This window comes from Pempheris klunzingeri, chromosome 22, assembly GCF_042242105.1.
Source record: "Pempheris klunzingeri isolate RE-2024b chromosome 22, fPemKlu1.hap1, whole genome shotgun sequence".
Classification (NCBI taxonomy): domain Eukaryota; kingdom Metazoa; phylum Chordata; class Actinopteri; order Acropomatiformes; family Pempheridae; genus Pempheris; species Pempheris klunzingeri.
Genome location: NC_092033.1, coordinates 12,702,883 through 12,970,169, shown reverse-complemented (window position 1 = coordinate 12,970,169; position 267,287 = coordinate 12,702,883). Strand labels below are relative to the sequence as shown.

The window sequence follows — 267,287 nt, the reverse complement described above, 5'->3', positions numbered from 1 at the left end:
CATTAATTTGCATTCATTTGTTTTTGCTGTATACATAATCCCCTAGATCCTCATTGATGCATTGTGTTGATTCAGGGGATTTTTTTTCAACAATACACACGCTGTGTGCAAAAACTGCTTTAGCTGCTCCTTGGATTTTAAAGGTCAGATAAGCCGAAATTCTGCAGTCCAGCTGTTGAGAACTAGTCAAATCCCTGAAGTATATTTAGGCCGCTGACCCTTCAAAACTGTGGTAGCAGTTGTCACACAAAGTCGAGAAAGCAGAACACTGGCTGACCTGCTTTTTTTCCTATGGAGAATATGATGGCAGTTGTCAGGGTAGCAAATATCAAAATTTTGGAAGTGAGTTGAATGGAAGTTGGCTGTGAGTGACTAATCACTCTATCATCATCAGATAAGGAGAAGCAACACCAGATGTTGACTTTGGACCGTTTCCAAACATCTCATGTGCTCTGTTGGACCTCTTTGTCTATGAAACATTATCTATTGTCTCCGAAGACAATGTCAGGTGACAGCGTTAGACCTGGATGGATATGAAACGCTCCTGGTTGAATCATCTGTACCAAAAAAAACAACGACTGCATTAGAAAATAGTCTGTGTGCACAAAAACTTCGGAGAGAGATAACTACGGCTCCCAAGGTGCATTTCCACAATGAGCAAATCCAATCACTGAGCTTAAAATTCAGTTACGGGACAACATAATGTGAATCTTAGGTCAATTCGTTTTGGGATTTTGGGAGCAGTACATTTTAGATTAATGAAGTGACTCTGGTCTGGCGTCTCCCCAGTAGCCTCCTGTCTTTCTCTGTCCTATCAGAAAAAGATTCCAAAAAATAATTGTAAAAAAAACCCCCCAAAAAACAAGACAAAACAAAAAACTCAGCGCTTTGTTCACAACTGCAAAAGACCTTCAGTTTGTAATGACACAAATCCGCGCCTCTTACAGGCTTCTTCTCCATAGTAACGGTGGCCAGGGCTAATGGGTAGTGTCGTATTTAGACCTCGCCAAATGAAATGAAGGACTAAGTAATGATTTCTCACAAATGGAGCTGAAATCGTTTGAAGCCATAACATCAATCTACAGGATTTAAACATTATCATGGGAGAGTTCCACGTTTCCATATTTAGTATATTTCAGTTTATCAAAAAAACATTTAAAATTGGACCGCAAAACAGGGAAAAGGCATCCTGTGGGACCAACTATAACTGTCTCTGTTCTCCTTAAACTTAGATTTTTTGGAATAAAATAAAATATACTAATTACAACACTGAATATGAGTCCCAGTTGAAGCATTCACATTATTAGGCTCAAAAGTTCCAATACTGGTCTAAATATGAATCCACGTAATGGTCATGAGTTGGACGTTTCTGTCAAGATAAATCAATTGAAGGAGGAAGAGTAATGAAAGAAGATTGCTGTGCTCTTACCCAAGGGGTAAAACATCTATTTATAGCCCCCTACATCAATACGTTTCCCCCTCCATGTCATCTCTGTCTAATGTTTCATAAAACAAGCTTTGCAACCTTTCGTCTCCTCTCTGCCTGTGATAGTGACGGCCGGGTCCAGCAGCGGCACTTGACACTTTTTTTTTTTTTTTTTTTTTTTAAAGGCGCTTTTTTGTTTCTCTTGATATTTGAACTGCTCGAGCAGGTTGCACTCACACTTATGTAAACAAGATGCATGCAGGGTGTTTTGCTTTGAAGATTACAGATAATTTCAATCAAAGATAAAGGCAAATATGCAACCAGAGCAAGAGACACATCCAACCTTTAATGCACAGGCAGATAATTGATTAAAATTCAACCACAGCTAAACATCCTTAAACGCTTCACGAGATCAAATACGAGTTTTTGTCTGTGAACACCCTCCTCTCAACCATACACATTATTCACCCTCCGTGCCAAGTTAGGAGAGGACTGTTAATATCAGATCGGTGCTGAGATGTAGACAAGCTGCTTGATACTCTGCCAGGCTGAGAAGTCATTAAGCAACCATGAGGCGATGTCTGACAATCCACAGATGTTCCAGGATGTCGGGGGAGATTTAAGCTCATTGCATGAAGATGACCTATCAAGATACTATTAGGCTCCCATGGGAGTTGAATTGAAAATTAGCGTGCGTCTGTGTCTTTGTATTCATGCTTTCCACGACTGCAATAGAATCATATCTAAGACTATAATCGTTTATGCCGTAAATTTTTATTTTTATATTATGTAATCCAGCTCCTGCCAGATGCGCTCTCAGCGTGAGCACGTTCCCAAGAGCCATGAATTTTTTATGGAGACAATGAAAGCCATAAAAATGGCCGTTAGGCTATAATGGGTGGTGGCATTACATAACTGTCTGTCCATTTTACCCCCTTTATCTGTAATTGTTCTTAGAATAGAACCAGCCCCCACTACCTTGCGATTAATGAGTTGACTTTTGACCCTTTGTATCAAACTGGCCGTGGAAAATCTAGCTACAATAAATCAGACCTGTCTGTTCACACTGATATCTTCAGCTGTGAAGCGTGTAGTGTCACTGTCTGTGAAATGAGGTAAATACAAGCACCATAATGCCAGACGGATATGATAAAACGACTTGGTTCTAATTAATACTTAAGAAGAAATCTTAATATGCAGAGTGGCGAATATTTCTAATTAAAAACGAGAAATAGAGGTTTTATCACACTGGCGTCACTGAGGCTCGTGAAGAGTGATTAAATGTCTGCAGAGAGGAGAATTCGAGAGAAGCTCTGATCTTCATTTCAAGTCTTCTGTGATGACAATTTGAAACTCAGATGGATATTTTCCCCCAAATAATGACTAACCCTGCAGGTGCATTGCAGACGCTAACCACGAGGCCAGTCCAATTTCCTCCTAAGTCTTAGCAGAGCAGCGTTGTCAAATACCCAGCACAAATGAGCATTCAGGAAAGGGCAAAGCTACAATCACATGGATCACCATGTGGTGCTATTAGCCCTGCTAACTAAAGATACGAGTCCATTCTAAATATGGGCTTAGCGTTCAGTGAAGTGAGTGGGCAGCTTTCATTGCCAGGGAAACTAATGCGACATCCCCCCTTTGTCTGTTTTGTATCGAATATTGTGGATCAAAAGGAAGTTGTGTTGCATGTTACGCTGCACAGAGAGAGGAAAATGTTCTCTTCATGCTGTACTGTTTTCATGTTTTAATGGATGCAGGATGAGAAAGAGGGACCCATCAATCCGACAAGCTTTTTGAAAGCATCTCACAAACTCAGAGCCTCGTGCAGCACAGTGGAGTGGTTATCCAACATTTATTAAGCGCTTTAGCTTGAGTGTCAGCAGTGGCTGAAGGAGCACGGAGCCAGCCAACCTCAGAGACACCTAACAAGTGTTTGGACAAAGACCCAGTTCAGTTCAGTCATATTTCATCCCACGTCTAAATGCAGCTGCTTGTACAATTAAACACTTCTTTGCATTTGTGGAAAAACGCCATCGAGAGGTGTTCTCGTCTCACTATTTCATTTCATGCTGTTCGGGATTTTTAAGGCGTCAGAGTCGCTTCAGTCTGAGCAATTATGCCGTTTTCAGTGCAGACAACACTCTCCACTTGACTGAAAGGGAAAGGTTATATTAATTATTGTTAAAAGCTGCACAAGAAAAACGGAGCATGTGTGACAGAACCAGTAATTAAACAGACAATCAATTGAAGGTGTGTGTGCGTGTGACTTGTGTCCACCAGTCAGGAGGCAGCTGTGGAGAGCTGAACATGGTGACACACTGTTATTACTGAGACTGAATGTAAAGTGACTTTTCTCTTTGCTTTCTTTGACCACTGGATTTTATTCTGGCCTTTTTAAAAACCGCCGTATCAGCTTTACGTCTGTCGCCATCTTGATTTTGGACTCCAAAGTGATGCAAGTGATGAGTCTTTTTTCGTGCTACTTGAAGACTTGAAACTAGTGACTGAGACCGTGAACTCATTAGGAAAACGTTTACTGAAGTAAGAAATCAAGTGAGAAGAAAGATCATTTTCTCATAGACTTCCATACAATTGGTGTGTAAGGTGTAAGGTTCTTCCACATGGCTTTTCAGATCCAGAAGCTACGTCCACTTCTTTTATACAGTCTGTGAGTTGTGGCCAGTCTCAAAGCTTACCAGGAACTTGTTTTTTTTTTCTGTTTTCTCTAGACCGTGTCCCTGTGTTTATGTTAGTATAAATGTGAATTTTCCAACTTGTCCTGATGCATTTTTTTGACTTTGTTGCCAAGAGAAAATCTACATTTTCCATGTTGAGAGGATGAAATGCAATCCAGGAAGTCCAGTTTGAGTGGCACAGTAGTTCCAAGACCAATTGGATGCCAACAGAATGCATTTTCAGCCCAGTTTCACCAAATGGCAAAAAAACAGCACGGCCTTTGAAGGAAATTTTGCGCGTACATATTTTTTGCTTTTTGCACATCATTTGTACTCTGGAGACGGCTTGTCATTTTATGCCTATTTATTTTGCCTATTTATTATTGCTAACTTGACCACGGAACAACAACTGCGTGACATGATACTTGCGAAGCTTAAAATGTGTACACAGGACATGCGAAATGTCTTTGAATAGCCTTCCATTTTATATGCCAGCCATGAGATCAGGTTGGCATTTTACAATTCTTTACAAACATCAATTTTTATTCTCTTCCCTACGATTTTAAAGTCAACAGTAGAATTGTGGCGTCCAAGTTACAATATTTTCTACCTGGCATTTGCACTTGCACAGGTTTGACTGACCAACACCAGATGACATTAGAGTTCAACAGAACGTTGCCGAAAGTTAAACACACCCAAGAAGTAGTCGAGGAGCAGCTGGGAGCAAATGTGTCCAGCAGTAACACTGGTTTCACCACTATCCTACTTCTCAGCAGTGATGCTCGCCAGCTCTTTAGAAAAACATCACTTTGAACAATTTCCCTTCTTGATATGCCGCCTCATGCAACGTGACTACTTCTTCTGTTTGTACGACACATCTAGTGTGCGTCAAAGTGGTTGTGTTTTGCACATAAAACCCATGTGATGTTATTGAACACTAAACATATCAAACAATTGGACGGAAATATTCATTCTACCTTCCCAAGCAAAGAGAGAGACATGCTGTGATTCTTCATTTTTTATTTATTTTGTTAAAATACATATGAAACAGATACAATAAATCATATTCCAAATGTTTACTTTAAATCGTTACAAAAGTTATCACAAACTGTACACATCATGACAGCAGTTGCAGTTGTTCTTGCTCAATACAGATTCAAACAATATGCAAACAATTACAGCTCAAAGCTCTAAACTCCTAAACATGGACTAACTTGATAAGGTAGAGTTGGCTTCACTGGGTCTCCTGTTTGACTAATTGTTCACAACTATTACAGAACGTGTATAAAGTTCACTCAAGTACAAGTCTGAGCTGTTTAATTAAATTATCACCAAACAATAGAAATACATTGTGATGTCTCTATTTCCATAAGTTTACGACAACTTCTTAAATTCCACTTTTTTTGAATAAACAGTGCCATTGACAAGTGTATGTACAAATGTAAACACAAAGTGTGAAATCTGAAATAGCTTAGCATCATTTCCTACATTATCCCTCAATAGGTGTGTTTTTAAAGTGGTGAGAGGCATGCTACAAGCAGAAAAGCTCTTTTTTAATAGTAAGGGCAGCGCAGGGGGGAAAAAAAGCATTATTATATGCATGTGCAAGTCAGATAACAGTACATAGCCTTTTTCTATTTGCTATGTTGGTTTCTTATTAGTTTCTTATTACTCATATATAAGGACAAGCTGAGTCAGTGTTCTGTGCACTGAACTTAATGTCATATGGCTTAATGTAAAAAATATACATAACATCGTAAATTTTTGAGTGTGTAACTCATTTTGTGGATTATAATTCCCTGAATTTGTAACTGGTGAGGAAAGGTGTACAATAAAGTAATTTATTTCTATTACTAACTTGAGATGCCATTATTATTATCTGTGTTACTCTATTCAGTGTTTTTGTGTCGTTTGGCCAGTTCGCCATTCGCTAAGTTATGTTGCTACGCCTGTCAAGCTCTCCATTTTCACATGGCACATTCAGTTTCCAATGACAATCCGACCCGTCGCTAAGTCCTGCCCCTCAAATGCTGACTGGCCAGTCATAACGTAGCAGTTCCGGCCAGGGTCCAACAACTATACGACTCTGCTCCATAGATACTAGTGATACTAGTTACCCGGAGAGGTTGGGAGGAGAAATAAGTTTCTAGGTTTTGAGCTAACTTTAATGCACTAATGCACTTCTGTGCTAAGCTATCTACTGAAGGTGTACTGAATGTATCCACGTGCTGCTTTTGCTTTTTAAATGATTGTAACAATGAACAAAGGCCTGCCCCGCTACACGAACAGTGCTGCTCCTGAACAGGACATTTTTGCCAATTTTCAACCAGCTTTGTATCATTACAGTGCAACGCTTAACTTTAGAGCTCCCCACTCATCATCCTGATTGTAGCAGACATTTACCGGCTCTGGGAACGTTATTCGATTGAATAACTAAACATTTTACTGTTATTTTACAGTTTAGGCAGTTATTTAATTGAACAACAGCCCTTGAGCCAGTAATTACACTCTGGCTGCAGGCGACACGAAGGACAGTTAACATTAAGCATCATTCATTTGCATATATTACCCACACTGTAATGATACAAAGCCGGTTGAAAATATCCCTATAATTTCTTCAGGGAGTGCAGTTAGGGACCGTCCGTGCTCCACCTGGCTCCACAGGTGGAGTAACAGCGGCTAACAACAAGGCGGCGGGACTTAGCAAGGGGAAAATTCAGCGCTCAAAATACATGGTAATTCTTCATAGTCATTTTTGAAACAATGGGTTATTCATTCTAAACGGAAAATATCAACCAATGTGCTGTTGTTCTTTAGTATTATTATATTATTTCACTTTTTAGACTTAAAATGAGGGACAATGTAGTGTAATCAACAGTTTAATCATATTTAATAAAGTTATAGGACTGATAAGAGAATGGCTCTGACTAACTTCTGTATGCTACTAGTTTAATTTTTGCTGTTACATTCTGAATTTGATCTGCTGTGCACAAAAATTAATATGAAATAGTTGCTGTAAATGTTGCCAGATGTTTGGAAACAAATTTACTGTAAAGTTATTTCTAACACACATTTGACTGGTGTTTATCCGTCCGTACACATATTTGCTACATGTATCTGCTACAATTTCTGTCAATCTGAGAGTCCTGATGACTTTTCTAATGCTTGCAGGAAACAATGGCTGGTTAATGGCTGGTTTTACTACATCTGTGACAGTTGTGACGAATGAATTTCAAGAGATTTACCCAGCCCTTGAAGACACTCAATTACTTGCATTCTTCAGCCAAAACCTGGATCAAGAATAAATTGTTTGACTGTTTTTTTTTTTTTTTTCTTTTTATCAAGTAAATGTTTTCTTTGCATTGAGCGCAGCCCTTTAACTTGGTGTCATTTCAAAGAAAAAATGCTAACTCACTAAAGAGTTCTAGGGCCTGGAAAATGTTGCTCAAAATATTGAAAAGGTTGATACAGCTGCAAGTGAATCACTGCGGACTTGGTGCAGTGAGGCTTCCCATTCATGTGGTCTGTGTAAATGTTTGGCAACTAAAGCCTTTCTGATAATTTCAAAGCAGATTTGTGATAAAAACAAACTCTTGAAATGAGTGACAGTGAGTGCTGTGCATAGCCAGCTCTGTAGAGCACTTTGAAGAACTGGAGTTCAAATGAATGAATGAACGCAATTTCAATACAGCCTTGTTTTTATAAACACACGTGAAACGTGTTGGGATGAATTCAATTTTCATACGACATGCTCACAAGAGACTCGTAGGCTACGCAACTTCTCAGCAGCTCTAAACAAGCGTCTGGTTTCTTACAGGGGTGGTGTTATCACTCTACCTGTGACCATCAGGGTGTCTGTGGAGGTTTGGGCGAAGGACACGAACCTTGACTCTCAAAGCTTGCTGCTCTTCCCGGCCACTGCAAGGTAAAATATCACAAAACACAGCACATTATAGAGGCTCTGCAGTCCTTCTGTGGTAACTAAGCAGGTTATTACTCTAGTCCTCAGGATGTACTGTGATCATAGGCAGAAGAGTTGTTTCGGCCCAGCTGGGTCGGGTCACATTGAGCAGCAGAGCCAGATCGGGGTTTTACAGAGAGGGGCTTTGTGTCAGCCAGGAGATGTATACCTATTGTATATTTCCTTCATTATTTTCAGACAAAGTTTGGTCACATCATCCACATCAGTTGCAACCATTTAAAAAAAAAAAAAAAAAAATCTCATCCCACATTTGCAATGACATTGTTGACATTTTCTTCTTCTGCGTGTGCACTTGTGTACCTGTGCGAGTGATGATCTTATTTTATCTGAAAAGTGTACATTGAGAGAATCTTTGGGTAAATAAATGAATAAATGGACTAAAAGAGTTGATTGAGGTTTTTAGGTGTATTTTGCTGAATGCTGACAGTGTTGCCAAGAAAAAACTTTAAAAAGTTTAACTCTTAATAATCATCTGTGTGGTCTTATATTTTGTGCGTAATCCTAAAGATACAGCACACGAATCCCACACGACCTGAAATTTGGCTGTAAAAACGTTTCCTCCTTCTCGGAGCACAGCGGCTGTAATCAGCAAGAGATCAAGACGATTATGGTGGATTTCAGCTTTTTGCACTGTGGGAACGAAAGATAAAAATAGGATAGGACGGCATTGACCCCCCCCCCCCCCGTGTGGGATTTTCATCTTCACAAACAAAACTATCAATACATTGTGAAACGACTCCTATAGCAAAATCTCCTTCTCGGTTTGCATGCTTCGAATGTCCAAAATATAGCTTAACACACAGCTTTCCTTTGAAACCTCACAGCCACCCTATTGAACTTGTAAACAGGTGTTAAAGCCTCCTGCTCGACAACTGCTGTGGCCAAACGGTCTCATTTACTGTACCTGGAGTGTCATTATAATGCTTCCTGCATGTTAATCATAATGTTACTATTGAATATACATCGCTTGCTGTTACATCTTTCATCCCCAAGAATAGATACATAGATAATAAACACAATCCAAGTTGTATTCCCATCTCCTTGTGAAATGAGTGTTGTTTTGGCGCGAGCTACAGATGGCACGGTTTGTGCCTATGATCACAGTTTCTACCAAAGAATAGAAAGTAGTTTTACCACTGAAAATGGGTAATCACCTGTATTTTCCTATTCGTCAGATGTGGAGTAGGTGTGGCAAAAGAGGAAGAAACATTGATAACATGTAAAATATGAAATTACATTAAAAGGGGGGAGACAGTTAGCCTCTGTCAAAAAAGATAGAAACTGTAAAAATGTTTTAGAGTCTTTACACTGCTGCTCATTAAATCGCTGCATATATCTTTATAATTTATACATAAGTAAAATATACACATTCATGTGGGTAAGACAGCATTGGGGTTGTTGGAAAGTACGTATGACGAACCCAGGCTAGCTGTTTCCCCCACAAAACACATTTGCTATATCTGTATTGAACGCACTGAGAGTTTAATGACTTGACTGATTTAATTAAATTGCTGATCTTCATCTGACTCTTGGCAAGACAGCAAATACATTTCTTAGAATCATTCTAACTCAGATTTGTACGTCCCCACGTATCTACAACTTGTCATACCTGCTGCTACTCGAGGAGGGCTGTTCAGATATTAATAACAATCAATAATATTTGATCGGTGAAAATAAGTCAAGAGAAGTTTTTGCATTATTCGTGTGTTTTTTCATCAGATATTCTAGTGTTTTCAAATATTCAAAACAAACACAGGCCCATTGCTGGATTTGTACTTTTAAATAAGAAAACCACAGAACAAACACTTTGTAATTTGAAGGAAGAACCTTGAGCAGACAGAACTTGGATTCAACAATCTCATGTATTGATGCCTTGTACTGCATAGCACAGCGTCTATTCTGGTCAATGTCACATTCAAGGTTCAATATTCTGTAAATATGAGCTTTTAGAGAGGGAGGGAGGAGGGGGGTGTCTGTACCTCTCCCAGAGCATGCCAGTGTGTGATGGGCTTCCTCGGGTAAGCCAACATCTCATTCCAGTGATCCCGTCCAAGACCTTCTGCATCCGGCCCGGTGTGGCACACACCAATCACTTCATTGTGCCCCACCCTGTTGGCAGTAAAACGCCACACATTAACACACTCTGCCCTGTTAGCGCACTAGCCTGTGCTGTGTATATATATATATATTATGTAGTGACTATCTGACTCACCGATCATAATCCATCACCATGATGGACAGACTGACTTGTTCCACGTTCTCCGGCGGAATGTCGAAGATGATGGCCTCGTTGTATGTTGGATTAAGTGTGCTCTTTTTGGTGGTGGTTTTTCGCTTCTTTAACCTCCGTCCGTCACATATCAGGTAAACCTTCACGTAAGGATCTGGGACACACGTTTACCGTCATCTCACATGTACACATTAAATTATAGTTGAACTCCAAATTATGGTTAAACTGAATGATATCAACGAGAACTAACAAATCAAAAGCTCAGTGAAAAGCTGCTGAATGTTTTTTGCACTTGTCTTCTAATACTCAGGTGTTGAAAAAGCTTAGCATCTCAGGAGCAGCTCAGGCATGTATTTCCCTCTTTTGACAGGGTAATACTTTTAATAATTTGTTCTCTCTGGCCTCTCTATGTCTCCTCCTTCATTTCCATTCCAAGTGGCCACCCGCTGTCACATTTCAGCTAAGTTTGATTTATTGCTCAGCTTGAGCGTTTGATGTCAGCCACATCTTATTTGCTGTCAGGTTACCTGAAGAGCCTGTGATGTCCATGGCTTTGAGGTTTCTGCATTTGATGACTGTTAGGGTCATTCTCCCCGCTGTGGGTAGGTAGCACAACGAGTACATGATCTCCCCCAGGTCAACACTTTCCTGAAGGACAAAACAGGAAGACAACCGAATGCTTTTCATCCATTTGACATGCTTTCACCACATACAGTAAATCAAAATGTCCAAGACATGGGAATAAGCAGGTTTGTATTTTGTAAGCTGGTGCTGAACATTTGATTAGCGCGGCATGGCATGCTAATGTGATATTTATTTTCTCCAATGCAGTGAAAGCACCAAAACCATAGTCATTCTCATTTGACATTGTCCTGTCATTTGGTCGTGTTGGTTGGTCCACAACTTTGGACCAAACAGAAATGTCTCAACAACTAGTTACAACTGGGCTTGATAGTCATATTGATTTTCCAGTTGTACCACCATGGTATTTTTTGCTTTTAGTGAAATATTTAAAACATATGACCAAATACTTGCAAAACTACCATCATTACCATTAGCCCGCCCTGTACCTTGTGTTTAGAGCTAATTAGCAAATGTTAGCATGCCATCCTGCTTAACTAAAATGTTGCTGCTAAACATCAACACATTTAGCTACAGCCTCACAGAGGTACTGGCATGGCTGCAGAGTCTTAGTCTTGTTACATGTCTGATACGCCTTATGTGAGCCAGCTTAGTTTGTCTTTCACATTATGTGCTCACTTGGAAAGTGAATATTAGTGTTTGTTCAGGCAACCACTTGGGTTGAAGTTCACCTTTGATGTTAAAGATCATACTGTTACAAAGGGTATGCATAGATTTTATGACACAGATGGAAAAGTTTAGGAAAAAAGATCAATAAAGTTCACAGAAACAGATTAGCAACAACGTTATGAGTAGATATAATGATAAACTTCAATTCTAGTAATAGAAAATGTAATAGCTTCAAAATCTACTTTGGATGCACAGTTGACGGCAAAGAAGAAATTGTGTTCAGACAGCAAAATGAAGCATAGTGCATCTTACCATTTGATCAACATTTGGGTCCTGTTTGAGAATTGAAGGCCTTTAAGAGCATTTGAAAGCAACGCTGTGGTCACAAATGTTTATTCAAGACTACTTTTCCTTACTTGTTTTAAGTAGCGTTTTCATATTATTAGGGCTGACATCTGCTGGTCTGTGGGTTCAATGGTTGGTCAATATGCTCCTGTCTGACCAAATTGTCATTGGTCAGACAACCGCTGGTGTAACAACAATGGTTATGAACAATAGTATTCAAGTTAAAATATCAACTTTACTCGAACAACAGGGTGGAGAGGGCAGACAGCCGGGATAAGAGCTAAGCTTACCCAATTTTAGCCTAAGTTTAGTTTGAAAAACAACAACTACAGCTGTTGCGACAGCTTCAACAGATTAGGGTCTGCCAGTGTGATCACCATTCTATATACTTCTACTTGTGGAGATCGTGAATATGGGCAGGTGTTTTGTGTCTATCACAGAAAGATGATTTTGTAGTCAAACCAGCAGTGGATTTGCCTCTGCCCACAAAGATTGGGGAATGCTAGAGCTCCCTCTCATACACACATACACACTTTAAGAAAGATAAATCTAACACTTTGATATCAAGTCCAAAAAGTAACTGATGCTGCCTCAGGTGTATCAGCACAGGAGAACATTTTCAGGCTAATCTGTGGCCTGCAGTCAGAGGAGGTAAATATAATCCTTTTGGCTACACAAGAAAGCAATCAAAAAAGATCACCTTTGTTAACCATGTCGGTACTGTCTATATTCTCAGTACTGCAGAAAAGGCAGCGTCTGTTGTTCATCTTGTATTTACTTGATATCCAAAAAAAAATCCCTCTTTTTACATGGTTCTTAAACTCAATAAACAAAGACTGAGCTCACAAAGATTTCATTGCTCCACCATGGCTACTTAATCCTTGAAATTTCATATCTAAATTCTAAGAGAAAATGTTTAGCAGTCCTGTCTGCATTCTAATTTACATCCTAATTCAGATCAGCATCATCTGTATGCAGATTATAGTGCAGCATAGTGACAGACAGTGATGTGTGCACCACATTTTGCAGTAGTTCAGCAGAAAAAGAATGGAAATGTACAAAAATGACCTCGATCTGTATTAATAACCTATAACCTATTGAAATGTCACTGAAATCTATTAACAGATTTTTGACATATCCTGCTGATTTATAAACTGGACTGAAAACTGTCTTGTAGACTGATTCAACAGCGGGGACAAAATTGTGCGTTCATAGCCTAAACTCTAGCCTGTGCGCCTATAGAAGCATACTGCAGAGTATAGGGGGCTTCGCCTTGTAAGATTATCTCTGTTCAATACTATCTAGCTGTGTTACACTTCATAGTAATATGATATCCTTTTGAAATCAACTTTGACTATCATAATTTAAGTGCTTTAAGAAACAATAATAATAACTAAGTAAATAAATAAAATCAACTTCACTCGTTGAAAGCCAAGAAATAAACACCATCAAACTCAACTGAGGAGACAGAGAATCATCTCTAGTCAGTCTGTATGTAGAACTGAAAATACAGTTAAGTACTATTCAAGTAGCCCACAGAAGCTCATGTGACCTTGAAAGCAATGGCTCAGTGTTTATTACAGTGCCAATATTCATAAGTAAAACAGAGGCTCCTGGGCAGGGAGTTAGTATGTAACTAAGGGCTACAAGGGAAAAATACACACTTGAGATGCCATGCTTGCCATATTTAGTAATAACATTATTATTAGTTGTAGTAGTTGTAGTGGTAGATGTAGTAATAGTGACTGTAGTACTAGTAGTGATAAATCACAATGATTATCAATTAGTTTCTACATCAACATATCTTCTCTTACTTGTTAGAGTTGAGATGTTGCTGGTCCCTCTAATCACAACTGTCTTGCTGCTTGGCTCCATCTCCGTCTCCATCGCTAACATTAGCATTGATGACCGAATGTAATTCCCGTGACGCTCACGAGGTGCCACTAGTTGCCATGCAACCGGTAGCTTTCTATAAGTGGTCATTCCTCACCTGACAGACGTTTGTTAGAGGGGCTAGCCTGCAGGCCACACTTTGAGTATTGCGGCTCCTGACTGTGACTGATAAGTGTTAATGTAGGAGTGAAATGCATTCTGGGCTAAATTACCATGTTTTTGGGGCGTTCATATGAGGACATTCTCCTAGAGTATGCTATAACTGTACAACCTGTTTGTGTAAATGCTTTTAAGTTGAGGACATATTGCTGTTATCAAACAGTTAATTTATTTTGTGACTGGATAATTTTATTCTATTGCCGTATTTACATCTGTAGAAACAGCAGTTTCTGGAAATGTGGGCATTTGGCCGATGAAATGCATTTTCCAAAGCATCTGAATTATGTAATGTATTGATGTTGTTGATGAATTCAAGCTCTTAGAAGTGATTCGGTGCAAACTTTGTGTTTAGACCTTCCCATTCAAGTGTTTTTCCTCAATTATAGAACAGAAGTCTGGTGCAGTATATCTTACATGGCGCCAAGACCCACATATGTGAGGATTTGGCAGCACGTTAGTGTGAACGCCAACTCACCGTAGTTGCTGCATGAATATCTTTCCACACTACAGCCTCCCTGGAAAGATCTGAGAGTTCAAAGAGGTTGTCCACCACCACCTCGCCAATCATATCATGGCTGGTGAAGCGGTCAAAGTCGTAGACGCTGAAGTGCAGCTTGCGGTTGCAAAGCTCATCGTACGCCACGGGGAAACAGAAGGTCTCGTCAAACATGGGGTTCAGATTCTTGCGGTGGACGCGAGTCTGGAATTTCTTCTTCCTCTCCGGTAGCAGGTAGATCTTCACATAGGGGTCGGAGGTGCCCATGAAATCTTTGGCAGGCAGGTCCAAGGCTTTGAGGATTCTCACCACCAAAGCTTGCTCCTCATAGTCGTAACGCAGCGAGAAGCTGAGCTTTCCGCAAGTCTCTACAGGCTCTTTGGCCTCATCTTCTGAGTCCACTGATTTCTGCTTGTAGAGTTCAGGTTTTATTCTCCCAATGCTCACTGTCGAAGACTGGCGGAGAGGCGCTGTGTCCATGCTGAAGTCAACGCTGGTGACATTCATCTGACGAGGCAGGTGACGCCGGAACGAATTGTGCCTGTTGAAAAGGGTAAAGGGCATATGGTAAACGTCTCAAGTCACTGTTACGCATGAGTGGCTTTGTTATGATGGCCGCTAATGGTTTGTCAGAAGAGAACTATATCTAAAAGGCATGGTGCATAATAATGTGGCGCCACATGTTTTGACATGTAGCTCAAAAAATGGTCTTTAGTCTTCAGGAAACAAGCACCAAAATCTGGTATAGAAGAATAAATATTGACTGAAAAACCTCCAGAGGTCTAAAGTGGCTGTAGCTGCAACCGTTGGTCAATGCCAAGAAAACTCTTAACTGGTAATAATTCTCTGAGACTCGCCTTTCAATGTTCCTTGTGCACATTGGCAAGTAATAGCTCACAATGACATAGCCAATCATATGAAATACATGTATTCTCCTTCTGATTCTGGTAAAACGTCTTAATGGGCCTAAAGTCAAGACCCCATAGCCTTGATTTGATAGACAACCAAAGGACACAGTGACATACTTCACAGAAAATTCAGCGTAATGCTCTTTTTTGCTGTACACAGCTGGTTTCACTCTGAAAGTAGTGCCAGACAATAAAAAAACACAAGTGGAAGCAAAAAACACAAGTGGAAGCGAAGATTTTCTCCGTTTTTCTTACCAGTGGGTGACCATGGTTTTGGAAAATGAAGGCACATCTTCAGCATTCAGATTTAGGCTCTTACAAATTACCTGAATGCTGTAAATTTCTGTAAAGTTAACGTCTTGAGAACCACGGCCACGCTTGACTCGCTGGTCCTGTCACCTAGCAACTAGCCCTCCTCCTGTCTGACAGTAAGACAATCACAGCAATCTGACAGCCATGGCACACATGACATGGGCCAGGAAGCACATCTGAAAATTATATGGTGCATTCAAGAATTGCAAACAACACACAAGGCTGTGTGTTGTCTAAGAGTGACGGCAAACCTCAAGAGAAAAGGAAAAACTGCCTTAAACACAACCAAAACACATGAAAAGAGGATAGTAGTAACTATTTGCCTGTATACCTCTGTGCTTCTATTGCGACTTCTGTAAACCTCTAAATCCTCTTTAAAACAGAACAAACACTTAATCTACTGAGGATTACACCAAATCCACTACTAACACCAGAGATAAAAGCCTAATTTATTGTTCTCTATTTCAGTTCTCAATAATGTCATTGTGAACGTGACCAAAGAAGTTGGAGGTGGGTTAACTTTAGTTCAGTGACATCCTCCTCTGTCTGCTGTCATTCCTTAAACTTCAGCTCAGAGTTTATCGCATGTTGTTGTTGAAAAATCTGTGAAAATCAGGAATCATTGTCAAAAGATAGGTGGAAGGACTGAGACGTATGCCTTGCAATCGTTAACCTGGCCTTTCTGCCTCCCTGGTGGGTGTGTAATTCACTAAGACCTTGCTCTCAATATAATTTAATTAATGAGTCTAACAACAAACTGAAGCAACTGTCAATAACGCCTTCCTCTGTGAAACTGAGCGCAGCTGCCTGCTGCAGAAACCAGCCTTCCACCACGTCAGCTCCCACCCCTCAGCAGTGCTAATTATGGACGTTGTAGTTTAAACACAGAGCTGGAAAACAATGGGAAACGAGAACTGGTTGTATAATTACTGGAGTTGCTTCCCTTCGTTACCATAGCAGCCTGATTTACACGTATAGGAGATTATAGGGTTCCACCTGAGGCAAAGAGATATATCACTGCGCCAGCTGATTGAGGCAACAGGAGCTGCTTTTTTTTTTTAGTCACACTAGAGCAAGAGACGCACAATTCAACATGTGCAACAGCGTTTCAAGGTCACCAGCCAGTCCCTGATGGTTTGCATGACACGTGCCAAACCACCTCAAGGACAGAGGCTACAGTGCCACGAACGGTCAGGACAATTTTTGCATTGTGTTGGCAGTGTTTTGTGTTTCCTACTGTAGCAAAGACGGGGGAACAAACCAAAGTGGGTTCAAAAGTGGTGATATTTTTCTGTAATTTTAAGAAGCAGATACATTTATAGAAATAGGATGTCGTTATTATTATGTCCTCTGCAGAGTAGACGGGGAGGGGTTGTGATAGCAGCGGGTTCATTCAGGGTACCTGGAGGAGGAGGTTGGCTCTGTGGTCTGCCTTTGGATCTTAGCCTGCTGGCTGAGCTTCTCCCTCAGGGCTGTCTGCACCTCGGCAGGGATGTCCGGAGACGTCTGGCTGATCTTCATGGCCGCCTCCAGGAGCTTGACAGAGCTCCGTCCATTCACCTTCACTTCCAGCGGGTACTTCTTCTCCACCTCCGCCACTTTACACTCGGTGACTGGCGGGGAGTTGGGTGGCGGCGCCTCGGGGAAGCCCACATGGAGGCCATTTTCGGCGTGGGCCGGCAGAGCCTTGCTCCTCCAGATGGGCCAGCACAGCTTCCAAAAGACAAAGAGAGAGACTACCAACAGGGCGAGGCCACAGAAACCCACGACCACAGCAAGGAGACTAATAGAGATGTCTACATGTAACCATGGAGAGACCCATAGAGGAAGACAGACACATAAAGAGGAAAGGAGAAGCAAGCGAGGGACAAAATATGACGGACAAACATGCAAGGGAGAAAGAGAAAAAAGGAGAGAAAGCAAGCTGTAAGAAAGAGGGGGCAGCATATGCACATGTTTAATAAGGCAGGACAATATAAAGTCATATAAAACCTCAATTAAAGAGCCAAAGCACCAAGAGAATCACATGTTCAGTATCTGAAGAGGGAAAAAAAACATTTGGTCTCCCATCTGCTCCTGACATCTCTTGTTCTTTTGCATATTTAAATGAAAAGTTTGCAGTGACTCGTGTACAAGGAAGCTTAATGCAGCCTAAAATATGTAGCTTGACGAGAAAACGGCAGGAGGACCATCTCCTCAGTCCTGCACCTCAGTCTATTTCCCACCTGTTGCTGCTTCACCAGTCTAGACTGCGCTGCAGCAAGATGCGTAACAGGTAGAGAAAGACTTTCACAGCAGTTCAGCACGATAAAAACAAGCGGTGTAGTAAAGTTTGAACAAGTGGGAGCTGATGTTTATTTTCTCCTCTCCTCGCTTCAAATACTCGAACCTCTATCTTTCAAGGGAACAAACGAAAGTGAATTGGGGAAAGAAAAGAAAGACTTTTTTTCCATTTACCTGCGTGTCCTTTACCTGGTATGGTGCTCTCCAGGGGGAATATATCCGAACATTTCTCCCGGTCTACATTTCCCGTGAGACAAAGTTCCGTAACGATTTGGAGAGCCCTTTGGCACAAGGTGATGCTGTCCTCCGTCCGGACACTCATGTCTCTCCTGTTAAGCCATTGCACGCCGGAGGAGCCAGTAGGGCGACGGTTCATCTGGCCACCTTTTTATGCGCCGCTGAGTGCAGCCTGTCCGCGGGAGACAGCAGGGAGGCGCGCTGCGTCCTGATCCATATCCAGTGCGCAACGCGGAGCGACTGGCCAGACGCGCTCGCAGCGTTGGATTAACAGGCGGCGGGTTGCTGAGTCCAACCCTCGCCACGACCAATGCGCATCAGTTTGCTGGTGCGCCCTGTCAGTTGGTGGCAGTAACGGGATTACTCTCTCTAGTAACGACTACAGAGTTGCCCATGAGGGACTGGCGACCTGTGTGTGTCCCCGCCTTTCGTTCAACACATGCTGCTTTATAGAATCCAGTCCTCCCAACCCCCAACAGCTCTTTGTCCCCTGTGACCCTGAGGAGAGTACACAGGACCATAGATGAGAGATCTTAGATGGACGGAGCATAATAAATCACATATACTGTATCCCCCTGCTTTACATTGTATATTCTCATAGATTTGTAAGCATAGCTCTTTTTCACATTATGCGTAGTAAATAAAGTATAGCTACCTGTCTGTCAAGTCACCATCAGGATTTATCTTTGCACATACATTCAGATGGATATTTCCATTTCATCTAATAGGTCCAAGGTTCTGTAGTGTATATAATTTGTGTAAGTTTTGGATTTAGATTTCTTTAATTTTCATTTGAATAATTATTTAGTTCTGGGAGTCCTGGACAGCTGTAACATTCTTCCCAGTTTTTTTCCCCCCATCATTCAACACTCACCATCACTTGGCCTGCCACTCATTTATGCTGTAAAGCGACAGTCCAGTGGGTGGTGTACATGTCTAAATGACAAATTGTTCACTCTGAAAATGAAAATCATAATTTTCCCCTCAGAAATAGTTTTATTTCATGTTTTTTAAAGCAATTATTACCTTTTGGCACCCCTGAGACTTAAACTGTGTGATTGCTCACAGCTTGTACTCTTCACCTTTCATGTTGCATATCTAATGGTTATTGTTATTAATTTTTTGCATCATATAACCGTGCTTGACCCGTTGCTGTTGTTCAGTACCACATAGCAACAGCATATCGGTTTAAACAAGAAAAGTCATTGAAGCATTGGCTCAGTTTCTGAATTACTGTTGCAACTTCAAATACATTTTAATAATTTGGCTACTATTGTTTAATGTAATTATTTTAGGCTACTTTCATGTAATGTACATAGAGACAGAAGTAACATGCTTAATTGGCTCCCCAAAAGAATAGCATCTCCAAGACGCCAACAGAGAAAAATCCAAAATACTTTGATGTGCATGTGTCTGTGGATTATTGCTATTCATAATTATTAATATTCTCAAGAAGAACACAGAACATAAAAATTCAAGCACTAAAAACAGCTGCTCCATAAAACACAAATTACATAAAACCGTGAGGAAGCCATAGAAGAAAGGGACAGAAAGGTCGACTTCAAGGGTCTTTCATCACCGTCACGACAAAGACAACATTGTTGCCTCCTTATCCAGCCAATATTCACTGGGTATTTCTGTTATTTACCTTACACTCTGTGACATTGGGGGTGGGGGGGCACAAAACCGTAGCCAAGGGAAACTGGAAATTGTGGTGAGAACAGCTGCAATGAAAAAGTGACTGACACATCAGAGGGTGATTATGAATTCTGGAGCTGCGGTTACTACGGTACCTGTCCCGAAGGACAGAGAGGTCAACAAAGGAAGTGAACCACAACAGGAAAGAAAAACTCCTCTCAAAGTCCAACCAGAGCCGCGTGATAATCAACACCATCACGGTACACAAGACTAACGACAAATGAAATAATTTTTGGTGCTTTGTTACAGTATTTCCACAACTGCTTCCATATCTTTGCAATAAGATGTCAGTATTTGGAATCATATCCTGATTTTGCAGTTTTTAAAGCTAATCAGAAAGAAAAAACATTGGAAATTGGATGTAAAAAATTCAATCTTTTCTCATAAAATGACACTTTACGTTCACCCCCTGTGAACTCGTTTTAAGTGGCCAAATCGATGCATTACATGTACGGATTCCTGGACATTAGAGGTCAGGATAGTATCTAAGAAGAACATGTGGTTGATTATAGCTGAAAGCTCCACCCAGATTCAGTTTGTCCAACACTTTGATCAATGTAAGAACTACAAGAACTATGAAGAAGACTGTACACAGTCACAGTCATCAGTTCTTGCCAAGTTTTGATTGTTTCTGATTCGAGATTAACACCCACTGTTGGAAAATGTTCCCACTCTCCCAGAGGAGCGACAAGTCACATTTTTTAACATTGTGCCCAACAGTATGTCACGAAGCCAAAACCAGAAAGCATTTTGGCAGACCTCCAGAACTGGGAATTAACCAACAGAAGGCCAAAATAATCAACTGCTGTACTGAATTGGTTTTGAATAAGCAGACTCAATTCAATATCATGCAACTGATATGAGCCACACATGCGTCCAGCCAGCAGTTTGGCTGCCTGTGTGCACTGTAATGTAATCATTGAACAGGACGATGCTCTTTAGGATACAGAAGGACAATTAAAGCATCTGTTTGGAAGGCTCCTGTGGCATTTTACACTCATGGATAACTACCGAGATCCATGCCAGACGCCATGGCATTCAACACAGTTTGTGCATCTCTGGTCTCCAGAGTGTTTTATTTCCCATCCCAATTATTCCCAACTCCCAAATCATCAGTAACAAGGGCCGTGGATCCAAGAGGGGCTGCGTCCTCGAAGACAATGCATACATTATCAGTAAACTGTCTGGGAGATTTCCTTCGTGTCTGAGTTAATGTCCTCTGAATATGTCTAGAGTAGCACTCTGTAGAGAAAAAGCACTGCTAGAAAATCAACTCCACTTAAAAATGCATTTTAAATGGCAGTTATAGGTTACTAATTGGAGCGCTGAAAGGAGCGAGCGCCGCATGATGAAAGGTTAGTGCGTGATTATGTTAATGCTAACTTGTAAACACAAAACTAATCACTGCCCACACGGTCTGCGCTGCCCCATTGTTATTTTCTCCCAAACACAGAGAAGGAAGCCAAAAATTCAAACACGAGCTCGGCCTCTTAGAAAGAGTTTTTTTTGTAGTTATATCTTTCAAGAGTGAATGACATCATAATCATGTCTGCATTACAATGCTGTCAAAACAAGTTTGATCAGCGTACATGTCCCATTTCAGGGCCTGCAAGCACTCAAGTCCTCATACAGAAAGGATATAATTGATTGACAGATCCTTCCAAAACAACCCAGATGACCATTATGAGGTGTTCTGATCAGCCGTGTCTCTGGTTAATGTTTGAGTTTAGTTACTTGAGTTTAACTAAAGTTACTTAAATTCAGGGAAAAACTGGAATCATGGTTAAGAGAAACAGAGGAGATGGACGTGTCTCCCATCAAATTCACGCACTTTGTATAACCAACCTTCCTCATTAAAGAGACGTCCATATTAGAGCTGCTACTCTGTCCCCATTGAATGTTGTCTTTGTCCCTACTTACAATATAGTGCATAACATTTACCCTCTACTTTTTGAGGTTGTGAAAACTGCCGTCATGCGACTCTACAGGTGACGAAATATAGATTTGCTGCTCACCACTGAGTAAACTATTTACTGTCTGTTACATAGACCAGTGGATGGATGGATGAATGAATGAGGTGGTTTCAGACAAACACGTTGTGGCAGCCAGAGGTTTAGTTTGTCTTGATTTCTTTCTAATCAGCAATTTGGAATTTAAATTCAAAGTCACATCTGGTCAGTCGTCATGTCTCCTGGATTATTGATTCTGTAAATCCTCTAAAGTCTCTGAATCAGATAACTGATTTAATAAATGTATTTCGGCAAATTAATAGATAATTAGTCGCTCTGACTAAACTGTCTTGTCACAGAAATAATGTCAATCCTGACTCAGTTTCTATTCTTATTATTTAACTTTTATATTGATTAACTGACTTGACTTTTGCTCTCTTGGTGAAAGTGTGTATCAGTATGTATTGATTTTATGTTATTTAAGCATTGGCAATATTGTTTAGCATCTTATCCCTATTAAACTCATGGAAGTGAAATTGCTTTCCAATATATTGATGAAACATAAACCAATACTCCAATTACACACTTGTGTAAGTTTGCAAAAAGAGCAATGAGATTAGGATACAAGCGCTGTGGTGTAGGAGGACAGGAATACGAAGCACATTCATTTATGTTTCATGTCAGAAAATGCAGCAGTAAGATGCAACAGAACAATGGACAGATGATGCAGCTGTGCCACATCTCATATTTAGCTGATGCCGCTTTGAAATGAAGGCTCTGAAGCAAGGCTGTCTCATTTTCTTAAATGCCTGCTGCCTTGACTCCTCTCTCCTCGCGTCTCCTCCTTGCCTCCTTCGCCTGAGACGCGAGGAGAGGGGACGAGGAAAGCAATCAAGGATGTGCAAACGGAGAAATGAGCACTTTGTGTAAAACTGTTGAAGCAAAGGTTATCTCTGTTTCTAAACTTTGCTTGCGTTTCCTTCTGTTGGGTTGCAGGAGGACAGACTCTGAGAATGTCAAATGTCATGGTAAATGCCAGTGGAGCGGCCACCAAGACGGCGGTGTGAAAGTGTTCGTATCTCCAACAGAGGGTACAAAATGTTCAGTTTCCTCTATTTACACAAGCAGGTAAACACAGTGGAGTTTCTCCAAGTTATGTCACGCAGAACAAATAGAGATATTGCGGCTGCAAGAGGCTTTTTTGGCTTTAACAAACCATCTTACACCAAAACAAATGGAAAGCTGTTCATCATTTTCAGTGTTTTGACGTTGTTTGGCTCTTTCAGGGAGAGCAGGCAGCCGTGGCCCCGTGTGGCGACAGACAAGCTTTAAGAACACTGTCTGTCACATCGGCTGACATTAAGGGAGCCTGCAAGTGAGAAATTATCTAATCATTGACATTCATGAGCGGGAACATGGGTGGCTTCCAGCACGCTGCTCTGCTGCCTAAAAACAAAACACAGCCAGCACAACACAGAAATTACAGCCCTAATTGATTATTTTGGAAACAGTGGGAACATCATCAGAAATCTGAATGCATCAGCACAACTCGGGGAAGAGAGCCAGTTCTCTGTGAATGTCAAGTGCACTGATTATGGAGAAGAAAATCACATCAAATCAAAAAAAAAAAAGGTTACCCAACGCTCATCTCTCAAGAGCGGGCCCAGTTTGAAGACAGAACTAAGTTGAGTTGATGATGATTTCCCTTGTTTGTAGCAGAGTTCACATTTACTTGACTTGCCTCCCCCGTTTCAACCACAATGCATGAGGCTGGATCAATTTGTTACTAAACAGTTTAATGACACCCGGCTGCCCCCGTTGCACACTTCTAAAAAAGACTGCTTTGTGTTAATTACTCTCCCAACACTTGAAGCCGCCAAAGCTGGGATTTGTTGGCTGTGAGTGCCATTTGGCGGATTTAACAGCCTCTGCAACATGACACGGATTATTTTCTTATGTTTACACACCCCTGAGAGTGGTGTTTCCACGCTCAATGTATTCTTTTGAAATGAGAACACAGTGAGCTGTTTAAACAGTGAGTGAAGTGCTTACTCTGGACCAATAGTGGAGAATTAAAAGAATATACAGCTTTTACTCCCCAGGAGTTCTAAAATAGCACATTGTAACGCAGTAGATTTGTTTTAAAATTTAAAGTCTAAATACTTTCTTTGTGAGTTTTGAGTAAAGTGCTAAAACTATAGTCAAAGATGCAGTTTTATTGACTTTAATTGGTGCAAAATGATAACAAATAGTGGTAGCAGCACTTTATTTTCTTAAAGACTTACTGCAAAAATGGTATTTGATATATCTTATAGTATAATTAGTGCAGAAAAAGTCCTCTTAACTTAATTTGCAAGCTTTTTCCAGACAGTTCAATCACAATCACATGACACGGCAAGTTGCATTTTTGAACACACATAGTTTCAGGCAGCTGGTGGTTTTCATTCCTTTCTGTTGTTCTGCATTCGTTAGTGTAACGAGAGGTCATTACATTTTCATTGGTTATGCAGTTTGACGTGAAGATTTGAAAAGTCACTGCACCGACTTTGAGTTTTCACTGTGATGGATCACACATTCAAAATCCTGTACAGAAACGAACGCAAAACAATGGACGCCTGGTATAGTATTAATATTTAGCTCTGTTTTTGGTCCCTACCTACTCACAAAGCAAATATCTTTGCTAAATGCTCCACTATGTTCACCAGCTAGTGTCTGACTGAGTCTGATGGCCGGTTGATACTGAACAGTTGGTGTCCAGTGGGTTTTTAGAGCTTTTTCACTAAAAACAGCTCCAGCGCCATGAGAGCGGTGAGACTGACCCAAACCAGTAGAGCTGTGGACTGGACACGTAAACAGTACATGGGTATATGTCTATGTGTTTAAAATGATGATATGACGGAAGACGTTCAACATGATGTCCTGTAAATGAATCAACACACAAATAATTCACCAGAGTGAGATACATTTAATACCCTGCTGTTAAAGGAAGGCGTCTGATTTGCAGTTAACCTGTTAAAAAGACATCTTTCATTCCCCTCATGGAGCAGGTCTGATTTAATCATGGATTTCCTAATGGCTCTGTGGTTTAATTAGGCCATTTAAAGGTTAACTGCCAGGTCTGCGCCCACATCCACAGTGGTCAGACATCTTTCACCGCCGTGCTCCCTCCGCATCAGTCCTATCAGCTCCACATGGGAGTACGGAAAAACAGACATAGTGTTTTGCATATAATAACTGTCGCCTAGCTTATATTCACTTCATATCTCCTCGCACATGAATCCCTACAGCAGGTCTCTATGGAGACACTCATATTTGTTCTCCCACTTTGTAGCATCCACACTATATCTACCAATGAATGCAATAATATTATCTTAACTGGTACAGCATATAGTTCCGGTCTGGCTTGTTTTCATTTTTATTTGATCATTTATTAACCATGAGACATCTCTAGCATGCAGCTCTTTGCATTTCTGACACAAGAGAAAGCTACATTTCATACCCCATCACATGTTTCTACACTTCTCTTTGTATAAGACGCCTTTTATCTATTTTACCTTTTTGTTCTATGGACCACGTGACTGAAATACGTCTAATTTTAGAGAAATTAAATTACAAAGCTGTGGATACTATTGCATGTATTTGTGTTAACGTGAGAATAGCTCAATAGTTAAACAGAGGAATGACATTGTCAGTGTTATTAATGTTGATCAGACTGTTGCATTATGATGCACAAGTGCTCTGTGTTATATGCACATTTCTATTGTCCCGTGCATGCTTTAACTGATGTCAATGCATTTCAAGATGCATTTTAGCCGTGCTAGCAGCATGACTTTATGGATGGCAGAGTTGGTCTGCTGATCCACCACTTTGGTCCATACTGAAATATCTCAGCATCTACACGATGGATAGCCATGAAATAAAGCACCTATATTCATTGTCCCCAGATGATGAGTAGTACTGACTTTGGTGATCCTTATACTTTTCTTCTCTACTGAGGGCTGGCATTTTTCTTTTTTGCTAAATTAAAAGCTTCAACAACAGCTGGATGAATAGTAAAAACTGAACTTTAGTACAAGCATTCGTGTCCCCTTCAAAACGAGATGTCACTTTTCCACAAGTGTGTGTTGGCATTGTCATTTTGGCCATGTTTGCATAATGGCGGTAGCATTTAGCTCCAAGCACTGTTGTGTCACAGCCTCACACAGCCGGGTGGCTCGTGGCATTTGATGAAAATTGCATCTTCTGCCATCAGTTTATGTGTGCTGTATTCCTTTATACTGTATGTTTTAAACACGTTGTTTTATTTTTATGCAGCTTTTTAACATCTGAACAGGGACAACATTTAATAAAAAACTGCCTTCACTCATCATGCTAGCCCAGGGTTTAAAGGACAACAATTTTTCATATTTTGGGTTCAAACTGGTTAGAAAACTAGATTTGGGCAACGTTGCCTGTCAAATAACTCTTACTAAAAGTGCTTGTTTTTGCCACAGACAGGCTCAGATTGTTTTATTCGAAGTATCTAACAACATTACAGAAAGGATCCCTACAGGGATAGAACTGTGAGACCATTTTTGTTCAACCAGAAACAGCCGTTACATTGCTCTCTTCAAAGCTACCAGACTGCATTAACAAAAGCAGTAGTTTTACCTCACAGAACTAACCCTTTAAAACACACAAGGCCTTTGTCACATAACTGCACATAATCTTGAGAAACAATGCTTCTTGATTCTCAGACTCCTTTGCAGTTTTTCATTGACTTGGCAGGGATTGTTCCTATAGCAGGGCTATAAATTATTATCATGCCCTATTGCACAATAAACCCCAGCACTAATTCTTAAGGCTCTCTTCATCTCTGTTTCACACTGCCATGCACTCACACTCTCGCCACAGTCGCACTGGGCTAAGCAGTGACTGATCACGCTGAGAGCGCCTCACTGGGATGTTCGGAACAATTACCTCTGCCTCGCTGCCATTCAGGACCCCTCAGGTGAAGTCATTATCTTAACCAGAGGCTGTTCACTACAGTCACAATTAATTCATATTAACAGTGGAGCTTAGGCCACCAGGGCCGCCTGGATGCATGGCTCCAATTATACTCATTACTGGACATGGAAAGGTCCTCGAAATTGGGACTTTTCAAAAAGGCAGGTTTCAAAAGGAAAGGTGTTGGCTAGTGAAAATGAACTGGGAGATGTAGAGCAGTGGTGGAAACAGTTCTTGGATCCTGTACTTCAGTAAAAGTTGTAATTCCACAGTGTGAAAATACTGTTGCATACAAAACCTTAATCAAGTTAAACAGTAAAACATTGTTCCTGTCACTAATTTGCAGTCATATATCATGTTTTTGGATAATAGTACTGCAGTGTTAATGTAACTGTATGCTGCATTTTACTGCTGTAGATGTTGCTTGTAGCGTCACTGTCCTGTCAGCCCTGTTTCCACCTTTGTGATGATGCATTTTCAAGCTAATCTGGGGGGGAGGGAAGTAGGAGAATTTTCTCAACCCATAAAGGACCACTTCAACTTCCTTATCTTAAAAGTAACTAAAGCTGTCAGACAAATGTAGTGGAGTAAAAAGCACAGCTTTAAGTAACTTTCAAAGTCAAAGGAGTCATTTGCATAATTGATTACTTTGTATTTTCTCTTGTAACAAGAACATACATTCAGATTTAGACCTTTTTATCCCAGAGGGACATGCACGCATCGTGTATCTCTGTGCTCCTGACTATTTGACAATATGGTGATTTATTTTCTGATCTTCAATTATTGAACAGCTGCACAGGAGATGTGGCACTGATGGGCTCTCTTTCTCTCTTCCATCTTGTCCCTTTTGTTTTCTAATTCTCTCAGCATGAGGACGAACCTTAAACAATGAATCCTGGACAGGCTGCAGCATTCGAACAGGTGGTCTGACTCTTACGGTAAAAAGCGCCGCCTTTCTAATCACTGTAAAATCAGTGTTGTCCTTTTGTTTGCATCATATTAAATACATACAAAACTTACATCTGTTATAAATGAAAGATGAAAGGAAGGCGCCGCTCCTGCCTCCTGCTTGTGTTGGATCACACTTTTAAAAAAAATAAAAAATAAAAAATTAGCAATGGCAAGTGTGAAAATAAGTCACTCATAGACTATACAGCCATGCCAGCAGCTCTGTGTGGCTGTGAAACTGCACCTTTTACTGTGGAGTATCCTGCTGTTTAAACACGTGGGGTAAATAAGTGCACCTTATATCACGGGTTTGTCACATGTTACCCATCCCACAGGGTGTGTGTGCTGCGTGCTGGACTTCACACCAGCCAGAAATACTGAAGTGACTCTTATTAAACTGCAGACTTTGGGCAACTTATCAATTATAAGACCCATTCTGTATGTAAACAAAGCTGTTTTCCACTCTAATTTAGAGCAATGCATTAATCTGCTGAATGTTTAAACAGGCGGCTTCCTACCCCAGGACGCAAGATAATCTTCATGAAGTGTTTCCTTGAGGGGTATAAATATATAAAACTTCTAATGATTAAGAGGATATATTGTACGTATTTGCAGGCACTACCACGTTTGATATCTGTGTGTTGTGTGTCTTAATAGAGTTTCATTATTTGATTTTTCTTCGCTCACTTTCTCTTTGTGAATTTTTTATGCTTGTGCATTCAGATTAAGAGCACTACAAGAACACCCTGAACGCACCAGGAAATATTGCAGCCTTGCTTTGCTTTTAGTGGTCGTCTGCTTCTCAGTTCAGACTGATTTTCCCTTTTTACTGTAAATTGAGTTCGAAACAGCAAGTCTGGCTTGAGGACACTGTAATCATGATAATCAATGTGCTGTCTGCAGTCATATCACTTTGATTAAAGGCACTGCAGTGTCCGACGGTATCGGCGAGGGTTTAGCACGGAAACAAAAAGCCTCAAGTTCACTGCAGAGTTCTGAGAGGGAAAGGAACATGATGACTTTGTGCACTTTAGCATGTTTCATCAAAACATTTACCATCAAAATGAATCAGAGGGGGCAAATCGAAACTTTGGCCGACAAGAGAGGAGGCATGGATTTATGCTCTTTTCTCCCACAGCCACACCAGTGTGTGTGTGTGTGTGTTTGTTCTAATGTATTCTCTTTCAGATTAACTGATCTATAACTAAATGGCCATGCTTTCTCTCCTGCCAGGAGATTGAATTGAAATATGGTACTATATAATTCATGATTTTTTTTTTTCCTTCTCCACAGTGATAATTTTCAAACCACCTCCCGCTGCTCTTTCACCCTCGGATCTCTCTAAATGTTATTCCTGAGAGAACAGGATCCGCATTTGAATACTATGTAACATGAATTATTAATCAGCGTAGTAAAAGGTGTCCAAGCAGATGTCTATCGCAGTATATCCCTCTACTGTTTTTTTTCTTCTTTGTAAAAGTGAGCACATCCTTCTATGGTTCCCGTTTTCATCGGGGGGGGGGGGCTCTGTCCAGAAATGACTCCAGCTCAGACATCCACAGTTCACTGGTGTTGTCTTTGATTGTTGTCATGGTTACCTGGATGTTCGATGGATCCTGGACTGGAGAGACTCTCCCCACTTCTCACATAGCTATAATTAAACACAATTTAGAGCAAACCACAGCGCTAATCTCTCTCGGTGGTGGCAGGCACGCTTGTGGATATTGCAGGGATGTTGAGAGTGCTTGGCAGCCAACTCGACTAAGGATGGGGTGTGCTAAGATGCATGGCATTACAACCTCATATCAGCCAATACGGAGGCATTAATTGTTCCCTTTTTTTTTTAAAGGGGAGTTAAATCATTTAAATGCTTGTTGTCTGCTTGTGTTCATGCATGATTGTCTCACACATTATGTCAAGTGAAATGTAATGGGCTCGGTTAAACACTGGATAGAAGAAGGATGATAACCCTGGAATATCATGACACTGTTTTTTTGGGGGTTTTTTTCAATTTTTTTTTTTCATTTTGCAAACATTTCAGACAATAACAGACTTATTCAGATAAAACCCCAAAAGAGAGATAATAGAGAAAATGACAATAATTTCTTTCTCCATGGTGACTATGTGCTCTTTCCCTGAATAGCTCGGAACTAATCCCATGAGAGGAGAGCAGATGAGACAGGAACACATAATCCCCCATAAAGTCACTAGGCCTCGGCGACTTTATTAGGATCCTGAGGTACATTTGGTGGAAATCAGCAGCGCGGACGCACAAGCAAACACAGCGTGGTGGAGTATTATTGAGCCACTTGCACTTCATTGTCCGTCTTCACTGATTGAACACCAGACGACCTGTTCTGAAACCCTCGCCCACGCACAAAGCAGAACTGTGAATGAAGCTTCTTTTGAGGGACGCACAGTCCTGTTCAAGATCAAAGTTTTGCTTCATTCTCAGGGGGTTATGAAAGGAGGTATGGAGGCACAATGTCAGCTGGGTGGTTATTAATAAAAGGCTACGATGCACCGAGACGGTTACATAAGAGCGAATAGGTGTTGTGTTACATAACTCCTGTTGTGCTGCACCTGCTGTGATGGATACACATCACACGAAAATCATCTTTTCTCTCAGAGAAACACCACAAGTCATTCATCAGTCACAAACTGAGTCATGGCTGACTGATTGAAGCCGTATGTTCTGTTTCCAACCTCACATTTAAGGAGTGAGTCACAGCAGTGATTACAGACTTTTTCAGTGTTCAGTCAGCTTCCACTATAATAACAAAACCAAGAAATGCTATGTAAACATCCATAGTAACCTGACATAAAACCATTTTTTTTTTTTTTTTTAAATAATTGGTATATTTGTATGTTTACCTCAAAGATGAATCTGTTTTATTATATACTTATTTTTGACAGATGTTCAGTTCTTTTTAGGACAATATTAACTTTAAATTAAAATAATGCACAAATTACTTTTTAACCTGAAAAGCAGCTCATAGAACCTTTTCCAGCCCTGAATACTGTCTGCAGGTATTCCTCTCAAGCTGCACACAGCCCCAGTAACCTTCAGCAATAAGATAGGACAGAGTGTATGATACCGAGAGGCAATATCACTCTCACGTGTATTATAGAGGCTGGCCAGTAAGAGAACAATGTTGAGAAAAGCATGTTGGTCATCTTCCTACGCCGTTTAGTGGAGCTGTTTCGTCCTGCAACGTCCTTGTTTGCCTCTGTGAGGCCACAAGAGGTCATTGTCAGGAGAACGTGAGCACGAGCAATGCTGACATTTTTCTGGTGAAGATTAAATACTGTAAAAATGTCTATTCATCCGGCAAGGTGCAGACCCCACTTGTTGATTGTTTCTTGCCTCAGTCCCACGCAGGCAATAATCGGACAAAGGGTGCACTCGGTGAAACCAACACCCTGTCTTGCCTCCAGCTCGAGCCTCTTGCCGGGGAGCGATGATGCTATCTGGCTGTCTGCACCCTCTGTATGGGTGAGCCGCTGAGATAGCGTGCCTATAGGGAAAAGCAGCTCATCAGCACATCACCTGGGATAAAAGGCCAAAGCAGGAGGAAGGGATAACACTGTTGTGTAACCACAGCTAACAGAGACGCCGCTTCAGTCTTGGTCTATCTCCTTTTTATCGCGCTGGATTATCAGACTCGGGGTAAATGGTTTGGGGGAACGGACGGGGCGGGGATGTAAAAGCCAGCGGTCTGGGTTGTCAGGCTCTTCTTTCTTTCAGGATTTTAAGGGGCAAAGGTTTGAGAAGTGGTGAGACAGAAATAGCAAGGACAGAAAGGAAAAGTACAGATGCGGTGAGACCAACAAGTTCTTGATTGGGGGATTTTAAGACATTCCACATCAGATAACTGTCCACATTTTCACTGTTTTGACAGGAAAGGTACAGAGTGACACACAAATTGGTTTTCCTCTTTCAAGGCCTTCTGTAATGTGCAAATTGGTGGCTATTGGTGGAAACATCTGGAGCATGGTCCAACCAAAGAGCCATCAAATTAACATCACAAGCTGTTATACTGTAAATGTTTTCTCCGTCTCAAGGGCACCCATCAGTGCATTCTCCACCGCAAGGGCACCTTACAGCTTGCAAAGCAGTAAATCAGCATTTATAATATTTCATGGTTCAAGCACAGTTTTTTCTGTGATTCTATGATTTCTTACTTGAAAAGGTATAAAAAAAAAAAAGAACAATGCATTTAAATCATTCAGTCAAGCCCGGGGGCCTTCCAGCGTGCTCAACCTGTAATTTTGCCAGCAGCACTACCCAGCCATTAACGTGAGCAGTGAATTGTCGTGGACGAGTGAAAAGTACATATGTAGGGAAAAAAAACCTCTTTAGTTCAATTTGTCAAACTCCACAATCAGCTTGATCCACCTCAGATGTAGACAGGTCATGTAGACGGTGCGATTGGAGTTTCTAACAAACACCTTTTAACTATGAACGTGACGCGGAGCCACATGGCAGCTCAGCGCTTGTTTGCTAATGAATTAATGGTCCTCGTGGCTCCTCTGAGCCTTCTGTGGAGAGGATGACAGCGCTGCAGCGACAGCGGGGTGAAGAGAGGCTTCACAGACTGGAGGTTCCTGTGTTCGCCCGACTTTCATTTCATTTATCGCCCTCTTGAAATTGAATGAACCACTAGAAACACTACACACTGTAGTGGATGAAGAAAGACAATCATGCTATCAAATGATATCTGCCTCCTTGTTTAAGCCAATATTGCCATAAATCAGCTAGTAGCAGATTTCTGCGTCCTCTTAACTCGTTTGTGTGTCTATGTCTGTCTGGGATTATGGTGTGTTTTTTTTTTGTGTGTGCAAGTAGGGTACAAAAACTAAATTGACTTGGGGGAAAAAAAAGGTTTGCAAAAGTTTTTCTCCTACAGATCATCTCTCTGGGTCTGAACACAGCTCTCTGTCTCTCTCTCTGCCGTGCCGGCTAAATGCTTTTCTTTGAATTTTCCTCAATCCAGCAAAGTGCTCCTCGCCTAAAACCACTGAAGCATTTCTGTGTGGTATTAACAAAATGATGGATTCAAAATGGCCTTTCTGATTACTTTTCCGCCATCAGAGCGATAATGCTAGCATTTTTACACACTGCTACACACAGCATGTCATAAAATGGAAGAAATGGCATTTGAGGGAAAGGAGCACCATTTGAAGGCTGGCATGTGTGAGAGAGATCGTGCCTTCTTGTCAGATAGGTATGCAGAGCTATCCATTAAATACCTCGTTAAATATTTCAATATGAGATCCACGGTGGATCGAGACATTTACTGTCCTCATTAACCATTCCAAATGACAATGTCTTTGCTTTCTGGACCTAGAAATAACCATTTGCGTTGGAAAAACCACATGCTGTAATGTACAGCTCACACCATAGACAAAAACTTTACTTTTCCTGTCTGATCTTGAGAAGAATCCTCTCTGCTCGCTTGAGCTTACAGGAGTCGTGCCATCTGGAAGAGGCAACGCAATTAAATTAAAAACTTCTCCAGTATCCATTCTCATTTTAAGCATCTCGTTATTTTGATCCTGATGTATTTAATTAAGCCGTCAGGTTACTCTGCTTCCACACAGCTGGATTATTACAAACACGTAGCTGTTGGCTCCTCTTGGCTGTCCTCTCTTGGATGTGTTTGCTCTTCCTGAGCCAGGCCAGTTTACTGCCAAGGTTGATAAAAAAAAAAAAAGTTGGGTCTCTTTAAATCTCAAGGTCACAGGAAGCTTTTCTAATGGTCCTAAATGTGTATGTATGCATGGTCTCACGTAGAGAGAGAGCTTTGTGTGGGGGTGCTTGTTGTGTTTACTCAGTTTCTGCTACATGCTGACGTCTTTGTGTAGTTTTCCTGAATTGCTCTGGATTCATCGCATGTTTTATTGTCAGTAGCTGCTGGTTGTAATTTTGACAGCAGTGATCCAACACACACAAGTTATAATATAGCTGGTGTCAGCTGTGTTCATTTACTTGTATGAATCTATATATGTGCATGGTTTGTCTTCTTCTTAGAGCCAAGCTATATGCATTGCACTGTTGCATGTGGTAAATGGCTTTAGTGCTGCCAATTAGCAGAGTCAGACTCAAGACTTATTGCTTTGTAATTGCTTTGTTTTGTGTAAACCAGCTGTCTGTTGGCTGCTGTCAATCAGAGCAAATGGGACGTGTCATTCAAAATACACTTTCTGATGTCTTTTCAGCATGACATGTGTCCCCCAGTGTGTCAAGACTCCTACAGACTATGAGAAAAGACCTCTTCCCTTTTTTTCTCCAGCTCCATCTTGTAGTAGCGCTCCGTTAAAACTCATGTGACCTCCTTCTGCCCTTCTGCAGACTGATGGTCCCAAATCTGAATCTGTCCACTGTCCACCATTGCTATGTGGCTAACACAGGCTCTTTTTTTTTTACTAGTAAAAACTGAGATGAAGTATATATTATGAAGTGCATAGAAAGTGCCAAGTCAAACTGAATGACAGAAATGACATTCCTAAAGTGTCTCTAATAAAATGCAAATGTCAGGCAAAGCAGGCGCCTCTGCTATAAAACCCTGTGGAAAACCGTGTGAAATAAAATGTCTGAATCTGAATCTTAGGAAAGCTTAGAAAAACCCTGCTGTATGCTACAGTATGAGGTGGAAGGGCCGAAGGCTTCAACCTTGGAGGGTTTTGACGACCTGCTTCAGACATGCCTGGTCGGAATACATCCAAACACTTCAGCTTGAGCATTAATTTGTATGTTTACGTTCCCAGACATCCCACCGTTACCTTCCACTCTTGTGCGTCTGTGCTCCATTACCCCTCATCTCCCCTAACCTTTGAATACAGATGCATTTGCTCCCCTCCCAGCTAGCTGGGTGGTTCTCCTGCTGCCTTAAAGGTTAATAGATTTCCCGCCCCTCCTGGTGCAGTGAATCCCACCGGGATTAGAGTCATGATCATGTTGTATGTGCTTCACACTTGTCCATCTGAGACATACAGTGAAAGCACAATGACATGTATTTGGCAGAACTTTGATTCTTTTATGTATGTCTCTCATGTGAACATTTTGACAGAATTAACACACACACACATGGGAACACTAAATTTTCTAAATGTTATGCAAAACACATTCACACATTTGCAGTTTCAAAACAGTTTGAGCGATTTAAACCCAAAAGCACCATCCAGTTGCTTCAGTATATTTTGTCTCTGAGCGCTATGTTTCATAAAGAATAAGCTTCAAACTCAGGCCAATCTGTGTTTTGGTTTGTGGGCAAAGTGGTGGGCATACTAGTTAGTATCCACGGAGGCATTCCCACTGTTCACACATGCCAGGGAGAGAAGAAAGAAAAAGGATTGAAGTATCGGAAAGGGCAAGCCGAAAACCGATGGAGCAAATTGATTTCCTTCACGGAGACAGCAGCGCTGACGATCATGCATCGTATGTGGTGTTACATAAGCATCTTGCCACAGCTGAAGGGAATGACAGAAGTAAACAAGGCATAATTGCTGATACGAGCATCGGTAGTGACAGGGTCGGAGATGTTAGGCCACTGGAAACCAGGGGGAAAATCCTGCACTGGAAAGTCACCAGGAAATCCAGTCGTTCTCCATGGTATGACTGTCTCACATCACTGGAGGCTTGTTGGCCACGAGGTGCAACATGACAGACAAAATCAATTTCTATCCACAATACTGGATGGGCTTTCAAATGGTTCTAAACTGATAATATTTGGTGTTGACAGCTGTATTCAGGGGTGATTTTAGCATGAATGTTCACCTTAGTCATTTGAAGACTATTTAAAATTTGACGTTTGACACATTTTATGTAAGGGATCCTGGAAGGGGGTCCTGCATCAACCTGTCGGGGGTTCGTTTCGCAATAATGACCGCCGCTCGCTGTACATTACGTTGCTTATTACACGGCTTTGTACTGAAGAAATCACCAATTTGACACGAATACTATTATCTATTTAAAAATGACATTATTGCTTCAGTTATCAGAACTGCATCCATAGCAACAGTCTGTTATACAGAACAGAACAGGCTAGAACTGGCTAATAATTGGCCAATCCTACTCGAGTATTCAACAAAGCAGTGTAATAATCAGTAAGAATCCATAGCCAAATATGCCTGTTGTTGAGACATGAAAATGTGTACACACAAATGTTCACAGGGCGCACAAAGGGGTTGTTTGTCTCCCCCCCGCAGAGCTCAGACACAAAGAGACAAGATACCAGACAACAACTGGTATCAGGTCAGGAACCATCAAAGTCTTTAAGTCTTTGGTGTGGTGAAAGTAGGGGGGGGGGTTGGAAACCATTCACAACTGACTGGGTAGAGAGTTCCTGCCCCGATTATCTCACAGGCCTCAGCACACCTCACCCTGGACTTTCAGAGTCTTCTTCTTCTTTTTAAATATATGTGTTGTAGTTATTTAGCTATGCGGTATTTAGGAAGTTTCCTCAAAGTTGAAAAATCCTAAAACATGTAGCTTCTGACCACAATGACGAAAACTACCACGTGAGAATGTCTGTAGGCAAACAAACAACCTGACTGGTCAGATGCTGCTTCTCTGAACCTCATCTGTAAAAGGCCTGCAGTGGGGATTTTCTTGTTTTTCTTGTTTAAAGTCCCCATTCTGTTTTTCTTGTTCCATCACCAACTTCGGCCACCTGCAATACTTTCTTCTTCCTACTCCTGACGTCACCCAGCTCACAGACAAGCAAGTATACACTCCCTGTCTGCTAACCGGGTTGATTTCAATCTAATTAGCCTTCCGTATAAACCAGCATTGCATTTGTAGTTAGTGTTTTTGTTGTGTCCTTGTTGTCATTGTCTGTTAGTTTGTTGTAGTGATGAATGAGTGCAAGTATAAAGTAATTTTTCTATTTTACTCAATGTTGAGAGATCATTTTCTCTACACAAGACATGATGGGGGTTTTGTCCATGCTGATTGGATTTTCATCATCGAACCATTTCCTAACAGTACAGAAACTTTACTCAGACAGGATGAGGGGAAAAAAAGACTGTAGTGACGATTACTATTTGTGATTGATGAGTATATTAACAATATAAAGAAAAACATGCAGCCATTCTAATGACTCTATGAGGCTGTACTTAGACGCAGCGGTGCTTTTGCCTAAATTATGAATAGCAGGTATAATGTTTACCATGTTCATAGTTTGTTGGCATGTTAACATTTTCTAATTATTAATAGATTAGATATTATTATTATTTGACCACCACAGATCAAAGAAGGCCTCCTTCTCTCGAGCAAAACTCCATGTTTGAGACTCCTGAAACGTCTGGCGATAAGCCTCCGGCAGAAGCTCATATGCCTTCAAAATGCCAGCTTTGACAAGTTCATAATCCAGGTTATCTTCAGGAGAAGTGCTGAATAAACCTCCTGAGCTTTACCAGTGAGTACACGCCGCAGCAAGACTGTCCGCACATCTGCAGGCCATTTCAAAGTTCTGGCAATCCGCTCAAACAGAGTGAAATGTTTATCCACATCTTTGTGGCTCCTCAGATTTAAGGGAAGTGACCACATCCTGCACGCCCACGCCTGCTGACATTAATCCCTGCTCCACCTTCGCAGACAGCTGTTCCTTAATCACCTGCTTCTCGCCCTGCCTAAAGATGGGGATGTCAAACCTCTGCAATGAGCTTCAATGAGATTTTCTTTAGTACACCAATCAAACTTGTCACGATTTTGGCTGCCAACAAATTCTTACAGATCAAACTCATACTCTTACTTCGGAATGACAACACAGAACCAGCGCTAACAAACAGGCAGCACCTTCACACAATAATGCTGCCCTCTACATGTTGTTATATTCCAGAAGAACAGTAACATGCTAGCGTTGTGTTGTACACATCAACAGTCACTGTGCAACTAAATTATTATAGCAACAAAATCACACACAGCTTCAGGTATTGTCAAGGGTTTACCGTGCAAACGAAGTGTGACAACAAAACAAAATCACACTCACTGACAAATCTAATCTAGAACACACTAAAAACTACCGTTCGAACAAACAACGAAGTAACACGGTCAACTTAAGAGGACGGTCCTCCTAAAATGCCACCTATAAGCAGTACATTCACATGAACTCAATAAACAGCAGCCTACAGGAGCAAAGGTAGTAAAACGTGGCGCCAGAGGAAAATTTGGGGTTCACCAAAGTCATTAGGATTCATCCTCTGGGGACCATGAATATCTGTACAAAATTTCAATCCATCCAACAGTTGCTGAGATATTCAAGTGTGAACCAAAGTGTTGAACTGAACTGAACTTTATTTCACATTAACAGCACTATTTTTTATTTCTGTCGGTTATTTCACATCAACATCATGTGACAATATACATCATTTTTTATTGTAGTAGTTGTGCCAAACAGAGAAACGCAACAATCACACTCGAATATTGTACAGATTTTTATTTTCAAACCATTATCACTAATGCCTGCATTTCTTAGAGGATGAATAATGAGTAAAATAAATGAATGAAAGTTCAGCCACGAAACCATTTTTTTTTTTTTACATTCATAACTAATTTAGAAAATATCGATGCACTATTATTCACAGAAAGGTCTAAAGTTCAGGAAAGGAAATGAGATTTTTTTTTTCTCATAATATCATTTGTTGAGCTTGTTGCACAGCAGAATGAGCACTGATTCATGTAAGAGCCAACTGCTCTGATGGGAATAATGCACTGTTCATTTCAACACAGCCAGAAAGCCATTCATTAGCAGTGGAGTAGTCCTGGCTGTCTCTGTTGATGGCATCGCTCATTAGATTCTCACTGTAGCTCTGTACTTTATCAACGTCATGTTCATGCTCATGAACCTAGAATAATCCATCTAGCAAAGACATTTTGGTGCACTGTCACTCAGTTTCACACAAGGCCAGCTTAAAGCCTGGCAGAAGAACCTATTCCTTTTGTCAGCAGTCCTTTGAAACGGTGTTTCTCTTGTGTTTTTTCTCATTTTAAGATGACAGTTTGGTAGAATCATTCATATCCCCCTGAGGATGAATTTCGCATCATTTATTATATATTGTATATTATATATATATATATATATATATATATATATATATATATATATATATATATATATATATATATATATATATATATATATATATATATATACAATTTAATACACATGGAGCAGCTGGAACCGCTCCACTACACTGAACATTTGATACATGGTATTAAGCCGAGCATAAGACATACTACATAGCATACAACCAGTGACACAGTGGGTAACCTTGTGTTTGTGCAAGTAAGTTATGTAAGTTTGCCTAAAAGCTGTTGGGGTTAGTGGTTTTAGAAGATGTTCCTCCATCTCACACAACCTTCTGACACTGAATGGACATTGTAATAGTGAGTATGAGACCTTGCATGCATCTGAAGACTATTTCATTTGCTTTGACTGGTCAAAGTTGCAGTCAACATCATGTGTCAGCGCACATGGAATCCTTATTCAAAACCAGGTCCCACCGAGATTTGAACTCGGATCGCTGGATTCAGAGTCCAGAGTGCTAACCATTACACCATGGAACCACTGCATGTCTCCTGGTGTGTTATTTACCAGTATTACCATGTCAATGCAGATGTAGTAGCCATACAGTAATACCAGTGAGGCAGCCAAGTGCCTCTTACTCTGTATGTGTTAGCAAAGTGCTACAAATGGTGTATACTACAAACGTTGTATTTCTCATAGTCCTGTCCCTGAATAACATCCAAAGGAATGCTGACTTGTCTTCCCCAGTATCAAGTTTCAGCCATCTGCTCCTGTGTAAAACACTTGCTGTCAGAAGTGGGATTCGAACCCACGCCTCCAGGGGAGACTGCGACCTGAACGCAGCGCCTTAGACCGCTCGGCCATCCTGACTGGAAAAGCCAGGCATATTTTTAGATTTTTCAAATTTTTTACTTTTTTATGAAACTTTGGCTCAATTGATCTTGTTCAAGCCTCTCACTTCATGCTGTACGCATCATGATTTATTCACCAAGTCTGCTTCCATTGCACTTCGTAGTTTTTATGCTTTTATCGATGCACCAATCTTTCCACCTCAGCCATGTAGCCAAGAGTAATAACATTTCTCATCTTTTTATTTTGAGTGTTTCTGCTCAGGTTTTATAGGTTTTTAGTGCTAATTAGCAAATATGAGCATGCTAACATGCTTAACCAAGGTAGTGACCATGGTAAACATTACTTATTAACCATCAACATGTTACATTTCTATAGCATAAACTTGTTTTTTTCAAAACTTAAATCTTAACTTAATGTTAGCCAAGTTTTTTTAGTTCCCTTACCTTATTTACACCTCACCAAGGTTTCACGCCAGAAACAAAAGATGAGCACAAACCAAACACAGCAAATTTGGTGAATATGCTTTGATTTAAAAAAAAAATAAAAATGTTATAGCAGCGACTGAAATCTTTATACGTTCTTGTTTTTGTGTCAGGAACATTTACCTGTTAACAGAGCTTTTGGCTGTGACAAAGTTGGCAAAGAAGTGAAGTGGAGTGAGCTGCATCTCTGAAAGGCTTTTCTCTGCTCATAACAGAAATTGCTCACTGGGTAGACAAGCCGTCATTGTACCCGTGTGCAGTGTACTCTGCTTAATGCATTTCTGTTTGCTGCTGGAAATCACTGTTTACCACAAATTTTATTTTTCCTACTTCCAGCTCTACAAGACAAACACTGAAGAGAAGCATAAAATGTGGGACCCTGAAAAGGTTATTATTACTGCAGGGTAATTATTAAGTCAGTCATATTGTACTACTGTTCATTTTCATGTCCAGCTGAAAAGAGGTTGCAATCATTTTAGATGAAGAAAATTATATCTTTACTGCATTGATTTAAGTCAGCTTCTAGAAGTCTTGCAAACTTAAAATTTCCTAACATCAATATGAAAATGTCTGCTGATGAGAGTGATGAAGAAACTGTTTTCCTCTTCGTATCTGCCTTCCTTTTATTTTTGGAGCTGATATTTAGATTTGTGTGTGTGTGTGTGTAGGGTCTCGCCTCCAGCTTTATCTCTGACCTTTTAATACCATTTTGACCGTGAGTGCAGCCTGGGCAGTTTGGGTTTTTATAAAGTCTAGCCTGAGAACAAACATCAGTCCAACCTAATTCATCAGGTTTTAGGCCTGTGAGAGCAGGCTGGCATACTAAACTATTTCCTGTACAGTATTAGTATTCTTCTTCAAAACACAATATTAATCATGATGGTAATATTTAATGATGATTAGGGTTAAAGTGAGGATTAATAACGCTGTCTTGAAATTAATTAAATTAGATTTTCCTTTTGCTGTATTGAACCATTTATTTAACTGGCAAAATGAGATGATCTTCGTATAATTACATGCAAAGTTTTCACTGTTATACATGAGCAATGGTGGCAGAAATGCTCAGATCCTTTACTTAGGTAGAAGTATCAATATAACAATTTAAAAATACTCCATTACAAGTAAAAATCCTGCATTCAAAATCCTTCTCCGGTAAGATGATTATCAGCTAAATGTAACAAAAGTATCACCAGTAAAAGTACTTGATGTGCAGAAAAATCGACCCATTCGGAGCAGGTTTTACAGTTCACAGTTCAGTCGCTTAGTCCAATGGTAGAGACCCTCCAAAGAGCCACATGACAAATCACTAGGGTTGTAACATGATGACTGGGAGAGAAAAGAAGAAGCAACTCAGTTCTGCAAGACATATTTGAATTTTCATTAGACGGCGTACAACAATACCAGTGTACCCAAGGATGATAGGATGCGAAAAAGCTTACTCCTCTGTATGTGTGAACAACAGTACAAAGGAATGCTGACTTGGCCTTCCCAATATCGTGTTCAGACAGCGGCACCAGTGCAAAATGCTTCTTGTCAGGAGTGGGATTTAAATTCACACCTCCAGGGGAGACTGTGATCTGTAAAAAGCACCTCACACCACTAGGCCCTCCTGACTGTCAAGCCCCAGTTTGATGGACACCTGTAGATGATCCTGATGAAGGACTTCTAGTATACCATCTAGTTGCAGTTAGGTGAGTGTTTCACTGGTAGTTGAGACAACATGCAGGCCAATGCAGTGCTGACTGTTGTTTTAACGGTTAATGATCCAGTAATCCTTATTCAAAACCAGGTCCCACCGAGATTTGAACTCGGATCGCTGGATTCAGAGTCCAGAGTGCTAACCATTACACCATGGAACCACTGGTGTTGCTTTAAGAGTACACCAGTGAGACAGGACAGGGCTTTGTAAGTCCAGTAATTGTGCAGTAAGACCTGGATTCCTGGTAGCTTTCTTTGTGCCATTAGCATCATATTTCTACTGTTAAGACTTAAAATGCATTAATTTGTTGCTTCAAATGGATGTCTCGGATCAGATGTCACCACCGATGACTCCACCAACACAGCCTCATGTGTTGTGCAATACACATGGAGCAGCTGGAACCGCTCCTCTACACCGAACATTTGATACATGGTATTAAGCCGAGCACAAGACATACTACATAGCATACAACCAGTGACACAGTGGGTAACCTTGTGTTTGTGCAAGTAAGTTATGTAAGTTTGCCTAAAAGCTGTTGGGGTTAGTGGTTTTAGAAGATGTTCCTCCATCTCACACAACGTTCTGACACTGAACGGACATTGTAATGGTGAGTATGAGACTAGAACCTTGCATGCATGTGAAAACTATTTCATTTGCTTTGACTGGTCAAAGTTGCAGTCAACATCATGTGTCAGCGCACATGGAATCCTTATTCAAAACCAGGTCCCACCGAGATTTGAACTCGGATCGCTGGATTCAGAGTCCAGAGTGCTAACCATTACACCATGGAACCACTGCATATCTCCTGGTTTGTTATTTACCACTATTACCATGTCAATGCAGATGTAGAAGCCATACAGTAATACCAGTGAGGCAGCCAAGTGCCTCTTACTCTGTATGTGTTAGCAAAGTGCTACAAATGGTGTATACTACAAACGTTATATTTCTCATAGTCCTGTCCCTGAATAACATCCAAAGGAATGCTGACTTGTCTTCCCCAGTATCAAGTTTCAGCCATCTGCTCCTGTGTAAAACATGTGCTGTCAGAAGTGGGATTCGAACCCACGCCTCCAGGGGAGACTGCGACCTGAACGCAGCGCCTTAGACCGCTCGGCCATCCTGACTGCAAAAACCACATATATTTTTAGATTTTTCTTTGAAACTTTGGCTCAATTGATCTTGTTCAAGCCTCTCACTTCATGCTGTACGCATCATGATTTATTCACCAAGTCTGCTTCCATTGCACTTCGTAGTTTTTTGCTTTTATCGATGCACCAATCTTTCCACCTCAGCCATGTAGCCAAGAGTAATAACATTTCTCATCTTTTTATCAGGGCCCAAGCACCAATCAGTGCGAGGACCCTATTGAAATGTAAGGAAATGCATCCGAAATAAATTGCAAGTTTGACGGCCTAAACATACACGAAAACTCATGAAACTTTGCACAAGCATCAGTCGTGGTGAAAAATTACATATTTTATGGGTCTTGCAAATGGGCGATGCAAAATGGCTAATAATGATAATGTGCAGACTATGTACATTGTATTAATCTATGTGGTCAGTGTACCTCTGTCCAGGGAGCCACATCTGGCCATTTTTGCAGCAAGCACATAGGCCAGAGCCCGTCTACCCTGTGCCACGGCTCTGTGGAGAAATCTGGCAGTTTGAAAAGAAATGACACAGTTGAACAATGTTGAACTCCACTCACTGCGCCACAAGAGGTGATACGTTCTCTTCTCTGAGTGTCCATCCCAGCAGGTTAGTTACAGCCACTTCAAATTCAGTCCAAACATCCCCAGGATGTGGATGATGCTCACTTATGAAGCTCTTGAGGGTTCGCCAAACGTTGTCACCGTGGCAACGCCGTGTTCACCATGAAACAGGAAATTGTTGTATCTGCAGTGTACATTATCTAATCTGTTCCAAACTTGTCATGATTGATAAGAGTCCCAGCCTGAAGACATCTACATGCCAGTTAGTGACCAACCCGACATGCACGAAGGTGCGAGGGCCCTTCAACGCTGCTTGCAGCTTTAATTTTGAGTGTTTTTGCTCAGGTTTTATGTAAGGAAGACCTTGCCTAGATATTTATTGTGTTATGGTGTTATGGTGTTATGGAAACAAGAAAATAATTAAACTTAGGTCATAAAAAAAGGAATAACTGGTTTACTCTGACAATGCATTGTGTTTTATAATCTTGTTACATTTCTAAAACTTTAATCTGTTACTCCAACTGTAGTGAAAAGCGTAGAGAAGAAAATTGTACAATATTTCCCTCTGAAATAAAGTGGAGTAGAAGTATAAAGTGGCATGACATGGAAACTCTTGAGTAAGGTACAATTGCATCAAACCTTTTACTCTCACTCTTAAACTCTAAAACAAAAGGTGGAAGAAGGTCCGCATCCTCTCCTTTGTTGTCTCCTGCCAGCTGGACCCTTAAACAAATCACAGAGTGCTGCCAGCAGGTCTGAGCACGCCGGCAGCACAATTACTGGATGTCCGCTCACTTTCCCTTTTTGTCCCTCCCAAATCCATTAAGGTCTTCACCACCTAAACCTTTCATCAGTCCTGAGAGCACATTTTGATGGACATGCCAGTTGTCAAGCTAATCAAGGTGTCTGCGAGGCGCGCTGCTCTCAGTGTGGTGTTGAAGGCGCGAATGGAAATAATGAGCGAGTTCTGCCTGTGACCCACAGTCAGTGCTGCACACAGCAATCCCTCTGCCCTTCTCCCTCACAAACATCAATGTCAGCAAACAACCTGATCATCACAATTTCTCCTTCATGTGTAACTGCTAATGAAGTAGCTTTAGAGATTACTAGTTGCTTGGGAAGTCATTACATTATTGAGGTTAGGGGGTAATTGCAAGCAAGCTGAAATACGACTGAGTACACGCACGGCCTCGGCACAATCCGATTAATGAAAGCGAGAAGTACATGTGCGTGTCGACATGTTTGAGACATCCTGTCGCTTGTGTTTTTGTTGCATCCACGCACTAGCGTCATCAGTAAATTAATGCACTGCGGCGCAGGAAAAGTAAAAGTAAAAACGTGCAATTACAGGAGGTAGAAAGGACTTCAGGAGTAAGTCCCTCAGAGAAACAACAGCATTCAGTGCTTGTTTCTTCTAACTATAACCATCGTCTCAGCAGATGTCGTTTGTTAGTGGAATTGTAAATGTCCATGTTGCCATTTTCTGGGTGCTTTCTGGTCTCCTTGGCTTTAAAGAGTGTAAATTCATTCTTGACCTTCAGCAGTTGACAAAACAATCTTACCACAGGGTTTATTCGGTAGCTGTTCTGATAGTAGATAGTAGATCTTTTGATAGTAGTTGGGTTTTTTTTGCGTTATTTGACAGAAAGTGCAGGCAGAGAAAGGAAGGGATGCAACATGCTGTCCTGACACATGGTGCCAGGGCAGAAAATGCTCATATATAGTGCTGCAGGGACGACGCATTATTATCGGCCAACCCAGTAGTTAGCATGTTTTATTCAGCAAGATAATCCTCACAAATGAAAACAATTTTTATGATTTTTGAAGTGTACCAGTCACCAGAGGTAAGAAGCTAACATTATACGGCTATAAACGAGCAATACCATGGTCCCATGACATCAACGCCACCAACATCAAGCTATGCTATAATTTTAAGGAAACAATGGCTTTGAAATACTATTAATCGATAAATCTACAAGTTGTGTAAATGCAACCAGAGACTATAAAGGCCGACTTGTGAGAAGATGAGCGTTCGGCGAAAGGCCCCAGACAACCTCTGTAACGCCATTTAGCCAGTTTTTAGATGCATAAAAGCTTCAAAATTCATGGGTGACAATCTCTTAAGCTTGTGTGACCACAGATCTTATTTAAAGCATCTAACCAGAAATCCATCTAAAAATCCCTCTGACTTCAAGACAAGAGAGCCGGAAGTGCAAAAATGCTGACTTTTGTTGTTTAGCCACAGGGACCTGTTGCTTGTTTTTGTTGTGAAATAATTCACATTAGCTCCTTAGACAGGATAAAACATAGAAGGAAGCACCTCAAACAAACACAAGACAAATCAGGCAGCTGTGTATAATGGCCTTAAGTCCTCTGAAGTAGCACTCGAGCGAGAGTGCCACAGAATGAAGACAATTCTCTAGATCGAATCTCGCGAGATGAGGAGTTTCTTCACTTCATTGTGTGTTTGTGTAACTTATTGAAAGGTGTGTGTGTGGGTGTGTGTGTGTGTGCCAGACATCAGGAAATGGTGTGCTGGAGCTGAACTTTAAAGGTGTCTGCTGAATGTCCCTGGAATCAAAGTACAGGGTGTTGCTTTTCATTCAGGACTCCCTCGCCTCAGACACACAAAGAGAGACAGGGAGAGCACAGGGGATATGGTGGTATTTCTGAAAGAAAAAAAAACAGGACATTCTCAGATTTTTCCGTCCTGAGTCCTTTCACACTTTGACACGAGACACTACCACGATGGCTTGATCAGTCACCACTGTAATTGTACATTGCACTGTGGGTGACAGGACACGGTAAATACATCCATCTTTCAGCTGTAACATCTGGGAAAAAGTCAACAGCACAAAATCCCACAAAACTGATGATTATTTTATTAAAAGAATTTGGTCAAAAGTCCACATAAGACGACCTTTTTTGTACGTCGTGTATGAAATATGAAACTCTTGTTTACCCTGGTGTATCTGCTGTCTCAGTACGAAGCTGCTATAAAGGGAAAAAAGCCAAAGGGAACTTCAGCAGGCACTGACAGGCTGCCACTGAACTGACGCAGTAAACTGGAGGCCCATCCTTTAAAGCATTACAGGGTGGAAGTGTTGCTGGCCTGTGTGTCAGATGCTGCTGCTGCTGCTACCAGCTATTAATATATAAAGGAAGGATGAGATGAACCAGTGGCTTCATCCATCAATACCACTGCATCGCAGTATACCATTACTGAAGAATCAGCAGCCAGACAGCACCATAGAGCAAGCAAAAAAGGCACCAAGATGAAGTCTTGGAATGGTCCAGTAGATTGCCTCTGCTAGAAGCTGAGAACAAGTGGCGAACTTGCTGAAATGGCCTCAATTTAATCCCTCTCGGCAATTGCTCCTGATTATAGTATGTCAGTTTAATATGCCAGCCACTCCCACCACTCAGCCAACTCCCACCTCCAGTCACCTCCAGATCACTCATTAAGCCATTACTTAAGCCTTCACCGCTCACTCACTCACTCACTGCCAGATTATTCTTTGCCCTTCGTTGTAAGATGCACATCCTGACCGCAGATGTTCCAGTTGATAGACGAGCCGCTCTACCTCTGCAATAAAACTGAGCAGTAAAACGACTGTTTCTGGCTAAACAAAATTGGATCCTACACGTCTGTCTCTGTAGAGATCCTTTCCGTAATGTTGTCAGACACATCGAACAACAGTCTTAGTCCGTCAGTGGCAAAAACGAGCACTTTTACCTTGATCTGGTGCAATTGCCCTGAAGAATTACTTTGACATTTGACTGGCTTGTCTATTTGAAGAAGAGGCTTCAACCTCATTTGACAGACAGATAAAAGCCTAGCAGCACGCCCCACCTGGGTGGGGAGTGAGGAGCTGCACCAAGTGCAGAACTGAGTGAGGTTACACCCCTTCATTTCAATGCACATCACTTTAATGCAGTGGAAGTGAATGGAGTTTTGTTAGTGGTACTCTTTATAGAGGCAACTTGCTGGTTACTCAAAATAACTCAGAGACCACACTGTTGCTTCCTAAATAAAGAAAAAACAGTCTCAGGAAAGAAAAGTTCCAGTTGAGTTTTTTTAATTCATTTGTCAGTGTTTTGAGGAGTACTAGTGAAATTCCACCCCACACACACAAGCAGCAGCAGCTATTCTCAGTTTATTCCAGACACTCGCCTATTGACTGTGACTGAAAGCTACAGACTACAGAGACCTATTACACTGTACCACGAGGCCTGAGAGCGGCGCCCACGAAGATTTGCAACAAGCTACAAAAGGGACTGCTGCTTCTGTGTAAACACTGCGGCAAATGAACGGACTTCTGACCACGACCATGAAACCATAAGAAAGCCTTTCAGCGTAACAGGTGGCCAATTCAGCTTTACAGGTTACGTCTTGAGTTCTATCCGAATGGTTAAACAGGGTGTTTCACAGCTTTACGGGAATAAAAGAAACTCCCCTTTGGAAAGAAGGGGGCCTGATACAACAAGAGGACATCAGCGGGAGTCATGCAGCATTTCTCTCAGCGCAGCAGTGCGGTTTGCAGGAGGAGGAGCGAGCTGTCTAGACGATGGCTGACCTTTCTGTTGTGACCAGTGTTTCACTGGATTCCAAGGCTCTTTGCTTGTTTTTGCATAACGTAACCTGACTGGTTACAAAGCTCGACCTTTTTCCTGTCACAAACATCGTCATGCTCTCTAAATATGGACTCATATGAATTTATAACAAAGCATGCATATGCATTTTATACATTGTTTCCCCAATTTTCTAAGAACAGCAACATCGACCTCATTAATAATGTATTTTATCATAATAATTAGATGAGGACAGTTCTCAGTTAATTATCCAGCCCCAAAAATCATCGTTCATCATCGGCAGACGCTGAACAACCTTTCCAAACTTTGCTTCAGTGCATGACCCTGTTTGTGAAAGTGCAATTTTGGTACTTTTGTTTGTCCTGTGATGTTAGTGTCAAACACCTCCAACGTGGCGTTTCAAAAGCACACAGTTGGTCAGGTGGTCACAGTTGGCTTGGCTCCAATCCAGCACCACCTGCCTGGTTCTCTCAGCCTGTCATCAACAACAACAAAAAGAGAAGAAAAAATAAAAATAAATCCACAGATTTATTGCAGCATTTCACATTTTGAAGAAACTGCCCCCTCACATTTGGATTAGTTCCGGTTAGGAAATAACATCGCCCACAGCAAGAAAAAAGTGATGTAAATGAAAGAGCAGATGAAGGACAGAAAACAAACACAACCAGCAGGTATAATATATAAGGCCAAGTGTTATCCAAATATGCAGGATGTTCATTAAAGAGGTTTAATTAGCAGCATATGACACACTGTCATATGTTTCTCTGACATCCCTGTTGGTTATTTTCTGCTTCCTCTTTGTTGATGCAACTCGTCTGTGTTTGGTATAATTTTTTCACACTGTTCCCAACAGCATGTGATGATTTGACAGTTTGTGACTGATGCACCTGCAGTCTGGGCTCTGATTTTTGGCCTCTGTTGTCTCATTTAGCTCTCAGTGTAACTCTCACACCAGGATCCTAATCAGCAGTCATCAGTGTTTGTCGTTATGATTAAAGCCCCAAACTGTAATCTGTTAACCAGGGCTGTCGCGGTATACCAGTACAGACGACAACCATGATATTTAAAAATAAAATGTTGATATTACGTTAATAATACACGTGTTAGTATTCAGACAGTGTTTCGCTTATAAAGTTGTTATGCTCATCTTCCTTCATGACAAATTTGTCATAAAGAATGTGAAGAATTAGATGAAGAGAAGTGCGTGAGGCCATGGTCAGTGGACATTAGATCACACTGCATCAGAGTGGTGAGTTGTCAGCCTGTCGTCTCTCACACACACCCTCTGTCTCTGTGATTTTGTTTCAGCTGACATTGTATTGATGGCAGATGTTCGGCCTGGTGGATCTTTTATCAGTTCATCTGGTTGCCTTTTCATTTCCGTTGAACGTAATTGCTTGTACTCTTTTGCACAGTTAGTTACAGACTCTCTCTCTCTCTCTGCCTCCCTGCTCTTGTATTTTGAGTGTAATTCAATTGCGAGAAAAGAGACAAAACACACAATAAACACATTTCAAGCTGAATTTTCCATAGATATTGTGATAATATTGTTATTGTGAATTCTTTTGGCAACAATACTTGCACATACGGCAGCATCAGAAAACATGATTTAGTTGGATCCATGGGTGAAATTCTGCCATTCTGGGAGTAAAAGCCAGGAGGGAACGACAGTCCTGCTCGGATTTTAAAAATCTATTCAGTGTTTTTATGGGGGAGATCATGTTCTGTTAAATGGGAAATGTTATTTTCTGTAGTTGTTAGAGTCCTTTGGTTCTGGAGGAACAGAATCTTAGTTAACTTTACTATGGATTTCAATAGTTACCATATTTTTGTTACCATATGAACTGATTGATTCATTCATACATCACTTAGTCCTCAATATACTGAGAAATCAGAGTAAAGCATGGAAAATACACAAAGCACTCTGCCTTTCAGCTTTTATGCTTTTTGTGTTGCTGGCTTGGCATTATAGAGGAGAGTCTATTTAAGACGAAACATATTTCATCGTGTCAAAGCTAATATTAGTTCTTTATCCCCTCTAGAAATTATGTAATATTATCTGAAGGAAAGGCAGAGGTGGTGTTTACTGTACACATGGGTTTATCCCTCAGTCATTCTGAGGGAGCTTAGCCTGCAAGAGATTTAGAACTGGATTACTACAGCAGGAACACCCACGCTTAACCAATTATTTAAATCTGGGGATTTCACAGAACAACCATCAATTCCTCGTATTCAAACCGAGCCTTTTAAGATTTGGGCTTGCTCTGCCTTCTCACTTATGAGGTGTGCACGATACAAACACTCCCTAAAGAGCCACAGCAGCATACATCATCATTTCATCTGGAGGGTATGTAATGGCAGAGATATTTATAACAATGGCACCTGTGGAGAAATCCCTCAGTATAGGAATGCTACAAATCAAAGTCAACTAATAAATTGTCTTTATAGTTTCTTTGTTTGTAGAGAGAGTTGTGTGGATGGTTGCAGAACAAAATGTGATTACCGAGTTAAAACATTGTCAAAAAATCTAGCCCATTGAAAATATAACATTACCATTCATTGCAGGTGTGTTTCTGGCACCTGAGCCACCTGAGGAATGGAAGTCTAATACTCACTTCATCTTTTAGCTCCATTTTTGGTCTCCACCAATTCCAGAGAAAAATATCTGTTTTTTTAGCTGCTAAATGCATCACTATGTTCACCAGCTAAGCACTAACTTTGTCTGTCTTCCATTTAATGCTGAGCAGGTGGTGTACAGTGGATTTATGAGAGCTTTTTAGCTGAACACAAAACAACGTTGATGAGAGCTGTGGCACTGAACCAAAAAAGTAGCATTGCTGGCTTTGAAAACCAAAACAATGAGCTGAAAGAGGCTAAGATGCTCTGTAGAGAAGAGGTATACAGCAGAGTTTACTGTTCATTTTCTGGTGATCTGTCACAATGAGAGAGTACTTGCACACACACATATTCATTTCATCCATTGTTAATATAAAAATAATGATTAGAGAAGCTTAAAGCTGTCACATATGGCTAATTTCTATCATCAGTCTAGTATATTTGTTCTCTAACTGTTAAATATAATGGTTGTCATGAATTGTTATCGCAGAGTCAAGGTGAGTTTTATTGATTTCTCCATAAAATATGTAAATTTTTCGTTCACCTTCAAGTGCCTGTTCAAACTGTGTAATAAGGACACACACAATGAAGTGTCTCTTGTTTGAAGAAGGACACATCTTCCAGGATGAGACAGTAATGTGATCCCCGCCAGTCAGACAGACAGCAGAGTGGAGGCTCAGTATGAACATAATTACATTTATGACAGAAACTCGCCACATCTCATCAGTCAGTGGAGGGGAGAGAGGCCGGGTTGATCCATTTTGTTGTCCGTCCAGACAGTGGAGTGGGAATATCACTTCATCCACTTCCAGCATATTAGGTGACGGCTAATTGAATTAATTGGATAAGGCTTATACCACACACCGGGTCTGCTCTCCACATCGCCCACTCACAGGCTCATCAGTAATCACATCCTTCTCACATCTGAAGATCGTCATATTAAATGTTTTGTCCTCTTTGATTACATCTTCATATTTGTGATATTCATTATTTTACTTATCTTATTACAGACCTGTTTGAGGAAGCAAATTAACACATTCCTAATATTTATCCTACACATCCTTCACAGCTACAGTATTATGAGCTTTAATTACTCCTGTGTGGAACATTGAAGCAAACTGCAGAATTGTGCCAACCTTCATGATCAGGATGACAATATCAGCTGACTGATGTTCTGTATGTGATTAATGTTCATACTTTACTAAAGCCCACACCTTTCCGGCACGGTCTGCAACAACATCCATCATCTGGATTCCCGTTTTCAGATTATTTTCACTTGTGGGTGTTGTTATACTGGTACCACTACACTGAATGGAAACCAGCAGAAATAGAACAGCGTGTGGTAAACGGCGCTGAGCCAATGTACCTTTTGATTCGCATTTATGACTCAGAGAGACTGGAGGTTTGTTTACCAGGCTGTGCTTACCCTGAAAGGTGAGTTTAAACTTAGAAACATCAAACCTATTCACCGAGACAGTTTTATTAGATGCCAAATCAAGAAGAAGCTTGGGCTTCAGCAAAGTCAGTACTCTGCCACTATACAAGACAGAGCATCAAGTCACTGTAACGGTAAACTCACATCAGACAGACTTGAAGCATGTGTGACTGTAGGAATTACAAAATCTTGGCTATTGGGCTCAGTCACACACCTAATAAAGTGGTCTGCTATTTAAAAGAGAAGCAGAGTGAGTCAGTATCATCACGGAAGGAAGCAAATTATGACAATATTACATTAGAGAGTCATCATGGGAAGACATTGTTGAAAATACTGCATATTGTCTTAAAGCTTCAGTGTGTATGACTTAGGGGGATCTGTTAGCACATTTACTATGTTTAACAGTGTACAATCACCAAAAAGAAAAAGTTATTGTGTTTTTGTTACCTAAGAATCAACTCTTCACATCTTCATAAGGAGCAGTTCCTCTTTCATTGTGCATCCCAATGTTTCTACACACTGGTCCTTTAATTAACCTCTTAATAGTTACTTGCTAGTTTTTGGATCTATCTATCTATCTTAACAGTAAACAGTCATGTTCATCTGTCTATTATCCAGCTTTCACATGTGCATTTTTGGATGAATGAATAGGTCGATGAATATGAACACTGGCAGAGAAACAGTTGATTAAGTATTTATTCATTTTATTGTCATTCTGCGACTTCACATTTCAGCCCAATAGGTGGCGGTAATGCTCTTATAAGCTAGCATGAAAACACAATAAATACAAAGAAGAAGGAGTAAAATCTTAACTGCCTAAATTGCTGAAACTCAGACACTTAACAGATATCATTAACAGACACTTATACAAATATTCTGACTAATCTGAATAGATTTTAAAAAACATTATTTATTTATTGATACATGTATCATTCAATATGTGTAATGAACAGATGAAATGGTAATATGTGTGTCTGACCTGATACGACCAGCTGCTTTGTTGTTTAGTGTTTTGGAGAACAGTGAGGACAACTGACCATCACAACAGAAAATGTCCTGCCTACAAATTGGTCAATTTGTGTGTTTTTTTTTCTTCCTTTCAAAAAGGCTGTTAAAACATTACCTGTGATCCTCCAAAACACCCGGAATCTTGCTGTGCTTTGCTTGCCAAGAAGCAACAACCAAACAACACGTTATCTCTCTCCTTCCAGGTTATGTTTAAGGGACCGAGCGATAAAAGCATCAGAGCATAAACACAAAGAGGCTGTGAATGGTACATATTTAGTTCAAGCAGGAAACGGCACAGTTTAACAAATGAATAATTTGCCTGTGTGCTTTTTGATTTAATGCGGTTGGCTTGGCGAGGCTCGTCTAACCCACACAGTGTCGTAGAAAACTGGGTCAATTTAGAAACATCCACAGTTCCACAATCCAAAATATGCTCATCTTGGTATTTTGTATTGGAATGATCAACAGGTTTGTGTGTTCAGGTCAGTGTGGTGTGCAATTTGTCTCGTATGGCACAGTATGTCCTGTCTATCCAGCTGAGAGTTACAAGTGATGCTCGGTCTGCAGCAGCCTGTTGCTAGGTTTCCCTGCTCCCCACCTGGCAGAAGATAAGACAAGCACACGCTTTTGTCTCGGGGAAACTGTCCATTTAGTCGTGATTCTATCAGGTAGACACATAAACATTGTAATAATTCTAATAAATCTTTATTAATACCCTTCTCTATCTCGATCAATTTTCAGTTTCACTTACTTTTTTATTGCATATATTGGTATCTACATATCTGTCCGACGCTCTTACCTACTGTTTAATGGGGCCCAATATCTGTCAGGCTGTTCAGTTTTACTCTGAATATGTGGACAAATATAGATATATCATAACACTAACACATATCTCCATTACAAGCTGGAGAAGAAGTGAGTTAGTGGGCCTTCTTTTTTGTAGGTCAACAACGAACCGTCATGCTTTACAAAAGTGATACAGGAAAAAAAAACCAATACAATAGAAGTGAAATTTGTGCATATTTCCAGGACCAGACCTCGAAGCAGTTGCAAGCTACATACATACACAGGGGGAAAAAGGAGTATAGCAAGTACTAATTACTTTTGCAGTGCTTTTGAGGTGAAAACACTTGTGAACACTTGTGGTGAAAAGCTTTAGTGCAACTCAGATAAAACATGAAAATAGGATGATACAGACACACATCCCAGTATGGTTACTGTAAAGATTTGTTTACAAAGGTGCCACAGAGCAGCTTTAATGCAGATAACTGAAGTGTCTTGTTCCGACCCGAGCCTTATGGAAAAATAAGGTGAGGGTAGTACAGATATCCAAGTGTCACTGTTTATGAAGCATTAATTCTTTATCATGATTCTTTACAGCAGCTTTCTGTTCATTCAGAATCCAACAGAAGACTTTTATAATCATGCTGAGGGTTTGGCATCGTCATGGAGCCTCAACAAATCCATCACCAGCAGGTCCCTGACGTCTCAACACCAAGATGACAACTCAAGACCAAGCTGTTCATATTTTCTTTTTAATCTTTTAATTTTCGATTGTGTCTTGAGTTTTAATGCATGTTGCCTTTTTATTGTGAGTTGTGACATCTTTAGTAAAGGCGGTGTATAGCTTTGTAGAGAATAGTGGCTTTGAGACTGACATTAAACTTTTGCAGCTGTGAGAGGAAATAGACTTGTTGTTGAGCTTTGCTGGCAATAAGGCTGGTGTTTAGTTTCCATGATGGGCATTGGAGGATGGAGACAAGCATACATGTCCCAGCTACATGCTGTGATCTGGATTGACCACCTAGCAAACCGCAATCATAGTCAGACATGAGTAGTTAAATGGAGAAAATCAAGATTCTTATTGCTTCAGTCAGGGCTCATTACTCTGCCTTCTTTCAATCTTTACCACTGAGGTAGGAACTGAAGATGGCTCTGACATAACAACAAAGGGAGCATGAACATATGCACCCTCCCACGTACATCTGTTGCTTTACATAATTTTATGAAGTTACAGTTTTGTACATGCACATTTCTATTTTACTTTTCCACCTTTATCACATTTATATTTTTCAATAATCGGCAGCCTGTGAAATTCAGACTATAGTTGGAAGAGTTTGGAGTTCATGTAGTACACTATAGGCCACAATACAGCCTTTAGAAATGGTTGTCTCTTCTGTGGCTGTGGAGGAGCTTTTTCCAAGTCTAAGAAAATGACCCTGAAGGTAGGATCAAGGTGAGCTTCAATCGGGCTTGGTGACTGCAGACTTTTAACAGATTTCACTTTCAGGAGCATGGAGTTTGGAAGACATGGGCATCAGAATCAGCTTATTCGCCGAGTGTGTGAACACATACAAGGGTTTTTTTCCACTGCTCTCATGCACTTTCACATAAACATACAGGAAAACAAGGACAACAAGCTTGAGAGCTCCAGGGGCAAACCATTGAGACGGAGGGGGGAGAGTATAGGCAAACAATGCCGATTTATGTCATAATTTGAGCTTGTGTGTTATTGGTTTATTGATAGGAAGGTGTATTTATGTAACTATTCATTCTTTGTGTTCTCTTTGGTATGGTTTTATGTACATATTTGTTATTTCATATGGTTGTGGTCCCAAAAACGTCTTGGTAAGGTCCATGGCAGCTAGTGCTTTTAATGTAAGTTGGTGTCTCATAGTGTCTGTATAGGAGAAACTGCATGCTGCTATGTAGCATAGTGGATCCACACCAGCTTGTGTGGATTATTATCAGACTTGCTGGCTTGAGGTTTAGTGTTTGTGGATGTTACAGCAACACTGTCTCCTAAAAATTACATTTAACAGACAGTTTTGCCAAAGACGTTGTGGAGGAAATGCAATTGCAGTCTTGATTATGTTCACTTTTTTTTAAAGTCCATGCTAGTTTTCTTTATTTGTATTCTTGTACTGCCCAGAAGTTGTAAGGACGGGGTCATGTGGAGAGCGCAGGACTTTTTGACACTGAGGTGCACATCCACGTTCTGAATGAGGAACAGACTACAAAAGCACCTTGGTGAAGGTTTGGGAAAGATTGCACTTTTGGTTAAAATACTGCAGAAGTAAACAGGTCTTGTGTCATGTCGCTGTTGACTTTTCAATATTCAACCAAGACTGTGACCTTTCTCTAAAATGAATCAAGCGCTGTGAGTTGTCACAACATGCTTCAGCTGCCTTGAGCAGATATTGTAGTGAAACTAATTAAACATGTTGACAGTTGAGGTTTTACAAACATGCTCAGAAAGAACATTTTGCGGCTCTGTTCTTAAAAAGCATTTTCTAATTACGTTGATAACATTTTTTATCCAGACGCACTGCAGTTGCACACTTTAAAAAACATAACTTAAGAAACACGAGACATGGTTTTTGAATTACAAGAATAAAATGACAATTGTTATGACAGAGACTCCAGTCGCGGCTAAAGCTGTGTGGCTGCTGTGTAGCTCGGGGACTTCCTTGAGACTCAACCAACTGCAAATCTCTACCATGGAGTTATTGTGTAAAGTGCCTCAAAGTGCTCTGTATTCTATAAGTTGTTGTTCCGTCTTGCTGTTTGTTCTCCCTTCATCTTCATCTTCATCATAAATGCTGTTGAGTCAATGTCAAGAGAAAGTCATTACCACGTTGCAGCTCGTTCGTGGTCCATATCTGTCAGCCTCTTCCTGTTGCCGTGGCGTCTGTCCACATCTGAGTGCAACATTTCAATTGCTCTTCACAGGATCGCCACATGTTTATTATTAGTCCCCTGGCAATCAGGGAATAATTATGGGATGCCAGGATGTTCTCCGTGGCTGATAGACAAAGCTATTTGTGGTGTGTTCCTTTCTTTGTTAGTACAACTTGCACTTAAGAGACAGGAGGAACGACATCCGTGTGACATGCAGTGCTGAATGACTCTTTACAGCAGCCTAGGAATAGAAATGCAGAGCTGGATGCCTGCAGTCAGTGGTGACGGTTGCTAGTGGCTTGTCACAGTATGTAAATCAGTTGTCACATGAGATTAGCGATCTCAATCCCATGTGCTGTTTGTGTAACTCCATATAGGCAACATGCAACACACGCTGGATGACTGCTCAATGTGCAGACATTGAGCAGTCATCAAGCACATCACTCAGCTGTTGAATTTGATGAATTTGAAGCATGATAATGACTCACTACGGGATGAGAGTCCTTGCAGATGGGTGAGAAAAGGTGAGCAGCGGCGATGTGCCGTGATGTGCCGTGATAAATACCACTTCACTAAGCTGCCGTACATTAGGGTTTGAACCTGACACCAAGGGAGGATTGAGGACCCTTGGGACCCTGCCACCTCAGCTCTCATCTCATTAATTACCACGCTGTCAGGTGTGCTACACAAGAAATACAGTAATAACAAAGGAATGTGATCTCCTGGCCCTCATCAGCAGGCAGCTGAATGATGGAATAAAGCGTCTCTTCCCTCCACTCTCAGCTAATGAAGGGATCACTCTTCCTTTCAAATATCCTGTGGGCTTGACCACAGTTTGAATCTGAACACTTCAGCTTCTCTTTACCTTCTGCACTTAAAATATCCAATTCTCTTCAGACTGAAAGAAGTGGGAAGTCGGCATCATTATCTTATTTCTATCTTATTTTTATTATCGATAAAACATCAATATCTATCTTTGTCGATAAACAGCTTTTTAGGCAAACTACTGGTGGAGCTCTAGGGAATATCTCTGATTCCTCTAATATTTTTAACAGACATTCCTGGTCCCCAGATGATGAATCCTACTAACTGTCCTCTACCTCCACTATGAGGTTGACATTTCTGAAATATCTCTTCAACTTTTGGATAGATTGCCACGTAGTTTAATAGATGTTTATGGTAACCACAAATTTCATTGAAGTTAGTTTGGTGACTTGACAAAATGCCTACAGAACTAATGACATTCCCATCAGCCGTAGTTGCACTTTGTTGCACAAGCAAAACTAGCATCCTAAGCTAAACTAAGAAGTTAAACATGACCTGCTAACCATGAGCATTTTACAGAAATTGTTGGATCTTTTGGGGAATACAGTTATTTAGTTTCTTGCCAAGAGTTAGACGAGAGAATTGATACTACTCGCATGTCTGTATGGTAAGTGTGAAGCTACAGCATAGATTGTATATAAGAAGTGAACGTGGCATCACCCATCGTTGAAGGCTTGAATTTGGCATTTTGGCCATCACTAGCGTGCACTGTTTAAACATGTCAGTGGGGGTGGGATTGACACTCAGATTTGATTATCATGTAATGTGTAATACCTTATACAATTGGTCTTTTTTGAAACAATCATTCATGCAGAAAAACAAATCTGCATGTTTTCATATCATTAATATATTAATACACTTTAGTGACTTTTCAATTATCCCAAATTACAGGGGATCAGTCTGAGCTCTGAAACTCCATAAACTTCCTCCAGAATTGTCACTCCAGTTGTGTGAAATCTGGTACATTAAAAAATTACAAATTCCAGTGTAACTTACACATCGTACGTTCAGTACAGCCATAGGCTGTATGGGGTAAACTGCAAGCTAATGTTGGCTAACTCTCTAACCTCTATGGGAAATTCCACCAGTAAGCGAATAGGCTAGCGGCCGAGAAAGCGGCCCGACGAAAGTTGGAACAAGCACATACATTCGGCCATGTAAATCTAATATAAGTGCATGTTCAGCAGCTGGATAGAATATTTCTTGCCTGAATTTCCCTCTCTTTGGTGGACTGCTCAGTAGAAATAAGTAAAAATGTACATAGCTTTCTGAAACATCTCTGTTCATACAAAGGTAAGCGCCTTGCATTGTGGGACACAGTAGGTGAAGAAGACTGGTCCCATGCATGCTGCAGATTTTGCTTTTGTTTGCAAAAAGTATAAGACAAACTACATTTTGGCCTGTTTAATACAAACTCCCAGTATAGTGTGCCATTTCCAATACAGCGCTAGTCTTTTGTTGTGTTAAAGCATTAGTCTCTTATGTTACTTCACAGATGATGTCACAGTTGGCCACCATGGTCACCATTAGTGACCTCACAGATGATGTCACAGATGATGTCACCAGTTCTCATACGGAAGATTGTAAATAGACCTTGAAAAGATCAAACCCACTGAGTTGGAGTCGACCCGCTCCCTTAGATGGGATGATGCAGCGGGTGTCCCTCACCGACAGAGGCCTCGAGTTGAGCCGCCGAGTTTCTGCAGGGTGTTCCCCCCGCTGTCAGATTCAATCGGCGTGCAATATCAGGTATAGGGGAAGCCGAGCTTGACTCGTTTCCGTCGCGCTGCCTCTGTTTGTGTGCCGCCTGCGTCATCCCATCTTCGTATTTACATTTCAAGTATGAATTTTTATCTGGACTCAGGGCTTGGTTTGTGGACCACCACTTTGAAGCCTTGAGTCCCGCTTTAAGGGCGTCGCCATATTGTTTTCATGGGCCCCGCCATCTTGGTTTTTTAGCACCAGAAGTGACGTTTGTTCCACAAAGAATGGCTTCACTTTATAATCTCAGAAGTTATGTCCACTTCTTTTATACAATATATGCAGCTAACCTGGCTCTGTCCAAAGCAGGTCCATACCTACCACTGGGTCACATAGGCCCGGATTTTGGTATTTTTTCTGAGGCAAAGATAATAATTTCCCTGATTTTGATTTCGGCCATGTAAATCTAATATAAGTGCATGTTCGGCAGCTGGATAGCATATTTCTTGCCATACTACATTTTGGCCTATTGGACTCAGGGGTTAGTTTGTGGACAGCCACTTTGAAGCCTTGAGTTCCGCTTTACAGGCGTCGCCATGTAGTTTTCATGGCCCTCGCCATCTTGGTTTTTTTAGCACCAGAAGAGACAAATTGCAGCTGGTGCATTTTAGGAAACAGGACAGGCGGCTGAATCCACGCAAAATGTGACACAGAATTTTACTACTTTACTGTTTGTTGTTTAATGCCATTCATTGCCAGATATCATCTAAGGAACAGCTGACCAGTCAGACAAAATGAAAAGACCCTGTCAGTCAGATCCAGTATCATTACCATCAACTTTCTAAGAAACCAGTGGAGCCTACAGGAAGTCACTGCACCTTTAGATAGAGCCAGGCTAGCCGATTCCCACTGTTTCCAGTCTTTGTGCTAAACTAAGCTAAGCAGCTGCTGGCACCAGCTTTACATTTAGAGTACACACATAAGACAGGTATCAGTCTCTTCATCAAGCTCTTGGCATGAAAGCAAATACCTGATATATCCTTCAGCATCGTCATTGTGAGCATGTTGCCAAGATATTAGCATAAGCTTAAAGAACCATTTTGCCCAAGTCTCAAGCACCCTCAGCCTTATTTGTTGATCAAAACATAATATAGTGTGCATTAGAGCCCATTTGGTCTTCAGCCTACATTAATACACTGAACTACATAAGAAGGGAAATTGCTGATTGGGGCTTTTCACTAATTTGTGTGAACAGACATGAGCTGCATGGGATACAAAGCACCTTCAAAGTGCTTGTTGTCCGCAACAAGGTATGACATGGTTAGTATTTGTTTGTTTCCATTTTCGTCCAGGGAGCAGAGACAGCCTCTGCCGTAAAAATAATATGGAAGGCATCCCATAAAAGGAGAGAGAGAGCTGCAGCAAGAGCTGGCAACAAGGAGGAGGAAGAGGCAATTATTAAAAGGGCTAAGATCTGGATTTACAGTACCTGACCACACATGCATCCTTTTCAGGCTCCGGCATCTATTGAGCTTTTGTAGTTATTAGACCTCCTGTTCCTGCTGACAATAACAACATGGTGAAGGGTCGAATACAGATTGGCTGTCCTGCTGTCCTCCACAAACCTCATCTTGGTGTGCTCTGGATATTTTTGCTTTGGACCTGACATTTATCCAACAATATGTCTGTGAATTAAATGGCCACTACTGATGATTGTTTTCAGTAGTTTGATTGCCTATTGATTGTCAGACACTGTAGATGGCTTTTTTTTCCTTTTTTAAATAGAATCAGTGGTGCAGCTACAGCACAAAAAACCCACTGTGAGCTTTGCTTTTTGTATACAACTCACCATGCAGAGGATTCAGTGCAGTTTTTAGGAGTGGCAGGTGACTCAGATAGGAACTGTGATTTCTATTTGCACTGTGGGATATTTCTGTAACCTGAGTGCTTCCATGTCCATTAATGTGCGCCAACAGGAGTACTTGACCGCACCTTGGAGCCTCACGCTCCTACTTCACCCAGAGCAACTTGACAGCCGTTCAGCTGTGCTGGTTTTGAGTCGCCTCTCGCTCCCCTGCCACGCAAAAAATAAATACATTTTCACAAAAATGTTACATGGTATAGGTAATTCCAAGCAGCGAGGTTGCCATGGCCACTGAAACCACCATGCTGCATAGGCTGCATAGGTTGTCTCCAAAGGTTGTGCTAAATAGGCTAAACCGGTCATGAAGACAGATTGACAGCCAGCTGCACAGGGAAAGCTTTAATTTGCCTTTAAATGACTGAAAGATCTTTAAGGATTTCACCAGCAGTAAGTGCTGCACTCAAAACATCACAAAAGACTGAAGGAAGTTGCAGAAAAGTACTTATTCCTTTCACGCCTATGATTGTTATATGATGAGGCACACGGGGAGACTGTCTCCATATCAGAAGGAGGCTCAGAGGAAAACGTCCCCTGAGAGTCATTTGTGAGTTCAGGCAGCACGTTCGCCACCAAACACAGTGACACTGATGTACTCACAGACGGGCTGCTGACAGAGGAGAATATGCTGTGCATCTGCATAAAATTCAAAAGGGATATATTCAAAGGAAACTGTGATTTTCCAGATTTGGTGATTTTGCATTCTTCAAGAAAACTGAAGGATTGCATATATCCTTTTATGAGTCGACAAATTTCTCTGTTTGAAAGATACATGGTTTTTACATGGAATATCATCTAATTTTTAATTTATTAGCGAGGGGCAAAGCTGTTTAGCTTGATACATTTGTTGCTGTAGCTCTGTCTTTCTGTCATCCTGTAAATCTGTCTGCTATTGAAGTACAGTGAGTGCCACTGAGACTGAGCCAAATTCCCATGTGTCAACACATTTAGCCAGTAAAGTTGATTGTGATTGAAGGGGCATACCCTTCCAGCTGAGGAGATTTTCAGTCAAAACAGAAGCTGCGGTAGCCGTGGCGAAAAAAATATATACACGCTGATTGAGAAGCTGTTCTTTCTCTGCAAAATCAGGAAAAGTATGGATTTGGAATTTCTAGTGATGCACTGATCTGACTGATTGTATTTTTGTTCAAGCCTCAAGGTGATTTGGAAACATTATTTAAAGGACACTGTTGCTTCTTAAGCTGACAAATCCTGTGACTGAGTTTCAGTTCTTGAGCTATAGGGCAGTCCTTCAGCTGACAGTGCTTTTATTCAGCCTGTATCGGTATGCAGTGCACTGGTCTTCAAATGCAGCCAAGGACCTAATAAAAACAGAGTCACATTTCAGAAAATGGAGTGTATGCACTTGCAGAATGTGCGGAGGATGTCAGACTTTGTATATAAAAAGGTGAGAGTGCACAGAGGTCTGTTCTATGCTTGAAATGACTGAGATCATCACACTGCACCATGGGCTGTTACACCATTATGTATCTCCGAGACACTCAGTGCTGTTTGAGCCGTCATTAAATCAAACACCATCATGCACTATGTCAGTGTTTTCTCCAGACGCCAGTCAGAGAGACAAATTTGTTCTGCTCTGGGGACGCTTGGTTACATCATGCCCACAGTACGTGCACTTGTTGTGTTATGAGACAAAGTCAAGGCTCCTTTTTAAGGGCGACTCACTGTGATCATGACTACACCTCTAACTCCACCTGCTGGCTGAACTGCATGCGTCTGTGTCACGACCTTCTCGTCGACAGCCGGAGAACGGAGAAACAGTAGGAAGATATTTATCAGGAGACTTCAAAGATGATTATTCTGCATTTGGCTGAAAATGAATACGACCCTTCTCGCTAAACATAGGGCTTTTTAATTTGCACTCAGTGGAATGTGATTTGCTGTCAATGTGCCCTCAACCACCCACACACCAGCCACTTTATTATAGCTCCTTTGTGAACTGCCCTCTCTTATCGCACCACAGACATTCTTTTCTTGTTCTTACTGATGCTAGAAATAGTGTGGCAGCCATCAATTCTTGATACTATTATAACGTAACATATATAGTTTGCACAGTCAATATGTTCAGTTTTTAACAGTTTTGGGCCTTTGGTTGAACAATGTATTTGATGCTGTCCTGTATTCAGTCTATTTACTGTATTTTATAAGCTGTCTTGCAGTGGTGGAAGCATTGAGATCCTTTACTTAAGTATATTATGTTGTGAAAATCCTCTGCTACAAGTAAAAATCCTGCATTGAAAATGTTATAAAAGTAAAGGATTCAAAATAAAAGTACTCGACGCCCTATTATATCATTGGAGTATTATCACTCATGCATTCATGTAGAAGCAGATTCACTGTTGGTTCAGGTGGAGCTCATTTGTAAGAGCAAATCTGCACATTTGTGAAGCTGGAACCATCAAACATTTTACACTGAAATGAATCGATTATCAAAATAGTTGACTGATGAATCCATTAATCATTTCAGCTCTACACATTGTATTTCAGTACAATAAACCTTCTGAGATGCACTGGAGTAGACGAAGAAAGCGACAAGAAAGAAAAAGTACTCAAGCAAATATACTTAGTAACATTTCACCACAGAGGCAGTACATCCAAGGTCTTTATAAAAACACCTACCACACAAAAACACACTTACACTTACTATTAGAGACAATCAGCAACACTTGGTTTTCATTTACTTCACTGATGAGGTGAATTCAGGTAAGAGTCATCATCTCTCTCTGATCATAAATAGAAACCATCAAATACAGATGAAGCAATGTGGAGAAAAGAAGACATTTGAGATACAGCTGCAGTTCATTTGAGATGTTTTTCGGTTTAATGTCCTTTGTTTTTTTGTTTTTTTTTCACCATATTAGTATCAAGGCATTTTAATCACACTTGTGCTCTGAAGCCTTTTCACTGCTGCCATCATGTATTTAGCACACGGTGCCTGTTATACCAGATAAAGTGCAACAAAGAGGATGTTTATTGCTATTAAGCCGATTTCAGGCTTTTACAGGTAAGACTGACAAACATGTGCGTGTTGCGTTCAGCGTTTCCTCGTAATTTTGAACGTTTCGTAACTTTACAGCTATTCAGAAAGTTTCCGTTTGATTCTGTAAAGGTATTGTCGCCATACATTTTTAGGTGCTTTTTGAAGAAGCAGAAGAATCAAAAGGAGTTAAAGCGCATTAAAGATCATTTCTGTAAAGCTGGAAACTTCTTTCTTCCCGTAGTTTAGTGTTTTGCTTCTCTTGGGGTGTTTTCTAAACTGTGCCAAACCAGTTAACTTCCAGTATTTAAATTCGTGCAGCCAACATTACACAGTCAGACAATTAGCTTAATATTTTAAATCGTTTTTATGTGCTGGACGCATGCGCAGTGTAAAGACAGTTTAATAACTGTTGTTTCCGGTAGTGACTTTCAAAATAGTGCGGATTTCAAAGTTTGTGCACGTAGTTCAGGATGTGGTGCATTCTTTGGAATAATCCCTTTGGATCTAAAATAAACAGTTTTCAAAACATGACAAAAAAGTTGTCTTCAGGAAGAAGATAAGTTGAGCCACATGGTAATAAAACTGAACATCTTCACCACACATATTTATATAGGATATAGCCTGATTTTATACCAGAAGAAAGACAGATTAAATGCCAAGTTACTACATACAGTTTAATTCAAAGACAAAGTTTACCACATTAAAGCCCAATTTTCTTCAACAAAGCCAATTTAAAAAATTCAGAACAAAATATAGCTCAAATGGAGAAAATCTCAACTTTTTACCCTCAACCTTTACCCAACTATTTCCACTGTTCATTAAGCTAACTACTTCAAGAGGATATCCAGACTCACCAGCTACTGGTGATGAAAACAGGAAGTGTAATCATGTCAAGGAGCCACTAATTAATCAGCATGTTGACTGAGTCATGACTCTGAGAAGAAGAAGTGGATTAGGGGGGGAAGGGTTGATTTGTGACTCATAATGCATCAGTAGCTGCTGCAAAGTAAAATAACACTTTATTAATGGTGGGGACGAGTTGAACCACTGGCCCAGGCCTTTTGGCTCTAATTACCCCAACCCTGCCATTTTAATAAACTTATATAGCCAGTTTAGAGTTAACCTCATGCTAACTGTATAGCTTCATACTGTAACTTCCTGAAGCTCTTTTTTTTACTTAAATGTGCTTACCAATTATTGTTCTGGTCTAAATGCTTTCACCTATATAGGCTATAGTCTTTATTTAAACCCACAAATTAAATGAAAACTTCTGAAAATCCAAGAGGGGGTTCAAATAGTTTATTAGTGGGAAAATTTTCTCAGTCCATAGAGATACTTGGTTTCCACTGAATGGGAAGTGTATGACAAATTGTAATCTGAAGAGTAACTAAAGCTGTCAGACAAATGTAGCGAGGTTAAAAGGACCTTTGCCTCTGAGATGTACCCTAAGGGAATACAAGTATTACAGAACCGACCACCATAAAGTAACAGATTTGACGCTCTTATTCTGAAGGCGACACTTCCGGAGACACTTCCGTGTTCAGCTTGACGCCGCTCTAGCCGCCTCTTTAGCTGCGGTAAAAACTTTAGACCAGACACACAAATTCAATGGGAAGGTGAACACCAACTATGAGGCTCCTGTGAAAAGGGAAGAAAGTGTTTGGAGTAAAGCTACCGGAGCCTGCTGGGTCCCTTCTTCCTCTTCTCGGTCATTTCTTGGTCGACAATTGTGAGTTAACCGAAGTTTGATGAACTTTTTTGTTAAACATTTAGCGTTAGTTAGTTTAAACGGTCCGTTTATCCAAGCTCCTTTGGACTGTTTGCTTAATTATATTAAAACTCAAACACCCACAATTCTCTTTTTAAAATGCTCCTTTTAATTGGACGTAACGTAGCTAGCTAAGACATGTTTATGTTAGCTAACATACAGAGAGTTTAGCTACTTTTCTATTGTTTGTAAGTAGAGTATCTAATATATCATTTACTTCTATGAGCAGTGTCTCTGGTAACTTAAAAGAGATTACAGTGTAGATATTGTGAATCACTGTTTAACTTGATGATATTATTTTATCTAATTTCTTTTTGTGACATCCCATAGCTATTGTCCTTGGGTCTTGCAACGTCACTGTGATATTTAATTATTATTTTGTTTAAAGAGTTTTTCTTTATCACTACACAACTCAACAAAGGCACACAGCTGCATCCCTAGTGCTTAGATTTTATATAAATAAACAAAAAACTTTAAATATATACACATGTAAAGTGTGTGAATTCATATCATATACATCCACAGAGAAAACAAAGAAAAAATGTATGACAGTGAGTGATATTTCTTCAGACTTGGTACTTTCGGGGGATTATAGGTCTGTTTAGTGAGCTAAACTATGCTAGCTTTGTATATGAGGGCCTTTTTTTAAATGTAACCACAGCTAATTTATGCGTCACATGTCCATTAATGTACAAGCCAAGTCATGAATCACTGCGGTGAACCTCTAGTCAGACTCACTTTGACTTCCAGTGACATTTATTGTAGAAGGACGGCAGTAACAGCCAGTTCAAAGCCAGCAGTTTAAAGCTGCTTCTGGTCCAGTGTCAGCTCCTGTCATGATCAGTCTCAGACGTATGCAGCCTTTTGTTTGGGTAAATCTCTGTAGTATACAGTTGTTCAGGAAGAACTTCCCTCCTGAGGCGCTGCATGACCTGCTGGCAGCGCTCCACTCTGCGTACGTCTGATGATGTCTTTGCTTCTGGGCAGAAAGCATAACAAAGGATTTTATTTCCTCCTCTGACAATGACCATATTTGTATCCCGCCGCGCTCCCACGGCTAACGGTTGGCAGCTCAGAAAACCCATGCTGTTGCACACTTGCTTGCACAGCCATATCTGATACAGTTACAGTGGAAGAACTAGCATAATACAACACAACTTCACATTGCTCAGTTTGTTTAACACACAAATAAATAATTCTAATCTCCTGGCACCAGTCATTTTGTTTCCTCTGAGAACAGGCATTTGCTTGTTGCCTAGTCAGGTAAAGAGGAGACAAAGTCCATAATTGGCCTTAGTTTGTACTAGCAGCAAACTTGGCCTGCAGTCAGATGAACATGGCACACATCCCAAAGTTTTTAGGTTTTTAGTTTTCTTTAAGCCATGGGTCAGAAAAACAATGGGGCCTGTCTGTCTTGGCCACCTTTTTCCTTCACATCTGCATTCCTTGCATTTTTGGTGCAGCACTCTTGTGGTGGCGTATCTTGAGAGAAGGGAGGTGTCACTTGATATATTGGGATGTTTACGTGCTTCTGAAATTAAATTAAAATCTTAATCTGAAACATTTGTCTCAAAGGAATATAATGAAAGACCCACTTTTATGCATGAGCCGTGCAAGTGGCTTTTAGAATTTGAGCTTTTAGTTTTGTTAGGCAGCTGGGATTGCTGGGAAAATGACACTTTGTGACGAAGAGGAAGACATTTCTCCAGCATGTGCCAGGAAACGCTTCCTGATGGGAATGAGTGAGGGTCTTCCTGCGTGTGGGGATGCCTCTGCGTCAAGCCTGAAAATGGTTCATTCATTGTATTGAAATCTCATTTACAGTTTTTTACTGATCTTCTGAGCTGCTACTGTGAAATTATGCCTCATATGTAGACAGGGCTGCTTCTGCGCTAAGACCTTGATAACAGAAGCAAGGAAAGGCAGTTTTTCTTGGCTTGCTGTGATCTCTTACTCAGTTCCTCCTGCTTCTTTCCACAATCCTCTTTAGTTTTTTTCCTCTCCAGTGTGATTTCTGACTGTGATGTAGTTGGGGCCACATGGAAAAACTGCAGTAACTTGGGATCGGTGTTGTGGTGCTATCATGTGAGTCTCTGAAGGACAAAGAGGTGTTTGTGCAGTGTCCCGGTGAGGCCACCGCTGCTGCAGTGAGAAATAAAATCACTAGATTAAAGTCTGCGCTGATGTTTCTGTCAAACAGTCAGACCTCACAGCAGCCCAGACTAAAAGTCCACCGGACCATCTCTCAGGGGAAGTGTAAACAAAGACTGGGTGTTTGACTGGTGGTTGGATTTCACATGGGACTGCCTTCCACAAGACCTTGGTCACGCTCCATGTCCACTTTCCTTTTCAAGTACTGCTTTAACTCTTACTGCCAGCTGTGGTAATCAAGGTTAAAGCTGAAGCAGTGAGTTGATTAATTGATCGACAATTATTCTGAAAACCAACTAATAGTTTGAGTAATTTTTCAAGTGAAAATCTCAGATATTCTTGAGCTCAGTTTCTGAACTATGAGAATTGGCTGTTTTTCTTATGTGATACGTCATATATGATAAGAAATGAAATGTCTTTCGGTTTTGGACTTTTGAACAGGCAGACCAAGTCATTAGAAGACATGTCTTTGGGCTCTGAGAGCTGCTAAAATAACTACCACAACTACTTTTCCCGATGCGACTGATGTCTCTTGAAAGAAAGACTAAAGTGTATGAAGGTATGAGGAACCGCAAACTAACTTACAGTGCTATCCAGTGTCAATGTCATTGGCTGTAAATTCAACTAAGGACGGTCGATATCTTGGCAACTTGGATAGCAAAGCTTTCTAAGTCAAGCACAAGTGCATTGGTGGCTTCTGGATGCAGTAATACAATCTAACTCATCACATTTCACTTTAGAGGAAGTTATAATGCAAGAAGAATAATACAATAATAAGTTGAGTTCTGTCGTGAGTGAAGAATCAAATGTCATTTTAATCAAATGCCACAGGAGGCCAATGGTGTAGGAGTACTGGCAGCAGCACCAGCACGCAATCTCCATAACCCAGCAGCATAAGATACCGTATTGAATAATGAGTAAAATTCTCTATTTGATTGAGAGACAAATCTGCAAAATAATCTGCTACCAAACCAAGACTCCTTTAAACAAAGATAATTCTGCAGTATGTCAGTTAAATCACCTCTGAGGGCGCAGTCAGAGTAGTGAGAGCATTGTTAAGGACAAGTTTTGTCTGTTTTAAAGAGGGCAGGCAGAAGGCAGACTATGACCCGGAGAAAGCATGGTTTGTAGAGCTGCAACGATTAGTTGGATCTACAATAAAAACGAGGTTCTCACATGTCAGAATTTGTGGCCTTTCCTGCTAATAATTTAAACTTGTTTTGATTGATACTTGATGTGTGATTTAAAGCCTTGGACAGATTCACAAATAGGGCAATATAGTTTTACTTTTTATCTAGCAAGCACCACTGTAATCCACCACACCACGACCAGCTCTAAACTCTTGACTGCTACTTGTGTTACTGTACTACAACAACTAAAGCTGCTTCTATTACTACTCTGAGCCAGTCCAATTCTGAAATGCACATCTGTACCACAGCTGCAACTAGGATATTGGAGCACGAGGGTTTGAGGCACCAGCAGAGGCGTGTGTTTGTGTATACGTGTGTGTATTTGTGTATGTGTGTGTGGGTTTCAGACCCCGACCACTCAGCATAAGGTCAAGTAATCCCAGCCTATTTTCTTTTCAAATGCATTGTCCCTCCCCCTCCCCATCTCCTTTTCCCCATCTGGTTGATGTTAAAACCACCTTATAGCATAAGAAAAGTCAAGTTTGCCTTCAGACAGACATTTCTTTCTATAAAATAGTCTTGGAAATATTACTCCTGTCAGATACATTTAGATGAATGGCATTGATTCCCTTTTTAACAAGATTGCATGAATGTTCCATTGGGAACGGAGCCATAAGTGTCCTAATGTGGCACCAAGCTTCAAATAAAGTGCATTCAGAACATGTAGTGACTGCATTATTATTCTGAACAAAGACGACCATTTGAAGAAGCTGTCACTAGTCCTTTTATTTATGTCTTTTGTAATATGAGCTTTTTCTACTTGGCATACAGTAATCTAAGGATAGCGAATGAGAAGTTGTGTTGTCCTGACTGACATAAAGGGACTGGGCTTTTTCAGAATAGAAAATGATGGTGTCATTATTCTGTTTTTGTTAACAGATGTCATGAAAAGACCAAAGCTAACAATACTTTAGTCTGTCTCTCAATACTCTCTGACTTGCCCAACTCCATTCATTCCTACTGGTTACAGAAAAAAAACAAACAAATCACAAATATATATTTTAATTTTTAAGAAAGGCAAAGTATTTTTCAAAAACAGCTGCCAACTGTAGTTTTTTATGAAGCTTTAATCATACGGAAGTAAATTGTGCATTAATTGGGGATTATTTTCTGTGGTGGATTAATACACATTTAGTGCTGTAGAGAGTATTCAGCAGGATGATGTTTGTGGGAGTAGCAGTAACAGTGGAGCTCTATAGTGCAAAGCAATAAAATGTATGAGGCTTTGGCTGCACAGATGATACATGTTAGTATGCTTAATTGATTGTGGGTTTTGTTAGGGAAATAGACTACCAGCAACCGTGCCGTGTTGTGACAGAATAAAGTGCTCGGGGTTTTGTCTGGAGGGTGAAGGGAGGGAGGTCGCAGAGGTCGGCGGGGATGTCAGTACCAGGCATGAGTGTTTGGTTTTCGGGGGAACTAACCTGCTCAGGAATGTGTGCAGCGCTCACTCCTACACTGTGGTGTTATCAATCATCATCACCGACACTTCTTCATGTGGCTGCTGAGATGGGGTTTGAGGTTTTGGTCAGAAAATTCTGCATGGGTGACCAGCTCATCACTGATGTGAAAAGAAGTAGAAACTATCTGAGCCTGGCATGTTAAAAGGTCTGGTTTTATGAGTCTGAAGAAGGGACAGGCTAGTTAACATGGCAAGCATCGATGCCATTTTCTGTCACACGGGCACTTGCAGTTCCAGGTTTGGTTCTTTCTCAGACATAAACTCTGAATTGCACGTGGCCTGATAAGATGCTTCGTTTTCCACTGAATGGGATTGCTCCTTAAACCATAACACCAGGTTTGACTTTCATCACTAGACAGCAGAGTAAGGAGCAGAGCAGCCTCATCTATGGTAACACACTGTGATTTGTTTTATCCGAAAATGTTTCCACCGTAGTTTCATCTAGACCCGTGCAATCATCACGACCAGGAGACCATATGAGATGGTTGAATAGAGCATAAAATCAGACACACACTGGCGTCTCTCTCCTCATGCCATTTGTTGTTTTCCGGATTCACACCGAGAGAGAAAACATCTGGGTCCCAACAAAAAAGCATCTCTTTTTTTGGAAAAGCTTTATGTTCTTCCCATGGAGTGAAACAAGCAGCTGAACAAATACAGCTTCCACCCTGGTGAGAGTGAGTGATGGTTTTCTATCAAACTCTGGAGATGCTCGGAGGAAAACATATTAGTAGTAAGGTGCATATCTGTGGCGCTCCTTCCCCCTGAATAGCCCATGGGAACTGTAAAATGTTATTGGAAAGCAAGTTGTATTATTTTGAAATGTGATGCATTTTCTGCCGTGTTTATTGACGAGAAGTCCTGTTGTGTCTCGCTTCATGATGTGGCTCACGTGTGTTTATACATCACAGAGTTCTGTTCATAATCAATCTAAATAATGTGTTTACCGGTTAGTGCAAATAAACAGCCGCATGGATGATGTTTTGGACGAAACGTACTCCCCTTTCTCTCTAGTTAAAATTGGGCAGTGAAGCACTTAAGGCCCCTTGTTTTATCATCAGACTCCAGCCCCCTGCTCATATTGAGACCATTGGTTTAATTATGCTCTTAACGGCCATGTTTTACCCTGCTGGGTGTGACACTGTGACCCCAGTGAGGGAGGAAATGAAGTAAACTCTGCAGACCCTGCCCCCCTACCATGGGACTCCTGAACAAGTGGAGCCACTGTTTTTATGTTGGTTCTGGGCTTTAGCTGCTCCCCCTACGCACACTGTACACTGTTCCAGCCCACTGGGATCAGATTTTGTTTGAGGTGATAAGTGGTCAATACGAGTAAAGAAGAAACATGTGATGAGTGTTTTGAATTCAGCGGTCATGGGGATACTGTCCAACTTTGTTATGGAAGTTTGAGATGCCGTGCATGTCAACGGTACGAGGCCCAAGACCCCTGGGAGAATAGTGCCATTATTCCAGATTGGGGCCGGCCCATGAGCACCCATGACTGCCCGACGGACGGAAATAAGGCCTGCTGGGTAATAAGTCCAGGAGATGACTTTGTTTTTTGTCTCGCAGGCAGACAGTTTTTTTTTTTTGTGGCGCAGGGTTAATTTAATGCAGCAGTCATTTGAAAAGGAAGAATGAGAGCTTGTACCATAACTGAATTAGTGATTTACACAGTTGTTGTTTTTTCAAATGAAATGTAAAAACATGCAAGCAGGCTTAGTAGTTTGAAAGCGATGTTTCTACCAGAGCAAAGCAATACTCTGAACAGTGAAACCAAGCGGGATTAAAGCCTCAGCTATTGATTGTGTCAGTTATTTTTTTAGTGGTTGTTATGGAGCTTCTGGCCACACTAATCTAATTTTCTTCTATAGATGTTGATGTAGATGATCAAATTTCCGTTTTTCTAAGCATGGGTACATTTACCTCATCCTGTTTTTAATTTGCCATGCTCCAACCTTGTGGGAGGATGGTTAATTTTTCGTTTGAATTAATCATAAGGCCTGCTATTTCTTTAAGTCATCTTTCTTCAATAAACTCGTTCATATTTGCTGCCTACTTTTTTCATCTTGCTGACTACTGTGACCTTTGGGGAACCCCTGGTCTGTGCAGGGATTCAATCTAAAGCAGACTCTGTTGTCATTTAATGTCAGGCTGTGACTGTTGTTTCTTTGCTTAACACTGTTTCAGATTCATTGAGCAGAAGATGATGTCTGACGCCAGCGACATGTTGGCAGCAGCCTTGGAGCAAATGGATGGGATCATAGCAGGTAACCTCACTGTACACTTGGACTGTTAGACCTGGCCATGGCATCTCTGTTTTTTAAGTGGGCATTGCATGCTGCGGGGTCTATCCACATCTGGAAACCATTGAATTGTAGGCTGGGAATTCTAAGTCCAGTGGATGGCAACACAATGTGCCCTTCTCATTCCTCTTCTACCTGCAGTTTGATTTGATCCTCCTGAATACACATAGAAGTTTAGAATAATGCTGGAATTGTGCTGCTCGATCAGTGGCCCTGTCTGTCTCCACTGCATTCCTCCACCATGAGAAATGAAAGAAAAGTTTCCATTGTCCCTGCAGTGACGGAAACTAATGATTATTCAAGCTCTGAGTTTGGAATATAAACTCAAACTTGGGAACTTTTGGCCACACTCTGTGTGCTTGTGCCGCTGTAGATGAGCAGAGCAGGCTTCAGTTTCAGAGTCCCTACTTTTCCGCTGATGTGTGTAATTATAGCGCTGACCTTTCCAATGGGAGTGAGGCTACTGATCACATGACGTCCCCCAGTCCCCCCTGTTTCCTCAGAAACCACAGCCATCATCAAGCCCGACTCCCTTGCTACCGTGGGGAAGCCATGATTGTTTGGATATTTATTTATTCAGCTCCCTCTTTGTTACCGTTGGACATCTTCATTATGGCTGACATTTAAGACAGATGACAGATGGCGTGGAGTAGGCTGCAGCACACGACGGGAACATCATGCACTCGTGTTCAGTCAAAACACTTGTTACATTTGCTTCCAAGAAAAATAAGAAAACATGGTTTCCACAGATACAGGAGAATATCAAACTGTCATTATTTGCTTTTACTGTGTCACATGATGTTTCATAGAATGTCTTTGCCCAGTATGTTTGCAGGAGTGGAGACAATATAGTATTATATTGTATAGTATTATGCTGTAATTTTGCTGTAATGTTAGCTTGAGTAGGAATAAAATTGCTAAAAGATGCTCAGTGTCTTCAGTGTGAAAGAATCTGAGTCGCTCAAATAAGTGAATGTTCTCAGGGGAAATGATGATTGATATACCAGATATTTATTATGAGCATGCCTAATTAAATAAAATATAACAGCTGTAAGCAGTAAGGATTGCAGTATACTCTCAGCTGAAGTGAATTTGGCGTTTTCACAGACAGTTTTCTGAATATACCACAAAGAACGACTACCAGTGAATTACACTCAGACTCCAGGGGCCAGATATATAAACAATGCAACCATGCAAATACCATTTCCCACACATAAAATGGTCTTTCTAGAATATGCCTGTTGATATAATGAGGTAGAGATTGTTTTATAAAATTATATAATAAGATAGTAACCTGAAATTACAATAATTCATCTGCTATATTTGTAACTGAAAAACTAGATTAAACAGAAGGTTTTTATAGGGCTCTGCCTACATTCATTTTAGCCAACTGTGGAAGAGAAAATCAGGTACTGTATTTCCCAGTGTTTTGGGTTTCTAAAAAAATAAGTACCCAAGGTTTACAAATCTTGTGAAAAGGCTTGAGGAAGTCTTTGTGCATTTCTCTGTGCCTTAAATGGCACACATGCTGGTTTAAGACGTTTGGTGACAGACACAACCTCATCTTTTTCTACAAGTTCTGAACAAAGAAGTAAACGTACAGTTACATAAAAACCAAACTTGATAGTTATTCCATCTCCCCAGGCTCCAAGGCTATGGACTACTCCAATGGGCTGTTCGACTGCCAGTCACCCACTTCACCTTTCTTGGGTGGCCTTCGGGTGCTGCACCTGCTGGAGGACCTGCGGGGTGCATTGGAGCTCATGGACAATGAGGAGAGGGACAACCTGCGATGTCAGATCCCCGATTCCACTGCAGAGGGGCTGGCAGAGTGGCTGCAGGGACGACTGGTAAAAAAAGGCTGTTTCTAAAGTGCTTTTCCATGTGTGGTCTCGGTTGTATGTGTTTGAATCAAAAGATCAAATACTTGTGTGTATTTTTGACATCTTTCTGCGTTTTCATCTGTAAAACCGGTAAATCAGACTCCTCTTAGATGTAAATGTTTACTCCTTGTTTGCTACCATTTTTGTGCTAATCACACTCAAGATGAGACTTCTTGTACTTAACACTTAGCCACACTTGTATATGTTTCATTGACAAGATGACAAACTGCAATCCGTCTTAGTTTTTCTGGGCAACATGCAAATAAAAGTAGACTCCCTCCAGCCCAGAGGGTGGAGGTGATGCACAGTTTAGGTACAACAATAACAGTTATACCAGTAGGCTAATGACTGTCCATAAACACAAACACATGGATAATTCATAATTGGCCAGGACAAGTCAAGGCAGATTTATGGGACAGTTCATAGACAGGTTTAGATAAGATAAGTGTTTACAGATGTAATATAAATGTGGCTAATATATGTTCACATCTCCCTCTCAGCCAAAATGTATTTTTATGCACGTATCAAAGTATTATACCTTTTTCACTATTTTTTGATTGCAGCATGTCTATGCATGATAATATCAGTGTCTTTGCACAGTCCAGCTTTCAGACATCACCTGGTATGAATTATCCTCTGATCTGCTTTGTATCTCCTGGTTGTGCACCACTGCCTTTACAGTGACTCTGACTGTTTATTGTAAAAGTGCTGTTATGGCGTACTTTGTGAATGATGGAGTTTCTATAGGAGTCCTGCTGCAAATAGTTTCCGTCTTCCAAACTTGCGTTGACTCAGGCAGAGGCTCTTGTTTTTCTTCCCTCACGGCCTCGTCTCTCCATGTGTGATGTTTGAGAGAAGAATTCGCTTTTGATTCAATTTTCAAATCACTTGCATGTGAGAACACTATCGACCCTCACATGTTTCTCTGAAAACTCAACTCACATATCTGGTTTTTTTTCTTCAAGGGAAAACCATGTGAGCTCATTGTCAGGGGGGTTATATGGTTATACACTTAAGTGGTATGCAGCTATTAGAAAATCTATGCTGCCCAAGACTGGTGTGTATTTTCATTTGGACTCCTCAGCCAGACCCGTATTTCAGCATGACAGCTTAAGGCCTTCCCCCCTCTGTTTTTTTATCATGAGCTCTCATCTCTAAAGACATAACAGTGGTAAACGTTGTTTGACTGATGCAGAAAATGCAGCTATTTGTTCAGACAGCACAAATCAACACTTATTGTTTCTCATTCTCTCAGACTAACGGACACGGCTCAGAAGCAGTCTACCAAGAACGTCTGTCACGACTGGAGAGTGACAAAGAGTGTCTTATTCTTCAGGTTCGTGAGCCAAACTCCCCATTGTAGCAACACAACAGTGGAACAATTGCTCTTGAATGGACAATTAAGTCGTATTGTACGTGGCTTTTTTTTGAGTAATTACGCCTGTCCCGTTTGTTGGTTTGTCTGGTTGTTAGCAGAATATGTCAAAAACAAATCAAGAGATTTTCAAGAATCCTGATCTTGAGCCATATTATCATTATGTGACCTTTTTATAAAACACATTTTTTAAACTTTGAACCATGAGACATTGATGGAAAGTTTCTTTTTTCATAGATTCATAGTTCTAGACAAGATGATTATGATATGATGTCTCTTAATGTCAACAAATCCCATGAAAAAACCAAAAAGGTTTAGTGGGCCATCTCTCAACACTGTTCGACCTCTCTGCCCTGTCTGTGGCACTCAGCCCCACGTCACTTCATTCATACTGAAGATTGAAATCACAGAATAGAGGTCACATGTACATGGTTTTATTTTTAAAATAGGCTATTTTCAGGTGCAGATGAAGTCGCATTGAGTTTTTACAGCGGTGGTGTACCGTATGTGGGATTGACTGAAGTACAATTTCCATGCTAATGATTATAGATAAACTACAGTATGTGCTCTCTGAGTGCTTTCCATGTGTGATTAATACTGATATCTAACCATTGTCCAGGTCAGTGTTCTAACAGACCAGGTGGAGGTGCAAGGTGAAAAGATACGGGACCTAGACTCCTGCCTGGAGCATCACCGGGATAAACTAAATTCTACTGAGGAGCTGCTTCAACACGTAAGGCCTCCACAAAGTTACCTTACCTCAATTCTGCAATCAAATGAAATACCAGATAATTATTTTACACCAAGCTGTGATCCCTCCACACAATAGTAAAGTTTTTTGTGTTGTGTCTGTTCCCATAACCTGTTTTTGTCTTGTGCTGTGCCTATCTTGGTATTGACATTTTCTGGTTAAATAAAGGTTAGAAAAAAAACCAATATATGAAGTGTATGTCTTGGTCCACAGGAGCTGTTGAACCGGACCGCACTGGAGACACAGAAGCTGGAGCTGATGACGGAGGTGTCCAGTCTGAAGCTGAAGCTGACGGCTGTGGAGAGAGATCACAGGGACAATGAGGTACACGGCCGTCCTTAACACGGACACCATGCGAAATGGGGAAGAGATAGCTGGAGTTCCCAGTTGCACCTGCACCTTGTTTTGTGTGATGTGTGACTGTGAATCCTGGCCGCCTGCCCAGTCATTGTTTTAAAGTCACAAAGGTCTGTCAAACTCGACTGGGGGACTCTGAGGTCTGTCATGTGGTGCAGGCTGAACTTCTTTAAGCGTTACGAAAGAGGCTTAAACACTCGTTGTGCTTCAGCAGCTGTTTCCTGCCAGCACCCCCCGTCCCCCACCCATGACCATACCACTACTCCTCTCCCCTCTCTGAGGGGCTAAAAGGCAGTGAGAGTTAAAGTTTCCATGCTATGGAACATATATGACATACATTCGGGGAATATTATGTGTTTTTTCCACGCAGTAAAATCCTGAGGGGAGTTAAGTAAAATGAATGCAACTGAATGTTTGTTTCCATTTAGCCTCCACTAAGCTTTACATCAAATGCTTAAGAATACAACACGTCTCACGTCTTAAGTCTCATCTTTTTTAACATTAAGAAAATGATTGACACGTATTAAAAAGTGCTCATTATAACTCCAGATCTTGCATCATGATCGTCAAATTCAGGCCTCGAAAGTTTGTCTCTAGTATTTAATCGATGGTTTCAGTGCAAACAGGAACTGCTAATAGGTGATGCAGGTCCTGATTTGCCAAAATGTTAAAAGCACTGTTCCACACAATATTATTCCATAAAAAGTGTATGTCTAGTGCTATAAAGGAGTGACAACTAAGGGAAAACGGCCAGTTCAAAGTTAAAGATAAGTTAGTGGAGAATGATGTGAAAGACGATATGCATGACATTTAATTACAGTTTCACTCAAAACACAGGGCTCTTAGACTGTTGCTGATTGGGATAAAAGCAGTCTCACAGTTATAGACCCTGACACTCCCCTTTAGTCCAAGATTTGTCTCCGTGTGTGGACCGAGGTTCTCACATTCTCCCCTGTGGGACATCAGTCTGAAAATAATGTGTGGTGATTTTGGCAGGAAATCTCCTCCTGTTTAAAAAAAAATCGGAACTCTCTCTCCCACACAGTCTCTATAACCCTTCCCAGTGCCGGTTTCTCTCTGAGTTTAATGGCTAATGGGAGTTCTTTTCACCTCTCCAGGGCTTGTACCAGGAAGTAACGGACCTGCGGTTCAGGGTGACTGACATAGAGAATGAAAGACTGCAGTGTGAGAAGAAACTCAAAGCTACTAAAGTGAGTGTGTGTAGTTCACTATTGAGCGTCCACTTTGCAGACACTTGATTGTTTTACATTCGACTATGACAGGAGAGCTCAGTATGTCTATCCTTTGAAAGGCATCATTACAAGTTTAAAACCTTGTGATTACCTCTGCTCATTCCCTCCATTTGCCCCCTTTTTTGACCCTATTCTGCTCCTCCTCTCCTGTTTCTACTGTGATTGTAACATCTTTCTGCAACGTGCTAACCTGTCAAGCGTCCAAAGTGGAACACTGAGCGGTTCACTGGAAATGAGGTGAACGAGGTTAAATCTCCAGCCTGTCTTCTTCTTCCTTCTGGCCCTTAAGATCCTCTAAACCTGCTCCTTCTCCACTGCTGCACACTGCTTTCCTGACTTTCACCACACCTGCTGTAAGTGCTTCCACCTGTACCAGTTTCAGGATCTGTACCAGGTTCAGATTGTTTGTGTTAACACCTGTAGACTAATACAGCATAGTATGATTCTGTAAATGTTTGCTCAGGTCAATCAAAGTTGCTGTTACATACAAGCATCTTCTGTTTATGGTACATTTCCCTATAAGCTACACATCTTGTTATTAGGTACTCCTTCATTTCACTCAAGTGGTTTGAACAGTTATTTGTATTAGCAGCTTTTGATGAGATGTTTTGTGGCCGTTTTATGTGTGCCCAGTTTGAGTGTGTCCACAGTTTAGTGAATAGTATGAGCTTGCACTGGATCATCTCCCACAATGTGTCAAATCAAATGGAGTTGAACTAACTACATGACTAACTGTACTACAGACTGACAAATTCTCACAAATGTTATGTTAAAGGAGCACAAGTACAGTCCATTTACTTACACATTAATTTTACACATGAAAGTCAGTGTCCTGGTCTCGAGGATTACCACTCAGCTTGTAGAAGTGATAGCAGCTCTTCTGTGGCCCTGGAGCAGCTATTAAAGTTTGATACATTACTAAGAGTCTCCAGTCATGCTAGCAGCTCTGTGAGGCTGTACTTTGGTGGCTTGAGCTAAATGCTAACTATCAACATGCGAACAGACTCAAAATCACAATGCTAACATTCTGATGTTTTATAGGTATCATTTATTTCAGTTCAATTTGAGTAATCTAAAATAGCCAAACCTTCTCTTGTTCCACCTTCTTAAATTTGAGTTTCTCACTTTGCTGAATTTCTCAGTTTCATTTTATAGACTAAACAATTAATTCAATAATCCAAAAAATGTTTTGTCTTTAGTTGGGCTCCCTGTTAAAAGAATCATGTATTTTAAGATATTTCCCTCCCTTTTTCCTGTCGTCTTTCATCTTTTCACAGGTTCATAGGCTCATTGTGTACTTTATGAGGCAGTAAAAGCTTGCAAATGAAAAGACAAGTGACAAATTAAAAACCTAGACTAAACTGATTGTATCCTCAACCCAAATCTTATTCACTAATGAAGTGATGAGAATTGCAGAATGATGACTTCTCTCTTTATAGGAGGAGCTGCAGCTTCTGCAGAGGCAGCTGGAGGAGCGAGAGGCAGAGCTGAGGAGGCTGAAGGACGAGAGCAGACCGAGGGTGGAGAGTCACAACAGAGCTGAGGGAGGAGAGAGAGGTGGGCGCTGTTTTAATAATCGTCTGGGAGCTTCTTGTTTCATGGAGTTCGCTTCTTATATTACAAAAGGGTTTATGAGGATTAGGCAGATAGACATTTCACATTCCAACAACACCAGATCCCCCTGCAGCAGAAGAAATAATGGGCACTTTGCTTTGATCTGGATTTCTCCATTAATTACTTCTTCACTATCTTGCATTTCACAGACAGTCCAAAGTATAATGAGTGATTTGAGGCCTTTTTTTTTTTTTTAACTTAACTCTTTATCTGTTGGCTCCATACCAAACATATCTGACTGTTTTACTCCTTCCATCCTCTGTTGACCTTATCTTATCCACTCTGAATGAGAGGAATGCCATTTATTTATACGGGAGTCTCTTATACGTAAACACGTGTATAGTATAACCAGATATAGGTGCTTGTTTAGTCTTCCTGCTCACCACACAGGCACCGGCTGTTATTCAAGACATTGACGCCATCGAATCTTTAGAGCTGCACCTTTGACTGGGTCAGGTGCTTTTAAGGAAAAAAAATTTCGGCAAAATGCTTTTTGCAGGCCTTTCTTCATGAGGTCCAGTGGTCAGGGTCACTGACAGAACAGGAAGTATTGTTTAAGGACACTAAAGCAGTACACTGAGCTTAAACCAAAGTTTGTCCAACCAACAGGCCACCATGACTCATATACTGCACTGCGTACAGATGGGAGTTGTGATCCAGATGATACATTTGATCCATTGATATATTGATAATGTGAAAAGTATTGATTAGTGTAGCTTTAAAGTTGTAATATCTGAACAGAAGAAATGTGACAAGGAGTTAAGGTTTGATGATAAGATTTGATATCATAAGCTCATATGAGGTTTAGCTAAACCTGGTTTGGACTAGATGACCAAGTGGCTGGCATACTTTTTAATTGTGTAGCTCTCCTAGTAACACACACTGAAAGTCCCTATTTTTGATAGTTGTGGTGAGATTTGAATCAAGAGTTCATTGCAGCAGCAAGCTGAAGCAAGAGGTGCACTGACCAGCACACAGAGCTTCAGTAGCCTCATTATTTCTGCTTTCTGCTGGCAGCTTTCAGCTGCTAAAGTAAACCTTCCACAAGTATTAAGCGTCTGTTTGTTTTATTTCAGATGCAGAAGTGCTGAAGATGAAGAGGGTGTTGGAGTCACTGGCGACGGCCAACGATGAGAAGGTACGGTGTGATGTGATGCTGTGGTTGTAAGGGTTTGATTTAGCTGAAGCAGTCGTAACTGGAACGTCACGCTTGTTCATCTCCAGGAACGAAGGATAAAAGAGCTGGAGGAGTCACTTACAAGGAGCAAGAAAGTGCAGGAGCTTGTCAAAGGTTCGGTTGTGTTTGAAGTTCAAACACATTAATGTTCTCATTATTTGCCAACAATTATGTACATATCATGTTTGCATTGCTCTCGAGCATTCACATGATTTCATGCTGCTTAACTAACTAATTCTCATCAGAACAGTCTGCAGCTGCCATTTCCTCAAGATTATACAAAAAACTGCAATCTACACAGGCTTTGCGTACTTTTAAAGAATTGTAATTTTATTCACAATATGTGTACTACTGTAAGTATTAAAAAAATGACTAGAGCCTGACTTAACCATAAACTTAGCTATATACTAGCTTCATGCTGTGCAGTACATCCCTGATGGCTATCTGTCCTAACTGTCCCTGCGCAGAGAAGTTAAAGGAAGATGACTATGACGATATCCCAGATGATCCCTCGCTTTCCGTATCCATGGAGGTGGAGCAGGTCACCCTGGCGGTGGTGGGGGAGGGAGGAAGGAGCTCTGGCGAGGTAAACACAGTCTCTGTCAAAACAATTCTCACACAGGATGAACCCCAGACTGTAGACTTCCTTTAGAAAGGCTCAGTTTCGGCCTCCCACTCTGAAGTTGTTTCTCCCAGGAATTCAGAGCTTCTGGTCGGGTTATTATTTTCTGAGCTGTGTAAATCTTGTGCTGTTGAGAAAACATGTTCAATTAATAATGTTTTTCTCTGTTGCTGTCTGTTGTCTCAGTCTATTCCATGTATAGCAGTGCTATCTGAAATGAATGAACTGGACAGAGAACGACAGTTACAGGCAGCCGAAAGGTAAAACTCAGTCATCTGAGTTTCACACCTGATTGTTTCTTGGGATAATTAAAAGCTTGTTTGTTTCTGCTTTATTTAATCTCATGTGTGGAATTAAATACACTGAAATATCTGGACAGAATATGAATTCATTCCAACTGTTTTAGACCTCAAGACAAAAATGTCTGGATAGTGTGTGAATATGGTGTGTGGGTGATAAAATTACTGTGTTCAAATATCAGCCTCAATTGTTAAATTAAGTAAGTCTTTTCACCAAAATTGTTCGGGATTTTTTGTTAATCTCAGTTTTTTTAGCATTCATTAAAGGCCTCATGTCCCTCATACCTTCATTATTCTGGCTGATTAAACCTCCCTTAGGTTGGAGGTGGGCGTTGCTGTCAGACTATTGTAAATGGTCCAATTGTGCTGCGGCTCACAACCACAGCCAATGTGCAGCAAAGAGTAATCTAATTTTGCATTGTTTATCACTTGAAATGAGTCCCTTATTTGACATGAACGTCTACACAATGTTCTTCTTATTGGAGGAAGACTGTTGAATAGCTTTTTAAATATTTAGGAAAGTCGGTACACTTTTCCACAAATTCTATTTTCTTTTAATTGTGTGATATGTCAGCAAAGTAACAGTACCTGAACGGTACTTATTTATTGTAGGACTGTTCATCCATTTATTCTTGAGTGAGGCTTAAATACCTGAATTCTTGTTGTTGTTATTTCAGCTCCGTAGACGTCCCACAGCTGGGCAGCACAGCCAGAACCGACCAGGTAAGAGCAGGACAGAACGTAGAGACCTGACTGTACACTGCACAAAATATCATGAGCCTGTTACAATCAGAAGTGTTGATTTATGTTCATTCTGACTTTTTGAATGTGGAAAATGTGACTCTATCGACGTGAATACGTTGAATGAAAGACTGCCAGTGTATTGGCTTCTTCTATCAGTCCTCATGTAGTCACAGGACACAATGTCCTGCATACAGTCCTGCTCTGACACCTAGTGGTTAAATGATGAAACTACATTTTATTTAGTTATTTCTTGCTTGAATTTAAAGGTGAAATCGCTGTCTATCTTTCTCATCCTGACTTTGTACTGTCCTGTATTTTTCTTCATAGGCCAAAAATAAAGCCGGACCGGGTTCTTCACCTCCCGCCAAAGTGAAAACCACAAGCGATGAGGGTTTTGGTACCAAGAAGGCCCGTTCCTCTTTCGGCCGTGGCTTCTTCAAGCTGCGTGGGGGCAAGCAGGCAGCCAGCACTCCAAACCTGGGTAACCCCGAGCTCCTACCTGACTTTTCACTGTCCTGGAATTTATCACATTTGTCACTATTTTGAGATGTGTCTTGTGCTTCGTGTGCTGATCCTCATGTTTTTGTCACGGTTCTGTTAACCGGGAAGATCGCACCTGGAGTGCCAGTTCACCTGCGTTAGGTAAAGTAGAGCAGAGCGGCCTTGTTGGCCTGCACTACGGCTGCCCTGGATTATACGGCTAGATGTGAAAAAGACAGTACTGACAATGCAATGTGACCATTTCACTCTGATGATCACATTGTCATACTGTTCACTTCTCCCCTAGTTTTCTCTCAATCAGTGGTTCCCAACCTTTTGTACTCAGTTTGTTGTCACAGCATGTTAATGCATTGGGAGCAGCTCAATCAAATATTGATTTCCTGTTTGAATATTTTTAGGACAAAGAGTTAATACTATACTGTATTTCACAAAAAAGGTTGGGAATCACTGGTCTCAATCATTGTTGAGAATATTTTTCCAGAGTTTCTTGCTCTGGTGTGAGGGGTTTCTGTCCAGCTCTCCCTTATCTATGAGTTTAAGCCATCTGCAATGAAGCCGTTGTGGCACCTGCCATTAAAGTTGCGATGCATTTCTCATTCGCTGTAAATGAGAAAACCTGTAAGTTGTGTTGTGGTAGATGACTCGTGTTTTGCATGTGTGGTGTCAGTTGTAATGCTCATATTAAAATGCTTATTTTTTTGGTGGTGCTTCTGTAGTTATGCTGTAGCTGTGTTTGAATCTGTCTTTTTAGTGATGAGTGTGAGTAACGTTTATATGATTATCATTTCCAGCTGAAACAGAACATAAAGGCACAGAGCACCTGGACTTGGCCGGTGTCCCTCCGCGAAAATCCCATGATGGAGCTCCTTTGCCGTCCTCACCCGAAGCCAAAAAGAAGTCCAAGGGCTTCAGGAAATTCTTTGGCAGGTAACATTTGGAGTCTGCTTACTTTAACGTAACATGAGACGATGACTTCTGGTCCTTTATGATATGATTCGCCCGCAGATTAAAAAGGAGTCATTCTACCTCCTTCAACGTTGACGACGCAGCAGAGATGGAGTTCAGGAGGGGCGGAGTCAGAGCTACAGCCGGCCCTCGACTCGGCTGGTCACGTGAATCTAAACACAAGTAGGTGTCAAAGAGGCGTAACCTCTAATGCAGCGTGATAACTGCATCACTCGGTTAAAATGACATGATTGCTCCATCTCGGTTGTACCCATTGATTTACTGTGATCAATACTGCTGTCCCCCTCAGTGCTGTTGACGTCCCTTTCTCATGCTGGAGTACCGAAGACGTCTGTGCGTGGCTGCATGAGCAGGGCCTCGGGTTATATGTAGCCCAGGGTCAGAGCTGGATCAAATCAGGAAACACTCTGCTGCAGGCATCACAACACGACATGGAGAAGGTACTGGAGCAGTGCAGCCAGAAGGAATGTGAAGCATTACGCTGTTTTTGTCACAGCAGTACGTTGTTTTCTTTCTGTAGTCTGTACAAGGCTTATTCTGAAACACAGCAAATGAATACAAATTGTAAGTTTTACCACTTTTCCAAGCCCGAGTCTAGACCTCCAATACTCATTGTTAACTTTAGACTCGGCCAAAGGGGAGACACAAGACAGCATTATTCTATGACGTCTTATCCTCACAGTGTCACTTGCTGCTGTCAATGAAAGTTTCCAGTGCTTGATGATTTTCTCTGTTTCCCGGATCAGGAGCTGTGCATGAAGTACCCTCTCCACAGGAAGAAGCTGCAGCTGGCTCTGCAGTCTCTCGGGTCAGAGGAGGACGATCTCAGGGGAAAACTGGACCACAACTGGGTGACCAGTGAGTGCGACGCCATCTCACTTACTAAATCTAATAAAGGAATACCTTATCTAAAAATAGCCATACCACTTCAGATTAAATCCGCTGACATTTGTTTCAGGGTGGCTGGATGACATCGGCCTCCCGCAGTACAAAAGTCACTTTGATGAGGCTCGTGTTGACGGACGCATGCTGCACTACATGACAGTGGTGAGCTTCCAGAGCCTTTTTAACCTCGTCATGGTGTGAAAGCTGCGAAAGCTTGTAAAAAAAAAAAAAAAAAAAAAAAAACCCTGACATAAAGAGACATGAATCCTGTTAAACACACACTGCTGAACCTTTCCCCTGAATAAATCATTCAACTGGCGACATGACTTTGCGATAACTCTTTGTGTTGTTTGATCCTGTGGCTGTTTCCCAGGAGGACTTGCTGTCTCTGAAGGTGGGCAGCGTTCTCCATCATCTCAGCATCAAGAGGGCCATTCACGTCCTCCGCCTCAACTCCTACGAGCCCCATTGCCTCAGGCGACGACCCTCTGATGAGGTATCACACAGGACGCCACAATCCAAACTCTTCTCCTTTTATTGTAAAGCTTCTCAGGGTGTCTCTGCCCCTGAAATCTAGATTTTTATTCTCTTCTCATTTTCCAGAACAACATCACGCCAGCAGAGATTTCCCAGTGGACCAACCACAGAGTGATGGAGTGGCTCCGGTCCGTGGACTTGGCAGAATACGCCCCAAACCTGAGGGGCAGCGGCGTTCATGGAGGGCTGATGGTGAGGGGGGCGGGGACAGGTTCACGATTAGATGGCAAGTTTAGGTTAACAAGATGAAATTTACCAAACCCAGTAGGCAAATGGTGAAAATGGCAACTACAGTTTTACAGGCCAAGTAGTTGTCAAGTAGTTTTATCAGTAGTATTTTGCAGTATTTTTTAAAATGTATTAAAGAAGCGATCATGTGTGAAACATTCCAATATATTTATAAAAATACAACATATCAGACTTTTTCAGACTTAGAATGGTAAAGTTTTGAACTTATTATCATTGTTCCCGGTGTTTCCACCAACATTTATCACGACAGTCCCCTTTTGTGCAGTATGCAGCCTCTTTATGGCTTTAGAATAACAACTCCGTTTGGTTTTTTGTCTTTTTCCATGTTTGACCTCTCCCCACCGTGTTTTCTCAAACGTCTGTGTGCTCTGAAGGTGTTGGAGCCCCGCTTCAATGTGGAAGCGCTTGCCCTCCTGCTCAACATCCCTCCCAACAAAACCCTGCTGAGACGCCACCTGGCAACACATTTCCATCTGCTCATTGGCTCCGAGGCGCAGCGGCTCAAACAGGACTGTCTAGAAAACCCAGACTACACTATCCTCACCGCTACAGCCAAGGTCAAGGTACCTGCTTGTCCACTGCATCGCAGACAAACCCCCTCTGTCACCGTGGGGACATCGGCTCCGGTTTCTCTTAGTTTCTCAGACAGAATGAAACTCTGTCTAACCAGCTGTTCTTTTGTCCTTTGTCTCTTCTCACCAAAGAATTTAGTTGTTTCAGCTCTAGTTGACATTGGTGCAAACCACTGAATATATATATAGCTTACCCATCAACAGAACGGGCCAACTGCTGATTGTCTCCTTTTCCCTTTCCCAGCCCAGACGTCTGTCATTCGGTGGTTTCGGCACTTTGAGGAAGAAACGTCAGGATGACTGCGACGAATACGTCTGCCCCATGAACGTGGAAATGCCCAAGAGCAGCAGCTTCCAGAGGGGCGTCCGGATCTATGCGGACAACTTTGACCCCCTGGAACAGGTACGGAGATGATTCTTTCATACAAACACCAGGATGGCTGCTTTGGCTTGTGGTAGAAGTGTTTTGTATCTGACTGGTGTGTTGTTTGGTAGATGGAAGACTCTGAGGGCACCGTCAGACAGATAGGAGCATTTTCTGACGGAATCAACAACCTGACGGTGAGACACTGACCTGCTGCTCCTGTATGACCACCAGCAGACCTCAGTCACTGGTTTTCTTCACTCTCTCTGCTCCTCTTTGTTCCAGAGCATGCTGAAGGACGATGAGCTTTTTCAGGAGATCTCTGTCTGCCCTCCAGAGGTCCGCATGGCAGAAAATAATGACAACTCTGGTGTTTGAGTCGCTTTGTGGGAAAAGAACAAACTGTGCCAACACGAATCCCGACCACCCTCTGTACATGTGAGACCTCCACAGTATTTTCATCATTCTGAAGTAGCTTTCAGGACTATATATATTTATTGAAGCTGTCCAAAATATAATGCATGAACTGAAAATGCAAGATTTGATTGCATTTATGTACCTTTTATTATTCAAGCATTTGTGTTTTGTTTTCAGTAATCAGTGAGGTAAGCATGCTTTGTTATTTGGAGGAGTCGCCCTTGGCTGCATTTCTCTCAGTGTAGTAATCAAGTTTATGTCAGTGACTGCAGCCAGATTCATTTTAGTTTGTGGTACGTAAACTTACTTTATGTTATCATTTAAGATCAGTTCATTGAAAACTCGATGGTGTGTTCAGTGACACTGTTTGTGGACACGTGTTGCACCCACCTACATAACACTAAGGTGGAGAGAGAAATCTCAGAGGCAGGCAGATATCGCAAACACCACTAGAGGAAGTGAGAAATACGCTTATCTGCCTCCTCTCTGAGAATCAGGTGACAAGATCAATACCACTCTTGTGTCTGTGCCTTAAATATGAGGCCAGAGCCAGGAGGCGATTAGCTCAGCATAAACACTGGAAGCAGGGAGTCGGGCAGCCTGGCTCTCTGGAAATTTCAAAAAAATCTACATACCAGCACATCTGAAGCTCACTAATGAACATATATCTCTTATTAAACCCAAACACTGCTCATCACAAAATAGTCAAAGCGAGGAAGCTCTCTCTAAAATAAAATTGTTGTATTTACTGTTTTGTACAGATTAACCAAATGAGATGTGTGTCATTAGTGAGCTTCAGAGGTGCTGCTGGGGTGTATTTTAAGCTTCTAAATTGTTAAGCTAAGCTAACCCCTGGCTCCAGCTCTGGATGTAAAGCACAGCCACTGGTAATGATCCTCTCATTTAACAAGTTTCTACAGACGGTCGCCCAGAAAGAAACAGCATGGCCGACAATAAACATGGAAACCAAAGTCATTGTTTTTAAACTGTTTGTAATAAAAAGGAGAACATGCGTTTTTCCTCGTCTTCATTTTGAATCCCTTAAAATACAGACCAATAATCGACAGCATCAAAACTTCTGTGGCAGTTGATTTTTATGTTGCATATCAAACACAAGTAGCCACTGTTGCCAAACCTGCAGCAAAGACGCATCAGTAACTGTCACGTTCTACACATCACTGGGAACATGTTAAAGCAAAGTATTGACATCTTTGACGTGACAATAGAGGGCAGGTGTAACATTCTCCACAGCAATGATGGAATTATCAATACAGTTGTGAATAAATGAAGCAGGGGTTCACAACTCCTTCACTGTGCATATATCTAAAAAAAAAAAAAAAAAGCTTTGCAGGTGTTAAGGCACTCAAAAAACAGCCAGTAAACCTCAGCTCTTCTGATATGAAATGAGGCCACAGCGGGACAGACGGGCTTGTTTGCAACAGATTTGGAATCACATCCATATTCAAAGCTTGGCTTTCTATTTTCCACCAGAAAACTCCACACACACACGTCTTCAAGCCCCAGTATTCACCATTTCCTGCCCTTCATCACACTTACTGCGTACATTAATTGGTCCGAGCTATGATTCTGTTGCATGATGAATATCACGGCATAAACATAGTATATGTAGTGCAAATATAGTTTACCCACTGCAGCTGTACGAGTGCTTAAATGCTTTCTGGGTATAGATACAATAAGTGGATGCCCGAACCTGGACTCCTCAGTGTGGACGTACGTCTAGAAGCTGAACCTCTGGCTGCTCGAGTGGCCGACTTTGTCCAGATTGGGGTTGCAGGCGAACTGGATCATGGGAGGAGGTCCACACATCAGGATGAGTGTGTCGTCGCTGGGAGGAGGCAGGTGTTCACTCACCATGTCTTCACTGATGAAGCCTTGGCTGTACTCCCAACCTGAGATATGGAAGAAAAAAAAAAGAGGTCCTCATGTTTTAATTCTAATGTTTAACTTCAACAACTGTCACCAGTACATTAATCACTCAGGGCCTCATGTAAAACAGAGTAAACTAATGCAGAGGCTGGCCAGGTAGGTGCTGCAAGACCCATCATATCATTGTTCATTTTTAATAAAGTTTTCTCACATAACACACTTAACATAAAAAGCTACATATGAATATAGTTAAAAAAACAATAAATGTAAAAATCAGCCTGAGCGTACATATGTATTTATGCTGCAGCTAAAGACATGACAACTTACAGCTGCTGGTTGTCATAGTAACAACACACTTTTCACTCTGCGGTCAGAAAATAGTGCTCAAAGAAACACTGGTGCATCTCAGTGGTGTGTGACTGAGTTGTGCTGAGCTCAGACATGTTTCAGTCAGAAGCTGTATTTTTTGACCGGAATCCACTTAAAGCTGAAATGATTTAGCCGTTGTCGTAGCAGAGAACAATAGCTGGAAATAATTATTCTTATCTGCAGTTAATGGTGTGCACAGGAGGTTACAGATCCATGTTAAGGAGCTCACCTTCAGGTGCTCTGTCCACAGTGAACCACAGCTTGAACCGGTCCGGGTGGTTCACCTGAATCTCCTCCAACTCTGGTCGCAGCAGGATGTCTTTCTCAGTCTGTGACGGGACAGAAGGAGCCAAGTTTCAGAATTCCACTCCCACAAATTCCCTCTTACGCAGGAAGCCAAATAACTCCTGACGACACTAAACATCCGTGCATCATGTGATCCTGGTTAATGAACCTGACCTGGTTGGCGAACAGCAGGTGACACACCGTCTGGTCCTGTGGATCCTTCATCACAGCTGTGATGAGCTGCAGCATGGGAGTGATCCCTGGAGGGAAACACAAAGATGTTCACAGGAGGGTCATCATATTTTAGGCTGCAGACACAGAATTAACTTCATTATACATAAAATAAGTGGCCAAAAGTATGTGGACACCTGCGTGTCCCTGCAGTCTGGAAGTGGTTCTTGGTTCCAATAAAGAAAAATTGAATGCGCACGATATCTTTACTCTTAACATCTTAAAAAACTTGACACTCAAACTAAGAACTGTGTGGGTGCGGTGTGATCAGATATCGCTGACCCAACAACCCAACTGAGCTCCACCCTCTTCAAACCAGAGACAAAAACAAGTAACCAAACTGGACTCATTTTGATTAGCTCCTACATGAACACTCATGGTAATATTTCAGATAACAGCTTATCAGGGTCAGAGCTGCAGTACTGCAGTATATCATCATGTAGCAGCTGCAGCTGTAAAATATCTACACTTTAATGAAGTAAAACATTAAGCTAGAAAGAAGATCAGAGGTGTTATTTCACCCAGATGTCAGAGTTTTCAAGGAGTGTAGCTTTTGTTTCATCTACTAACTAAACTTATCACAAGAGGAGCAACCTTCCGCTTCTCTTAAACTATTTCCTGGGTGGCTTTTATAGGCGAGACTATTAGTTTTGCTCACCTGTGCCTCCAGCGATCATGCCGACATGTGTGGCTGTCCTGGTCACAGCTGGAGACTTTTTATCAGGTTGAATGGCAAAATCGCCTGTGGAGGAAAGGTTACAGCATCAGCTCAGGCAGCCAACGCTCAAACTTGTATCATAACTGGCTTGAATCTTCTCTGCTGGATCAGGACATCAGGTTTTGGGGCTCACCTCTGCCCTTGTAAATGAGAAGACCGCTGGGTCCCCTGAAGTCAATAGTGTCGTTGATCTTGAGGCTCTCCAGGTACTGACTCATCTTCCCACCCTCGGGGAACTTCGGATGAACATCTTTGAAATAAACCTGTGGACAGGGACCAACAGGAGGATCTGGCTTGGAGAAACAGAACAACACCTTCACATAAGTAAAATAGCAGCTTTGCTTAAGGCGCTACCTTCACCACCAAGTCCACGTAGCCTTTGTCGTCATCGCTGGACACCGGCGTGTACGGACGGACGACCAGCTTCCCGTCTACTTTTGCAGATAAATAGATGTGCTGCCCTGCAAAGGAAAACACAGATGAACATAATACACTTCTCAGGTTTTCTATTTAAATCTATTCCAAAAACAATATAATCTGTACAAATACAATCTACAGCTGAAACTAAGTCATTCGATTAATTATTCTAATATCACCTTTTAATCATTGACTCAGCTCAACAGTCTGTGTTTCTACCTCCTCAAATGTTCAGATTCAATACTCAAATTAAATTCTTTTGTCATATACGACTTGAAAATTAATATCTTCTGAGTTTTGGTCTGATAAAAATAATCGACATCAACTTTGGGAGAAACTGAGATGAGCAGATTTCTACAGTTTGATGAGCTAAATAATAGCTGTTCATTGCAGCACTAACAGTGTTACCTTCAAATGACATTTTTTTCCTGTTCCTCTCCTCATGGATATTAATTTATTTCCACTGAACAGAAGGAGCTCTTTGAATCATCCCACTACCTCATATTTATTAGTGTAAGGCTCTACTTTGATTAATTTGATGTTTTCTTCCACATACATGCTTACAGGTTGCTGAAGTTTGAGTTTATGGCTCTTCAATCAAAAGAAAAAGACCTCCAGAAACAGCAGAAGGTCTCATAATGACTGTGATTAGTGCTCATTTGTAAATATTGATGCAGATTCAAGGTTTGCACATACTGACCCACAGGGAGACCGAGGACGTGTTCAGGGGAGGGCAGAGCAAAGCGAAATTTCCTCGTGTCATGGCTGACAATCTGAACATGCAACAAACACAGGGGAAAAAAAGCTGCATTGAAAAAGTATGCCAACACCAACACAGTGCAGCGGTGGTGCCTGAACGCATCTGTTGCGTTTGTAACCACAGAAACAGTCTGTGCAGCAGGGTTTAGCTTCTGCAAACAGTCCAGGCTTTAGAAAAGTCGTGTTCAGACTACTTGCCTGTTTGTCCAACAGCCGCAGTGCATACTTGATGTTGGGGTCCTCTAAGGTGATGGCTGGTCTCCTCTTGGAGAAGAAAAGTCTGAAGATCAGGTTGATGATGCTGTCAAAGCCGCCTCGGATCAGCTGCGACAAAAAGGCCAAAAGCGACAGCGTGACTCAGACCTCCAGCTAACATTAGCTCCCAGCTGTCTGAGACCTCTGCGGGGCGTTGTCTCACCAAAGTCTGCTGATTTTGTTTAATCCATAACAGGAGAAATGAGTCATAGCAATTCCTGTGGGCAGGCCTGAGAGCTTCCAGCTCAACTTGGTCAGGAAAACTAAATGTTAGCTAACAGTAGCATTGGCTAACGCAAATGAATTTGCTAAATTGACATATTTCTGGATACTTTTCATTGCGGTATACTTACGCTAATGATGTAGGACAGCATTTTCAGTCAGTTTGCGCAACTGCAAGGTCGTTTGTCAGCGCTGAACAGCTCCAGATGAGTTTACAGCTACTGTGACGGTACTACGACCTGTCACTAATGAGGCCATCAAGCTAACTAGAGCATACAGACATATCCGGTCACTGCTTTTCAAAGTAAAAGCACTGTTTCGGAAAGTATGCGTACATATTTTGAAATATCACCCAGCAAGTGGATTCTAACAATAAATATATTTAGTATAGAATAAGATACGGGTTTATGTGTTTATTTGCCTTGAAATTATCTGGACCTGAACTGACAAAACCCTCTCTAGAAACTAAATTTACACAATTTCCGGTAAGATAATAGCTACCTTGATGAAGCCAAAGCTCAAACGTCACTTCCGTAGCTCACATTCTTGGATTTTCAAAGTAAAACTTTTGACAAAAATAGAATATAAAATAAAGAAAACGTCAGAACATGTCAGAATAAAAGTCCACAATTAACAGTAGTTACTCACGTGGTACAAATGAGCAAAACACAATGTTTGTTTTGGTCATTTCTGAGCCGAGAGGAAGCCTAATTTGATTGCAGACCACAGAGAGCCGTAGTGTACTGCAGTAAGACACTGAAAGTAAAATGTAGTTTATGTTAATGTATTCAGGATGGATTCAGGTGTTACCAAGCCATTGCTTTGCTATTCATCCACTCATGTACTTCCTTTTGCTGTAGCTTCATGTCAGTTTTTCTGCATGGGGTCAAAAAAGTTTATCACATCTGAAATGTTCTAAGATTTGAACTTGTGTAAAATAACGACTCACTCTGGCAAAACAGCTATTTGATATTTGCTGATTTTGGTGCTTAAGATATTGATCCAGGGTACCAGAACTTTGCCATTTCTTTGATCCTTTCGACTGGTATTGTTAATAGGTGGAGAATTAACTTTCATTATTTTCCACAGTGGGCAGAAACCTGTGTACCTGCTAAGCTTCCTGTTCTCCACTTTCCCTCCAGCATCCAGCACTTCCTGATAGGCTGTATCTGATGTGGTTTTTTTTTAATTTTTCATGCGACCTTTTCTGTGTTTTCATCATGCTGTCTTGAAAAATTCTTTTACATACTATTGCCAGTTGTGTTTCTCATTTCTACCTTTGCTTCCTGGGGGATTTTGTACAGTTTTTTTTTTAACTATTTGAGGGGTAAACTAAAGGAAATGGGATGTGTCAGTGTGTTTAGGTGTTTCTGTCAAGTGGACTCTGCATCGTTAAAAATGAGGGCGTGCCCTCATTGATTCCTCTAGGTGTAAATAAAGGTTGAATGAATTAATGAAATACCACTAAATATTCACAGGACGTTCTTTACTGACCAAATGTTTTGGGCCTTTAACACCCAAATGAGCTTCATTTCATAGCAGCAGCCAAAAATCTATAAATCTACAACCAGAGGCTGCTCTCATCATTAAATTCACCCTCAGCTGAGCCTCACGTCGATGTGACATCAGGCATTTGGTGAAATAACTCCCAGTTCTCTGCCTCTAGTAGACATCAGTGAATATTCACTAATAGAAATTGATCTGTGCTCAGGGCAGAATGGAAAACATGATCCGTCTTTCTTTTTTTCGGCTCTCCATTGCTGTGCTCCTCCACTGTGCTGTGCTCCTTTATGTCCTCTAGATGGCAGTACTGACCTTGTTAACAGGCTGCTGTGGATGATTCAAAGTCAGTTCAAAGCAAACATCATTAGGGCCCGAGCATCAAGCGGTGCGAGGACCCTAATGATGGACCCTGCAAGCCTCTGAAGGATCCTTCTTAGGACTCCAGAGGCACCAGCAGCTTCAAATACCTGTTTGCTGCTCAGCAGTGGCTTCTTAACAGCTGCTGTCTTAATACGATGTATTTGCTTGACAGAAATCTTCCTCAATGCACCTTTATCTGAAGGAACCCATCTGCGCTCTGAATCACACACATATCTTCTCACAGTACGATGATCTCTCTTAAGTTTTCATGAAAATTTCCAGTGTTTTCATACCTTTTGCAAGGAATTGCAATATTTCACTCTTTTCATCTGCAGAAAGATCTTTTTTTCTCCCCATATTGCATGAAACCTGTGACTTGCGTAATAATGTGGAACAACCTCCTTAAGTAATTTCCCTTTAATTAGGCTCACCTGCCAAATAAATGATCAAACCTGTCTGAAATTGATGTCAGTGTTTTAAACAGACAGGAGAAACAACACAAGCAAAACATTTAATTGAAAAACAAAAAAACAAAAGTTTATTTAACTGAAATCCTACTTAATAATTTGGAACACAGTGTATATTTCTTTTTCATATTTTTATATTTCTATTTATGTCTTGTGGTATGTTATATGGGAGAGGTCAGATGAAATCTCATTGTACTTTGCTGTATGATGATAATAAATCTGATTCTGATTCTGATTCTGATTTGCATGAAATGTTCACGGTGTAGTCAACACTTCATATGCTGAAATTTAGGGTGCAATTAGTGGCTGTTCTCTAGCGCCACATAGGGGACACAGGAAGTGACATGTAACTCCTTGATGCACTGTTCAAAATACATGAAAATTCTGAGCTGCATGGAACGGTCGGTGTCCGGCAGCAGGACGAAGCCGCCGCACGCCCCAACATGCACAAAGGTGCGAGGGAGTTTTGTGCCAATCAATACTGTACAAACACAGTAGTGATAAAGGTCATTTTGTTATTAACGCCACTATTACAGGCAGTAACAGCATCCTTTGCTACTCACTCACAGCATCATTAATGAAAATATGACATAAGCTTCTGTATCAACAGGAAATAAAACATTTTTATTGATCATTTGTGTATATGAAGTTATATAACAACAGTCAGAAAACTCCACAGAGTGAATCACTACACAAAGTGAAACAAAACTGTAAAACACCTCGTCAAAAATGAAGGTATACACAGCAAATATAACTGTCAGTGGCTCGCCGTCACCGCGAGCGATATGGCAGGAAAAAACACCCCAAACAGTTCTACAAGATTACAGAGAAAATTTCCACACACAAAATACTCAAGCAGGCAGTTGATATACACAAAGGCAACTAGGATCTTTCTACAGCATCAGATTCTAATACTTTACACAGCTTTGTTTTTGAAAGGTCAGTGTGGCTTTTCGTCAGTGTCACTGGAGAGGATCTTGAGTTCCTTGTCACACAGAGAGCTTGATAAGGTATTTTCTTCTTTACAAGAGGAGAATTTGGGGGTTGATTATGCATGCATACTTTGGTAGGAATCCCAGTAAGAGGAGCATTGCGTTGCGGCGCAGGTAATGGCTTTTGCTTTGTGGTGTTTCCACGCGGCTTGCAATCCGATGGGTTCTGCAATGCTGCCGGTTACTGAATTCCCCGACACACGTCTGTGTGATTTCTGCCATAATTCTGTTTGATTTTCCTTCAGCTTTGATCAGATAATTCCATTGGTACAACCTTTTAGAATTAATATCAAATTGCTCAGGCCACTTTTACAGAGCCTTTTAACTTTTCATTTAAATCTGAAGCTGTACTGGAATTCATGAATCTACATATGTCAACATGTCAAATAAAATAAGTAATCCCTCCACTGAAGGGGGTCGGGAATGCAGCTGTATTTAAGTATATTCAATGATTTGGGGAATGCTATCAAACAGGGGAGATTTGACCCCCAAAGGGTTATGAAATAAATTCACAATAGTTGAAAAATAATATAAAGAAAATGATTAATTGTTTTTTTTTTTTTACAACAGAAAGTGCAAAGTACATCTAATCTAACGGTTAAAGTAATCTACACCAACACAGTCCATACTGTACATTCAGAGTTTTCATCTCGAATATAAAAGGGGTTTTTGAATGAAGCAGTTCACAAATAAAAAATAATGAAGGTGATATGATGATATAGTATATGGATGATAGATAGATAAAATGATATCTGCGGCTGAGTAATCATATTCATGTCACTTTATATTTATTCTAGATATACATTTTTGACACGATTATGTAAATATATACATGGCATTTTAAGGGGATATATTTAAATGTAGAATCTTGTTTGGTATTTAACTAATACTCCCTGAAACATCTGATGCTGGAACTGTGTGCAAGAAGAGAAAACAAACCCGCGAAAAGGGAGGGAACCCTAAACAGAGGTCAACAGGCGTTAAGCTCCAACCTGTGAGCTGAATCTACGTGTGCTGTGTCCTAACCATTTCACTGGAAAGGAGAAACATCTCTCTGGACTGGAATCATCCACATGGGTTAGAATCTCTCTCTCTCTCTCTTTTTTTTTTTTCTCTCGGGCAACGTCACCCACGTCAACACTATGGGATGAACATACAAGTATTGCACAGTGCTCAACAAAATGCTGTGTGAAGCCACCCGCTCGCCCTCCGGTAAAACGCTGTCTTTTTTTAGGGGCCCGCGTGCAGTCAGAGGACGCCACGCGCTCTCTCTTTCTCTGCGTGTAGAAGGGAAAATGGCATTAAACGCTACGACATCACTACAGAACAAACTGGTTTTCGCTACCTACTGATAAGTCTACATCTCTAAGCACACACGGCAGTCACAGTGATACACAAAGCAGTCCTCAGAGACTCATATGGAATGACAAGTAGCTTTTTCATAATAGTGCTATCAACTACACAATAACATTGAAAACATTTAGAAAGTCCTCCTGAAGCTAGCATCGAGTATACGCAAGAGGTTCCTCCAAGATAAGAGACTTCATGGTTTTCATGGATTAAAACTTATTCCTTTCCTAATTGGACCCGTAGTAAAGGACATGATGGACTAATAGCCTACGCAGACCATTAACTTTACGGTTGTTTCGCGTTCTCTTGGTGTAGTCCTGTGCCAACAAGAAAAGAAAACTGATGTAACTGTTTGTTGGCTGAAACGTGATTTGTCATCGTAGCTTTCTTTTTTTTTTTTCTTTAACTAAGCCGATCGAGCAGGCGGGTTTCTGGCTCCCCCTGCTGGTGTCCTGAAATAAAGTCAGCCCAACAATTGTCCAAAAATGTCTTTCTAAAGAAGTCAACAAGCTAGTTCAAAGACATCCAGTGCAAAAACAGCAGCCACATAAAAGTTAAAATTGGCAGTAAAACATGGCTAGCTCTATTGTCACTGTGAGAAGGCAACGCAAAGCAAAGACTGCGATTCAGGGCACCATTGCAGCCAAAGACATTGTTCCCGATAAACCAAAGCTACAACCACTAGCAAGTGGGAGTGTGCATGAAGAGAGGCTCTCTACATTGGTCACCTCCCTGAAAATGGCAGTGTTTCGAAACTCGCCTCGCCTCAGTCAACATAATCATATACATTGACCCAAAGGTTAAACATTACTCTTGATTTTTCTGCTCTCTCCTCTCATTGAAGGCAAGGGGGTCGTATCAGAAGAAACAGCCCCTGGTGTCAGTAGATCTCCCCCGGCCCAGCCTTTAGTAAAGATTGTAAAAAAAATCATGCAGTTTACTAAAAATAGTCAAGACGTTGAATTGCTCTAAAAAATAGTCCTCTTAAAACCAGAGTCGCGGCTCTTTTTTAACTCGTTCTCAAAGATCTGACCCTGGCCTGAATGCGATATACTTCCAACAACGACAAGGCTGTTCAAAGTAAGCAGTTAACAAAATATAGTTAAACGAGCTTAAGGACACGATGGCTACAGCTTGGTGCTTTTTTCTCACATGGGGTCTGTTTCTGAAGGGTTCAAAATGAGGAGGCAATATTTTCCATTTTTGGAAAAGAAAACGAGTTAGTTTAAGTGAACGATGGCCTTTGAGACGAGGACCTATTTCACTTAGAAGAATCTGCCAAATATGGAGAAATGAAATGCTAACTGGTTTGCATTAACTATTGTTTCTGGTAAGAGTGTGCATCAAGCTAAACATATAGGTCCTCTGATTGAGAAATAAGTACAAAAAGTCGTAAGAAATCATGTGCTTGTATAATTTCCAGCAGCATAATTTTTCCCTCAGAACCATAGTAGTTAATGGCCTTGTTTTGGAGTTTTGTGTGTATATATTCATCTGTTTGTCTTTTCTGTGATGATCCTTTGCTGAACTTATAGCCAGACTTTGTCCTTTACAATGTGAATATATTTCCACTAGTGTCTTGCAGGTTGGAATTCATTTTTTTCTGGAATGCAATAAGGTAATAAGGTAGAATTTTTAAATCCTGGGATATATAATATTGGCTTTCCTCTATATCTGCATTTACATAATTTAAAATAGAACATCTTATTAAAAACATCAAGATATACACAGATTAGGAAACGGGTAACAACATACAAACACATAAACTAGAAATCATTTTTGTCTGCATACTTATATATACAACTGTGGTACAATAAATTCTTTCAGTCATGCGCTATCTATACAGATCATATTGCTTAAAAGAAGGGGGCATTTGGTCAGGGCGGTTAAGGGCACGGAGATGAAAAACCAAAAATGCTGAATCAGACAGAAATAACAAAAAAAGAGAAAGCGAGAAAAGTAGGGAACCTGATAGAAAAAAAGCAGAGACTGGGATGTCGCAGGAAGTTTGAGCAATTAGGATTGTTTGTGATATCAGGAGTGGGAAAGCTGGAAGTGGCTGAGAGGCGGGGTAACAGAGGGGGGTGGGGGTGGGGATTACATGGATGGACCCATATATCACTGAGGTATTTACACATACTGGCTAAAGAGTACTACAAGGCAGGAGCTGAAAGGGCCCTGCCTATTTCTTGGTGGAGAGCTGAGCGTCGACCTCCTCCTCAGGCTTCAGCACGTGCCACTGGGCGATGGGTCTCCTGGGATTGGCCAGCATGTCGGACCAGTGGCGCAGCTCCGTCCCCGAGCTGTTCAGGCCCACAAAGACCTTGCCGATGGCATCGTTCTTGCCGATCTTGTCATAGTCCAGAACAGTTATAACAACTTGCACTTTCTGTAGAGAGAGAAGAGTCAGAGAGAGTAGAAAGGTAAATCAGGGTCTCGTCAGTGTATAGACGATTAATGCTCATCTTTAGACAGTTGTGATTGCTTTGGTCAAACAATAACGTTCCAACTTTCTAACTTTCCAATAATTTCATAACAACTGGGAAACTTCAACTGCTAAGGAGGGTCAAGTGATATGATCAAAAGCTGAGACTGATTTTGTCACGTATATCAACACTCAACAAGCCAAAATGAATGAAAACTGCTTAGAAAAATGGAAACGTCTGCAAAGAAGATTGTGTGATAAGAAGACAGTTACTAAATGGACCTTCTCGGGAGATTGGTCATAATTTCATTATATTGGTCATAATTTCATTGCATGATTTTTCATATTTTAACCAGCTGTTGTTTGAACTGTCTGTTGGGGAGCCTGTCTTGTTTTAACTCTGTATTTTATCTTGTTAATGCTGCTGTTTCTTATTTCTCTTTTTATGGGGTAAAGCACTTAGTAACTTTCATATAGAAAAGTGCTCCGTAAGTTTATTGTTATTTGTATTAGATTTGTACCAGCAGACAAGAGCTGTACTGCATTAGATCTTTCAAAAAAAGCTAAGGAAATAAAGTAAAGAGAGCAGCATTTTCCAACACGACAGACATTTTCCACTACTCAACCATCACTGTTACACAATCTCACGGACTAAGTCTCTGTTCCCTTAAACATAATTTAAACAATGATCTGCTATTTTTGTCGCTGTGTTTCTGCACTCCCATTCCCAGAGGTCACATGTCAATCAATGTTTTTTAATGTTTTATTTAGTGACGTGTTCCCGTGGGCACTGAGCTGTTTATGCTAATGACCCAGTTTTTTTTATTTATTCCAAACAAAGAGGAAAATGTAAAAGGCATCAAAGTTTGTGCAGCTGAGTGTTTTTCCTACGAAGGATCCACTTGATGCTGAGAACTTGAGAATTTAAAAGCCGTGATAACCTGAACTCAGTGATGCACTGAAACATCAGCTATTGTTGAGCATAAAAATGTATTTGTTTGCGTGTTCAGCTATGTGAAATCGTACAGATAATAACTTATAGTAGTACAGTAATTCAGGGATGAGGTGCTCTTTGAGACATTATGTCTGTTGATTAACAGTGATGCTTCAGACCAGGCCTTGGTTATTTTCAGAGCCAAACACAGCAGAAACACAAACACACAGTTTGATTACTCAGAAGTCTACAGCTCAGCCTTGGCATGTGTTTATTCAAAGGACACTGAAAAGAGGAGTAACCTGGGCATCAATCTCTGGCAGAGAATATGAATTAGTGTACAAAGAGCCCTGATTAAGTTTCGATCCACTGGCACACTGCGATGGACTTACTGCCACCTGCATGAGCACAGGGCCGCTGTTCTAAAAGAGCATGCCTAATACGCCATGTAATGAAATGCTGAATGAGGTTCCCAGCTGGCCGCTAAGGGTTAGTTGTTTTTTAAAGGGACAGTTCACCTTCAAATTGCTAATTGAATCTTCAAAGGTTTTTTTGATTGGAAATTAGCAGGCTCTTTTGTTAATCATCACTGACCAGTCAGTATTGTTTTGCTGCTTCTATCATCCTTCTTGTGATCGATTTGACCGGAATAATCACATTATGAACAATCATTTAAAGCTCAACATTTTGAGAACAAAAACGTAATACCTTTCTTTCCCAGAGTAAAATGAGAAGATTGACATCAACCTCAGGCATCTACAACAGTTAATCCATCTGCCTAGTGTTGCGCCTCTAGCAGGAACAGTCAGTGCGCAGAAGGTTTAGTATACAGTATTATCAAGCGCTACAAGCTTGATAATAAAAAACCTGGCAACTTAACTGTGGTGACAAGAATCTGGGAAGCTGCATGTTCACCCAGCTGCTTTTCGCCAAGAATGATATCCTGCATGTAACTTCCAATAGAACCTAAAATTGTTGTTTTTACATTTTTGTGTGTGAACAAATGACACAACAGAGATCCAATATGTTAAATAGCTGTTTCCCCTTGCTTCTAGTCTGTATGCTAGACCAGACTAAAGTCCTGACACCAGCTCTGTATTTAAAGCACAGATGTGACATTGATGTCAATGCTCTCATCTCAACAATACACCTTTCAATTCTATATTATATTGAAACCAAAACAAAATTTGTCAGAATTTTGTTAAGATATAAAACTTTCTCTGACTTCCATTAAAATCAGGATGGGCCAGAATTGTGTTGCTTAATGTTAATCAGAATATTAAATCTTAAATCTCACCAGTATTCACTTTGCACTTAGATTCTTAACTCCATCCTATTTCATTTTCAGTTTTTAATTTCTCATAGAATTTGATTTCAAACTTTTAGTTCGTGCCTTTGATGAATATTTTAGGTACTGTCTCATAGGTACTGTGTTCTTTATGTAATGCATTTTATGCATTATTTAAGCACTGTGAATTGGCTTTGTGCATAAAATATGCAGTGTTTTGCCAAGATTAGTGATTAATTTCAGGTTTCATAGTTTTGTCATCTATGACAGGAGAAATAAACCGGGAGAGACAAAGTTTCACAGTCTACATTTGCCATTATCGGGGTAAAGTTAGTATGTATGAGCCTCTAGATTAAATCAAACGGATGTAAATAGTTTTACGAAGGGCTGTAAGCCTAATTGTGTGTGTACTGAGGAAGATGTAGGAGTACCTCAATTAAAAAACAAACCTTAGGAAATCGACTATTTAAAAGCACTGTTGCAACTCCTGCACAATCTCTGAGACAATTAATTAATTACAGAAATAATCCCAAGGTCGAGACTAATGTCAACTCGCCACACCTCCGCAGATAAAAGCGGTACATTTGCAGTTTTCTTTAAGCAGTCTGTTGTAAATGTTAACAGGATGGGAATAAAATCAGGCCGAGGAATTCATTAACAGGTTAAACTGTATTTGCGTTCCCTGCAACATCAGACAGAGGTGATATTGTGGAAATTACCCGGTAATTAAAAATCACCACAACTCTAAGCTCTTTTATTTAAAATCAAAGGCAATACAGCCAGAGGCCTAAAGAGCTGTCACTGATGATGTGTTTAAACAATCCATTAGTTTAACATTTACAACAACCTCTTAAAGGAGCCTAGTTGGCATTGGACCAATTGGTCACAGTCAAATTAGGTCCTTTCAGCTGTTTAAGCTGTTTTTAATGTTATCATGGCTGTCAGGAGAGCGTTCAATACGCATAATCAATGGCAAGTTTATGATTCAATCAGTGGTACTTACAATTATTTAATGATCAACCTGGCTCTTGATGAGATAAGAAATGTAAATTTGGCCAACATACTGGTATCAGCAGCACTAAATAAGGGCTTGATTTGGATGGGGTTGATTGGGATCAACACAGTTTAAATTGAATCTGAGGCTCATGGACCCAAACCCATGATTTGTGAGCGTTCAAATCAATTTGACTCAATTACTGTCTTGCCTGAAGAGATAATGTTGTTCACTCTTTCTGGCACAGTTCGTGAAATATTTATCCTTTTCCTTCATAATGTTCTGGAAAAAGAGTCATGTTTTGCTTCTTTTTGTCTTTTACTGCAGCTGTTGCTTTGTACAGTTAAATCATGATTCGAATGGCATTTGTTGTAAGACATCTAAGAAATAGCACCGAGATACATGCTGCAGGCAATAACAAGTGCAGAGAATATCATCAACTGAGCAATGGGCTTGTCAAATTACAAAACCAAGGCTGATTTAAACTGAAGTGCCTTTGATTATACTGTTATGATGAAAAGCCTCTAAAGTGAATATTTGGTAAATGAGCTTCCACTTATCAATTGTTTGTACGCAACAAAGGTTTTTCTGGTTCTTACAGTGCAATTTGTACCTACAGTATAGCAAATTACCTTTTAGAAACTTCAGGGTTTTGAGAATGGATATTTCATAAACTCCCAGGTTCTGTAAATGGATGAGAGTGTACCTGGATTTGTTCAAATGGGACTTCAAAGCTAAAGGACTCGTTGTAGTAAGGGTTGAGGGTGTTCTTCTTGATTGTCGTCTTCTTCTTCTTCAGCCTCTTGCCATTTTGCATCAGGTGGATCTTCACATATGGATCTGCAGAGTAAAAGTTAAAGAATGAGATCTTATACATCAACATTTTAAAGCTATTTGTCTGTCTTTTAACAGATAATAAGATTTAATCCTGCATTAACTGGTCTTTTGACTACTTAGGGGCAAAAGGACAAGCTGTAAACTCATGATTGACATAACATAATTTTATTAAGTAGATATGGTGAACGTCTAACAAACAGTTTACACATCCAGCTGATACGCAGCAATATTAGCATTCATTTGATGTCATGTCTCTGGTCACCTGATGCATGGAAGTCCAATTTTCACTCTTGTTTTAGCTCTGCTGTTGGTCTCCACCAAGCAATCACTGAGGGCAATATCTGGCTCTTGAGCTACTGAATGCTCCACTACTATCTAACATTGCTAACAATGTCTAACTGCCATTTGGTGCTGGGCAGGTATCGCACTGTGTATTCATCAGAGCTTTTTGCTGCCAACTGTGTCTGAAAACAACAAAGATGAGATCCTGAGCCAAAACAGGGACGTTGCAGGCCATTAACCCTTCGGAGTCTAGGACCGCCACACGGCGTCAAAGTCACATGTCGCAAGTGTTTGAATTTTGTCGATCGACCTATGAAGACTAAAGTTATGAAGAGCTGAAGTCGCACACTACAGCTCTTCTACAAGTTAGAAGATGCTGAATCTGGGGAAGAACGTTCTGATTCTGAGGAAGACTCCTTTCAGAGGATGAAGTGGATGCTGCGCGTGAAGACGAACGAGAGGAGGTGTCCGCGCAGACCCCCGCTCCTCCAAAGATCCAACTAGTTCCTACTCGGATTTTGTGTTTCTTTTGCACTTTCACATACAGTGTGTCCATATATTATGTCAAAATAAATAAATACTTGTAGAATCACATAGGTGAGGTTGTGCTGAAAAGAAAGACACAAAGAAAGGCAAGCTAAGCAGTTTTAATGGGAAACACAAAGGTAAAATGAAAAGTAGTAAAAAACACCGTTTTAGCCCAGACTCTGAAGGGTTAAACCAACACAATGTGCTAAAAAACCTTGGTAGAGCTGAGGGAAACGGCAGAGTTATGTTATAATTCTCTTTGAGATCGACACCACAAGCTAAATTTGATCCATTGCTGATATGAAAAAATTGATTGCTGTAGCTGTGAACAAACCTTCAAACCTCCATTCCCATCATCTCTGATGATGTGATGGGCTGTGGTTACAAAGCATGGCCATGAGAGTTTACATCACTCAGTTAACCTTCCCCATTCAAGAGCCTAATTTTCATCTGTCCGAATGCCATCTCAAGTGGCACCAAAGTGGTCTGCTTCGTTCGTCCTCATCCACCCTCCAGCAATCAGGTAGAGTGTGTGTCTGAAAACAGCAAACCACCCATTGCTTTTGTTTATGACGTGGCGCTAGTCCTCCTGATTTGTTTACAATCTTCAACTTGTCATCACTTAATTGGAGAGGAAGATGGACAAGCGGACAGGAAACAATTGCCTTTTCAAACTGTGAAATAAACGCCATGTTTTTTGGCTTGTATTGGCCCATTAAATGGAATAGGTGAGGCTGTTCCTAATGAGTCCAAAATATGGGCAGCCGTAGAATGGAATAAGTTTCATTGTGATTATCAGTGGCAAAAAAAAGGATCTAAGTGATTCATGAATATTCATTAATGACTATGACTGGATGAGGAACAAAGAAGAATGAAGAATATGCTCTGCTCTTGTTCACTCACATCTGTCCTCACTGAATACAATCTATTGTTGTAGTTGGTTGGTCCTTATTTATTACAAACACCCACAATACATGGAACTTGGCTACAGGTTACATTATGCAGCAGTCTGATTTCTTCATGTATACAAGGAACTAGGTTTCTGTAACAAAGACACTAACTGAGAAGGCCTATTTCTTGGCCAAGGACATGTCTAATCAGGTTTGTATTTGTGTTTTTACAAATGTATATGCTATTGACAAAGATTCCTGCTCCATGTAAATGCAGCTTTACAGTAATTACACTACAGTGGAGGTAAATTCATTGCCCAATCTCCTGGTTTCTTGGATACATAAGAAGTGTGGAAGTGCCTTAAGCTGCAGTTCTCCTAAAGGTCACTACATGCTGCCTAAAAGAAAACTACTGACTGTGCTGAAGTGACCAGAAAAACTCCCACCTTCTCTGCTGAAGCACAAATGTGTACCCATTTCCCTGAAGAAATAATGATCTCAGCAGGTATATTCACTTCTTTTAGGAGACCGTAAGTACAGTGTATATCAATTTTTGGGGACAGACTGATATCTCTTTAGAGAAAATTTACGATATTATAAAAGTAAATAGAATCTTGAAAGCAAATCTCTCATTATAAATGAATATAAATCAATGAATTAACATACAACATGAAACTTTATGGTTTGCAATGTGAAAAATGTCACCTAGTTGAAGATTCTGACTTCACATGCGAATGCTACATAATGACGCTTAATAATCTCTGATCTCAGCCCACATTTATGACAAAAACCACTTTCTGTCAGACCACTTAATCTTTTAAGACAGCATGCTGCTGTGGAAAGACAAAAACAAATAACAATAATCTCAGAGATGCTAATGAGGTAGTCCCTTGTCTGAGGCTGACAGCGTCCCCCGAACTACTCACCCTCAGGTGTGCGTCAGAATGAGTAAGAGCCTATAATTAGTTGCTGAAACACAGTTTGCTCTGATAATCTGGCTTTATTTCTGGATCCCATATGCATAAAGTCTTCATTACATTTAATATTTTTTCATGTGTGGGCTGCACTAAAAAATATCTGTTTTCAGCTGCAAAATTGTGGGATTTCTAGCAATAGCAAACACTGAATGATCTTAGGTCCCTTAATCTTTTATCCAATTTAGGGGAATATGGACCCGTCTGCAGACTGGTGGGCTTATTCAGGACATGTGATATGAATATAGAGAGAAAACCACACAAACCGAGTAAGGGGGGAAAAAAACAGAATGAATAAATAGATGGCAGAGACATGAGTGGAAAGGTAACAGGCTCCTAATGGAGTGGGTGTCCATTATTACTCTCCTGCTGAGAAGAGCTGAAGTGCTGAGATGAGAAAAACAGTGAATGACGGTTATGTGTGTGTCTTCATTTTGTATAAGAATAGAATACGTCCCGTATCTAAATGAGGAATTTCTCCAGCCTCATCTAGTATGTTTCAAACAGCAGTATGAGCCCTTTATACGCTGCTTTTATCCTGCAAATCAGTGTCTCAGATGAAAAAATTACACCACATTTACCCACTTACGGTTATCTAGATGAGTGAAGTTTCTGTAGGTTTTCTTTAATCAGCCTCGGGTGGTTGTCATTGCTCACAGAAACTTCACAGTTCTTTTTCTGCTTATTTCAAAGTAATCTTGCGTAGGCAAACCTCTGTCACATCAAGTTCACAGAGGTCTGAAGACAGCCAAGAACAAAAGCTGAGAAAGAGCGAAGGGCAAAGAGGGTCTAGAAAAGGGATCTGTGAGATCTGTGCTTGTTGAATTGGGTAACAAAAGACAACATTAAAAAACCATTTCAAAATTGGAATCGCAGTCACATTTTATGTTTGTATATGAAGCCGAGATGACCCAGTGCACGCTGAACCTGGCCGCTCTCAGTTACTGTTGTTATGCCTGTCAAGCTTTCCATTCTTGAATGTCACATGTACTGTTTACAATGATAACAGTGGCCGATTTACCACCTGAAATTCGTGGTAATGTTTGAGACAAGCTTACCTTTGCCTGATTTTTTTAAGGCTGATATTAAAATGGGAATCTTAAAAAGGGATCTTAAATAAGCATTTGATACATGACATCATGTTTACTGGGGCTAAAGCTACATGTCACTTGGTAAAACGTCGGCATCCTCAGTAGTGGATGATCCATGAAGGGGACATGGAAACAAAGAAGCAGCCTTTGTCTTATATGACACGGAAGAGCTAGTAAGTCATAGTAGTATAAGAATGATAAGAAGAAAAAATGATTGAAAAAGAATTTTTTCCCCCATATTTTCAAACAGTAGCCTCTTATCTTTAATGCTACAAGAGAAAAGCCTTAGTGTGAGGATTAACCAACACAAGATAATGTTATCTCATGTAACATAAGCTAGGGTTTGCAAATCAAATAAGGACTCCACAAAATAATGTGGTTAGTTAATAGTTTGCTAACTCAAGACCATGGAGGTAACACCAGGTTACCACTGTAGTTAGTAGCTTGTAGGCTAGGCATGCTAATTATTGATTATAATAATAATATAAAATAAGATAATAATTCAAACTTTGTATTTCCGGTTTTGGAAAGGTGAAAAACAAACGTTAACTTGTAGACTTCAAGGCCTACCGTGCCTTGTAGTGGTTGCTAAACTATATTTTTTACAATCAGTTCTTTGGAAGGGTTTAGCACCGCAACTGTGCAATGATATCAATCATTGCCTTCAGCTCTACATGCTGAAATATCACCACAATGTCATGTATCCTCTCATATTGGTAACTGGTAACGATAAAACAGCTGAATGGGATTATGCCAGATAACCCTTTCTCAGGTTGGAAAAAAGAAAACACCTGTGGCGCCACATCACTGCTATCCAGATGCCTCTTATCTTACTGGGCAGCAGACGAGAGTTTGGCATTATTGAGTTTTGGGAGATTCGCCGTACCTCATATCCGGCCCATTTTACCGTCTTATCCCAGACGAGTGTAATCTCTCCCATTTCATGGATGAATGCCAGCGCTCCTGATGCAAGAGCGCTTCCTCACATATGTGTACAGCACAGAGGCTCGCCTTCGCTATCCAGGTTACTCATCTGAGTCCTGGATCTTGGCCATAGTTTTATGAGGCGATGCACTATCAGCGGTCCATACATTTCCCCCAGGAGGCTCGAGGCGGGTTTCTGAAGTGATGAGCTCTGTGCAAAATCAGCTGCAGAGCTCAGTTACTAGTAGAGCTCCTAAAACTGTCTCACTTTAAAGTGGTTACTTACAGTTTGTATTTCAAGCTAATTGGCAGCTGTGACTCACTTGGATTATCTTGGGGAGGGTTGTGCCTCTCGCAGTTGATGCTTCTAAACTACATTACGTGCACGGACATACAACACCAATAAAGAATTTGTTTCTTCCTCAAATGTTTCCACGTTCGTCGAGTGTGGCCGCTGGCAGAGTTGTGCCAAATGAACACCAATACAAGGGCGGTTAAATATAGCCTGGCTGTCATCTTAGCTTTCCTCCCATCATTTTGGATTTGCCATGGTGGGTGCACCCAGGGGTGACTGTCGGTTTAGTTTTACACACTCAACTCAGCGGCGAGTGAAACACACACCACACAAACAGGGACATTTACAGTGAAACTTTTCTCCGTGGCGCCCACTCACATAGAACGCCCCCACAAAATCTGAGATCTTTGCGATATCATGTTGCAGTCTTTGTTTGTACAATGAGAATCTTAATTGTCTTAAAGCTTAGAAATCTTCCTGTAACTCATCTGCTTCTTATCATCTACATCTTTGGAATTTGTATCCATTAAAGCTAAACTCACTAAAGAAATAGATGTTGACAAAATACATTTTGTATTCAGTAATCAATTTGAAATCGCTTTACCCCCTCAGGGCCTGTTCATCATCTTAATGCTTCCTCTGGCCTGTTGCTTTACTGACTGAACAGAAAAAGTGTATCAGGCCAGACAGCCAGAAACAGCCAGTCACAAAACAAATAAACACTCCAGCCGAGAGGCTTGATGGTGAGCTAGAGAACCAGGTCGGGGCAGTGTGGCTTCATTAACTGCTGACACGGCTCCTATGTGCTTTGATAACCTTCTTCACTGTGGGCCATTACCTGGCTGTTTGCCGCCTCACAGCCTCCAGAGGTACAAAGAGGGGACAAAACACTTTTGCTGCCACTACTCCTATAAACCCACATATCCTCATTCTAGGTTGCTTCCAGACACTTTGCCTTTGCGTCCATGACACTTCTTAGTCTGACTCACCTTTGATGATGACCATGTCAGGGTTACACTGAAGTCACTTGAAATACTGTAAAAGCACCATTTTAAATAGACAATAAGTGACATTTTTACTCCCCCTCAGCACAAAATTCCACAATACATCTGCAGGAAGCTCAAAGATTTGATTACTAGCTTTTATAACTCACTTTCTGGTCTATAGTCTGTTTTGCCCACACCCACTGCAGCTCTAAGATTCTTTGAAATCTGATTGCCTACAACTCAACATAATGGATATGTATTGTTACTAAACATTCGGCTAAAGCAGAAAGAGGAGTAACTTGTCTGCAATGAGGCTAGGATTATTTTGAGACGACAGCTAAAGAGCATGGTGCTCGGAGCATCAACGCGCTTAACTAGCGACAATTCCAAAGAGCGACAATGGTCAGCTATTTGAAGCTATTATTTCAAAAATCTGTTTTTGTAGAAGACACACCACTGAGGTAGATCTGGAGGGATGTTTCATGAGGAGCCAATCAAAAGAATTATTTCTGATTATACATTGGTTAATGATAATACCCACATCTTCCTCTGTGAGCCATAATTAGGCATGGTAAACAGCATGACAATAGAGGAGAAGGCTGATCCCAGGCCATCAATTACTTGTCCTCCTTCTTAAGCTCTGGCAGAGCCGCCCCGTGGATGGAGGCTAATTATTGTTATTACAGACCTGACCATTATTTCATCCATCTGCTGCACTTTTAAGCCTTTTCCCAGACCAGAAAAGCAGCCGCAACTAACCAAAATCGAGACTCAAACTGCAACTTAGAGTATATTCTGGTCGTGTGTAATTATAAACGTGTACTGTGCTATTACTGTACGGTGATAATTCACCCCGAAACCTACAGACTAGTGCACACTGATAAAACATGCTCCAATTAAATGTGACATACAGTATGTGGTGTCAAACTGTCTGGCTTCCCTGCTATTTCGCTTCTCTGTAAGAGAGAAACCTGGCCTTCAAAGTGAACAGATTCACACCCTTTTCATACTGGCTACTCGATGTGGCTGACAACTCAAATTGTTGACAATCCCACAATGCAAATGGCCACAGGTGAGAGCTAATGCCAGAAGCATAAAATGGCAGCGGGGGAGGGTTTTTTTTTCTGCCAAATGGCTGCTTGCGCTGGTCTGATAGATGAAAGGGAGCTCTGAGCTTTTAATGTGCGCTGTGTAACTGTACTGCAGGATGTTTAGGCTTAAATGGAGAGACTGGGCTGTCAGGCAGAATGCAAGTGGACCCAGGTGTATGGTAATTGCGGCAGAAAGCGTCAGGGCGGGAGTGAAGTGCACACAGGGGAATTTAAAATGAAACCACTGAAGAAAGTCAAAGGAGAAGAGGAGAAGGGGGCAGCTTATTGTGTGATTTTGTGTTTGTATCTCTGAGTGTGTGCATGTCGGGCATAGCCGTATAACGGGTCAATCTTCAACCTGCGTCGCTCCAATTTTCTGAAAGTGTAGAAAAACAATAAAGAAGCTCTGACTTTAGCACTGGCTTCTTTACACATCGAAAAACCTCAATGATGGAAGAGGAGGAAACTGTGAAGTAAAAATGAAAGGAAGCAAAATGAAAAGTGAGTTTGAAGTCATTGTGCTTTTAGCAGGAACACGTATTCTACATCATTTCATGTCCTTTTATGATGGGTTGGTTGTAGCAGCGGTCACATTGTGGCATTTTCCATCTACATTTTGGACTCCTTCAGAAGTCTGGCTTATCCTGTCTTTGGAGGCGGATGCTCTGAATCAGGTATTGATGGACTTGTCTCATAGTATGACCTCAATGTTTTTGATTGACGACCAAAGATTTCATCACATTTCTCATCATCACACCAACATCACACCCCGGAACTCACGATCATACTCGGCCGTTTAATTCATAAAATCCACCCCAAAAACCTAAAAGATATTAAAGTTAATGTGATATAAGATAAAGAGAAATAAAAGTAGACCCCGACAGGAGCAAAATTCCTGAGAAAACACTTACATTGGAACTGAAGATACCTTTCAGCAGACTCGGTTTTGAGGTCTAATTGTGATATGTATGCTTTTGAGTGCTTGTATAATAATTATAGCGCGATTAAGGTATGACTGCATTTAAAGCTGTGATGTGCACACAGCTGACTCTGCTATGAACCTTTGCCCACATTACTGACTGACAGGAAATACACAGTTTTACCACACAAGATTCCTCACAGTACAACACTAAAACTTTTATGAGGGAAAACAGGAATAAGACAACAGTGGATTCTGCATCTGTGATGGAGATTTACCAAGCTTTTCTTGTCCATTAATGAAGCGTCAGCTCCTCCTTTATTGATGGAAACAGATAGTCTGTGATGTTTATGTATGTTCCAGTAATAAACCAGAGGCTGTTGCATGTACAGGGATTTCCACCCCTCTTCTGCCTTAACAAGTGGTACATTCTGTTACCATGACATCAGACCTGCTATTCAGACTGTATTGTGATAAATGTCATCTATTGATCTTAATCCTACATGGGTTTATTGGTGGAGGTACACCACAGCAGGAATATGTTTCTTTCTTTGTCCTTGTGCATTCTTTTCTCAACATGTTGCCTTCAATAGTGCATGGTACAGTCACTAGTGATTGCATGTATTTCTTTTACACAACGTTAGGTCTAAGGATGCTCAGGATCTGAAGATTTGTACAAACTTTTCAGAAGGAGCTCATTCAAAGTCATCTTTTATCTTTGACAAATGTGACCGGTGATGTGCTTGGGTGGTTGTTAAAAAAAAAAGAGTCTTGTAGGAGAGGCGTAGTGTGTGCTGCAGTGCATGTATAATTACAGACAAAGGGCCTGTCAGAGGGAAAGTCAGCGGACACACACACACTATTACAATTCTCCTCACCTGACAAGCCTCCCACATCCATTTTCTTCAGGTTTTTGGCCTCGAGGATGACCACGGTCAGCTTGCCAGCAGTGGGAACGTACCGCAGAGAGAAGCAGATATCACCCAGCTTCTCTTGCTGTTGGACGGGCAGAGACATTGCAGAGGTGAGAAAAGCTTTAACAACATCTACTAAATCCAAATTTACTGCATCACATGCTCACAGCAGATGCTCACTGAGAGGCTAAACGAGGGGAGAAAAACAGCTCGTAAATTTCCCTCCAAAGCACATTAGGAATTGTTCAGTCCACCAAATCTGAAGCTCTGATTTTTACATGTTGAATGTGTCCATGTTCATTTGGTTCTACTGTCCACAAACAGAAAGGAGAGTTTTTAATGACGAAAGCTGCAACCATGTGTCTTTATGAAAAGCCAAAGTTGAATGGTATTAAAGGTTACAATGCACTGACAGACAGTGTGTTACTGAGTTGTTTACAGTAATTAATTGCTTTAAGTGCATGGATTTTTATGCAAAGTGCTTTCTGGTGCATGGAAAGATCAACATACATAATTCAGTGGCTAGTATGGAAAAATATATAATATTTGGAATTGTGATTTAGTGACATTAATGGCATTTCTCTTGCTTCTACAACTTATTACACAAACTGCAGTAGAAGAAATGTTTGTTTGGGAGGAATTCTGGAGAGTGGAATTCAAGATAAAATATGTTACCATCACTAGTAGTGATCTTTGTTCTTTTTCAACAGAAACTCTACAAATATATATCCAAGAAAACCAGCTGTGCTCTTGTTATGAAATAAGCCACAAATACTGAACAGTGTGAGTCTTTTCTAAGCAGTTATTATGACGTGTGTTTATTTACATCATAGCAACTGCCAAGAACATATGCAGATCACAATAAAAAAGAAAAAGACATTCTTTTGGAGACAAATATGCATACACAAATATTTACAAATATATTGTACATTCAAACCGGTCTGCTGTTAAGGAGGTTAGTCATCCTGTGAGCCAGCTGTCTGCTGGAAAAATAATTTCAAAATACTGAAGTACAGGAAAAAAAATCCCAAAAAGCACAATGCTCTGTTACTATGACTCACATTTTTACTGAAGAAAGAATCTCTGTTGTTATACTACAATTAGAGTACTGCATATGGAAGAGTACTGGACTCTTTCTATATCAGTATATCAGTATACTATATCAGTGTTTAAATCAAAAAGATTTCACAATCAATATTAGAATCAGGTAGAAAAGTGAGACAGTTAGATTACAAAAGACATGAATTAAGCTTATAGCAAGTGTCTCTTGCTGCGTGCCAAAAAATACAAAATCTGTCATATATGATGCTTCGTTCGTATCACACCACTTCTCATAGCTTCAGAGTCGTAGCCATCGCACAACAACTTCTTGCTTGTTTTCAATCTTCTGCTATTAATTTGGTCTCTTGTTTTGGTTTGAATGCTTTCGGCTCCCACTTTTGTCTGTCACTCATCACTTCGCTGGAAAAGTACTGACTTCAGTCGCCGCATTGTTTCACACAGATCACCATCACAACACAGCCTCATTATCACACACTGAACTGAGAGCAATTCTTATTCTTGCCGTATCCCTTATCAACACAAAGCGCAGCCAAAGTCAATAGCTCTCTCTCAGGTCACATCTGCTTTACATGTGGCCGTCTTGAATGGAGATTATGAATCGGAGGCAAACTGGACCTGAATATCGACCTCTGTTTTATTTCAGGAGTCTTTCATCAAGCTCCAATCAAAGCCACTTCCTCATGCAGAATCAGTGTGCTGAAAATGTTTGAGGTGTGTTTTGGACTGTAAAAGAGCCGCAGTCCTGACCAGCAGTTGCACAACAAAACCAATAGCTAAGGTGTGTGACATGGGCCTGTTTCTAATCACCACAAATACACTCTCCCCTGGAGGCCAGCGGGAGAAGGAGCGGCAGTTAATTATGCTTGTCAAGAGCAGTGACCAGACGTTAACATTTTCTATGAACTGTAAAAGGCCAACAGCTACCTTTTAAACTTAAAGGGCGTTCTCAGAGATCCAGTACTTCATATTTGACCTTAAAAATAAAGTGGACTGCGGTACCCTTGCATAGGTGGAGTATCAAATCTCAAATTTTATTCATCCTGCTGCCTTTTGACTGAAGTCATTGTTAGAGGATTTATACCTGACAGAGCTGCTCTTTCTTTGGGAATCTGGACTCTTATACTGAGCTCTTACAGGGCTTTCTTTGATTTACATATGCTCAGAACCAGTGGCTCTCAACCTCTTAAAAACAAATGAAGGTCTCTATTTGTTACCCCGATCACATCTTATACATATCTGTGGGTTCTGAACAGCTCAGCTGCACAGTGACTTTTCCTCCTCAGACATTTTCATTTGAATACTTCGAGAGACTTGAAAATGTAGAGTTTACAAAGAATCAGAAGAAAACTAGAAACAGTATGAGAAATATGGATTTTCGAGGTGCCCGAATGACTTATCCCATCAGTGTTTCCTCCTGCTGACTCTCTACCAAATGCCCCCAAAATAGGTATGTATGCTTTTTGTTATTTCCTTACAACCACTTAAATTTATCTTGTGAGTTCTTTATACTGATTTTAAGTTTCAGATTGATTGATTATTCTGGTAGATATCAGACTAGAGTGCTCATGCAGAACATTTGACATAATCTCTCCTTTCATTTATTAAGACAACATTTCGTGATACTGACTCACTTAATGGAATCTCCATATAAAACTAAAAATCTGACTGAATTGCCATTTTACTTCACTTTAGTGAAAAAAGAAGTGGAAAAAAAAAGCCCCGGAGATGCACATTATAATAAGTACAATTGGTGTTGGTCTAATTGTATGCATTGTATCAAAACAACTGCTCCATCTAGTGTCAAATTAATATTCTAGCCAGTCTGGGTTTGAAATAAGAGCTGATAAATGAACGCTTATCATCAGCTGCCACTAAATGAATAAGTCGGGTTTGGTATTTAGGCACAACTGCAGGGCTCCGTCATCCGGTGCAGGTTAATCCGAGGGAGACATCAACATTTCATCATTATCATCACCAACAGGCACATGTCCACATCTGTTCTATAACTCAGCTTTAAGAAATATTCTAATAGTAAGTCTTAACAGAGTGTCTATTTGCACCCAGGTGGGGTTTAGGCACCAAAACTACTTGGTTAGCTTTAGGAAAAGATCATAGTTTTGGTTAAAGTAATACATGAACTATAAATATAAAAGTGTACATTAAACACAAAATATCTTCTTTCCAACATACACCTGGGTGTAAGTAGCCACAATGGATATTAGACAAGTACAAATGACGATTTGTGGTTTTAGGGGGAGTTACAAGCAACATTAACAAAAGTGCATTGACCAAGATGTCAAGGTTTTTTAAACCTTGAGACTTAAAAAATAATCAAGTTTTGTCTGCAATCATCAATAGGTACAAATAGGTACTATCAGAGCAATTCACAAATGTGTATTAGTCTGAACATGTTCCTTCATTTTTTTAATTCCAAGAGGTGTTCACACCAGTGGAAGTGAATAGACCTACAACCAAACAGCAACATAACGTGTGACATAGCGCTGAACGTGAATTAAACTTTTGTGATTGGTCCGTCATGGACCAAGTCGGCTGGAAATCTGTGTGAACAGGAGAAGGACCTGATGCATTAGGCCACAGAAAACAAAGCATCAGCTTGCAGTTTTGCAGACACTTGACACATTGACATTCCTGTCATTGTACATTGTTCAAAAAAGCTGTTATTGTAACAAGTCCTTCCAATGCTGCACACACTCACTTGCCCGAGAATGATAGCTTTAGTAGAGATTTAGTAGATATGTATTGCATCAACATTCAAGTAATAAATATAACACTAAAATATTTCAATACGTCTCATCAGTTAGAAGGTGGAAAGCTAACAATTTCCAAGCTCTCTACAGAGTTTAACCAGTGCAAAGCATCACTCCAGTGTCTCAAGACTTGCGTAAAATTGTCCAGTGCAGCTGTGCGACCAAACAAAAGGAAGTATAGTGATGCCCTTCAACTCAAGCAACACCACCAGCCATTCAACGCTGTTATAATTAACCTTTAAATCAAACCACCTTAATGCTAAAAATGAGGTTCCCCTGGCAACATGTGCTATATGCCATGACATTTACCATGAAAATTGAATCTCCTGAACTGTTGCCTGGAAAGTCACACTCCTATTAATTGAAGGGGAAGTGTAGACATCTGATTAAGTGACATTTCCAGGGGAGATGGATTACTTCAGCCACGGCGCCACATTTGTGGTTGGAGCACATGGCTTGCTGAACACAGAAAAACAATCATTGTGATATGACTTATGTAAGCACCGATAAAAATACTCTTCTTATTAAAACAGCTGTTACCAGAGGTACAAATCTGAGCCCTGACACAGAGACAGTTGTCGCGAAATGAATTTAAACCTACTCATTCCCCTTTTACAAGAGAGTGATTGAACTTTTGGCGTGAGTGTCAGTCTACAAAGGCTTCATAAGTCTTACCTCCTCCTTCTCAGCGCTCTGCAGATCCCGCCATTCCTCTGTTACGTGGCTGAAGTCCACCTTGTTCATGGGCACCTTGATGTCGCCGATGGCATCATGTTTGGAGAAGCGGTCGAAATCGTACACCGTCATTATCAGTGTCTTTCCACCGAGCTCTACGTAGGGGACCTGAGGAGGGTGACAACATTAACAGATCAAAAAGGGCTCAAAACAGGTACAGTATACAGTCTCAATAAAGAGGCACTACTTCATGGTCCACTCTTCCTCATTCAAAGAAAAGCCTGAGTACATTTTCTTGACAGGACTGGAATAAACACAGCTGTACTGACTGACTCCAGTCCAAACAGCTGGCAGGAGAGGTGTTGAAGATGTTGCTGTGTTATTCAACTCTTTTTGAAGCCACTCGTTGTGCTATTGTTGTATAGGACTGTATAATATTTAAAGGTATTCCAAAAGTTTTGTTGAACATATTCTTACATTTCGTATGAACACGAGTGTATGGAAGTCCTGGACTTCCATACAAAAGTTTGTGATGTCTCTAAAGTCAATTGCATGCCAAGTAGAGTCGTGTGTGTTTCTGGAGTTGGTGGTTGGTCAGCCCCTGCTGACGGCGTTATCGCGCCGACAATCTGGGATGGGTAAAAGGCAGGTGCTTGCACAGTACTTGTGCCAGTACTTGTGATCGCTGATTGCCTTCAGTTTTGAGACAAAATGTATTAAATGGAAATAGCTTGTCAGAAGACAAAAAAAGGAAAAGATAAGACTCCCGGGTTTGTCCTTGACATTATCTCACAAAATCATCTCTTTTCCTTGACAGTACTTGTAAATCACCTGTCCTGTTTTTATCATAGATTTGGAATTAAGTACTATAAAAACCACACACACGCACAAATAAACCATGTATTGAGATGGATATCACATCACATTATGCTTAACTTACACCAAACACCTGCGCTCTTCACTGTCGAGTGAATAACAAAACTTTCCCCACTGCTGAGCAACAGCCACGCATCCATTATGGCCGAGGCAAGGCCAGGGTGTAGCGGTGCATCTGCCTGTGTTAATCCCAATCACATTGAGCCTCACTGAGTGTGTGTGTGTGCTTGAGTGCAACTGTGTTTGTGAGAGATATTCTGTCAGGAGCTTGTTAATGTGCCAGCTGGTTGCTGTCTCCACACCTTTCCAGCATTCATGGCTGCATGCAAATCAGATTGTCAGTGGAACCAAAAGATCTCCAGCCACACGAAAGAGCCTGAAATGAGCAAATGCTTTTGAGATTGGAAGGTGTGGAAGTGGAAGATGTACCTTGAAGGTGAACTGCTCATTGAAGACAGGATTGAGGGTCTTCCTGTGGACCTTGGTCTCAAACTTCTTCTTCTTGTCAGGCAGCAGGTAGACCTTTACGTATGGGTCAGATGTGCCGCCCATGTCCATAGCAGGCAGCTCTGCGGCCTGTATGATCCCCACCATGAGCTAAAAGAGGAAGATGAAAGGGTAGAAAAGTGAGAGAAGTCCGCTAGTCCAAATGATCACAACTTGCACCTTCATCTCACCAACATCCTTACAGAGAAAAGATACAATATCCAGAATAGAAATATCCAGAAATATTTCATACATTTCATACATCATTGCTCTCAGCCACTGAAGAACATTGGATTTTTTAGTCACATGTCTTGTCTTTTGATATTACTAGCAATTGCTCCTTTATAATCGTGGCTTAAAGATGATGAAATGTCATTTTTTTGTGATATGGCACTAGTATTTGAAGGTTATGTGGGCAGAGCCTCACAGCAACGAAGGAGATCGTAAAGGTCAGGATGTGTCAGAGTAGGAATGAAAGGGCTGTTTCTCTTCACATAAGGCCGATAATTGATAACCAAAATGGGGGGCCTGGGAGGCTGATTGACCTGCCAGTCAGAGTCTCTAACTCAAAGGCCTCTCAGGAGGCCGAGCTAGTCAGTCAATCAACTTCCTATCAGAAAGCCATCAAGCAGCAATCTGGGGGCTGAACAGGGCACTCAGCCATGGAGCTCTACAGCTGTCACGAGCTGCATCCGTCTACTGTGTGGTGCTACTAGTGACACAGTGGTAAATAAAGAAGGAGGAAATAATAACCTCACTATGTTAAATAACTACCGTGATGGAAAATACATTTTGACTTTTCACTGATATATATGTTTTCCTTGAGTGTGGCATTGAGGCAAAAAGTTAAGGGGATATGAGGAGGTAAATAAAGAAAAAGTCCATGTACAAAATGTATTCCTGACTTTGGAAACTGTTGTTTGACAAAACAATCCCAACTCGGAGTCCACTGACAGAGCTTCCCATTGTATCACATGGCCTTCATTAGCAGATGGAGTTAGCTTAGTTTTCAAGGAGATATCATCCAGAGCACTTTGAGGGCTTCTTGTCCGTGTTCATTCAGCATGACAAAAGCTATACAGCTACATGTATTTACAGAATACGAAAGCTAGCTGACAGGTCTGAATGGATGAACAAACATCATCATTCCATCTTTATTTCTTTATTGGCCTCCAGCCAATGTTTCAGCTTTAAATAGTCTAGCTATTACCTTTTCACGCGTTTCTGTTTAATTTGACTAATAAGATTATTTCTGCCTACAGAGCTCTCACCTTAACAAGCACAATGAGCTAAATGTACTTTACATGGGTTTGCAATGCTATATAGTATAAATCAAGGTTGTGATGGTTTTTGGCTGTTAAAGTGTGTTTACTTTATTTCTGTATCAACACACGTCCCAATTGTCTAGTTTCAGTCAGGTCATTAAAAACATTTGTATGTCTCAGTAGTCCTAAATGTAACAGATCTGCATTGGATGGTGGTGAGATTCCAGTTGGTAAAAACCTTCATGAAATGGAGTTTTGACAGTAAAGTGTCATCAGTCTGTAAATGTACCACAGATAGACACATGTATACTGTACACACACACACAAACATCACACATAACAACAACGAAGACAAGACGAGAACATCATGGAAAATATGGAGTATCCTCGATTAATTAACAGCTCCCCATGTTATGCACAACATTTTCTTGACATTACCTTGAAAACAGTCTACGCTGACACAAGATTTTGATTTCAGTGGGCCACTCTGACATAAATATAACTTCTATAATTACACATCTGCATGTGGCTTATCAGGATCACTCACTGTGAAATAGTTACACACCTCAGAAGGTAAATAAAAGGCCCATGATTATTCCAGCTGTCATTTACCTGAACCTAAATGTAACCATGTTTTGCACTGTAGTGCAATAAAGTGACACTTGGATTCTGAGTGCAGCAATTCATCCTCCCATGCTGTCCTTCTGATTTCCACCCATCCATCGGCACAGTCTGTGGCAAACACAGCATGTCACACCATCTCTGCTGAGAGAGGCACTGTTGCTTTAGAAGAGAGATAAGAGCAGGAAGTGGTTGGAAATGTTGATATGTACTTTACTGTTTCACCTAATTGCATCTTTCTTCATGCTGTATGACACTATGGCCGATGTTCACAACACAAACTCCCAAAATATGTTGGGCACACTAAGTTAAAGTAAAATTCTGAAAGAAGTGATTTATCTCTTGGAAAAAAAAACCCCTTCAGTTGGTGTTACATGGTCATTTTTCAGCAGCTACCATTTCATTTGAGCTATTTTATGTCTTGTATGCACTGTGGGTACTTTACATATAATAGCCAGGGCTGCAACTACCAATCATTTATATCCATTAAATTATCAACTGTTTTTTCAATTAATCATTTAAAACATAAAATGTCAAATACAGTGAAAAATACCACACACACATTCTGTGAGCCAAAGGGACGTCTCCAAACTGCTTGACAGTCTAAAACCCAAGGAATCTGGGCCACACTCTATAACAAAGTAGATAAAACTTGATTTTTCAATAACAAGGCTAAAATAATAAAAACTGCTGGCTGGCAAGGTGATGCAGAAAGGAGAAAAACTCTACTATCTCATCTACTATCTCATTCTAACTATAGTGAACACTTGACTATTAACTATCCAACCACACAACCACACCTTTGAGAGTAAAAACACTAAAATAAAACAGCTGCGGTTTAGTGTTTGCACATCTGTGTGGGTGTTTCTGTTTAACTAAGGACTGGGGCCCTATCACAACAGAGGGCTGCTGGTATTAACCCCTTGTGTGTTACTCTTCAGTCTAGTGAGCTGCACGCTGAACAGAATGGTCACAGGATGGTGATTCAGCCCTTGGCAGCTTATCTGGGAGAGCTTTGTCCCAATGCATCATGGCTCTGCTGTGACCTGCCCACACACACAGATAAACACTTCCAAAAAAGCCCATCAGTCCTTTTCCTGACTAATAATATTAGTCAGGAAAAGCCAGGGGGGTTATTTTAGAAATGAACTGTCTAGGAGAAATTATAAAATAAATAAATAAATAAATAAGAAACAATAGGAATATTTTGAAATTCATACCCTCTTAATAATGAGTTTAAAATTCACATACTCTAACTGGACACTGTGCAACAGGCCTGTTCTCGACCTGCAAAAAAGCAATGAAAATGGTAATGATGTTGAAAGTAGGAATGACATTATAATTCCCTTCCTGCTGTGCTGAGAGGGCTCTTTTTGGTTCATTTGCCGAGTATTTGCCTGATGTAGCTGCGTCGTCACTCCCTGAGTGATTTGGATCTTTTACAAAACCTTTCGTCTCATTAGTGTATAAACCCAGAATCATCGACACCAGGGGCAGCGGCCATTTGTGGTGGTTAACAGACAGAAACAAAGCTGAGACTCATTGCCACAAGGACCTGACATTAATCTGCATGTCTTTCCCACTCAGCCTGATCTCTTTGCCTCAGTCTCTGTACACACACAAACCAGTGTTTCCGCCTGTTTCCTGTGAGGGTGGAACATTTATAGACAGACATTTTCTCTTTTGCAATCCACACAAAGTATTATTTACTAAGAACTTAAACGAGTCAGACTTTCTAATTTTTAAGACAAATCGGTACGAAAAATATATAGCGCTGAGCTATAGTAGCTCACTGGTGACATTTCTTTTCAAATCTCACCAAAAGTCTCACAGTTTCCAGAGGTCCACAATCACCTCTACTTAAACAGAACATTTGGGACATGTAAACAAGACACAGAATGCTCTCTCCCTTAACGTTCGATGTATCAATGTAAGATCTAGTTGGATATGTGCCCTGCGCATCAAATTCAATGACAGGAAATATATCATTTAGTTCTACATATAAAGGGCAAACTATTTCCTGAATTGGCTCTGAATATTGCGGATTAATAATATCAGTGTGCTTCAAAGTGCTTGTTGAATTGTCAGTGTCAGTGTCAATCACCGTTTGACCGATTGCATGTTTGTACCTCTCCGAATCTGACAATCATGCTCACTTCACGCAGCGATTGACCTAAGGAGGTGGGAAAGTATGCAAAATAGGAAGGGTTTGCACTTGCTGAACATCTTTTTCATTCTTCACACACCTACTTCTGTGACACACCACAAATGCCTTCAAGGAGGCTGCCGTCTTTATGATGATCGACTTTCTGCCCTGCCTTTGAGAGTATCCTTCTGGAAAAGATATAAACACTTTAGATATGGTCGGACAACACACTAAATATTTCATTTCAAGTATAATCCAGCCTTAAATCGTGCGCTGTAGAATGCTCCAACATCAATGTGATTTCTAGGGATACTCGCCTGGTTTTGACTGTTGCGACTTCACCCTGAAGGGTAGTTCAGATCGGTTTGTTTGGACAATGAAATTTCGTCTCATCAAAAAGTAAGGGTAACACTAAAAAGTACCATCTTCATGCTTCAATGGTGGTCAAATATTCCCTGACATACCCTCTCTTTAAGACCTGTTCTATTCAGTAATAACGGAAATTTCACACACAGCCTTCCACTTTATAAAGGAAATGACAGCCAAGGCATTAAACCAATCACCTGTGCCAGTTCTCCTCTGTGTATGTCCTTTTCTGAGGTGTTCACATTGATTGCATGGGCCTCAAAGCCTGAAGATGAATATAAAAAACATATCCTGAAGGCCACTGTGCCTCTGGACTGTGTCCGTCACTGAGCTAAATTTGGGTCAGACCAATGGCTGCCTCCTTGAGTTTTTAAGTCTGTCCGCCGTGAGCTTCTTTAACTTCAGAGGCAGCTGGCAATGATCCGAGCCCGGCTTCTCTGAGGTCACTGTCACAAAGTGTGAAAACTGTCATCCATTCATTACACTTTTGCTCCGCTGTGAAGCTTATTACCATTGTAATCAAAAACCTCATAGAGGGACCTGTCACCGCCTCCCACTACATGACAGATCAACTCGGTGAAAGATTGTCCACACAATATTACTTTTTATGACAAGACTCAATACTTGGTCAATTTTTCTCTAAAAGAAATAAGGGTCTGGTTGACTGAACACTAATGGTGGTGAATTTTATTAGCATCATTATTGACTCTCATTATTGAACCTATGTATGTGTTTGTCACTGACCAGTGAAGGGGAGACAACCTGCATGAGAGCATTTTTGTACCAATTAAAGTAATTGTTTAGCGTTGATAGGGAGAGGTACCTCTGCTAGCATGTGACTCGGTGTGTATAGGAGTGGTGAGTGTTACTGCCTCATCTCAGGCTGTCAGTTCTGCTTATAATGGGGAGTTAGGTAGCCCAGTGAGGGACAGCGCCGTGTTCACGCACCGCATCTATTATCTGTCACACAACATCTGGCGCCATGAAGCTGATGTGCTTCCTCATTCTGCTTTTTAAAGCTCAGTCGCCTGAGAAAATAAAGCAGATGGGTATCTGCAGGGGTTGTTTTCAATCAAGTAGAAAGAAAGAAACAAATTCATAGGCAAACTAAATCCCAACAGTGTACTGCATCTTTTACAAGGCTCAGTGGCGAATGCACAAACGTAACCGCCATGATATCCCTGTGAGATTGCTCTCAAGCTTCAATGACCAAACTTTGTTTACAGCAGTGGTAATGCAACAAAGGGAGAATGTTGTGCAAAACCTGGGGGGGTCCTGTTTAATCTCTGGAGAGATGAAAAGTTGGACCACCTCAGAGGTTGAGTGGGACCATACTTACGAAGGAGGACCTTTCGCAACAACGACACACAGAGAGAGATTCGGAGAACAGATCCTTACCGTATTCTCTGTGAAATTGTAATCCAGCGAGTATTGTAATTTGCCCAGTTTCTGGTCCTCCTTGGGCTCAGCCTCTTTCTCCGTTTCAGTCAGCCCTGTCTCCGCATCCTCCTCATCCTTCAAGGCCTGAAGGAGACACCCACCAAGAGTCAGTGTCGCCTGTTTGTCGCTGGTGCTAGCACCCAGCCAGCCGTTCCCCGCCCAGGTCCTGCCAGTGGACCTACTCCTGTAAAAGCTGCCACTTGTGTAAGGGGGAAAACGAGGGAAGCAAGCACTAAAACACCATAGCAGTTAACACCAGGACATGCTCTGTGATGCACTAAAGCCCCGGGCCTGGTCCCCTGATGATGCTTTCCTATCAATCTCTGGGTGTTTCTGTCTAAAGGGAGGAAAGATCAAATGATGGCGCCAGAGATGAGAGCAATGGGCAGGCATTAGAGGAAGAAGGGGAGGGGGGTGTGGAGAGACGTAGCGAGAGGACAGAAAGAAGGAGAGAGAGATGCTTCCGGAAAAGATCACAGTAAGACAATTCCCTTGATGTTATTTCAGGCAGATCAAGTCTCTGGCAAAAACACATATCAACTGGGAAGTGTCTGAAGTGGTGAGAGAGTGAGAAGTGAAGTTGCCCTGTCGCTAGCCTGGCACTGAGGTAAGGGTGGCAGGTGGGGGGCAGGGAGGGGTGGGGGTGGAGGAGTTTGTTATAAGACCAACATGCGATTGAAGAGGCAAAGGCTCGTTGTCAAGGTCATTCATTCAGCGTCAAAAGTTGCCTTCCAAGATGTCTCTTTCGTTAGGCATGCAGAGCATTCTCTGTTGTACAAACCGGTGCTCTCGTGTGATTCCCCATTCCCAAGTCTGGTTACACCCTCAGACATACAGTCACATTGCCATCATAACCCCTAAAGCCTTTATGTTGTCCCCTACGCCGATGGTAGCTAGAAGCATCATGCCAGCGGTGGGTGGGTAGGTGTTGGTAAAAGGGGTTGTAATGTACATCTGGGCCTGCTCCTATTAGTTTGTCAAGTTGCTCATGTGAAAGCAAAAGGCTGAACAACACTGATTGGTTTTAAAATTCTCCGCTGAGCCACTTGGTCTCCGCCTTTTGGGAGCAAATCCAAATTGAGTGGTCTTTAGGCTTTCTTTGGCACATAAAAGAGGTAAACGTGGAGCAGGCAAAATGGTTGAGGAGATAAAATCCCTCAACTTATCAAAGGTGCATTTAATGTGATCTTATAAGGTTAATCCAACTTTTATGCATCTGTGCTCCAGGAAAGGTGTGAACTGTTTCATCTGGGTTGACAGCTGTGAATGCAAATGCTACTGTACGTCAAAAGCTTCCTTTTCATCAACACTTTCAAAAGAACATTTACTTGTAGAGCCTCTCAATCATTCTACGTTTGCTCGCCGCCACTCGTTTGAAATGTAAATTAAAGAATCAAAAGGCCGGAGACTTTAGCTTGGCACAAAAATCAGCATGGTTCAACCTTGTCAGTGCGCACCCAGTGTTTCTTTCATACATATATATGTGCATATGCAGGTTGTACACACATATATACAGTAGATATACATGTACTGTATGCATAGTTACATATATTTGGTTCTACGGGAGTAAGTTGTTGTCAAGAGGCTACAAAAAAACATCAGAGCAGCAGGCTTAAGAAGATCCAACAGCAATTGGGAACCTACCGCCAGTGACCATCCCGAACAGTCATCAGACACAACACAGATAAGGAGGACATAGAAGGAAGAAACACAAATTAAAACAACCACACACAGGAATTAACACACCAGAGTCTGGGCACACCGGGAGAAATGACCGCTTGCCTTGGAAGTGGCAGATTCACCTATCTCAGAGTTTAGTTATCAGGTTGACCCACAAATGATGTCTTTTATTTTGATTAATGGCTATTTGAGAGTAAAACTTAGACAGTTCAAAGACAGTCAGAATATTGGAAATTAATGATAAATCCTCTCCTCTAACAAGCTAAGTGATCTGGTGTACTGCAGCTATCTGATTGACCTCACTGGTTGTTAAAGCTCCCCAAATTATTTCTTGCATAAAACATAAATGAGTCTTTAACATTTTAGTCTTAATTTATGCTGTCTCCTACATTAAGTAAGTCAAATGAAGTATGAAAACATTGTCAGTGCTTTCTGTCTACGATTCGGATCCACCTCTGATAGCAGAGGTGTTGCGGCAAATTAAACACATTTTGTACATCTTTCCACTGAGGATGGCAGCATAATGACGCTCTGCTAGTGCAATTAGTGTGCTAACTCCATTTGAAGTGTCAGCGTTTCATTGCTTCCCATTCTGTACTGTTCGGATGTAGACTTTAATTAAATTCCCTCCCATTTGTTTATGTTTGGTGATGTCATTTCTCTGGGTGGATACCACTTTATTACACGGCAAACGTTACTCACACTCTTCAACAAGTGAGCAGGTCCTCATATGACAAAAAACACTCACAGGAACAAAAAGTAGGAGAAAAATAGAGAGTCTGAAATACTCTCATCAATCTGAAGTCATTTAAATGACTTCCATTAACTCTCCTGTAATTAGACTGAATTATTTTTCAATTGAGTATCGTATCATAGTAAGTAATACTGTATGTATCTCGGTGGCAAAAATAAATAAGTAAAACATACAAAATACATACAGTACAGCAGTACAGTAGCAGTCATTTCATTAACAATGGGGATGTTTTTGAAAGCCATATTTGCAGTGAAATTATTTTCATACTGTTGGTGAAAACAGAACTTAATATACTGGTGGAGTTACTGCAAATGTGATCAACCAAATCTGTCACCATGCAGAACTAGAAACACTGAAATTATAAAAACTAAAATGTATCTCGAACTCAGCAAAAAAGACAAAACACTAAACATAATTGGATATATTTAAGACATATAATTTTTAACTCTAACTTTTCACATAACATCATAGACAAAGGGCCCAGAAAAAAAAATGTTTTGGCAGTGAGCGGGTTATTGAATTAGCATATAGGGAGGAATATGTTTATGAATTTCAAGCAACTATAGTTCAAAGTCTTTACCTCGGTTTTGGCTCCATCCATGACGTCCTTCATGTTGATGGCATTTTTGCCCTTGTCTTTGCCCTTCTTTTTGTTTTTCTTCTTGAATATCCATTTTTTGCAGATGCAGAAGCAGCATGCTAACACCAGGATGATAGCCACAAAGGCGATAGAGACAATGGCCCATGATGGCACTGAGGGCAGAGTAAACAGGAAGAAGAAAAGTTTGGATTAAATGTCTGGGAGACATTAAACTTTCCTGCATCTTGCAGAGAAGAAAAAAACATTTCAGTGAGCTGGACCAAAGCAGTATTTGGACCAAAGTTCCAAAAAGTGATTATACCAACTGACAGGTGAGATAAAAGCGGGAAAATGTGTGTGCCTGCCGAGTTGGCATACAGGATCAGCACCTAAGCCAGAGCCTGGGTCCATCAAGAAGTGGCAGACTCTTAACGATTGGTCCTGACTAGCAGGACAAGACGCGACTGCAGAGCTTCGGCCAATTTAGTGGAAGTAACAGATGTTGGCATTTTCCACTTGCCATTTAAACAAAAGATTCTCAGACAGCTGACACTTTCACGGCAATCACTGCAACACAGAACTCGCTGAGACTGAGAGCGGTGGTAATTTTGCAGGGTGTGCTTGAGAGGCATTAACAGTGGTACGACCATGACAAGCCAATGATGCAGTAAAACCAAATGGTTTACAGGGGTTTGACACTCATTGTTATTATGCTCTCAGCTCCTATTTTACCTTAAAATCATAAGAAATTAGTTTTTTGTGTTCAGAATTAAGGCTTAGAATTTTTTTACCGACTGCAGTTTTAGACAGAAAACTTCTTCATGTACAAAAAAAGCCTGATTTCACTGGTTACATTAAACCTGAGGAATAACAGTTCAGTCCACAGGAGAACAAGAGAGGGTCTCTTTAATTTAAATTTATATCAGCTGTCAGTGATTCTACAGCCAAATCATCAATTTCCCAGTAATTCTGTCCTTGTCAAAACAGTTCTTTTAAACCCCCCAGTTTTTGTGAGAAGAGAACCAAACTCACACAGTTTGACATGTTTTTAGGTTATTTTGGCATCTTTATGTCGAGGGCTGTTTTGAAAACTCTTCTTTTATAGTGCTTGCAGAAAGATGGGGGAGACACATATTTATTCATTTATGCTGTCCACTTATGTTTGAAAATAAAATCTGGGCTTGTTATAACCTTTACCTTAAATTTAATCAGTTTCTTCATCTATCACTGTTGTCAACTTTGGGTTAAAATCCACAGTTCACCAGAATAGTAGCCCCCTCTAGTCTCTAACTTCACATCTGACATTGTCAGAGTAGAATACGTAACACAACATAAGACTCCATTAAGAAAACTGGACATAAACCGGCAAATTGTTCAATGGATTTGATACATTGTTTAATAAAGCAGGAGCATATTTGTATCAGGGTGATGTAATTTAACAGAAGGCATATTTTTGCTTTTGCTCTTTTTCCAATTTCTTGCTGTGGAGACTGAAAAAAAAATGACATGGCTCAACGAAAATTTCATATTCCATGTGAATTGACAAATAGAACTACCAATTATTTCCTGAGCAAACCGATCAAAAAATACACACTTGATTACAGTGAGCTCATCTAGGATGTTAAGCTTAAATTGTTCTCGGGAGCAAATGAATTCTGCTTTTATAAACAGATGATAAGTTTTAATGCTACTTTAAAACTGCAAGACTCCAGACAGGTAAAAAAAAAAACTTTGGATGGGTTATCCATCTTAAACAAGTGAAAGTAGCAAAATGAATAAAGCAGTGGCTAACTTGAAGGGAGGAGATTAATCGGAAAACGTATATGAGTTTATTTCTGTCTCTAGAGAAGCTTGTCTACTTTAACGCCTGTTTCATGGTCATATCAGCCAAAGTATGAGAAAGATCAATGACAGCTAGTAATAGATTTATTACAGATAGATACTTGTGTCAATATTTTTCAGCAGTATGTAACAATAGTTCCTGATAATATTATCAATGAATCATTGAACACAGCCTGGGTGTGATTAAGCAGCACAAATACGTGGATGAGGAACTTTTTGAGGAAACTGAAATGTTTTTTAGGACTTTTCAAGACCTGCAGATACCCTGCTCAGTTGTATTTCTTTATTTCAAGATGATGAAACTAGCAATTGTAATTTGAAGCGAGTGCATACGAGTTGTTGCTTCCACCACATGCTGCTGCTTCACTGCATGGACCTGACTGGAGGAATTGGACAATCAGCAGTCAACCCTGTCACCTACCGACTGTCAGACGCTCAACAACACAGTGACAGCTCTAACAGCCATCTGCAAACACGGTGACACCTATCTCAACTATAGTCAGCGGTCAGCTAGTGATCCCTGGTGCATGCACACAGCTACAGTGTACAATACAAACACACACACACACTTTGACACACTGATGGAACGAGAAGTGGGTTGTTTTAAGTAGCAGAGAGACAACATGAAGTCCAGATGGGCAGAAAATAATGAGAGACCTCACAACAGACTTCTCCCTTCAGCAGTCATAATTGTTGCGCCGTCATTCTACTCAGCAGACACCAAACACCTGGCAGCCCACCCCTCATTTTAATAGAGTGGAATAACAGACAAATGAGACGATTTTAGGAGCATGTTTCTGGTTTTGCTAGTGCTTACTGGTCTGTTTTGTCAGATATTTTACTCTGAAAGGTAAAGACAATACTGATAATTAGATCTGGAAACTTGCAATACTGACGATCGTCTTGAGAAAGACACAATTATACAAGACACATACAGTTCCGGTCATGGTTCATCATAGGAATTAGCTCGATAGTGGTCATAAATCCAACAAACCAATAGATAACATAGGCCTGACTTCAGCCCTTTGAAGGCTTTATCTGAAAAAGTCCAAAAAGACCCATCAAACAGAGCAGAAAAGAATATTATAGTCTATCACTTTGGGGTTTTGCTCACCAGCATTCATCTGTGGTTTCTTTACTGAGGTCCGAGGGGAGAGGGAGAGAGAGGAGAAAAATCGATGCTCCGTTGACAAAATCAATAAGCACTCTCCTCCAAGGAAAAACAGTGAGTGATGCTCTAAAATAACTTTAGGATCTACAGCTTTGGCCTTGCCTCGGAGCGCTGTGGTAATGGAGGTGACACTGGATGGGACTTGTTTACTATGAGCCAGCCAAAACCGGCATCATTTCCTTTAAAAGCTTGACACTATACAGAGGATAAACCGTGGGTCAGGTAGTCTTTGTTGGGTTTATGCCTTAGATACATAAAAAAAGGCCAAATGCCTCTTGGAAGTTTATATATTTTGTTAATTTAAGGCACCAAAAAGACTTAGTCGCCAAATGTTGAGTGTCTAAGGACAGTCAAACTTAAGGATTTCATAAAGGGTTCACAAGTTACCCTAATTAATGGATGGATAATAACATTTGCAAGTGCTTTAAATCAGTTAAAAACCATTAATAAGGGCTGATTTCGGGGTTCTGAAAAATCCAGTAGACTGGTTGAATTGTTTGAGCTCTGAGCTTCTGAGAAACAGAGGGCCAGGACCAAACTTCCATTTATTAACAACTTATTAAGATTTACAACTGCAGACTATAAATATTTAAATACCCCTTCATTAATGACATGTTAAGATTTACAGGTATAACTGCAGATTTAAGAGTTTATTACAGTAGAAAGAAAGAAACCCATGATAATTCATACATGGTGGTATGAATCCTTCAGTGATGTTGGTAATTAATTTATAAATCCTGTTAATAGTTTGATTGAATAAATGGACTTTATTCCAGGCATTGAGGAAGAGAGAGACAGAGAGAGACAGAGAGAGAGATTGTTGGATTTGAACCTGGGCCACTGTGGTAAGGAGTCAGCCTTTTGGTATGTGCTCTACAAGGTGTATCTCCAATTATTTTTTGAGCACCGGAGACCTCTAACCTTGGACAAAACAGCAGCATTTGCCAAAGGCTTCAACCTCTGAGGATACTGAGGCACATTTAAGTACTGGAAAATCTACTTTTGTCTCAACAACAACAAATACAATTACAAGGTAGGGTAAGAAGGCAGTTTTTAAATGGAAGTGTCGGAGATGTGACAGGTTGGTATTTCAACCTTGCAAACCACAGCGCTAAGAAATTACCTCTCTGAGATCTCTTTAATAACCTTAAAGGTTTGTTTGCTGGGAATTCATTGCATCCAACAGGGAAATTAGTAGCATATTTGTTGAAGCTCAGAGCCCCTGTGTTTGACTTTGCAGAAAAGTTCTGGCTACATCTCCAGTACTTTTTGGAGTGCCGGATACCTTTAACCTTGGACAAAACAGCAGCAGTTGTCAATGGCCTCCACCTCTCAGGATATTGAGGCAAATTTCCGTGCTGGAACACCTACTACCTCGCACATACAAATGCAAACACAAGGTAAGGTTAGAAGGCAGAAGTGTCAGAGATGTGACAGGTTTGTATTTCAAGCTTGCAAACCACAGCAATAAGCAGTCACCTCTCCAAAGGAACTGTGGAAAGGTGATTTCAGATTAGAAGAAATCGAAATAAATACAAGGTAAAATCTCTCTTTTAATAACCTTAAATGCTTATGTCACTCTACAGTCATTTTGGCATTTCATCACGCCTAATGGAACACCATTTAGCCAGTTACAGTGGAAATCAATCCACGAAAGCCAGACCTTATCTGATTCATCAAACGCGCGTCTTCCAAAGAGAGGCCCTTCTGTGTTCCTTAATTAAAGCAACCTGAGTCCCAGAAAGCAATAAAAGCATTCCCTAATTAACTACATTGTGTGAGTGTCGTTTCTCGAGAGAGAGAGAGAAATAGAGCGAGAAAGTGAAAGAGAGAGTGAAAGAGGGAGTGTTGCCAGCAAGAGCACTACACTTCAACTCCCAGCACTTATCTCTTGTTCCGCCAAGCGACATGGCATGGGAAATGGGAGTTTCTCTAATGGGTGGGCTGCCCATGATGAAATCCATGTTTGCTGTTCCTCAGGGCTGAAATCACTTTTCAGCACACTCTTTGAAATGGCATGGCATGGTGGAAAAGCAGAGCACGGAACAATGAGAAACCTACTACATCTAAGTGCTTTAGACACTGTGAGTGACATATATTGTACTTTATGTGGTCCTTTCTTCAACTGTCCTTAATCCTGCCTTTGGAGTTACAGTTGTTACCTCGACAGATCGAGGGTGTCCTTTGCAATAGAGATTATAAAGCTGTTTGTGCAAATAAAAAATAAAAATAACCTTTTTACACCATACACCCATGACTGGATAGTTTGCACAAGGCAGTATGTGGAATAAAGCGCACAACAAAGTTGATTTTGCTACTCTGATTCTTACTGGGAAGCTGATAAAAAAGAAAATATCCGCTTTGCAGAATTGCATAAACAAACTTTCGCTAGTAGCGATATTAATTCCACTGAATAATACCATCATTGAGTTTTGAACGGCCAGAGGAGAGGAAATATAATTTTCTGCAAAACCTCAGCTCAACTAATTTTGGCTCTGTTGTGCCACATTTCTGGGGTTGCATTTCATAGTGTAAAGCAAAAAGCCAAGTTTCACTGGCAGACATTTTGTGCCCTTTACACATACTGTGGGTGTTCTAAAAGTCACTCCTTAGATATACAGTAAGATTACACGCAAGGGTATGAGTCATCCTTACACTATGTGGTCCTGTGTCACAGTGAATGAGATCATCATGAGAAAAGAAATATGCCAGTACAGCTAGTCCAATATACATCAGCATGTACAGTAAAATGCCCTTAATCCACACACATTCATTCATTAAATCACATGACTTAGAATTTAAAGGGCAAATCATGTGACTCAAGTTTGACTATCTTCTCTATCTAGTTATCTATCCATCTAGCTTTAAGCAGAACTAACTTAGGAAACAACAATTTCATGGTATTGAGGTCAAATTTAGTTTCAGTACTTTTATTTGTTTGGAATTTATTCCATCCAACAAGGACGAGAAGTCATGAAGGTTCCCAGAGGAACTGAAATTTGAACATCTACTTTTCTATTGCTGGCTCATTTCATCTAGATTTCAATGACATTTTCTGATTGTGATTGAATATGAGAGGTACAGAAATAGCCTTTCGAGGAAATCATTACTTTGTATCTATATGTGCATTTCACATGGATTTTTGTCACTTACATTGATAAATATTTCAATTTTACGTCACATAGATTGATGCCAGCCCATGAAGATGTCTCTGTTCTGACTTAATTCTGCAATTAGAGGAAGCTCTGTTGCATTCATTCTCCTCTACATCGCTTACATCGCTGGTAATAGATAACAACTTACATTAGAAATGTTTTATGAAATGGATATTGTTTGATGGATGCATTTAAAAGGGTAGTGTGTGTGTGTGTGTGTGTGTGTGTGTGTGTGTGTGTGTGTGTGTGTTTAATATTGGATCTGGGTTATATCCACTTCCAGCTGCCCACACTAATCCAATGTGACAGGACCCTGTTGGTCAATTAACCTTGACATTATATCTTGTTATGCTTATGAGAGCAACACTGTGTCCGCACCCATTCCCTGCTGTGGCTTGTTTAAGCAAACAATATGGCTGCAGCAGGGAGCATCCTCCAACTATCTGCAACAATGACTGGCTAAACAGTTGCTGAGAGCTGATGATAATGAAAACTGTACCCTGAGAACCAATGTGTGAGAGTTTCTCCTTTTGTACTTAACAAGATTTTATTCAAAATGGTCTGGTCCATTTCTTTGAGCATTGGTTGAATTAGATAATTTTATTTTCAATTATTATCACAAAATGTGGACCCATCAGCACAATGCATTTGCAGGAAATCGTATGAGGTGAAGTTAAAGTGATCCACATTAACAGTGCAGGAGGTGGATTTGCAACAATAGATGTGATAATGATGTGAGATAGAGGAGTACTAGATGTAATTTGGAGGCACAAAGAAAAGAAGAGTGGACTGCTATGCTTTTTCACCTTTAGAGTAAAGGCATATTAACAGTGAATAAATATGAAATGATTCATTCAAACAGGTTTTGTGGCGAACAGTGTTCCACCTTCGGTTCAGTTCATTTAGCCATTTGATTTGAAGCAACTGACAGTGCACTGATGAACCTCAGAGAATCCTATTTTCAATATGTTCTTACTCAGAGGGGCAGTTTTTAGCCAACTGAACTGAAATATCTTACCAAACACTGAATGGATTGGTGTGAAACTTTGTACAGACATTCAAGGTCCCCAGAGGATGAAGCCTGCTGCCTTTGTGGATCCCCTGAGTTTCCTCTAGAGCCATCATAAGGCTGACAAATGGGGTTTGGAGTAAAATATTTCTACAACTATTGGACTGATTGTTATTGAATTAGGTTCACACCTTCATCACCCAAACTATGGTAGTTTGGTCTAAATTTGATGCCTCATGGCAGACAAACTTTTGCAAAGTGAGGGCAGAGAGTAGACGTCAAGGCCTGACGCCAGAGCAGCAGGCAGGCAGAGATGAATAGCTCTGCTGATCCACCACCGTAATCCCCTTTAATAAACTCTGCTGTCTGTTGACTGTGAGCAGCCACAAAGTCAAACAAGATGAGACACATTAAAACGCTGGCAAATGCTTTTGTAGTTTTCCTTTAGCTTTGTCTCAAGTTGCAGCACAAAGTTGTATTTTTTGTATTTTTAGCTGCAGCCATCAGCTGTTGTTGGACAGCACCAAAACTAGAAGACACCGTCAGTCAGTCCCAATGGATTTTAGTTCAAAAGTCAGTCCCAGAGTGCACAAGAAACAGCTTTCTTGAGTATGTGCTGAGACGCAGCAAATAAAGATAACAAGAACGTTAAAAAAATATATTCTTGTCTCAAATTTGGCAAACTATGACGGATTGCTCCACTAGAGGGGAAATGTTATTTTAATTTGAAAAAAAAATCATAATTTGCAATCAATCATCTTTTGCAGCTTTTTAAAATGTTTGCGGGTGCCTTTGGCTGCCTACAGGCATGCGGCCCTTGATAAAGAAATGCCATTTATTTATTTTCCTGAAATGTCAATGGCTGTCTGTGTTATTTGGAGTAATGGCTGGTGGAGCCAGCAGTCATGGATCAAACAGCATCTGTGTTCAGAGGTTAATTGTTATCGGGGTGTAAAGCCTTGAGTGTTTAGAAAACTTACTATGAAATTCTAGACACTGGTTCCTTTGGAGGTAACCCCTCCGCTCAATGAGAAGTCACAATATGGTTTAGTGCGATTACATAGTCGGACTTGAGCATTTGTGTGTGTGTGTGTGTGTGTGTGTATGCTCATGTTTCTGTGGTAGTGAAAGGCTCCATCATTGACAAATTGATCAGAAAACTTCATTTTGGCAGAGGGAATCATAACACTGTTATTCTGAGGAACATAGTCATGATCTGTTCTAACGATCTCACAAAAAACAGGTTTCAGCTTTTCCAGCTGTGAGGATTTGCTGCTGTTGCTCAACATTCGAACAAGGAATCTGAAGGCGTCACATCGAGCTCTGAGAACTCAAGATAGGCATTTTTCCCTCGTTTTCTAACATTTTCTAAACTAAAGATTAAAAGACACTCAGCAGAATAATTAATAATTTGTTATTCTTCTTAAATCTCTTTCTGAATAAACCTCAGTTAACTGGGTGAAATATTGTTTAGAATAGCTGAAATAAACAAGAATTACTTTGGGCGGTATGCCTTTGCCAACCAGTCAAGTTACAGTTTACATCCATGTCTCTCCAGACCGAAGATTAGTGTCACTGTCCACCAGAGAAGAATGTCACAGTGAAGTTAACCCTTGACCGTTTGGATATAAAATGTCATCACTTCACCATTTCATCCTGTTGTCATAATTAGCATTTCAATTCAAAAGAGTTCATCCTCCAGTCCCAGGGGACGGCCGTAAGCACACTAAATTCAGAAAGTTTGAAATAAAGTCTGCTGGTTTGTGCATGCTTGAGCCATCAGCAAACAGATGGAACTGAGGCTATATCCCCAGCTCAGAGATGTGTCCTGCAGATCCTGACGGACAGAAATTCAGCAACAAGTTAGGCCAGTGTGACAGCTCCATGAGACAGGCCTCAAAGCCTGTGGGGCTTAAACTGAGTTATAAGCCCAAAAGAAAAACCTTCTGCAGGAGCACTGGAGAGGCTGTGCTAAGCATTCAGATTCTCCTCTCACATATTCCTTGTTAAATCTGCTACCTGACTTTCTCCAGACAGTATTGATATTCCGTGGAGTAAACAAGTCTTGGGGGCATTCATCACCAGCGTGGCAGAAGCAGGGAGCAACCTCAATGCTTTTGATTGAGGGGATGGGGTGAGAAAACAGTAATTTATAACCCTGTATAACTGACAGGCTTTTTTGGGACGCTCTCACATAACTATTCTGTCTATAATATACAAAAGAAGCTCAGCTTTCGTTCTTCTCCAGATTGCAATGGAAGCAGTAATGATCATCATCTACAGATGTGAAATGATGATGTGAAAAAGTTGCCAGGCTTGGGCTGGATGTGGTGGGAATAGCAATGGATTTCAGTGACAGACATTCAATGCTGAGCCACAGCCTCAGCAGTCCCATACTGGATACACAATGCTCAACATTGTTGATCCTATTCATTCACCCTCTGCACCATGAAACCATGACGTATCTGAATATAAATCAGGTCTTTTATTTTGGTAAAAAATGCAACCAGGTACAAATAAACGGTCCTCTGTGGAAGGGGGACTTTTTCATACTGACTCCCTGCACTATTAAATCTCTGGAAAGGGAAATATGACTTGTGGTGTCATTTGTGTCTTTGCTGAAGAAATAGGGCTTCTCTTCCACGGGAGCCATTTCCTGTTGCGAAAATTACTTTCACATGAGCCCGTGGATATATCTATATTTAGATTTCCGCTGAATGCAAATACCCTTGGATCTCCAGGCAAGGCTTTATCCTGGATGACACAATGACAACCATATTATAATATACTTAATACTGCTAAATTCTCCAGGCAAAAACATATGAATGTGAAAGTATTTGGTGGTAAAAGGGCAGGAGGCGTTATTATGCGGTAATGAAGAGACAGTTTTGAAACACTGAAAATCTAAGAGCAAATAATAAAGCAAGTCTCACATAATTTAGCAATTTATCAAGTCAAACACTTGAATTATTGTTGCCAGATGTTTATTCTCCACTTCAAATGCGATTACCTCTGTTATAAGATAATTTAGTGAGACAGTTCCATCCGAGCTATTCAGTGCATGAAATACTTGAATTTGTTGTTGACTCAAGCAACAAAATGAAAGATGCAGTAAATAACTGGTTCACCTGACTGACTGGAAGTCAAAGGTCATGGGTAACACTGTCGTTTTCTTGTGCGTCATTAACAAAAGTTCACTCACAAGCACTGCTGAATCATTTTTGAGTCATGATCACACTAGAATCACAACACTGACTGCATGGGAGTATAATTATACACACATCACATGTAGCTGCAAAGATACTGAAAAACAGCCTTTGATAAAAGATGTAACGCATGCGCTGTTGTGTATTTTTGAGAGGCACATAGATGCGATAGCCACAAAACCTCTGACCTGACAAAGGTCCAACTGGCATAGAATGTATACAATCTCATAAATGTGAATTTTGGAGTCAGTGTCGGGTACTTGCAAATTAGATGATTCCTTATTAATCACTGCATCCATATTAAATAAGTACACTGATGTAATGTATAACATGTTTTTTCCCATTTGGTTTTTATAATATACTGACATATATATATATATTTATACTGACTTACAATACTGACATTTTTGCTTAAAAAAATAGTTCCTGCTTAACTTCTGCTGGTCGAAAGCAGAGACACTTACATGGGATTTTATTCAGCTCATTCATGAACTTGTCCTTCAGCTTGGAAAAGGCCTCATCCTTCTCGCCGGTGCCTGGCCCGGCCATGTTGGTGGTGTTGGAGCCAGCCGTGGAGGAGGAGGCGGTGGTGGGCTCGGGCGCCGCCGCCGCCAGTGCTTCCCTTCGACCCTCAGTCATTGTGGCGATGCTGGGAAGCCAGGCAGATGCTGGACAAGTAGAGAAAGACAAAACAGAGTGGGTTAGATATATTTATTTGTTTATTTATCTTTTTTTTGTGGCAGCTGTGACAGATGCATGTCAGAGGCAGCACGCTCGGCTTGTCAGATGACTGAGTTGACGCAGACCGTGTGAGCAGCTGCTGGCTTAGCCTGGGTAAACATCAGCTGGGGGCCAGAATGAATTGGCCAGCATACTGAATTCAGAACAAAGCTACTCACTCATTCCTTAAACTCCAGATTAGCATCATAGAGCGGAGATAAAATGATTATTTATTACTCTCATACAGCACAGGCAGCAAATCCAACACTGCTACTGCTTTAATTGAATCATGCGTTTTTACAAACCAACCGAAAGTACGGCAAATAATGATGAGGTGCAGAGAAGATTACTCATCCGCTATCTTCTCATGCCATGCTCTTTGTACACAACAGGTGTATTTACTTTACATTCCGGTCTTTTGTGAGAGGAAAGAAGGAAACAATGTATTGCTTTGGTTAAGTGGTGCTTTGTATGTGCGTATGTGTGGATGCACACGTGTCCATGCATGTGCTGTATATCCCAACAGCCTCAATCCTGAACATGTTAGTCATCACCTCACTGTCACTGTGGGAAGTTGGTACCACATCATGAGGTTTCCACATGATTTAAATACTGCCTTGGGACAACAGAAGGAGACTTGATGTATAACTATGACACTAAAGACTCAATGGCTTTAGGTTGTTATAACCACCGCAATACACACTTCGGTCTTTGAGCAGGAACTCGTGCTGCTTGTAGTCCAAATATATACAATTCTAATCAATTAGTGCTGCAACTAAGGATTATTCCTTTGTTAAATTAATTAATAATTTAGACATTTTGTGAAAAATGCTCATCACTATTTCTATGACAAGAACCCTTACCCTGGTGTAATATATCTAGAATAAATCAAACCCTGTAAATGAGTATGTAGTGGAGGGTAAACCTACATAAATTAGTTTTACTTACGCTTTTTAGACATAATGCAGCATGCATGACATTTGATACCTGAAAATCATTTAGAATATATATTAAAATGGAAGCAATTTCACAAACGTTGTGTGTTTTGGTAGGAAAAAGTATCAGCAATGATGAAAGTTAACCATTACATAACTGACTGTTAACACAGGCGTCTTTCCTTTGTTTTCCAGTGTTGTGTACTACTTGGTATCATGACACATGACTGTCGGGTAAAGCTGCGGTGCTGTAACAAGTCTATGCAGACAGGAACTATTTATCGTCCACTCTCTCCGTGCAGGTCGTAATTTGGCTCTGCCACCATAGCAATCAGAGAGCATAATGGCATACTGTAGTTGTGGAGTTTTTCGACCAGTACACAGTGAAGGTTGATGGCCTTATTCTCCTCCTTTGCCACAGTACAGTGCTCATTAACCTCATATTTTCCCTTCCATAAAGGGCATTGTACTGGTGCCGTCAGAAATAGTTTAAAGGTTTCTGTGTAATTGAAAAATCTAAATGTAACCTTTCGAATGGCCTCCAATGATATCCGTCTCTAAACATTAAAGAGCTGAGAACAGAATGCGGTGCCAATTCATACTGATGCAATCTTTAAAAACATGAAGGAAAAGAGTGTTTAAGAGAGTCCAATTCATGTTTCTTTGAATGCATATAATTGGGTTTGCAAAGGCAGCGAAGCAATTTAGACTGAGGAACAGCAAAGACACAAAGCGTTTTCCCAATATTGGCGCTTCTCAGGGACGAATTAGCTCGATCCAGACACTTTTGGAGGCACTTTCTTTGGATTTCTTTCATTCTCCTGGGTTTATGCAGACAAGGCTGATGTTGATTTCCAGGAAAAAAGAGCAACTATGGTCTATTGTTGGCCACTGTGAAGCTTCACTGAAGTACTTGTGTTGTAGGATATTCTTTTGTTTCCTTAGCCCTGACTGAAGTTGGTGGTGGAGGGAAAATCATTTATCATTCTTTGTACTCTTCAAGATTTCCCAGCTGATCTGGAGATTCAGTCTGGCAACTTTCCAGCCACAACCCTGTTTCTATAAAATCTAGGTTATCACTGCTACTGTCGAGACTGGTGCCAGCAACAACTGCAGTAAGTGGGTTTTGTAAACAAGGTACATTAATCTGTGCATAGTCAATTAGTTATTGCCTGCACCAGGGATTGTTCTTGGGAAACTCGGAGGGAATTATTTGGACTTTGATGCTAGTGTATATTGACATGTTGCTGAATATGTGAACTGGAAAAATAGTGTTTATATAGTATTTTTGGGGGGGAATGTGCATCAGCAAGTGCAGCAACATGGCATTAATGGACCCAAAATTAATGTACCATTTGGCCCTTCTCCAAGCACACTGTCATTTTCTCTATCAGTGGGTCCTGTATATCTATCTATCAAAGAGAAGAAAGACAGTTCAGAGAATATCACTAATCATACAACCAGCAGATGTTTGATCTGTACATCAAACAGACATACTGCTTTGAAGGTGAATAATGACCAACCAAAAGTAATATCAGTCTTCAATGACATCAAACATGTAGTTATAATATTCTACCACAGGTATATGTATGAAGAATAAGATATTGTCCTTGTCAGCAGTCTAAGCTAAAATAAATCCAGCAAAGGCCCATGTTTCCACACCTTAAAGGATTCTTATGTCCTTTTGTGAACAGATCTGAATACCAACAGTGACATTGCATCACATGTCAGGACATGATGTACAACAGAAATCGCTCAGGGAGACACATACGGAGCAAATAATACAGAATATCAAAAACGAGACCCAATATGATTATTCAAATTCATATACAAACACCAGCTGGAGAAGAAGCAGGAAGAGACTAATAGTGGCGTAATCCCTAAACACATTTAACAAAGCCTCAGACTCGACCAGCCTCACCAGAAGACAAGGGAAGCAGGTTCTGCTGTTGGCTTTGACACAGAGGGCCTAACTGTTCTCACAACTTTTAAATACACGGTCTAACTCTAAAACTGTGTAATATGACTCATCACATTCATTCACTTTTCATTCTTAGTTTTCTTTCTGGAAAAGTTCACATACGTACAAGGTTTTAGTGGGGGTTCACATCTCCCAATTATAGGAAAATCAGAGTTTGTAAACAGGAGTCATGCAGGACTGACAAGTAGCTCTTTAATTAGACAGACTTTGATAAGCCGTCATTCCTCTGGGTTATTTAGGTAGGGCAGACAAATCTGATTTGAAGAGAATCTTGGAAGAACACTGATTTTCACTAATTTCATGTTATCAAAAAAGTGGCACATGTATACGACCCAGCTAACCAAATGCCGCTTTTCTTGGCAACACTGACTCCAGCTGTAGAGGCCTATTTTGAAAAATTCTGACATCAATAGACGATGGGAAAATTACATTGTGATTTGATTAAAGAAAACATTCTTGGCAGAAAAACAACTTCTTATCACTTCTGGATTACCTCCATCTTAAACCAAAGCCCAGTAATGTCCACCACTGAGAAAATGAAACAAAGATGCTGATGCTCTGCCACCATGCTAGCAGCAAGCATGGTCCAACAGTGGCAAAGTAAGCTGGCCAGCAGAGACAGAGCAGCTATTTGGGACAATTAGTGCCAGAGCCATCAGAAACCAGCAGGTTGAGCTGGCTGGTAGTGAGAAACCAAGTAACCTCTGGTCCAACGGAAAGGTAGAGCCAGTGTGTGTGACAACAGGGTTTCTTGAGAGGTAAACCAGAGGAAAAACACCTGCCAACTGCTGTAGTGCATACGGCTTAGCCAGACACTCTAGTGAACACAACTGGCTAGATTTGCCAAGATTTCCAATGAAGGAGCATATCCCGTCTCTGACTGAGCCACTCCAAATGGCTGAACAGGTTGAATGTACACAGCAAGGAAGGATCTGAGGGGGGTTGGAAAGGATTTAGGCCTTTGAGGAGAAGTTACTCTACAAAAAGTGTGAAAAAATTGGCTCCAGACTCCATGTGTAGGTGGAGACACATTGCAATACACAATTGGCAATGACAAGTACTGTTAGAGGGGAAAAAAGAAAGACAACGGTTGCCAAGAGCAACAGATGAGCTTTTGACTGTAACATAAAGTATCTATGGTTGCATGGCCATGTAAATCATGTGCTCTGTTTATAACTGGTTAAGCACAGCTGCTACAGTAACAGTAGCTAGGTAGCAAAGCAAATACAGTATAGATCTCTGCTTGATGATAATGATCATTGTTTGTGCCTGCACCATTGCAGCACTTAATAACTGCACAACTGTTAGCCAAACACAAAGGAGATAGTGATGTGATAAGGAGCGTAGTCAGTCCTGTGGAAGGGCTAGTTTGATGGTTTGCCTTGAGGATCCTCACTTGCACATGTAGAGATGGTGGTTTTAATCACTACAAGCCCAGATTCAAGTCCAAAATCTTCCTGCCCTATTTTATCTTCTGTGATGTTCATTCCAAACCATACAGACACATCGATCCACCAGTGGAAAACATTATCATTCTTGACAGTAATGCATGGCTTTGTTTAATTATCTTTCATGTTAGTAATGGCTGATACAGTCCTAATGGCTTACACGGTTCTCTTGCAAAACAAAATGTAGGCCCACTTGAATTTTCAGTTTCTTCAAATGTTTGGTTTTGGGTTACCTATAATTCTTTTACAATCCTGCCTTTACAATTGTCACACAGGAGATACTTGGAAATGTCATTCTACCTCTCAAAGATATTACTGTGGTTTTATTTTGTCTTGCCAAATTACAAGTGTGCCTTACCCCGTCTAACATTACGAGATCATGTCACTGAACTAACCATAACCATGTGACATCAATGAAATGTCACAACATCACAACAACTGCGCTAAACCAAAATAGCAATCTGCCTTTAGATGAATCAGCCTGATCTAACAAAGTTTAAATCCCTTGTTTTGACGGTGAACATGGCATATAAAAGTAATTTTGCCTGCGTTGCTAGCATGAGGTGGTATTCACAACCTCTTCACGTTTGCCAGCTGCTGCTTCCAAACATACCGTGAAAGCATCATATCGCTGCACTCTCCAGTTGTGATATTAACACTTTGCTAACACTTGTATAACAACATCATTGTCTGCCGTCAGCAGACATTTTCAAGATGAGTCATGTGGTTAGCTGAAAATACCACCAAAAGAGCAAGTCCATACCTTGAATGCAAAAACCAAACCTACAATCAAAGCGTGCAAAATTATTAAAGATTATTTAACTTCACGTAAAGAGTGCCAGTGAACCTTCTCTTGCTGTGAACAACGCGGCCATTGGTTTACTTCGGCCCTCTCAGCCTCCCCTTTTGTTGCATGGACGCCTACGCACGTCCATGTTCGCTGAGCCTCCCTTTGGTCTCCCTTTGAAATGCTGCAAGGTTAGTGTGGGGGCTGAGCCATTGAGAGGCATGCTCGGCAGTGACAGAGATACTTCAACACAGGCGAGGACTTTTAGGGAGCACAATCATGCTCTGCAGAGTGCATGTGGGAGGCTCTTTCTATAGAAAAAGAATTGATCATGGCCTGGGGAGGGGCACACAGCCTTTCACACAATATTTCTAAGTGAGTGTATGTCTGATGTGAGGGACAGAAATGCATACATGATGCTTTACCATGCTTTTACAAAGGTGTGTAATATGAAGAGAGCTACACTTTGAAAAGACAATAATTACCCTGAAGTACCCAGCAGACAGTGGGTGCAAGTTTTTATGTAAATGACACCATTCCAGTGAATTAGGGACCTTTCAAATGTGCAGAATGAGACATGCATCTGAATGAAATCATGCTCCAAACGTCTTGATCATTTTGCTGAGGGTTGCATGAGGCTGATGATTCTCAATCCCTGAACTAAATGTCAAATGGAAGACATCCAAATATGAGCAGTGTGCGCGGAGGCCCACCCATGGAGTCTGTTATGCCTCTCGCATCAGGGCTCACTTGCTGGCAAGAATGAAACATTAATTCAGCTCATATTTGCACTTTAATGACTATTTGCCCATTCAAGCATAAGATGACAACTTCCGTGTTATCATCATTGTCTGGAGTACCTCACAGCAGGCAGTCCACTGAAAGAGCCAAGAGCGGGCTTTAGTTGTCTTTATGGAAAACCTGAGAGCGGTGTTGACCTTTTTCCCTTTCTGTGGGCTGTCATCACTATGTAATCATACTGTATATCCATTACTAGACAAAGTTTAATATCAGCCATTACTGTTATGTCCCACTTGGGAGACAGCTTTAAATAATGTTGTTGTTTTTGCATAAAATGGCTGCACATTCCTCTTACAGTCACACTGCAGCATGTCCTTTCCACTCCAATGATAAAGTGTCACATTAAATCTTTCCATCTTGTAACCTGCGGGTGATACGAGCTAAAAGAGCTGAATGCGAATTTGCGAAAGAAGATAAACATAAATTTAGGCAGTATCAGTTAATCTAATCTATTCTCAACTTTCAGGGTCGCTCCCACCTCCACCACGCTGCAGCATGCAATACACTGCTTGTGTCCTTTTCCCCCTTTTTTTTTTTTTGCACCAACCATCTCTTTGGAGGTGTGTCGCTCAGGTGTAAAACCCCAACCCAATTACAGGGCCGCCAGATGGCCCAGCAGGTTCCCAATCACAGCGGCGATGCTGGCACACAGCTCCCTCCTATCACCTCTCTCTCTCCATCTTTCTCTTGTGCTCTCCCACTCTAACTGGGTCAGCTCCCTTGCTCTCTACCCCCCTCTGTCCTTCCTGCTATCTCCTTCATCATCCTTTCATGATTTTCTCCTCCTCCGTCGTCTTCTCCACCAGTGGATTCTTGACTCCACAACCTGGGCAGTTGCAATAACACTGACATAACCATTTCTAGTAAAAAGAGAAAAAAAACCCACAACAGATAGATTAGGCGCTAACGAGGAGACTAAAAAGATGTGTTTCCCTTTTCTTGAGTTTAGATTTGGACAGCATGTCGGTACCATGTGGATTGCTCTACTCCCCACTGGTTCCAGTTTTGGCTAGAGTCCTCGGCGTGCCGGGTCTTACATCTCATGCTGCTTGAGGAAGTGATATAGCTGCCAAATACAGCCAGACCCAGGACTAATGCTGTCCATTTTGTCATCAAATTTAATATATTTCACAGAACACAGGAGGCCTTTTGCCAATATCACTTCCCTCTTGTCATTTTATTGGGTTTCATGAGTTAAATCACCCAGTAAATCACCAATTAAACCCATTTTACCAAGAATTATCTGCTAATTATCACAAAATGATTTGGCAGTTGTTATATGTCATCCTAATCTAAACCAATTGAATACATGTATGCACTGACCCCACAGACAAAAAGAGACAGCTCCTCATCTACATGTACAAAATGATTATCTTGGTAAAAACAGCATGTGCATTGTGCATAATTGGGTTTGGTAGATCTTTTCTTTTTTAAGCCTGATGCTAATTACAATTAAGATTGAATAGAAATGTTTTAAAAACCATTTTCTGCACTATTCTTCCACACTTCCCATAAAGTAAAGTGTAGGTATGTTTTTGGAGACAGTTAATGTGTTATTTTTTCTTCATTCTGAAAACTAACACCAACACATTTCTCTGGAACGATGCTCCTTGCCAGGAAAGTCTAGCAGCCTTTATTTAACAAGATAACCTCATTAAGATCAAGATCTCTTTTGCAAGACAGACCTATGAACAGCACATAGGAATAAAAACAAACAACTAGACATAACACAAGACCATACAGACAACCGCAGACATCGCTAAACAAATTTGAAGACGAATACTTGATATAATATTTGGTTTTACGGAGATGGAAGTGAAGTAAGTTGTAAATTGTAAATATCGGTGGATACAAAATAATTCGGCTTTATTTAAACTGAGGCCAAATTTAATAATCTAAAATTACAGGCTGAACTTATTTAGAAACAGCGAGTAATTCAGAGGGACTGTTTTTTTTTTTTTTTACGGGAAGAGACTAATAGTGGCGTAAATGTTTCTTCAAAAACAAATCAAACGCAGCGAGAGACACACAAATGCTGCCGTAGGGCGGGGATCAATAGCCTGGATCAATGGGGGAGTGCTCTGACTAAACATGCAGAAGCAAACCAAGACTCTACTCTTGATTGTTAAGCAAATACAAGAGCCAGAAATAAGCTCGCGCATTTGATATGAATCCAGAATCAGTGGTTCATATTCCCTTTATGACGATGATGTGAAACCGTATTGTGTGCTTTCTAACACTTAACTGCGACAGTCATGATCATCTACACAGCTGCTCAGAGACTGTAAACCATTTGCAGGTTTGATTACAGCTGAAAGCATGGGAATTCCTGCTGTTTAAAGTAATCCTCAGGAAGAACACTTCCAATAGTGACTGCTTTACAGATCTGGATAAACTAATAATCACTGCAAGGACACTTTTTTCATCCAAAGGGAGTGCTATCAGTGTAATTACAATGACACAGAAACAAGCTTGTGTTTGCATGCATAATGAAGTGCTGCATAAAACAATTAACACCATTATATTGAACTGGGGAGATATTCAGCAGATCAATTAGAAATTTTAAAGTAATTCCATGCTTTGTAGACCATCTCATTATCCAACTGTTATGAGTCATCTAATCTTCAATGAATAGATTTTTCTCATTCTTGCAACATCATTGCTCCATATAGAAGAAAAGCTGCCATTCAGATCTGGTCTTAGTCATCAATGCCATCTAAAGCAGTAATGTTCAATAGTAGTTTGTTTTAGTTCAGAGCTCACTCCGGTTATTCAAGTGACCTTCTTTGAATTGCAAAAAAGAAATACAATGTGCATAATTTAATGTTTTTACAGATTTCTACAGTGTTTTGTGTTGTCTGGAGTAGTCAGAATTTTCCATCCCATTAGCAGTAAACTACAAATAATGAGGGGCTGAGTCTGTCCATATGTACTTGCTGACATACTGGTCTGTATTGGTTTCTGAAGTGGTTTCTTAAAAGCAACCAGGAAATTCAATCTGCATTTAATGAAAAAAGACCTCAACCAAAGCTTAAGCCAGGAGCTGGCTGATTTTGTGCATATAAAGGTAACTAATGTGTCTGCTGGTCCACTCTAGTAGAAAAAACAATTCATGCGTAAAGCCTCAACCTGCACCTCGGATGAATTCCATATCCTACTGTGCTCCCTTCCTCTCCCTCCCTCCCTCACTCTCCTGTCGTTGTTCACTTTCCATCAAAGAAAATCAGAAAAATCAACCGGTGTCAAACCAATTGCTGTGTCATTGCTATCTCACAAGAACAAGAAAAACTCAATTTTATGAAGTCAACTGGCGGCAACACACATCAACCATCAAACCAATTCAGCTCAATAAACTGACTTGAACTGAAGAACTTCAAGCAAAAAAAAACTAGATATAGGCAGAAAGATAAACAGGGAACTTAAACTTTGGTAAAGTTGATGAGGAGGACATGAGTTGCGGAACTGGCACATTAATTACTGGCTGTCACTCAAATATCCACCATCTCAAGGGCACATTTGCTATGGGATAGTAGGGAGTGTGTGTGTGTGGGTGTGGGGGGGGGGTCTTTTATGTATATAGTAAGTCACGTAAATGATCAGGTGAGCTGCCTGCAGTGAACAGGGATAAGGCGAGGCTCAGAAGGCCCCGCGGCCACTTCCCCTTGTCCTGTGCAGCCTCTTTACTCACCTGAAGCCAATCTCAGGGGGTAATGGAACTGGAAAAAGTTATTAACCCCGCTTTGCAGTGAGGGCAGGACAGCTCTATTAAGCCAGTGCACAAAGATTCCTCCATTTTCAATTACTGCTTCCAATGCGACGAAGAACGTTAGAAAAAGCCGCCTTGTTGTCCGCCAGAGCGAAGGACTCAGCAGCCCCAGATCCCTGCAGCTCTTATCATCTACTCTTGTTCCTCATGCAGCATGCGTCGGCCACACTCCCTGAGTTGTTGGTGGATACGTTCAGTCTATTTATATGACAAACATTGCAAGGCGGCACACCCCCTGGTAAATGGGTCTGTCAGCCAGAGGCTAAATGAGAGGCTGGGGAGTAGAGAGCAGGGTGAAGTGTGGAGAAACCCTGACGGGGTTGCTTCAGCATTTAGATGCTGAATCTGGCACTGAATGCTGATTCAATGATTTGAACCTACCCCGAGATAATACAAAAACCCAAAAGTGGTTTCTGTAGGCAGCCCAGGTGCAAGTACACCTCTCACGATTCAGCTTTAAAACTAATCTAAGGTTGACAACATTGTGGCCTTTATTAGTGCTGAATTCTCTGATCTGATTTTGGATGATTTGCATGAAATGAAGCTGATTTCTTCATGCAAATTCCTGAAAACACTTTTTAAAGGACCTGACTATATGTAATAAAATAATACTAGGGCTGGGCTGTTACAAAACATAAAAATTACCGGAACTGCAGAATGTAACACTGGTGATTTCTATTCAGAGCAAACCGATTAATTCAGTAATTAAGACTCTCTTATTCACTTATTCAAACATCATTGTGACAGTGGAAACCTTTCAGCTCAATAACTTAGTTGATTCTGTGATTTAACTTTATGTTTGGCACAAGATCCCTTTCCAAACACTGTTTGAATCAATCCTGAGGGTTTGGAAAAACATTGTTTTTACCTAATAATGATCACATGCAAGCTTTTGGCCAATTGACCGTGACCTTTATTTATTTATTATTGAATTTTCATACACATCAGTGTATTGTCTGTGGAGTTTCTGTTGTCTTTACTGTTTTTTCCTAGATTATCACATGTGCTTCGTTCTGCCGAGTATAATTGCTCTGAGGGGGCAAAAAAAAAAGGCGTTTTGAATTGAACAGAAAGAAAGACACCAGTAATTGGCACGTTTCCAGTTATTTCATGGAGTCCTGATTTTTCCACTTTGTGAATTAACACACAATCTTTCCTTCTCAAACCATCAGTGCACATACGGCCCAATCCAGTGTTACCCGTCTTTGAGCAACTGTTAGACTTGAGTAGCTCAGACATAAAACTATGATTTCCAATAAAAATGCAAAAACCTGTAGCAGTAAGAAGAAAATATTGTGAGGATTTACTTATTTCAGCAGCTTGCTTGCCTTAGCCTAGGTTTGGCCATCAAAGGTCCATTACTCACAAATTACTCACACATGAACTGCTGGTGATCTGTGATGGTCCACTGTTTCTCGGACCCACGTTTATTAGACAAACAGCAGAGATCAAACATTTACAGCCGGCCGGCTGACCTGCTCTGCTTTCTATCACGCTGGCAGATACCGTTTGAAGGATCTTCAAAATGCACCTCCTACATTTAGCAACCCTTAACCCTGATTGCGTGCTTAGTTGGCTGTGCGGCTGGAGGGGGCAGCGGGGCGGTGGTTCAGGGCCAGGGCTAATATAGCAGTACCTGGGGAGCGATGTCTGTTGGAATCATTGTGATGTGGAAGGCGAGGCCAGGGGTCATGGTGCGACTACTGGTAGGTGAGTCATACAGATAAAAGGAGGCTATCTGCTCAACCACCGCCTGCCTCCAGGGTCCTCCTTAGGGGAAGTCTGCCTGGCAACCACTTGCTGTGTGACAGGTTGGCAGAAACAGAAAGTGAGTGACAGGATTTTAATGGTCAAGGAGTGAGACTGACCCTCAGAGCAGGGCAATAGATGTACTCCAAGTGGTTACAGCGAGCACTGGGTTTATTCTGGCGAGTAGGTTTGAGATTTAGCACCGTGCTGGTAAGTCTGCTTTTAAAAGAGCCACTATGGACACTGGTGCCTAGTTAGTTATGAGTTCATATGGTGCATGTTGGCTTTGTATGGGGTGTAAAGTCTCGGTCAGCTTGACACAGACTGTCTCTGAGTTCACAATCCTCCACACTGAATCCAAAAATCCCAAAAAACATCGTTGATTTTTTTTTGTTATACATACAGACCTGTTTCCAAAGGTTGACAATCAATTTCCATGCTTCCATGTCTCTTTCTGCTTTGAGACAATATATGTATAAACCAACTAAACAGAAACACTACTATGAGCCTACATTCAAAACATACATCTAGCAAATTTACACAGCAGCTACTTTTGAAACCAACGCTAGTTTTCACTCGTTTCATAAATCTCTCTGTAAAGTGACATTCATACTAGTTTCGTGGCACATGTTCTCATGTCTATATCTTGACATCTAATTATGTTTAGAAAGATATAAGCGTATTTTGACTTGAAGTGAAGCTCAGTGGGGTAACAACATGAACCAAATACCCTGTAGATGTGATTTTATTTAGCTTCTACCCTCCAGCTTTACTTCTTCTTCTTCTTCTTCCCGCCCACTCCTTCACGCCTCCTTCTGCAACGCGCTGCCTCCCGCAGGGCTCAGCCACAGATATCTCAACTGTCACGGTTTATCAAGGAAATAATCAGATGGGAATGTTGTATGAAAGTTGGGACTTCACCAAAAGACAGCAACTAATTTCAGAATACTTAGGGTTATTATCACCTCAAGGATAATAATCCATATTTTAAAATGCTCATTGCTTTTGTGTGAAAATACAAATAAAGAGATGGTTACAGTAAATGGTTGGAGATCTGGGAAGCCTTGATGTCTGTGAACTCTTGTATTAGTAGAGGAAGCGGTGTGGTCTTTCCAGTTTTCGTTTGTTGTTTCTTTGGTTACAGATGACACAGCAGATGGAGACGCTGTCTTTCCTTATCGTGGTTGGCTTTTGTCATTTTCCATGGTGCCCATGTCAAAAAGACACCTCCCCAGAGCTGTTCATGTTCTCAAACAGACGGCCCTTCAAGTGCTCTTTCCAGACACTTGGCAGCTGACCTTTTAATTCTGTTTAGAGAGTGGGGTGTGTGCAGTTTACTGATGACGCTGCCTTGGATTGGCTCAAACAAGAAGCGGTTGAGCATCCGGTGACTAATAGATGAATATGCGCTGTCTCATCTGACTTGACACCTCAAAAAGTGATTCAAAATGCAAAGAGAATGTATTTCAGCTAAGTTATGCGTTTAAGAGGAGGTAGTTCTCATCCAACACTTGCCCATGGCCTGACTCAAACGTTTTGCTCAGCAGTAGCACATATCTAAAAGGTATTTGATCTTGACATTTTCAGAAAAAAACTAAATATGCAGTGCCTTGTCTGATTTCCTGCTTGGCAAAGATGGATGGACTGTGTGAGTTTCAACATCAGAGAGTTTATGCCAAAGGGCTGAATTCCGTAGTATCAAAACCAATTGAGGTGAATTTTAGGTCACCGAACTTCAGCTGTCGCCCTGAGTGATGGAATAAATCAGCTCATCCAGGAATTCTTCACCACAAACACCCACATCTTGAATCTAATTGACACTTGCAACAGATTGGTGGTCTGATTTCACATTTGAGTCACAGGATCTGTGAACCCCATTCTTTTTTGATACACACACACACAATCAGACACAAAATAACACACACACATACACACACACACACACACACACACACACACACACACAAAGCTGACAGGTTGTTAATCCGATAAAGGTGTCACAGAGTGAAGCAGGAGTGTGAATAGAAAGCGACAAAATTCAACTTCAGAAATAACAGTCCATGTGTCACCGATCTGCCATTTCAAGCAGATGTGAATAGATCATGGCAGCACAATAAGTGGAGAATGAGATGATTGGAATATGATGCTTAATATTTTAGCTTTTACATTGCCATTTTGCACTTTTTGCTTAATTCATGTCATCTCTTCATGGTGTCTGTTTCCTCACACAGTTTGATGTTTTCCCTTTGTCCTTGTCCATCCATTAGACAGCCTTACCCCCACAGGGCATCCTTTCATACGCCTACAGCCTCCAACACTTTCACCCACACACTTTGTTTGAAAAACAATATGCCTGCCAATGTCCAACTAGCACAATAATTACCACAAAATTATAATTTTGCTGCACTCATGTTTTTTGTATATTTCAGCAGCACGAAATAAAAGACATCAAAAGTGCCCTGAATGGGAATTTAACCTTTTTAAAGGAGTAGCAAAAAGGCAGCAAAATAAAAGATGCTATCATTTTCCATCATTCTTTTTTTATTGAACTAGAGTGAGCTGTCAGATCAGATCTTACTGGCACTATCATTTAACACAACAGCCTCCCTAAATCATACTCCACATTGCCAGGGTGGCTTGAAGAGTGAGACTGAACTCATTGACAGTGGTGGCAGCTTGATAGATAACATTGTGAGGGTGACATTGAAATAAACAGGCATTGTGACCAACAATCTTTCAGCTTATCGTTTGCCATCAGGCGTCTCTGACACTGCATTAGCATGAGTTTTGATTTTCTCATTTGGGAGAAGCTCTCTCATTTGCAAGTGAGGCGTTATTGCCGTGACCTCAGGTTGTGGAAAGCTCCGGAGGTACACAGAATCAGAGCAGAGAAAAAGAGAGAGAAGAGACAGATGTGTATGTCGTATATGTATTTCTTTCTGGTGGTTTGACATATCTCATCATCATAGCTCAGATCTGGGCTATAGCATAGGTTTTATTGGGTTTTAGCAACAGAAACCTACACATGACACACACTTGACAGGCTAACTGGATGCTATCAAAGAGATTTGTGTTCCTGTGAGCATCAAGTCTGTGGATCGGGATCAGATGCAGCCATATCAAGACAGCCCATGAAATTGGGTTGAAATGCATCTTGAATAATACAGTCTGCAGCCATGAGGTGCGATACAGAGATGGAAAACTAAGATGGATGTTTGGCAGGACACACAGCCAATGAAAGAGGGACAAAATGATGACTGCCTACATGCTTACAGAGCTGACCCCTGCAGTTAACCTTATACTGTACCGTTTTACTGCTCTTAGCTTCTTCTAAGCAGACAGGAGGACGTCACCTGATGTCTTCTCCTTCTGCTGCGATCACGGCTGGAAGCAGTGATTATTTCCAGATTTAGAATCATTTTTCTCATTCGATTAGTTAACGATATCTTTGATTTGCTCATTTTGTATGACCTACCCTCCAGACCCAAAGGTATTCAACTGACAGTGATATAAAACATATGAAAGAAGCAAATCCTGACATTTGAGAAGCGCCAACATTGAAATACAGCATAAACATTTGGTATTTTTTTTGTCTTAAAGCGATTATAAACCGACTAGTAAAATTGCTGTTGATTGTTCTACTTGTGATTCTACATTCAAAAGCTTTTTTTAAGATTTGTATTTAGCCTTTGTCCCCCAGATATGAAGGATCTCTTTTATAAGAGAAGAACAGAAGCAACACATATTTTCAATAAAAAGTAAAAAACATAAGAATACATAGATTTAAGTGACACTGTATTTCCATAGGTTTCACTAAAGCTTGAAAATTGTTTAGGGTTTCTGTGTTTTGAAGTCTTTTCTCTCGCATCTTTTCATCTAACTAGCCACAGCATCTTTATCTGCCTCCTCCCTTCTTTCACACTGTGCAGACACAAGAGAAGCATCACTTGCTACCAGACGAAAAATACAAACGTTAATCATTTCTCCTCAAACATTGCAGCGCTTCAAACAGCAACCCGCCGCTAACCTCTAACTCCTTCAGCTCTACTACAACCAACTTATTTCTGGTCTTGACATTTGGAAATGGAATCATAATCATCCCAGCATTGGCAGACAAGGCTCCGAACCGAAACATGTGTTGTAGTTGTATCTCCAGGCAAAAATCGAGAACCCTCCCCACCTCTCGCAGCCCACATGATAATTATAACTGCTGGCTGTGGCCAAACCAGCAGTATGCTATCCATGCTGCCATGTGCAAGTAATGCTTCAGTGAATTTTGGGCACTGCACGGTCCTGTGATTAAAATAAATGAGGTGGCTATGGATGGCTACGGTATTGTTATATCAAGAATGCTTCTTATTAATTTGCTAAACTTGTTATAATTGAGTAAACTGAATGTGTTTGTATAAGTATGGTAGGTGCAAATTGATCACAGCAACTTCTTTGTGTTCTTTCTGTTCTGGGCGCTGTCTGTGGTGCTGGAGGGACATACAGCGTAGTACTTTACACAAGTTGGTGTTTTGGTTGCACAAGCAGGAGGAGCGACTCTGTTGGCAGAAATCTTTGACTGGATTAAGACCGGATGGAACCGAACGACCACTTTAAAAGTGTTTTTCCAGATAACATCGCATGCAAAAGGTAAGGAGGTAAGGTAATAAAGTGGATTAGATATTAATGCACAGTTTTCAAGGGGTCCTTAGTACGGCTGCAACTAATGATTAAATTCATTATCTATTAATCTGCCCATTATTTCCTTGATTGCAAATGTTCATTTGGGTTAAAAAAATGTCTCAGTTTCCCACAGCTCAAGGTGATGCCTCTAAATGTCTTGTTTTGTTTGGTAAACAGTTCAAACGATATTCCATGTACAATGATATAAAGCAGATAAAAGCAGCAAATCCTCACATTGAAGGAGCTTTTTTGTATTTCTGCTTGAAAAGTAAATCAAACAATTATTAGATTTTCAAAATAGCTGTCCATTAATTTTCCATCAGTGAACTTACTGATTAATCGACTAATTGTTTCAGCTCTAGTCCTCGGGCACAAAGACATTCATAAACATTAACCATTGTACATACTGTAAATATCTCAGTTGGATCACCCTCTGGAATTCCAACATAAATGTCATTTTAATCTATAAAAACAACAAAAACTGTCATCTTGATTTTGAACCAAGTTCGCTTTTTGGCATTCATGTTTCAGCTGCCAACTTGCACAAAGTTGTGATAGTTTGGCTCTGCCAGCTCAGTTACACAACACATGAGATTATTTCTGCCACTAATGAAGCTCTGCCACGGAATTTGTCTAAGTAAACTCCAATCTGCGTACTTTGCACAGAACTGCATCTGACACACCACCCTGTCAGACTGGATCAGGCCCATGCCCAAAAGCCCATACACATCCAATTTCACTGCACATCTTAATTCCAAGTGGGTTGTTGAAATCTCCCCCGATATAAACCTCTCTGTCATGGCTACTCATGAGTCACTGAGCCTTCTGACTTCAGTGGTCCCCCGTTTAGAGCCACTCCAAATTTTTTTTTTTTTTTAACAAAGAGCAAGTGTGAAGACTCCACATGGATTTAAATGAGATGTTTGGTCATTCAGATCTCAGTGCAAAAGCTTTCACAGATGACTATGACTAAAGCTATGAGATTACTAACAGACGCAAACACTTAAGCCTTTTCTCTACATCTTCATATCTGAAGCAGAACAATCAACCGCACTGTAAAAGTCAATGGGTTGTAGATAAAAGAGGCAGTAAGTATAAGCTTTTTATCACACACAGTCGACAATGTGCAGAGTGTTACGGGAACTTTAGTGAATATCAATGAAACTCAATTGTTGTATCTACAGGTGGTGAAGTTTGTGGCATTTAAAACTTTTAAATCAGTCTTTTAAGTCTGAAAACAGATATCACCATTACTGTGCTCTGTTTAATGACTGATATAGCATTACTTTTTCTTGTGGCGTTTCAGCTCTAATTAGCAGCAAGGATAAAAAGATAAATCCTGAAGGTTCTAGAGATTGTTTAATGTATTTTTGTTAAGTTTAAAGAGACAGTAGAAAAATGTGTGAAAAAGCAGAAGACAAGATCATGAAGGTGTGTCTCCAGTGACGATGCTTAAAACAGCAGTAGAAATGTAAGTCCTATTGATCCGGGTCTGATTTAACAGTTCACTGACTGGAGAAGAGAGTGCCCCCTGAGGGAGATAAACATAGCTGCAGACACAGCGTGACAGGGCTGGTGGAGTATAATGGACAGAGGAGGCCAGAGGAAGAAGAAAGAGCTGCCTTTTTCTCTAGTCTATCTCCTGGTCAGGTCAGATCACACAGGGCTGACACTGGACTTGTACTTAGGATGAAGGCAAGCCCAGGAACTGGCTCGGTCGGCGAAACATGCCTCTGAGAGCAATTAGGGGGCCAATTACTTTCTTCTTATGGAGGATGGCATGTCAAGGCTTGCCAGCTCCACTGTGCAATCCTTCTTGACATCCGTCCCCAGCAACAACCCGCGCTGATGATTTTCATTTCCCACATTCTGAGTTAGAGAGCGATGCAGCTGGCCAGCTGGAGGAACTCAACAAAATCACAAAAAGGAGTCCAGGGGGGCTGCAAATCCAAAAGTATGAAAGCTTGTTTAGCAGTTCCCTACACTATGATGTACTGACTAGATCTATTATAAGCAAATGAAGCATAAGCAAAGAAGGTCAAATGTCTTTAGCTGTTTACCACCCTGCCAGTTTTGGCCTGATTTTTCTAAATGTCTTATTAAAATCGAGATACTTGGAAATTTAAATGAGTCTTTTAATTAACTGAGCATGAGTGCTATTTGGTTATTTAAATTATAAGAGGTGACAATGTGAGGCAGGATGTGCTGCTGTGATAATTCTTATTTTTGGTAAACAGCAGGAGATTTGGGAGGTGGAGCTGGATTGGAGGGATATTTCCCCAGCGAGACGTCTCAGCTGAGAGCCAGTTTGGCACGAGCAGAATGCCGGTCGGCAAACAGTTGTGTCATTCAGCTGCAGCCCAATCCGATCAGATGCAGAAGAGGCCGGCGGACCGACGCCACACAGAGCCAAACTCCAGAGCCCAATGGAGGTCAAAGCACGCTGTCCAAATCCTCACTGCTGTTCCCCATCTGACAGGACTCTGACAGGTGGATACATCGACTGGCTGGAAAGAGCCGGCTTTTCAAAAGTATCTGGCAGATTCAAAGCTCGACTGATGAATAATAAAACAATACTAATACTTGTTTCAGCTACTTTACATACTTTCACATATATTTCTACACTTTTCAAGGTGATCAGTGTTAAAGTTTTCCCGAGGTGCACCTGTACCCCTTAATCTGAGGTAATTTAATGGAGACAGTGAGGCGTTCTTGATAATCACATAGTTTCACAAATCCCTAGAGTCTATTTTAATGTCCCCAGAGTCTATACTTCGCAAAACTGTCTTTTCATATTTAACACACTCAGCTTGGAATAATCCACAAGACAGACTTCATTTGGAAAAACTGCCATCGCACTACGCTTTCAAACACTGCATTCGAAAAATGCTTCACGGTGACTGTAATTGTTTGAAATAAGCAAAGACATAATTTCCTTCATGTTATTCAGGCGGTGTTTTATTGTGCTACATGTCCTTGATGTTAACTGACTGCATGTGTTCACATGTTCACTATTTTGCGCTGCCATTTTGACCGAGCCTCTCTGGAGATAATGCGTCTCATGAGAGTTCCTGGTTAACTAAAGATTAAATAAATAATCAAATTCTCACTCATAATACTGCCGCCGCTGGTTATGCACTGCTTCTACCTGCTGCACGCCGCTGCAGTGGCTGTGTCAATTGATTTCCACCACACCAGCTCATCCTGCTCTAGTTCCTTTGTTACCGTGCTTGCCGATGGCATCTCTTGCCGTGTGCACTCTGTGTATCTAATATTTCATACAGCAGATATGCTTGGCTTTTGCTGTCTGCAGCCCTTTGGGGATTGTTGTGTTGCTCCATGCTGCCACTCCCACAGTTTCCTGGACTCACTGAATGGCACCAACAGGAGCACAGCAAAATACAAATGTATACCTGATTACGAATATAACAGATCCAATGTCCTCTAATTTAGCACAATTAATACTGAATAGGCATTAAAGGTAATAGCTAGAAGACTAACAGTGTTTGACCACATGCTGTAAAAAACAAGAGAGCAATAAACATTACATCTATGTCTTTAATGAGTCTTTGTTTTCATGACCATAATAGCAGCAAGCAATGACTACAGCGCTTTCATAACAAGCACAGCAAATCCGCCACAGCTGCAGTAAAGCCATGCTGATGCATTATGAAATCTGTGAATGATACCAATAATTATATGAATATAAAGTGCTATTATTCTGCTAAGAAATAAGTTATTGTTAAAGTTGACAGGTGGCGCCCAGGTTTTTCAAAATGATTACAGTCGTTTCAGAAGTATTTCTCTGACGACAACACACCGTCTATCCTTCTGCCATGCTCTGAATCCCAGGCTACAGTGTGCAGCCGGTTACGGAGCAGTGGTTATTGCCTCACATCTCATTGTGATTGGACCTGCCCGGCTCCACCAGGGGGACCCAAATACTGTAAGCACGGGCCTGGCCTCTCCAACTAAACCCCTGTGACCTTGGAGTGAGATGCAGCGCCCTGGGAGCCCGCGGAATGAACAATATGAGGCAGGGAGGGAGCTGGGCATACAAACAGTCCATTACCATCCATAATGTGGGCTCTCTGCTGTGCCTATCCAGAAACCTTACAGCTCTACCATCTTCTTTCATTTTATCCTGCCATGGAGGGGGGATATCTCTCTCCCTGTGTCTGTGCAATCTGGCCAAAGAGGAAGAGAACAGAGTGCATGAATAAAGGGTCCGGTTTGCTCCAGGCAGAGCTGAAATTGGTCTATTACGGGGCTCCATTTGAGATCAGTGTGGGAGGGAGTGGCAAGGCCAAGCACTGAGGGTTTTCCCTTCTTGCTTTCTTCTGACTCTGCTCTGCAGTCTGGATACTACGTGCTACGGAAAATATTGTGACCTCAAAGCACTGAAACATTTTCAGCAATTAAACATGCAGAACTTTGAACTCTGACTCTTGTACGCATCCGTTTGACCTGGTGTCATACCCTCTTTATAACAGCCTCCTTTAGGACTCATACAGATTTTTCACATTGTACCATGTAGGACAATATCACTTTAATCAGTTTTGTGCCTATTCAGTTCGATGACTTAAGTGGAAAATAGGAATGGAGCGAGTATGATTAGCTCAAATTGAATACATGAAATTGCTGCTGAGAGTACATTCAGCTCTGACTAGCCATGATTACGGAGATGGATCACCTCCTATATCGAGCTAAAATGTATTTTAATATTACACTATAAGCATTGCAGCTGCAGTATAAAAACACAGTTCATGTGGCTGTTTAACTACAACAGTGGAACCGTCATAATACCTAATCAGAGACATCACATAACCTTTATCTAATCGTACAAAATGGCACATAAGTGTTTCCTCGATTCCCATCAGGGAATGTGGAAGTGGAAAAGGTGAATGAGGTGTTTCAGCAGCAGAACGATTATATAAGAATACATGCTCTCTTTGAGGTATTATCTATGAACAAAGGAGGTTTAACTGACATAAAGTAAGCCCAGCCTGGCACAAGCTATCTCTGGAAATGCTGAGGACCATACAATCAGGCAGCATTGTAGTTGGAGTGGGACCCTCTCCTGCGTGATCATTAGGCAAATGGGGAAGCAGCATCGGAGAGCACGCAGTGTTATTTACTGTGATTTTTCTTCGTTGCACAGATTTAGAAACGTGACATGCCACGTCGTCCTTGCTGCTGTGTAATCGTCTTTGAAAGGCAGAGCGTTTTGCTCTCCCTTGAACGACGACTCCATGGTGTGATCGCAGTCAACCTGGATGCACAAGGACACCGGTTTGTGTTTGTTGGAGAGCGAGCCTATTAAAAAATCCGCAGGCAACACGTAAAATCCCATCATTATTTTTCTGCTCTAACTTTCTGAAAGCCGCTAACCTTGAGAAGAGAGAGCAGAACTGGATCGAGGTCAACCTCCCAACTACAAAACGTTGTCCGCTAAAATTAAAGGGGGCCATTCTGTATAATGACTGCACTGAGGTAAACAGAATTAATCAAGATTACTAGACGGGGTAGCTCGAAGGTGGCTCACTGTAAGGAGAGAGAAAGGCTGATACTCAGCATTAGTCGTGAGCTTAGTGCAGCTCAGATAAATAGGTGATTTATAGGAGCCATTAATAGCGCAGTCCACACATCTCATTATGCAAGTTAGATAGTGTCTAGCTGGTAAAGAAGCTGTGCCTCCACCGTTATGAATGAGGACCGTAATGGTCAAATTGATGCAAACAGGTCATTTGAAGAGAAAGCAAGGAAAAATTGCAAAATGGCGGCATCGCATCACCAATAAATTGGCTTAAGTCATACTGCCTCAAAATACCCACCCCCATGTTTGGTCATGTTTATTGTCTTCAGCCATCTGCAGCTGATAACCCTTGACTGAACAAGCTGTTAGTTATCCCATGAGAGAGAGTGGAGAAATATCCACACTCGTTCAGAAATGACTTTTCCTGTGAGAAGGCACTACTGCGGGCGGTCCACAAAGCCGTTGTGAGAGAGTCGGATAACCTACTCAGATGTCAGAAATGATATTGTGATTTCTTTAAGTATATGCAGCTTGCGAGGCGACATAACTCCTGAGGCACTGCTGCTCTGTGACTCACTAATGTTGTAGTTGAGATTTTTCCATCAGGAAAAACCTGCAAAGACAGTGGTGAAGTAAAACAACAGCAAACCTATGACCTCGTGCAACTGGATCTAATCCCTCTGATTTTATAATGTGGAGGAAAATATACAGCCGCCAAACCGAAGGATCGTTGTTTTAAAAAAAGGGAATACCCAAGAGGGAAACAGTACCACCAGGATTGACACTGTTGCCCCGTGCGGCACCAGATGACTGTGTTCCTGTGACATTTAAGGGAATTAGGTGGTGTTAGGAAAAATGACAACCGCTTTGTCTCTGTTAAAGAGCTTAGCAAAGACTCGGAGAACAATTTTGTGTAGCTCTGTGACACAGACACAAAGGAAAATCTTTGCTCGTCTGGTGGCACTTGAGTGCACCCACTTGCCGGGGTGTAAATTTGTGAAGGCGTTGCCACAATTTGGGGCTCATCATTTCCTTCTTGCCTCACTGATGTCAGGTTTAAATACACAGGCTGCAGTGGCTCTGAGCTTTGAGCAGTGAGAAGTGAAAAAAATGGGGAAAATGCTAAAAAGGAACAGGCAGGATGGTTTTATCTGTTGTCATGACATCAGGAATCTCATGAAAATACACCTGAAAAATGTAAACAGGAAATTCTAAAGCAAAAGCTTTCATCCTGATACCCCCGAGTTTTGTGCAAAATCTAATTTTCTTAATTTCTGTCTACTTGGACTGTTTTCAGCATCCTGCAGCTGCCTCCAGATGTCTGCTGGTTCCTCCATAAATCTACTCCTAAAGTGGCCTGATTTTTCATGTAATTGAGGGTATGTGTGTGTGTGTTTGTGTGTGAAGCTGCCCTGTTCTGACCTTCAGCTGTGTGCCAACAGTCCACAGCGATCAGGCGAAGGGAAACCAACTGTCAGCCCTACTTCGTCCACTGTCAGGTGTTGACAACCTGCATAAACATCGAGCGAGGAGCGTGGCTCACCTGAGGGGCGAAAGCCAGGATGAATGATCTGAAGAGTCACTCAGATGCGAACAAGTTCGACTGGGCTAAATCTGTGATATGAATGTGAAGGCGAAAACACTTGGTTGAGGACATTTACGTATGTGTATGAATATGATGAAAAAGCAACTTGAGGATACTTCTCTGTAGCCCCTGTTCTCTGATGATATTTGTGAAGCACTGCCATCGTTCTTAATCAAGAAGCTTGGTGTAGCTTAAGCCGAGCAGGCATGAAAGTTTGGCAAAACTTTATTGGGGTCACGTTATGGTGGCTGACGAACACAGCCTGTGGTGTTAGCTTGCTCTGTTGGGCTGTTAAGCTAAGCACTCGAGTTGCAGTGAGGAGAGAGACGGAGTTGAGAGATGAGAGGAATCTGAATGACGAAGCATGCTGTGTCACGCATTTTAAAAGGGAGGGTGTGTGGCTCCTCCTTGATGTGAGCTTCAGAAGAAATCATACGGAGGCCTCTGAAGATAACGCTGAGAAAGCAATAGTGAGACCCCATAGCGAGACATCGAAACACGTGTCTGGGATAAAAACTGTTTAATGTGAGCTTCAGTAATCCATGGCATGTGTTCACAACCTTTTTGGCTCACGACTCTTTACGTCAATGAGCTGTGAGCAAAGAACGATTTGACTGTTTTATTTGATTATTTGAAATGCCTGGAGAGGTAAACTTATCCAGGGTAGAGAATTCTTGCAGCAGAAATAGGTTCCTCCTTTTTAATATGTTGTTCATCATCTTGTGACTCCTCACATTTATCTTGTGACCATTCAGGGTGTATCATTTACTGGAGATGTTTTTCTCTCTATTGTAAATCCATGTTGCGATTTAGTTGTTTTTTTTTTACTTTTACTTGTGAAACTCTAAATGAATAAAGCTAATACAGTGATTGAGTATGTAACAATAGAGCAAATGTGTGCAAACCATGATTTTGATGCAAATCAATGGACTCCACTGTAAAGAGCAAGCCCACTTTGGATGACTGACACAAATATGATTGGTCTATTAGCCTATCAGTCATGCTATTAAGGTCTGCCATTATGAATCAGGCTTGATGGTTTGTGATTGGACACTAAAGCATGTTGGGCTCATTAGCCCCTACAGCTCTCAGCAGATCTGTCCTGACCCAAATCAATGAGCTTCACTTTTTAAAAGGACAAAAGCTGTGACCTTTGGAGCAGCGAGGTCAATGTGAAGCCAACTTCCTCTAAAATTGCACGAGACTGATGCGGCTTCACCTGGTTTAGATCCTATTGCCGTTTCACAGCATCAAGCATTCTCGCGCACACACAGCTACAAACATGAATTATTTAACAAGGCAAGTTATAGTGATCTGCAGATAATGTGGAGGGCTTCAGGGCTTTATGTACATAGGAGAGGAAAATGTATCCTGGGCATCCTATGCAACCCTGTAATTATGCACACGGACAGTAATTTCCCACAAGGGAGAACATTGTGTGCCTGGCCTATCTCTCCTGCCCCCTTACTGCTATGATAACATTGGCGGGAAAGCCCATACACATAAAGGCACACATAAAGGCACACACACACACACACACACACACACACACACACACACACACACACACACACACACACACACACACACACACACACACACACACACACACACACACACACACACACACACACACAGACATAGAAACCAGGTGACGAGCGCTGTCCTCCAGGCATATCGTCGGTACACAGAAAAACTTCATTATGTTGAAACAAATGTGTCCTCAGCAGCAAACCAGCCTCAGTAGAAGGTGCTCTTTTACAAACGTCTGGACAGTATTAAATTATACAGAAACTGACACTGTTGCTTAGTCCAGCAGTGGTTCTGGATGAGCCTCTTGATGTGTGTTGAAAGCCCAAACAGGCTCCAAAACTCGTTTGGTCTGTAAAATGTGTTTTTGATGGTTTGCCCGAGAAACAGTGCGCGGCTCACAGAGCAGGTACACATTTTCTCAGAAGAGGTTTGCCATGCTTGACATGATCCTATTTTGAATGGTCCTCTGTGGTAATAAGGTCATTTGTCTTGTGCAAAGGAGAGGGGATCTATAGTTGTCATACTCTGAGCTGGAGATAAATGTGAAAGGCTGAGACTGTGCCAGGGAACGAATTTATGCAGTCAACCCTTTATTCTCTCAGTAACAGTATTAAAAAAAAAAAAAAAACCCAGTGTCTGGGGAAAAAAAGGATGCAATTAAACCTGCAGAATTGGCCGTAGACGTCTGTTGCTTATTGATCTTCCAGATAACGACGCACATCTTGCTTCACAGTTCATGCAAACCTAGAATCAAATACATGTCTGAATTTGATGTATGCTCTTTTGCACAGTGCGTTCTTGCCTTGTTCATGCTGTCTCTATTGTATTGTACAGTCATAACGCTGTTTTTCAGCTGCTTTCTTTGGGCCAGGGCTGCCTGGAAAAACAGATTTCAAATGTAATCTGTTTGGTTTGGTTCAAAAAGGCTCTGAGAGGTTTGCCCATTTAGTTCAGTTCATTTAGGCTGCCAAAAGCTGCCTGTCAGGTGTGAGGTTGGACTTAACAACCAGACCAAATCCAGCTTAAGACGTGGGTCTCCAAAGTGAACCCTGGTGGGGGTTGTTTGAGGTGTGACAGCAAAAAAGACGCTTGACTGCTACTAAATCCATTTTCTAATAATTAACTTTTAGAAAGAGATCTGTATTAGTGGCGTATATGTTTATGCAAATGCGGTAACCATGGTAACAAATGAATGCAGGAACTTTCCTGATCAATCAGAAAGGGAAAAGAACTTGACTGTCGTATTTTAGTGACTACGCAACAACCATCTCTGCCGGGACCACGCTACCGTCTTGTTTCTGCCTGGTAGTTGCCCTGAAAAAAAGAGGCTGAGCTGCAGTTCATTATGCTCATAACTGCTTGTCATTATTATTATTATTTCTTTTTACCTCTTGACTCAAAATATTACAAATAAAAAGCACCAAAGTGTTGCATGAATCTCATTCTGTCAGTCTAGTCTGTGTGCCTTCATGTTTTTCAGCTGCTGGTCAAGTGTGAACACGAACTGGACTGAAACTACAAAGCAACATCGGCCTGCACTAAATTATCCGAACTACTGGTTGAATAAGATTAAATAAAAAGATGCAAGAAAATGGGTGGCGATCTTTGAATAAGCCAACCAGAGATAAATGCTCTCCACAGTAAACCTCACAAAAACTAAATGGCTTCTTCCTCCATTATGCAATTATTCTTTGTGCTCCTCTTCTTCTAATACCACAGTGCACCTGTTAAACACAAAACTGATTATCCAGCCACCGCTGCTAATACCTCCTCCTTCATTCTTCTCCAACGAATGGCTTAGCTCCCCTCCACCATGCTAGGGCTTTTGTGGTCCACCATGCTGCTGCAGTTATGAACAGACTCACAAGGCCCGGCCCTGGCTCAGATACAAACCATTTCCTCACTCGGCTGTTTATCGTCACACAGTCAAACTCCTCACTGCGCCTTCATGTTATAATTTTCTTGGATCAGGCAGGAACGAGTGTTTTCACAGCTATAGTGGGAATCCGATTATCATACAGGGATCACAGTCGTCATGGAAACCAAGGATGGTGCATGGTGTTAAGCCATCCCTTACACATCCTAGAACATTGGGAATTAGTGTGAAAATTCAGCTCCCTTAAATAAAGATGTGACAAATTCCGTCTTTCATATTAGGCACACTCTCAAGCAACTGATCGTGTTTTGTTTTCAGAGCCTGCATGTGTGGCAGGAATACAACCTGTAAATGGAACCTGCAAACTTGTAATTCATAATTAATAACACAACTAAAGTATACCAATTGTGTTGTCTCTCTAGCAGCCTGGAGGTGCAAGTAACAGCTTGCCAGATATTTTCTGATCATTTTTTACGTGTTGCACTATGCGTCTATTAATGTCTTTGGAGCATTTGGGAAAGAAGGGGCTGTAACAGCTGTCGCAGCGAGGACATACTGTAGGACAGATTCTAGACAGACATGTCATGTTAGGGTACCTTTTCCAAGCTCACCAATCTAAGCCACATGTTTGTTAGTACACAAATAAGAACAATCTTCTTCGAATTTGGCAGATTTTGGTGAAAATTTGAGAAAATACAGACAGCTGCAAGCAGATTACACATGCATGTACAGAGAAAAGCATGCGTTTCCCTTAAAAGTGTGGAATTTCTGTTTGCCTAATCAAGATTTATAGGTATAGAAACAGTAGAGCTGGTTTAGACGACGATCTTTTTCACTGGTATTGTATCTTTGTGACCAAATTACTGCAAGCAAATGTTAACAGAATTAAACAAATGAGTTGGTGAAGTTTTCTTTATCTGCTATAGAACTTAAACAATGAGTCAATCATCGATTGGGTCTTTATTGATCGTAAATTGACCATATATGTATATTTTTGTTTTTTCTCTTGTTCTACCGTTGGGCCAAACATGCAAATTCAAGGCATCAATGTGGGTTCTTTTTTTTTTTTTTTTACTATTTTCCAACATTTTATACTACAAATTAATGAATTCATCAGAAAAAGAATCTACAGATGAATTTATGATGGAAATGATGCACTGCTAAAATTGGATGTTAAGCACAATAGTGGAGCATAATTCATTGCAATGAACATCAGTCTGATAGTGTTATAAGTGATGTTTTCCATGTTTTTCTTCATGTTGTGATATCAGTTTTAACAATTATGCCAAGAAATAGAAAAAATATATTTCAGATGTTAGAAATGTGTACATTTTCCAAAAACAGGACAAGTTTTGTGAGAATCTTGTCCGACTTCGCAGTGGAAGAAGAAACATTCTGCCACCATATGATAAGTGTACACTGCTTAAGCAAATAAGGCCTGGAAAGTCTGTCTCATCATCCTCGATGAGGCAGCTGAAGGCTCCACTTCCCGTGAGGGACAGGAGGGAGGAGGGCAGCGCAGGTGGAGTGGAGAGTTGTCCAGAAAGACGGAAACAATGCTGTGAAGAGGAGATAAATGAAGCCAGAGTGTCTTGGCCACACCAGGAGAGGACAGCCATCTGCGAGCTCATGCTGCAAAAAGCTTATCTTATTACCACCCCTTCTGAGGAGTGAAAACTTTGTCTCTCTCTTTGTCTCCTTCCTGTCCCGAGTCACGTCTAATCTTTCTTGTGGTCCTTGCCTCCTTCATTTTCAAGACAGCACAATATTAATCCAGTTTATGAATGTGGTTGGCTGTCCTCTTCATTACCCTCTCAAGATGTTCCTGATTTGTTAACAGACACTGTCTGAGACTGATCTAGTTTAGATTTCCACACTGTATTGTCAGAATTTTAAATTATCACCTTATGGACAAAAGAAAAAGAAAAAATTATGGACACAACCACCCGGCAGCAAATTGGTAAAACATACACGGCGCTGACTCAAACCACAATGCATTTAATCATTAAAAAGGACAGTAAATGTCTAGGTCAGTCATTCAGAGCAGGGTGATACTCTGCCATGTAGAATGGAAGCTAAATTCAGGGACAACCCTCAACCCTCAACCCCACCAGCCTGCACAGCGCTGCCTTAGGGCCATAATAGAGCTCCCAACTCACTCCGGTAAACACAACATGCACAATATGCCCGCGCACACAACAAAAGACATGACTCCGAGCGCTGTCACCACTCATCACGCTGACACAAAAGAGGATGCAGCTCAGATGCTGTGTGAGTGGTATAATAATGTGCACACAGACATGATAGGATATTTTCTTGATGCTTGGGGACAAAACAGATAGGCCCAGTTAAATGGGATCAATGCAGGAATCAATGCAGGGGTGTCTGAAGAGCATTAAAAGCACAGAAGGAGTCAGGTATTTCAAGTGAAGAGCCAAATGTCCCGACGAGGAAGGTCCTTGACCAGCTGGAGTGACTGACCTCGTGGCCTTGTGAAGGAGCTGGAGTTGATAAAAGCAAGTCGCAGGGAGAGATAAATGTCTAACGTTTCAGTGTGGGCATGCGATACTGAGCAGTTCGCTGCCATTTTGAGTAACATTTCTTGTGGAGATACATGAAAGAAAACAGAAATGTTTGGCTGTATATGTATATGAACTTTCTGGCACCACACACTTCGCTCTAAGCCTAGATTCCCTCCTTAGTGCCAGTCAAGCTTACCAGAGCGTGATGCAGGCTGGAGTGATTGATGGGCTGAAGGGGAAAAAGGCAGGTGGGGTAGGAGCCATGCGCAGGAGAGCACCTGAGGTTAGACACTGTCACGGATCTGACTGGTGCATTTAGGGAAAAAAAAAAGGTACCTCGAGGGCGCAATTCAGCTCACTAAAAGCTCTTAAACCATCAACTCCAGCACGACCAACACTGTCCTGCTCTCGTCCAAGCGGAGGAAACGCGGAAAGAGATGTGACTGACATCGCATTTTGTTTCCAATTACAGGGCTGTTGTAAACACTGACCTGGTGCCTGCGTTGTATTAATTTTTGCCTGTGTCACTTATGATGCATGCACAATTTCAATCATTGTTTGCGAACCAAATTTGAAGAATGTAATTACATGTAAATCAGTTTACAGTCCTGTGTAGTAATTTCCATCAACTGGACTGACACCTTTTGGACACTGGACATAATAACAATTTGTGCTATAGCAATAAAAGACAACTAATGCTCTTTACCAAGCTGAGAAACTCAAGACTGTCAACACATGACCAAAACCAACCACGTGTTAGTCTGTCTCTTTATACTTTTTGACTTGCTGTGTCTCTCAGCACTAACCCCCATCCTTTCCCACAGATGAGGTATATACACTTCATTTTCTTTACAGGCTCAGAAAGGTTTCTGCAACAAAATGCAAAAGAACTCAAAATGTAAAATACCAGTCTGCAGTTGCAGACAGTAACCAACATATTAGTGAGATTTGCCCTCCAAAAGCAGTAAAACACGTTATCTTGGCCCGTGCACTCACTCCCTCAAGACATTTTAGTCCCGAGGGTGAACTCTGACCACACAGCGGCTATCGGTGGAAACGGTAAATTAGCACAGAGTATTCAGTGAATGTCAAACTCAAGCCACCATAATCCAGCAGCTCCTTCTCTGCGTGAACTGCGCTCTCTCTGTGCATCCTGGGTAATTTGTTTCTCCTGGGGGTTTATCATATCAGGAGCCAGAGAGGTTATTTATACTGACAGTTATGGCACAGCGAGAGAAAGAGAGGGAGGGCTGGGTTTGGTCAGGGGGAGACAGGGGGAGGCTTGATTTACACTATGCAGAGGATACATTTCTGAGAGATGAGTAATATCATTTTAATTCACACAAGTTTTGATGTACTGCAACGGTAACCTGGGCAACACAGCCTCCCTCAACTCTGCCACTAAACTTACTGGGGTTTTAACTTTACGTTGCTCTCACAAGCAAGCAGCCTTGGGAGAGATGATAGAGGCTGTTTAATATGATATGTCACCGGTTTTCACGGCAAAGCGGTCTCAGGTAATAGACTTTAATTAGTCGACTCAAACATGGAGGGGTGAATTTTGCTCATTGGGTTTTAAATTTTCAGGAAAGGTGCATTCCCCCCGAAAAATTCAGTCACGACTTTTGGCAGCGGGTGAAGGTGACGACAGATGAATAATGCATGTGCTCGATGCGTTGCCGTTAATCATAGCGATCTCACGCACACACACACACACACACACACCTACACCTTTCTCCTTTTTCTCCTCTGATCAGAGAGCAGGTGAAATGGAGTAAGAAAGAAGTGAAAAGTATCATCATAAACATTAAACGTTGGTTTCTCTGCTCACCTCATCCTGGCTTACTGAAATTCATCACAACGAGCCTGCGTTTTGGGGGTAGGGGGGCACTCTCAAAAGGAAAGGCGCAGGCACTGATTGCATTTTACCAGGCTTTTCAAACCTGGCTTTTGTGCCAAATGAAGGCGGGGAAAAGGTGAATTTACAGTCACAATGAAGCCTTTTGCACGGCCCGCTTGCATCTCCGTACTCCTTCGCTCCGCTCAGCGGGACAAGGACGGAACTTTGAAAGCTCTGAAATGCATCCGCAATGATACTTTTTCCTCCCTCAGACTCACAATCACCAAGACATAATTATGCACACGAGTACAGTGTTCATTTGCGTGGGTGTGTATTCATGTCTGTGCAGTGCAACTGTAAGCCCTGTGAGACATATCTGTAATGGGATCTGTTTCTCCCATAGTGGACCTCCGCGATGGGGTAGCTGATAATATACTCCCAAGTGGACATCTAAGATCAGTGATTACCCTCCATTTACTGCGGCCTGCTCTCCTTCAGGGCATGTCGATGCATCAAAGGACAGGGTTTGGAGAAAATGTCTGATTTGAAGATAACCTCCTGGCTTTTTCCTTTCTGTGACAGCCTTTAAACATGATAGATCCTTTAATTGCAGTAGACCTGGATTGACTGGAAGGTTACAGAGAGACGATGACACCACTGACCCTGCGAAAAAGAAAACGGGAACCGCTGGAAATCCAATTTTTTTCCCAAAACACTTGCAGTAAGTGCACAAAGACAAAGACTGTATTTTGTCCTTGTTGATTCACTGGATGGCGATGAGAAAATCAAAGACTTTGCTTAGCAGTGACCAACAGAGGAGGAGGAAATTGGTTTTCACTCAGCAAGAAGGAAGGTCAGTTAAGACTGAGCCTTGTCTTTACTTATATGTAAACTATGTTAAACTGTCTGAATATGACTTCCACATGCAAACTTTTTCTTTTAACACTGACCACAGTATAACAGCTGCATATTTCCCCTGCATATTTCTCTTGTCTTATAAATTTGCACTTTGCTCTGCTCATATCAATATTCAGGATCTGTTCTGATGATCACCCGTCAGATCTGGGAAATTATAGAACTGTCTCTCCATTACTGTGAGCTTTAAAAGGGTTGAAGGCTAAAATTTCTCCATCACTCACTTTGAAACCCTCAAAACCCGCAATAACGAACATCAATCCGGGCGACGCAAAGCAAGAGACTGGATAATTCTTGACAGGAGACAGGAAATAGCTCCAAAACTACATGTTAATATTTTCTTAAAATGACACAGAATGAGGGTAGTGTTGATATGCACAGTTCTCTAAAAATGTTCTCTTCATTTTTTCCATTGCCCTTAATACTAAACAAGCCTTCGCTTTCAGCTACTGAAAACCAATTTTATATGTTTGAGGTGTGCTACTAGTAGTAGCTACTTTCCTTTTACCTTTCACTAACCTGTGCACTGAGAGCGGAAAGAAAAGTACTCTCTTAGGCCTGTCAGCTTTTCCCCCTCCTGTCTGTAAATATAGGTCTCTTGGTGAGTATGCACCCATCTATGGAGTCCGACTTGTAGTGATAAAAAGTAGCTCTTCTTTTCCGCTCAGATTGCAGCAGACAGCACACTGATTTACACAGCGCAGTGACAAGGACGACAGCTGCAGCGTACCGAGATGGAAAATACACGCTCGCTCCATCCCCATCGCCACACTCATTCCTTCATATCCAAGCATCTTCAAGCCCAATTCACATCAACTCTCTCTTCATGTGCCCAACCTCCTGCCACCAATGTTTGTTTTGCCCGGCATCTGGGCGCCTCTGCTAGAAGGAGGGTTTATTGATGGGATGTGGACTTGAGGAGGAACCCACTACCTTCCGGAGGTGGCTGTAGCTTCAGGTCAGGTCAGAGGGGAAAAAGCGCACGTGTAAACTCTCTCCGGCCCTGTCCTTGTGTCAAGAAAATTAACTTGCAGTGGCTGGCAGCCCGAGTGCTGTCTAACCTGCCATACGTGCCTTTCACACTGGGACAGTCCCCAGTTTATTAGCCCCGGCCAACGTGCAGCCTTCAAAGACAAGGACAACTCACAGGAGGGAAAAAATGACCACACCTTTAGTTTTATGGCAGCTGAAAAACGAAGCGAGGCAGGGCAGAGGGGAGGAGACTGAGTTCATGACACTGTTGAGCTGAACAAACACAGCCGCGCATATACTCGCTTCTTTCCCGGACCACGTTATTAACACACCAGTGGAAAACACTTAACTCATGCCTATTCAATTATGCTAATGCTTACATATACAAATGACCCGGGTTAGTTATTAGCTGTCTCAATTAGGGGACACGTATGGGGGTGCAGCAGAGACAGAGAGAGAGAGGAAAAGAGAGAGGGAGGAGTGACGGGTGGTTTGCTGTCCACTAGTGATAACAGAAGCCTCGGGGCAAGACTTGTGCAGCTTTTATTGTTTCTGTCAGGGTGCGTGGGTGGGGGCGGCTGGAGATCCTCTGTACTTGGAGGACATGCAGAGAGGCACAAAATCGATGTCATGCTGCGCTCATGTATGCATATTTGTGCGGGTGTGTGCGCGTATACGAGGGTAAATGCATGAACAGAAGTGGCTCTTGTCCGTCTCGTGTCTCTTAGTGTATCAATGCAGCGTTGACTCTCTGAGTGGCTGCGTCCAACATTTTTCCTGTGAACCAGATCAGCGAAGATCAGACAGCAGACCGCTGCAAGCTTTCATCTAAAAGTCATTAGAGAAATAACCAGTTTTCACGTTCTGTTTTCGCACCCTCTTACTGTGTTCATCACACTGAAGATGTAAGATACAACTAATTCATTCATAAAACCAGGTGATTTGCAAGGAGCTATAGAACGCACGGCCCTAGTTATCTTAAAAATGCTGCTGTATTGATGACTGTACTTTAACTTTAGATTATAAAATAAATCTGAATCATGAGGCTGTGATTTTTAAATGCTTTACACGTATATACATATTAAACCCATGCAATGAAATCAATAAAAATGGGTCGACAAAGCCATAACGGACTCATGCATCATATTTATCACAGCCAACGCAGATTAATCACTGTGATTTGTGGTGTGAAATGAAGCATGTTGCTATGGGAGAGTGTGCTCATCTTTGGTATGATACACTAATGGCGAGCAGGGTGACGCTATGCTACCAATGCAACAAGAGAACCCGCGTCATCAATGAATGACTGCTGAATGTACAGTTAAGAGTAGAGAACCCAAGGGGCGCTATCATGATCACTTCCCTATGCTGTGCTTGCTTTGGGAGCTAAGAGCCTCAGTGCCATATCAATGCTGCACATCCGATATTCACATGATATCCATTCTACATGAAACAGATAAAATGACACATCACGTATTGCCAGTGTAACAGCTACCGAAAAAGTGAAGATATGTTACAACTGTCTACACTGTTGACATGGAGGTTTATATCTGCAGGTTTTTATAGAAAAGTTGCATGTTTGCATATTGAAATATTTTAAACTGTTATTATTTCTGATGGAATTTCTTTTAGCTGTAGAGCCACGCATTTCATTCTCTGGGCACCTTCTTTCTCAAAAACGTTTTGGAGTGTCTGTAGCTAGGCATTGGACACCTATCTCTGGCTTTGACACCAGGGAAATAAGTCAAGGACTTTATTGTTCTACCCTGACAAAGTTTGATATGTTGTTTTATAGTAAATATATCAGAGTGCTGTCAGTAAACCAAACAAAACTAAAAGAAAGAGCTTGCAACCCCTTTTGTAGATAAGCAATGTATTCTTGATTGTGTGGCTTTCAGTCTGCCTCATCTTAACTGACTGGCTGTCTTTCGTTGACTTCAGTTTAATTTAAATTTGTTTCACAAAGCTATAGAGCAACACGACAGTGCATCATGAGCATCCCTGACTGCAAGCTAACAAAGATTTAATGCTCCGGTGAACTACATGCACAGTGGCAGAGCACATACCCTGTTTGTAAGCTTTGTATATTTGGACACTGTTGTAATTATTTATCCAGGCTACCTGGTTAAGTACGAGCACTGTTAGTGAGCGCAAATAAATGGAAGGTGGTAAATATTCAAACACTGCTGTGTCCCCTCGTCAGCTACAGTGTCTTCGGCAACCAAAATGTAAAACCTGTCATTCCCCAGTGAGTGTTAAACACCACACTATTTGAGGGTAATATATCACCTAATCACCATAAGCATTATCTTGACAAACAAGGCAATATCCTCCATCATTTCCCTGCTTTGACACTGTGAGCATCTTATTATTTTTGCCATGATTCCCAAAGGCACTGATATATTTCTGTCTGATTCTTGGCTATTATGGTCTACTGGTGCTGTCCACAAGAGGTGGTGCTGAAATTTCACCCTCCGATGCTGACTGAGCGCTGTCCATGGTACTCTGTCGACCCTGCGTGGCCTGAGCACAGAGGCTCTTCCCACAGCGGGGGAAAAAAATAGGATTTTTGCCGGGCTGGGTGGAGCAGCTTGGGCCTCGTCTCAGCCAGGTCTGTCTGTAAGAGGCAAACAAGCCAGAGTCTCAGCAGGCAGGGAGCTCCACGCCCTGTTTGCTTCAGAGCTGTCACATGTGACAGCGTCATCTACAAAGGGATTGGGGGGCTACAGGCCTGAATACGTCCCTTAGATGGATATAAAACATGACTGGGCCTGGGGCTGGGTGGAATATTGTCTCTCTCGAGGAGTATGATCTTACTAACTCTTATTTTTCTCAAATGTGCGAGCGTCTCGGGCAGCAAGTTGCATTTGTGACACAAAAGAGATGACGGCAGATGCTAAAAGCAATTCCTGTTCCTTCCAGCCTAACTTCATGCCTGTGTTTTAACATCCAGACCAACACATTGTGAATGTGCATCCAGTGGGATGTTGTGTGAAAAGAAGGGCTGATCCCCGCTCATGAGACGTCAACCCTTCTCCGTCCTCTGTCTTTCCCCGGAGTAGAAAAGCCAGCCAATCAGAGTAGATGAGGCAATGAGTCACACAGAGAGTGACTGCATCCAGTGGACCGAAAGGAGATGCCTGCCGCTCTGGGCAGGAAAGCTGTAACGTCCGCGGATGGAGCGATCCGGTTAGAACTCTTGCACACACCAACACCCACATACAGCAGGGGCGTGCAGATTTACAAATATATTCCATTTTTAATGTCAAAAGTATCATTTTCCTCTCCTCAGTCACACTTTTATGTCCTTCTCCCACTCTTTTGTAAGATTTATGAGACCAGTCATTACTCTCAAATGTCGCCTTAATAACTAACCCACTGTAACACTGCAAGGTTGTGTGAAGGTCAGCATATTGCCTAGATTCAGACAAAATCAGGCTGAGCTGTGTTTAAGCTTCATGATGGTATTGTACAGTATGTGTCTCTGAAGGCTATGCAGCGCTCAGACAAACAAAAACACTGTGAATGGGCCGTATGAATGAGTGCGAGAGATGCTCATTAACTATTGATGCAATGGGAGTTCTCACAGCTGGATACACCATGGACACACACGCAACACATACACACACACACACACACACACAACAGTTGTTCAAACACATGACAACGTCTGTGGGCGCAGTATTTAACAAGAAAATGATTCAATTGTCCTCAAAGAGAAAGAGACATATTAAAAAGCCTCCATAAATGACTCCAGGTTTTACACATAAATCTACCGATAACAATGGCATGAATACAAAAGGTGAGCAGATTGTTCGGGTCCACTGTGGGATGTGCAAATCCATTTTCCAAGGAGATACAAAAGGCGCAGTGGATGTGAATAGGATTTAGTGGACCCAGTAAGAGAATAAAGGATTTGGAAGGTGGTGGAAAAATGAAGTCAAAATGGAGCTGAAATCCGTCTGAATGAGTTTTGAAAAGACTGGGGGCTGCGTGTTGGCTTTCATGGCTTGTTCCAGCACAAGACAATGGAATCAAATAGACGAGGGCTATCTGAAGCCCCCCCCCCAATCTATCAACCTTCAGCTCTTTCATGTTTCTAATTGAGAAAAGGAGAACAACTAAAAGTGCAAATGTTATTAAGAACAGAGACGCTTTGTTCAGCCTCTGGCCCTGTAGTCTGCCTTTGTTTGATAGTCTACTGTACTTCAGCATGCATGGATGGAGGGAGGGATGGGAAGGAAGAGAGATCGGCTAGTTCATTTCAGTTGAGTCTAGGATAATGAGGACAGGGAGAGGGGGAGAGGAAGAGATAAGGGAGGACAAAGGGGAAATGACAAACAGCAGGGAAGGCAGTGCAGTGATTCGATTATAGTACAACTTCTCATTAAATGACAAAGAACTGCAAGCCCATAGGTTAGGAAGCCACAGCATGGTGCTACAGGCACAGCTGCTAAATACGGCACGTTTTTTTTCTCTTTTCTCTGGGGGAGTAACTGTCCCCTCTGACTACATAGCTGCCACCGTTGCCACACTGAGTCTGAGGAGCAGCCGTCGATCTGGAGCTCGGCCTAACCCTCCGTGGGAGTCTGCTTATCCCTGCCTGTCTCTAAAGCCAAAGATCCTGTCAGCTGTGCAGCCACATCCAGCCCGGTCTCACTAAATACGTGAAGACGCACATGAGTCCAATTGCTCACAAACTAATATTTTTAACCAGTTTTCAAGGAACTGAGAAACATTAGTCAGACAGATACTACAGAGGAACTGATTATATGTGTAAAAATGTCCGCTCTAATAGTGAGTGTTTAACGCCACGCTATTGAAGTGCAAAAGGCAGAGTTGCAAAACAAGAAAGTGAGACATGAAAAAGCGGCAAAAAGTCTTTCCACTTTTTTCGTGTTCCTCCAAAAATTGATCAGATGCTGGAAATTTGTTGTTTCCCTGTCAACAATTCCCCGTCGTTGTAAATGTGACATTCCCTGACATCTGTCATCTTGGATGAGCTGCTCTCAAAAAGACATCCTCCTCGTCTTCCTCCCCTTCCTCTGTGCCACCTGACTCTTCCAATCACAGTTACATTACAGTGTCCTGCGAGCCATGTTTGCTGACGTGCTCACACACACACACACTCACACACACACACACACACTCACACACACACACACACACACATGTGCTCTCTCCATTTCGACCACGCATGACGTGGTATTCTCAGAGCTCTCGTGCCATTTGACTGTACAGCCATGCTACCTCCGTCTCCACGCTACAATCCTCTGTGGGCTCTTACCTGGCAGCACGCTGTCCTCTTAACAATCCCAGGAAGGGGCTCAGGCAAGTTCTGCTTTCACTGAGGGAGCTCGATGTGGCACTTTAAGAAGAAAAAAAAACACAAAGGCTCAAAAAGCAATGTCCCCCCCCTTTTCTTTTCTTTCTTTTTTGTTTTTTTAAACACGACGGCTCAAGAACCACTCACGATCACACACTCGAACACCCAGTCAACAGCTCCGGCAAGCGAGCAGCTCGCTATTCCTCTCCTCTCTCTCTCTCTCTCTCCTCACTCTCTCTGTCCGTGACACTCGCCTCCTCCTCTCTTCCCGCCCACCTACTCCAGCCCCCTCCCCCGACTTCTCTCTTTCTCTATCTCTCCCTCGCTTGCTCTTCGTCTGTCAGACAAAATGCACACATCCCTTCTATCTCTCAGCTCACTATTTTCTGACATTTTCCCCCCACCCACTCACACCCTTTGCACCGGAAAAAGAAATACCAATTGAAGGTCTTATTAGGGGTGCATTTTCGCAAACAGTCAAAGTTATTCTTTGTTTTGTGGAGCATTTCAAGTGATATTTTCTTCTGGAATTAGGACAAAGCACTTGTGAAAGCCCAGGCCAGACGGTGTGATTAATGAATCACGGTAATAAGGCATTCGAACTGTATATGATTACAGTTCTGACTCCCTTTTCAAAGCCATAACCACCCCTCATTCATACTTTATTCTTTATTCTGTCTCACTCCACCTATTCAGGTCCCTCCTCCGGTCCCGCTGGTGTGTTTGATGCTGCTCACGTGCCATTCTTCAGACAGCTAGTCAAGGGCATTCCCAGAGTAAGTGTATGCTAATGCTCTGCCTCAAGGAGCTGCCTGGCGTCCCCTCGACTCTCAGCCCGACCAGATGTGGCACTCGGGACTCCCAGGGAGGGGGCAGCACATGCGAAGGCAACGGAGGACCAGCAGCAAAAAACTGCCAAGCAGTCGAGTCTCATTTGGCTACACGAGTGGACGCGGAGAGGCCAGCGGCACCTGACTAGATGGAGGTGCGGATGTTTAATGGTGCTTTATTGGCATGAAATGCAGAAGTACTTAGGCCTACTGCCAGTTTCAGTTTTCAGCAATGTGAGGGTGATGATGACCACAACAAACAGCCCTTTATTACACCTAAATAACAGGACATAATGATAGAAAATGAATGTTACCTTCATGTTTAGTTCATTAGGGATTTTTTAAACAATGCTTCACTTGTGTGGTCATTCATTTATTTATTGTTTTAGCCACACAGAAGCTGCACATTACATCCACTGCTGTGTCCTAGCAAATAGAATAAGCCAGTGTACATACAGAGAAGGAAAGCTGAGTCATATTTAAAGTTACATTACTGGAAAACTCAGCCCAGTTTGTGCAAAAAATGTATAAAACACAAGTTATTGTTCCTGGGGAGCTACAGAATAGAACTGAGTGTCATTTCAAAACTTATTAGCTCTTAATCTAAATATTGGTGCTGACATGATACCAAATATTCTATTCTATTTTGATATGAATCTTTTTTTCATTGCAAGATTTCTCAAACGTTAAATGTTGTCTAAACACGAGCAGTCGTCCAAGAACTTTGCCACCATTTAATAGCTTAAAACTGCTGAAGTTTTGATTTAAATCAGGAACTATCTACTTGTTACTTCTACTTAGTAACTTGTTATTACTATTTGTTTCTACTACTCTTTGATCACAAACAAGATTACAAGTCTAACAAACCGTCATTGCTAGCAGAGATGACACGAACATATGGAGAGCTGGGGTCACAGACGGAGGTTGATTGCGGTGGTTATTATGAAGGTCAGTGTCATCTGTGATATTTTCCAGTTAGACGGTTTCTTGGCGCTAACTCAGCAACATTATAAAGCTAATATCCACACCTACCATTACCTCCACACCTATCCATTGAGGCCAATCATAAGCACACAAACAAAGGACTTTAATCATTAGTGATTGGAAAATAAATACAGCATTTAAAACAGTGTACATGAGTTCCTTGGATGTATTTACTCGTATCGTATCGTACCACTTTTTCAGTCGTGTTTATTTATGTGTCTGGAGCTTGCATTTCTTGTCTTTACTATTGTTAGATATAGTTTATTTGTATTTGTCTGTCATTATCAAAATTGATACTGGTGATGTAAATGTGATTGTAATCTTTTTTTATTTTCCTCTGGATATGTCGACATATCTGAGATGCATACAATAAAGGTACAGAACAAATAGTCACTGACATGATACATGAAAGGTGGTATCAAACCTGAGACCACTGACTTACAGTGTCGTGCAGCGAGCTGTCTAGCCTGTAACACTAAACTTATGAAAGTTTTCATGTGTTTAATTGGAATCTATGAGTAATAGCTCTGCAGCACCCTGCTGGTATGTTAGTCCACTTTGTGCATGCTGTCACGACCCCCTTCCAACCATTTCCTTGACAGGTCATCTTGCATCTAATCAATCCTCGCCCCAGGAAGTCCTTGAATTTACTTTAGAAGTGTTTGCTTTTTCTGTCTATGGATTAATTAGCAGACCTGAGCGGTGGCCATTTTCTACTTTACAATACAGCTGTCTTCTGCGCTCATTTGTGAGCTGCTACAGAACAGGAAGTCTGCAGCAAACTGTAACTCGGAGAGATAATGCGACTGCGGGCGTGAACAGATGCTAAACGTGCGTGTGCTGTGTGCACACGTGTCTGTCATTGTGTGTCCATGGAGAGACCCAGCGTGTAAATAAAGTGCCCAGGCTGATAAAGGGCAGTGAGGCACATGGCACTGTTGACAACACACACATGCATAAAAGCTAACAGACATATAGCCGCGACAGAGGCAAAGCAAACAGGGAGTCTGTGTTAATGATTACCAACTAACACCCTGCCTGGACACAGCACAGCTTGCTCCTCTGTACATAAGCTTTGGTTCACTGGCTCTGTGTGTGCTATGTGTGTGTGTGTGTGTGTGTGTGTGTGTGTGTGTGATGTGTGGCCCTGGGGGGATCGATTACTGGGTAAGGCGATGTGGCCAGTGCAGATTTGTGGCCCAGCGGTCTTATAGTTCAACCCTAATGAGCAGGGGAAGAGGTGCATCCACGCTGAGCGGTGCCGGCACTCCTCTATGGAGAACATGTGTTGTCTATCCCAACAAACACACATCCCAGCACTGCAGAGGCCATTGGCTATCACAGCTTGGGGCTGAAATTGCACACCTCCAAAGGCTTATCTCCCTTGCAAAAGTAAACTGGCAGGAAGATAGATAATAGTCTTGGCCAAACAATTTCTCTGAGAAAGCGAGTAAACACTCTGGAAAGTCTATATATTGTATGAGTTGTTTTGAGATTAATGGCTCTCCACACGTGAAAAATGAAGGTAGCTATAAATCGCTAATGACTGAACTGGGTCCCTGGGTGATGATTACTACCCTCTGTGGACATCGCTGAGCTCTGAAGGTGCTTATGTGTGTTGAAACCACAACCACACGGTCACTAAAGGAATGAGAGAAGATTCGTATTGTGTCAACACCTTATTTTCTGCTGGAAAGAATATTTCCTCAGTAAAATGGGAGTGACGCTGCATGTTTTATTCAGAAACCATTCAAATCTCACTTTGTTTGGTATTTCGGGTGTCTTAGAGAATTTGTGCTACTCGGATTGACAATTTATTTGTGATAAAAAGAAAAACTAGACAGTTTGCTTTTGCTGAAAGAAATTGTTCTGACAGCTAAATCAAATTAAAAAAAGATGTCAGAAAAAAACTGATTGACTTAAACATAAAGCAGAAAAAAATAAAGCACTGACTAATTAACATCAAGGCAGTTCAAAAACATCAGGGACTTTATTGCCAATGACTGAGAAATAGATGATGAGGTAACATATACCTTTTGAACCACGCTTTATCGTTGCAAAAGAAACGGAAACGGGCTATGAACAGAAAAGTTAAAAAAGCTGATATTTCAAACTGGGAGCCTGTTAGTGGTCAGCCTGCACAGAACAAGACATGAAAAAAGAGGAAGAGAGCAGGGGGGTGAAAGTGGAATGAAAAGGGCAAAATGGCATTTAGAAGAAAAAGGTGGTGAAATAAAGGGAAATGGGTGAACAAAAAGGACAATTTCCCAAATGTCACGAGCACCTGATTGGTCACCTGTGGACACCGCAAATCACTGGTCTTATTCAACCACCTCAAGTGAGCATGTGAAGCTTTAGAACAGGAGGAAGCTTTTGAAACTCGCCTACACAAGCAAACTAAACGAACTACAGAACGATTTGCTCTTGACTTTGCCTATTATACACTCATTTTATCACAGTGAAATTGTATTACATGTGGACAACAATGTAAATCCAAAAAGGTCATAACTTTGGCGGTTGTGCAGTTAACCTTTAAGACTTTCATCTATTCTCAGTGACATCCTGTAGGGGCTGGCGTGGCTGCAGAGCCGCAGTGGCCTCTAACACATTAAAGCTGCATTTTGGGGGAATTTGTTTTCCATATGCAGCCCTTATATTGCTCACTATAAGGAGACGTAATTAAGTCATTGCTACATATCTATTATAGTGTCATACTGTATCACCGTGCATATTTTCCTGATAGAATCATGTACCTAGATCATGCATAGAGAACAAGGTGACCGCTGGACTTTCAATGTGTTTACAAACATGGATTCAATTTTAAAAGAGGCTTTATCTGTCCTTGGCAGCATATTTGCACTTGCAAAACTGGACCAAACTGTCAGTATGTTGGGGGGCATTGCTTTTAAAGGGTGTTAAACTCCAGTATTTTTAAACCTGGGCCCTATTTTTATCATGGCTGTAGACAACTATAGAAAATCTTGGTCGCCTGAAATTACACCTAATGTTTAACTAATCGATCGGTTGATGATGGGTGTGTGGGGGGTAAAACAAAGGAGTTGCTAATCTAGTTGTTGTAACTTTGGTGTTATATAATATTACTTTACATTCAAAATGACTGTTTAAAACTCCAAAGCTGAATGATACAAACTAACCAATCCAGGCAGCAGTAGACCAGCAACTCCCATATTCTGTGAGGTGAAATTACCATTTTTGTCAATGAAGTCTGGTGGCTTTGAACCGAGCGATACAGAGCAGCGCTTTGTGGTTAAAAAAAAAAAGATCTTACAGGTCTATCTCTGCAGGGATCCTTTCACCCTCCACTCCATCCTCCACAAGCTTACTTTCTGCTTAGCTACAGGTTGGTACATGATCTGCTGCTGACACTGGACGTGAATAGATTTAAATGGACTGGACCTTTGGAGGATTCTGTTGATCCTGTTTTAATGTGTAAAAATGTAAAAACGTTACTTTTTGCTCCTTTAATGCACTCAGTGTGTATATTAATGTGGCCCACCCAGAGTATCCAGTGCTAATTCTCTCTGAGTCAGAGACATGCACTTCCAAATGGAGGAAAATATCCCTAATTACAGCTGATGCTCTCATTTAATCTCTCTCTCAATTCCCAATTCATTCATTTTCTCTCTCTCTCTCTCTCTCTCTCTCTCTCTCTCTCACTCTCTCTCCCTCTCCTGCAGGCAGGAAGCTGCCACTAATCACTTACAGCAATATCGGTGGATAAGTGGTTGTTCAAATATGGAGCTATTCAGAGAACTCTTTTCAATACACACAGATGCTCCTTTCACCACCACCCGGCTTCTCTCGCTCACATGCATGCTGCACATACTATGTATGCGACTGCCCGCCCACACACACACATACACACACAGACCTAAAGTGCACACAGTTGCACACACACAACACCTGCTAGGGTCAGTAACACTTTCCAATGGCAATGTTGTCACACAGATGTTTGGGCTGGCACCTGAGGTTATAAGAGGAGCAGATGAAGAGCTGCTTGTTTCCCCAGAAATTTCCATTTTTAAACTGTTCACAACTCCAGTGGGTTAAAGCTAACAAGAAGGGAAAAAAACTGCAGGTTTGACTCAATAAAGTAATCTGTGCAAGCAATGAGAGCATACAAAGACCAGAAGGAGCCACAACTCCAGGTGAATGATGAGTTTTCTGCATGCGTAAACTGGCACATGACTGCGAGGATATTTACTACAAAAGGGATGATAGTTTACTATTGTGTTTACAGCTTGTTTTGCTGCCTTCAAGTGGCCAAAAAATCAATTAGTGCTGCTTTAATCTAAAATGTTTTTCATCATTATGTAAGTATACACAATTTGCATGTATTGTATGTGTTGTTTGGTTTTAACAAAACATACAGATACACTTGCACCACTGCAGTGAGTAACATCAGCTTCAGAGGTGACCATAGTTATCTACTTATTTATTTTATTTTAAACATAAACCCTACAGAGGATATTTTGCTAAGCAGGTGTTTTCTAGATAAAGTTCTATTAGGATGCTCGGTAGTCTCTCCTCTCCGTCTCTTCTAACTCGGGTCACCAGGTGCTGCTGCTCACAGAGGTCACATCCCATTCATCCCAGCAGTGATAATTACGACATTCTTACGGAGAGATGAGTGGCCCTTTTGACCCAAGAATCCCCTTGACTCACAGACATGTTGAGGGGAAAGCAACGTGAGAGGAATTCATTGTGACTGATGACTGGAGCCCTTTGCACTTAAAGACACGCTGAGGCAGACACATGCAAGCACACACAGTACAGTATGGAGGGAGACTTACGCAAATCAAGCCACCAAGGAGCATCTTTGTGCAGTCAGGATCAGTGTGTTTTTTGGAGGACCCCTGTCTGGGACGGGATCGAGAAGTCAGCGCTGCCTGTTAGAGCGCCCCGGGCCAAGTCAGTGTAGGGGACTCAGAAGGGGGATTAGTGGGGATTTAGAGAGCAGTAATTACCCTTGCCCGTGGAGGGTCTGGTAATTAAATTACCTTAGCAACCCCGTTACTGCCCAGCCACACAGAGCCTACAAGGTCAGGGAGAGGGAAATTTCAGAATATGCTGACTTTGTTTAGAATTGTTATCAGAAACCATCGATTTGTATGCAGTATACTGGTTGCTCGCTCATATTTTTAACATATAAATGGAAAACTTTAGCGGGTATCAAACGCTTCAAGTGTCATGTTCAATATAACTGAATGATTTTTCTATGTTTTCTGTGAGATTAAAGTCACAACAGCATCATCAGAAAACATGATGCGTATGTTGCCACATGAAGGAAACGTGCTTCCGGGGGGGAAAAGGCAGAAATTAGATTATATTGCAGCATGTCGTTAGCATGAATGTAACTTAACCGTAGCACCGCAATTTATTGCAGAACAGTTTTCAACGGGAATGATTTATGGTTGAACGCACCACGGATCAATCATGGGGCTAACTTTTCTTTTATGGAAAGTGGTGAAACGGAGTAGATTGGTGGTTAAGTGAGAAATGAGCTAAGGTTAAAGACCAGTGGATTTGGAGAGAGAGAGAGAGAGAGAAGAGAGATGCGTGGGAGTAGCTGCAGCTCCCACACAGGCAGGAAAGTCACGATCCACCACTGAACAGCACTCGCTCTTCTGCTCAAACTGACATATAAACACGCCAACAACAACTCGCATGCAGAAATGCAATCTCACACTCACTGCACATGCAAAGTCTGAGCTGTTACCCAACATGATACCTAAACGCAAATTATCCAATAAAAGTCCCGTTAAGCTGTGCACCAAATTCATCTTGATGCCACTAAAGCTTTGGATTTGTCAGCAAATGCTGTTGGCCAGTGTGACAGTCGCCCAAAACTAAGCTGCATCACTATGGGCTCAATTGGTACATAAGCTGCAGCAGGAAGATAACATCCCAACCCTACCTACATGCTGCACAAGCATCCACGCAAACGCAAATGTACACTGACATATGAATGTGGAGAACACACGGAAGCACCTACACACACTATCAAAACACATGGTGCATCGTGGCAGCCTCACTGAAAATACATTATTACCACTTCATTAATTACCTGCCAACACATTTCACCGCAGTTAAAGGATATTAACTGAGTTCTCTGTCTTTAAATTCTGCCGCTAAGTCTCTTTTGATTTTCTTTCGTTCATCATTCAAGCTTTTCTGATGAAGGCCACTTCTCCCTTATCTAAACACCAACAGATGCATTGGTGAAGCTCAATACAGTGTACAAAAATAGTGATCATAGTCCACTGCCAAGTGAAGGCAACAGATTATCCACAGTTATCCATAACTATGAGGACATTTTAAGTGTTAATTCACTTAATACCTTAAAAGGTTATATCTGCATTATAGTGAGTTCTAAAACTTTCTAACATTTAAAATATCTAGGCCTATACTGTGTATTGCTTAATAGGGCGGCTTTAAGTGAAGTGTTGCTTTAAGACATTTAAGACAACAACAAATCCTCACATTTGAGATTAAGGTAAAAGCTGCCATTATTTTGGTATTTTTGCATGAAAAATGATTTACATAATTAATCAATTCATTCAAACTGTTGCCAGCTAATTTTCTGCTGATCAATTAATCATCCTAATTGTTTTGGCTCTAGGCTGGAGATTGGACTTCAATTATAATAACCAAGCGCCACTGTTTTTGGAGCTCAGATTAGTTTGCTAGCAAAGCTGGATAAGCAAATGGCATTTTTGTCAAAATAAAAATAGTCTTTATAATCATGTTTTTTGAAGGTCAACACGGTGGCTTTCCATCTAATACAGACAGCTGGTATAGCTGCACAGGGCTAACCAAGAATAACTGGCTGGTCAAGATATGTGAGCCTAGATCGTATTTTTCAGCTATGACTGTCTGATATAATCTCTGTCTTCCCCCACATCCAACTGGATGTTAATCTACACAGGAAAGCTGTATAAACTTTGCGTTTGAGAAATGAATACTGACAAAAGTTATTTGGGTGGATATGTACGCTGTCTGCGTGCTGATGAAGCAGTCTGCTTAGATCTGTTGCTTGCTGTGCACAACGCAGTACTGTACGTGGCAGCACAATTGCTCATTAGGCAGAATTGATTCTGTCTGTCAAGCACCTGTGTTTGGAGGGAACAGCAGCCAGACATACGTTTCTTGGGACTGGGGAGGAAGATTGATGCCCTTATTGTCAGGTGTTAAAAATACCAAAAACCCAAGGGGTTTTCCTTTTTGTGTCTTTTTTCATTTTTTTTTCGTCATGTTTTCTACTTCCTGCAGTTACTGGAGGGGAGCAAAAGGAAGCGGGAGGATTGGCAGCTCTCCAGAAGACAGTCGATCAACAGACATGTATCACATAACAGTGCCATTACCTTCTACTGCAGCCCACTGGAACATGTAGAGGACATGAACAGCTGGTGCCACATACCCTCCACAGCACCTGACGGGTGTGATGCTATCGACTTGGCAGAATTAGGCCGCCTCACAGAGCAATAATTACAACAAGAGATCTTAATCTCAACCGTGAGAATGAAAGCCGAAGGAGAGTAGGGGGGAAATCTGTCTCATGAAAATTTCCTAGTCACGTAGGCACGCTGAAGTCACACGCCCCCCCCACCCCTCCTTTACGAAGGATCCAACCTCCTATTCGCTACCCCCTGAAGTCACCTTGATAGTGCCCTTCACGGCCCTCCATCACTACACTGCCTGCATGTGACAGAACAGATCTCACAGTCTTGTTTATTCATTTCAGACTCACTGCAAGGTGTTTAAGAAAAGACACGTTTGGGCGATTTGAATTAAAACACCTAATTCCTTCTTTCACGAGGAGACAAAAAGACTTTTCACACAGGACTAGTATTAAATACTCATAGAAATTATGATTTCTCCTCTTCACATCCACACAGGATGGGAATTTGCACAAGAAAGAAAAAAAAAACAAGAAGTAATCACACAAAAAATCAAGCTAAAATTGCAACTCTTGATTGGCACAACACGGAGCTGTCTTAATCAGAATAAAGTGCATAATTTGCACTGAAATTTGTTTTTACATACAAACTATACAGAAAAGCCAGTCATATGTGATTAAAATGACAGATGGTTTCAATAAATATGAGAAGTCACTTGACATCCCCAGGAAAAATGACCCCTGTGTGAGGGAAACTCAAGCCTGCAGAAAGTTATGGTGAAAGAGACAGTTAAAGGGTGGATGTAACATCTTCATTTAGCCAGTGTCACAGAGTAAGTTGGACTTTAATGCACTCTTTATTCTCTGTTTGCAAGCTTCAAACCTTCATTTATTCTCTGGCTAAACTACAAGCCTGAAGGCGCAGTAAGTTATAGAGAGACAGGAAGCCCTGGACTCTTAGTTTAACCTTGTCTGCCCTAATGAACGCTCGTGAATTGTATTGTTTTAGCAAAGAAAATTGGGGCCCTGCTCAGGACTACAGAAGGCAGAAGTAGAGATACGCTCCTCTCACTCCAGCTGAGCTGCATGCTTCTCACTTTTTCCTCCCTCTCTCCCTTCCTCCGTCTCTCCGTGGACGGCACTCTGCCACTTTGGATATGTCACGGGCAATAAGGATGAAAAATTGGACTGCTCCTTGGGTCCCCAGTCAGCATGCCGGCTTCGTCCTCCACCTTCCCGTGCCTGGAGGAGGCTGAGCTCGACACTCACAAAACAAAATAGGATTTAACAAGGCCAGAATCACTCACAATGCCTCAGTAAATAGCCACTGAACCCTGCCTGAACCAGCATTGGCGGTTGAATACAGACTTTAACATAAAGTGTGGAGTGAGAGGATGGACTTTGACAGCGCAGGGGGGATTGTACAGGTTTGAATCCAAGATAAAATACAAATGAAACAACCAGGTTATATCACAACCCATATGCCTAAGTCAGCATGAATAAAGTCGCTGCTTTGCCACGCTGGAAAATGTGAGTTCTGATAACTCTAATCTCTTTCAATGCAGCATTTTTTCTATTCCTGCTTTTCAAATCAGACTCTCCAGGATGATAAACACTATGTGCACACTGCAATTTCTGTTTTTTTATGGTGAAGATATATCCACTGTTAGGTACGCTACATAAGGTATGCCAGGTGACACTTGATAAATTATAGCCTCGAGCTATCAAACTGTGACAACATGATCATATCATATAATTTACAAACTTCTGTTGTTTAAACAGATTCCAAATGATTCTAAGCTGTAATTAAAAACAAAATTAGTATAATTTTTGCCTTACACATGTAATGAAGCATTTTTCAGTGTAATGCATCTTGCAAAACCACTTAATTTCAGCCATTGCATTTTGAGTTTTGGATTTGAGGGATTATTTTCACTAATGATAAATCAATTTTTTCCAAGTTCAGCATATTTAAAAGTCTTGTCTGATCAACAGTCAAAAACTCAAAGATTTTCTTTCAAAGACAACTAAGAAAACCAGAATATATCACAACCAGTGAGTTTTTTTGGGGGGAATATTTGCTTAATAAAATTACTTAAAGAATAATCAAATAATTCACTTTTTGTTTCAGCTCTATTTTCAGCTCTCTGAAAATCAACTATTGTCCGTATCATTTGATGTGATAGCTTGAGCATAATAGATGACATTTAAGTCATTTACGGCAGTGGTGATGGCTACTGGGAACAAATGGTTGGATTGCAATGACATTTCAATGTCAAATGACTTTAATTCTGTACAGTATGACTTTTAGAACAAGTGCTAAATAATGAGAAATTTGTTGAATGATGAGAAAATTTCTCTGTTACAAAACTGCTTGCCTGTTACTTACAAACTGCACATTTAAACAACCAACTACATTTCTATTGGCCAACTGAAGGAGACCATTGGTTCCAACTGAACATTGGATATGTAACTTCAACACATTTCCACATTAATATTCATGTGGGCATGTGTTGATATGATGCAGCAAAATCTCAAGTCTTCTTCTGTGCTTAGTATTCAGCATGACAAACAGTTGCCATCCGATTCCCAGGCGACACATGATTCATCTTGTTTTTCTTTTTCTCCTGATAACACAGCTTGTACAATGACAGGTGGATGTAGTGTACAGTCATCTTGTTCTATTCCCCTCTGATATAAGGTAAAATTAATACGGCATTATTCAATCCATATGTATTGGACCCATTAGTAATCCATCGTCACGGCGCGAAGGCCGTCAGAGAACAATCTGCATGACTGGCAGCTCGCTGGTTTTCCATAGACTGCGTCTAAACAGTGGTTGCATCTTATAAATTGGTCTGGCGAGCAGCAGCAGTGTCCTCAAGGGTCAAAGCAGACTTGCTCATTTTACATTCATATATTCAAAGCGTCAGTTTTCAGTACACTTTGGGTTCGGGCTGAGAATGTTCCAGTCAAATAAGCTTTAATCAAACCTGCAAAATATGCAACTAAGCAGCTTCAGTAATTCCACACATGCTGATGCATATTTATCCAGCTTGTTTGCATACAAAAGGTTGTGACACATCATCCTCCATCCTAATGCCTACCATTTCAGGAATCTATATACTATGTATTATACAGTATATACTTTGTATTTATACCCAGCTAGATTTAGAGTGGTAAGACTGTTTATAGCTAACGTGTTGAAGGCTCAATGGGCTGATACATTTTATGGCCCATTAAATTTATGTCCTGATGAATGAAATATGAAACATGAACATAATATCCACCATCATAATACAACTCCATTGGGAAAGGACAAAAAGTTCAACAAAAATAAGGTGTTGACTGAAGCTTTTGGAGCAAAGTACACAACAACAACAAAAAAGAAAATCCTTGCATTTGTTAAGCAAAGTTTACTTTGACAATGGGAGTCCGTGTAGACATATGGCATTTCAGTCACAGTAGCTGTTTGGTGCTTTGTGTTTCAACTGGTAAAAGGAACAGAAACTAACCTTTAACTCAACGCTGCAGGGTCTCTTTAAATACCTCCTTCGCTCGTAGTCATTCAGATCTAGAGGAGATGAAACGAAAAGACAGAAAGTATGAATGAAAAACCAGCTGTGATAGTAAGCTCCAGGTGTCCCTGAGAAACTTCAGGGGGGCTCCTCAGAGAAAATATCTTTTTGACATAATTAATTGTGATCACCTAATTAATTAATCTGTCCTGTAAAATATAAAGAAAAGTGTGTAAGGAGCCAACATAAGCAAAATGAACGTAATGTTGGTCAAATGTACAATTTGCGGATCTCTCGAATTGAACAGCTAGGTACACAAGACGAAGCCGACACGCCTCCTTTGCATTGGGAATCTCTGAATAGTCACAGTGCACAATGGGCTCAAACAACTGTATCCAGAAACTAGACACAGATAAATAAGTCTACATCTTTTGTCCCTGTTGATTGTTCCATCAGTTCAGTAATCTGAGCATATCAGTGGTTGGGTGGCAGATATCCATTATCGATGGACTGTTTTCACAGACAATTGGCCAGATTCAGGGAACGGTCAGCGGAGACCAGCCATGTGTTGGAAAACCAGTACAGAGAGCAGCTGGGGATCTCCTCCCAACAGATGCTGCCTGCTGTGGAGGTGTGGGAAGATTTCCAGTATGGCCCTCTGGAGGTCTGGGTGCTGTCTACGCTCACTGCTGCTGCCCTACATGTCTATCATGTGGGGCAGCGGCATAATAGACATGTGCCATAAAGCACTTTAGATGGTTTTAAACTTACTGGTTTCAAAGCTGGAATTAGTCAATTAAGAGATTAGTTGATTGAAAGATTCTCAAGTATGAGAATTTGCAGATGTTGTTTTATGACACTGAAATGCAAATATCTTTGAAAAAGGTATACTATATATAGCCTACTATATACTAAAAGACAGATAAAGGGATAATGTGATAATTAAGAGTTGGAAGACGTGAAAGATGAATTTAGAGGCTTACAAATCCAAAATCATATGTGCCCATTAAACAACAGAAGAGACATGTTGGAGGGTTTAGACTTAAACATATACAAAAACAGGACACCCAATAGTCTGCTAAGATGAATTAAGGTTCATATTTAAAGTTGCCATGGGGGGTTATTTTGGTTTTGATTGTTAGCAAACGAGCCAGCAGTCTAATTTAGCAAAGTAAACAACTAGTGACGCCAACCTCTATTATTAGCTTGTGCACAATTAAAACATCAGGGACGATTACTTTCTATCTCAGACCAAGAAACAATTACCTTTTTTTTTTGGACACAGATTCATGTTCTGAAAGTCTCTTGTTATGAGCCATAATACTGCCATTAGGGTTGTGGTTTCACCTGAGGATTAAAAAGTTCTTCCCCTGGGGAGCATAGCAATCTGTCCATTAGATTTCTTGTGTGTAAATGGAAATTATACCTGACCACCATCAGGCAGGAGGTGGTGTAAAACATGTCACTAAAATCATTATGAATCACCTCTGCAGACTACGAATATTGACAACAAATTTATTGGAAGTATCTGCCTGTTATGGGCAAATCATGACCCAATACCAGCACTAAAGAAAAGCTCAGGAAGGTACCAGCATGGATCATCCTCCACAGACTATGAACATCATCAACAAAGTTAACAAAAATTTGGCCATCAGGTTAAAAGATCTCGCTACTAGTAGCATAGGATAAAAGAAGTTACCTAAATCATTCTGAAACTTCCTCTGTGGACCATGAATGTCTATGACCATGTTCATGGCAATATAGGCAAACCAGAATTTCCTAATATGTCCGTTTCGTTGATTTACAGCTAGTTAAGATTATTCTGCCTGCACAGGAGGAGATGAAACTCCAAAGATCAGTCTACGCTTCATTTGTGTGAATGTGGTACAACTATTAATGACTGCCATTCATTCTCCCCCTCATACTGTGAAAAGTGTATTTACCACCCAGCTGATGCACAGATTAAAAGCCATTACCTCCTCTTGGCAGGAATATAAAGGAAAAGTATCCTCAGACAGCACATTCACTCACATTTCAAAGCACCTGTCATCCCTTAACAGAATACAAAATGATGATGGAAGGTAAAAGGGTAAATAAATCAGTTTTACATAGCACCAGACGCATTCAAACATACACATTCAAATGCCTTCTTCTAGTGTGTGATTAACAGTCAAATCGCAATGTTAATTTCAAGATACACCCCCATATATCATGAAGCACATAGTAGTTCATGATAGATGAGGCTATATTTTTATGTCACTCAGTGGGATTCCAGTTGTATTCAGCAGCATCTAATAGAACTAAACAGACAGCCCGCCAATATTTTTCAAATTAAAAGGATTTCCTAATGTGTCCTTGAATTTTAATAATAAAACATAGGAACATTTTGTGCTTGTTTTGGTGAGAGTTTACACGTGTCGGCCCCTTTCATTTTTCCTAATAACATCTTACATTAGTTGTATATTGAGTCCTGTTGGGCATTGATGGGCTGCTCCAACACTTTCACACACTTTTCAGCTGCTCTCACATGTAAATCACATACAGGGAGTGCAGGCTGTGGTGACAGCAAGGCCCATTACAATCTTGTGCACAAATCAATGATGCGTCTTCATTTGAAATGCACTGCTAAATATGCGTGCATAACAAATAGCATGATCAGAACACAATGAGCATGTCATCGTGGTATTAGTCGCTAGCAACTTGGTATTTGCCTTTGTGGCTTTCAGCAGCCATCTGCACAAGTTCTTTTGTGAGGCTTCATAGAGCACAGTTCCTGTTTCCTGCTGTGTTTTCACATTTTCTTCTCCAATCCTTCTGCTCATCAGTTTTTACCACTTTTTGCCACAAAATACGAGGACTCATGCTAACCTTTAATAATCTTTTTGGAGTTAACTGTCCACCCCTCTGTTGCTCTCTTACATCTCCCAGATTGCATAAAACTACAGCTGATACATTCTGTCAAGTAGATTTACCATTATTCCACCAAAGTAGTTTCTACTGACTTAAAACGCAGCTTATTTGAGTAAAATCTTGGGCAAAGACTAACTCAAGGAACATGGACCCCAGCTAGATGTTGGCCAATTTCTGAGGCTGCAATCATGCAACCACATCCCATTTCCCTTCCCCACCCGACCTGATATCACCAGCAGAAATTCATTTCTCTCACAGCGTCCCAGATATGGCAAATTTAACATGCAACACAATCTCCATGCTCAACAACCTGTGCAGTAGCTTATGTAACGACATGATGAGCAGGCAAGGACACAATCTTTAGATCTGAGTGTAGACGGAGAACCAGTCAGGGGGGGGTTGGGGGTGGGAGACACTCGACAGGAGAGATATTACCACAGTAATCTACACTGAGAGGGTGAGCTGTAGAGCAAGCTGACCTTGAAGAGTTTAACCTGCCAATCAAAAGAGTGTTTCTCCTCTCTGACAGGCAGTGAGGCAGAAAGCAAAGCCCCAGATATGTCAGCTGGGTCCAGATGTATAAATGATGTGGAGACACAAAAATAATATGTGCACCACTTTGCACACTAAACTCGGTGTGATTTAAAACACCAGAATGTGCTTTGTATTACGTGTATCATCGTGCACCAGCCTGTGGTCTGATGGCGGTGGCTGTAACGCTAAACCTCAGAGTAGACATATGTGGTTGTTGATGGACAGAAACTGTATTGGCAAACAAGACTAAGGCTGCGTTCAGAACCAATTCTGCCCTGTGAAAAAACACAGCTCTGTCATTCATTTGAATGAAGCCAGTCTGTTGCTGCAGCAGAGTTGCAAACACAAGAGGACTTGGTTTAATAGTGCAGAGTTTTCAATCAAAAAAGTTGAACCATGCTAAGCTTTTGCCATCATGCAACATCATCTAGCAAGGCACTGCTCTGACCAACCAAATACTGTACATGCAAGCGCACACTCCTGGTAGATTACTTTGTGATGCCATATTTCTACTTTGCACCTCACGATCATCACGGCAAAGGGTAAAATAGCTGTTACTGTGACTTTTGTGAGAGGGTTTTAAACTCCTGTAAAAGCGTAAAAAGTGCTTCGGCATCTGGTAAGGTTTTAAACACTTCAATCTATTACTCAAACTGGACTCCATGGATCATATTTCATGTCTCGCTGCCGGTACCTTGAAAAACCCGCCCCCACCAATGCAGCCGGCATAGCTACAAACAGCAGTAACAGCCTTGGAAGGCATGTACGCATCAGCCACGTGAAAAACTGATATCTTGAACCTCCTACAGCCACGGCTCCTACTCCCTCTTGAAAAGCTCCACTAAATTATTGCACATTATGCTTAACAGGAGAAATTATTTATTGATAGACAGAGAACCTTCGAGCCTGGAAATCACTGAGGCCAACTATACAAAAGCATCTTTAAAATGAGAACGCCTCCTGTATTTGTGAATGAATGATGAAGGTAATGCTGGATCCTTTGTGCTTTGGCATACCATCCATGTGTCTCTTACTATGAAATGAATGCCACCAAAGTGCCTAGCAACTGTTTCCCCTGCAGGCCTCACAACACTGTGCAGTCCACCTACATAAGGCAAATCTCTATGCACACTGGTCTCCACTGGGTTTACCATCTGCTCAAATTAAGATGCTTCCACTGATCAAACAGTGAGGATATTTAAAGAGTCAATTTCACTGCTGGTGTACAGTACAGGAAGTCTCATTTGTATCACATTAATGTAACTACTATTGTGCTGCTACTCTCTTAACTTTGAATTGTAGCAAAAAGCCAGAGAAACTCTTTCAGATTGAATTACCTAACTGGATTTAGCAGGTGGTGAGAAATACAATGCTTTGAAATAAGATGTCTGACACTTGTTTGATTTCAAGACTCAGCATGCTGTGAGTCCATTTCTATTCATTTCTTGAGATCTTCTTCCTGTCTATTTGCCATGTGCACTCTTTCACCCACTGCTGTAACCTAGAAGTTTTGTTTTGTTTTTGTTGTCTGTAATAAGTTTTTGTATCACACCACACTCAGTTTGCTGACAATACTGACGGACAGTGAAATATAAATGTTACTAGGTGCTGAGAGTGACATCCAACATTGGAACGAATAAGAAATGTATAAAAAAAAAAAAAACAGGACTCGGAGCAAAGCTGTAACTTGAGACTGAGATTTGTGTTTTATCATTTTTCTGTTCTATTTTTGCAAGAAAAACTTGCTCCTTATTCCCCATGCACCATCACAACACCCCGCCTGCAGTTCTTCGCACCAAAGAGTTTAAATCAAGTCTTGGGCGGAGATGTGCTGCACCTTGGTAAAATGCAGACTCTGTAGCAGCTGTGGTATTGGTGGATGAGTTATTGTGTTGTGACACAATTGCAATCCTCGCCTTCTGCTTTTGATGGCTGCTCACTGGGAGAGTAATTATGAACCCCAGAGATCACTTTGAATGGTAAACTCCCCTCATGTGGAGGCAGTTATTTCAAATTACAACAGTCAGAGGTTAGTTTTCACAAAAAGATAAGTCAGTGGGGAAATACAGGCAAACTACATATATGTGCACATGTTTAAGTGTTTTCAAGATAAACAGCATTTTTGTAACAACAAAGCTGTCAGAGCCTGAATTGTAGTCCTCCTATGCTTTGCACTTTTTTTGCTGTTGCACTCGTGCCATCCATGGTTTCTGTGATGGCGCTTTGTGGGTCAGCCTTCATCTGTAGGTGACATCACACAGATTTGTGTGCACACATGCCCAACAGCAAGGCCCCTACACCCCGTCTCCTTTAAAGACATGAAAACAGGGATCACAATATCTCCAGCGTGGGCCTTTATCCCTGTGGCAGTGTGCTGTCCTGCACAGACACTGCCCTCTGAGCAAACAAGATTACATTGATGAACAGAGGCAGGCTTGTTTACTCTTTGTGTCAAGGTACTTTGGGGGTGACTCGGTGTCAGTGCGTGGGAGAAACTTTGGAGATGAGACGCAGCTCTCAGGTATCTGAGGGGATCAAAAGAAAACTTCAACTTTTTGTAAACCAGATTCTCAAATAACGGCAGCTTTTCATGTCGCTGTGGGGCGACAGCGAATTGTAAGTTCTCATGAACAGTCTGTTCTTTTTATTGTCTCATCCGTTATCCCATTTCTGTTTATTATGTTCCCTCTTGTTCTGTTCTAAAGCGATCTGCCACAATGGGCTAAACTCTGTACAGGCAAGCCAAAGAAGACCTCTGGTGGACTTCTGCACTCACTGTTACTTTTTACTGTATGTAACTCAAACTCAGGTGGAAACTGTATTTTCAGTCATGAGTTCATACATATGTGGTGCTCTAGTTAGTAGTTACAGCAGCAGAATGGTGTATGTTGGATGTTGTCGTATGTTGGAGCTCTATGGCACAGAGGAATAGGCAATATTAGACTTTGGCTACTCAGAAAATACTAGTTAATGTTGTAAATTCATACATTTATTGTCGGATTTGGTCTGTTTGTGGAATTTATTGACAATAAAAGAATTTGGAATATCATCAGACTTATCCTTTAACATGGGGATGATTAACACTATTTCCTTCACTTTAAATACGTTTATGTTGTAGCTTTAACCAAACTCTGCATACCATAATGACAACAACAGCCTATATTATGTGGGAAAGGATTGAAAGATGAATGAATGGCACATGCACTGTTATGCTAATGGTGTCTTCCAAATAGACAACAAGTATGTACCAGCTTTTCCTGCTGGTTGTCAACATTTGTTATCCCTCACACTATAAAGTCAAAGGTTTATGCCTGTTTATGTCTAACTGTTGCAGTTATTCAGCATTGCACAACACAATGCAATCATTTGTTTCTCAAACCAATGAATATTTCCATGTGTAATGTACATGTTGATGTACAAGCCAATGTCTGGTCTAGCAATGTTCACTGCTATGTCACTACATCTGTACTACTCACTCTATATAAACATTGTTCATGGACTAGACCAGTTCAGGTCACATGTGATCATGATGGATGTCGACATGTGTCTGGTCTGCTGTGCAACTGGCAGAGCAAGAGAGATAGCTGTGCGCTTGGTTGGCAAACCGCCATTTGAGAGTGGGCTCCATCTTGACTAAGGATGGCTGATTCCTATCTCATTCTCTGTCATTTCCCACAATGGTTTATCTATCTACTGGAGGCAATTCTCTTATATCTACCCGGGGTAAGACGATTGTTATTCATACACACGCCCGAGGCATCACACAGTGCCCAGGGACCCTAAATGGCCAGTGTATGAGTAGGGAAGCTGGATATATCATAAAAAAGAGGGTCGAGGTTGATGTACAGATCTACGATAAACAAGACCTCTACCACTTCACTCAGGATATTCAGAACACAGAATTCCACATCAGAGGATTAAAGGTAGGCACCTATAAAAATTCCAAACAACCCATAAAAAGCCATGTGTTGCCTCAGCAGCATTTTGTTGTATGCAGTGCACATACTGAAGGTGAAAGCATGTCATTTACAGGCCAGGAAAATCTGTATGGCTCTTAAACTTTAATCGTGGTTCCATAATAGTACGAATTTTGAAATCCCTGCCTACGAATTCTCCAAAGCGAATGTCACTCAAAAGCATCTTTGAAACCCTTGACTATTATCCTTACACAAACATGCTTTACTTAAAATTATAACCTATAGTATCAAGCTGATATTATGTAGGGCAATACAACAAGGAGGCTGAAATATGGGATGCAGAGATAGTAACAGGAGCCCAGAATATTTGTGATTGAGTGCTGTAGAAAATGTGTTTTTCCTCCATTTGAGGTAGTGGTGCTTATGGACGAAACAAAGGAATTCACAGAAGTAAACAAAACAGCGGGCATAGTCGAACCCCATGTTTATCAAAAATATACTAACCTGAAAACAGAATAAAATAAAATGTTAACGTTTGCTGACGGAATTTAAATGTCAAACTGTTAGAAACAAATAAAATAAGGATTTTAAGTGCCATTCTTGAAGGATATACACAATTCTTCTCAAAATATCTTATTTTGGAATTTAATTTCTAGCCTTGCAATTGCATGAAAGATGCTCCGTAAAGAGAGCTCCACTGACCTTCATTTACACTGTACATAATGTCTGAATAACCTTGTAGAGGGGGTTTGCCCCACAGGGCCCGTAGTGCATCAGATGTCATTATGAGTATATGATGTCTGAGCAAATCGTGTACTCAGTCCTTCACAGCAGAATATAGATCATAATGTGTGAACAGCTCTGCCTGCTTTCTGTGGGCCACTGTACGAACTGCATTCATGTTTATGTGCTAAGAAGGGCAAGCAAACTAAACTAGGCCAGGGGGGGGTCGTCTCCATGGTGACAGCAGCATAAGAGCCAGATGCACCTGGGTAATGCCAGCTACTTGCAGCGTTTTTTGGGAGCATTAAGAGAACATAAGTGGTTAAATCCATTTGCTGCTGCATAGAAACTGCTGTGTATCCTTTCTTCTTCCTTTTCAGACACATGCAGGGTAGTAATCCACGTTGCCACATTCATCAACAGTAAAAAAAAAAAAAAAAAAAAAGCACACACACAGTCATAAAAGCATCTTTCGTTTTCTGTGTGTCAGTATTTAAAATGTATCATGAGAGGGGAAGTTATTAACAGCCCAGAGTGTGTGTATGTATGCTGCATTTACTGAATAATCTAAACTCCTGTGAGAATTTTCTTGTTAAATGATCCCTGTCAGTAATAAGACTGACAGTGGTAAAAAGATTACTTTTTGTAGATCAAGAAGGTGCCGGGTGCTACAAACAAGATGATAATCTAGGCAAAAATAAAAATGTAACAAATCATTATACGTCACGTTTTATCTAATCTTTCTCTCTGCCTCTGTAAAACCTATATTTATCTCCCATTTATGATGTAAATGTGCATTTTTCCGTATAATCTCATCTCATGCTATTTTATTCTATTTTTCCATTATTATCAATCCGTTTCGCCTGTCATGTTATTATCTTGGTCATGTGCTTGCCTCCCGTTGGCTGTTGCTACTATATAGGTGAGGCCCTGACAAAGACCCTCAGTGGCCTAAACATGTTGGCTTTTAATGATTTAGCCACTGCAGTATAGGTTTTTTAACCATTCTTTTGCTTGTTGTTACATTTTTATATTTGAAGTACCTGTATTGCCTTCTTGTTTGCAATAAGACTGCCAGTATTTCAATTCAAGAACTAAAGGTCATGAGAGTTTCATCTCTTGAATATCATAAAGCTCTTATTTCATTGGAAAGTGCATAGAATGGAAAGTGTATCCTCCAAAAGTTAGAAAGATGCCTTTCTGTTGCCTTTGGACTCTATCCATGTATTCATCCCTTGCATATATTTTTTTTAATAAAAGCAATACACAAGGGCACAAAATGAAGCCTACAAAGATTGTCACAGCAGTGCCTTTAATGCACCTCTCCAGCTTGGGCTTTCCAGCAGATGATCAAAGCTGGTCTCAGCCTGTAAAAAGCTTGACTCTAGGGGCAAAGGGTTCCATTGACTCCAGCTCCTCTCTCTTGCCGCCTAGAGTCCAACTGGGCTTTCATTTGCTCCTGCTGCATCCACTGCTATTACCAAGAGTAGACACCCTGGAAAGGCGCCTGCCGCTTTTTCATCTCTAAGTGCAAGAGAACGAGGTGTGCTTCCAAAATGCACAAAATAATAAATAAATAAATCTGTAAATGCTGTCGTTTTCTTCATTTAAAAAAAAAAAAAGATACAATTAGTTAGGAGGGGAAAAATTAGAAAGTCTACAGAAAGGGCCATCCTGAAAGGGGACGACCGCGGTGTCAAGTTGACCCCTGCTGTGACAGTTAGTCTACTAGGAGTAATTGCTGCTTTTATGCTCTGTAGGTAAAAGCATTCTTGATTTTGTTTGGACTCCTAAAATGTTCACATCACATGTGCCATTCACATCATTTTGAACCTGTCTGCTCAACAATTACAGTGCATGTGTCATTTTGTTCTCGCACTAATGCATTTTTTTCAAGAACTGCCACCTTCCAGGCTCTGATTATATTCACAGGAGGCTGAAGAGAGTGAAATGCGTTCCTAATTTTCCACCGTTTTCGTGGTTGAACGTGGTCTTATCTTTCTGTAGAACTTAATTTCCATTTTGTGCTACGGTAGATTTCTGTTTCTAGACAGATTCTTCGGTATGGGTTTAATAAAAGTTCCTCCACTTTCCTTAATAAATTAGATATGATGATATTTTAGCTTTGGCAAGATTCCTCAGCTTATCCATCTAACAAAGCAGCTTGTGAGCACCGCATTTATTCTTGGAGGAGTGAAAAACCTGACGTAGTTTTCAGAAATAACAGCACAGGAGGCATTTTGTTACCTAGCAACTCAACAGCAAACCTACTTTGACGCAGTGCTAATGGCGAAGTTACACATTAACTAAAGAGAATTTGTAACACAGTCCCAACAGGCACTACATGGAGGACAAAGCAACACAACATAAAAACACTTAATCTGCCTCGTCCTCTATGGGTACATCACATCAGGCACAGCAAGGAGAAATTAAAAATCCTCTCTGAAGTAGGGGAGTGCTGGTGACGCCACACAGGCAGAAGGTTCACCGGTGTTTGAACACGACAAACAGACACCCAGAATTATACTCACATGTTCAATTTACAGCTGAGTGTGAGCCAGCACAGTATTAAACAAGCATCTGGGTGTTTTGGCTCAGGCTGCCATCAGCTAGGCGGAGAAATCCCTTTTCCTTTCTAGGGCTCAGCACAGGGATGCGACTGTGTCTGAGGCCACCGCATTTAATGTGAAATGAAAAACATACATTTCCTTTTTAATGGTTACAAGTTCATCAGTTCAATCAGTCTTGCTTGATGGTGTTGGAGTAGTTTCCAGTCATTAAAGCGTTTCTTGCGGAACTTAAGCCGTGTGTCCATTGCATGAACTTTCCTCGGCAACCAGCACCTTTTGGAGGAACTTGGTGCGTTTCCACTGTAGGGACTAACGTCTAAATTAAGTTTATGACATTATTTTACCTGCCAAAAAGTCCCTGCTTGCTGGGCAGTGTTTTTGCAAGTTCGGGGTGGTGCTTGCAGTGTTGAACATATCTGATTATTCAAGTACTCACAGTACTTTATTTTAGCCATCATTTTCAAGTCAGAATCAGTAGAATCCTAAAAAGCAATGTATAGACTTGAACAAAAACTCTCAGTTGTCACTTATGAAGTGTGTAGCAGTATCTGTATCTGCTGCCCTCTGTCTATTCTTTCTTATTTTCTTATTTCTTCTGATTACTTTGCAGGGCGATGTGTTTGTTTATGCTTTACAATCTAACCAACAATCAGAAATCAACATTTCATTTCCAATTCACTGCTTTGTTCTCTCCTCTCTTCATATGTCAGCTGATTAATTTGTCTCATCTGCACAAATCGTTAGACTGTGGTGGAAACACAGACAACCACAGGTTGAAGGAACTTTTTGGTTCTTTGAAAAAAGATTCCTGGGATTAAAAGTTCCAGATACATTAGGTGGAAACGCAGCTATACCGTATTATACACATTCATCTTTTATGATAATCACTTGTGTTCTTGCACTTAAAAGGCAGTACTATGCTAGTACTAAAGTACTAGGCAGTACTAAAAGGCAACTACTATGCAAATAAGCAACCTAGTAGACTAAGCTTTGTTTTAAGTGGTCACAAGCCAAACTCAGTGGGAACCACCAACTTAGAAAGAGAGGCAACAACAGCCAAAACCATTAACCCATCCAGCCAAATACCAAAGTAATTACCCATCTGTAAGAAAAGCAGCAGATCTCCAAAGGAGCCCATGTCGCTTTTATAAGATGTGAGCTACAAAGTACAGAGTGTATCGTGTACAACGTTAAGCCATGAAGAGCAAAAAGAAAAGTGAAAAAGCAAAAAGGAAGAGCGAAAAAAAGGAAATAAGAGCCAAAACAGCAAATCCATGTGTGACACTAACATGCTGCTGATAATTATTTTCACTAGTCTTACTAATCCATCTGAGGGACTTTGGCAATAAGCTCTCATATGCAAAGTCACAAGCTGAACAGGCATCATCAGTGTGATTGAGTTCACCCCTGCGCTCTGTTCAAATATTTCCCTGCCAGATTAAGTTTGCTAAACACACAATTCAGTGCAATTACGTTAGCCTCAGTGTGTGTCATTGTGGCACTGAGGAAGAGAGATGGCCATGGGCTGCTGTGACGATGAGAGGCAACTAAATTGGTCCAGAGTCAGCCTATCAATCCATTAGCGGTCCGGTTCAAAGCAGCCCACGGGCAGGAAGCGAGAGGACCAAGCGGCTGCTTTGCTTAAACTTTGGATGCACTTCAGTGGCACAGAAAGACTGGAGGGAAAGCACAGATACCTGAATTTCAAAGTGACACCGAAAGAATGGATATGTGGAGGGGATGAAAACAGATGAGGTGATCATTAAAACCACTGAAAGTTAGACACTTAGAAAAACAATATCCTTTTGTCTTTGGACTGCTTCTCTTGTATTAGGAGAAAACACAGAGTTAAGCTCCTATTTTAAACTATGTTTAAATAGACATGTTAACTAAAGGTGAGGAAGATGGTAAATTATTATATTTAAAACAGAGATTATACCTCAAGGGAGAAGAAAAAGAACAATGTGGACACCAGATAATGTTTAATACGGTTATATGTGCTCATCTGTTCTGAATGTGCCAGGTCTGTTTGTTCTTAAGGCAGCAAGAGTGGCCCTCCTCTAGACTTTGAATATTTACGAAGCCATAGCTTAATCCCCCTAGAGGAAAAAACACACCACCCACACTCCCTTAGGAGTGGAAACAGGGATTAGACCCACAGTTTTACCTTACACCTACACACAACCAAATCCGCCCACTCAAACAGCATTACATTTTTCCCAAACTCAGATTTTTTAGCCTCCCTGTGGTGTTACACAAAACAAATGTTGCTTTGTGCTGACACTGACTCAGTTTGAAAGTGCCTTGGGCTCCAGCATCGTGATCAGTCACCAGAAGCTGATCTAAGAGCAGTTTGAGAAGCTTGCCTGCCCCAGATATTTCACATAGTCGAGGGACAGATTAGAATGCATCAATGCTTTGATCCTGTTAATATGATGCCTACCATCATTTCTGCCACCTTTGCTACATGAGACGATTTGCCTCTTCCTGCCAGCAATCGGCAGAGATGGTCGGAACTGTGGCTCTTTTTTTTTTCTCTCTCCAATTTTCCGGCTCTCAGTCACCAAGTAATGATGCTATACTGACAGTTATGTTCAGTATTTTTGCATTGCAGTCACTTGTTGGTTATGTTTGGTTCATTTCAAGCAAATCTTGTTTTGTTGCTTGTTGAAGGATAGCTCTGGTATTTTTATTGGGTGCACTTTGATCAGGCGCAATGGCCACAAAGGATTACACTGCAGCCATTACAGTATGTTTGCCACCCGTTCGGCTGCCGGCGGAGGCAATCTGGACGATTGCGCGATTGTACCCACTCGTCAAATTGAACCCAAAATATGTAAAAAATAGGTTAAATTATCTTTTAGTTGGACAGACTTTCATCATTACTTCAATAATGCCAGTTAGGAAAACATGAAGAAATAGCTGAATATGAGCACTAGTCCTTGTGGCTTCATTTTACTGTTGGGGTTGCTTTGAAACACAGAACTCAACACACAACAACAAATGCATCCTTACACCCATAAACGCCTGCATTTTGGGGTTGTTTTCTATACATGGTTTGGATTATTTTGTCATTTTTCATAACCACCTTGCCACTGTCCCCCAGCAAGGTCATGAAATTATTTACACTATTTACAGCGCCCTCCTGATTTAATTTACAAGAAGAGGATATATTGCCAACTTCCACCAGAAAAGCCAAACTCCAGTGTGGTGATTCTTAATAACTATTTGATATTTTGTCATTCTGTAATGCTTTCCACATTACGTAAGATGAATGGCGAGACATATTTTGTGAAAACATGATCACAGGTAAGCTTTGATATTGCTGTAACCATAACCCTACATTTTTACTGAAAATAAGAAGTCACACACATAGTGTATACTTCCACCAAGATTGCACAGACTGTTAGTTACTGTTCAAAAATGCCTGAAAGTGTAAGAATCACTTTCATTGAGATCCAGATTATTATTAAACCTCACACAGTGACAATCATGGGTACATGCACCAGGTTCTTTTCCTTAGATAAGTAGAAAACACCGAAAGTGTTTTTAAAATTTTTTAAAAAAGGCCTTATCTCGAAATGTTGAAAATCCTTCAAAGGAAAAATTCTTGAATCCACATCAAAAACAGTACTCACTTGCTCCTTGGCTCATTGCCTGACTTTCCACTAAAATCATTTGCCACTAAAATCAAGTGTGAGCACATGTTTCTGAGATGCTAACAAACAAAAATCTAACCTCTTTGGTGGATAGAATGAGGACTATTTGTGTTTTCATTGTGATTAAGTAGTATCCTGGAATGCAGATAGTATAATAATAATACTAATAATATTTAACAATATTTAACTGTGAGTCAGTCAGCCACCCTTGGCGTGTATCTAGTTTGGTCCCTGCAGAGTATACTGCAGCCATGAAGCTATCAGTCAGGAGACAAACCCAAGGCGCAAGAAAACTTGCTTTTAATTTAACACACACCAGGAGTTGTCGGTGCTCTTCTACACTGTTGCTTTTCTATTCCTGCCTGGACATGAACAGAAAATTGACTGATTCAAAAGTCTGAAGTCTGTCTCAGAGCGACCAGTGCATGTCTCTGCACGTTGGGGGGCCAAAACACAATCTGTGTTCTGATTGGCTTTTTTGAGACATTACATTTCCAAAAACACACATTTCCTTGCACGGACGCACTCCTCCCTTAGTCGATGGAATGTTGTGAGGTGTATCTTTGACGATGAATGATCTCCATAGTGAGATTACGTGAGTTATAAATGAGGCTCTGGGGCTACGTGGGCACATTGGTACGTCTGGTGTGATGACGTGCTGCTGTAACAACAGACAAAAATCTGTTTCAGGTTGAGGAAGCTGGACCTGAGTCGGAAGAAGCAACCACGGCTGTGTGTGGTAGAATGAGATACATCTCATTAATCATGTCTCGTTTCAAGCCTTGAAATACACATGTTGGCCAAAGGTTTTGTGTGTGTGTTTACCTTCATATAAGGCAAATTCTGGTTTTAATCTAAATGAGCTGACATTTGAATTACTTTTAAATGAATTTATTGAATGAATAGATTGATTAGGCAATTACCTGTTTCACCGCTACCCATTATCAAAGCAAGACTTCCTGCACTGCAAATACACTAAATATTTGAAATGCATCCAGTTTTATCAGAGTTCAGTCATTTTTTTAACTATCAAAATGTATGGTAATTGTTTAAAACCTAACTAATAATTTTGACAGCCCTCCAAAGAAACCTTCCACAATGAAGCTCATACAATATCGCTGAGCCACACGTTCTTCTCTCCGAGGAGAGAAGCAAACAGGGTCTGTCTTTTGTATTTGTCATATCTCCTGCAGCCCATGGTGACCGCAATGTGTCTCAGACGCTTTGGCTCACGAAGGACAGATCGACACCAAGGAGCCAGGGGAATTGGACCATTGTGAGAAATGGCCTCCCTGTGGCCATTTTGAACATGCCAGGCCATCTTCCCCCATGTGTTGTCTTCTCTTAAGCTTACCCATAGGGGACTTTTTTTCTCTCACTACGTAAGGATCATAGAACAGCACAGACAAAGACAAGCCATCCCATCTGATGGTTACTAAACACTGCTTGGCTGCCTCAAGCACACACCAGGAAATACTGCTGTATATATCTAGTGCTGCATTTCAAATGCATTCAAGTAGCACTGCACTGCTCCATAGCAAACAACCACAAGTGTGTTTGCCGGGTGCTGATAAAGGTTCAGGCTGACAATCCATTTTGGGACACTGGATCCTGGAAGCTTTGAAATCCATGAGGGTCTTCTTTAAAGAAAAGCAATGGTTTATTACAACTTGGGTTTCAATTCTGTTGCTCCATTTGTTTTTATATTCATTACAATAACATTGTGCTCATCAAATTGTGGAACGTGTGGCTGCAGTTAGAAATAGATCCAACGGGGGAACAAGCGAAAGTTCTGTCAGATTAGATTCCACTTTATTTGCAAATAAAACCAACAGTGAGAGCCCAAGTTACAAATAGTCCGTAATCCCATAGGGAAACCATGAATGTGCTTAGCTACTATTTAACAAATGTACTTGTCTATCTATAAACCCGTCTAGAATGGAATCTTATCTCCCCTTTCTCCATTAAAAATGCATTATGTATTGACGTCATAATGTGGATTATAACACATCAATTAAAGAACTACATCAAACTCTGTCTTCTTGGTGTCACCCCACTGTTATCGAATAGCCGGCCCAGATCGATCGGGAACAGGGAGTGCTGTCTGTCCTGTCTGAAAAGTTAACATGGCTGAATATCAAGCCGTGACAGTAGAGAAGGAGGGTATCGTTTTATGCTGGTGATGATTTATAGAGGTTAGGTAAAATAAGGTTAAACCAAACTGAGATTAGCATCACCTTTATCCACATCCACTGTGTGCATCTGTTAAATAAATGCTAAGGATTGCCACTTGAAATTATCCATCATAATTCATTAAAGTAATTAAGTTCACAATGGTGTACTCATGGCTATTATCTCAATGTGCAATAATAACAATATTAAGATTCTACAGCCGTGTTGGTGGCTCTTTGAGGCAGCACTAAAGCTCAGCGGTTCTTTGAGCTACATGCTAAATGTCAGGTATAATGTTTACCATGTTCATCATAATTTAGTGTGTTAGCATGCTAACATTTCCTAAGTGGCACTTAACACAGAGTATGTCATTAGCTTTTAACACATTTAGCCATGAACCAAAGTATTGAACAAAGCAAAAATGTGACGCAAGATGGTGCAAGACAAACACTTATGGGATCACCAAAAATATTACAAGACATGAATATTTGTATCAATAGTCATCGCAACCCATCTAATAGTTGCGATTCATTTTCTGAGAACCGTGAATGTCTGAACAAAACTGTATGGCAATCTATCCAATAGCTGTTGAGATATCTCCATCCAGATCAAAGTGGTGAGCTGACCGACAGACATTAGCATCCCTTTAGCCAATCTTCTAGCGAGGCTTAAAAAAAAAAACTGATTTTCTCTTCAGCAGCCAAATCTTTTCAAACTCATATCGGAGAAGTATTCCGGATGACTGATATTTCTAAACTGTGTAGTTAATTAGAGTTCTACTTTATCACACAGACTGCATAATAGCGTCTTGTCAGTTATCAGTCACTCCATCACGTCCCCAGAAAATCTGTTCAATGAAAAATAAATTCTATTTAATTTAGACTTTGACACATCTCACTGTTTGGTGAAGCCAGTACCCACACAAACCAAGCTCACAGATAAAAAAAAATATCCATACTATTTTACCTCTCTTGAATATAATGTATGCTTTACTTTATTTCTGCTTTGCACTAAATTACTTTGCAGCACTAAGCCTGCTCACACTCTCACAGGGAGACCTGGCTAAGTAAGAGCTTATGAATTGAATGAGACGGTTGTCAGTCCCCATGAGCTGACATTCACCAGCAGACTCACCCTTCCCTGTGAGTATGAGCTGTGAGGATAATATTAGAGTCGAGAGAAAACATTCTCAACATATTACATATTACAAACATAGCAACTAAAGCCAAACCAAAACTAGCAATTTGCACCTACAAAGTGTTTTTGCTGTTTTTCTAAACGGATCTCATTTAAATAAAAGTAGGTGCACTCTGCAGTTACAACTTATTAGTTTTTAAAGGTAAAGTGAATTTCACAACTAACTTTTCTCTGCAATCTACACAATGCTCTGTAACCTTTGGACATTTCCAAACTCTATAAAACACTTGTAAATTAGCAGACACTAACAAAAACCGCTGCCAAAACACTAGCTAATTACTAAATGGAGCATCAGTATTTTAACAATTTACCTATAATTATGTTTACTGTAAGTGATGGAAAAATAAATCAGTTCTGCAAAACAACAAAATTGTGATGCTGGAAGCACTTAAGGCTTGTCTTTTATCACATATGGATAATTTCGTCAAAGCATTTATTCTTTTTATTGTGGACCATAGGGAACCCAGGGGATTAGTGGTACAGTAGTCTTTCTGGGGATTATCAGTGGTGACTGAACATGAAGCAAGTTTAAAGGAGGAATAAAGGCTCCAGGCAATGGCTTCCCCTCAGGCAAAATGTGGAACCGTGGTAGACTGGGATTTTAACCCAATCATATGGCATGAAGGGTGATTAATATGCCGGCTAATGGGAGGAGGCTGAGACATCTCTGGATGTGAGATCAGGTATGAGACATAAACAGCAGTGAACACTGGCAAGTGAAGGTGGGAAGTGCACAGTGCATCAATCACTGGTGACAGCTGGGATGGACGCAGGGAGCTTCATCATCTCGAAAGGAGTGGGTGCTCCACTTCATCAAATGAGACAGTGCTAATTAGTAACTTCTGTAAATCTACGCCTCGAACCAGGAACTCAGCAAAACCTCTCCAACTACCCCGTATAATAAGTTACCACAGACCTATCATGCAACTTAAGGGCTGATGTATTAATTGGTGATAATCAATCCACATATGTGAAGGTATAGGTCTTTGGGATACACTCATTTGTAGCTGAAATCACACTATTCCATAGGAAGTGGCTTGGAATCAAGAGGCTGTGCTGCTCTGAAGGCAGAAATAATCTCTAAAGTAATAGGTGGAACCAATAAGGCACTTTAATCACTGTTGCCAGATTACTGACTTGAGACCATTTAGGCTTTAGACTTTTCTGTGAGGCAGTTATTGAGTTATTCTGCCAGTGCCTGTACTGTTAATGCACATTTTATATATATGCATATTGCCACATGGCATTATCTTGTGACCTCTAGCAACTCCTTGAGCAGTCAGTAGCTACTTTTCTTGAAAAAGATGGCAACACTGAAGAAATATTAGACTGAAGTGCAGTCAATCATCTTTTATCTTCCACCATTTATGCAGGTCTGTGGCAGCTGGTATAACATGACAGGACCAGGAAGAGAAATTTGACAACAACGCAACACTCAGATTAGGAAGGTCCTTCATCCCAAAAACTCCCCATTTGGACTTGTCTGTTGTTACCCAGGAGAATTAAGTGCCCCCAGCAGTGCTACGGGGTCCCAAGAGGCAGCTTTTGCAAGACCTCACCCAGAGACTCTGTGATTCTGTGAATCTACGCCTCCAACCAAGAACCAAGAAAAGCCTTCCAACTACCCTGTATAAAAAGAAATAAAAGAATTATCATGAAACTTAACAGCTGGAGTATTAATTGGTGCTAATCAATCCTCATATGTTCAGCATATGACTACCACAGACAGTAGTCGTCCTTTTTTATGCTTCATGGATGGGACTCTCACATTATCCCGGATAAACACCAAGGTTAATTCTTCAAGCTGAACCCCACATTTATGTGACCAGCAACCAGGTGTGCCTCCTGTTGAGTCCCAGGATTCTGCAGTCATACTTAACTGAAGTCCAGTGTAAGACAGCAAACAATTATGAAGAACTTCTGCACCTCAAATTAGGTAAAAATACTCATTCTGCAAGTTAGCCTAAACCTCCAACAGTGCAATTTTATCCACACCAACCCCACTGCCATTTTACAGTTATCTGAAAACTAATTATCCGAGCTTCATCAAACAATATGCAACAGTCGTGTCTATTTATGACAGTGGAAACAAAATCTTCATCTTCAAAAGTTATATTTGTTACAGAAGTTACTGACTGCAAGACTTGTTTGACAAAAGAAATGGGAAAATGACTGTAGTATTAATCTGAAGTGTATCTTGGTAAAATATAAAGTTTTGTGAGAAAGATTTATTCTGACTAAACCTTTGAAGTCTTCAGAATTTTAACTACAAGAGTCTGACATCTCTGTTTGAAATGTATATGTACTTTTGAGGATAATGTCAAGCTTCTCTGTCTCACAGTACTTGTGTACTGTAGCCTTGGGAAAATAAGAACACAGGTACACAAGCAACAGTGTGAAAATGTTCCTTCAGCAACATTTGTATTTGTTATTTATATGCAGACTTTATGGTCCTTTGTTGCCAAACCTTTGTTGGCTTTTAAGATTATTTCAGCCCCAAAGCAGTTCTCCAAAACTCCAGCATATGCTCCAAATAGAGGATAAACACAAATGTGGACTATTGCTACGTCATCTAGAGAAAAGGCTACTGCATCCTGGCTGAACGGCCACTCCAGTCCTTCTGATCACAGCTGACTTCACTCCATTGAATTAGCACGCAGCCTTCTGGGCTACAGGCTCAGGGGCCATGTTGGAGCCTCAGTGGTGAATATTAGATTGCACGCCTCCAGATCTCATTAAAGGAAGCAACAGGACAATGTCTGCATCTCAAATGAGACCAGAGGCCATCAAGCATCCTGACTCCCTGTTGGATTTAGTGATTTGATTGATATTGTGTGTATGCGTCAGACTATAACAGCACGGTAATATGTCCTTTTCAGTAAATGTAATTAGGCCACTTTTGAAAATTACACAATTGGGGGAAAATTGGAACTTGGGATTGTATAGCAAGCTGTAAATGGCTAACATTATACTGTCCATTACACTGTCCATTACACACACAGGTCATGTGATAGATTCAATAGAAAGGCTATTGGCCAGACACTTACAATATCTTCAGTTAGAGGGATTTCTTCCAGTCTTCCTTTCCAAATGGCAGTTCACTGAAAAAGAAATATTATGGTGTCAGTGTCCAAAAGCATAAAAAACACCTGCCTTGTAGAGTAAAGACAACATCATATAACACACAAGTGATTCAACCAGTATATTGGAGCCACAGTGCTTGGTAGAATGTAATGAAAGGTGTCAAATGAGTCCATGAAGACATATGAAAAAGGCTTCCTGGAAAATGAAATTAGTGGGTCACTGTAGGTTCTTTAACAAAGATGTCCAGTGGAGTTAAATAACAATGACTCGTGCCTGAAGGCAGGACTTTTACTGTGGTTAACTAGTAGCCATTAATTAATACAGTTCAGTAACAATAACGTTCCCAATGTCCACTATTAAGTGAAAAGAAGTAGGCTGATACTCCAGAGAGGTGGTATGAGAGCTGATAATAGGACATTTACTATAATTAAACAATTCACCATGAAGTTCCTCCTTTTTTGTTGGACTGACAAAACCCTTTTTCACCCTTTTAATCGTGTCTATACTAATACAGTAAATTAACGGCCTTTATCTCAGGCAAAGCCTCATGTCCTCAGGCTGAAATCTCTTTTCACACCTCATTGATGTTATCGATGGCCGTTATAACAGGTGTCTTTGACTAGAACATAATGTAAATTTAGAAATATTAACAATATATGACAATTATGCACGGCAAAGCTTGTGATTTGACTTGATTAAGTGAGATGGGGGAAAAAAGATCATTTTCGAGCCGAGGTGATCCCATCAATCAAGAATTAAAATACGATCCAATAATCTCATCCACAATACACGGATGGGACACTTGTAAGTGTCGCTCCTTCTTTCATTATGCGGTATTTCACTTCCCAAAATCAATTCTGCCACATATGGAAACAATACTTACAATTCCCCTTTTGGGCTACAGGATCACAGAAGTGCAGTTGGTGTGAAATTAGAAGAAAAAATTATGAAGCTTTTAATCAGTTAGTTTGAGTTTCAACCAGTTTTTATAATTAAAGGCTGACTTAGATCGAGCCTCAGTCCTCTACTTCAAAATGTTAATAAGTCTTACAATAATTGGCAACAGATGGCACGCCATATAGCACTAAAGCATGAACAACACACAGTTTGTTGGGCCAATTTAATGGGCGAATGTGAATCAGAAGAATGTCATCACAACCATTTATAACTCTCCATACATACTCACTATGTACTATGCCTAACTGCATTGGCTGTTCTTCATAAGATCTCTGACAGTTCAACCATGTGATGAGATGAGAGGGTAGAAACACGTTAATAAGGCAGCCAAGGGAAAAAAGATTGTATGGACTAGTTGCATTTCTTACACAACAAGTTTGTTAAAATAAATCCATATTTCATTTAATCTTGGAGAAAACGTCTAAACCCTCATTTGCCCAACTCTGACAAAAAAAAATTTACTGCATGCTGGCTTCATCGTGTTTCTTAACTCTAACTTTTGCAAGTAGGCTGTTGTTAAAGAGAAATCTGGGAATATTATTGAGAGTAAGGAAGCCGGGGACATTCAGACAGGTGTTATCCTCCTGAATTAGATACAATATCACACCATGTCAAGGGGTGTAAAAATTGCATTAGCAGGACTAGGAGAACTACAATATAAAGAAGCAAACTTTTTCCATACATTTTACAAGTCACTCTTAAAAACGTACAATTTCCTGCCAAAATGTGGGAGAATGCATAATTTCGCAAAATTTACCAATTAATAACTTAATATTACACTGTCCTGGATAGGATTTTTGTTCTTGGGAGAGATGTGCAATTTGTGTCTTGATTGAAGGAGTTTTTACTTTTACTTTTGACTTAACGTTTTATTTTATATAAAACATAAAAGGGTAAGATTTATTTTATAACACTCTTGTACACTTGCATGCTAAGCTAAGATGATACATATTTCCACATTTTAACAGTGCAATTGAAACGTATGAATGTAGTTCAAGAATGTTCTGACAAAATGTGTTTTGCAGTTCGCCTTTACTGAAAAAAGAATATCCAAACCCCAAAATTAAAAACCTGATACCTACTCAGCAACCGAATATCCAAACAGTCAAATATTTAGGTCTGACCCTGCTTATCCTCTGGGCAGAAACATACAAATGGACAGTGAGAGGACACAGGAAGTTTTGTCCATTGACTACTAATGGCAGAAAATCTGTGCCAGAGCTGTCTTCCAAAGGATGATGCTGTGAAAGATATAAACAGCCGCTAATTAGAGGCTGATATTTACCAGTAGACAGCAGGGGGGCTTTGAAAGCCAACTCTCTGCTTTTACTGAAAAGGTGTTTCATAAATGTGCAACAGTCATGTGGGTCTGAAAAACAAACACCTCACCGTCTGGCCATTGGGATATAAGGTCCTAAAATAGACTTGAAATGCCCGGGGAAACCATTCACGAAATAAGCTAGGTGAAGAGGGCCTGAAGACGGGTTTATTTTTACAGTGGAGGGGGTCAAGAATAGACCCTTTACCGTGAGTGATGAGGGCTAAGGGCCCCACAGCTAAACTTCACTGTAGGAGGCCTGAAAATAAGATGGCACTGCACCCAAGTGCACATGCAAGGAGCGCCCTCAGAGGTATCACTATTCTTTGATAAATTTCAGTTTGTTTGTTTCAGTTCTAATTAAATGTACGCAAAGAATGAAACATGGCAAAAATTAGTGATCACAGAGACAGATTTCTGAGAGGATGTGTCTATGAGAGGTATTTTTTTTTAAACACAGTGTATAGTTGAAGTTGAAATAAATTTGGTGTTCAACTTCCATTATCCTAATCCTGAGGAGGAAATGCTCCAAAAAATTCTCATCTGTCTATTCTACCCTGTTTCATAGCTTTCAAGGTTGTTGCGCCATCACAAATTTGGTAGTCTCACTGCTTTTATATTCAACAGGAGCTATCTTATGCCGTCCTGCCTTCACACTAATATCCCCAGCAAACATTCATCCTGGGAGCCTGCTGGAGGTGAGCTCAAACGTTATTATCGCGGAGGTTTCACTGCTGGTCTGTGAACCGAAGCCGTCAGTCTCATCAGCAGCAAAGTCACCCAAGCCAGACTGGAGAGGCATTGTCTTTTCATGATATGTCCTTTCAGGCCTTTTTGTTGTATCAACTATGCCAGACAGTGCAGGATGACTTGTGTAAGAGCCAATTAAGCCAACATTAATATATGATATATCATTTCTGTTGATGTCATGTTACTATACTGTATATTATTGATCTGTCACTACGCTAAAAAAAAACTACAGGTAAATAATTGTATTTATGTCATGTGATAGGGCCCTTAAGGCTGTTCAGTGTGCATGTGCAAGTCAGCAGAGGTACAATATGGTGATAATTAGAATTAATTGGACTAACTAATCAAGTTTCCATTAAAATGTAGCAAAAATTTTAACAAAAATCAGCTAAAGAAGTTGCAAATGAACGTACATTTCCATTCACTTCTGTTTCCCGAATATCAGGATTTCGGTGCATCAAGATAAACAATTGGCGACATTCATTAGCTGGTCATGTGCCATGAAACCATTACAGAGGAAGACAGCATAACAACATGCAAGTGAATCGGAAGCGGATATGTAAGCTGTGTGTTTAATGTACGTCATCTTTACTTCAAAGCCTGATCTAAGCCTCGGTCCTTTAAACTTTCACATTTTGTTCTTATTAGTTTGATACACCAAATGTAAACACTGAAAACAAGTCTGAAAAGTACAAATACATATTTAACGTTTACTCGCCATAACCAAGATCAGCAGCTCGTATTACATGACTGTATTCAAATATCTGCAATAGAGGTAAACAACTGACCATCCCATTGTCCCTTTATCTCACATCAAATATTCTACAGTTCACAATGCTGCAATACTCATATGGAATAGGAAGGACAGTCTCACGAAAAACACAAGCACACAATATTAAGCCTAGGCTCATATTGGTGTTTAGATCTCAACATCTATTTAATAAGAAGCTGAGGGGATCAATGTTTAAGGGACAATGGTGGCCCATCTGTTTAGCGGCAGGGACACAAAGCCAATATCCGGTATGGAGATATTACCTTTGGGAAGGAAGAGCCTTCATCATTCTGTATATCTCATGTCATCCTTTCTTTAGAGTTTAAAGGCTGGATGGAGCCACTTCCTTTGTTTTCTTGAAGCTGTTTGCTTCCCTCCCACCAGACAGACAGCCTTGACAACAGCCATGTTCAAGGCCCACTTAAATTTGGCTAAACAAATTCTGGCAGAAGGATACCAACCAGGCTGTTAGGAAATGGCCAATAAATGAATGTACCTCTGCGCTGCCAAAACTTTGCACAGGGACACTTGTATTTTGGTGGGATATAATGAGATTTCCATATGACAGTGTCTGGTATCCCCCTTGTTTTTGAGCTGTTCACATGTCATACATGACTAATGGCTCTTTTTGCATGCAGACTAGGACATTAAGTGTTCTTTCTGCTGACGTAGTTGTTGTGGATAAAGTTATGTGAAAACAATTGATAAAAATGAAGTAGCTATTAGCTATTTTTGAAAATTGGGTAATAAGTACTTGCAAGGTGCATGGAGGAAGGAACACAATCTAAAAGAGTGAAATTGCTGGAATTAGGGGAGATTTTATGGTAAAATGTTGTATGTTGGTCTGAATGAAGGTCGCAACCCAAAAGAAAAAAGAAAAGGAAATGTATATATAATAACACTATGTGGCAGCTTTTCTTGGCTTTTTTTAGGTTAAATAAAGCAATTCAAAGCTACTCTTGCACTTGAGGCACAACTATATGGTTTCCACACATTTCCGTGGACACAATTTTAAAACGTTTGCATTACTTTTCAAGGAATCATAATAAAATTTCAAGGTAATGTGAGGCAGTGAGTCATAGCGGTGAGTCACACATTGAAAACATGAAATTACCATAACAATATTCATATGAAATACAAGCACTAAAATCCAATATTTAGGGGTGTGTCCCATTTTTCTAGTGTAGTAACAATTGCTGGTCACTGAGTCCAATTATACAGAAGCTATAGAGAAAAAAAATATATATTTTTTAAAATATTCATATAAATTCAACATTAGCATTCAAAATAAGTGTTCTACATTCAATCAATTTAGTATGATTTTATAATCATAATTAATATGGTCAGGTCAGCATGAAGGTACTGAATGAGTGTTCATAGTGATTGTTGTGTCAGTTAAACAGTAAATTATTGATGATATCTACGTCAGCCTCCAGCTAAGTGCACTGGGTGCAGAGTGAATGACTGCTCAATATCCAACTTAAAACTAAATTCACCACTTTGCATGGACTCCTGATAACACATCAACCGTGCAAACATGAAGTGAAGAAACAGCTACAGAAAATAAATTCATGTGAAAGAGCATCCACAGAACATTACAGTAACAATTTATTTCATTACATTTGAAGAAAATTCCATGGATTTTCTAGGCCTGAAAAGTAGGTTTTCTGAAGCCCTGCATATGCCATGCAACATCCTAGCTTGTGACAAACAACATCAAAGCACCACATGTACCTTTAGGCTCTAATATTTCTTGTGACCTCACCTTACTCTTACAATACTCTGCTGTTAATTTGAGACTCCTTTAAATTTTGCCACAAACTGGTTACAATCTCAAGTAAAAGAGACATAGCAGGTCAGAGAATGGCCTGACCTTCATTAGTAAATAAGTAAGACATCAAGTTCCATCAAGTATTGCTATTTGTAATGACAATCAGTAATGACAGTAATGAAACTGACTGACTGAGAAATCTATCCAAAATAAAAGTACTCTATCCTTGAGAAACAACAGAAGTCCAGATTTAAACTTCACAATTTTCACAAACAAGCTGTGGTCAATGAAGGTCAAGCATGCTTTTCTCCTATTCAATACACCATCTGGCCAAAGCAGGCAGGTAGGCTTTGATGCCTGTATCCGCACATCCAGGCCAGAACCTCAGAGCTGGCGTCTGACTAAAACAGATATTTCAAATCATCCTCGGCACAGAGGAACCCATTCAACCAGCACACCCTGGACTTCTCCTGGTGCTTATAAACAGAGACACATGGGTATGATGAATACAACAAGCTTCCCGAGAAGCATTTAAAGATTTAAGCTTAAAGCTGATATTTTCTCTGCTGCAAGTACAGAAAGAAACGAGCATTTCAGAAAAACTGCATTTTTAGATTCAAGAATACTTTGCAGACACATTGAAGATGTCACTGAACTTGACTGCTGCTGCTCCTTTTTATGGATTTTAACAATAAGCAAGGCTTTGTTATATAAACGTATCATTAGATGATCTTTTTTGCATGATTTAGACATTCCTGTGAAGGTTTTTCTTTTCACGCTGAGCTATTGGCGTTGAAACTCCATCTCTACGGAGCATTAACAATAAAAACGAATGGCGGTTGGCAAAGTGATTTCTGCACATCACTTCTGTTCTGCTCTCTGTTGAGGCTGGAAGAATAATTAAATGTTTTGTTTGCTTTGTTTTTCTGTGCAAAGGAGAAAGGATAGGTCTCTGCTGTCAGTTAATGCATGATCTGTTGCTCTAGTCTGGCCGGGCCTGTCAGTCACTGTTCCTCTCTCTTGACATCAAAACATTTGATAATCACGCCGCTACAGATGCTGAGGAGGGGAAAAAAGAGAAACAGCCTGGTACACTGTGCCTATTAATTATGCTGCCTGAGATGTCTCTTTGTCATTGGAATAAATTGCATGACATTTAACAATAAATTGCATTTTTGCCCATTTACTTAACTGAATGTGCGAGTCTAACAATCGAAACTGAATGCATGCAAATGAAAAGGAAATATGTGACAGGAATATAAAAAACAGGCGTGACGCATCAATGACTTTGGTTGATGAAACAGGCTTTGATTATAGCGATAAGTTTCTTTGCTAAACATATGTTTACCTCTCAAGACACCAAAGGCTTTGCCACTGCATTTCTCTGGGTGTAGGTGGAACACAGTCAATAAAACAAAACTCCAAAGCTGCAGGTAGGCAACCTCAAAAATCGAATCTGACCCTCTGAAAAACATTTTATTCTAATCTGGAGTGTGTGCTTTCTTGTAGAGGCTCTTTGATTGGTCACAAGGGGCCAGATTTAGTTTAAGCAGCACTAAGGTACCCATTTTGTAGATGTTTACCTCTGACGGAGCCAGAAAATAGCGATTCCCTTGGAGCCACAGACATCCTCCTCATGAACAACCCATCTAAATGGAGCGAATGTGAGCACTCAGCATTAAGTAAATGAAGTAAACCTATTAAGGGTTGAGTAAATAAAGTGAAATGTTTTTTCTTGTGTAAATGAAATGTCATGTGGGTCTGGTTGAGTGCTACAAAGAACTTCAATAACCGTCTGGATAGAGTAAAATGCCCTTGAAGCTGGCACTCAAATCAGACAGCATAATAACATTCAGATGGTCTCCCTGCATGATGATGACACAGCATTGGCAAGCCCTGCCTCTCCGGTGCTTTGCCCTTGAATGATAAAGCCTGTACCCTTTGCATTTACACAGTTAATTTGACTCCCATCACAGGTTTTTCTGCAGAAAAGGTTAAAAAAAACGTCACAAGTATTATTCTTGCATCCATTATTCCGCCTGAGACACTCGACTCCCTCTCACTGTGGGAGTTGAAAGGTAAGCAGACTTTGCATAACTTGAAGCCTCACATAGTTTATTGGAGGAGACAACCATGACCATGTGCGGAGTACTGCCAGGCTCGCTGGTCACCTCTGGTCAGGATGACCCACTTTGAGCCCAACATCAATCAAACACTGTTTAATTTGAAATAGAGCGAGCTAAGTCTCAGCCAGCCTGGGTAAGCTGTTTAAGGCAATGCTCTTAGGATTAAACCAAGATCCATAACTCAATTCCTTGAGAGACAATCTGTCTTTGTTTAAGTGATACGCTACTGTACATTCTGGACCTCAAGATGGCAAACTGAACCCGCTTCCTGAAGAGACATTTTACAGAAGCAATCTGGAAAGTGGATCAGGTACTCTTTGAACTGTCCCTCTTCTCTGCTTAGGGTTGATCAAGACTCAATCCCCTCATGGAACACAATCAAAATGAATGACAGTACTCAGAGTCGGCACTCTGGAAAATCATGCTATCAAATTGCATTATTTGGCTTCCGCAGGTGCACAGCGAATGTGGAGGATTTGCCATTGATGCCAATTTGAGTCGTATTTGGCTCATTCGCCTCGACAGATCTCTGCAGAAATCATTTCATGATGAGAGGGTTTTCTTCATATTTGAATGTTTGGTAATGGGGATATTACAGACCATAATTTGCTGTGAAGGACTTAAGTGCCACATTGTGCCATTTATTTATATAAACATGCAGCCACTATCCTGTCCAGCTCTCAGGCTAAAATGACCTGGTCTTATTGCAGCCATGCAGTCAGTGCAAATATCCTTCCTGTCTATACAGGATATCTTTCATCTCCACTATATTATTTTGGCAGAGAAAGAGGGGTGAAATTCATGTATGTATATATGGTTCATCCATTCATCCATACTTCAATATAAGTTATCAGCTTCACATCTAGTATGAATCCTTCCCATCATCCATGTCATTGCATTAAAGACGTGGCATTAGAGCGTCAAGATGGTAGCTAATTAGGAATGGAACATAATTATGTCTTGGCAGAACAAGACAACCTTTCTGATGTTAATGTGAAAAACGGGCATTGTTAGCGCATGCAGATGGCACATGAATATCAAGTTGAGAAGAAAAGAGAAAGATCTCGCTGAGCTGGAGTCTTTTTGCCAACACTGACTTTACCAGCCCTGTTTTAACGGTTGCTAGGCAACACTCATTAGTGTGCTCCGCTGATAGAGCTGGGAGATGAAATGTATGAGCCCAAAGTTAGCATTGTTCAGAGGCAATTAGATCTCTTTAGGGACCGTTTGAGAATGATTCTCAACATCTGACATACTGCACTGGTGAGCTTATATATATATACAGTATCAGCCTTTTCAAGCTTTAGGAGTGGATCGAATTTCAGCCTGCATATTCATCTGCTGTAAAATACATATTGCCTTGCATCACTTTATGATGTTCAGAACTTTCCCTGAAATAGAGTCAAAAAGAGGAAATGTGAGTTTTATTTATTTATCTGCTGTGACAGCACCCCTACATTGGCGTCTTCAAGGGAGTTTTTGGTTTCAACTGACAATATCGGTTTCAGTGATTTAATTGGTGCAATGACTGCGTGAATCACTGGGTAACATGTGGAGTACTGATGGCACAGGACTGGACTGGACCAATCAAACAGAGAGATCAACCCGTTCTCACTGCCAGGGCGTCTAATATCAACACTTTGTCTCCCCTTTGTTGCCTGACACAGATGAACAAGCCAGCCTTCTACGTCGATATTAGACGCTCAGAGCAACCGTCCCTTCATTAATAATAAAAATAAAAAAAACACATGGTTAACATTGTGATACTGCCACAGCTGGTTAGGTACAAAACCTACTTGGTTATATTTTGGCCCGTAAAATACTTGGTGAGATTTGGGAAAATAATGGTTTGGGTCAAAATACAAACAGCCCTCACGTAACTTTTTTACTTTTGTTTCACACAAGACAGAAACCCTTGTCTCCTTGATCAAAGTCTGATGTTTAAGCCATCCAACCTCCTGTCCACCCCCAAAGCAGACTTTTATTGCTGTCATATTGCTGCGCATCAGTAATTTAATGTGAGATATGTAATGCTAGCTAAAACTCATCCTTGTATGGGACACCACAACATCAGTGTGTGCGAATGGGTGAATAAACAACAAAAAACATTGGAAAGGGCTTTACTAAACATCCTCTGAAAAGTTTAGATTAGGAATTCAAATTTCAAATGGTCTCCATTTTGCATAATGCATTTCAGTGAAACTATGCGTTTCATTTTGTTACCGACTTAACTGAGGTGCCAAGAAAAGCCAAGAAAAGGTCTCATGCCTGACTCTTATAACTCAGCATGTCTTTTAGCTGCATCGTATTCTGCATTGTATTCAGGTCTATTCTTGGTTTCAGTGGAAATTCCAGGGAGTTTTTACTCACTTGACACCAAAATCTGGCATTTTACCACTGATATTTACTGTAAGGTTGCTTTAACATTTTCTGTTATCAAACTATCAAAACACTATAGCTGCTGAAAATATATTGATGTAATGCCTGAAAACAATTGACATCCTCCTTCCTGTCCCAGGAAGTGACAATAAGGAAAAAAAGAGTGAGAATATTCTGAAACATTTTTTTTTGCCTCACAAAAAAAACGAGAGGAATGAAAATGCAAAGCTGGACTACTGAAGTGTTATTGAAGAAAAGCCACAGATATCAGTGTTTGAAATGGGCAACTGTGACCTTATGATAAGCACAAATAAACTGCCATCACCTGAAATATGCACACACACACACGACTGTATTTAAATACACTCCCCTTACAATGATGCTTAGTTATTCTTTTAATTTCTCCCACCAAATACCTTTTAGGGGTATGTTTGCCCTTATTACTGCGGGTGCATATATTTGATCTAAACCTCACAGATCTCGTCTGGATCCAGTTCATTAGCTTCAGATTGAGTGCTGGGGATTTTGCAGTTACGAGCGTAGAGAAAATCCAATTTTGCGCTCATCCTACTCGCCAATTCTTTCTTTGGGAATCTTTGAGGTGGCCTGTGTAATGAGCTCCCATGAAATTCGGTTTCCACACCAGACAATATACCTCATTGTGTCCGGGCCAACATCTATTTCTCCTCTTCCCTCCACCCTTAGTGCACGCACGTGCTTGCACACACACTAAAGAAATGAGGCAATTTGACTGTGAGGAAGCTGACAAGTGTAAGTTTTCATCCATTACCTTACTGTCACTTGATATGACCACTATTTAGATGAGCAGAATTATGTGAGACAATGTATTAGTAGGTTACATGCAATAAACTCTGAAGGTCAGTTGAACAAAGGGGACTTTGATTAAAGAAAAGCAAGACTTGACTGTAAGAAATGGAGGACAAAATCTACAATCCATTGAAAAATGCATTCTAAAGTACAACCAAAGCTTATATGAGGCTTCAGCAGCTTGATATGACAATTTTGCTGGTATCTTCCAAAATGACTTTTCCCTCTATGTTGCTGTAGTTTTCTAGTCACAAAACACCAGCATACAACCCACAAAGGACAAAACAACCAATTAACAAACAGCTATGAATTTTGGCAACCCATAACTCTTTCAAGCAGGATTATTGTATTGAGATACATTTGAATATAAATCTCTGTGAAAGGAGGAGTGAAAATGATTTAAAAAACATGTCAGTCTAAAATGATACATCTCTAAAAGTGACGTACTGTTATGGGATGTCACTTGCCGAAAACTTTACTGTGCTGACCACGCTGTACTGTGTCATCAGTAGATAATACCATCCTGGTCATCTTGTAGTATTTGCACGCAACTGCCAGCTCCCAGAACTGCAACAAACTTGCTGAAAAGCAACATGTTTTCCAAGTTACAAACTACAAGGGTAATGTCATCAGGTAGCTGTCTGTGGCCCTGAGTGCCCTACATGCTTATTTTTGGCCCCCTGTCAGTATTTAAATGAATAAACGAAGGTCCTCTTGTACGTCAGGACAAAAGCACACACTAACACACACATACACGCACACAAACTGCATCATCTAGCAGCCGCATAGATTAGACTGTTTTAATCAAGTTTGTTTGATGAGAGCATGGTTTGACTGGGACATGCAGCTGGCAGCAAAGGACGGAAGAATTGAATTAGTCCCGCTGTAGACAATACCGTGAACCTCTGTGGAAATTTGTTCCTAAGAGTGAGCACTGAACATTTTATATGGTATTAAGGAAAAAAAACACTAATCATTGCAGATGAGGATTGCAAGTATTCCTATGGGCAGGATAGCCAAGATTAATCATTAGTGGTTTTTAATATTAATACAATGTATTTATATACCCAAAATGTTTTCTGCTTTGAGAATAAGCCTGCCATGGTAGTCTGCTGTGAATGAGGCATCAAGGGAGTTTTAATAAATGATGTTTTAATAAATGGTTAGAAACTGCAGAAAAGTTATATTTCATGGTGCTTTTTAAAACTTTCATGGGTTGAGTTTTGTGTTCATTCTGAAACCAATTTCACCCATACTGTATAATATTACAAACATAACACACTGGCTCGTGTTAGACTGGAAGGATGATGTTCTCAAGTACAGACCATAATAATGTAGGCTACATGTGCAATTTGAGAGGTGTGGAGATGCCCATTTTGCATCAGGGACACTGAAATTGTGAAAAAAAGCAATCAGTCACCTTGATTTGATTATATTCTCATTATATTCTGTTTTTACAATATTTTTTCAGTCCCGCAGAGGTTGAGAGTGACAAGCCCATTTTCACCTCCACTCTAAGATAGCAGTGGAGCCAGCAGGGTGCGCGCACGATCTGGCTGTGGTCGTCACAATGGCGCAGTCAGCATTCTATGAGTCAAGCTATTTGAACCTTTTTTATGACCTTTTATGTTTCATGAAGAAGTCAGAGCAGCAGCCCATCACGTCAGACTGAACAAAAAATGGCAGAGGTCCCTGAAAGCTTCAACCGTCATTTGTCAAACATCAACTTCTTTTGAAACTTCTCTTTGAAAAGAATAGAGCTTTGAAATAACGTTGCAGGGGGTTGCAGCAGTTATAGGTTAATGGGATGCAATCAAAGTTGCCATAGTCTCTATGGATGTGTTTTGATGTCTGAAAAGGCCAATTCTGAGAGCTTGCAAGCCACCAGCCTGACAGTGACTGACTGAAATGGCACATTTCCACCTATAGTAATGGCTGAAGGGTAGTTTAAGGCTCAGAGAGACTCTCAGTGAAGTTCAGAGCTGATATCTGATCCACTAGACTTATGATGTAAAAATTTAAGTCTGGTCAGTCTGATTGATGACCAGAACGTTATCGTCTCTTTGTGACGCAGCTGGCTGTGCCTAATCAGGTGTTTTTGTTCTGGCAGAAGGGACTCTCCCTCCCCAGCTCACATCTATTATCCATAATTAACAGAGCAGAGGGCTGCAGATGATGCAGAGAGGCTCAGTATGGAGACAGAATTGTGGGCTGCGTAAGTGGAGCTCCTCTGTCATGATTTGAGCACATTCAAAGAAAGATGAGGATAAAAAAATTAAACGTTAGAAAGCTTTGAGTTTTCTTAACCCAGAAAAATTTACAAGAAAGTTTGTGTATAATGAGCATCATGCTGCTTTTTTTGCTGAAAATGACTTGCTAATTTGTCCTGTTGATTTTTTTTTCAGGAATTTACCATCACATCACAACACCTCATTGAATGCAACAGATGCAGAACTTAACAATGATATTACACCTAATCAAACCTGGTAAAATGAGTATCCAGCATAGTTAAGTACAGCCTCTGTCGACACTCTAATCAGCTACCTATTCAATGGTGAAAAGTATCGTCAAGCAGCACTTATTGTTTAGACTCCCCGAACCCCTGGATCTAAGGACGAAGTTAAATCAGTGCTTTGATTCTGTCTTTAAACTTAAATTGCTCAAACACACTCCGCTCAAGAGTTTCGATCAAACGTGAAAAGGAAACATGAACTGTTTCTCATTGTAAGGTTTGAGGCATGAGTGACAATCTGACCTTCAGGTGCATCATCAGCCGTCAAGAGCATTTGTTTAAGAGGCCTTGAAACAATCTATTGAGTGCAAAATATAACCTTGAAGGGATACTCAAATATTGTGATAAATTCTCTTATTTGATGTCTTACCGTAAACCTTTAAGCTTAAATTATATTGTTACATGTTTATTCATCTTCTTACTGACTCAAGCTAAGTTGGCAAATAAGGGGATTTCCCAAAATGTTGGACTATTGCTTAATGCAACTTTCAACCACAGATGCAACAAATGTAATGTATTGTCCTTGCCATAGAGTAACTTATTGATGTATGTGCTTGGATTGATGGTAAATGTAACTAATAAGAGTTTCTCGCTTCACTATCTCACCCTCTTCGATCAGGTTCTGAGCAATTATTCAAACCAAATCACTTTCAGCTCCAGTTCCTAATCGGAGAAGTTTCCAGTAGCTGCAGCATTACTCCAGCCTCAGTGTCCCTTTTGTATTTGACCTTTTATATTATAAAATACATTAAGAAAGTAACTAAGTGAGTCTGAGCAGACCCCGCAGTGTTCCAGCCAAGCTCTGGCACTGTTCCATACATTATATTTGCCAGTCTGCTTGGGTTAAGATTTGTGTAGAAGTGTAGTGTTTAATAAAGCATACATGTGATGGAAATGAATCAACTGTTTGCAGTGGATTTAGCCAAGATAAACATTCACATTAACAGATCCTTTTTATGAGATAATATGCACGACTGTTCGATTTTGATGATTGTGGTTCGTATATCTGGATGCTAATTTGGAATCAGAATATTGAATTTGTTCAGCTTTGGCATTATATCGTGCATATAATCAATGTCAGTCAATCCTTTCATTTCAGGATGCTCAATTTCCCCTTTTAATTGGAACTTAATGTCCATAGGAAATGCCAAATTGGGGACTGTAATTTCCCTGTGCCACACTACATTCATTATCAATGCGCGGTAAACAAAGGCTTCCATTGTTGCCATGCTCAGCCTCAGCCCACAACTTCAGAACTGATCCTACTCAATTTGCATTTCAGCATATCATAAGAAGCAATTACCAGTGCTATAACAGAACCCTCTTTAGGAAAATCATATATTGATTACTACTTAGTGCCTAATGAAAATGTAACCAGCCACTGGATGGGAGGTTAAATTACTCTTCTGATTATGCTTTCTGCATATATAGACAGACAATCTTATTTCAAAAAAGGTCATGAGCTCTCAGGGAGTGGGTGGAGAGAGTCCTTTGGCTCGTGTGGTTTTCTGCTCCAGTTCCAGCAGGGATGTGTGTTACATAAGGTGGCCTGTTGCGTCATGTGAACTAGTCTGTGCTAGACAGAATGGCTGCGGCATGTGTGTGTGTTCGTGCCTGTGACAGAAAATGCGCTCATTAATGATTTAGCATCAAATGAGGATGTATTTACAATAGTAGCGCAAAATATAAGATGGCCTTTATTGATTCACAAAATGTAAAATATAAGGTAGATCTTCCTCATGCTGACATGCACAATCCACATGTCAGTCGTTTCAAAGAGTGAAATCCCTTTTCAAACAGTCCGCGTGTGAATATGTTGATATCGACCAAATCAACAGGCATTATCGGCTTTAGCTGGAATTTACCTCATCAGTACACTTCACGAAGGAAGGAAGTGCCTTCGAATTTTATTCCTGGAATGCACTGAATGTAGAAACTGATGTCTTAAAAGGATTTGAGGCTTTTAAGAAAGTCTTTATTTAATAAAGACACTACTTTTAAAATCAGACTGTAAAACCTACACTCACTTGTCGCCAGTGCTCATAGCTAAAAGTCTAATACAGACCTTCAATCATTATTTAAGGTTATAATGGTCAATTTATTAATCAATAAGGGATTACTAAATCTCAGAAACTACAGCCAAAATCCTATACACAAACCGTAATCTAAAAAATGAAATGAAAAAAGACTTTAAAGATACTTTTAAATATTAAATTTAGTATTACAGGACGCGTCGTGGATGACAACCGCAACCGCAAGTAAGCATATAATGTACATAACAAATAAACTGAATACACTAGTTTATCTTCATGGCTCATAAGTGACACTTTAAGTCAAAACCGTGGGACAATAACAGTCCGAGGAACCTCAAAGTCTCTCCTACCCAGGACAAACAGTGAAGAATTTGAAGTGTAAAGAAAGGAGTGCAATCAAGCGCCTTTTCTGACTTGTTATTCCTTCACGGCAGCTCCCAGTGAGCGCCCATTCCCCTCACATCACATGTAAATGTAATTTATGTTCCCAAGTTGGCCACATCAACTGCCCGCCCACCTCCGAGGATATTTGCATGTGAGGATTGCACTGCTACACCAGTGAGAAGGTGGAGGGAGGAGATGTGAGGAGGGGGGAGACCGTGAAGGAGCGGCGTGTACTCGAAAGAAAATTCATATTCATTAGTTTGTTCTGGAAAGCTTGCGGGACACTGCACAGAGCGCACCATGGATGTCAGCTTTATGTATATATAATAGAATGCTCTTGTCTTGTACGTGGCCTAAATAATGCCTGTGGCTACATGCACTCACACTGCATTTTTTATGAACACACTCAAATGTAGGTTTAGGTGTTATCTGTTACATCTCTTCATCCATTCTGGATGTAGACAGTCTTGACTCATAGCCAACCAATTCTCGAACGTACCGAACTGGTACATTTCCGTTTCAGACTTTCAGACTCTTTACATGGTCCTGCTTTACGGTGGTTGCTCGTTGAATGGATTGAAACGCAGTCCGTGTCAACTGTTTGACCCAAAACTCGTTGATTGGATGCAAAGAAATCAAAGGGTAAGTCTCACGAAGCACAAAATTGGCCTTAGAAAAGAAGATCCTTGGTCATGTACACAAATGCATCACAGATCTGAGGACATCTGGTCCAATCCTAAAAATATATATCATTTCAATGACCAGCTAATATCCCTTAAATGAAAATGAGACACTGATTCAATTTTTCTTATTGAGCAAAACTTGTCCAGGTTCTCAAGCTGTTGGTCAACACTTTTGAACTTAATTGTAGCCTGAGGGCTGTCTGCTTTACGTAGCAGCTAATGTTCTCTTGTGTCCCCTTGCTCTGCAGCTTGCAATGTTAATATAAGGCTGGAAATGTAAAGTGACAGAGAGCACTTTAAAGGTTTTGTTCCTTCGGGCGGCTGGTTTTCAGTGTCCAGCTTGCCTGGATTGGAAAGAGCCAGACCTCGCCCGCAGAGGCCACGGGCAAGTACAATGTGGCCAGAAAAAAAAGACGGATTTTCATTTGTATTCTGGGAGATTCTGACAGTGGTATCAACCGTGATAATAATCTGACTCCAGGCAATCGGTGAAACACAGATAGGAAAAATGAAATAAAACTTATCAAAAACTGCCTCTCTTTTTATCTTCTTTCTACTTTGTGAGGGGGAGAGAAGGGCTGTGTGGTGTTGCACTGAAGTGTGATGGATGGTGGTGATGAAGAAGCCGAAGAGAAGAAAAAAAAAAAAAAAAACCTCCAAGGTTGAAAAGATGACCAATGAGGCAGTGCTGGTGGAGTTGAGATGATCAATACGGTGACAAAGCTGGCAGTCAGACCAACAGGTTGGACTGAAATGAGGTCAAACTGGGTGGCTTGCGATGGCGCCAGTCACACCAGTCAGTGCTGGATAGAAAGCAGTGTGTCATTTCACACGGCTTTCATGCTGTATGTAAGTGACAGTAAAAAGTAGATGAGAGCACTAGGGGTGGGAAGTAGGGAGAGTGCCATTAGTAATTGGCATAAGGTGGCTTCTTCAACTAACAGCACCATTTCGTGTCATTCTCATATATTTAAAAATGCCTTTCTCTGCTTCAACAATGCATCCGGTCACATTGTGCGATTTTCAAGTAGGTCATAGCAGTTAGCTGGGTAGCTGTCGACCATGACTGATAGCTGGCGCACAACACAATATTAGTTTGCTGCTTTTTTATATGGGCATGAGTCTTACCGCACTGCATCCCCCACAGTTCATTGCCTCCAGTAACTGTTTTGTTTAACACCAGCTAATGCAAAAATGCTGTCTGATGCTGAAGAATAGTATGATAGACTGATATATTTCTCCTCTGCTACTTTTACACCAACTGCTGTCTGAGGGCACAGACACACAGAGTTCAAGACACCAAGACGATGGGTAGAAGAGACAGAGAGAAAGAGGGAGAGAGAGGGGACGGGGAAGAGCCAAGTCTGTTCTTGCCTCTGCAGCCGCCAGATGAGCACCCACCTGATTACCACCCCTGGGGGCCACTGAGCAGCACAGAACAGCTGGCAGCGCCACATTTATTACCTATAGATTATTCCCAAGCAACAGCAATAATCACTCTTTCATTGACAGACACGAGCATACTGTACAGCCTGGGTGTGTCTCTGAGCAGTGGGATAAATAAGTACGTGACGATAAAAGAAGAGAAACAGAAATCTATCCTACTGATGGGAGAAGTACGACCTGTCAGACTTAATGAAGAACCACTGTAGGTATGCCGCCATCTTGAGTCAGTGCAAGTGCCATCGCTTGCTGTGAGTCATGTTTATATTTAGATTGGGGAGGAAGAGGAGCAACCAGGCGAATAATGCACATCACCTTCCCCGGTGGAAGCATTTGGCTGTGTGTGAGAGAAAGAGAATATTTGTCTGTGACTCTGTGTGTGTGTGTGTGTGTGTGTGATCTGCTGTCTGACCTAGAAAAGCAGTTGCACCAATCAGAAGATTCGTGGCAGTTGGGCAACACACTCCACAGTATAAATAACTTGCCGTGTGCCAGTTGCATGCATAATTACAGAGCTGAGACGCAGAAGCATGCAGCCTATTAATAATAAGCCATGATGTGCTCCCTCTCCGTCCTGGCTATGTCTTAGACATGGATTGGACATTGTAGGCTCCTGTACAGCAGGTGGGGCTACAGTATCTCGGTCATCATTCAATACATACTGTGCTATGAATGCTGGTAGACTGAGTATCTAGGGTATTAGACGATGTCCTTCTAGTTTAGTTTAGGATTCAGTCAAGATAAATTGTTCACACAAACAAACTGTTGATGCCAGAATGTTCAAATTGAAGATTTCAAATGATACCATGAACAGGAAGAAACTTTCTAACAGGATAAGATGTATATATTTTATCATAAATCACGACTACCTTATACTGTGTTCTTATTAGGTGGATGTAACCTTATCACAGCTTTTATTGTATAACTCTCATTACTTTTATTTACTTGGATTTCCCTCGTTGTTTATACATGAAGTCTATCTCCAAATATGGGTATTTTGAGTTTTTCAAATAAACAGTATGATTAAGTGCTTCCTTGTGAAGAGAGACAATTCTCCTACTTCAAAAGCTACCCATAACATTCAACAAACACTGGATAATCCGAAAAATGCATCATCACAAAGAAGGTTGTTTTTCTTAGCTCAAGAAAAAATGACATTTTTGAGATATGCGGTTTTCAGTGGACAACAACTGTTTCATACATTGATTGTTACGGTTCCTGCATTAACACCATACTCCGGAAAATACAGTGCATAGGACAATTGAATAGAGACGGAAGGTAAAGAGAGCAGGGTGACATGAAAACAGGAAACAACAAGAGTACTATCAGAAGTAATTCAACTATTTTCTGTGGTCCAGCAGAGCCTATAATGTCAGTAGTAACTAAAGGGGCTGTTTGGGTGTTTAAAAGCTAGTGAACAACGCATAGACACAGTTTAAGTCTCATTTACAGGAGTGCAACCGAGTTCAGCGGAGAGAGAGGGAATCTGACTGGAGGTCAATGGGGGATCTTGGCGCGCAGAAAGGGCAAATAACGCAGCAGGCAGCGGAGGATGCTTTGACCTTTTACTGCCGGTTTTGGAGCCAAAAGAAGGGCAGGGGGCTGGGTGGAGGAAGCTCTTGCCTGTGGTGAACTGGAAGAACCTCAGATCACTGGTATCTCTATTCCCTTTGCCAGACCTCCACCTCCTTCTGCCAGGAGGCGAGTGGACGTCACGGACGACCGCATTGGTTGTGATGCTGGAAGGCGTGGGCCACCATCATAAGAATTACCAGTTAAGTGTTTGACCACTCTTTGTACGGGGAGGTATCAGATGACCTCCTTGGAAAGATTAATTTATTCTTCTATACCATTCCTGCATCCTCGGAGATCAATGGCAAAAAGATGGCAATTTCCATTTTAAACCTCTTTAAAGATTTTGTTTTAACACAACCAACAAAAACACCATCTCTAGCCCATTACTAGGTGATGCATCTATCCCTGCCCTTATGTTTGCATTGAAGCCTGTGCCCTTTTCAATTATTAATAGCATGGTTATCCAAGAGTTTGTCAACAGCATGCTGTCTGATGAATATTATATTATGTTATTATATTATGTGACAAGGGATCCGGTTGTAGCACAATAAACAAACCACAAAGGCAGCATTTGCTGATTAGATTTAAAAATGGGTTGAGCTCAACACCAATCCCACCACTTAGGACTTTGAGGGTGGGCTCTTATTCCATGCCAACCCTTTTTTCACCTAAAACTTTACATATTCTCCGGTAGTCTGTCAGAGAAAGAAACCTCAGGAAATTGAAAGTGGGTTACAAAGAGGAAAGCATGGCTGCCTTTGTTGCTCATTATGGTTGGCAGAACACTCAAACAGACTTGAAAATTAGACGAATCATGTTTTCATCTTTTCTGCTAAAAGGTTGAGTTAAAAGGCCACATAGCTTTCTTATCAAAGACTTTCTCAATAGATTTGGGAGCACGTTTAGACAAATCAGCTTGGTACTGAAAATTGAACTGCTGCATTTCTATTCAATCTGATGTAAATGGTAAAGCACGAGTTTTAGGAAGCTTTCAACGTGATGAAAAAGATGTCATTTTAAAAGTAAAAAGCTCCAGATTCGCCTTCATCCGCCCTTGATTGAGAACAGCCGAAGCATCTTTTAAATGTAGAGGATACGAACCAAAAACCAATGAGTAATATAACACTGTTACAGATGTGATGAAGAGGAGATGAGAAAGTGCAGGATTACTCATGACTAATTTAAGACTGGCACTTAACTACAACCTCATTTACATATAAATACAAGGTTGTACTGGATGGAGAGTTTCAGGAAAACTTTTGCGGAGTTGTTGATTGGCTGCTTTGTCTGAACAGTGGATCAAGCAGCTTAGATGGTAGCCACTACCATCAGCTGGCCAAACACAGCTGCTGTCTAGACTAAGGGGTACAATAAACATTGTCAACTGCACTATAGTAGTCTGAATTCACCATAGACTGGAATGGGGGAAAAGTGAACACGCAAGCTGGATATTGTGTAACACAATTGACATGACTCAAAAGCTTCTGGTGCATGTCCAAAATTTGAGATTTGAGATTTAGCATTCCTAAACTTGCACTCCATTCTGTACTGCAAAATACTTTTATCGAATTAAGAAGCAGGTTTTTCAATTGTTGGATTACTAGTTCGACCATCTATCGCACAGGCTGGAAAACAACTCCATCAGGGCTGAAACCCATCTTTGGTGAAGGTTCGGCCATGAACCAACAGTAATGAGGGTGTCCAAATTCACTGTAAATGGCAGTGTAGAGTTTTGCTTAATGACACCCATAAGCCACGGCTTCTGATATTGCTGCCGACTTCACTGGAGTAAACACCTGAATGGCATTGTTGTTTGAGATGTACTGGGAGTTAGACTTATGGTCATCACATCAGGTGTCAGAACAACATGTGAAAATAGTAGCTAAAGAAAGTATAGAGTCAACAGATCCATCTGTATGAACTTAATGTGTTCAGAAGGTCAGAGTTGTTCTGCAAGATGCATCCTTATCTATTTAAATCTAGAGGAAACTTGATTTAAAACGTCTGTTCATTGTTAAAGTGATCAGAGTTTAATACTCCATCCTGATGTGCGTCTGTGCATTAGGTTTTGGAAACAGTATCAATCCATATCCACTTTACCAGCGTATGAGCCCTTTGGTATCCCATCCCATAAATCTATGAGGAGAGATGCGGTCTGCATGTTGACTTTCATCAAGGCCGATTAGTCCAACAGGTTCAGACTCTGTGGATGCACTGATTCCCATTTTGGAAATACTAGGCTTTATTAGGCATGGTTGTTTAGCTCTGGATTCTGTTTGGAGCACGCCTGCTTGTTGCTCAATACAGAGCATTAGCTCTAAGTGAAGGAAATGGATGTTGACAGACTGCAAACACACAGGGTGGAGTGTGGTTCTGTCATACTGCTAAATTTCAAAACAGCACTGTTTCGTTCTCCTTTGTGATTTTAGCCCTTAAGAGTTACATAAACATGGCGACAAAAGCACAAATATTCGGTGTTCTCCTAAAGCAGAAACATGGTGGCCATTCCTGCTCCCATTTTCCACTCAGCATGTATTTCAAATACACGGCAAAGACAAATGAAAACAGCAAGACGTTGTTTAATTTGCTCTTAATCTGAGTAAATATATTTGGTGAACTGATTTATGTATAGAATAAGTATGGTAAATCCTTTGAAAATCGATGTTATCCCCCGAAGCATTTATTATGTAAAACTCTGCTTAATAAAATATATACTATACATACTTAAAAATGCAAATACATGTATATATGCTCATGTTTCGTTAATTTGTGCAACCAATGTTTATTTTCATTAGGATTTGTCTAGTCTGAGCCATGTATGCTTCTTATGTTGACAACACAATTAAGTATGTTTGTAAAGGTACGCTACTGATTTCAAGCTATTTACTTCGACCAAGTCATCTGCGTTTATCCTTTAGCATTGGCTAAAAGTCTAACATTTCAATTCTGGAGAGTTCAGGACTTCTATCAGAATAATATAGGAGTTGCTCATTAACATTCAACACTGAGTTTTCAGTTCCAAAGGGACTCCTTAGCCAAGATTCTCTAAGACTGATATTAATGTGTGATTATCTTTTAGTTATTTCAAGCACACTGTAAATAAGCTGTATAAGCTCCAAGATGATTACTCTCCCTACAGTGCCTTATATAACTACAGTATGCAACATGTATACTCTAACCTGCTTTTAGTCATCATCTGATTACACATAAGCGAGATCTTTTTTTTCCATTAAGACAGCATTCCTCAAAGTGACCTTGAACCTTAAAGAAAATCTATGGCATGGGTTGAGTGCTTCCCTTCATGGCAGCAGAGATAACACCTGTACATGGTGGAACTAAATGCAGAAGATCAATATTGTTCTTGTGCATCGATTTTGGGATTATTAAATCACAAGTGCATAGGTCAGCAAGCTGGAAACATTGAGTTTTTCTCACAAATGGAGATTTTAATTCACATTAGGAAAAATGTGCCTGCTCTGTTGACATTTGTGGTTGTACAGCTCTCTTGAAATAACTGGAATAACTAAGGCAAGTGAGTCTACCAGTGGACAAGAGCTGTTAAATGCGTGTTGAGAGGGTAGCCTTTGCTGCTCATCTTTCTGTGGCACACTGTACTCCAGCCAAGTATGCCCTGTCCAAATAAACAACACCATGTCAGCTCTCTGCAGCCCATCAATCTCAGTTCATCCCCAAGAGTCCCATGAGCAGATAAAAAGCTAATCAAACCCTCAGACAAGTAATTTATCATTGGCTGCTCATGAACACTATCTTCTATTCCTTCCCTTTGCCCCTTTTGGCAGCACCTCCATTTCTCTGACAACTGAGGCGCAATGGTGCCGACAAGCTCACAAATCAAATTAATCTCTATGAAGTCATTATTTGTCCCATTAAGATACTGATACTTGATTGCATTATTAGACATTTGAGTATTTTGATATTAGAAGATCATAAGCAACTGCTGCCACTCTCATTGTTACATGTATGTGTACATAAAATAAGAACATTTTCCACTGAGTACTGTGTTGGATTCTGCGTTGTTGCTACTTTGTTCTAATCGACACCTTTGGGCCACATTCACATGCACAATCCCTCCGCCAGTCACTGATGAGGAACTGCAGAGAGACATGACAGTGACATCCCTCACTCACTCACAAGCTGCTAGCATCATTCAGACACAAGGAAATTCAAAGTGCTTTACGGGGACATAAAACACAATAAAAAACAAGACATTAAATTGCATGTAAAAGATAATAAAAAGAAAATAAATAGCTAAAGCTTAAGAGAAGATGGATTAAAAGACAATGAAAGCATGTGTAAATATAGTTACAAATTAAAAGAAGTCATGTAGCTCTATTATTGGAAAGCCACAGTAAACAATAATGTTTTAAGGCCTGATTTAAATGCGCTGACAGTTTTAGCAGACCTTAAGGTGTTCAGGAAGCTTGTCCCACAGGTGGGGAGCGTAGAGACTAAAAGCTGCTTCACCTTGCCTAGTTCTGACGCTGATGCTGAGTAGACCTGCACCAGATGACCTGAGGGGTCAGTCAGTTATGTATTTGGGTCCAAGACCATTTATTGGTTTGTAAGCAAGTAATTGGATTTTAAGTGGCACTAGCATTAGTCGCTGTCAAGAGACAAAGTTGGTTGGTTGGCTGTAAGCAAAAAAAACATACTCAAATTGTATTGTTGGCCTACGTCTTGTCAAAATTAGGTTACAACCTATCTGGACTGTGTATGAAACACTAGAGGACATTTAATTTGAAAGGACAGACGCAGGAAGAAGCAATTGTCAGTCTGTCAGTCAGTCACAGACAAACATTAATGTTTACACGGCTGGTCCCTGCTGTTATTAGAGAGTCGTTTACATATAATTTAGCACAGGAAATCTTAAGTGTAGGATCATTTCTGGAGGGTAAAGCCATGTTATACTGTCTTGAAATAAATTCGCAAAAGTTGAGTTGGAGAACTAGCTCCAGAGCCGCTCCCCCCAGACACATTCATATGTGCTGCCTGTCTTGTCCTGGACAAGTGTTCAATAGTGATGAGGTGACAGGCCACCACCGCCCCATTCACCTCAGAGGGTGTGCTTGGTACTGGTTAGCTCTATGGATGCAGAGTCTGCTGCGGTGCACAGTTTGGGAGCCATGTGTCTCTCTCGCTCTTTGGCTCAGTAGGTGTGTGCTTCACGCTGGGTTACGTTCAAAGTCAGGACACGGTCCTGCAAACTTTGACTGCACTTTCTCTGCCTTGACAAGCTCGCAAACTTTTGCCTTGTGGAAGACTCTGGTCATGCGCAATGAGTTCATGAGCAGAGTGCATGCAAGTAGGCAGGTCTGCCGTCAAATCTTTTCAGTTGGTCTGCAAGAATTTCAATAAATAAAACAAAAAAGGCTTCTAAAATAAGTTAACGACCCAGCCTTTAACAGACAGCTCGTATGTGGGTATGCTCGTAAAATGTATATTTCAAAGGCTTATAACTACAGTTTTTATTTCTGTTTCTCTGTAATGCAGCACAGTGTTAACAATGTTACTTCTAACTGCCTTCTCTGCCCTGGAACTCAAACCATTTTATAATGCTCCATATATATTTAAATAATTTAATTGATTTCATAAACGTGCCATAAATAGTCAACTAAAGGCTAGAACTAACGACTAATAGTCGACTAGGAAAACCTCTGGGTAGGTGCAGCCTTGCTTAAGATAAAAAGATGCAAATTGTCTCTATAATCAGACATCAGGGACTATGGCGGGAAAGTGATATGACAGATGGTGTGACATATAGTTACTCTAATGTTAGAAGCATTCATAATATTTGAGTTTATAAGTCAACTGTAAAATGCCCCAATTGGTGCTCAACTAGGTCTCAGCTCTTTAACAAATTACATTTAAGGAATCTATATGAATAATATTTGTTTATAATATGCATTAATCTAAATAAATGATATATTGTTATGTTTTTTTCATGAGCATTGGCCTTAAGAGGCTCCACTTGCGGATAAAACACAAAAACATGTCATCATAAAATACTGATGATTAAAAATGCATAAGTCAAGAGTATCTGAGGATAGCTTGTCTTTTTAAGTACTAAATGAATTGTGCAACATAAGCCCAATTTAAAATATAACCTTGCATCATCTTCAGCTTTATTTGGATGCACCTCACACAGCACATCCTTTGTAATATCCAGAAATATGTGAGGCAACGATACAAAGAAGATCAGAAGACTGCAACGCCTGGATACAGTATTTCCACACTTTGATGAAGGAGGAATCATTACCATTGATGGAGGTGCAGGGCATGCGGAGGATAAAAGGGACCTGTTTCATTATTGGAGCTGCAGTTACTGAAGGTTGCCACTTCTACAGTGGTGCAATCACATTACTACAACTGAATGAATTACGCATATGCCATGCATTCAAATTAATAGGGCAAAAGGTGACTGATGCCAGTAAATCGCTGTGATTTTGTATTTATGCCTAATGAATATTTGCGGAACCATGGCTGCTAGCCTCAGTGGAGACTCTATAAAGGGGGGAGGAAAATCATTTTATGGTGAATTAAATGAAGACGGGACATTTTATGTTTTGGCCATTGCAGAGGGCTTGCCTGATGCGATGGCATTTCATGGTGTGTTGTCTTGGCTCAATTTTCAAATCGTCTAAAAAGAACTCATCACCGGAGCAGCAAAATCTCTTGATCTTTTGTTTTTCAGCACCGTCCTGTTGATTTTAGGACTTTTATCTGTGAGACTGTTAGGGAAATATTCCACCACAATTCATTTAAGGAAACAAAGAGTGTTTTCACCGAGCAGCTCTCTCTTTGGTCTCATCATTGCATTCTGTTTTGGAAATTGAATTGATTTTCAAACAGTAGGGCGTCATTTTATTGAAAGGTGTAATTCATCCTTTGTGGTTAGAGCAACTCAAATTAATCTACATGTACTGGCTTCAAAATACCAACTGAGAGCAAACCGTTTATCCATGGCTTAACATGAGGATTCATATGGACGATGGTGATTTTGATATGCAGGAAGTACGCACACTTTTGTGCATGCACACTCAATTATTTACATGTTTGTTTGCAATGCAAACTTTCAATTTCTGGTCACGAATGCTGGAGATATCTACCTGTGGTAATGCAATCTGTATATTGTTCTTGGTCTGCTGGCCTCTCGTCACTCAGCCGATATCTTTACAAAGTGAAAAAGGAAATGAAAGATAGCACGAGGGCCATCCTTCTCTAGGGGGCTACACTTCAAACATGTGCCCCTGAAATTGTGCCGCTGTCTGCCTCTCTCAGTGTGTGACAACATGTAAATTTTGACATTTCTGTGGCCTTAGAATTCAGCATTGGGCTAAGGGGCTTTGAGACTGGTCGTCTGCAGAAGACCACTTTGAAAATATTTTTAACATAAAACTGTAATCTAAAAAATATGAGAAGAATATGCATAGCCACAACTGATGTGATATTGTGCTTTTGTAATTAATATGCGTATTGTAGAAGCTACTGTGGCCTGAGCATCATTTAAGAATTGTTTTTGTCATATGGATGTCAAGAAAGTTTGAGAAAATCAAGTGTAGAAAGCAAACTGAAAAATACAAAAGAAATACACAAACATTTGCTTTTAAGGGCCAAGAAAAGGTCAACACACACTAGTGGTCTATGACAGGTGTCAAAACACACACACCCATTTTTATCTTGATGTGTGTTTACTTCTGAGAAGAGCAAGTTCAGAAGATACTCACTTATTACTATTTCCACTCTATTTCCTGGCATCAGTGCCTGTCAGTTCTCCAGAAAAACACAATCTCAGTAGTGTATATTACTAATGTTATTTAGGAGAAAATCAGCTTCAAGTTTGCCCACTTTCCTGACTCTAACTGTGGTTTATTGGCTGCTTATATTTGTTAATGACATAACATGAGAGTTCTTGATGCATCTTTGGCCATGTCATGACAGTCAAGCAAAACTGGCAACACCTATTCAAACCTGTTCAACAAAGGATGACTGACACTAACTCTGTTAAAATCATGATCATTGAAAGCTGAGACTTCATCATCATCAGACAATCAGAAGAGATGTGTCTCTTCATGTAATATCCTCTCAGCAATCATTTTCAACTCCTTGTTTTACCACACTGCAGAGATTACATTGTGTTAGTTACAACGCATCTCAAAATGTGCTTAAAATGCAGTTTTGATGCCTCGCTGAGGAGAAGCTAATGCCGTTAGCATCCCATGCAGACCCCAAAACATTCAACAATTGAAAACCATTCTGTTCCGCTATTTAAACAAATGCAACGTCTTTGATCTTGGTTCCTCCCAGTCAAAAACTTTCTGGTCCTTTCATCTGAGCAGAGGCTGAACGAGGAACGCTGTCTGGAAACAGGTGTTCTAGCTGTTTGATGTTAGCCCGCGGCGGTCGGGCAGGTTTGGAAACACGAAGCAATCGTGACCCCATTCTGGAGACCCACAACACGCTCGCCCTCCATCCCCACCCATCCTTCCTCCGTCCTTTCTGATGAAGCAGCCAGGTGCCAAAAATACACGCAGCTGTGTTGAATAAAACATCTGACACAGTGACTCCCTGACTGATGGCGGGACAGAAGGAGCCACCCCGGGGACGGAGGGGAGTGGGACTCGCTGCGTCTGTACACTCAACTCATTACACAAGTTAATGAGAAAGTTTCTGTGAAGTCGGCTGCTGTGACGAGACTCAGCCCTGACTGCTGCTGTGGGTGAGGAAGGGAGCTGTCCTGCAGACGGTGGTGCTGAATCTGACTCTGCTCCTGCACCTCTGTGGTTATTCAGAGGCATGTAGCGTCTGCTCTGTAACAGTTACATGCACTGGGTGAGCAGGAAAGTGTTCGGTTCAATGGAGTTCACAGTAAACGAGGTCCTCCTGTGACAAGCAGAGCTGAGGCTGCCTTGCAGTATTATAGAAAAATAAGGAAATTAAGAGAAAACTTGCTGTTAAGAGCTCTCTAGGTCAGTGCTTCACAACTTTTTTTTTTGACTTGTGACCCTTTAAAAAGAAATATGTCCACTTGTGGCCAATAGCCACCTGTTGTAAGTGTCTATCCGTCAACTGAATTTTTTTTCAACAAACAAAGCTACGATTAGAAGGACTTTTTTTTAGCTCTAACCCTCCCTTCGATTTGATGTCTCGATTAAGCCACCACAACAGCTTGTGTGCATGTTGCTATTGATTCTCTGAGGCTCTGAAACTCTATTGAAGGGACAAACACCATTTTTCTGAGAGATGGTGTTTAAAAGATGGTGGCGGAGAGCTCATTACGTCTGGCCAAAATCTCCCATCAGTATTCAACTGGGTTGAGATCACAGCATTTTAATACTCATCAAAGCACAATTAAGTGACCCCTTGTGCCCTTTACAGAAGCATCTGCATTCCTTATGTTCCTCCGCTCATTTATTCAGGCCTTTCCTTAATTTGTGACCCATCTGTATGCATATATTACATTATATGGAAGCATTATACCATCAGCTTTCATCCAGTCACAGATAATAAATTCATGTCTAGAGGGGGGTTAGCATTTTAAAGCACGGCTATTTATGCCCGGTAACATCATCTCACCGGGTCATTAACGAACCACATACGAGCATCACACTTCCTCTTCGTGACAGACGGCATCTCCGAGCCCCGTGGAGGTCGGCCTCACAGGAAGTGAAAAAGTAGTGCACTTCCTACAAGGTTGAAAACAGGACAAAACACAGCTATACACAGGCGAACTGAGTGTCAAGCTATTTTTATCAACAGGCGAGGAAGTCATTTTGATCCACATGCTGGCACACCACCAAGACCCAGCATATTTAGCAACATATCGATTCAGCATTTAAAAGACTAGTTCACTGGCTGTATCAGATTACCGGAGCCACGGCCCCTTTAAGCCTCTGAACAACACCAAATCCTGTTTTAAATAACAATTACAAGATAAACTGGGCTTAAGTATTTGGTTAATTCGAGGGATCTGGAACACAAGAATCAGGAAAGCATTAGCATGATTCACTGACTCTTCAGGAATTGTGCAGACCCCCTGCTGATCCAAATTCTGTTAAAGAATCTGGGTCAAATCCAATAAACAATGTGTCTGCTATGTTAACGCAGGTCTGGTCTGTGCTCCAGCCATTCAAAGAAGTCTGCAGTCATGGCTCTGAGGCACAGCATCAAGCTCACAAACTGTGTCAAATAAACACAAAAAGAAAAGGGTTGGCGAAGCAGGACAATGCAGAAAGCAATAACTTAGCCTCAATTTTCAACAGACATTAAATGAATGATATTGTACTCCAGGGAAAGATGGTCTACTTCTTTCTTTTCTAAACATATTCATTTGGAGCGCATCCCGAAAATTCAACAAACCAGACTCTGTCCACTGCCCTGTGGCTGTGTGTTTTCCACCGAATCGCTTTATATATGCATTCACAGAAAGGATTGGACCCAGAGAGAGAGACTAATGGACACAGTGAGAGGGGAAGAGATAACAGGGAGGAGTGCAGGAGATAGGAGGCAGACGGAGGGTAAACAGAAAGCCAGTTAGTATGTAGTGACCCCCAAAGCTTGGGATGGAGTCATGAGTCACTGACTGTGTTTACTGTACACAGAGAGACACAGCCAGACAACACACAGGGACAACATCATTTACTGGCAAACCTCTGAGCTACGGGGTCAATCAGCAACTAGTGATTTGCAGTGTGGGTGCAAGAAAAGAGGGTTTTTTTCCTATTCCAGCGGGTACATCCTCCTGAGAGCAAAGCAAACAGCATCACATAAACAGCAAACACCAACAGCGGGTTTCTGAGAGGAGAGAAAGGCATGTAGACAATTAACAGTTACTCAACAGCTTGACAGGACACGTTTCTGGGATTTTAAGCTTCTCCGAATAAGATTCCTGACATGTCTAATTATTTTTTTCACTGCTTGACTGGTCTAGAGTGAGGGGCTGATCAAAGTACAGTATTTTGATTTTCCCTTTTAAGAATTATAACGCAGTTGTGTTTGTGCGAAATTGAAATCCGTGTGCACCAATGTGGAACTGAGGCCCATTAAGAGATGTTAACAGGTCTTGAGATATTAATGTTGTCAGTGACGGAGTATTCAAAGCTCAGCGGCTTGTGCACAAGTTATGCAAAAACAAAATTGGGAGATAGTTAATTAGCGTCGATAATCTACACGTCAACTTTTTCTTTCCTTCCAAAGAAAATGAAAACATGTTGGGGCTGATGCATTTCTAAAGTTGTGTCTCATCCGTGGAATCTCTCTGAGCTGTCCTTGTTTGTCTGATTCTTGGGTGTTTACAGATGAACAGATGAAGGTGTTGTTTCGAGAGTCTGTTACGCAACACTGCCTTGGCTCTCAGTGGCCACCGAGCGTTGTGTCTGATTCTCCGAAGGGACAGGAAGATTTCAGGTTGCAGTGGTATCTTGTGGCTGTGATGCCTCATTGCGTCTGTTCATCTCCAATTCTGCATAGCAAACAGTCCCCTGGTTGATCGTAACGACGACAGCAGCGCCAGACTGCTCCCTGTGACAGAGGGTGTTGTCTTTATGGTTTCATAAAACTAAGTTTTCCATCAATTAAAAAACGAGGACATGTGGAAGTGACAGGTCCACAGCCAGCACAGGGATATCTGTCTGGGCCTGTCTGGCGCTCAGGCCCCGCGGGGGCTCTTAGCAGGGCTGGCCAGCCGGAGTGGGAGGATGGGCTCTGGAGTTATTGATTGATGCTTCTCATAATCAGTGAGCAGGTCCAGAGGTGCTGCAGGGCAGAGTGTGGAGAGGATTTTTGTGCGAGCTGGTGCGATGCTCTGACATGGACATGGAAGCCTGCTGCCACTGAATCGGTTCAACATTGCTTCTTAAAGCCAAGGTGTCTCATGCTAATACTCATGCTAGCTGAATGAGTCTAGTTGTTGGTAAAAAAAAAAGAACATTGAATGATGAGGTTGTGTTGCCTCCTAGAGAAGCTTTTGGTTTTTTAGTTCATGGCTCCTTGTTGCCATCTCAGTGCTAGCAGGTTGTTATCAGCTCACTTCAAAGCACGTTGACTCACTGAGCTTGTTAGAGGATCTCCGCACCTTCATGACTGATCACGTCTTCTAAATCCTTTATTTTCCTTCAGCTGCCTTTGTTGCTGCTCCGTTACGATCACTGTAGTTGTTACGGTTTTTTTCTTTCTCTGGGTTATAGTTACCTCTTTGATCATCCTGATCTTTGATCCATTGGCACTAAATATATATTTAACCACCAGCATCCATGGTCACTGTCACTCTTTGTCTACTAGACGCCAAACTGAAATAATCCGAAGCCAAAGAGTGGCAGGAGCCACAAAGGAGAGAAAAACAGAGCTCATTATAGACTTTAAAGAGTATTTCCCGTCAAATCACAAAAAAGATATTTCTTAACTATAATGGATAAACAAACAAATAAACCGTTTATTAATTACACTTTCTCTACTAATCCTTAGTGGTATATTACTGTCTCTAATGTAATGCAACGAGGGAGAAATTTAGTTTGTGTTGCTCAAAGCACCCAAAAATGACACTGAACATCAACAAGTCTATCTGGAAAGATGTGCTAGTTACTTGGTATAATCAACAGATCTTGGTGTGAACGGCCTTTATCTTTTTTTTTTTGTAATGTGGCAGCATTCCGGTTGACTAATATTCAGCCTGTGTACTGGGCACAACTTTTAATTGGAATACGTGTCGTTAATGGCAGCAGCCTTACGGAGTTTGTTTTCCAATGCACAATGCATGCATAATCCACATTTGGAAGTGGCTGCCTCTTCATTAACAATGCTTAAGAAATGAATGTGAGGAAATCCATCATTATCGCAAACGCAATCACCAAACCCTACAGCGGGTGCAAACTCATAATCTGAGGCAATTTGCATATGCAATTAGTTTAAGCTTCAAGGAAAGGACGTGATTGACAGAACTGAAATGTTTTGCCTGGTTGGTCTGACTGAACCCGATTTACAGAGTAACCAATACGCATGCTAACTTTGTGTATTGTATCTCTCCTGTTATTCTGAGACACTACAGCAGAAACACAACGACTGTGTTGTTTGACAGCTTGACCTGCAGGCCCCTATTGCAGAAAATATGTCCAAGAGCTCACCAATATTTTGGCCAACAGCACTGTATTACCGTGACACACTCCTTCCACTTTTCTGGTGCACACAGTGACAACAGATACACACTCCAACAATCAGGACAAGCCAATTTTTCAGGATCGCTTTGAAGAGCTTACTCCCCTCCAAAAAAAAACGAAAAATCACACTGCCAGTTTGACAGAATTTCATTTCAGAGGAGACACATACAGACATAGGAGGCATTCTATTTTTGCCCCTGCTCCTGTCTTCCTTTCTTTCTCATTTTTTTCGCTGCCCCCGTCTCTTCCAAGGTTATTCATCTGGCCGCGGAGTCAAAATCAATGGCAAGAACAGGGCTGAGAGTTAAAGGCTTGCGCTCAATCTCGTCGTGCATATGGGACGTGAGGGGACAGCCATGTTTCATTATAAATTCAAGGCCGATGTGTTCCCAGGGAAGGAAAGCAGGATGTCAAGGTAATGAGTTAATTTAGGAGATAAGGAACAGCAAATGTAATCTCTGAAATTTCACCAGCAGCAAAATGGCTCCTCAAGCCTCAAGCCCATCCTATCGAACAGAGGAGAAAAAAGTCACTGTCATTATCATGATAGTGTTAGCTCTCGGTTCTCTACAGAGCAGTAAATAAGGGTAATCATCCTCTCAAAACGTGGAAAAGTTTATCCTGAGGCCTCATTGTAAAGAGCCCAGTAAACCCTCTGTTGTGAATAACGGACAGTTTGCTTTAAATGTTTCGGCTTATGCAGCTAAGTGCAGGAGTCAAACAGCTTAGAGAGCACAATGGTTTCTGGCCCTATCGCAGACCCCAGACTACCCACCACACCAGCATTATATCAAATTTAAGCAGATGCCTAGTTATTATCCCCAAGTGGGCCGGGTTGGCCCCGTGGTGCTGTGGTAATGAGTGTTTTCTCGTCTGGCTGGGTGGACATGTTTTGGAAGAAAGGCCTCTGTCTGCCCCCCAAGAAGCTTGGCTCTGAAAATGAACTCTGCACAGCATGGACCTATTCCTCCACATTTGCATCATCCTTCATGGGAACTCCAAACATGTCAGACTGCTCCATTTATCAAGGATGAAGGGATTGGTAGATGGTAGAGTAAACAAGAGGAGTAGAAATTGAGGCCACTTGCTGTTATATCTCTCCGTCTTTTGAGCTCTGGGCTTCTGCTGGTTGTGCCATTATTCCAGCAATTGACTCTGGCTGTGCTGGTTGGCAGTTCTCTCAAGTGCAAACATTCCTGTAGTAGAGGGTGTAATGCTATGCAACGTTTTTTTGAGCAGCTGCTACAAAGAGGGGGCAACCTCAAGGAGCAGGGACGGCAGGGACGGCAGGGTGACGTGATGAGAGCAGCTTATGAAGATAACTGCACAGATTACGTAGAACGATGTACAAGGCTTTTGCACGTGTCATCTACACTACCGTGCTAATGGGTGAGGAAGAGCATGGGGGAGGCGGCTGGCATGACAACCTACAGCAGGCAGGAGACTTGGTTGCCATGGCGACAAACAAGGATGTTTGCATCAGAGGCAAATCTCAGCGGTCGGCAGCGGAGGGCACACATGCCGTTCGAGTAACAGTAATGGAGAATCGTCGAGGCCAGAGATGAGAAAAGGTGGGGTGAAAGGGAGGAATGCCTTTTCCTTATCACTCGGCGTTCCCTCACAATCTCCTCTCTACAGCAGGGCTGAGCCACACTGTAGGAGGGGGGTTCCTGGGAAACAAGGACTCACTGGTTCAACAGCTAATGACACGACTTGCCTTGCTGTATTAGAGAGAGGAATTAAATCATCTTCACAGTAGGGTCACTTGAAAATATTAAGGCGGTAACACTGATTATGTGCCTGTGCATTTATTCTGTTTAATCCATCCACAGTGAATTTAATGAGCATGCAATGACCTTGATTGGTAGCAAAACAATACAGCAATGTGACTCACTTGAGCAAGCTGCTCTCCTCAGTCCAATATGCACTCAGCTGACAGGGAAATGGGAAATGAAAGAGGCAATAAGTTGCATATCTGTGACAGCTATTCACGCTAGCCAGCACATGTTGAAATTATTGTAAAACACTTCAAATTCACCAAGGTCATTTGTGTTATGGACAGGGCGGTGCTGGATGACACTGATTTTAATTGCTTTTTTCATCCCATCATGCCACTGTATCTTGCGCACACTGCTGGGTGTCGTGTTGCTTTATGACTCATGCATCCTCCAAGGGTGCCCGGAAGCAATGAGGGAACTGTGGCAGAGCCAAGAGGCAACTTATTTGGACATAGTTTTCTTTGTATCCCTCTCTGTGCTGACATATTCTAGAGACACCTTTGTGTGGCTCTGTAGAATTGTGAAAAGCTGTAAAAAAACGTGATAAGCCTTTTATGCCTTGGATGAGACTCAGCATGATGCTAGAGTTGTCAATGTGTCATTTTGCACAAATTGATGCATTCCCCTTTATGACACTCAGACCAGGATTTCTCCCCCAAAAAGGCAGCTGTTTTACTCTTACAAAGTCATGAATGGGAGATGAAGAATAGACACTGGTAATTTGGATTCTAGGCTCATCTCCGTGCTGACACTTCCACTGTCAATAGAGAATGGCTAAAACAACGGGAGACCATAGTGGAGCACCTCTAATCTAATCATTTCTGATGAAAAAAATGTAACAATGTGAGGCAAAAAGGCAATTACACAAAGAACAGCAGTTGGCTACATTATTAGTGACATTACCCTGGAGGTAAGATGGCATCTCCTCCTTTATTTTCTTCCCCTTAAGTTACTGCCTTCACATCAGCATGTCACGCAGGTGCATCATGGGATGCTCCCATGTGTCTTAAGGGCTAGCTGGATGTGCATGAGCATTTCAGGTAAGCACAGGAAGCCTTTTTTTTTTAAATGTCTTATTACATTCATGACACATTGAAAATGTCCTCCTGGGCCTCTTTTTTATGCTGCTTGCCCTTCAGTAATAATTAATCTACTCTTTCATTAGGGAAAAGGGGATATTTCACCCATTATGTCCAGGTGAGGCTGGGTGCTCAGGAGGACAGACATAGAGCACACGGGGCAAGACTTGCGTCCCTCAGCAGTCCCACACACCCAGATGGTATTAATCTCTAATAACTTCCTCACAAAGCACCTTCGGGCAGCGGCAGGAGAAATGCTACGGGGGGATGATGCGTTTCAGCAGCGCTAAGTATGAATCAGGATATTAAAAAAATGTAGGAGGGCAAAAGCAATTTCCCCCTAAAGGGGATTTTAAAATTACAGCTCTCAGACTGGAAGTTTTGCCACAAAAATCATTTTCTCATCCTTACCAATCACAATGAAACACCTCCCCTCTGCCACCAATGCTATACTGTACGTCTACACCTAAAATAACTTCTTTTAATGAAAACCTCTCTGACAGACAGTCATGACAAAGACATGAAAGTAAAGCCCCTGTAAAAACACTTTGTACAGGCTATTGTTCATTTGTGCCAGGCAGTTGGAAATGTACACACAGACGTGGATTCTTAACTTCAATAACATCCTGTAGTATTATATTTTGTAAAGAGTTTCCTTGGGAAGACCAACCTAAATGAGGTCATTGTAACATTAATTCTCTCCGACTAGTCTGAAGCCATTCACATACTGTATTTAATTAAGCAGGCTGTTGTTGAATCTGCAAACTAAGGCAGACATATCCAACACAGACTTGTTTTTTGACTGGCTTCATTAGACATTGTTCAGGCCATCTTTTCCGACTCGCTGCGACTTAACAGCAATTGTTTTGACCATGCTGCGGCTGATAAAAATGCATTTAAATGCAAACGCGTACAGCTGGAAGAATAGGCTTTTGTTGCAAACCGAACAATGCTTCGGTTCTTCCGCACAAATGAAAACACCCTTATAAGCCTATTCTATTGTGGAGAGAGGTGCCACTCGTGCTCTGTTAAATTCAGCAGCTTTTACCCCGTGTGATGTCGCATTGTCAAATAAGCTGCACGATGGAGTAAGCGGTGAAACCTTAAGTTGTGATTTGTGAAGTGTTTGGTGGAAAATGATCATACCTGGGGTGGTCGCGCCCTGAATATCCCAACGATCAAACAGTGGGAGCTTTTTTTACCCTCAAATTGTACTAAAAGATTGAGGTTTCTGCGGGTGGCCTTCTTTTCTCTGCCTACCTGTGGTTGCTGTCAGTGCACATACTAATATCCTTTTCTTACCCGTCACCAACAGAGCAAACAGATGCTTATTTATGTGAAAATGCCTCAAACTAGAGTACAAACATTTTGCATGCTAAAGAGTATTCTGTTCATCTCTGTCGCTATATCTGACTCTGTGAGTTATGTGTGTATTTGTAAGCATGTGTGTATGGATTCATCATGTAATCTGAGTCTTATCTCGGCGGGTCTACAGAGATCAAGCAGTCCTGAGTTCTACACACCCTGTCAAACACTGAGCTCCAAATCAGGACTTAGACCAAGCTAATTAGCCTATCAGTGGCGGGCCTTTAAAACAACGCTGATGCCACTTAGTCTTGTAATAAAAGCCACGAGGAGGGCCTTCTCCAATTAGTGCCTTATCACCGAACACATGATGGAATTTACTTTGCGAAATGTTTTTCAGGAAAGTGACAAATTCAGGGTGATAAAGTGATAAAAAGGCCAGTCCTGTTTGAAGGGTTTGAAAGTCACCCTTGTACGACATGTAACAAAAGACACTGGCAAAAAAAAGTCCAAGTGTGTAGCAGAGCTGAACAGCAAGCAGCTTCATCATGAAGCAGTTAAGATCTTGTCCAGAATTGATCAGTAAGATTAAAGGTCCCATATTCTGCTCATTTTGAAGTTCATACTAGGAGGTCCTGCCAGAACAGGTTTACATGGTTAAATGTTCACACATTATTTTTCTCATAGGACACTTGGCTGCAGCAGCTGTTTCCAGCCACTTGTCTGAACACTTTAGAAGAACGCTGGCGTAAGTCAGGGGAGAACAATGGCGGATTCAGGAGGGGAGTGAGAGGGGAACAGTCGGCCTGCTGAAGGGCTGGAGGAGGTCACACCCACAACAGATCCCTTTATCACAAGAGGAGCCAAATCTAAACGGAGTGTTTTCACACACATTTACTGAAAGATGCAGCAGGAGAAACAGAGAAGGGACGGCCTTTTTTCATAGTTTGGCGGGATGTAAGCACATCAGGGACAAATATTTAAGTTGAAAAGACAGTGGACAGTTGAAAAGTGGATCTTGCCTAATATGGAACGTTTAAAATTTCTGGGTTCAGGATGACAATAATATGCTTTTATTGTCAGAAAATCAGTTCAGGTAAATATATTTTGCATTCTTTAATTTATTTGACGTAACCGAGTTAAATCGATGAGCCTGCGTCTGAAACAGTCAACACAGTCTAATTTGCTTTGATGCTGGAAAGCAATCTATGTGAACAAGATAATAAACTCAAGTCAACAGTCACATTTTAAGGCTTATTCTTCACTGGAAAGATAGGATACGATTTGTATACAAGGTGGAGGAGCTTTAGAAAACATGAAAAACCAAAGTCTATGTCCATGCACTGAAGGTTAAAACAGCATTGTAGAGAATAATCTCACTCACTGATTCCTTGCTGGCTTGCTAACAGGCAGTGTTCAATATTTCATTTCCATGAGGAAAACAATAACAGTTAATAGAAAAACTGCAGGAACTCATGGCTATTTGGAGGAATCAAACCACTCTACACTTCATACTTAATGATAGCAGAAGTACATTTTAGAAATGATGCATATTAACTTTTCGTGTCATTTTATACAGAAAGCTGCTTCTCTCTTCCTGCAGCTGAAAATATGCTGTTTAAAATCTTAATGACAAATTGAGCTGTGATTGACTCTCATGTTTTTTCCTCCTTCTCATCTCAAGGTCAGTTGGACTGCATACTACATTAGTGTGAAACTGTAAACTAAGGCCAGTGTTATATTTTTTACAGTTTTCAATCGATGTACCTGACCTGTGCCGGTGATTGTGACTGAACTGTAATGAATAGTCAGTCAATAGCCTAATCAACTCCACAGGACCTCATTATTTCATACAGGACTGAGCTTCTTAAAAAGTGATAATCCTCTAAGCGATGACCACACTATCATTAATTGTATTTATCTATACTACCAATCATTACGGTGATACAAGGCCGATGAGATGACAAGATTAAGATGTTGATTATGAGGACGTATTCAGAGAACAGTCCTCTAGAAACTAGCAGGAAAACTAGTCCCAAGACATCCATCTCAACCAGCGTGAGGCCGTCTCTGTGCTGGCAGTGTCACTGATCTGTGCAGGTCCCCCTTCACAGGCGCCCACTACCAAATGGCCACACAAGGTCAAATCATAAGAGGTATGCTATTTATATCCACCATTTTGTATTGCTATCCAGAGCAGAAACAAACATCCGCTTCATTCTCTTTACTGTCTTGCTGCCTCAGTTACACTTCCCCTCTTCCTGCCTCCGCTTCCTCTGCTTCCACCCTCTAATAAACTGATCGTAAGTGAGAGGCTTCAGCTAAATGCAAAGTAGTCCTGGCAGATGCCCTTTTATGCTGATGGCCTTTGGCTTTTTGAAAAGTTCACTCAAGATAAAAGACAGACAAAAGGTTAGCGGTGCTCGGACAACAGACGCAGGACTTAGGGCCTGTACTTCTCATTAATAGCTCTTTAACAAGCCTGATAAAACATGACGACACCTCTGGCGACAGCTGAGTGGCCACTTGATTACTTTGGGAGTCAACGTCTGCCGCCTCCCTCTCCAGCTTGGTGTAAATAAGATCAGAAGAGGACGTGTAGCGCTTTTACAGCCAAAAAGAAGAATTCACGGCATCAGTAAAGCTTCATCCTGACCCAAAGTTATATCACACAATTCCAGAAAAGTTCTGGGTGATGATTACACTCAGCCAGGGTGCCTTGAAACCCAAGAGCATGAAAAATACCCTCTAGGTGTTTCAAAAAGCTATTCCCAGCCAACAGCCCTCACAGCATCCATCAGTGCAGGCACAGCCCCGGCCTGTCTGATTCAGTTAGTGCTTATGAAATGGAGCATCTGCAGAATCTCCCAGAGAGTATGTAAACATAAGCTCTGCCTTGGGAAATGAGCTGAGGGGTCATTTAGATTTGGGTGGGGGGAGCGTGGAGCGCTGCCTCGCTCACGCTCTCTCTGTCACCTGGTAACAGTTTGACACACGGGAGCTTCCTGGATAATGTATTCCAAGTGCTAGGCTAAACAGCAACACCTGAGCAACCCCGACCCCCCCCACCCCCCCCACCCCGTCCCCGCTCTTTCCTTTCTCTCCAGTTGCATCGGCTGATCCTGCCTCCTGAGATATTAGGTAATCTGGGAGCAGGCGAGAGGTCTCATAACAAAACCTTATTTGTCAGCGAAGCCGCACTACAATCATGGATATGCTTGACATGTTTGCAGAGAGCCAGGAGCCATCTCTACCATGTGCACTGGGCAGCAGCCATTCGGTACTCTATCAGGGAACCTGTGGTGGGTGATAAGCCTCGTTTACAGCAAGGGGGGGTTCCCACCAATCACAACAATAGCGGAGATATTGAGTAACATATGGAACTCAAGTGTTTTTTTTCAGTTGTATCTGCTCACTGTATAGCATCTTAAGCTTAAAAGATTGTGACTATCAGCAGGAATTCATTATCACTGGTGAGTTTGTATGATAGATTAGCAGCACAGAGTACAGTCAGGAACAAAAGCATGCAGGAGAAAAGTCACAGACAGAGAGGGATGTCTTGTTTCCTTTTCAAATGGTATTACAGCTCATTTCCGAATCAATAGCTTGCCTCTTTCCTCCCTTTCCAAGATAAACCCATCACAATTGAAGGATGGAGGAGAGCGGAGAAAAAAACAAAAAGCCAGGGCACCAGAGCCACAGCCGGCCCATTTTATCTGATGGAGAGAGGAGAGAGGTGAACAAACGGAGGGATTAGCTTCCATGGGATGAAAGCAGCTGCTCTTCTTGCATCTCCGTTCCCCTCCCCTCTTTTTCTCGTCTCTCCATCTGCCCACGCATCCACACCGTGGTCTCCCCTCGCAACCAGAGACATGCTCTATATGTTGAAGCTGATCTGCTACCACCAGCTGCACTCCACCCTGTACCCTTCAGCAGTTTCCCCAACAAGCAAGCCGGCACAAAAAACCTTTCAGTGCACATGGCGATGAAAGACGCGGCGAAAACAGGCGCCAAAATTGCTGTCACAGAGAGGGGCTGGGAGTTGTAGCAAAGTGTACTTCCCCTGTGGCACCCTCAAAGCACCCACCCTTCCTGATTATGTCACCAAGACACTGATACACCAACCCACATTCAACCTGCCACAAAAACACACTCGCAAAACAGACAAGAGATGCCCCGTTATTTGGAAACTTCTGGGGGAGCCCAAAGAGGAAGCGTGAGCTCTTACCTGGCAACAGCAGCACACCTTCAGCTCCAAATCTGCTTGTCCTGATAAGGAGGCACGCTCATCTGGAGTAGGAGAAGGGAGTCTTGGAGAGAGAGAAAGAGAGAGAGAGTAGGAGATGGAGAGAGTGTGTGTGTATGTGTGTGAGTATGAGGCTGGGAGGCTGAGAGAGAGAGAGAGAGAGAGAGAGAGAGAGAGGGAGAAGTGAGAGGTGGAGCCTGGTTTGGAGGAGAGAAGGAGGAGGAGAGAAAGAGGGCTGGATGATGACTCTGTCTGCCGTCTATATAGCCAGTCTTGTGGGAGCAGTGTGGATGGCGCTAGATCATCTTCTGTTCAAAATCACGCGGTGGATGCACCTCGTGAAAGGCTGGGAGAAAGAAACCTGGGGGGCAGACAGCGGGAGGAGGGGGATTTGTGAGAGAGACAGGAGGGACTCTGGGCTGTTTAAGCCAGCATCGTCACACAGCAGTTCCTAGGAATCCCTCCAGTAAGAGGGGCACTGCATCACTGAGTCCTTGGCTGTGATTGGCTGGGTAGTGGGGAGACGCCAAGGATGGTAGGCAACGCTGTGTAACCTAAGATGACCCTTTCTGCACATATTAACATGCCCTGTCTGTGTTTCTCAGCCCCTCCGGGCGCCCGTCACCTTCAAGGACACATCAAAAAAAGTCCCCTCCCCTAGGATCTCAGGAACCTCTGGGAGGTCTGTGTGTGTGAATGTTTGCCAGTTCATGGTAAGCCATGACCTGCCTTTGCACATGAACAAATACACACACACACACACACACAACATGCTACAAGAACTCATCCATAAAGGGAAGATGATTTCCCCAAAGAAAAGCCACAAAAACACCTGCAAGGACAATCTTTCATTAGAGTGATTGAATATGTTGTTGTGTACAGACCAATGTAAAAAGTGAGAGGTCATAATCCCATCAATTATTTGGAAATTCGTTGAAGTCAAAATCAGAAATTTGATACTACTAATGTTGTATGATTTAGCTGTACATATACTCCATTCAATTTCAATAAAACTGTCATTAATCCTTCAGTCTTGAATTTGCCATTTTTATCTGCCTGAAGTAACAAAGTTGGCTGCACAGGTGACCTGAATAAAAGCGGTGCACAGGTGCACTCAGACAGACAGGCTGCTGGATGAATAGAGCTCTCTGTCTTATGTTTTCTCATAAAAAATATTCCACATGACGAGTGAGGTGAGGTGTTGGTCCTTAAGAGCTATGGGGGGTCTTTTGTATACAATATATTGTGATCACTAGAGTAAGATGATGAGCAAACACTTTAGAATCTATGTAAATAAAGCGGTCATTAGGCATTAGAGACTTCTGTCAAACTCAGTGGTAGTTTTTTCTATTCAGTTTATGCATGTTTGGTTCATTGCAAATGGTGTTTATGTGTACCTGAATGAGTTTCCTTCTGGTGCTCCAGCTTCCTCCCACAGTCCAAACACATGTAAGTAAGGTTGATAGGCCACTCCAAGCTGCCTGTGTAATGTAGGTTGTTTGTATGTGGAGCCCTGTGATAGGCTGGCATGTTGTCCAGAGTTACCCTGCCCCTCACCCCAAGGTCAGCTCAGATGGACCACAGCCCCCCTTCACTTTACATAGTGGATGCAGGTAGTGGATGGGTGAAGGTGGAAATGATTTTCTTAAAATTAAATTAAAAATGACCCAGATGTCAGTCAATTATATGGTGCAGCTTTGAAAATAAAACACTAATTTGAAAAGCATGGGTCCCCTTAGTTCAATTACGTTATCTTAGGGTATTTTTAAGATAATATATGGTAATACATTCTAGGTCAATGTTTCATGAAAAACAGGGTCTGCTGGGGAGGCAATTTTACTTTATTAATTACATGAATTAATATAGTTATTTTCCACTGACAGTAATAACTACCTTTTTTTAGGCAAGTTAGGTTAATGCACAGCTACAGTCTAACTGCACCTGTGTGTTACTAATCGAGCTTTACCCTTTAAGGACGGTGGGCTTGTGGGTAACCTGTGAAGTGGGAAATGAACCTCTCCCGGTGTGTGAGAAGTACCAGTACGTTGCTGCAATCACCGAAAGTTATTAGGGGTAGTAAAGTTCAGTCAAGTGTCACGATAAGCTCACACTGCAGCATATCAGTTCCAAACTACAAGCCAGGCTAAAGTAAATTAAAACGGCCTAAAAAAAGAAGAGGTCTCCCAACTCAATCATGTTCATTTAGGCTATATGTTATCTGCGTAGGTATTAGTCAAGCCGGAATTACTTTTGGGAATAGATAAATTATGGTAACATTTCTGTTTTACTTCATTTGACATTTAAGTTTTAGATAAAATGGGAATGTGTGACACAGAGTATATGTTTTTGTACATTAGCTAAAATCAATCTCAACATAAGGTTCACGATCTATTATTTTATTATCATGTCAGTCAGTGACTCTGGTCAAGCCTGACTCCAAAAACCCAAGAAAACCAGTGTGACTGTTTCCACTGATGAGTCACATACTGTAGCACCCTGTGGTGATCTCTCTTTATCCAGCACATAAAGGTCATCCTTCTCTCCAGCATGGTTTTGTTTTTCATTACAAGAATCCAATAATCAATGGTCCATTTATAGTTACAAAACATTTTCATTCACAAAATGTCAGCATATGTTGGACCTGACCAAGAATTTGACTGATAATTAAAAAAAAAAACTATTTTACCACAAGCTTGATCTAGCACATGATCTTCATCAGCAGATCATAATTAGTAGTAAGATTAAGTCAATATTGCCGTGATGTCCATAAAGCCCATTTCCAAAACAGCTACTAAATATATCTTGGGGTGAGACAGACTTCATATTTGCCGTTTCCACAGTGACAATAGGACCTTTGAAGTTCAATTTACTGATAATTTGGATAAATCTGAATGTGTTGTGCCACGATAAATATTTATTTATTGTGGGAAATTCCAACAAATTACAAAAATGACTGTTTTCTATACACTTCATTCTTGTCAGGGTGGAAAAACTTCTGAAACAGCTTTTAGACTATTATGGGCCATTAGAACTCTGCATACCCATGGTAATGCAATTATCCGGTTGCTTACAGCTGTTTAAGGCCATAATACCATTTTAAATGCAATGAAGCTTTTCAGAAAAGTCATATTTTCGACCACACTACCAAATCAGTACTAAGCAGTGCTGTTTACCTCTGTGTGAAGCCCAATACTGGCTCAGTATACGCTAAATAAAAATTCCTGCCAAATAAAAACCTCCTCTCCTTGTGTGTCCCCAGCCATCGGTCCACCCATGGGTTGTACAGTGATTACTGGCCCTAATGGCGGTTTGTCTTGATATAAAAGAGCTCATTGGTTCTGGAGGGGCTCCACTGGCACACTGACACCGTCACAGCAGGAACACCAGCTGCATCCTCCCTGGTGCTGTTCAGAAATAGCTTGGCCCCAGTCGAGGCCCTGGCCTTGTCCCAGCCAGCAGGCCTGGCTACACAAGCCTGGCTCGGAGTGCTCCCGTCCTGGAGGACAGAGGTGTCTCTGAGGCCCGGAAACAACGGGGGAAGCAAACATCGCCGACCCCTCACTGTACAAGCAGTGCCCTCTGTCACAGAAGCTCTCATCTAATGGGCTCAGAGCATAATCAAAGTGACAATATTAATCATGTGATGGGGAAAATAATTAGAGGGGCAATAAAGGACTGAGCGAGTCCTTTCCTCCAACATACAGCAGATAACTGATTACTGCTTGGCTCAGTGAGTGATGAGAGGGTGCCGGGGTGGTTTTGAATGTGGCCATCAGCAGCCAATTACTTCACTGACACCTGAGATCTGGCAGCATAGGTTCCAATCACTGAAATCCATCATGCTAATGTCATCACTGCGACATCAATGATAACTTTGTATCTTAAAAATGCTCATTATGTGGCTTTTTGAACATCATATGCACTAAGTTCTACAATGTGAGTTTTCAACAACGCATTAGAAAACATCAGAGGATGCCCTTTCTACCTATTTAGTCCAACAAACCAGTCAGACTCTTTTAAAAGGTGCTGAAGCAGAAAAACTCTTGTTTGTCAGTTTCTCCCACTCTACTTGACTTGCTCATTAGAAAATGTCACAAGGCCATTGATTGTTTTCATGCTTTCGCCACAGCCGGGCGCTTACTAGCAGTGTTCTTCGGAGGCATTAGTCATCCACACCTGGCTGTGTGGATCAAAACCCCACTTTGGTCAAATCAGGCTTCTGCCAGTGTGTGATTCACAGTGAGAGAGGCTTGCCCTGCCCTGACTGTCTGTACGCACAGCGCCCCAGGAAGCCTGGTGTCTCTCTCCCTTGTTTACAAATCGACAGCATCTCTAGGAGAGGCAGGGCGACAGCCTGTGACAGACTGATGGATGATGTGACACTCAGGCGCCACTGTGTCATCCCTGCATCCACCTCTCCCATTCTCCCTCACCCACTAGCGCCTCAGGTGACGATGGTGGAGTGCATGCGGTTTTGCATGTAGACGAAGCCTTAAGTTGCATCTTTCTTCCAAACCAAGCATCTGTATGTAGAGGGAAGCCTGACGGGTAAATGGTGGGCGGCTGTCAGCTCGCCTGATTGTTAACGACCAGATGACAAGGCTAGACCCGCTGCAGATGATGATGATGTTCAGGAGCGGGGGAACAGACGATGAGATGGGTGACGAGTGGAGGCGACAGGACATGAGGACGCCAAATGAATTTGCACAGAAATGAGCAAGCTCCTCCCAAAAAATTACACATCTCAAGATGTTATTGCAAAGAAAAGAGGGAAAAAACGCATACAGAAAATGGACACTGCCCGTCTGAAATTAGCAGTCATCAACTCGCCAATGCTGCCGCATAATAAGTCACATTAACCATCAGCAGGGTGACTCACGGGGTAATAATGAGGATGAAAAATATAAGACTACTTGTATAAACTAACCTAAAAAATATTTCTATGTCTTGTTACAGTCAATATTTTTCTGTTGAATGATGTGGATATAATCAATGGCCTTTTTGATAAGGCAGTCTGGGTAATAGGCCTGTTGAAATTCAAATTAAGAGCTTAAACTCTCTCAGGCATGAGCGCCAATTTCCCCGATCTGTAAAGCAAGTAAACAGCTCTAAGTAATGTTTTGTATGCTGTTGGATGGATTAATCTTCTTATATTGATTTTACCTACGCTGTCGTCACTTAAACCCTCCAACCACATATTCGCAGAGAAGATGGCAATTAGAGGCCCACTGGGCTCGGCTTCAATACTGAATGACAAGAATTTCTTGTGTAACGTTTTCAATCACACCCTCTATGCTTCTCAATCACTGCAGCAAGGGAGATCAATAACGCCCCTCCACAAAAATCCACAATGTGGAACCTGCTACTTTGGCAAGTCATTATTCGCATTCAAACTTTTGCATTTGCAGAGACAAATCTGTTCGTTGAAAAGTAGCGGGTTGCTGCAAGCCTTTGATTTTATAAAGGAATTTCAGGTGATCACAATTTTGTTGAGTTTGAGGCGAACAGGAAATCAAAAGAGGTTTCTTGTGAGTAATTACTGTCAGGGGTCATCAGTTGCGCATTTCCCAGTAAATTAGGCTCTGCTTTTGAAGGCAACCAATTGTGGCCCCACTGGAATTCATCACCTTTCATCTTCCACAGTCAAAGTGACCTTTGCTATGCAACAGGTCAATGAGGCTGTAATGCTCCGTGGCTTCACTTGCTAATTTCCCTCTTCACTCTCCTCCATGTCTGTATCGTGTGAATTTCTTATTGACCAGCAAACTACAAAGCCTCAGAAAAAAGCTGGATTGCCACTAGGATACTCTGTGACGACTTAATTGGTACAGGATGAAAATTTATAATAATGGGATCCAATTATGGCAAAAGTCTCAAATTTAGTTTACAAAATGTGAAGATATATTCAGAAACTGACTAAGACAGCAGCTTTGGCACTCAACTAATCCAAGAATCCTGAAGGGGGGAAAATCCTGTAGAGTTTTCACCACCGCTGAGCCTGCTAATGGTTTCTATTGTTATGGCAAAATTGAGTTGGAGATTAGCTTAAAGCTGAGACATGGTGAGGTAATTCTCTAAATACACCAAGTGCATCACTGATTAAATAGGAAGCTGTGATAATATCTAGTCTGTCATGTAAACACAGTGGAGGAGGTATCCTTTGAGGTGGATATATTTAATGACTTGCATCCAGAGATCAACAAGAATTCAAAAAGATTAAGGTACTGAGGTGATGAACAAGTATGCAAATTTGAAACTGATCAAATCCTCCACTTACAAGCATATGTCGATATAAACAGTTATGAGGAAATGTCCTTCACCGCAGCCGTCCTGATCCTTGCAGGGGTCATGCAAGTAGAAGGTGAGCCGCTCCCTCTTATCAGTGCATCCAGACCTCCAACCACCCTCATCACCAGACTTGCCCCGGAGATGTTTGGGCCAGTCATGCCCACCAACACATGATAACACCTGTGATCGTATGGTCATACATCGACCCGTCTGTCAGCTCAGTCATTTTCAGGTGCTTGATAAATGGGGCTAGCATGGTTGCCTGAGAGCACATCATCTTCCTATAGGAGCCAAGATGGCTGACTAGATGCCTCCCAGTGACAGGGCAGCCAATTCCTCATATAGTGCCTTAAAGGCAACATATAACAGGGCTGTTGGATACACTGGTATGCTACACTGTGGTTTTAATCCCATGTGAGACGATCCCTGATACATGAGATCTTGTCTCTGCTCGTCCAAGGGCAAAAAATAATGAAACAAATCAATGTGCATGGCGCGGTTTGGGAAGGAAAAAAAAGGTAAGTCCTAGAAAGATGCAATCTCATATATCATACAATGTTCTTGTCAATGCAGAAGAGTCAGTGTACCTTTGTCTTTGTGGCAATTTCCAGCATTGTTGCTGTTCATCACTCATCTTGCACCACACATCTCACAGAAGAGATAAGCTTCAATTTGAAATGAGTCAAGCCTATTTTTGTGTGGTTTAGTGCACAAACAGATGTTACAATCATACAAATGCCCCTCTGTTCATGGGTTTTGATCTCATTAACTGTGTCTTCACTGATTGATCAGACCTCCCAGTCTATCTGTGAGCTGTACGATTCACTAACTTCACTATCGGCAGATTCCTCACACTCGCTGGGTGGGCAGGGAAATAAAATCAATGAATCAACAGGCTACATACAAACACTGTTGATTTCTTCCCATGGAGCTGACATGAAAACTCGTTTGGTTCAGTAACTTTCTGCCGCTGATCACTCAGCTCCAAGGAGCTGCTTCTGAAAGACGCTGGACGCCGTTTGTGGAAGATGGAGTCCGTGTGGACAGGACCACACGTCTCGCTCACATCTCATTTCCAAAGTGGATTCTCAGTTAGTCGATCAGTTTATCCTCCAGAACATCTTCAGTTCACATGCTGAGGATGTCTAGTATCGTACATTCTGATGGACACAGCAATTACAAGACAAGACAAGCAATTACAAGATTTTTGGAGATTTTGTTCTGAATTGTAAGAAACATGAGTATAAATTTGACAGTAAGTAAGGAGTTTTTTAAATTCAGACAGAGTTATCGACAAATGCCCTGTTGGCGTGTCGCTCAGTGAGCACACTGTAAGCGTAGCGAAGCGAACGAAGAACGTTCTTGACAGTGTGGCAGTGGCAGCAGCAGCAGCTTTTAAATCACAATGTTACGTTGGTAGAGGCTCAGAGGTCGATGGCTGTCAGCTTTCAGCTTTTCAGCCAAACCCTACTGTCAACACACGCACGTTTTCTTCTTCCACTCGAAGTTCCGCTTTCTCATATCAATCACTACCTTCCATAAAGCGTCAGTCCTCCTCGTCTGCATAATAAATTCACGAAAATAATAGATTAAGAAGGCAAGTAACACCACGACTGTCCAACCAATGAGCATATTGACCGACCAATTAACCAACCAACCAGAGGTTGTTAGCTCTTGTCATAATTCTTGGTGTAAGATGTCTCACCAATAAAACCAAAATACATTCTAATGGTTGAAGTAGTTATCTCAAGTTAAAACATTTTTTATTCTTCTGTTAGCTGTCAGTAATAAAACAAAACCTTGACTCCAACTGCATTTAAAACCCTGTAATACAATTGTTTCACTTATATATTCAATGCCTGACAGAGTGTATAATGCTCAGGTATCGTGGAAAAGAAACCTTCTTGAAAAAGTAATGAGGAATCGTGCAGGGTCAGGTGGCAGCGCACACATTACATTTCTGCAAAACTGAGTGAATATACTGCTGCTCAGCTGGGTCCATCAACCTCAGTATCAATCTCTTTATGATCTTAGCAGCAGAAAGGGGGCAGATAAGGGAGAGACACAACATACAGACAAGTTGATGCACTGATCAGGACAAGACCTCTTAAAGGTTGATCTACTCGACCTTAATAATCCCCTAACACCTCTTGTCTCAGATAATCCATTCTCTGGCAGAGAAATGGCTTGAATGCACTCATATGGACTTAGTGATCTCTTTGGTATTGGTTGATTCTAGTTTTTGCTGATCACAGACATGAGAGATGTATTTAAATCTTTCTCTACTACAGTGCTTACTGTAAGTCACCATATAAAAGTAGATAAAACCAACAGTTCAAGACCAAAAATCCCAAAAGTGATGTGTGTGAGGCGCCTTTGTTTACCCAGCTCTCCAAGCTTTTCTACCAATCCTTTTCCCAAGTCAATTAGCGGCGTCCATACCTGACAGACACCAAGCAAATTATCCTGTCACAGGCTTCGCCAATATCACATTGTTTCAAGGCCAAATTATTAAACCCTCTCTCTGTTAAACCGCAGCCGTCGCTTCACTGATGATTTACTATCATATCGTTTCCCTCCAGTGGGCCTATTCTTAGTGTGGGTATCATCCTCATCGTGTGTTGGAGAGAGGGTTATTTTTAGTCAGACTGTCACGTGATGTCAGTGCAAACCGAGTCTCGCAGCTGTAGGCTACCACTACAACATGTTACAGATCCACAGCTCCCAGCCTGCAACAAACCACCAGCATCCTGTGGATCTCTGGACATTTTAACTGACCTCAATAATTCAGATCTGATGCACCTACATACATTTTTACAACACTCTGGCCACTAAAGTTTCCTACTGCATGAACGCTTATTTACTGGATTCTCCAGAATTAACTGGGAAAAAGATTTTCCAAAAGATGAACTTAATTTCTTCTTTCAGTGAAAAAAATCATGTTTTCCAAATGCACTTAAATGATTGCTCATTCAGCCATATTGTTATCACAGCAGTCTTTTTAGATGCATAATTGCACTGTGTCAAATCACAAAAAAAACACAGCATTCATTGAAAAATATTTCATTAAGTCTTTGCCTTAAAACAGTTTAATCTATTAACACTGTCCACTGACTTTGTCCTGCTGTGTAATTTATAATGTGGGAACAAACCACAAGCTTGATTGAGAGTCGCTCCGAAACAATGGCAAAGACAAAAAGGTTTATGCGATTACAGATTCTCCAAGGACTGAGGAAATTTTCTGCTTCAGAAGAATTATTAGCCCTTCTATAAATTATGAATTAGAGCAGTTTGTATGCTGCTTGAACATGGATCACTTGAAGGAATCTGAATAATTCATTTATGCATTACGCCATTTAAGTGCCAAAGATATGCAAAAGCCACAGTGAAGCAGGTGAAAGCTCCACTGAAACACTGAATACTTCTTCATTTAATGGAAATGATTCCCGCGAGTTTTGCTGGAATCTCTTCTATTACTTTTAATTTATACAGAAAGTTAAGCATCCATTAGCATAACAAAGGCGCGCTATTTGTCGCACATTTTGAAGCAAAGTCCAATGGAGGTACAATAATTATGAAGTATCACTCTGCAATTAATGTTTTGATTACCACCTGTGTTCTAAATAAACTGGAGCAAATCAATTATGTTAGAATTAGGAGTGTTTTTGCAAAGCGGATTTATCCACACCTGTAGGGATCAGAGCTGATCTCAGGGCAAGAACAATCAATCACAGGATGGTTAACTAGAGATGACAGGAAATACTGACACCCTATAATCTTCCTGAGCAGTTTTTAGCTATAATTTAGCTCATTAGATAACACAAAGAGACTTCTATCATCACTGAAATGTTCTCATTTAGTTACTTACTTAGGTACGCCACTTTCCTAAGGAGTGAAGGTTTTGTCACGCAATCGTGCCTGATACAGCTGGTGGTACAGCACTGTAATTTTCATCTCAGATCATCCACGGTTATCAGTCATGGTCAACAGACTCACTCGTCCCAACTCCCCCAACTCAGAGAAAATAGTCTGGCTCAGTGGTTTCAGACAGCGAAGGAAGATGAAAGGAGCTGAACCCGCTAACGAAAGCTAGCTAGACTAAGAGGGAGAGCCATTATTCTGCCGAAAGGCTGTAATCGAAAACTTTCTTCTCTCAAAGTTTTTGACAGGCAGTCAAAACAGCAGGAGAAAACGGGAGGTCAGGTGTCATGCCAGCATTAAGCTTCCACAAATCATTTACGCTACTGCCGTTAGTGCTGCACAAGACTAAAGGTACTAAAGGTCAAACAGACTCACATCATTTAGCAAGCTACCTTACTGAGAAATGATGATGCTGATTATATGGGTGTTTTCAGACTGGCTTATTTGCCTCAGTTCTACAGGACTTATAGTATATAGCAAGTATAACTTCAGACACTTACTTTACTTTGCAATACTTTGCTTTTATCATTGGGGTACAATCTCACTCTTTGGCTCTTTTTTTTAAACTAAAATCAGCCCTGATTTTTCTCAGATTCCTGTACAGAAATGATGGTCTTGTTGACAATGTGTTGTCAGTGGACAACCTAACAAATTTAGCTGCGACTGGCTGGTTGTAAGGAGAGTTGACAGGATAGTTTCAGGAGTTCTGATGGTGATATGAGATTTCGGTCTTCTCTTAATACTACAGTCAGTTTTCCCATTAAAACATGAAGTAGTGGACGAGGCCATCTTTCATGGATAGAAATACCTGAGGCAGAAATGTGTATATGGCGTTTCAGTGCACAATCCTGAATGAATATGGTGCAGAGTATGACACACACACACACACACACACACACACACACAAGGCATTAAACTCCATTTTCTGTTAGCTATAAATAATCTTCCTCCCCTTATGCTTTAGATTAGAAGGGACATTATCGGAGCATTTTCACGCATTATTTAGTTTTAGGAGAATAACAGCCTCAGCTCTGGTAGTCATTGACAACTGAAATAACAGCCATGTCTCATTTCAACCTATTTTCAAACACATGGGCCCTCAACTATTATTTTAAAAAATTGCAGTGATATAAAAAATAAAAAAAATTTAAATTTAGCAGAGCCAAAAGGTGAATGGAATCTGCTGTAAAAAGCAGACTGAAGTTCTCGGGGTTATGAAATGTTATTAATAGTTTGGCGAGGCAGCCTATGGGAACAAGGGTGTGTTGTTTAGACACACATTTAATTAACCAAAATCACAGCCTCGAAGTGCTGCTATGTAAGCATGTCTAAGCTGCTATTATTATTAACTCATTAGCCCGGTGACGTGTCTAAAGCCGTCATCTGGAGGACCTTAATCAACGCAATGACAATAAATGCTGCTCTGTTACAAACTCCTATATACAACATTTGTGACCTATAGTGTCAAAGGACACGATTGTGACTATGTGTATCTAGTGTCACGAGCAGTTGCACAATGATCGCTTGACTTTGTTTTCAGCTTTTTAAATGATCAACAAAACGTGAGCTTCCATATTTAGCTCTAAGCAGCCCAGTCTGACTACTCACCCGCCATAACTCACCAATCACTGCCACAGCAAGGACCAGTCAGGGTGGGAGTCCTGATTGCGGCTCATCAGTCTGTCAGCTGGAAGTGCGTACTGAATGGAGCGCATGGTCGAGTGGCTTCCCCTGCTGCCACATTTTCCTCACTTGACTGCAAATCAAACGGTTGTTGTTTTAGTCTCAAGATCAGTTTAGTTGTGGAGAAGATGAGAGGTCGACTAATCGCCACGCCACGGCACTGTTTATAGCCTCCCTTCACACGCAGGAGCAGGGGCCGACAGGGGCTTACCATTTGAAAAGCCGGTGAAGGCCCACTGAGGAGAATGCGATGCAAGTGAACCCACTGTGGCGCCTCACGTGACAAGCCGCTCTCGCTATCCTGCGCCTGCAGCTCGGCGCTGCTGCAATGCCATTATAGCCGAGTCTCCATCCCCGTACACTCCAAGCTGAGCTTATCCTACAGATTTCATTCCTGTGCTGTCCTTGGATCCTATAGACACACCTCCCAGCATGCACTGCAATCCTCTGGCTGCTTAACGCGATTAAAAGTAATGGAAGTAGCCTCACGAATCTGCAGCCACCTAGGAACAGTTTGAAAGCGACATGAAAGATGGACCTTACATGGAGAGCACACTGAAAAAACTGCCAAACCCTGAAAACATTTATTAGTAACATAACGTAACACTGCGCAATAATAAAATGCTATTACACACATTTAAAAGGCCCTTACATCTGCAGGCCAAGGGTGTTTTTTTTAAGTAAGTAGGGGTTTTAGTAATATGCCATGTAGTATTAGCTGTTCTACATCTCCAGACACTGGCAAATACATGGTCTTTTATTTTTGGGGCTCCCAAGGCAGAGCTAGAGTGTCATTATCACACATCAATTGCTCCAGTTGCAAATAAAGCACCAAATTAGCAGAAAATATCACATTATGCCTCTCAATTACTGACTTTTTAATTAGGGACAGTAAAATGTGTTTTGAGAACGCACAGACGCACATCACTTCCAAATGTTCTTTTCTTCCTTTTCATTTGCTCGTCTCACTGGCTAAAGAAATGGCAGTTTAAGCGAGCAGAAAACCTCCCACATAAGTCCACGCCAAAGTCCTAATACCAACATTTCAGAATGCATCTCTGAAAAGCGCCAATTTCGTAAATGACAGCGTTTGAGAGACTGGTGAGAAGTGGCTGCTGAGAACGAAGATGAGAAAAGAAAGCGAAAGCGCACAGAGGAGGCGAGGTCATCTGTATTTGTGCCCCTTATTTAAACAAAAAAAAAAAGCAGATGTACTTTAAGAATAGTTCGATTGTTGTTTCTTGCCTCTCTGCGGTCTATCACAGGCACCGCAGAGCGTCAAAACTCCAGAAAGTTACAGCTCGGTCAGCCAATTCATGACAAGCGGATTATTTCATGCCAATTCTGAATATGTAGAGTTGATATGTAGCGTCGACGCTCTGATCTTGTCACTCCCAACAAGTTAGCGCCAAGCTCAGCACAGCACAGATGTGGGGGTGTGATAATAAACCCAAGAGACTTCTAAAATGCCACATGAAAAGCAAAATCAGTGATAGCTGTGACTTCCAACCTCAGCAGTAAATATATACATTATATATATATGTGTGTGTGTGTGTGTGTGTGTGTGTGTGTACATTTTATAATCTAACACCCAAAAATTTATGCTTTGCACAAACCTGTTTTTATGGAAGATTATGTGGACTGATGAGGAGATGACCATCAGGTTTACAATGAGAGTAGCCACAGTTTGAAGTGCAGTACTGTGGAAAACAAGCTCAGCATAAGCTTTCACTGATTATTATTAAATGCAGTCAAAAGGGGATGGATGTTAATGTGACTACATACCGTAAATAGTATGCGGGAAAGGCCACGTCGAGTTCTGCAGAGATCCATCCAAAACAGGGGGGGAAACCTGCAGGAAAACTTGCAGTACTAAAAAGGCATTTAATGTCAAAACCAAATGAATGTATTGATGGAGGTCAGTTGTTTACACAACACTCTTAATAATATTATTCAGGACTGTTAGTAAACTGTTTTATTTGTTATTATCAGCAGCAGGAAAACACCACACAAGTGCCAAACACGCACTACAGCAAAGTCATTCACAACTGTCAACCATCCATGCTATACTGTGTTAGCTTTGAGTTAGCTTAACCATCCATGCTATACTGTGTTAGCTTTGAGTTAGCTTACATTACACTCACCAACACAACACATAAATAAGTCACTCTGCGTAAGTTAACCGTGTTAGCACAGGCAGCACATCCCTTACCTCGGTGCTGTGAAGCAGCAGGTGTCTCAGTAAACGCTTTGAGAGGAGCTGGTGACAGCGGGACAGCTAACATCCAGCGTCAGGAGCGCTGCTTCAGAGTTAGCTGCTAAGCTAGCTGGCTAACAGTTAGCATACCTTAGCAGCGACGCTAGCAGCTAGCCTCAGCAGGGAGAGCAGCACGAACACGGTTATTTCCTCTGGAAAAATGTCCGCAGCGACATGTTGTTTTTGGGCAGGGAAAAGGGGCTAATTAAATGCCAAACAAGTGATAGTGGCGGCTTTAAGTGTTTAAGTCAGTTCACTAGAGAAAACATGGCTTGTATGGACTGACTCGTCAGGAATGGCGCATTAGATAAAATGTGCTAATACAGTGTTGCCAATTTTTTTTGCACAACTGAGCTACTTTTTATTCGATTGATCGAGTATAAGTGGTTTGGGGACGTTTGTGATCAAGTCGTCTACATCCTGTACAATCTGGGCAGTTTTCCTTCCAAACATTAGGCCTCAGTAAGTGTCCTCTGTTCCTGTTAGTCTCAATGGGGTTGGCCAGACGCCAAGTTCAACAGAACCAGCTGTAACTGTTAACGACACAAAACAAAATTAAACATTAAAATTCATTACAACTAAGCAGAAACTTTTTTTCCCCCCTTTTTAAAACGACTACTCTGTCAGCATCATGTTAAAATAAAACTTGTAAAAGCTGCTGTAAAAGGGGACATGGCATGTTTAATGTATGATTTGGCCTTTGATTTATCTGATATAAATAATATAGGAAGGCAAAGGGAAGTCCTGGGACTTGTAAAACTCCATCCAACATCCCAAATTTAAAAAAAAAACTGCTACTGCTACTTTTATGATGATTGGGTGTATCTGAGGCTCTTGATTAGGCTCCTTGAAGTCAGTTAAATCTGAAAAAAACAGCTCTGGCTTCGATCTATTTCTGCGCCATGCATTATTCAAGATCTTATTTCTTCCCAATAACCAGTGATCAAAGCAGACAGGTGCAATTGCAGGTGGCAGAGTGGCCATACAGTGTGTGTCAGGGTAAAATAATGTTCACAACAAAGGCCCGGCGAGGCTCTCGCTGTCTTTCATCTGGCTGAGGCGACAGAGAAAGAGAGACAACGCGCAGGAGAGAGAGAGAGCATCATTACAAGTCCATCTACAGTCTTTATCTAATCACTAATGGCTTTGGAGAGGAGTTTCAAAACCATCAACGCTGCTGTTTCACAATGTTTCCCGCAATATCCCCCTCACAGCCGGCCATTAAGTAAACTAGAGTACAAAATTTGCAGTCCATTCTCGCTCCGTCTCTCTTTCGTTCCATGCACCACGTTGGAGATAACCTTTTTCTGGTGACGGACGCCAAAGTTACGGTGATCTCTTTTCTGACAGCCAGCTTTTCAGATTATTCTGAACACGTCAAAAGTCTGTCAAGGTGACCCCGGCCCCCCCTCCTCATATCTGAGAGAAACAATCATAACGTGCAGGCTGTCATATAATAAGACAGACAATAGAAGGA

General features: G+C 41.1%; 4 protein-coding genes and 5 non-coding genes across 11 annotated transcripts; 1 reads left to right on the top strand and 8 right to left on the bottom strand.

Annotated features, from left to right (window-relative positions):
- Positions 1 to 7,836: 7,836 nt before the first annotated feature.
- On the bottom strand, positions 7,837 to 18,491 carry syt10 (synaptotagmin X). The gene is made up of 7 exons (XM_070853703.1): positions 18,138 to 18,491; positions 17,083 to 17,476; positions 14,440 to 15,001; positions 10,844 to 10,964; positions 10,299 to 10,470; positions 10,066 to 10,195; positions 7,837 to 8,022 (listed from the first exon to the last, which is right to left on the bottom strand). The coding sequence occupies exons 1-7, from the start codon at positions 18,337 to 18,339 to the stop codon at positions 7,951 to 7,953; spliced, it is 1,653 nt and encodes a 550-aa protein (XP_070709804.1). The 5' UTR covers positions 18,340 to 18,491; the 3' UTR covers positions 7,837 to 7,950.
- A 20,790-nt stretch (positions 18,492 to 39,281) lies between these two features.
- On the bottom strand, positions 39,282 to 39,353 carry trnaq-cug (transfer RNA glutamine (anticodon CUG)). The gene has a single exon. It is a non-coding gene; the product is annotated as a tRNA-Gln (tRNA).
- A 248-nt stretch (positions 39,354 to 39,601) lies between these two features.
- trnal-cag (transfer RNA leucine (anticodon CAG)) lies at positions 39,602 to 39,684 on the bottom strand. The gene has a single exon. It is a non-coding gene; the product is annotated as a tRNA-Leu (tRNA).
- A 2,251-nt stretch (positions 39,685 to 41,935) lies between these two features.
- Positions 41,936 to 42,007, bottom strand: trnaq-cug (transfer RNA glutamine (anticodon CUG)). The gene has a single exon. It is a non-coding gene; the product is annotated as a tRNA-Gln (tRNA).
- Positions 42,008 to 42,568: 561 nt separating this feature from the next.
- trnaq-cug (transfer RNA glutamine (anticodon CUG)) lies at positions 42,569 to 42,640 on the bottom strand. The gene has a single exon. It is a non-coding gene; the product is annotated as a tRNA-Gln (tRNA).
- A 248-nt stretch (positions 42,641 to 42,888) lies between these two features.
- On the bottom strand, positions 42,889 to 42,971 carry trnal-cag (transfer RNA leucine (anticodon CAG)). Its single transcript has one exon. It is a non-coding gene; the product is annotated as a tRNA-Leu (tRNA).
- A 22,981-nt stretch (positions 42,972 to 65,952) lies between these two features.
- LOC139221566 (liprin-beta-1-like) lies at positions 65,953 to 88,795 on the top strand. Of its 2 annotated transcripts, none has more exons than XM_070853475.1 (25): positions 65,953 to 66,069; positions 73,102 to 73,181; positions 74,862 to 75,067; positions 76,356 to 76,436; positions 77,095 to 77,208; positions 77,440 to 77,550; positions 78,702 to 78,794; positions 80,276 to 80,393; positions 81,527 to 81,588; positions 81,675 to 81,741; positions 82,095 to 82,213; positions 82,436 to 82,509; positions 83,226 to 83,271; positions 83,620 to 83,773; positions 84,585 to 84,720; positions 84,799 to 84,921; positions 85,049 to 85,199; positions 85,506 to 85,617; positions 85,718 to 85,806; positions 86,018 to 86,140; positions 86,248 to 86,373; positions 86,805 to 86,993; positions 87,247 to 87,405; positions 87,498 to 87,563; positions 87,652 to 88,795. In XM_070853475.1, the coding sequence occupies exons 2-25, from the start codon at positions 73,118 to 73,120 to the stop codon at positions 87,742 to 87,744; spliced, it is 2,676 nt and encodes an 891-aa protein (XP_070709576.1). In that variant the 5' UTR covers positions 65,953 to 66,069; positions 73,102 to 73,117; the 3' UTR covers positions 87,745 to 88,795. The 2 variants fall into 2 exon arrangements, with proteins under 2 accessions (XP_070709576.1, XP_070709577.1); XM_070853476.1 differs by having other exon boundaries at positions 65,953 to 66,083.
- A 64-nt stretch (positions 88,796 to 88,859) lies between these two features.
- Positions 88,860 to 93,176, bottom strand: LOC139221567 (NADH-cytochrome b5 reductase 3-like). Its single transcript, XM_070853477.1, has 9 exons — positions 93,058 to 93,176; positions 92,648 to 92,773; positions 92,391 to 92,463; positions 91,628 to 91,734; positions 91,407 to 91,536; positions 91,214 to 91,297; positions 90,499 to 90,584; positions 90,269 to 90,368; positions 88,860 to 89,693 (listed from the first exon to the last, which is right to left on the bottom strand). Exons 1-9 carry the CDS (start codon positions 93,076 to 93,078, stop codon positions 89,521 to 89,523), a joined length of 900 nt encoding a protein of 299 aa, XP_070709578.1. The 5' UTR covers positions 93,079 to 93,176; the 3' UTR covers positions 88,860 to 89,520.
- Positions 93,177 to 98,852: 5,676 nt separating this feature from the next.
- syt1a (synaptotagmin Ia) lies at positions 98,853 to 251,726 on the bottom strand. Of its 2 annotated transcripts, none has more exons than XM_070853811.1 (11): positions 251,644 to 251,726; positions 210,517 to 210,570; positions 189,785 to 189,843; positions 138,537 to 138,740; positions 127,690 to 127,862; positions 124,634 to 124,759; positions 118,781 to 118,948; positions 117,476 to 117,643; positions 112,935 to 113,052; positions 103,946 to 104,079; positions 98,853 to 99,987 (listed from the first exon to the last, which is right to left on the bottom strand). In XM_070853811.1, exons 4-11 carry the CDS (start codon positions 138,709 to 138,711, stop codon positions 99,781 to 99,783), a joined length of 1,269 nt encoding a protein of 422 aa, XP_070709912.1. In that variant the 5' UTR covers positions 138,712 to 138,740; positions 189,785 to 189,843; positions 210,517 to 210,570; positions 251,644 to 251,726; the 3' UTR covers positions 98,853 to 99,780. The 2 variants fall into 2 exon arrangements, with proteins under 2 accessions (XP_070709912.1, XP_070709913.1); XM_070853812.1 differs by having other exon boundaries at positions 124,634 to 124,750.
- Between the last annotated feature and the right edge of the window lie 15,561 nt (positions 251,727 to 267,287).

Excerpts from the sequence above, each read along its gene's own strand:
- LOC139221567 (XM_070853477.1), bottom strand. The coding sequence starts at position 93,078 with ATGCTGTCCTACATCATTAGC. Across the intron at positions 91,735-92,390 it reads CGTCCTCGGTCTCCCTGTGG|GGCAGCACATCTATTTATCT; the intron begins GTCAGTATGTGC and ends TTTCCTTTGCAG. Across the intron at positions 90,585-91,213 it reads CATGATCGCTGGAGGCACAG|GGATCACTCCCATGCTGCAG; the intron begins GTGAGCAAAACT and ends GTTTCCCTCCAG.
- syt1a (XM_070853811.1), bottom strand. The coding sequence starts at position 138,711 with ATGACTGAGGGTCGAAGGGAAGCACTGGCGGCGGCGGCGCCCGAGCCC. Across the intron at positions 124,760-127,689 it reads TGGATGGAGCCAAAACCGAG|GCCTTGAAGGATGAGGAGGA; the intron begins GTAAAGACTTTG and ends TGTCTCCTTCAG. Across the intron at positions 113,053-117,475 it reads AGAGCGCTGAGAAGGAGGAG|CAAGAGAAGCTGGGTGATAT; the intron begins GTAAGACTTATG and ends CCCGTCCAACAG.
- syt10 (XM_070853703.1), bottom strand. The coding sequence starts at position 18,339 with ATGAACCGTCGCCCTACTGGCTCCTCCGGCGTGCAATGGCTTAACAGG. Across the intron at positions 17,477-18,137 it reads ACCAGGTAAAGGACACGCAG|ACATCTCTATTAGTCTCCTT; the intron begins GTAAATGGAAAA and ends GGTTACATGTAG. Across the intron at positions 15,002-17,082 it reads GAGCCAACCTCCTCCTCCAG|GCACAATTCGTTCCGGCGTC; the intron begins GTACCCTGAATG and ends CCTTTTCAACAG.
- LOC139221566 (XM_070853475.1), top strand. The coding sequence starts at position 73,118 with ATGATGTCTGACGCCAGCGACATGTTGGCAGCAGCCTTGGAGCAAATG. Across the intron at positions 81,742-82,094 it reads AGTGCAGGAGCTTGTCAAAG|AGAAGTTAAAGGAAGATGAC; the intron begins GTTCGGTTGTGT and ends GTCCCTGCGCAG. Across the intron at positions 84,922-85,048 it reads TCACGTGAATCTAAACACAA|TGCTGTTGACGTCCCTTTCT; the intron begins GTAGGTGTCAAA and ends TGTCCCCCTCAG.